The sequence below is a fragment of the Carcharodon carcharias genome, chromosome 13, assembly GCF_017639515.1.
Source record: "Carcharodon carcharias isolate sCarCar2 chromosome 13, sCarCar2.pri, whole genome shotgun sequence".
Lineage (NCBI taxonomy): Eukaryota > Metazoa > Chordata > Chondrichthyes > Lamniformes > Lamnidae > Carcharodon > Carcharodon carcharias.
The window spans coordinates 4,531,864-4,799,363 of record NC_054479.1 but is presented as its reverse complement, the minus strand read 5'-3'; the positions used below and the strand labels follow the sequence as shown (position 1 = coordinate 4,799,363).

General features: G+C 43.6%; 2 protein-coding genes across 4 annotated transcripts in view; both read right to left on the bottom strand.

The window, feature by feature from the left end:
• The window catches only part of mmp17a (matrix metallopeptidase 17a), a 102,738-nt gene extending 96,047 nt beyond the window's left edge, over window positions 1–6,691 (bottom strand). The window contains exon 1 of the mRNA XM_041202324.1: window positions 6,438–6,691. Coding sequence (XP_041058258.1) covers window positions 6,438–6,527 — 90 coding nt within the window. The 5' untranslated portion in view covers window positions 6,528–6,691. The remainder of the gene's footprint in view (window positions 1–6,437) is intronic.
• Window positions 6,692–96,598: 89,907 nt separating this feature from the next.
• Window positions 96,599–206,348, bottom strand: LOC121285580 (splicing factor SWAP). 3 transcript variants are annotated; one of them, XR_005944720.1, is made up of 20 exons: window positions 206,115–206,348; window positions 204,178–204,344; window positions 203,571–203,702; window positions 195,906–195,988; window positions 188,825–189,050; window positions 187,579–187,688; window positions 183,662–183,803; window positions 177,669–177,900; window positions 173,216–173,347; window positions 168,911–169,004; window positions 156,752–156,923; window positions 155,884–156,096; window positions 137,507–137,703; window positions 132,638–132,835; window positions 129,985–130,250; window positions 126,431–126,562; window positions 119,152–119,340; window positions 102,402–105,853; window positions 101,137–101,209; window positions 100,581–100,666 (listed from the first exon to the last, which is right to left on the bottom strand). XR_005944720.1 is itself a non-coding variant. In XM_041202150.1 (19 exons), the coding sequence occupies exons 1-19, from the start codon at window positions 206,312–206,314 to the stop codon at window positions 100,601–100,603; spliced, it is 3,024 nt and encodes a 1,007-aa protein (XP_041058084.1). In that variant the 5' UTR covers window positions 206,315–206,348; the 3' UTR covers window positions 96,599–100,600. The 3 variants fall into 3 exon arrangements, 2 of the variants coding, with proteins under 2 accessions (XP_041058084.1, XP_041058085.1); XM_041202150.1 differs by lacking the exon at window positions 102,402–105,853 and having other exon boundaries at window positions 96,599–100,666; XM_041202151.1 differs by lacking the exon at window positions 102,402–105,853 and having other exon boundaries at window positions 96,599–100,666; window positions 177,669–177,897.
• Window positions 206,349–267,500: the final 61,152 nt, after the last annotated feature.

The window sequence follows — 267,500 nt, the reverse complement described above, 5'->3', positions numbered from 1 at the left end:
CACACACACACAAACACACACACACACAGACACACACACAGACACACAGACACATACACACAGACACACACAGACACATGCACACACACACAAACACACACACACACAGACACACACACACACACACACACACATACACACAGACACACACACACACAGACACAGGCACACACAGACACAGACACACAGAGACACACACAGACACACACCCACACAGACACATACACACAGACACACAGACACACACACACAGGCACACACAGACACACACACACATACACACAGACACACAGACACACACACACACAGACACACACACACACACGTTAAATTGCACCACTCTCAGGGTCTGTTTGAAGTGAAAATACTGGCTCTAATCAGTTAGATGTGATTACAGATTAAAACTGACATTGGGAGATTATTAGATAATGTCCTTTAATCCCTTGCACTGAGAGATTATGGTCTTGTGATGAGTTAGAAACATATTAAAAAAAAGCAAGATTATCTGTTGCATTACCAACTATATTAAGCAGGAAATTCAGTGTAAATGAAGGGGGATCAGCAAATTAACAGATAAAGGAAATGTAACAATTTCAAAGAGGACAAAACAGATCAAATGAGAAATGATCAGAAGGCTTGCATTTATATAGCATCAGAGATATAAATTGTTTTTGTAATTGGTGTATTCAAGAGGTGCATTTATATAGCACCTTTCACAACCTCAGGATTTCACAAAGTGCATTACGGCCAATGGGCCACTTTTGAGGTGTAGATACTGTTGTAATGTAAGCCATGCGGCAGCCAAATTGTGCACAGCAAGATCCCACAAACAGCAATATGATAATGACAAGACAATCTTTCTTTTGATTGATGTTGATTCAGGGACAAATTCTGGCCAGGACTCCAGGGGAATTTGCGTGCTTTTCTTCAAATGGTGCTGTGTGGTTTTGCACCCACCTGACAGGGCCAACAGGGTCTCGGTTTAGCATCTCGTCCAAAAGTTGGCACCTCTGAGAGAGTGCAACACCACCTCGCTGGAAATGTCAGCCTGGATTATGTGTTGAGGTCTCTGAGTGGGACTTGAAGTCATGAACTTTTGACCCAGAGTTGAGCATGCTACCCACTGAGACACAGCTGAACCCTCAGACCCCTTCCCAACCTTAAACCTGACACACTGCCTTGAATCTCCCTGGGAAGAGAGTAACATTTATGACCAATCCAGGAATATTTATGGAAAATTCTTCTGGCACTCCCCTCACTTATTTTCAATAGATCAGCTGCATTAAAGCAATCTGTTCTCCTGAAGTGTGGCCAGGTATTCAAGGCTTAATCTTACTTTGTAATGGAGAAAGGTTGATCTTCCAATGGTCTAGGGCAGGGAGGGTGGGAGGTGAAAGGTGAAAGGTAATGGGACACCAATCTCTGTCTACCCCCTGGGGTCAACTGCGGACCTGGGTAGCTGGAGGTCCGCTAGCTGTAGCTCCCAGCTCTTCTGACTGAAGACAGTGACGGACAGAAGGACCAAGGAAAGGAAAGTGACAAAATGTTATTTAAAAGACACCAGTGTCAGGACCCTGGGACTCAGAACGTTGGATTCCAAATATTGAACGTTGTGGTGATCGTTGGCCATGTATTGTGCCCTGCTCCAAACTGATTGGTTTGATCAATTCAGGCCCCCTGAATATGTAAATATCAAATTAAGCTCAATACTGAAAACTGTGAGGTGGTAGAATGAATAAGGAGGTCACATGTTCCTGGAAAATAAGAGTTTCATTGAGGTAAGCAGATCAAAGGAATCTAGTGGAACTGATATACAAATTACTAAAAAATAGCAACACAGGTTAATAAGACCATAAAAAAGGAAACATTCTAGAGGGATAGAATTGAAAAGCTTTGTTGTAACTTTAGCTTGGAGTGCTGCACAGAGTTCTTGTCTCTTTCTTATAAAAAGGTTACAGGGGCATTGGAGAAGAAGCAAAAGAGATTTACAAAAATGATGCCAGAACTGAGGGGTTATCAGAAAAGACTGAACGGGCTGGCACTCATCTCTAGAAAAGAGAAGGCAGAGGGGTGACCTGATAGAGGTCTTTAAGATTAGGTAGGAGGTTTGATTGTGTAGACTTAGAGATGTTTCCACTTGTAGAAGATACCAGAACCAGGGGCCTAATAATAAGTCGACGCTAATAAATCCAATCGGGAATTCTGGGGAAACATCTTTACCCAGAGGGTCGTGAGAATGTGGAACTCGGTTGAAGTGAATAATAAGGGAAAACTGGAAAAAAACAAATGAGTGAGAAAGGAATAGAAGGATATGGTGATGGGGCTGAGACGAAGAGGGGATAGGAGGAGGGTCTTCTGGAGCAAGAACACCAGCACGGAGCAGATGGGCCAAACGGCCTGCTTCTGCACTGTAAAATTCATTGTCTCTCCATATCAAACAACGAACAACACTACCCAGGATTAGTAAGCGTCAATCTCATGAAACAATACTCCGATACAAGTCACAGGTGTCGCATTTTATTTAAAAGCTGCAACGAATCATAATTCCAGGGGGTTTTCATCTCAATCCCCTTCAAAGGGTTTGAGATCTGGCTGCGTGTAAGAGACTACAGAGTTTTGCATTGGTTTTGTATTTAGCAGTTCAGAGGATGCTCAAGATTTATAAGCATTGTAACCCACCATTGCAATAGAAAGCAGGATACAGATACAAAGGATCTAATCTGGGCTGAGGTTGAAGTTGGTCTTATGGTCTTAGGTTCAGCTTTCCCAATTAATTAGATTGACATCACATTTCTGATGTTTGCCAGTAGTATTTGATTTTCCAAATCTCCACGGGCCATCATTCAAAATCCATCCAATTACTGATCGAATGCAGCACAGGTAGAATAAAGAATACTTCAAAATGATGCATGGCAATATTACTTCAAAGCTCCTCACCAACTTCAGTCAGTTTTTTTAAAGGAACAGAGAGGTACCTCACAGTTAGCGGAATGGAATACCATGGTTTAGAGCCCTGTTGGATTGAGCAGATGTCTGTAGTGCTTACAGACTAAGTCTCTACATGGCATTAAGAGGTCACTCTTAAGATGAAAGTAACATCAAAAGCACTTGCTGGGGAGGATAGTCATTATCATCAGTGTTAGATAAAGCATCACCTTTGTTAGATTCCCAACTTTGGATCTCACATCAGGGATTACTTTACTCTGTCGATGGCAGGATTATGATTGGGTCTCTAAAACAGCATTCGTAATCCGGAGGCCGAGTTCATTGTATTCTTTACTGCATTGGACGTATTAGACTATTTCAAAAGAAAATTCATTAAATTTTCTTTGAGCCCAAATCAGGCATTTACTCAGTGACTCAGCTCTGGGTCAGAAGTTTGTGGGTTCATGATCCCAGCCAGAGAATTGAAGGCATAATCTAAGCTGACCCTCCTATTGCAGTACTGAGGCAGCCCTGCGCTGTCTGAGATGCTGCTTTCAGAGAGACATCAAACCAAGGTCCTACTTACCTCTTCAGGTGCATGCAAAAGGTCCTTTTAGACCAAAATTACCGCTCAACCACACACACAAAAAAAAACACGGTCTTAGAACAATGGCTTTAGAAATGTGCAGGAGGGTGCTGCCATTTCTTTCTTACCACTAGGAGGTGCACTTGAATCATCATTTTAGCTGTGGATAAACCTATTTTCTTCAAACGTGCAGGTTCGGAGCACGAGGGACAACTGCTTATTAGCCTTAGAGAGTTCATACTCATTCCATCAATTTAAATCATCAAATTTGTAAAAAGGGAAATCAGATATTGGGGAAACGATACTGGGCCCAACAGCTGAACTCTTTGAATTCCCCAAAATTAAAACTTAAAAATTAAAAGATTTTACAGAGTCCCCACAGGTAAAAATGGGAAATCAGAAGAAGAGTGTGGGTTAGGGTGTGAAATGCACAGCTTTACAAATTAAAATAGGTTTTGAATTCGCCTGTTTAAATCACTGAAACATATTTGCATTTCTCCATCGCCTCCCACGACTTCAGCATGTCCCAAACCACCTTGCAGCCAATGAAATACCTTCGTGGTGGTCAGTGTTGCAAGGCGGAGAACACGCCAGTCAAATAGGCGCAGCAAGATCCCACAAACAGCAATGAGATAAAGGTTCAGGTCGTTTGATTCATTTCTTCAGTGCTGCCGGTTGAGGGACAAGGATTGGCTTGGGCAGTGCGGGGGTCTGCCCCACTTGTCTTCAAGTTGTGGCCATGGGATCTTCTACATCCACCTGAAACGGGTCCTCAGTTTAACATATACCGCCTCCGACAGTGCAGCACTACCTCAGTACTGCACTGGGAGCGTCAGCCTGGATTACATGCTCAAGCATCTGGAGTGGGGATTTGGATTCATGACCCCCCCACCCCCCGACTCAAAAAAAAACCAAGAGTTAAAAGGTATTGAAACACAGCTGACATGATATGGTAATATGAACGCTATCTCAATTAGGAAATGGATCAAGCTAAATTAAAAATGAATGTAAGTCCTGCCATTCTCAGATTGATTATCCAATCAGTGGGGAAACTCGCAAAAAAGTATTAACACCGAATCTAATGCATTAAATATTCGGTCTATTTTCGTAGGTGATCAAGTTCTAAATAAAAACGAATGCATTATTTTTCGGAACTAAAGAAGCTGAACTCTAAGAGCAAGTTACTGGCAAAACTCAACGAACTTCCTCCATTCTGAAGGGTTTTTAAAAAAAAAAAAATTATAAACACAGCATCACATACGGACCATTCTCTATTAGGCTTTTTTGACCTTCCCTCTCTCCATCTCGAACTCACTGGGCTGGCTGCGGTTTCAGAGATACTGGGAGCACAAGCCTGTCTGTGGGAGCATCTTAAATAATGTCTGACTCACAACGGCCGGTGTGAGTGAGCAAGTTGTTTGATGAGGGATTTGATGAGGGACGGTCAGTTCTTCCCAAGTTGTGGAGACAACTATCGCAAATCTGCCATGGGGTTTCTTTCACACGGCCTGGGGATGTGCTGTTCAGATAAAGATCACCTTATCAGACAGTGATCCATCGGGGGGAAGCTCTACAACAATCTCAGTCTTGGACAGATATATTTTTTTTTAAAAAAAACGCTTCTGTGTAAGGAAAAAAAAATCGGATCTATTCATTTTAAATAAACATGATGTCAGACAGCAGTTCACTTGCGCCAGATACAGATGTTTCCTTATAGCTGCTGCTCTCTTTATGGGCCCTCCTCTTAAGTCAGTTTCCGTTAAAATTTTGGACCATGTTTCACAGGCTGGCTATCTTCAGCTTTGAAGAGTACATCTTTCCAAAAGGGTTGGCAAATGCACCGAGACCCGGTAATGGAAGAAGTTTGACTATGGGCCCAGACAGCAGACTAAAGGAGTGTTCTTTCACCCGGCTTGTCAGTGAGAAACGGTTCACATACTCCGCTTGGGGAGATTCCCCTTCCACTTGTGGTTCCAACACGTTTTTAAAAGGGTTCCTGTTTTATTCATTTATCCTTAATTTTTAAAAAAAAAATTCAGAGGTTACCTTTTCAAATTGATGGTTTGCCGAATAGCTACCGCAAATGTTCCAATTTACAACCGAGACTGGGGTTGGGGAGAATGAACTAACAACACCCTCCGAAGATGTCAGTTTGCTCAGATTTTGCAGATTCCCAATTCCCCCCCCCAACCCCATCCTTTTCAAAAAAAGCAGCGTGGGTTTGGTGGTGAGGTGCCCAGTTTATTGCTACCTGTGTGTGTGTGTGTGTGTGTGTGTGTGAGAGAGATCAATCTTTTCTGGATGGAATCACCTCAACCCCAGCAACAATCCGCAGATTCTCTGTTCAGACGCAGCAGAGGCGAATGGTTTTGAAGGTCTGGAGTGTCTGAAACACTCCTAGCAGAGAGAGAGAGAGAGAGAGCGAGAGAGAGAGAGAGAGAGAGAGAGAACAGACTTTGGCAGCAGCTGTTTGGCATTGATCCCCGCACAGGATCCACACCGAGTCAGTTTAATCCATCCAGGATTCTGCAACGGAGCCGCAATTGCAGGTTTACAGAATGTTAAAGTTGGCACGGAGCACCGGCAGGTTCCGTTTCCAGTCAAAGCTGCGAATCAGGTCGGCCTTGCTGTGACAGTTCTCAGCTGTGTCTGTGTATTTTTAAAACCCTCTTCGTTTCACCCACTCCTCAAACCATTCTCCAGAAGAACCCGTTAATTATTTCTTAGTTAGGAAACGGCGGATGGAATTAGACCCAATCGGTCTGATGTCGCGGTGCCATAATCCGACCTTAGTGCCCTAAAGACCGGATTCCCGTCCCTAGTCTGCATACCACCACCACCACCCCACCCACCCGCCCCCTCCACCACCACCACCACCCCACCACCCCACCACCCCACCGCCTCTAAACGGTAAACAGATACTCACAATTCCCGTGATCATGTCGCCGCTGGAAGCTGGTCCCGAGTCTGCCCCGGACAAGTGAAACATTAACACGGTCACCATCAGTAACAACATGTCCAAGCGCCTTAAAATCCAACAGGTCTCTCGCTTCCAAAGGCAATGAATGTCCTTCTCCTCCTGGATTTCTCAGCGTCTGCTCATTTCCCCAGATGTCGGGGCAGCTGCAAATCCCACTACTCAATCTCGGAGTTTCTCACCAACTCCACTAGAGCTCATTCCATCACCACCCTCCTCCCTCCAACTCACCACCGCCCCCCCCCACCCACCCACCACAAAAAAAATACATAAATAAACCCATTGCATCTGCAAAAACCACATACACACACACACACACACACACACAGGCAAAATAAACTTTTGTTTCTACTCTCCCTCCATCCGATCTGGACAGTATAAATCCTCTTCACACCCTGAACACACACACACACACACACAGCTGACAGACTCACTCACTCACTCACTCAGGGGGTAAAAGAAATCGAATTGACAGCACGACTGGGGCTGGTTTCCAGTGGAGGGTCGAATAAGCGGAGCCCAGCCGAAATCCGTCAACTCCACGAGCTCAGTCTCTCTCCTGTCATCTCCTCTAGGCGGTGGGAGTGTGGAGGAGAGTGGGGTGGGGGTGGGGTGAGATTGGGGACAGACCAGGTCCTCATTCCACTCTCCTCCCCCCCCACCCCCCCACCTCTAATGCAGTAAGATCAGGAATTGTGTCTCATTCATGCGGGTTATTAAACTCCCCCCCCCCCACCAAGCAATGGAAGAAAAGATTTGTGATTGCTTCGGATGTCCTTGTATATCAGAGACTCTGCACAGTTGGTCATCTTCAACAGCCCCGAGGAGCAGACAACATACGCTTCTGGTCTGAACACCAGAGGTTTCTTGCATTTCCGTAATGCCTTTGGCCACCTCAGGATGTTCCGAAGCGCTCGCCAGACAATGAAGTGCTTTTGAAGTGTAGTCACTGCTGTAAAATGTACAAAATGCAGCAGCCAATTTGTGCACAGCAAGCTCCCACAAACAGCAGTGCGATAATGGTCAGATAAACTCTTTTCCCCGAGATAAAAACAAAAAAACTGCGGATGCTGGAAATCCAAAACAAAAACAGAATTACCTGGAAAAACTCAGCAGGTCTGGCAGCATCGGCGGGGAAGAAAAGAGTTGACGTTTCGAGTCCTCATGACCCTTCGACCGAACTGAACATGAGGACTCGAAACGTCAACTCTTTTCTTCTCCGCAGATGCTGCCAGACCTGCTGAGTTTTTCCAGGTAATTCTGTTTTTGTTTTTTTTTCTTTTCCCTGAGGTTGTTTCGAGGGTTAAATATTGGCCCCAGGACACCGGAGAGAATTCCCCAGCTCTTCTTCAAAACAGTGGCCATGGAGACTTTTATGTCCACCTGAGAGAGCATTTGGGGCCTCAGTTTAATGTCGCATCCAAAAGACGGTACCTCTGACATAGCAGCACTCCATTAGCACTGCACGAGGAGCATCAGTCTGGATTTCTGTGCTCAAGTCTCTGATGTGGGACTTGAATCCACAACCTGCTGATTCAGAGGTGAGTGGTATTTTGGTTTTATTACCCAGGGAGAATTGGATAGCCAAATGCTGATGAAAAATTGCATTTATATAGCACTGTTTTTGTAATAAAACATCCTAAGACACATCTCAGGAATGTAACCAGACAAAAAAAATTGGCACTGAGCTACCTAAGGAGATATTAGAACAGGTGAATGAAATATTTTAGCACATTTTGAGGGAAATCTTAAAGGAGAAGAGAGAGACAGAGAAGGTTTAGGGTGGGAATTCAAAACATTAGGGCTCAGTCAACTGAAGGCATGGCCACTAATGATGAAGAGACTTGATTTTGTGAAGCACATAAAGCTCAGCGGGTTGTAGAACTGGAGATTAGAGATAGGGAGGATGGGAAAAGGATTGAACACAAGTCTGAGAATTTGAAATGTGTGGCACCGGTGGACCATGTAGGTCAGTGAACACAGCGGGCAGTGGGATTTGGTGTAAGTTAGGTTATGGAGTGTTTATAGATGAGCTCAAGTTTACACAGGGTTGGAACATGGGAACATGACCAAGAGGGCATTGGACTAGGGAAAGGTTCAATGGTCCCTCAGTGTAACAAGGTCAGGTATAACTGATTTGTTTTTTTCACTTAAGATTGATATGAATGAATTGATGGTTCCCCTATAAACTATATTTGTGTCAATACTAGGCCATGGGGATCCTTTCCTGACTCAATTCTTGATGGCATGTTGAAGTAAAAGGTAGGAGGGATCTCATGTGAAGCATAAACTCCAGCATAGACTGATTGAATTACATGAAATTTGCAGAACAATGACCCTCACTCAAAATGCTCCCAAATCTCGATGTCTCTGTGCTCTGCCATTTCAATAATGTGGACTGAATCAAATATTTTTGACCCACAGAAGGCAGCTTTCATATACATCACCAACAATGACTGAGCACACTACTTACTAAATTAATATCTATAGAATTAAAATGTATAAATGTTAGGAAACTTGCTTATCTCAATGAAACATATGCAAATCTGAGAGGGCTCAACAGGCTCAATGCTGAGAGGCTATTTTCCCTGACAATTCTCTACCGCTGAGAGCTGTGAATGCTGAGTGGTTTAGTCTATTCAAATCTGAGATTGATAGATTTACGGACACGCAGGAAGGCAAGGGAAATGGGGATAAGGCAGGAAAGTGGAGTTGAAGTTCAGCCATGGTCTTATTAAAAAGTGGAGCAGGCTCTGGGTGGGGTGGGGGGTGGGGGGGGGGTTGCAAATGGCTGACTCATCTGCCTATCTATTATGTTCTTCTGCTTACTCCAATAGGGCATTTCTTCCGATTTAGCATTAAAGAGTTTTAAGCAGCGCTGAAGTGGTTTGTAAAACTTCTGTCTCCAAGGGAAGATTTGATGTAAATGCACCTCCTCATCCCTGGCTACTTTTGAAGATTAGGCTTGCACCGAATAGCTGCTCAGAGAAGATCAATGTTCCAGCAACAAATGGCCATCAAAAGTACTGGATCTCAGAACAATGTTCCCATTTAATAACTGAAGGGCAGAGTTTTGGCTGGTACTGAGTCACAAATGTAATTATAGTGAAGTAAGCAGTCTGACAGATTCCATCTTTCTCTTGCACCATCTTCATATACTCTGCAAACTCAATTGCACACTGACAAATATTGATATAACACCCTGAATTCAGAAGTTACAAGGACTTAGAACACAACTGACTGGAGATTTAGAAAAGACTTTGGGCTAACTGCTTATATTTATTTGTAGAAATTACATGAAATCAGTAGACTAGAAACTGGTGGAAAACGACTGCATCACCCATTACTTAAAGTTATTTGGCAACAACAATAACAATTTGCATTCATATAGCATCTTTAAAGTAATAAAATATCCCAAGGTGCTTCACAGGAGCATTATGGAATAAAGTTTGACACCAAGTTACATAAAGGGACATTAGAACAGGTCAAAAGCTTGGTGAGAGAGGTAGATTTTAAAGAGCAAAGCGAGAAAAAGAGTTGGAGGTGTTTAGGGAGGGAATTCCAGAGCTTGGGACCCAGGCAACTTAAAGCAGGTCTGCAAATGGTGGAATGATTAAAATTGGGAATGGTCAGGAGACCAGAATTGGAGAAGCACAGATATCCTGGGGAGGGCTTGCACAGCTGGAAAAGGTTACAGAAATATGGAGGGGTAAGACAATGGAGGTTACAGAGATAGGGAGGGGTAAGATGATGGAGGAGGTTACAGAGATAGGGAGAGGTAAGACGATGGAGGAGGTTACAGAGATAGAGAGGGGTAAGACGATGGAGGTTACAGAGATAGGGAGGGGTAAGACAATGGAGGTTACAGAGATAGGGAGGGGATAAGACAATGGAGGTTACAGAGATAGGGAGGGGTAAGATGATGGAAGTTACAGAGATAGGGAGGGGTAAGACAATGGAGGTTAGAGATAGGGAGGGGTAAGATGATGGAGGAGGTTACAGAGATAAGGAGGGGATAAGATGATGGAGGAAGTTGCAGAGATGTGGAGGGGTAAGATGGTGGAGGAGGTGTCAGAGATAGGGAGGGGTAAGACAATGGAGGTTACAGAGATAGGGAGGGGATAAACTAATGGAGGTTACAGAGATATGGAGAGGTAAGATGATGGAGGAGGTTGCAGAGATAGGGAGGGGTAAGATGATTGAGGTTACAGAGATAGGGAGAGATAAGACGATGGAAGAAGTTAGAGATAGGGAGGGGTAAGATGATGGAGGAGGTTACAGAGACAGGGAGGGGATAAACTGATGGAGGTTACAGAGATATGGAGAGGTAAGATGATGGAGGAGGTTGCAGAGATAGGGAGGGGTAAGATGATGGAGGTTACAGAGACAGGGAGAGGTAAGACGGTGGAGGTGGTTAGAGATAGGGAGGGGTAAGATAATGGAGGTGGTTAGAGATAGGGAGGGGGTAAGATGATGGAGGTTACAGGGATAGGGAGAGATAAGACGATGGAAGAAGTTAGAGATAGGGAGGGGATAAACTGATGGAGGTTACAGAGATAAGGAGAGGTAAGACAATGGAGGTGGTTAGAGATAGGGAGGGGTAAGATGATGGAGGTCACAGAGATAGGGAGGGGTAAGATGATGGAGTGATTTGAAAACAGGATTGAGGATTTTAAGATTGAGTTATTACTTGATCAAGAGCCAATGTAGATCAGCAAGCAAAGGGGTGATAGGTGAATTGGACTTGGTGTGAACATGGGCAGCAGAGCTTTGAATTATCTCAATTTTGCGGGATAGAACGTGGGAGACCAGCCAGGGGAGCATTGGAACATTCAAGTCTAGAGGTAATAAAAGCATGAATGAGGGTTTGAGCAGCAGATGAGCTGAGGCAGGTGTGGAGTTGGGTGATGTTGCAGAGGTGGACGTAAGTGGTTTTAGTGATGTTGGTAAGAAGCTAATCTCAGGGTCAGATACAACATCAAGGTTGCAAACTGGCTGCTTTAGCCTAAGACAGCTGACAGGGACAGGGATGGAGCTGATGACTAGGGAACGGAGTTTGGAGTGGCACTGAAGACAGGCTTGCCGATATTTAGTTGGTGAAAGTTTCTGCTCATGAACAGCTTGCTAAAGAGAGCTAGTGAGGTTGGAGATGGTTTAATCATCCACCTTATAGCAAGTTTACTCCAAATACAGTCCACCTCTCCACAGGCAGGTCCCCCTGAGGTGGCTTTGGTTTTCCATCCTTCCATTTAGTTTAGGCTTCAGGTGTTGGCTGTGACTCGTTGCCCCTGAGTCAGAAGGTTCTGGATTTAAATTTTCATCCAGAAATTTGAACACAAAATTCAGAATGACACTTTGCTCAGTACTGAGGGAGTGCTGCACTGTCAGAGGTGCTGTTTTTCAGCTGAAACGTTAACCTGTTGGCCTGTCTGTTTACACAGGCTAGCTGGTCATTATCACATCACTGTCTGTGGGATCTTGCTGTATGCAAATTCACTGCTGCGTTTCCTACATTACAACACTGAGTTCACTTTGAAAAGTGCTTCATTGGCTGTGAAGCGCTTTGGAACATCCTGAGATGGTGAAAGGTATTACATTTTAATATTTTCAATTTTACAAAACATTCAAATAATATTAAAGGTGTAATTTTCTTCCCATTTGTTTAATTACTCTAATTGATCATGTCAGGATAATGGAAGCATTATCCCTGGTAAAATACAGAATTAGAATAGAATGGAAGGCGTATAGAAACATAGAAAATAGGAGGAGGAGTAGGTCATTTGGCCCTTCGAGCCTGCTGCATTACTCATATGATCATGGCTGATCCTCTATCTCAACGCCGTACTCCTATTCTCTCCCCATACCCCTTGATGCCTTTAGAGTCTAGAAATCTATTTCCTTCTTAAATATATTCAGGGACTTGGCCTCCACAGCCTCTGTGGTAGAGAATTCCACAGGTTCACCACCCTCTGAGTGAAGAAGTTTCTCCTCATCTCTGTCCTTAATGGTCTACCCCGCATCCTGAGACTGTGGCCCTTTGTTCTAGACGCCCCCAGCCAGAGGAAATATCATCCCTGCATCCAGTCTGTCCATCCCAGTCAGAATTTTATACATTTCAATGAGATCTCCTCTCATTCTTCTAAACTCCAATGAATGCAGGCCTCGTTGACAGCAAGTATTTAAGAAGGCTAATGGAATGCTATCCTTCACAACAAGAGGGATTGAACATAAAAGTAAGGATGTTACGCTTCAGTTACACAGCGCATTGGTGAATCCGCACCTCGAATACTGTGTACAGTTTTGGTCTCCTTATTTAAGGAAGGATGTCAATGCATTGGAGGCGGTTCAGAGGAGGTTTACTAGATTGATACCTGGAATGAGTGGGTTGTCTTATGAGGAAAGGTTGGACAGACTGGGCTTGTTTCCACTGGAGTTTAGAAGAGTGAGGGGTGATTTGATTGAAGTTTACAAGACCCTGAACGGCCTTGACCAGGTGGATGTGGAAAGGATGTTTCCTCCTGTGGGTGAGTCCAGAACTAGGGGACACTGTTTTAAAATTAGGGGTCGCCCTTTTAGGACAGAGATGAGGAGAATTTTTTTCTCTCAGAGAATTGTGTGACTTTGGAATTCTCTGCCTCAGAAGATGGTGGAGGCGGGGTCATTGAATATTTTTAAGGCAGAGCTGGATAGAGTCTTGTTAGGCAAGGGAATCAAAGGTTATCAGGGTTAGATGAGAATGTGGAAATTGAAACACAAGATCAGCCATGATCTTATTGAATGGTGGAGCAGTCTCAAGGGGCCAAATAGTCTACTCCTGTTCCTATTTCTTATGTTCTTATGACCAAATCTTTCCTCATAGGACAATCCTGCCATCCCAAGAATCAGTCTGGTGAACCTTTGCTGCACTCCCTCTATGGCAAGTATATCCTTTCTTAGCTAAGGAGACTAAACCTGTATACAATAATCCAGGTGTGGTCTCACCAAGGCCCTGTACAGGTGCAGAAAGGCATCCTTGCTCCTGTACTCAAGTCCTCCCACAATGAAGGCCAAAATACCATTTGCCTCCTTAACTGCTTGCTGTAACTGCATGCTTGCTTTCAGTGACTGGTGTACAAAGACACTCAGGTACCTTTGTACATCAACATTTCCAAATCTATCACCTTTTAAATAATACTCTGAAATCCTGTTTTTCTATCAAAGCGAAAACCTGTTATATTGCATCTGCCATGTATTTTCCCACTCACTCAACTTGTCGAAATCGCCTTGAAGCCTCTTAACAACCCCCTCACCACTCACAGTCCCACCTACTTTTGTGTCATCATCAAACTTGGAAATATTATATTTGGTTCCCTCATCTGAATCATTGATATATATCGTGAATAGCTGGGGCCCAAGCACTGACCCCTGTGGTACCCCACCAGTCACCACCTGCCACTCTGAAAAAGACCCATTTATTCACTGTTTGTTTAACTGCAGCATCCATCCCCCCATAACAGGATTCCATTTATTAGAATCTCATTGTAATTGTATTTGCTAAAAGAATTGTGCTGAATTATTACTCACAAACCAAAGGGACAAGTTTCTACCAGCAATTGGTCCAATTGATTGAAGGGATATTATCCGCCAATCAGCATCACTGGGCAGAATTGTCCTTGCCCAGTTGGCATCGGGCATGTTCGATGGCCTGAGTGACAATATGCTGAGAAGGCCAAAAATTGGTTTCCCAACATAATGAAACCGCTTTGCACTCCGTTTGCTCTGCCCACCAATGGTGGTCTGCGTCTCCCGCCATTGGACGTCAGGAACTTCATTGTAATACATCCGCACTGCTTTATAAGGCTGCACTGTTAGCTTGAACTATGGGGGAGACTGGTCCAAACCGGGATGATGACATTGCAAGGGGCTGCTCCGTGACCAGATTTAGCCAGCCCGCTGGAATCATTCCCCTCCCCCCAACGCTGGATCGTCCCCCCACATCAGCGTGATTGCACGCTTAAGCGTTTCACAACAGCGTATAAAAGGAGTGCACTTGGCGGGCTGCAATTTGAGAGGAACTCGGAGGTGAGTGCACAGTAATGTTGCGGAGCGCTCGCCCGGGTCCCCTGTTGAATTTCAAGGTTGAGGCACCTATTTTGGGGGCGGGGGGGGGGGGGGGGGGGGGGGGGGGTGGGTTGCAAGAGCTGCCCTATGGTTGAGGCGCATTGCAGGAGGGGGCAAGGATACCCCTGCAGTTGATGGTGGTGCACAAGCACATGCAGGGGGTAGTGGGGGGGGGGGGGGGGGGAAGTGGCCACACATTAGGGACACCCTGTATAAAGTGACTATTCCTCCGCAGCTGAGATAGTTCAGGCGCAGCCACATTGATATGATTGGAGTCGGGCTTCTAGCTTCCCTGCACACAACACAGAGGCATCAAAGAGCTACTGAGTGCTCCAGAGCTTTTCACCCCTCAGACTCAAGCTGCAAACTGATGAGTGTTTTAGTGGGCTGCAGAACAGTTGGACGACTGGGCAGATTGTACAGTCTCCTCGCTAAATCTGGCCATGGAGCAGACACTGGTGGAGGCACACACAGCCCCTTGAAATGTCATCATCCCGGTTTATTCCAGTTTCTCCCATGGTTCAAGCTAACAGCGCAGCCTTGCAGTGCGGGTTAGGAGAATGCCTGTGCCTGAGCTGAGAGCACAGCCTGCAGTCCAATGGGCAAAGCTGCTGCCAATCGGTCAGGTGGAGTGGGGCGGAGGTGGGTGGAGTTTCGGGCAGCCATGCAGTGCACTAAACTCTGGCCATCCCAGTGGTAGTCAGCACTCTCCAGGAAGCATTAAGGGGCCTTCACACTTAACCAGGACAAGTTCTTAGTAAAACAAAAACAGAATTACCTGGAAAAACTCAGCAGGTCTGTCAGCATCGGCGGAGAAGAAAAGAGTTGACGTTTCGAGTCCTCATGACCCTTCGACCCCTGCAGGTTAGCATGGGTTCTTAGTAAACCCATGCTAACTTGCACATCTCTCTTTCATCCTGGAGGAGGAGTACATTAGGAGCATGGAGCCTGGTGAAACAGCCGTATGCCTGTTGGCCTACAGAGAGGGAAGACGATGGAGAAGAGAGCGATGGAGGTGCCTGCCTTTGCAGAGGGAGGAACAGCACCCTCAGGAAGAAGGAGCAGCTGGGGTTCCTGCACACACCGCTGAAGAGCCACAGCAAGCTGTCACTGGTCAGCACCGTGCTAGACCCAGGGTCTTTGGACACCACCTTGCATTGCTGCAGGTGACCGAGAATGTGTGGCACCGAAGGCTGCACATATCTAGGAAACTAGTCGGTTACATCTGCCACCTGCTGCAGGATTTGGGGCCACAGGGACATGGAGGGCATCCACTGCCAGTGGCTGTGAAAGTGACCGTGGTGCTCAATTTCTACACCAATGGCTCCTTTCAGGGCTCCACAGGTGACCTCTGTGGGATCTCACAAGTCTCCGCTCACAAATGCACCCATGAGGTCAGGGATGCCGTCTTTGTGAAGACACACGGAACTGGGACAGCCAGGGTGCAAGAGCGATTGGAATCACCCAGATCTCAGGTTTCCCACAGGTGCAGGGTACCATCAACTGCACCCATGTGGCGCTCAGGTCTCCGTCGCTACACACGGTCAACTATGTCAACCCCAGGGGTTTCCACTCACTGAACCTGCAGCTGGTGTGTGACCACCATAAACACATCCTGCAGGTCTGCGCACGGTTCCTACTATATTCTTAGTCAGTCACTGATCCCTGGAGCCTTCCAGGGTCCACAGAAGCTGCAGGGTTGGCTTCTCGGGTACAAGGTCTTCCCGCAGAGGCCGTGGCTGATGACACCCGTGTGGGGTCCTCAGACTGCAGGTACAACGCGGCTCATGTTGCAGCTCTCAACTTGGTGGAGCAGACCATCGGGATGCTGAAGATGAGGTTCCGGTCCCTGGACCGGTCTGGTGGAGCCCTGCAATACAGTCCGCAGAGGGTGTCACACATCATCGTCATCTGCTGTGCCCTTTACAACCTGGCGCTGCAACGGGGAGAGGAGCTGGCTGAGGAGGAGATGGAGGAGCTGCACATCTCCTCCGATGAGGAGGATGTCAACGGGGATGAGGATGAGGAGGTCCTCGAAGGCAATGATGATGGGATGAGGCCCTCGCACTGCCCAGACGAGGCAGGGGCACTCGGGAGACCCTCAGAGCTGCCAGATTTGTGGAGGGTGATGATGACAGGCAGTGAGGTGACCCCATAGATCCTCACATTGCCTCTGTGAACGTTTGACTCCAGTCTGGCTGATGGCAGCGTGAATACCCTCTGTGAGAATGCTCCTGTCATGGGGACACAGCGGAGGCCCTAATAGTCACTCAATTCCAGGAGGATGATTACGACAGGCAGTGAGGACACTCCATAAATCTTCACGTGGCCTCTGTAAATATCTGACTCCTGTCTGGGTGAGGGCAGCTCACTTGCACTCTGTGATCAGTGTCATATCATAGAGACGCAGCCATGAAACATTAGAAGCATCTGATCCTTTGTCTGCCTTCACCACTTGAGCCCTTCAGGAGCACAGAGTCACTGGTCACAGATACTGAAGAGATGGGGGCCAGCCTCACCTTAAAGGTACTGAGCGCACACAGAGAGAATGAGGGAACTCTGTGACACCTGCCCACTACATTCTGGCAGCAATGACCAGCACCATCGAGGTGCAGGTATCAGTAACGTTTCCAGTGAGTGTGAGGCTGGACCATCACTTTGGTCTGAGGGTTACACACTGCACAGGGAAGAGGCCCTGGACTGAGACACCTGCCTTTATCTTGTGCAGGAAGGTTTCACACCTGAGTGACATGAACCCTGCTCATCAGAACAAGGAGCCACAGGCAGGGAGACATTCTTGGGAGTTTATTGACAATAGTGAACATTGTGTACAAGTGACTAACACCCATGTCCTGGCTGTGCAACTACATCTTCTTAACCTTCCTAACTCTGCCGCTACATCTTGGTGCTCCCTAGACATCCACAGTGGAGGTGGGGGCAGCCTGCTGACTGGGACGTCCTGTCTGTGATGACCTTGGCGGGTGTCCTCTGGAGGGGTGAGACTTGGAGGGGCCGGGCCTGCTTTCGGGGTCTCTGCTGTGTGGCAGTGGCACCCTCCTCGGCCTGTGGAGCTGGAGCTGCCGAGGTCACAGGAAAAGGGAATTTAGATGGGCCGGACACTTTTGGAGTCACCTGGACCGATGGCCCCGGGGGTACACCTGCTGATCCTCCTCCCTATGGGTGCCCGAGGGGCCCCAGGCTGACTCCGTGAATGGAAAGGGTATCTGGAGTGAGATCGAGCTGCCTGACACCCCTCTCGCGTTGGAGGCCAACTATGGCGTCAGCAATGGAGTTGAGCCCATGCAGCAGTGTAGGAGCGATATCCTAGACCAAGGTCTCCATGGCGGCCGCCAGCCTACCAGTGTTGACCTCGGTGTGTTGGCATTCCGGCCGCTGTCGCCTCAGGTGGACGGACTCCTCCATCATGCCTTGCAATCTGAGGAGTACAGCAGACATCCCTTCCTGATGTTCCTGAGCTTTCCATTGCAGCTCCAGCAACTGTGACATGACCGAGTCCAGAGGCTCCTCATCTGACTCGGACTCAGCAAAGTTCTGGCCTCCAGCAGCTCCTCTGAGTGCCGGACACCTGGGAAGTCCCTGCCCCCGCCTGCTGTGGATCAGACAGTGCGATGTGCTCACCAGATTGTGATCCCGAGGCTACTCTAAAGCTCGTACCCACCGAGGTGTGTGTCTCTGCGCTGGTGGAGGGTGTGGGTGAGCACTGTGACAGGACTTCAGAGAGGGTGCCTCCAGATTCCTCTTCAGAGGTTTCTTCAGGGCTAGATTGGAGGTCCTGCGTCATGGACTCCATTGGCTGTTTCCCAGATGTGCCTGTGAAACCAAGGGGAGATAATTAGTACATGGCAAGTGGCCTGTGAAAGAGGACACATCACCCACAGCATGGTTGTCTGATGGATGTTGCACTTGGTACAGCAGCACCGACCTCACTGTCAGCAGAGGAACAGTCCTGGTCAACGCCGGCCAGCTGGATGGCTCTGTTTTCAAAGTCCATGAGTACCTTGATTTCAGGCATTCCTCCACCAGTCTGCGACCTCTCCCTCTTGTTTTGTGTCAGCTTGTCCTGCACGAATACAGATGGTGAAAGCGTAAGCAGGATGCCTGCCAGGCCAGATGTTAAGTATGTCTGGCCTGTGTGGGTGGTGAGTGATCTCATGGATAGGATGAGGACAATGAAGGTGTGTGTGAGAGAGTGAATGGTGATGTCCCTCGAACTGAGTGTGATCCCTGTGGGTGTGTGATGGCTTTGTGAGTGTGTGAGCTGAGAGCGATGAGTGGAGTGACTTACCCTGGCGGAATGGAAGAGATCATTCATCCTCTTGTGGCACAGGTTGGCTATCCTCTTTGGCAGGGCGTTGTCACTGACCACAGCAACCACCGCCTCCCAACCCAGATTAGTGAGGTTTCTGCCCATCCTGCGGCCAAAGCGGGGGTAGAGGACATCACAGCGAGCCTCCACTGTGTCCAAAAGGCGCTCGGGGGATGTGTCATTGAACTGGGGGTGGGGGATTGGGGGGGGGTGGGGGGGCGTTGCTACAGTCTTTTTGCCTTTCGGGGCCACGTCTTCGTTGCAGCAGTCGTGGGCTGGAAGCGCTGAGAGGGTGTGCCTGTGCAGCTGGACTTTAGACATGGCACCCGGTGTGATGAAGCAGAGAGGTGACGGCGTGGCAGGTGAATGAGAGTCTGACCGCCGTGGAAACGGTGTGGGTTTCCCGGGAACGCGTAAGGAACGCGGTGGGCTTGGGGAGGATACGACGTGAGGAGCCGCCATTGCGGCTGGTGAGTTTTACTCACCTGCGAATGCATTTAGTGCAAATCTGGGACGACTCCGCCCACTGTTTCATAGCTGGCCTATCACAAAAAGAGTAAAAAGGGTTGAAAATAGCTGGAAAACCGAAGCAAAAGCAGAAAATTTAAGTGACGGTGTGAGTGACGTCACTGTGATTTTGACACGTTAATTCGGCTCCCGGCTGCCCTTTTGCCAGATTCTTGGTCATGATCTGATTTCTTAACTTGAAAACTTAAAGGAATGGAGTTGAATTACTCGTTGCTGATAACTTAACCATCCCTCATCCCACTCTCCCGCTCGTTGGAAAGCAGGCTGATGAGTCAGTTCAAACAGTAATTAGGCACGATGTAATGCTCAGCAGAATGCTGTTATTGATCTTATTTATTGAAATGTTTCGGGAGGTTTTTCTGCATTAAAGGCACCACATAAATATCGGGGGCCCGCGCCTGCCTGAGCCCACTCTGCCCCCCACACCCCACCCCGCCAACCAGAAAATTCAGCCCTAGGGGGAGAATTTCCTGCACATGTGCAGTGCCAGTTCTCAGTGTCAGAGTGTCAGCTGCTGTATTAAAACAAACAAGTAGGCTGGACATAGACTACTAATATTGTGTAGTCTTTAACCAATTGCAGGTTTTTGTATCCACTTTACCAATCATTTATCAACTGTTCCTTCTGTAATGCTTCTGATGATCAAGTGAATGATAAAGATATAGAATCAGGAAGTTTCAAGAAATGAGATTCCCACCTTCCAAAGTGGAGAACTGATTGTGATTTTCTTTTGGTAAAAATCAATTCAGTATTTTGAATAAAATACTTAAGAAATTTATTATCTCATGTAAGATTCAAACCAATGCCCCTGGGATTAAGAGTGTGATTAACATTCATCTGAGCTGTTTGAGATGTGAGGGATTGTCTGCACAAAGCCTTAACATGCTGCAGGGAAAAATAGTCTTCAAATAAACTCTTTTATTTTGTTTATTTTTATGGTCTGATTTATTATGAATTGTGCAAGCTATTTGGTATTCTGTGTGCGGGGTTTGATCCCTCTATAAATTCAGCCATTTCCCTACCATGTAGCGCTTTAATAATACATCCATTGTCAATCTCAGCACTAACACTCATTCAGTGATGATGTAAGTTGGCATCTTTACAAAACCTGATTTCATATAGTCACTCTGATTTAGAAAAATTATTTTCTGCCACTGGCATCAGGAATAGTTGCGCATGTGCTGATGGTCGCAGTATGGGCTGAGTGCACAGACTCAAATGTTCCTGCTGAACGTCTGGTCAGCGGCAGGATCGAGTTACAATGAAACAGAAAGTACTTCCTGTTAGCCAACCAATCCTTTGTCCATGCTAATCTGTTACCCCCATACCATGTTTTCTTATATTGTGTAGTAAACTTTGATGTGGCACCTCATCAAATGCCTTTTGGAAACCCAAGTACACCACATCTACAGGTTCCCCTTAATCTACGTAATAAATTAGTTAACCTAAAACCCTAATAAATTATTCCCTTTCACAAAATGTGGCGTCAAGGAATCCAAGCAAAAGTGGAGACAATGGGGAAACTTTCCACTAGTTGGAGTCATGCATTGCACAAAGGAAAATTTTTGTGGATGTTGGAGACTAATCGCCTAAGTCCCAGGACATCGATGCAGCAGTTCCTCAAGGTAGTGTCTTGGGCCCAACCATCTTCAGCTGCTTCATCAAACTTCCCTCTATTATAAGATTAGAAGTGGGGATCTTCGCTGATGATCCGCAAGTGTTCATTCCATCCACAACTCCTCAGATACTGAAGCAGTCCATGCTCACAAGCAGCAGGACCTGGACAACATTCAGGCTTGGGCTGGTAAGTAGCAAGTAATATTCACACTACACACATGTTAGGCAATGACCATTTCTAACACGAGAAAATCAAGCCATCTCCTTTGATATTCAATGTGATTACCATTGTCAAATCCATCACCATTAACATCCTGGGGTCATCATTGACCAGAAGCTTAATTGGACCAGACATAAATACTGTGGCTACCAGAGCAGGTCAGAGGCTAGGAATTCTGCAGAGAGTAACTAACCTCCTGACTCCCCAAAGCCTTTCCACCATCTACAAGGTACAATCAGGAGTGTGATGGAATAATCTTCACTTGTCTGGATGAGCCAGCTCCAATGGCACTCCAGAATCTCAACACAAGGTATTGCAGCAACTCACCAAGGCTCCTCTTGACAGCAGCTTCCAAGCCTACAACCTCTACCAATTAGAAGGACAAGAGCAGCAGATAGATGGGAACACCACCACCTGGAAGATCCCCTCTAAGCCACATCCTGACTTGGAAATATATCACCGTTCCTTCACTGTCGCTGGGTCAAAATCTTGGAACTCCCTTCCTAACAGCACTGTGTGTGCACCAATACCATATGGACTTCAGCAGTTCAAGAAGATGGCTCACCATCACCTTCTCAAGGACAGTTGGGGATGAGTAACAAATGCTGGCCTTGCCAGTGATGCCCACATCCCATGAATGTATAAGTGAAAAATATAAAGAACACAAGAACAAATTGGAAGGTCTGTGAAAAGATGGGGGATAGGTTAAATGAGAGAAGTGATGATGGTGCAAGACAAAAGGAGATGGTAGCAGAACAAATAAAAAAACAAAGGATGGGTCTAAAGGAGGTTCAAATGGCAACAGCAGAATGGTAGGGGTGGGGGGGAGGTGGGAGGAGAGGGAAGCTTAGAAAATTGGGAAAAAAGAAAAGGCTCCTGCGGCCTGGGAATGTGATAGAGAAATGCGGAGAGACCCCAGGGAGCATAGACCACCCCACTGACAGGGAATTCCCATCCCAAGCATCAGCCCACAGCCCCTTTACCCTGAACCATATACCGAGAGCAAATCCCCAACCCCAGGCACTGATTCCGATTCTCAATGGTTCTGCTGCAGCCTTCCTCTATCATCAACACCTGCTGTGCCAGACAGAGCAAAAGAATTAGGTGCAGGAGGAGACCACAGGGCCCCTCAAGCCTGATCCACTATTCACTACGATCATGGTTGATCATCGGCCTTAACTCTACTTTCCTGCCCGCTCCCCATATCTCCTGATTCTCTGAGAGACCAAACATCTGTCTATCTCAGCCTTAAATATATTCAATGACAGAGAATCCACAACCCTCTGGAGTACAAAATTCCAAAGATTTGCAACCCTTTGAGTGAAGAAATTTCTCCTCAGCTCAGTCCCAAATGAATGTCCGCTTATCCTGAGATTGTGCCCTCCCATATTCTAGATTCCCCGGTCGGGGGAAAAAACCTCTCTAGCCTGTCAAACAGGAGAGATAGTTAAGGTCTAAAGTTGTTAAACTCAATGTCAAGGCCTATCTCATTGTCTGCACAATGCAAGGGTTTTTAACAGTGCTTCAGTTCTGCTAAATACCAGCTAAAATCAGTTCATTCAGTCCATGCCTAAACGACAATGATTTATTTTACATAATTAAGTTTCACTTCATGAATATCAACTATCTGACTGTCTCACAACACTTGCTCATCTGTTATGGTGTAATGTAGTTGTTCCACACTCAGCTGCCTCCTGGCAGTGGAAGAGTTGTAAGAATGAGAAAATAATTGCATTTACATAATTTTTAGTGCTTATTACATTCCAAAATGCTGTAAAGCCAACAAATTATAGTCACCAAAATACACACAAATTACTGTGGATGCTGGAAATGTGAAATAAAAACAGATAATGCTGGAAGTGCTCCGCAGGTCAGGCAGTATCTGTGGAGGGAGAAACAGAGTTAATGTTTCAGGATGACAACTGAATATTTCCAGCGTTTTCTGTTTGCATGAGTGTAGTTATAAAGGCAAATATAGCAGTTAATCTACACACTGTAATGTCCCACAAACAGACCAGATAATCTCTTTTTACTGATGTGGCTTCAAGGATAAATTTTGGCCAGAACTCCCCTACAATTCTTTCGCAATAGTGCCTGGGATCTTCTACATCTACCTTCAGAGGGCAGACAGGGTCTTGGTTTAATATTTAATCTCAAAGACACCTCCAACAGTGCTGCACTCTCTCAGGGCTGTCTTCCCAACAGCACAGATCTTCCTCAGTACTGCCCCAGGAGTGTCAACCTAAATTTTGTACCTCAGTTTCTAGAGTGGGACTTGAACCCACAAGCGTCTGATTTGAGAGTGTGCCCCACCAAGCCACAGTTGACACTGTTAGTGATTAAAGGGTAAAAGCACAATGCAAAAGGTAAGAAACAGAAGAGTTGTGAAGGAAATGCCACTCTACAGAGCTTTTATGTTCTGTCAACCTTCTTTGCTGAATATTTTTTTCTCCATCTGTCTTGTTGAATCCCTTCATCGTTTTGATTTGATCAGCCCTCAATCTTCTCTACTCAAGGGAATACAAGCCTGGTCTATGTAACCTGTCCTCAAGTTTTAACCCTTTAAACCCCGGTAAATCTTTGTTGCAACCTCTTCAAGGTCTATACGTCACTTTTAACATGTGGTGCGCAGATCACTGTATTCAGGATGGGGTCTAACCAGAGCTCCGGAAAGTTGCAATACAACTACCACCCCTTCATATTCCAGACTCCTTGAGGTGAAGGCCAACACTCCCTTCATGTTTTTGAGTACCTTTTCAACCTATGTATTAGCTTTAGTGGCTTGTATACATCGATGAGGCATTTTAGTTTCCCACCATTTTGAAAATACTCTGATCTGTCTCTCTTAGGCCCAAAGTGGATGACCTCACCCCATTCCCAAACTGAGCTCCACCTGTCAGTTTTGCCCACTCACTTAATCTATCAACGTCCCTTTGTAACATTCTGCTTCCATCTACATAACTTGCTGTGCCTGTTAATATGACACTTACATTGGTATATTATGTATGGTGAAAAGCAGTGGACCCAGTACAGGTCCCTGGGAACATTCGTTGTCACATCTCACCAATCAGGGAACATTCCCTTTTTCCTGTCTCTGTCACCAACCACCCAGGACCAATGTTATGAAGTAAAGGAAGCAGATACATATTTACATTGCACCTTTGATGTCCTCACAGTGCCCAAAATATTTCACAGTCAATCAATTATGCTGGATCAGCAGATGTTTTGTAGGCAAATGGAGAAACCAGCTCATCAAAAGAAAGGTCCCACAAATGTCCCACTTGATTGACACCCCATCAACCATTTCAAACATTCACGCCTTCTGGCAGCAACTTATACCATATAATTTAATTTATTCTTTCATGGAATGTGGGCTTCACTAGGAAGGCCAGCATTTGTTTGCCCATCTCTAATTGCCCTAGAACTGAGTGGCTTGCTAGGCCATTTCAGAGGGCAGTGAAGAGCCAACTCCATTGCTGTGGGTCTGGAGTCACATGTAGGCCAGACAGGGTAAGGATGGCGGATTTCCTTCCCTAAAGGACATTAATGAATCAGATGGGTTTTTCCAACAATCAATGATAATTTCATGGTCATCATTACTGAGAATAACTTTCAATTCCAGATTTATCAATTGAATTTAAATTCCACCAGTTGAACCCATTTCCTTAGGACATTAACCTGGGCTTCTGGGTTACTAATCTAGTAACATTACCATTGCATCACCATTCCTCCCCATCTACAAGATGCACTGCAGCAGCTAACCAAAGCTCCTTCGATGGCACCTTCCAAACCTGTGACCTCTACCACCTAGAAGGTCAATGGGAACACCACCATCTGGAAGTTCCCCTCCAAGTCACTCACCACCCTGACTTGGAAATATATTGGCCATTCCTTCACTGTCGCTGGGTCAAAATCCTGGAAGTCCCTCCCTAACAGTACTGTGGGGTGTACCTACACCACATGGACTGCAACGGTTCAAGAAGGCAGCTCACCCACCACCTTCTCAAGGGGCAATTAGGGACGGGCAATGTATCCTGGCCCAGCCAGTGACTCCCACATCCCGTGAATGAATAAAAAAAGAGATTCCATTCTCGTGATGTGCTACTTTCCCACAATTAATGGGAAAATGAACAGATTCTTTGGATGATTCTTAAATTTCGGCCAAGTAGCCCCAGTTCCCCAAGTCAGATATCTTTCAAACTAGTAAACAAAAGTGGTCAAAGAAATTTTTTTTAAAATACAATTTTTTAAAGACTTAAGAGTTTTTCTCCTGGGGGTTTTGCTAACAACAGTGTCCTGGACACTAGCCTTTAATTCCTGGAAACGCCAGGAAAATCTTGGATGGCTCCCAGATGAAATGTGTTCTTAAAAAAAGGAATGCACTAAGTTTTAGACGATATTGCTAAAACCTTCAGTTTGTTGGGTTTATTAGTGTCTCTGTCGATGCATTCACCCTGATGTGAAAATCCAATTGTTAAAGATAAAAGTACCAAGGAAACCAATAAACTATTTATATTTTTTTACTGCTAGGTGACAGATTAATTCTAAAGATGGATATGCCCCCCAGACTATTCTATTTGCTCACCATCTTCGGTCTTTCTGGCCTGTTTCACTTTGGATCCTTCCTTGGTGAAATTTATTTAACCACAGTGGAAGTCAAGGAGAATAAATGAATCAGTGAAGTCAGAGATAAGGGAAAATGAAGAGTGTCAGTAACAGGAAATGACAAAAAGAAAGACTTGCATTTATATAGCACCTTTGGCAGCACAAGGTTACCAACTCAGAGAGATCCATCAGCATACACCCATTATTAAGATAATGACACCTACACTGGCTCAATCACATTCATTGGGTGGATGACAACTGTTACCCAAAGGCCTTCTCTGCAGTGAGCTAGCCACTGGGTCAGGACCTCCTGGGTGTCCATTTCTCTGCAACAAGGACACCTGCAAACTAGGTATGAAGATGGGCGGATACTGACACTGACAACTGGGAGACAATTGCTGATGGCCGCTGATGGTCTGGAAGCTGACTGTTTGGAAGGGCATCGGAGAGGCACAAGGGGCCAAATGGTCTACTCCTGTTCCTATTTCTTATGTTCTAAGAGGAGAGCAGAAATGGAAAGCTCAGCTGTCCAAGAAGAGGGCCCAGAGAAAACAGAGATCAGTGAATTGTGCACCTTCTTAACCCAGTGTCTTCCTCTGCAGCAAATCCGGCAGAGACCGCCATCCCAGAGTGGGGCTCTTGAGCCACACCAGGTGATGCTTAGTACAGAGTTGACCACTATGGCACAAACTATCAGCTTATAAGACAGAAGGCTGCCACAGTTTCATGACCTCAAGACGTCCCAAAGCAATTTATAGACAATGAAGTGCTTTTGAACTGTAAGCTACTGTTGTAATGTACGAAATGCAGCAGCCAATTTGTGCACAGCAGGATCCCATAAACAGTAATGAGATAACCTGTCTTAGGTGTTGGTAGAGGGATAAATGTTGGCCAGGAGACCTCCCCTGTTCTTCAATGGTGTTATCAGACCTTCTGCATCCATTTGAGAGGGCAGATGGGGCATTGGCTTAACATTTCATTTGAAAGACAGTGCAGCACTCCCTTGATACTGAAGGGTCAATCTAGATATTCTGCTCAAGTCTCTGGTGCAGGTCTCAAACCCCCAACCTTATAACTTAGGGACAAGGGTGCTAACCTCTGAACCGCAGCTGACACAGATAGCATTTTGCTTCTGTATGACCCCCCACTCTCTAAAAACAAAATCTCTCCCAAAACACTGTTACCTGCATCTACCCCCAACAACCCCCTCCTGCTGTCTATACCTACCCTTACTGAACTACAGTACTTCCCATTCCCCCAGATGTAAAATTCTCATCCTGTGATTAAACCTCTTAACGGTCTCACATCTCCCTAACTCGACTGATGCCTGGGAAGGGGGAGCAGTGTTATCCTATGAGGAAAGGTTGGACAGGTTAGGCCTGTATCTACTACAAGAACAGAATTACCTGGAAAAACTCAGCAGGTCTGGCAGCAACGGCGGAGAAGAAAAGAGTTGACGTTTCGCGTCCTCGTGACCCTTCGACAGAACTTGAGTGAATCTACTGGAGTTTAGAAGAATGAGAGGCGATCTTATTGAAACATGTAAGATCCTGAGGGTCTTGACAGATGTTTCTCCCTATGGGGGAGACTAGAACTAAGGGACACAGTTTAAAAATAAGGGGTCTCCCATTTAAGACAGAGATGAAGAAGAAATTTTTTCTCTCTCAGAGGGGTCATCAGTCTTTGGAACCCTCTTTCCCAGAGAGCGGTGGAGGCTGGGTCAATTAATATTTTTAATGCAGGAGTAGGTAGATTCTTGGCTAAAAAGATAACAAAGATTATCAGGGGTAGGTGGGAATGTGGAGTTGAGGCCACAACTAGATCAGCCATGATCTTATTGAATGGCGGAGCAGGCTTTAGGGGCCGAATGGCCTACTCCTGCTCCTAATTCGTATGTTCATATCTCTATCATCTTTAGCCGTATAACTGCATCCAGCTTATTCCCCATTCCTTTACCTCTGACCTCTTCTGAATCCCCGGCCCTCAACCCTTTGCCCTCAGCTCCCTGGGTCCCACACTCTGAACTCCCTTCTGAGTGCCCCACTTCACCTTCTTAAAGATGACACATCTCTGCCTCAGCTTTTTGTCACCCTTTTCCTTTGGCAGTGACTGTTTCCCGCACATCACCTTGAGATTCTCGCCTCTCTTAAACGTGCTTCATCAATGCACCTTGCAGTTTTCTCTTGGAGGTTATCTCATTTTTAAGTGAAAACAGGAAGTGATCATTCCAAAATGGTTAAATTAAGAGCCACGGAGCTGCTAGAGGTTTGAACCTCAAATCAGACTTAGGACCATGCCATACAACAATATCATATTAGTCATGACAGTAATTCGTTAGGTTAGGCAAAGTTTTTGTATTCATCAGTATGTTGGCATAGTGTGCTGATAGATAAATTATCTAACCTTGTGAAATACACTTACCTGGCTAATGGCTAAGGTAAGGCTAAGAGTATTTAGAATTGTAATGATAGTTTTACTGCATGTTTTCAGCTCATTTTCAGAAGACAGCATTACCGCAGAACCTTCAAACCCCCAATGTTTTTCTAGATATGTTGCACTTTGCAGGAGGGGATAACGAACTGTACACCTTCCATTGTTGTGTCATTTGTTTTCAGAAGATCCCACCTTCTACAAAACTAAAAGGACCGAGGAAACCTCGGGGCAGTTGCTACAGCCTTGAATTGACAGTATCATTTGGTGCATCAGAAGGTAAATTTGAATGAGAAAAGACTGGCATGTATTAATTCATTCAACCTCCCGCTGCAGCAACCAGAGATCCCGTAAGTCCATCTGGGATCTTCACCATTACTGGGAAGTCCATTCCAAGGACATGAAGAAGAACCTTCTGATACCAGTTCCAGAGTTAATTTAGGTGAAATCTTCTTTGGCATTTATTGTGAAAGGAATAGAGTATAAAAATAGGGAAGTGATGTTGCAACTGTACAAGGCATTGGTGAGACTGCACCCGGAGTACTGTGCACAGTTTTGGTCCCCTTACTTGAGGAAGGATATAGTTGCACCGGAGGCGGTTCAGAGGAGGTTCACTAGATTGATTCCAGAGATGCGGGGCTTGTCCTATGGGGAGAGATTGAGCAGTTTAGGCCTATACTCGCTAGAGTTTAGAAGGATGAGGGGAGATCTAATTGAGGTATATAAGATGCCAAGTGATGCTAAGGAGAGTGATTTCTGCTCATGGACAAGATAGCTGGCCACATGCGACGTGTGTGAAAATTTTTCATGCTGCTCAGCTCATCACATGTACATGTGTGAGGAGAAAGGCGAATCTGAGGGCGGGGACTGGCAGGAAGTCACCGTCGATGCCGTTACCTTGGGGCCGAAGGTGCTGGTGTCATATTAAAAGGGCACCCAGGCAGCCATTCACTCACTGCAGAGCAGGAGCATCAGTCTGGCTGTCGTATCAGAGAGAGAGAGAGACATTTGCAGATAACAGAATGTCCTAGACCAGTCTGAACATGGCAGCCTGGACCGAGGTCGTAGTGGAGGTAATAAGCATCCATGGAGTCCACAGGAGAACCGCCTGCAGTGTCGAACAAGGATGAACAATCTGCTGGTCTCCACCAGGATAAGTGGCACCATCTCCTTACTGCAAAGTGACACTCGTAAGGGCATCAGGCAATGTAAGGGTGGGAGTGCAGAGGGATGTCGGGCAGGAGTTTGGGTTGCAGGACTCAGCAGCAGATGGGACGTGTGCACTGAATGTTTGCCACTCACTTCATGCTCTCAATCCCAGTTGCAGGACACCCTGCTTGCTAATCGCTTACTTGAGAGGGCTCAGCAGCTGGCATAGGCATGCATGCTCCTAAACTGCTCATGCACCCATTGGGGTGACAATCAATCCTTGTGTCTGTCTGCAGGAGAAAAACGCCCATAATAGGAGGGAGCAGACAAAGACCAGAGGTAGACTGCCATATATTAGAATCCTAAGCACCTTTGAGGAGGAGGTTGCAGAAAAGGCTGGGGAGGAATGAGACCGTGCCTATACGACAGGCAAGATAAGACCCTCCGCACAAGCAGGTAAGGATGCCTCCAGTCTGCAGTTGTCAGATCCACCCACAAAGTTTAATTAAGGAGCCTACTTAGGCATCAACTAAGAGATAAAAACAAAAAAACTGCAGATGCTGGAAATCCAAAACAAAAACAGAATTACCTGGAAAAACTCAGCAGGTCTGGCAGCATCGGCGGAGAAGAAAAGATTTGACTTTTCAAGTCCTCATGACCCTTCAACAGAACTGGGTGAATCCAAGGAGAGGGGTGAAATTTAAGCTGGTTTAAGGTGGGGGTGGGGGTGCGGTGGGGGGGGGTGTTGGGGGAGAGAAGTGGATGGGGGTGGTGTGATTGTAGGGACAAGCAAGCAGTGATAGGAGCAGATAATCAAAAGATGTCACAGACAAAAGAACAAAAGAACACAGAGGTGTTGAAGTTGGTGATATTATCTAAACGAATGTGCTAATTAAGAATGGATGGTAGGGCACTCAAGGTATAGCTCTAGTGGGGGTGGGGGGAGCAGAAAAGATTTAAAAATAATGGAAATAGGTGGGAAAAGAAAAATCTATATAAATTATTGGAAAAAAACAAAAGGAAGGGGGAAGAAGCAGAAAGGGGGTGGGGATGGAGGAGGGAGTTCACGATTTAAAGTTGTTGAATTCAATATTCAGTCCGGAAGGCTGTAAAGTGCCTAGTCGGAAGATGAGGTGCTGTTCCTCCAGTTTGCGTTGGGCTTCACTGGAACAATGTAGCATGCCAAGGACGGACATGTGGGCAAGAGAGCAGGGTGGAGTGTTAAAATGGCGAGCGACAGGGAGGTTTGGGTCATTCTTGCGGACTAAAGCAGTACCTCTGACATGTCCTCCTTCTTCTTTAACCGAGGTTTTCCACCCACGGTCGTTGACAGGGCCCTCAACCGTGTCTGGCCCATCTCCCGCGCGTCCACCCTCACGCTTTCTCCTCCCTCCCAGAAACATGATAGGGTCCCCCTTGTCCTCACTTATCACCCCAGCAGCCTCCGCATTCAAAGGATCATCCTCCGCCATTTCCGCCAACTCCAGCATGATGCCACCACCAATCACATCTTCCCTTCACCCCCCGGCGGCATTCCGTAGGGATCGTTCCTTCCGGGACACCCTGGTCCACTCCTCCATCACCCCCTCCTCCTCAACCCCCTCCTATGGCACCACCCCATGCCCACGCAAAAGATGCAACACCTGCCCCTTCACTTCCTCTCTCCTCACCATCCAAGGGCCCAAACACTCCTTTCAAGTGAAGCAGCATTTCACTTGCATTTGCCCAACTTAGTCTACTGCATTTGTTGCTTCCAATGCAGTCTCCTCTACATTGGAGAGACCAAACGTAAACTGGGCGACCGCTTTGCAGAACACCTGCAGTCTGTCCACAAGAGTGACCCAAACCTCCTTGTCGCTTGCCATTTTAACACTCCACCCTGCTCTCTTGCCCACATGTCTGTCCTTGGCTTGCTGCATTGTTCCAGTGAAACCCAACGCAAACTGGAGGAACAGCACCTCATTTTCTGACTAGGCACTTTACAGCCTTCCAGACTGAATATTGAATTCAACAACTTTAGATCTTGAACTCCCTCCTCCATCCCCACCCCCTTTCTGCTTCTTCCCCCTTGCTTTTGTTTTTTCCAATAATTTATATAGATTTTTCTTTTCCCACCTATTTCCATTATTTTTAAATCTTTTATGCCCCCCCCCACCCCCACTAGAGCTGTACCTTGAGTGCCCTACCATCCATTCTTAATTAGCACATTCGTTTAGATAATATCACCAACTACAACACCTCTGTGTTCTTTTGTTCTTTTGTCTGTGACATCTTTTGATTATCTGCTCCTATCACTGCTTGCTTGTCCCTACAACCACACCACCCCCCTCCACTTCTCTTCTCCCCCCCCACCCCAACCTTAAACCAGCTTATATTTCACCCCTCTCCTTGGATTCACCCAGTTCTGCTGAAGGGTCATGAGGACTTGAAATGTCAAATCTTTTCTTCTCAGCCGATGCTGCCAGACCTGGAGTTTTTCCAGGTAATTCTGTTTTTGTTTAGGCATCAACTAAACCTTCTTTTCTCCATTCTAGGAAATCAAGGAATGAAACCAGACGGACCACCCGGCATCGACCGATGCACCTGAAACGACAACAGCCCTGTCGACCCTGCAAAGTCCTCCTTACTAACATCTGGGGGCTACTGCCAAAATTGGGAGAGCTGTCTCACAGACTAGTCAAACAACAGCCTGACATAGTCGTCCTCACGGAATCATACCTTACAGATCATGTCCCAGACACCACCGTCACCATCCCTGGGTATGTCCTGTCCCACCAGCGGGACAGGCCCAGCAGAAGTGACAGCACAGAGGTATACAGTCAGGAGGGAGCTGCCCTGAGAGTCCTCAACATCGACTTTGTACCCCATGAAGTCTCATGGCATCAGGTCAAACATGGGCAAGGAAACCTCCTGCTGATTAACACCTACCACCCTCCTTCAGCTGATGAATCAGTGCTCCTCCATGTTGAATATCACTGGAGGGAGCACTAAGGATGGCAAGGGTGCAGAATGTACACTGGATGGGGACTTCAATGTCCATCACAAAGTGTGGCTCGGTAGCACCACTACTGACCGAGCTGGCCGAGTTCTAAATGACATAGCTGCTAGACTGGGTATGTGGCAGGTGGTGAGGGAACCAACAAGAGGGAAAAATATACTTGATGCCATCCTCACCAACCTGCCTACCATAGATGCATTTGTCCATGACAGTATCGGTAGGAGTGACCACCATACAGTCGTTGTGGAGAATGAAGTCCCACCTTCACATTGAGGATAACCTCCATCGTGTTGTGTGGCACTACCACCGTACTAAATGGGATAGATTTTGAACAGGTCTAGCAACTCAATACTGGGCATCCATGAGGTGCTGTGGGCCATCAGCAGCAGCAGAATTGTACTCGAACACAATCTGTAACCTCATGGCTTGGCACATCCCCCACTCTAGCATTACCATCAAGCCAGGGGATCAACCCTGGTTCAATGAAGAGTGCAGGAGGACATGCCAGGAGCAGCACCAGGCATACCTAAGAATGAGGTGTTAGCCCAGTGAAGCTTTAACACAGGACTACTTATGTGCCAAACAGCATAAGCAGCAAGTGATAGACAGAGATAAACTCCACAAATATCCCCATCCTCAATGATGGGGGGAGCCCAGCACGTCAGTGTGAAAGATAAGGCTGAAGCATTTGCAACAATCTTCAGCCAGAAGTGCTGAGTGGATGATCCATCTCGGCCTCCTCCAGAGGTCCCCAGCATCACAGATGCCAGTTGTCAGCCAATTCAATTCACTCCACGTGTTATCAAGAAACAGCTGAAGGCACTGAGTACTGCAAAGGCAATGGGGCCTGACAATATCATGGCAATAGCACTGAAGCCTTATGCTCCAGAACTTGCCGCGCCCCTAGCCAAGCTGTTCCAGTACAGCTGCAACACTGGCATCTACCCAGCTATGTGGGAAACTGCCCAGGTATGTCCTGTGCACAAAATGCAGGACAAATCCAACATGGCCTGTTACTGCCCCATCAGTCTACTCTCGATCATCAGTAGAGTAATGGAAGGGGTCATCAACAGTGTTATCAAGCGGCACTTGCTTAGCAATAACCTATTCACTGACATCCAGTTTGGGTTCTGCCAGGGCCACTCAGCTCCTGACCTCATTATAGCCTTGGTTCAAACATGGACAACAGAGTTGAACTCCTGAGGTGAGGTAAGAGTCACTGCGCTTGACATCAAGGCTGTATTTGCCCAAGCGTGGCATCAAGGAGCCCTAGCAAAATTGGAGTCACTGCACTGCACTGGTTGAAGTCATACCAAGCACAAAGGAAGATGGTTGTGGTTGTTGTAGGTCGGTCATCTCAGTTCCAGGACTTTATTGCAGGAGTTCCTCAGGGTAGTGAGGAACCAACCGTGTTCAGCTGCTTCATCAATGATCTTCCTTCCATCATAAGGTCAGAAGTAGGGATGTTCACTGATGATTGCACAACGTTCAGCACCAATCGTGACTCGTCAGATACAAGACCTGGACAATATCCAGGCTTGGGCTGACAAGTAGCAAGTAACATTCGTGCCACACAAGTGTCAGGCAATGACCATCTCCAACAATAGAGAACCTAACCATCACTCCTTGACATTCAATGGGATTACTGAATCCTCCACTATCAACATCCTGGGGGTGACCATTGACCAGAAACTGAACTGGACTAGCCATGTAAATACTGTGGCTACAAGAGCAGGTCAGAGGCTTGGAATTCTGTGATATGTAACTCACTTCCTGACTCCCTATAGCCTGTCCACCATCAACAAGGCACAAATCAGGAGTGTGATGGAATACCCACCCATTGCCTGAATGAGTGCAACTCAAGAAGATTGACACCGTCCAGGACAAAGCAGCCCAATTGATTGGCACCACATCCACAAACATTCACTCCCTTCACCTCCGACGCACAGTGGCAGCAGTGTGGACCATCTACAAGATGCACTGCAGGAACACACCAAGGCTCCTTAGACAGCACCTTCAACAGTCATGATCACTATCATCTAGAAGGACAAGGGCAGCAGATAGATGGGAACACAACCAATGGAAGTTCCCCTCCAGGTCACTCACCATCCCGACTTGGAAATATATTGCCGTTCCTTCACTGTCACTGGGTCAAAATCCTGGAACTCCCTCCCTAACAGCACTGTGGGTGTACCCACACCACATGGACTGCAGTGGTTCAAGAAGGCAGCTCACCACCACCTTCTCAAGGACAGCTAGGGATGGGTAATAAGTGCTGGCCCAGCCAGTGAACCCACATCCCGTGAATGAATTTTTAAAAAGCAGCAAGAAAAGGCAGAGGCCAACAATGGAGACTAGCCACAGCTCCATTTCTAAACCCTCTGAGGAGGATGCCTCCGAAGCCTCAGAGGATGCATCATCACGAGATTCACCTGCACCCTCCACCAGAGCAGATACTGTCACCTCGGTGGGTCCATGTTCTAGAGTAGGCTCAGGGTCACAACCTAGTGAGCACATCACAGACACAGATCCACAGCTGGCGGAGGAAGTGACAGCCGAGGTCTCTGTCACTCAGAGGAGTGCTGGAGACAGGCAACCTAACCTCTCTTCTGCCAGTGGCCCCATCACCTCCAGCAGTTGAGGCTGAGGAGATGCACTTGCACTTGAACAGGAGACCCTTAGCAGGACCGGGTCCTCTAGGCCTCGGGCCACCACCAGATGACATCTGCCAAAGACATCACAGTCAACAGGCATAGCAGTCAGCAGGCTGCCTCCACCTCAGATGTGAATGTCGGGGCTGCACCTAGATATCAATATATGTTCACTTGCACAGTTTGGAAGCTTCCTGGATTCTATCTTGCTGCTCGTTGCTTCAATGGTCGCGGGCATTTAAGGATCTGGAATGTGGTCCCCTGTAAGATTCCGATAATGAATTCCTATAGATTCACTTCCCTCACATTATCAACATTGTGATTACTCAATAATCCCGCATGTGCATGTTTAAACACTGACCATCATTTGTGAGTGTGCGGCCTGGGCACACATTGTGCAATCCATTTCTTGCAGCTCACCAGGTTCTGAGAATGATGTTTGCGCAGAGTTTCCAGTGAGGTCATTGCATCTCCTGCTGCTGTTGTCCTAATGGGGGAGTTGGGTGGATGCCAGGAGTACTCGACGGGAGTTGAACAGGCCATGTGAGTGACAGGGAACACGGTAGATGCAGTTTGAGGGTTTAAAGAGCGAAGCTCTGCATTGTGGCCCAGGCAAAAAAAAATAGGGGCTTCCTTAGATGTTAGGAGAATGACCAGGTGTGCACGTTCAATCATTCCTGGCTGTCCTTGTTCAATCTTACATTGAGCCGGTGAGGCTGCAAGTAAGGAGGCATCAGGCAAATTAGCCTTGACTACAAGAGGGATTGAGTGTAGGATTAGAGAGGTGTGCGCAGTTGACTGAAGAACTTTGTCAGATCTCGCTTGGAGATTTGCTTGGCCTGCTCATCTCCTTATCAAGGGGAGGATCAGACCTCACATCAAGGGATTGCCACCAAAATTCACTGGATTTCATTAAAGGACCGGTTCTTAGTCCATGAGGTGAGACAGAGTAGAATGGGCCTGCATGCTGGACCATGGTGAGGACTATGAGACTATCCATGTGAAGCTTCAGCAACTCTAACAGGCCTCAGCAGAGTCCATGCAGAAAAGATGGAGTGGTCACAATGATGGATCACACTCTTGCTCTAATACGAAGGCAAACCAGGACTAAGGCTTGTAGGTGTCTCTTCAATTGAAGGGTCCAGACTGGTTACAACTCAACAACCCTTACAGCTGAGGCACTCTCAGTGAGTGGACTCCAAAGCAACCTCAAAACTTTTGTGTGATAAAGATGTTAAGGGATATGGGTTTACTGTGGGCAAGTGGCGATGGGGGGGATAGGAGCACCATCTTCCCTAATCAATCTGCATGGAGGAGCAATTTCGAGGGGCCAAATGGTGTTCTCATGTTGCTTCTCCCTGTGGACCCATCTATCTGGTTCTGCCTGAAAGAGCTCTCAGCAAGATCTGTCCTCCATCAGGAGCAGGTGTGAGTGAGACATGAGTGCGTACCTGCCGAGGTTAGATTTCATGGTGCTCCCATGTAGTCATGCACAGGAACTTTGTGAGGACATGGGAAAAATCTCAGTTCTACTCACAGGTGCCTGAGCTTGCAGGAGAACGGAGTGCTTTGCTGGTTCGAATGCGTGCATTTAGTGCCAGGGCTCTGTATATCAGCACAGTTTGACACAAGCAAAGGAGCAGCATTGCTGACGTTAAATAGTGAAATTCAATTCAGCTATCATAAATCATAGTTACAGGAGAGCAAAGTATAATGTGTGTTACAGAAAAAGGAGCTGGGGCCTGCCAGCTAGCAGAGGATAGAAAACCAAATAGTCAAGGACATATCTCAGCAGCTTACCCTGCCTTGAATCTGTCAGCTATTAGATTGTCACAGGCCTATCTGTCATGTCGTACTCTTGCAATGGCCTCTACTCTGTGACACCCTTGCCCTTGTAATCACCATCTTCTTCATCACCCTCATCATCAGAGGAGACATCCCGATCCTGCATGTCTCCCTCAGCCAAGACATCCCCACTTCGCTAAGCGAGGTTGTGCAGGGCGCAGCAGGCAGCGATGAGATGGGACACTCTCTGCAGTGAGTATTGGAGAGCTCTCTTGGGTGGTCCAGATATCTGGACCTCGTCATTAGGAGGCCTATCATCTGCTCAATGGTGGAGGAGTGTGCGGCATTGTACATCTCCTCAGCGGCATCCTGTGGATGATGAACTAATGTCATCAGCCAGGTCTCCTGGGAGTATCCTTTGTCCCCAAGGGCCCAAGCCCTGCAATCGCCGAGGTTGTTCAAACATGTGGAGCACCTGGGAGTGGTTCAGAATGTAGGTGCCATGAGAGTTCCCTGGGAACCGAGCAGAAACATGCAGGATTTGTCTTCTGTGATCAGATATCAGCCGTAGGTTCAAAAAGTGAAAACTTTCCTATTGATGAGCATGACTGGCTGATGCCAGGGAGAGCTCTCAAAGCCACATGAGTGCAGTCAATAATACCTTGCACTTGCCGAAATCCTGTGATTGCTGCAAAACCCAATGCTCTGGCTGTCCGGCTCTTGGGATCCAAGTAGAAATTGACAAATTGGTGTGTTCTCCTGAACAGGGCATTTATCACCTCCTGGATGCATTTGTGTATCACAGACTGGGAGGTGCCGCACCAGTTCCCAGTGGAGCCCTAGAAGGAGCCACTGGCAAAGAAGTTTAGAGTGCCGGTGACCTTTAATGCCACCAACATGGGATTGCCTCCAAGTCCTTGTAGACACAGGTCTTTGTGGGGAAGCTGACAGATGTGGTCAACCACATTCCGGGACATTCTAAGACACCTCCGGCATTGCTTTTTGCTCAATTGCAGGTAGTTGTACCGCTGGTGATATACCTGGGTTCAGGCCAATGCTTGCCATCGCACTGACCCCTGGTCACCGGCATTCTGACCTTCTTGCTCCTCAGACTGTTGCTGCTCCTGACCCTGTGCCAACTGCGCCAGTCCCCCTCCTCCTCATCTGGACAAGAGCCAGTAGAAAGGCAGGGTTGCCTAGAGCCTGTATCATCTAGGCCTCAGTGGATCTGTGAACGGATTGCAGTAATTCTAGTGAGCACATTCTTTTCAGGCTTGCCTCCATCTTGGAGCCAGCAAGCCAGTGCTAAGCCCTGTGCCTGGATCCATCTAGACATGGCGCCCCCAACTCAGCCCTCCCAGGTGAAGGATCTCCTGGAGGAATAGAGATGGGTGTTCCTCCCGTTCATACATGACTGTGCATGGAGGCATTGCTCTTTGACCAGAATGATGAGAGCCATATGTGAGAACCCTCCCGCTGACACTGTTCAGCTTGTCTCCACTACCCTAGAGATGCAATAGACCAGAAAGGTCCTGGTAAAATGATAATGCCCATTGTTGGCATCTGGTTACAAATATGGTCTGATATATATTCAGCATGGGTCATTAATGTTAAAATTGGCAATGATATAACGTCTTGTTAGTTTGTGTGCACTCTAAAGGTGACCCCACAGTGATTAAACAAACCAGGGAGTAAAATTTTACTTTACCAGCATCACGCAATATTGTTAACTTGACAGGAAAATATTCCATTAGTTATTTATAACACTGTGCAGACGATAACACTGATGTTGGTGACTGCTTCAGACCTCATTGACATGTGCTGCACATTGCACCATATGAACATGCTGACAGTAAATTCATATTTGGAGGAAAGATTCAATACTTGCAACCCAGAAAACCGTACAAGATTGTCCCCATTCTGTAGAAGAATTTGAAGACTTTCTTGTGTCTGGGTGCATGATATTATTCAATACAATTATTTCATACAAGAGTGTAATTGGATTCTATTTTATCAGTAATATCATAGGTAGAAAAATCAAATGACGCTTGGGCAACAAAGTGGAATGATTGAACAACATAGGTCTTCACTGTCAGTGAGAAGCATTGGAGTCTTCTGGTGCCTCTGTGTGACACAACTTTTAAGAGGCCAGAGGACAAAGACTGAATTCACAATTGTATCTGTGTTTTCTTGATCAGAAAGTCTGAAGACCCTGCTGATTGCTGCTTCTCACTACAATATATTTTCAATATCTACTACGCATCACAATTTTATCACGATATTTCAATACCTCAAAAAAACTCATAGAAAGCACCAAGATAGAGTGGGTAATGAGTAAGTAGACAAAAGGACAAAATTGAAGTCAATGGAAAAGACTCTTGAGAATCATGGCAATGTAAAACAGGTTATTGATTCACTATGGGCCCATTACACTCCCGACTTATCAATGTCACCCAACAAAGACTGCTCACAGTAAACTTCCATTGCAACAAAATAAACAGAATAGGGGGAGGTTGGGGGTGCTGGAGGGGTGGCATGGGGTTGGAGTGTCACTCTTTTTTGCAGTTGAAGTTTCTTATTTATCAATTACATTTTTCCACTTTAGGCTGTAAATTCACAGTGTACAGTACAATTTGTATGACAGCTTCTGGGGGAAGGGGAAACAATCCAATTCTTGATTTAAGGCCATACTGAGTTTATATAACTTGCATCATTCTTCGCTGAAAAATTCCGATCAGCAATTCAATCTACATTCTCCCTCAGCTGCTGATAGATGTCTGATCGGCAAATCCTGGGGGATGGTGTCTTTAACGTAAAAGGAGCAGATGCCACTTATGGTATATTTTGGGTTGGTGCCAGAGAAATCAGAATGGTAAGGTTGTATTAGCTACAGTGTTGAACTGTTTTGTAAATGTAGTGATATCCAGCCATGATTCCATCCTCTGTTTGCAAGATAATTATGAATGGTAAAGGCCATCTAACCCAGCTCATCTCATCCATCTAGAGTGACATACAAACATACATATTAGAAGCAGGAGTAAGTCATTCAGCCCTCATGCCTGCTCCAACATTTGATAACATTGCCTACATCATTACAGTGACTACAACTCAAAAGTATTTAATTGGCTGTAAAGTGATTTGAGACATTGTGAAAGGTGCTGTATAAATGTAGGTTTTGTCTTTTTTTTCATTATACCTGCATGCAGTAGGCAGAATGACAGTAGCAACAGTGAAATTGGAGGCCCAATGTTGGTTCTCCAAGGATAATTAATCACAGGGCAACTAATGTTAGGAAAGTGGCTACAAAGTAGTAGTGACATTTGCTGAACAATTCAACTCTATAGCTAATACAACCTTACCATTCTGACTTCTCTCACTTTAACCCACAATATACCATAAATGGCATCTGCTCCTTTTACATTGTAGACACCAGCCCCAGGATTTGCCAATCAGACGTCTATCAGTAGCTTAGGAAAAATGTAGATTGAATTGCTGATCTGAATTTTTCAATGAAGAATGATACAAGTTATATAAACTCAGTACGGTCTTAACTCAAGAACTGGATTGTTTCCCCTTCCCCCAGGAGCTGTCATAAAAATTGTATTGTACACCTTGAAATTACAGCCTAAAATGGAGAAATATAATTAATAAATAAGAGATTTCAATAGTGATACTCCCATCCCACCAGCACCACCAGCCTTGCCCTACCCCTCAAAACCTCCTCGATCTACCCCACCATTCCAACATCCCCAAACATCACTCTTCCAACAGCCCCCAACTTCCCTCACCTTTCAAACAGCCTGCCTCCAACAGCCCCCAACCTCACCCCACCCCTCCAACAGTCCCTAACATCCCTTCACCCCTCCAAGAGCACCCAACCTCCCCCACCCCTCCAACACACCCCCAATCTCCTCCCATCCCTCAAATACCCCTAACCTACCTCGATTCCTGCTACACTCCCAACCTACACCCCGACCCGCCCAACCTACCCCCAACTCCTCCAACACCAGCTGGCCTATTCCCACCCCTCCAACATCCTCTCAACCTCCCCAGGCTATCTTCCCCCCTTCCCCAGCATCCATTGGCTCTAAAGTAGAGATTTGACTTGCCTTTCTTTAAGCAAGGACTCTCTCAGTTGCTGCGCTGCTGTTTCCTGCCTTTGGGCAGCTTCATTCTTTTCTGCCAGGCTTTTCAAAAAAGAAGGATCCAGGAAATTGCGCTAAGAGTGGAAACAGTCGTGCAGCAAATAGTGAAACTGACCTGACAGACTAGCTTTCTAAAAATCAGAACCCAGCCTGAAGGTTCGGACGATTTTTGAAGTCGGTCTTTCAGACCTAAAGCTTTGCCTTTGGCTGCTTCGGCTGGGGAAGACCCTCAGCCCCGGTGTTTGTCATTGCCTGCACCCCTGTCTCTCGGGCCTTGCTTGGCATCATAGAAAGGCTTATCACATGAGCTCTTGTCAGCCACGAGCATTTACCTGGGAAGATGGGGGTTTGGAGTCAGGTATTTGCTGCCATCCATCAGCTATGCCCCTTGGAGTCACCAACTTCCCTCCATCTCTCCCTCCATCCCTCCCTCCCTGCCTCTGACAGCAGCAATTGCCAATCAGCACACAAGGAACGGCAGCTGCAGATCTTGATGAGTTTCTGCTGGAATGTGATCCATTAGTCATGGAGCAAAGCTAGTTTATTGGGCGTTGGAAACTCGAGAGCAGAACTCAGCTAAGCCTGGTTCTCCATGCAGGAAGCTAATAATTGGGTGCCCCTTTACTCAACCCAAAAAAAGCAAAGCATCAACTCCTCCCACCTGAAAGGAGACCCCTCCCATCTTGAATGTTTGAGAGGTTTAACGAACTGTGCAACAACCTCGAGAGCTTCAGCATCGTGCGTGTGAGGGTTGCCAGCATGTCAAGCACCTTCTATCCTTCCCCTGTTACCCGTCAAGTTCCCCCCCTTCCTCCTCCACAATTACTGCCTTGTCATTCCTCTCCCTCCTGTAATAGTTTAGCCTCCCCACATTATCCTGGACCCAATTATCATTTTTGTGGACATTCCTGCTCTCCCCACTGAGCCCATAATCATCAATGTGCCCATGCTCCTCCTGACCCCTCCTGTTCTCAAAGCCAGCTGTACCCTGACTTTCTGCAACCCCCCCACCAACATGAGACCATTCACTACCCTCCTGAGAGCCTAGCACTTTCACTCTACCTAATCCAACTCCCTCCTCTGACTGTGACTGTACCCTCTGCCTCACAGTACCCTCATACAAACCCCTAGGACCAGACTCTTGAACTCACTGACTCCACCCTTTAGATCCAGCTGTCTATGATTCTCACTGCCCACCACCCTAAAACAGGACCAAGACATACGTGACATGCTTACCCTCCTAATATGACTGGGATAGTCCGGCTTTCTTCCCTTGACACCCTTCTATCCTTAGCCTGCCTCCCTTATCCAGCCTCAACTCCCCCCTTCCCCTTTATCCAGCTTCCCCGCACCCCCCCCACCCCCACAGCTTCTCCGAGACATCCTTGACCTTGGCACTAGGGAGGCAATATACCATCCTGGAGTCTCTTTTGCAGCCACAGAAACGCCTGTTCCCCTTATTATTGAATCCCCTATCACTATAGCCCTGCTACTCTTCTTCCTCCCCTCTAGTGCAGCATGGACTTGCTCCTGCTGCTTTCCCCTGAAAAGCCATCTCCCCCAACAGTATCCAAAATGGTATATCTGGTAGAGAGGGGGATGGCCTCAGAGGACTCCTGTACGACCTGCCTTTCTCTACTCTGCCTGGTGGTCACCCATCCCCTTTCTGCCTGTTTAGTCTTTACCTGCGGTGTGACCACCTCACTGAACATGCTGTCCACAATAATAGCAGCAGCTCCAGTTCCAAAATGTGGTTAGCCAGTAGCTGCTGCTGGACAACTTGCTGCACACATGGTTGCCAGGGAAATATCCATGACTTCCCACTTAGCGCAAAAGGACAATAGCACGGGTGCGAGCTCTGCTGCCATGACTTCCCTTTAAATTAAGCTCGTTAGTTACTCCCTTTGAAGAATACTAATTACCCTAGGGGCCTTATTCCACTTCAAACACTCCCACTACAGTCCAAAGTGAACTTGGCCTAAATAGCCAAGTGGTAATGGTACTGGGTTTGTAACCCCAAGATCAAGAGTTCAAATCTCACAATGGCAAACTATGAAACAACGTAACTTCATCTGAAACAGATGGAAACGGGTTTGTACTTGAAAGAGTTACAGTCCAAAGTGGTCACCTTATTCTGTTTAAGCTAATGGACTGCTGCAGTTTAATTAGTAGAAAATTAGAAGTAGAAGTACTCACCTGACCCTACTTACCAATCAGCTGCCTTTCCTGCATCACTTCACTTTTTGAATCGTCACGTCACTTTGAGCTCCACCACCTGAATGTCCTGAGGGTATGCCTCTCCTCTGCTGTCTCGGCCTCTGTTTCTCGCGCCCTTTTATGCCACTCTCACTGGCTTCTCCTCTCCAGTCAGCCCCTAGTCTCCCTGGAACTCTTGCTCTGTCCTCTCACCGCTTTCAGCCCAGAGTCCAGCTCCTGCTCTTTTTGAATGAAAAGCTGCCAGCCTTGGATTAGTCAGTACCTCTTGGTGGGGAGGGAGTGGGGGAGCAGGATTTCCACCCCCGAAGCCATAATTTTTTTAAATATACTCACTCATGGGATGCGGGTGTCACTGGCTAGGCCAACATTTATTACCCATCCCTAAGGGCATTTAAGAGTCAACCACGTTGCTGTGGGTCTGGAGTCACATTTAGGCCACACCAGGTAAGGGCAGCAGATTTCCTTCCCTAAAGGACATTAGTGAACCAGATGGGTTTTTATGACAATTAGCAATGGTTTCATAAAACAAAAACAGAATTACCTGGAAAAACTCAGCAGGTCTGGCAGCATCGGCGGAGAAGAAAAGAGTTGACGTTTCGAGTCCTCATGATACTTCGACAGAACTAGGCGAACTTCGCCAAGTTCTGTCGAAGGGTCATGAGGACTCGAAACGTCAACTCTTTTCTTCTCCGCTGATGCTGCCAGACCTGCTGAGTTTTTCCAGGTAATTCTGTTTTTGTTTTAGATTTCCAGCATCCGCAGTTTTTTGTTTTTAGCAATGGTTTCATGGTCATTATTAGACTTTTAACTCCAGATTTTTATTGAATTCAAATTCCACCATCTGCCTTGGTAGATTTGAACCCAGGTTGCCAGAGCATTATTCTGGGTGTCTGGATTACCAGCCCAGTGAAAATACCACCACACCACTGCCTCTCCAAGGGCCTACCATTGCCCAGTTAAGTGGCAGATGGAAACTTAAATCCAGCAGGTCTTCCCCAATGGAAGTGACGCGGGGCTCCTGCTGGTTCTCCAGTTGGTGGGTGAGACCCTCATCATCCACACTATTTTCTACTCTTTGAGTGCCGAGTCGAAGACTCCTACTTTTCTCTTGGTCTGTAGCTTCATGAACAGCATACACTGAGTATGTGAGTTGCTTTTTCATCCATTCCGTGTCCACCGTATCCATGATTAAATTATTTCTACTGAAACATTTGTTCTTGTCAAGTCGTTTGTATCTTAATGCAATCTATTTATCACCAGGCATACTTTAAATTCAACTCAGTTGCACAGGAGCTCCTCAATAGACAGAGTGTAAAGTTAAAATCTTTAAGGGATGCTAAGAATGGGCAGTTCCAAACCAAAACTCTGCTGCTTGTATCCTAGTCACATTTGACAATCATCTCTACACATGAAGACATGCTTTGGCTCCCAGTCTGGCAACACCTTGATTTTAAAATTCTCATCCTTGTTTTTATATCTCTCCCTGGCCTCGCCCCCGCCCTATCTCAGTAATCTCCTCCAGGATGACAATGGGGAGGTGATAGCGTATTGGTGTTGTTACTGGACTAGTAATCCAGAGACCCAGGGTAATGCTTTGGGACCTGGGTTTGAATCTTGCCATGCCAGATGGTGAAATTTGCATTTGATAAAAATCTAGACTCAAAAGTCTAACGATAACCATGAAACCATTGCAATGGTTTACAAAAGGCCCTTAATGGGAAAGAAATCTGCCATCCTGACCTAGTTTGGCCTACATGTGACCCACAGCAATGTGGTTGACTCTGAAATGGCCTAGCAAGCCACTCAATTTTATCAAACCGCCAAAAAGTCTCAAAGGAATGAAACTGGACAAACCACCTGGCATCAACCTAGGCACTGGAAACGATAATGGCAAACTCAGCCCCTGTCACCCTTGGAAAGTCCTCCTTACTAATATCTGAGCCTGTGCTAAAATTACAGCTTAGTCAAGCAACAGCCTGACATAGTCATACTCACGGAATTGTACCTTACAGATAATGTCCCAGATGCCACCATCACCAACGGAGGTGGGGGCACAGTGGTATATTGTCGGGAGGGAGTTGCCCTGGGAGTCCTCAACATCGAATCCAGACCCCATGAAGTCTCATGGCATCAGGTCAAACATGGAAAAGGAAACCTCCTGCTGATTACCACGTACCGCTCTTTCTCAGCTGATGAATCAGTGCTTCCTCCATGTTGAGCATCACTTGGAGGAAGCACTGAGGATGGCAGAATGTATTCTGGTGGGGGTGGTCAATGTCCATCACCAAGAGTGGCTCAGTAGCACAACTACTGACCGAGCTGGTCAAGTCCCAAAAGACAAAGCTGCTAGACTAGGTTTGCGGCAGGGGGTGGGGGAACCAACAAGAGGGAGAAGTGCACTTGACCTTATCCTCACCAAGCTGCCTGCCACAGGTGCATCTGTCCATGACTGAGGTGGCACGAGTGACCACCGCACAGTCCTTGTGGAGATGAAGTCCCGTCTTCACATTGAGAATATCCTCCATCATGTTGAGTAGCACTGCCACCGTGCTAAATGGGATAGATTTCGAACAGATCTAGCAATTCAAGACTGGGCAACCATGAGGCGCCTTAGCCATCAGCAGCAGCAGAATTTTACTCGACCACAATCTGTAACCTCATGGCCTGGCACATCCCCCACTCTACCATTACCATCAAGCCAGGGCATCAACCCTGGTTCAATGAAGAGTGCAGGAGGGCATGTCATGAACAGTACCAGGCATACTTAAAAATGAGATGTCAACCTGGTGAAACTACAATGCAGGACTACCTGCGTGCCAAACGTCATAAGTAGCAAGCGATAGACAGGGCTAAGCAACTCCACAACCATCAGATCAAATCTAAGCTCTGCAGTCCTGCCACATCCAGCCGTGAATGGTGGTGGACAATTAAACAACTCACTGGAGGAGGAGGCTCCACAAATATCCCCATCCTCAATGATGGGGGAGCCCAGCACATCAATGCAAAAGATAAGACTGAAGCATATGTTACAATCTTCAGCCAGGAGTAACGAGTCGATGATACATCTCGGCATCCTCCGGAGGTCCCCAGCATCACAGTATCACACTCCATGTGATATCAAGAAACGGCTGAAGGCACTGGGATACTGCAAAGGCTATGGGCCCTGACAATATTCCGGCCATAGTACTGAAGACTTGAGCTCCAGAACTTGCTGCGCCCCCAGCTGTACTCTTCCAGTACAACTACAGCACTGGCATCTACCCAGCAATGTGGAAACTTGCCCAGGTAGTCCTGTACACAACCAGTGAGATAAATCCAACCTGGCCGATTACCGCCCCATCAATCTATTCTCGGTCATCGGTAAAGTGATGGAAAGGGTCATCAACAGTGCCAACAAGTGGCACTTGCTTAACAATAACCTGCTCACTGATACCCAGTTTGGGTTCCGCCAGGGCTACTCAGCTCCTGCCCTCATTACAGCCTTGGTTCAACCATGGACAAAAGAGCTGAACACCCAAGGTGAGGTGAGAGTGACTGCCCTTGTTGTCAAGGCAGCATTTGACCGAGTGTGGCATCAAGGAGCCCTAGCAAAACTGGAGCCAATAGGAATAAGGGGGAAATCTCTCTGCTGGTTGAAGTCATATCAAGCATACCTAGATGGTTGTGGTTGTTAGAGGTCAGTCATCTCTGCTCCAGGACATCATTGCAAGAGTTCCTCAGGGTAGTGTCCTAGGCCCAACCATCTTCAGGTCAGATGTGGGGATGTTCGCTGATGATTGCACAATATTCTGTACCATTTGCGACTCCTCAGATACTGAAACCGTCCATGTACAAATTCAGCAAGGCCTGGACAATATCCAGGCTTGGGCTGACAAGTGCAAGTAACATTCGTGCCACACAAGTGCCAGGCAATGACCATCTCCAACAAGAGATAATCTAACCATCGCCACTTGACATTCAATGGCATTATCATCACTGAATCCACCACTATCAACATCCATTGACCAGAAACTGAACTGGACTAGTCATATAAATACTGTGGCTACAAGAGCAGGTCAGAGGCTAGGAATTCTGTGATATGTAACTCACCTCCTGACTCACCATAGCCTGTCCACCATCGACAAGGCACAAGTCAGGAGTGTGATGGAATACTCCCCACTTGCCAGGATGAGTTCAGCTTCAACAACACTCAAGAAGCTTGATACCATCCAGTACAAAGCAGACCGCTAGATTGGCACCCCATCCACAAACATTCATTCCCTCCACCACCACACTGGCAGCAGTGTGTACCATCTACAAGATGCACTGCAGAAACTCACCAAGGCTCCTTAAACAGCACCTTCCAAACCCACCACCACGAGCATCTAGAAGGACAAGGACAGCAGATAGATGGGGACACCATCACCTGGAAGTTCCCCTCCAAGTCACGCACTATCCTGACTTGGAAATATATCACCGTTCCATCACTGTCGCTGGGTCATAATCCTGGAACTCCCTCCCTAACAGCACTGTGGGTGTACCTACGCCACATGGGACTGCAGCGGTTCAAGAAGGCAGCTCACCCACGCCTTCTCAAGGGCAACTAGGGATGGGCAATAAATGCTGGCCCAGCCAGCGGAGCCCACAACCCATGAATGAATCAGAAAAAAATATATAAGCTGGCCCATGGGGGGAAAAAAAAAATCACTGTGGCTGCGATGAAATGGGTCAGTATATGGCACACCCAGCACTAACTGTGATCAGGACAACCCAATTTTGCAAAAAGTTCCTCAACCAGGTGTTACTTTCATATGCATGAGGCCTCCTTTGGGCATTACTCATTACACCCTCAGGGGTGTATTGAGTACCCACACCCCACCTGCCTTGTTGGATGTTTACAGACCCAGTTTGCACCTGATGCCGTTGAATTTTTAGTAACTTAAACCAGAGTCACCATTGTTTCTCTCCGCAGCTTAAGTAGTGTCATCTCTGATAGCAGATTTTCTCTGTGGGAAATATCACAAAGAGGAGAAAACCACAGAGGATCTCAGTAGTTGCTTTGAGCTGTGAGTGACATCGGTTCCCACGATGCAAGGAATTTGATCCAATTAGTTAAAAGCGAACCCGATGGCAGCACAAGGCAAGGACAGGAGTGAAAGGAACAGGGTTGCCAAGGGAACAAGGACCCCTGAAGTGACAGTAAACCAGGTGAAGAGCAAATGGCACATAGTAAAACACAGCAAGGATGGGAACGATACGCTGAGAAGGAATAATTCGTTATCTCATTGAATGACAAAACAGGCTTGAAGAGCTGGATGGCCTCTTCCTGTTGCGTTGTTCATAAGAGAAGGAAACTGAAAAGCAAGAGGACCTGTTCTAATTTTTCTTTGTAAGTTCAGCATTTACATTCTGTACAGTGCATGTACCCGATGCTTTTCTATATTCTTCTCATGTCTGGCCTTTATTAATTTATTTATGACCTCAGGATGTCCCAAAGTGCTTTACAGCCAAGGAGATACTTTTGAAGTGTAGCCACTGTTGTGATGTAGGAAACACAGCAGCAAACTTGCATACAGCAAGAGTCCACAAACAGCCATGACTGGCTGGGTGGATGTGATGCGAATTGGGGAATAATTGGCCAGGCCAATTCCCCTGCTCTTCTTCGAATGGTACTAGGGGATCTTTTATGTCCACCAGGGAGAACAGATAGGAACAAAAACAGAAATACCTGGAAAAACTCAGCAGGTCTGACAGCATCTGCAGAGAGGAAGACAGTTAACGTTTCGAGTCCGAATGACTCTTCACCAGAACTGTGTTCCTCTCCGCAGATGCTGTCAGACCTGATGAGTTTTTCCAGGTATTTTTGTTTTTGTTTCGGATTTCCAGCATCCGCAGTTTTTTGCTTTTATCTTAGAGCAAATAGGATATCAGTTTAACACCTCAGCTAAAAGATGGCTCATCTGGCAGAGCAGCACTCCCTCAGTACCTCACTAGAGTGTCAGCACAGATCTTGTGCATGAATCACCGGAGTGGTGCTTCGAACCCACAACTTTCTGGTGTTGAAGAAAGTGTGTTACACAATGAGCCAAACCTGATACCTTTAGTCATGATATCAGACAAATAGCTAAGCTCTAACATCATGGTTCGTTAAAATAAGAACATAGATGGAAGGGAAGGAGAACAGGCTTGAGCTTCTTCTGGAACACAACAAGAATCAGTAAACTTTTCACTAAAACCACTGGCTCCACAACACCGAGTTGATATCTGTAAAACAGAACAAACACGCATAACACACGTGGAAAGAGCCAGATCTATCTAAAGTGTTATTGGCTCAATACAACTTTAACATAACAAGGAGAAACAAAACCAGTCTTTCTCACAACAATTAGCTACCAATGTACTATCAGTTTTAAAACTGATTCTCTGGTATGTCTTAGTAGTGTAGTGGCTGTGGTAGAGTAGTGGTTGTGGTAATTAGTGGTTATGTCACTGAACTAGTAATCCAGGGAAAGAGGACGGGATTCTTGAAGGCCAAGGGACTGGATTCCTTATTGCTGGCGAGCATGCTGATCGGCTGGCACATGCCACACTCAAGCTGTTTTTGAGAAAGCTGGCTCGGGGGCGAAATGGTTATCCCAATTGGTCCCGCTGCCGAGCAGACCGGGACTTTCAATTGGCTTGCGGGCCCCCTGCAGTGGCCAGAGAAAGGAGGCAGTCCCCGGTGGGAGACTGGGGTAGGGGTGGTGTGGGCGGGGGTGGGGGATGCTGGTGGAGGCAGCGTTCCAGACACCTTTAACCACACTCCCCCAGTGCCCAGGGTAAACTATCACCACAGCTGCAATAGTGGACATTATGGTGAGAGAGCATTTTCATCAACTGGCACCCTCTCTCATCCTTACCTGCAATGGCAGGCTGCTGTTCTCTCAGTGCTCCTAGGAGAGCATCCTTCCCATGCAATCACAGAAGGTGCAACACCTGCCCCTTTACTTCCCCTCTCCTCACCGTCCATGGGCCCAAACACTCCTTTCAAGTGAAGCAGCATTTCACTTGCACTTCCCTCAGTTTAGTCAACTGCATTCACTGCTCCCAATGCGGTTTCCTCTACATTGGAGAGACCAAACGCAGACTGGGTGACCGCTTTGCAGAACACCTTCGGTCTGTCCGCAAGAATGACCCAGACCTCCCTGTCGCTTGCCATTTCAACACTCCACCCTGCTCTCATGCCCATCTGTCTGTCCTTGGCCTGCTGCATTGTTCCAGTGAAGCTCAACGCAAACTGGAAGAACAGCACCTCACCTTCCGACTAGGCACTTTACAGCCTTCCGGACTAAATATTGAGTTCAACAATTTTAGATCATGAACTCTCTCCTCCATCCCCACCACCCCCACCCTTTTCCAATAATTTTTCTTTCCCCACCTACTTCCATTATTTTTAAATTTATTTCCATCCATTGTTTTATCTCTACCTTTTAGCCTATTTTGATCCCTTCCCCCCACCCCACCCCCACTAGGGCTATCTGTTCCTTGCTCATCCTGCTTTCTACCCTTAATGTCATCTTTTGGTTATCTCCACCTATCACTGGCCCTCTATCCAGCTCTACCTGTCCCCACCACCACCCCGCACCCCCCCCCCCACCCCCCCACCAGCTTATATTTCACCTCTTTCCTATTTTTCCTCAGTTCTGATGAAGAGTCATACGGACTCGAAACGTTAACTATGTTCCTCTCCGCAGATGCTGTCAGACCTGCTGAGTTTTTCCAGGTATTTTTATTGTTGTTTTGGATTTCCAGCATCCGCAGTTCTTTGCTTTTAACATGAATAAAGGTATCAGTCATGACATATTGGTGTGGAACTGAAGTCACATGGAGACCAAGCTGGGTAAAGACAGCAGATTTCTTTCCCCAAAGGGCATTAGTGAACCAGTTTGGTTTTAATGACAATCTGACAGCTTTACATTCACTTTTACTAATGCCAGCTTTTAATTTCCAGATTTCTTAAACTGAATTCCAATTCTCAGATTGCCTATGGTGGGATCTGAGCTCTCATTCTCTGGATTACTTGTCCAGTAGTGTAACCGTGACCACTACCAAGACATACCTGGGATAACCTCAGGATGTCTCTAATTGGCCGCTGAAATGCCAGAAAATGGCCCTTGAGGCTCCTCCTGTTGCGGATAATAAATAAATAGATGCAAAATCTACCAGCCCAACAGTTTTCTGGTAAGATCTTCTTGACTTGGCCACGGCCAGACTTAATTCCTTCCAAAGTGAGAAAACACACAACAAAGGAAAACTAGAAAAAAGTGGTGCAGTCAGTTCAAAGGCAACTAATGAATGGTGCAAGGGAATGAACAATCACTGGATGACAAATAATCAGTAAGTGTCAGCCACTGTTCTTTCAAATAAAGGTGTCCGATTGGGGTGGCTGTGTACACTTTTCCTTCAGGTGTGCAGTATGTCTAAAGAGCAGGGAGTAAAACAAGGAAGGTTTGCTTGCTCATTCACAGGATGTAGATGGGCATCGCTGGCAAGGTTAGCTTTTATTACCCATCCCTAATGGCCCTTGACAGAGTGGCTTGAAATAATCAACCCCATTGCTGTGGGTCTGAGTTACATGTAGACCAGACTGAGGAAGGACAGCAGATTTCCATCCCAAAAGAAAATTAGTGGCCCAGATGGATTTCTACCACAGTTCTGTGGTTACATGGTCACCATTAATGTGTGCCTTTTTATTCTAGCTTTATTTAGGCATATAAATAGTGAAAGGATGATAAAAGGAGGAGGAGGGTTGATGAGCGGTCAAAAAGTGGATTTTCATATGAAGGCAGGGGGCATGGTTGAGGTATTAAATGAATACTTTGCACCTGTCTTTACCAAGGAAGAAGATACTACCCAGGCCACATTGAAAGAGGAGGACATTCAGTGACCAGAAGGGTTTAAAATTGAAAAGGAGGAGTGATTGGGTAGGCTTAAAGTGGACAAGGCACCGGGACCGGATGAGATGCATCCAATGATATTGAAGGAAGTGAGAGTGGAAATTGCAGAGGCACTGGCCATGATTTTCAGTCTTCCTTAGACTCAGGACTGCTGCCAGAGGACTGGAGAATTGCAAATGTTGCGCCTTGTTCAAAATAAGGTGCAAGGATAAGCCCAGCAATTATAGACCAGCTAGTTTAACTTGGCAGTGGAGAAACCTCTAGAAATTATAATTTGGGACAGAATTAATAGTTACATGGACAAACGGGTTGATTAAAGAGAGCCAGCATGAATGTCTTAAGGGAAAAGCATGTTTAACCAACTTACTGGAGTTTTTTGAAGAGGTAATAGAGAGGGTTAATGAGGGCAATGCTGTTGATGTGGTGCACATAGACATCCAAAAGGCCACAGTGATACAGTGCCACACAACAGACTTATGAGAAAAGTTATAGCTCATGGAATAAAAGGGACAGTAGCAGCATGGATATGAAATTGGTTGAGCGACAGGAAACAAAGAGCAATGGTTAAGGTATGATTTTCCGGGCTGGAGGAAGTTTTGTAGTGGAATTCCTCAAGTGTTGGCATTGGGAACCTTGCTTTTCCTGATATATATTAATCATCTAGACCTTGGTGCACAGGGAACAATTTCAAAATTTGCAGACAATTCAAAACTTGGAATCACGGTAAACTGTGGAGGACAGTGTCAGACTTCAAAAGGACGTATGCAGGTTGGTGGGATGGGTGGATAGGTGGCAGATGAAGTTCAATGCAGAGAAGTGTGAAATGATACGTTTTGGTAAGAAGAACATGGAGAGACAATATAAAATAAAGGGTGCAACTCTAAAGGGATTGCAGGAGCAGAGGGACCTGGGTATATAGGTGTGTAAGTTATTAAAGGTGGCAGCGCAGGTTGAGAGAGCAGTTAATAAAGCATACAATATCATAGGCTTTATTAATAAAACAATGCGTGATGACGTCGGGTGAGTGTCCTGACATCGTCGCGTACTGGCGCGATATTTTGGTCGGCGGGAGTCAGCAGCGCGCTTGCCAACAATTAACAGGTCTATTAAGGCCATTAAAGTTCTAATTACATGAAATTTTTCACTGCCCGTCCAACCTTCTGGTTGGTGAACAGGTGAAAAGGCCAAAGCGGCCTTTGGATTTATTGCAAAACCTCATCCACGGGCGGGGTGAAGTTTCAATCAGTGATTTAAAAGTAAATAACACGTTTTCAAACTAATTTCTAACCTGTCCCTGCTCATGGGACAGACATGTTACTAACATTCTTAAATTCTTTATTTTTTTTATGGCGCACACCTGCGCGCGTGCACGCACTTCCACACTCACCCCCCACCTCCCCCCCCACCCCCCAACCTTGACAGCGCCGAGCGCCGCCGTGCGGGGATGACTCTGGCTGGCCGTCAATTGGCCAGCCAGTGTGAAATCGTGGTCAGGGCCCAATCGCAGACGGGGATCAGTTTTGCGGCCGCTCCTGCTTGCCCCTGCCGAGCCCACTCCACCACCAGAAAATCCTGGCCACAGCGAACGAGAGCAAGAAGATTATGTTGAACTTGTATAGGGCACTAGTTAAGATTTCAGCCGAAGTATCGTTTACAGTTCTGGGTGCCGCGTTTTAGGAAGGACATGAAGGCATTGGGGAAAGTGAAGAACAGGTTTATCAAAATGGTTCTGGGGATGGGGAATTTCAGTTATGAAGATAGATTGGAGTAGTTGGAACCCTTTTCCTCGGAGAAAAGCAGACTGAGAGGAGATTTGATAGAGGCATTCAAAATCATGAGGGGCCTGTACAGAGCAGGTAGGAAGAAACAGTTCCCACTCGTGAAAGGGTCAAGAACGAGAGGGCACAGATTTAAAGTAATTGGCAAGAAAAGCAAAAGCGATGTGAGAAAAAGCTTTTTCACACAGCAAGAGCTCAGGGTTTGGAATGCACTGCTTGAGAGTGTGGGGGAGGCCAGTTCAATTGAAGCATTCAAGAGGGAATTAGATGACCATTTGAAAAGAAACAATCTCAGGGTTACGGGAGAAGGTGGGGGAGTGGCACTAGGTGAATTGCTCATTCGGAGATCCAGTGCAGACACGATAGATTGATTGGCCTCCTTCTGCACTGTAACAATTATGTGATTCCATTATATTTAACTAACTGAATTTAGATTCCCCAGCTATTGTTGTGGGATTTGAACTCTTCTCTCTGGGTCATTTGTGCAGGCCTGTGGATCACTTGTCCAGTAACAAAATTACTATGCCGCTGTTTCCTTCAATATTGTTCAACAAAAAATCATTGACTAGTCACTATTTTAGCCACCTTCATCAATTTCAGTGGAAAACCCTCACACTCAATATAAGCGTACTCCAAACATTGCTGTCGTGTTGTGGGCTTGTTTGATCTCTCAATGATGAGACCTTGAAACTTGCATGTTTAAATATGAACCATTTGTTGTTAATCTTTAATTATGTCCAGATCCCAGTTATTGTCATGCATAATGCTGCTGCCATGCAGGTAGGCTGCTTCTAGAGTGTTCTCTCAGTCTATTACCATGTGACTCTATGCATCATACTGTGGGTGGTGCTATTCTCCAGTCCCATGTACCTCTTGCTCTGCCGAGTATTTTTACGTTACAGTGGCATGCAGGCACATATGTCACCTTTCAGTCGGTTTCTTGTACCTTGCGGCTTCCTCCTGGAATGTTGAACATTGCTGATTCTTCTCTGCTAATTGGTTCTTCAGTTTGCTCAGAGTGACATTCAATTAATTTTCCTTCTCTTTGTAATTTTCCAGAGGTACAAACTTAGTCTGAGGGATTCTTGTAGCAAGGGAAGATTCTCCAACAGCTTTTATATTTCTTTGCGAAGTTCACTTGCTTCATCTTGAGTTTTCCTGTAATTCAGCATAGTCTCCTTGAGTTTCTTCTGCTGTGCTTCCACTCCACTGTTCAAGACAATCTTCATTTCTTCATGTTGCTGAATGGTTATGTATTCCTTTCGTATTTGATCTTGAAGGGCAATCAACCGTTCATTTTCTTATTGGCCTCTTACCAATGCATTCTGGGCTTCAGTTCTTTGCTTTATTGCTACTGATAGTTCAGAAAAAGCTGTGTTGGAATTAATATTCAACATCCTCATGTTTTTCCATGGCTACATATTGATTCTTCAAGCAGTCTTTAAGGGTTACAGCTTCTTTGTGTGCCTTCTCTGCCCTGGCTGCACATCTGATTGCGTTTTCCCCACTAACTTTCATTTGCCAACTGCGGGACTAAGGATCGTTATTTCTTCCTGATACCCTTGTGTTGCCTCTGAGATTTGTTTGTTCAGATCTCAAAAAGCTTGGTTCATTGAAGACTTCAGTTTATCGTGCGTTTTCAGGGATATATCCACAGCTTGAATCTTGTGCTTCCAATCTTCCAGTTTAGCTCTGATGTGAACATTTTCCGATAGACCAACTTCATTTACTTTTTGCATGTTTGGCTTCTCAGCCATTACTTTCTTCTGCGCTAAACTCTTTGGCTCATGCATTTCATTGCACTGACATGGCTGGCAACCATCTTGTGGTTTACTTGAATATTGTCTCCCTCGCTCTGGGGTCTTCTGTTGTCTTCACTCTGGAGTTTTTTTTATAGCCCTCTCATTGGAGTCTCTTGTTGCCGTTGGCACTTTATTGGGAGTTTCCCTCTCTCTGGTGTATCTTGTTGCCCTCAGTGTTTTATTGGGAGTGTGCTAGACTTGCTTCTAATGTCTGCGCTCTCTACAACTAGGAGCTTAAAATATCTGTCAAAGCCTTTTAATATCTCGCCAAATGTTGTCCAGTATTGATCTACACGTTGGCTGTGGAGTACTTCACCAGCAAATGAACCAGAGACAAATAAAAACTTACCAACTTCTGATTCCTTGTTTAATCTTGTACTTCTCCGGTACATTAAAAATTGTCTTCTCCAAGACTCCCACTCTTGGGTCTGGCTTAGGCCTTTCCATAGCAAAAATGCACCAGGCTCTTCTAATTTGCTGTCCATGGCCGTTTTTTTCCCTTGTAGTTACAGCTTTAAATGTCATTGCCCCTTTAAGGCTACCTGTGCAGTAGCTTTTTTTTTTTCCTGCTAGGGCTGTTCCTGCAGCTGTCGGTTTCCTCTGTGTGATTTTCCAATTTTGGCTGGTACCCCGGTGATCAGCCACTAAACTATAAATCTTTGCTTTCTGCAAGCTTTTTTTTTTTATAAATAACTTCATTAAATTTTCAAACTGTTAACTCTGCAGAAGTGTTTTTCTTTAACAAGAAGCCTGCGGACCCAACTGGAAAAGGATTCCAAATTCTGCAGGTTTTTTTCCCCCCTTTTTTTTTTCTTTCAGAGCTGTTTTATTTTCTAAATCCTCAGGGCAACAGCAATTCTTTTTTTTTCTTAAACTCTGCAGATCGCTTTTTTTTAAACTTCAGCTCGGCCACCTCGTGTTATATGGTACTGACTTGCATTGCAGCTTTCCCCCAGCTCCCCATAGATATGCTGAGCTCCAGGGACTACCACCTATTTTACAATGTAAGTACAGCTTCTTTTCTGTATCTTTGCTCACCGTCTCATGAACTATCCAGGTCATTTGACTCTCTGTCACTCAGGGTCTTGCAATTTTCTGTAGTGTTGCTCACCCTACGTGTGGTTTGAGCAGATTTTTTTTTGTTTTGCTCTGCATCACTCAGGGGTCTTGCAACCTTTGTAGTTGTGCTCACCTATCTTTGTGATCCGAGCAGGTGTCTTCACCCTGCACCACTTGGGGGTCTCACAATGGATTTCCATTCACTCTGGTGGATTCCTCAACTTGTTTACAGCAAATCTTCTTCAACTGTTTCTTCTTAGGTGTTTGTCTCTCTGGTTAGGCTTCAGCTGCTTTTAGTTTCTCATACTTAGGGATCCTGTTCTGGGTTCATCATTTAAAATGCCACCTTTTATACCACTGCTGCCCCATTTTGTGTTATCAGTTCGTTTGATGAGATCTTGAGACTTCTATGTTTAAACATGAACCATTTATTGTTAATCTTTAACTATGTACAGATTCCAGTTATTTTCATACATGGTGCTGCTGCCAATCAGGTAGGCTGCTTCTAGAGTGTTTTCTTAATCTATTACCATGCCTCTGCATCATACTGTGGGTGGTGCTATTCTCCAGCCCCACGTTAACCCTTTCTCTGCTGAGCACCTTTACATTACAATGGCATGCAGGCACATACAGCATCATATAACAGTGGGTATTTACTGAACGAACAATGTCCACCATTCAGGAACTGAGAAAATAAAAAAACTCACAACAATGAAAAAACATTCACTCACTCTCCAGCTTTCCATTTTACCAACTAATGCACAAAAAGCTTATGAGTTCATGAATACGTGCTGTGGTGAGTGTGTGTATTGAGATCATGTGGCCCAATGATGGCGTTTATTACCCATTTTTGACTTCCTAATCAGAAATATAATTAGCCACACCTGGATCCCCAATTAGCCCCATACGGCTGGCGCCTAATGCATTGGAGAATATTAGTTTACATAACACAAGCTTCCCTTTTCACTCACCCACACTGATTAGTTAAAATGTCAAAGTGAAAAAAAAGCACTGTTTCTCCAGATCCACGATCTGCACATGTCTGAAAAAGCAGATGGTTACTCTTCCTTTGCCGATGATTAAGGCTGATGCGATTCCTGTGATGGAGGAGATGGTTAACCTCGCCCTACTTTGTAGTGACCTCACTCAGCACTGCAAGCTGTTAAGATGCAGCTCCATGGGAACACCAAGCTCTCTCCATGTATTCTCTCAAAATGTTAAAAAAAAGAACACTTTGTTCCTATAGCTAATAAAAATACAAACCAGAAAGCTAATAAAAAAAACTTCAGCACTATCTCCTGTGTATCATATGATGCATTCAACCAAACGTTCAGATCATTTCTCTATTGCGTAACATTCTGGACACACAACTGATACAGTTGCTTAGTAGTTTACCAACTACACGTTCATAAGCGTCATAAATAGATTAGTTGCCAGTGTAATTGGATTTATTTATTCCTGCTGTGAGGCAGACAGTGACTCACTAGTTGAAATTAAAAGTCTCACTGTGTTTAGGAGTGAATCAGTTTCTCACTGTAACACACAGCCATGCAAACAACAGAATTAACCACTCTATCTTTACAATGATATCCTTGTTTGAGCACATGAGACATAGAGGACCTTGAAAACAATTAAAGAGGAAACACATAGCAACAATCATTCTTAAATAAAGGAAACCAGCAAGATACAAATATATTGTGTGGTGCTGGACACACAATCCCAAAATAATTTGAAAGATAATTAAACCATTGTGTAAACAGCAGCAGTGATTTTTTTTTAAACAAAGGAATTCAGCAACAATAAATAAGACTCAAATATGTTGGTGGGGACATCTTAACAGAGGTGGGCAGATGAAATGCATTAAAGGCTACACTCTGGTCAGTTGAGGTGTTAAAACCTGTTACCTTAGATGGTGCTACCTGTGATTGGAGAATGTGACGGTTGTAACCTGGTCACCACAAGCTACAAACTGAGCCAGGTTCTCTGCAGAACAGTTCAATGAATGAGTGACCAGACCACATAATGGACTTTATTAGCAAAATCGAAGCCCTTGGGATGAAAGCGACAATGGCAGTTTGAATACCTGTACAAAACAGACTAAAGGGCAGAAAGCAGAGTAGTAGTGAACAATTGTTCCTCAAGCTGGATAAAGGTGTACAGTGGTGTTCCCTAGGGGTTGGGGTTGAAACCACTGCTCTTTTAGACATATATTAATGACTTAGATATACAAGGTATAATTTCTAAGTTTGCTGATGACTCAAAACTTAGAAATGCAGTAAACAATGAGGCGGAGAGTAACAGACTTCTGAAGGACACCAACAGATTGGTGCAACATGAAGACACATGGCAGATGAAATATAATGCGGAAAAGTATGAAGTGATTTATTTTGGTATGAAGAACAAGGAAAGACAATATAAACTAAATGGTACAATTTTAAAATGGATGCAGAAACACCAAACTGTATGCACACAAGCCTGTTAAAGTAGAAGACAAGTTGAGAAGTCTGCCAAAAAAAACAAAGGATCCTTGGGTTTATAAACAGAAATATCAAGTAAAAGAATCAAGGATGTTATGCAAAACCTTTGTAACATTGCTGATAAGGCCTCAATTGGAGAATTGTGCTTTACTCTGGATGGCACAATTTAGGAAGAATGTCAATGCCTTGGAGAAGGTGCAGAGGAGATTTACTAGAATGGTGCCAGGGGTGGGAGGGCTTCACTCAATGTGAAGAAGCTGAGATTGTTCTCCTTAGAGCAGAGGAAGTCAAGAGGGGATTTAATAGGAGTGTCCATAAACACGAGTGGTTTTGAATAAGTAAAGAGAAACTGTCTCCAGTGACAGGAGGGTCAGTAAGTAGTGATTGGCAACTAATCTATTTATAATAGTCGCAACAAAAGTGCAGTTGGAGTCTGTGAGGCTGCTGAGAAACAACTGAGTGACTGTATCAAATGTGCCTCCAGAATATAGTGTAGTAGATAGAGAAATAATCTGAGTATTTGTTTGAGTGACAAGAGTGCGGTAAGCTTTTTCAGGCAATTGACAAAAGAACCAGAAGCAAAAACATAAGAGCATAAGAAATAGGAGCAAGAGCAGGCTGTTCGGCCATGCAAGCCTGCTCCAATCGACAATAACATCATGGCTGGTCTGATGTGGCCTTAGCCCCACTTTCTTGCCTGTCTCCCATAACCCTTGACTCCGAGGTCAATCAAAAATCTGTCTAGAGTTAACGCTTCGAGTCCATATGACTCTTCTTCAGCTGAAGAAAAGTCATACGGACTCAAAACATTAACTCTGTTTTTCTCTCCACAGATGCTACCTGACCTGCTGAGTGTTTCCAGAATTTTCTGTTTTTGTTTCAGATTTACAGCGTCCGCAGTATTTTGCTTTTATCAAAAATCTGTTTAACTCAGTCTTGAAAATATTCAATGATCCAGCCTTCATTGCTCGCTGGGAGAGAGAATTCCAAACAATAATGACCCTCTGAGAGAAGAAATTCTTCCTCATCTCCATCTTAAATAGGAGACCCCTTATTTTGAGACTGTGCCAGCCCCTCCAGTTCTAGATTCCCCCATGTGGGAAAACATCCTCTCAGTGTCTATGCTTTCAAGCCCCCTCAGAATCTTATACGTTTCAATAAGATCACCTCTCATTCTTCTAAATTCTAATGGATATAGGCCCAACCTGCTCAACCTTTCCTCATAAGACAACCCCTTCATTCCAGGAATCAGCCTAGTGAGCCTTCTCTGAACTGCTTCCAATGCAAGTCTGTCTCTCCTTAAGTAAGGTGATCAAAATTGCATACAGTACTCTAGGTACGGCCTCACAAATGCCCTCTACAGCTGTAGCAAGACGTCCCTACTTTTATATTCCATTCCCCTTGAAATAGAGGTCAACATTTCATTTGGTCAACAACTCCAAGGAGGTGAACAACGCTCTCTTCCCCACCTCAGCCACCTCGAGGGCAAAGTGCAGAGGGGGTGAGACTCCTGGCATGTTGGAAGGATCTGATGGGGAGGGCCTTTCTCATCACCAGCCAAGCTACATCTTGGTGCTTGTTGGAAAGTTCTGGCGATGAGGCATTCTGCCAAATGACTTTGACAGTCTGCTCAGGAACCATCCCACAGGATCCACCCTCTCCTTTTCCCTCAGGGCCTCTAAGACGTTACATGCCAACCACTGCCTGATGGACTTGTGGTCAAAGGTGTTTCTCTGCATAAATTTTTCCACGAGGGACAGGTGGTACAGCACGGTCCAACTACTTGGAGCGTTCCGCGGCAGCGTGGCCAGACCCATCCTTCGTAACATCGGGGACAGGTAGAACCTCAGCATGTAGTGACATTTGGCGTTTGTGTACCGAGGGTCTACGCTCAGCTGGATGCAGCCACACACAAAGGTGGCCATCAGTATGAGGGCGATGTTGGGCACATTTTTTCCCCCTTTATCTAGAGGCTTGTACATCGCGTCCCTGTGAACACGATCTATTTTCGACCTCCAAATAAAGTGAAAGATGGCTCGGGGGATCGCCATCGCGGAGGAGTGTGGAATGGGCCAGACCTGCGCCACGTACAGCAACAGCGAGAGTGCCTCACACCTGAGGACCAGGTTCTTACCCGCAATGGAGAGGGAGCGTGGCTCCCACACGCCCAGTTTCCTTTTCACCATAGACACTCGCTCCTTCCAGTTTCTAACACATGCCCCGGTCCCTCCGAACCATATCCCCAGCACCTTCAGGCCATCAGCCCTGACAGAGAAGGGGACAAAGGATCGGTCAGCCCAGTTCCCAAAGAACATGGCCTCGCTCTTCCCACGATTTACCTTGGCTCCCAAGACCAGTTCGAACTGGTCGCAGATGTGGATCAGTCTGCGCACCGACAGCAGATCCGAGCAGAAGATGGCGACATCGTCCATGTACAGGGAGGCTTTGACCTAAGTGCCTCCACTGCCTGGGATCATCACTCCTCTTATGCCCGGATCCTTCCTGACGGACCCAGCAAAGGGTTCAATGCAACAAACAAACAGGACAGGGGAGAGAGGGCAGCCCTGCCTGACTCCAGATTTAATTGGAAAGCTTTCTGATTCCCGTCCACTGATTGAGACTGCGCTTCTGATGTTAGTGTAGAGCAGTTGGATCCAGTTGCAGTTCCCTCCCCAAACCCCATTTTGGAGAGCACATCCACCATGTAGGTGTGCGATATTCTGTCAAAGGCCTTCTCCTGATCCAGGCTGATGAGGCAGGTATCCACACCCCTGTCCTGTACATAGACCATCGTATCCCTGAGCAGCACGAGGCTGTCACAGATCTTCCTGCCCGGCACAGTGCAGGTCTGGTCAGGGTGGATCACCAATTCCAGAGCAGACTTGACCCGGTTGGCAATGACCTTGGACAGAATCTTATAGTCCACATTCAACAGTGAAATGGGTCGTCAGTTCCTAATTTCCTCCCTTTCCCCCTTGTGCTTGTAGATGAGGGTGTTGATGCCTTTCCTTATGGATTCTGACATACTGCCAGTCAGGAGCATACTCTCGTACAGTTCCACCAGGTCTGGGAGATCCAGTCCCACAGAGCCGAATAAATTCAGCTGGTGAGCTGTCGCTTCCAGGACTCTTCTTGAAGGACTCAAGGGCCTTAGTCAGTTCGTCAGGAGTTAGTGGTTTGTCCAGACTCTCCCGTGTACTGTTTAAGACCTCCGTGATAGAGGACAGGAAGGACTGGGAGGCCGTGCTGTCTGTGGGCTTCACGTCATACAATCCGGCATAAAAGGATTTGCTGATCCTCAAAATGTCGGACTGCGATGACTTTACTGAGCCATCTTCTTCCTTCAGGCTGCTGATCACAGAGCTCTCTCTGTGTACCTTTTGGAAGAAGAAACGTGAGCACATCTCATCCTGCTCCACGGAGCGGACTCTGGACTGGAAGATGATCTTGGAGGCCTCCAAGGCAAAGGGCGAGGCTTGCTGGCTCTTCACCTCTTGAAGTTCCTCCTCGACATCGACCCCCATTGACTACAGCCGGACCAGGTTCTGCATGATTTTCTGGAGTCAGGACATTTTCCTCTGTTCCTTTCTAGCTTTCTGGACACCTTTGAGGATGAACAACCTCTTGATGTTTCCCTTGATCACTTCCCACCAGTGACTCAGGGACTCAAAAGAGGGGTTTCACGGTTCTCCAACCTTTGTAATCCCTCTTGAGCTCCTCAGTGTGCTCTGGGGTCAGCAGTTGCAAGTTCAGCTTCTATATCCCCCTGCCCACCCTCTGGTCCTCCTGTAAGTGACAGTCAGTCATAGGAGGTAGTGGTCAGAGAAGACCACCGGCTTGACATCGGTGGATCTGACTGTGAATGCACGGGACACAAACAGGAAGTCTATCCTGGAACTGATAGACCCGTTTGGTCGTGACCAGGTGTATCTGCGCTGCGCTCCATCTGCAGGGTTGCTGAAGACATCGTGCAGCTTGGCATCCTTAACTGTTTCCATCAGTGATCTGGACATAGCATCCAATCTGCTGTCGGCCCTGCCAGATCGTCCAGCCGCATTGATGATACAGTTGAAGTAATCGCCCAGAATGACCGGCCTGAAGGTCGCCAGCAGCAGTGGGAGCTGCTGAAAGACCACCAGCCGCTCGGCCTTTTGAGCCGGGGTGTACATGTTAATTAACCGGAGTGGAGCATTCTTGTACATTTTGTCTGCTACGAGGAGGCGCCCGCCCACCACCTCCATAACCTCGGAGATGGTGAAGTTGCCTCACCGCAGCAGAATACCTAGGCCGGAGGAATATGAGTCGTTTCCTCCTGACCAGATCGATGGTCCATGGGTCCACCCTGGTGACCATTGCCTGTAGGAGCTGAGGTGCGGTATCGCACACTCCTGCAGAAACAGCAGGTCAGCTTTGACCTTGGCAAAGTAGTCCAAGGTCGCAACACATCGCATAGTAGATTTAATACTACGCACATTTAGGGATACAATCTTTTCCCCATTTTTAAAACATTTTGTCGCTTACCAAACCTGTTGTCTTTGAGAGTTCCAGACCTTTGGTCTGCTCCTGCATACCCATAGTGTGCACAAATTGTCTCACTTTGGATGGGCTGAGGAAACTGTCCTGAACCTCCCCATTGGAGATGTTCCGCTCAGGTGGCATCTGGGGGTTCGTGCAAGGAACGAACTTTGAATTGTTCTCTGTTGGAGAAGTGTCTCCGATCCACTCCCCCTCTGGGGTGTTGCTGCTCCCAGATTCCTGGAGCTGGGACGCGCTGGCCTCTTCAAATTGTTGGTGAAGTTAGGGTCCACTGGTCTTCTCATTGTCTCCAATGTTCTGGAGCTCGGGTGCCTCGTTTTCCAACTCCCTAGAGCTTTGCCGCCTCTTCTGTAGCATTCAGCAGTCTCTCTCCATTTAAATGATATTCTGCTTTTCTATTCTTTCTGCAAAGGTGGACAACCTCGCATTTTCTATTCTATTCTATTCTATTCGCATTTTCTATTAACCTCGCATTTTCTATTCTTCCTGCAAAGGTGGACAACCTCGCATTTTCCCACATTCAACTCCATCTGCCAATTTTTTGCCCACTCACTTGGCCTGTCTATATCCCTTTGCAGACTCTGTACCACAGTTTCATAGAATCACAGAGTTGTTACAATGCAGGAGGTGGCCATTCAGCCTGTCATGTCTGCACCAGCTCTCCAGATGAGCAATTCACATGTGCCATTCTCCCGCCTTTTCTCACTGTAACCCTGCATATTCTTCCTTTTCAGATAAATGTCTAATTCCCTTTTGAAAGCCTCAATTGATCTTGCCTCCAACAAAAATCTCAGGGAGAGTACATTGCCAGACCCTAACCACTTGCTGCATGATAAAGTTTTTTTCTCATATCACTTTTGCTTCTTTTGCCAATGACTTTAAATCTGTTGTTAGAAAATCCAAGAACACTGACCTAAATCTGGAGTTTGGCGCTCAGGAACTACAGTTCCTAATGGGCCTTGGGCTTCCTGAGCATGCGCCCTCCATGCACAGTTCACCCATTTTCACATCTTCAGGCTGAGATCGGGCCCTGTGCACACACAGCGAAGAAGAAAAAAAGCGAAACAGCGTGAAACTGGAGGCCAGGTGGACCTGAACAGGAGCGCCATTGCAGAGAAGGTGTCCCAAGGAGCAGGGCATTGGGGGGGGGGGAGGGGGACAGGGAGAAGGTCCCAAACAACCCAAACCAGGGACTGGGGCCAGAAACAGGTCCCTGAAGAAGGTTCCTGGTAAGGGACAAGCACAGAGATCAGAAACAGGTTCTGTTAAGTAAAGCTGAGAAGAGCAGAGCAAAAGGCTCCGAATTAAAGAAGGCAAGCTGCAAGGAGCATGACTTGGAGCAAAGTGGGCTCAAGAGAAGTCCAAAAATCCGAGAGGGCAGCCAAAGGTGGTGACTCTGTGCTGCAGGACATTAAGGACAAAGGGTGACCTTTGGAGCAGCGATTTTCTGCTCGACACGGCGGAAGATCCGAACGTGTGCTTGGAGGGCAAAGCTTGAGTGTATGCGGAGATCCAGGGGAAAGGAATCTCAGAGGGTGAGTCTGAAACCCCGGAGATGGATCCTGGTTGAAGCTGTCTGAGAGAGGCGAGAATTCCCAGGCAAGTTTCAAATGCAGATTGGAAACCCTTTGGGAGAAAAACAGTTTCAGTGAGGCCGGTTAGCTCATGGTATGACAAGCGTCTGGGTGGATTGCTGAGAAATCCATGGAATCTGCTTTGGTTGAATCTGTCATTTACATTTGGAATGTAGTGTTTCTGACCACAGTCGCCAATTGGTTCACATGTGCCACATACTTACCCTGAATATTAGAGTATAAGACAGATATGGTAAATTGTGTTATCCTTCCAAATTTGTATGTTTCTGTAAAGATGTAGCTGGAGTGAAGGAATAGTGGATATTTGAATCATTTTCTTGTGTTTGAATTGAGTTCTTTCAAACTTTTTTGTCTGTTGTAGTATAGTTCATTTTTCTTGTTTAATAAATGCTTTATTTTTTCTGTTAAAAGTTCATCAGCAAACTCCTGTGAATTTGTTCAGTAACTTACCATACAGTTTCTAAAAAAAAGTTAGGATCTCTCAAACCAAGCTTCACTACGGAATTTGACTTGTCCAGTGTTAATATCAGCTGAGATTGTAACACTGCGCCCTCTCATTTTCCACCCTTTCACAAGTGGGAACAGTTTTTCCCCATTTACTGTGTCCAGAACCCTCATGATTTTGAACACCTCTATCAAATCTCCTCTCAGCCTTCTTTTCTCCAAGGTAAACAGTCCTAACTTTTCAAATCTATCTACATAACTGAAGTTCCTCATCGCTGGAACCATTCACATCAATCTTTTCCACACTCCCTCCAATGTCTTCGCATCCTTCCTCAAGTGCGATGCCCAGAACAGGACACAATACTCTGCTGAGGCTGAATTAGTGACTTATACAAGTTCAACGCAATCTCCTTGCTCTTGCATTGTGCTTGTGATAAAGCAACAGCAATAATCATGGGTGATTTTAATCTACATATAAACTGGAAAAATCAGATTGGCAGTAGTAGTCTGGATGAGGAGTTCATAGAATGCTTTCGATTTAGTTTCTTAGAGCAGCATGTTCTGGGACCAACCAGAGAGCAGGTTATATTAGACCTGGTATTGTGTAATGTGACAGAATTAATGACCTCAGAGTAAAGGCAGCGACCACAATATGATTGAATTTTACGTCCAGTTTGAAAGGGAGAAGAGTGGGTCTGAGACTAGTATTTTAAACTTAAATAAGTGCAACTATGTGGGCACAAAAGCTAAGCTAGCTGAAGTGAACCGGGATACTAGGCTAGGGGATAGATCAATGGAGGAGCAGTGCCAGACATTTAAGGGGATGTCTCAGAATATTCAGAATAAGTATAGTCCTACTGTAAAGAAAAATTCTAAGGGCTGGACCCACCATCCATGGTTAACTAAATAAGTTAAGAAAAGCATCAAACTTAAGGAAAACACATATAACTGCGCAAAGATGAGTGGCAGGTCAGGTGATTGGTCAGAATATAAAGAATGGCAGAGAATGACTAAAAGATTAATCAGGAGAAAAACATTAGAGTATGAGAGGAAGCTAGCTAGAAATTTAAAAACGGATAGCAAGAGTTTCTAAAAGTTTTTAAAAAGGAAAAGAGTAAGTAAAGTCAGTGTTGGTCCTCTAGAGAGTGACAGTGGGGAGTTAATGGTAGATAATAAGGAAATGAAGGGTGAAATGAACAATTATTTTGCTTCTATCTTCATTATACAGGATACAAAAACATTTCAGTAATAGCTATGATTCAGGAGGTGGAAGGGAGAGAGGAACTTGGTGAAATTACAATCACTAGGGAAGCGGTACTGAGCAAACTGACGGAACTATGGGCTGACAAGTCTCCAGGTCCTGATGGACTTCATCCCCTAGGGTCTTAGAAGAGGTGGCTAATGAGGTAGGAGATGCGCTGGTGTTAATTTTCTAAAACTCCCTAGATTCTGGAAAGGTTCCATCAGATTGGAAAGTAGCAAATGTAACTCCTCTATTCAAGAAGGAAGGGAGGCAGAAAACAGGAAACTATAGGCCAGTTAGCTTGACGTCTGTCATGGAGAAAGTGTTAGAGTTGATCATGAAGGAGGTCATAACTGGGCACTTAAGAGAAACTCAAAGTAATTGTGAAGAATCAGCATGGTTTTGTGAAAGGGAAATCACGTTTAAACAATTTATTGGAGTTCCTTGAAGGAGTAACATGTGCAGTGGATAAAGGGGAGCCTGTAGATTCGCTGTACTTGGATTTCCAGAAGGCATTTGATAAGGTGCCACATCAAAGGTTATTACGGAAAATAAAAGCTCATGGTGTAGGGGGTAACATATTAGCATGGGTAGAAGGTTGGCTGGCTGGCAGAAAACAAAGTATGCATAAATGAGTCTTCTGAGTGGCAGGATGTGACAAGTGGAGTTCTGCAAGGGTCTGTGCTGGGGCCTCAACATTTTATAATTTATATCAATGAAGGCATGGTAGCTAAATTTGCAGATGACACAAAGGTAGGTAGGAAAGTAGAGGACAGAAGGAGGTTGCAGACGGATATTGTTAGGAACCAAGACAGGAAGAGTGTGCAGTTAATTCTAGCCCCATTTCTCCACAGGTCATAACAATAGTTTAAGTACTTAATCCACCCACAAAACTGGCCAATTGTTACTCTTTGATACTGTTATTTGCAGCATAAAACCGCTAACCAGACACAGACACACACACACACACACAGACACAGACACAGACACACACACACACACAAACCGGGGCAAAACAAACACCGTCCCCTGCAGAGGCTGCAGGACGGGAACATTTCTTTTAAAGGAATGAAATTCAAAGAAATCTCGACACAGTTGATCTAACAGAATTCTGGTCACAATAGGTCTGGAAGTTCCTTCAGACTCCTTGATGACTCTTATCACTATTTTGTGAGCTCTTCAAATAAAACAGATGATTTATCCTGATAAGACGTTTCGTCGGAAGGTTTAACACAAAGGTGAGGCAGAGAGAAGAAAAGAGAGAGGCTTTTCCTTGCAGCTTGCTTCTAAGCACACCCCCACCCCCACATACACTGACCAAAAGTCTTAAAAAGACGGAGATGTTGAAAGAATGCTTCTCTTAGGCCAGCTGTTTTTAACCAATCAGCAAGAGTCTTTAAAAATAAAAACAAAAAAACTGCGGATGCTGGAAATCCAAAACAAAAACAGAATTACCTGGAAAATCTCAGCAGGTCTGGCAGTACCTGTGGAGAGAGAGACAGAGTTAACATTTCGAGTCTGTATGAATCTTCTTTAGAATCTATCTACCTCTGCCTTAAAAATATTCAATGACCCAGCCTCCTCCACCTTCAGAGGCAGAGAGTTCCAAAGTCACAACTCTCCTCATCTCAGTCCTAAAAGGGCGACCCCTAATTTTGAAACAGTGACCCCTAGTTCTGGACTCACCCACAAGAGGAAACATCCTTTCCATGTCCACCTTGTCAAGGCCGTTCAGGGTCTTGTAAATTTCAATCAAGTCACCCCTCACTCTTCTAAACTCCAGTGGAAACAAGCCCAGTCTGTCCAACCTTTCCTCACAAGACAACCCACTCACTCCAGGTGTCAATCTAGTAAACCTCGTCTGGACCACCTCCAATCTGTTTTTGTGGTGAGGGTTGAGGGGTAAATCCAAAACAAAAACAGAATTACCTGGAAAAACTCAGCAGGTCCTTCAACTGAAGGGTCATGAGGACTCGAAACGTCAACTCTTTTCTTCTTCGTCGATGCTGCCAGACCTGCTGAGTTTTTCCAGGTAATTCTGTTTTTGTTGAGCAAGAGTCTTTAGCCTGGCAACAGCAGTTCTTTGTTAATTTAGATTTATAAAGTATCTCTTCCCTCATGAGGTGCTCCCTGTCAGAAATCTATCTTGAGTCATGGTTTCTGGAAGAATGGCATAGTCACAGCTCCAAATTAAAATTGCAAACTTGTAAAAAATAACTCAGGAGGAAGAATGTCCAAAATTTAATGTCCTTCAAATCTTCCAAAAGATTGGAATGAAACACCATTTTCAAATGCATTTCATTACAAAACATATAGAAAAACATACAACATATATATAAAACTTTCAAACATGCACTCACCCATTCCTCATACAGAGTCTCTACATAGGTTCTGATTCCTTTATTTCTATATTATACTAACAAATTACATTCAGGATAATGCATCAGTAATTATATTGTCCTTTCCAGCAATAGGGACAACCTTCAAGTTATCAGGCTGTAGCAGCAAACTCCATCGAAACAGTCTGACATTCTGGGTCTTAAACTTTTCTATAAAGGCCAGTAACAATCCCAGGGTTTCCTGTTCTATGGCAGAATGTCTTCTTGATGCCGATTGATCTTTTTAGAAAAGTATCCCACTGCTTTTCTATGCCAGATTCATCTTCTTGTAATAAGGCTGCACCTACCACTAAGTCACTGGCATCGATTGCCACCTTGAAGGGTTTAGTGAAGTTAGGGGCAGCCAACACCGGTTCATGGGTTAAAATTGTCTTTGTCCTCTCTCTGTCTCTTTCATCCTCCACTCTCCTTACCACCCGACATACCTGCTCATTCCTATCCTCCTTCCTACAATGGTATGGTTTCAACATGTTGATGCAAAGTAGCCAATTCTTTTTCCTGCAATCTGGGGTGTCTATCAAATAACTTACTTTACTAACCCTCTTAACTACTTTGTATGGACCACTGAACCGTTTTATCAGAGGATCTTCCTGTAAAGGCAATAACACCAATACTTCATTCTCTGATTGAAATGTTCAGGTCTCAGTTTTTTTTATCTGCCCGTTCCTTCATCTTTAGTTGAGAAACTTTAAGATGTTCTTGAGCCACTTTTCAGGCTCCCTGAGCCGTACCTGGAACATGGATACATAATCTACTATACAGGATTCATCCCTCTGTCCTAAAATCTTTTCTTTGATTAATTTCAGAGGACTTCTTATCTCATGTTCATAGATTAATTCAAAAGGACTAAAATCGGTAGATTCATTTGGTGAATCTCGGGTGGAAAATAATAGAAAGTCCAATCCTATGTCCCAATCATGGGGATATTCTTGACAATATGCTTTAATCATTGTTTTGAGAATTCTGAATCTCCCTGTGTCTGTGGATGGTATTCCGTGGACTTCAACTATTTTATAACCAAACTACTTATTATGTTTTAAAAAAGATTAGACATAAAATTGGAACCTTGATCTCCATCGGTAGTCCATATCTCGTAAAAAAACTGAGTTAGCTTCTCTACCACCGCTTTAACTGTAATTATTCTTAAAGGGATGGCTTCTGGAAATCGCGTTGTCATATTCATAATAGTAAGGATATACTGGTGTCCCGCTTTCATTTTTGGTAACAGTCCCACACAGTCTACTAGGTTCTCCTAAAACTGGTATGGGAATTAAAGGTGCAGGTTTGATTGCATGTTGTGGTTTTCCCACCATCTGGCCCATATGGTATGTTTTACAAAACTGCAACATGTCCTTGTAAAGACCTGGCCAGTAAAACTGTTGACTTATACGTGCTTGGGTCTTTTGGATCCTTAAGTATCCTGCCACAAGAATCTCATGAGCTATCCTTAATATTTCCTGACAATGTTTGGGTGGTACCGCTACCTGATGAACCACCATCCACTCTTTGTCTGCAGGTCTGTGAGGAGGTTTCCACTTCATCGTCAGAATCCCACTGTTAATATAGTAGCATTCTTGAACCACATCTGCTTCAGTTTCGGTTTGAGCTGATTGTGCCAATTTACCTAACTCTGGGTTGGCTTGCTGAGCCTCAATGCGAGACGACTTACTGAACATTTCCTTCAGATTGTCCAAATCTGCAAAGAAAGTTCAGATATTCAAATATCTGTTTGTGGTGTCAGTTTTACCTCTGATGGTGGAGCTTGTTTAGCCATTGCTTGGGTCACTACAGAAGAAGGAAAATTTCTGGAACACTTTCCTGCAACCGCTGTCTCCTTGACTTCACTTGATCTTTCCGTAACTACTGGAGGAGCTACTACTTTCACTCTGGCCAAATCATTTCCGAGGAGTAAGTCAATTCCGTCTACAGGCAAATTATGAACAACTCCTACTGTTACCATTCCACACATTAGGTCACACTCCAGGTGAACCCAATACAAAGGTATGGGGATATACTCCCCGCCAATACCATTCACTAAAACCTTGGCATTTAGTGAACTCTCTGGTGGAAAAGTCAGCTCTTTCCCCAGCAAAAGAGTTTGAGCCCTTGTGTCCCCAAGTATAACTATAGGTTTACCTGCTTCACTTGAGGAATAAGGAGTTACTTTTCCTTTTGACAAGAATTTCCCGTAGCTTTCAGGTATCTTGTTAACCTCACCCACGCTCACAGCAGTGATCACACTTGGGATCACAGCTGAAGTTAACATTACAACTCAGTTGTATTTTCAGTCAGGATTTTTTTTTCTGAATCACCTTTATGTACCTCAATAAGTCCCATGGATTTCCATGCAACTTCCAGCAATTATCCTGAATGTGTCCCACCTTGTTACAATGGAATCATTTAGGCCTTCAGGCATCACTCCCACCCTCAGAACTTTCCTTTCTGGTCTGGGGAGGGGATTTCAGCACATTCTCAGTTGTCCCTCTGAGGAGGAGATTTCAGCACATTCCCAGTTGTCCCTTCTCTTCCCTGGCCACTTGCCTTCCTTTCACCCTCCCACTCTCTAACCTTCTTGGGTTTGTGGGGTGATGGCGAAAGGGATTAGATTTACAGACAAGCTTGTAATCAGCAGCCATCTCCGCTGCCCGTCTAGCTGTTGAAACCTTCTAGTTCTCTACGTGTGTTTTTACTCCTGGAGGGGCTGAATTTTTAAATTCCTCCAGGAGAATTATTTCTCTTTATGGCCTCTATCTTTAGTGCCTGTATCCAACAATCAAAGCTAGTTTGCTTTACCCTTTCAAATTCAATGTGGGCCTGCCCAGACTGATTCGTTATGTTTCAAAATTTTGGCCCTCAGGGGCCAACTCATATGAGGTAGTTTTGAAGTATAGTCACTGTTGTAGATAAACACAAAAGCCAATTCTAGCACAGCAAGTTTCCAGAAAGAGCAACATGATACTGGCCAAATTATTTGGGTGTTTTTTTTTAGTGAAATTGGTTGAGGGATAAGTATTGGCCAGAACACTGGAAAGAACTCCGCTGGGCTCCTTCAGAACAAATCTTTTACATCACCTGAGAGGGCAGAGCCTCAGCTTAAAATCCCATCTGAAAAATGACACCTCTGACAGATCTGGGGCTGAGTGATCCTCGTAGAATCCAAATTGAGCATCGGCGAGCAGATTACTGGTGAATAAATGCTACTTATAGCACCATTTGAATTCTTCCACCACTTTACTAACGATTGGGGGTAGACCAATTTAGTGGTAATTGGCAATGTTTGATATGTCTGACATTCCTGGGCAATGCTCCATATTGTCATGTAGGTACATGAATCTGTACATGAACAGGTTAGCTAGAGCCAGAGTCTTTAGTACTACAGCCAGTATGTTGTTGAGATCCATAACCTTTGATGCATCAATTGCATTCAGATTTTGTTGATATCACTTGGATTGAATGATATTGCCTGAAGACTGGAACTTGTAATGGAGAATGATAGTCCGTCTTGACACCTTTGGCTTAAGATGATTGTGAATGCTTCAGCTTTGCCTTTGGCTTGATGGCTGTGGGATTGCATAGCTATGTATGTGAGGCATGAAATCAATCCTGTGTCGTTGCTTCACCAGATTGGCGCTTATTTTCAGGCATTCTTGGTATGCTCTTCTACACTCCTCATTGAACCAGCGTTGGTCCCTGGTGCAATGATAATGGGAGATATATGGGCATGACTGTGATGGAATACAATTCTGCTGAAGATGGGACCTGCGATCTTAGTTTTTGAAGAAGCAGTGATTGGATAGGTAAAGGGAATGCAATAAGATGCAGTGTAAATGGATTTTCAGAAAGAATTTGAAAAGGTGTCTCACAAATGTAATGTTAGAAAAATTCAGGCACAGACTCCAAGGGAAAGGGCAGTAAGCAGCATTTTTGATGGACAGAAATCAAAATTAGAATAAATGTGTTCTGCTTGGATTGGAGAACAATTGGATCTCGTATACAGAAGAGATCAGTTGTTCTCAGTGTATATGAATTGATTGGACTGAGTTATAGAAAAGAGGATGTTGAAGTCTGCCTACAACACCAATGTAAGCGATTTGGCAGGATTGTAAAAAATTCTGGAAGACATAGGTTAGCAGATTGGATAACATGTGAAATCAAATTTAAGGTGAAAAAGTGTGAATATTGGGAACAAGGAACGGGAGTATACAGTAAATGGAGAGATGCTGAAGGGTGTGAATACACACAGAAACCAAGGTGTTCAAATATATAATTGTCTGACTGTGAGTGCAGATAAGACAAAGCCATGAGAAAGACCAAAGAATTTGTGGATTTATAAATAGAGGCACAGAATAAAACTGTGATATAAATTAATAGAAAATGTTCAAGAGGTCACTTTTAGATTGCTGTCCAGAAAGGGCGCACATAGATAGCATCATCCAGATGAATCTATGTTGCAAAGGATGGGGAACTATACTTATGAAGAGAAACTTCAATACTGGGATTATTTCCATTGCAATGTTTATATTTAAAATTGTGATGCTGTTAGAATGAATGGGGGAAGACAATTTCCCCTGATAGGTGAAGTCAGCGACAAGTGGCATCAATTTAAAATTGACACCAAGAGAGTGCAGAGAAGGGTTAGGAGATAATTCTTTGATTTTTGGAGCAGAGGAAGCTTTGCTAAAGGGAATGGTTGAAGCAAATTGTAAGGAAACATTGGATGTTTGAAACAGAGGAAAGTACAGAGTTATAGGGAAACTACAGGTTATTGAGATTAATAGAATTTACAGTAGAGAAATTGGCCATGTGGTTCAACAGGTTCACACTGATGCTTATGCTCCACAGAAGCCACCTCCCACTCCTCGTCATGTCCCCATCAGTATATTTTTCTAGTCCTTTGTCCCTTATGTGCTTATTGTCTTTTAATGCATCTATTTTCCTCAACCACTCCAAGTAGTAGCAAGTTCTGAATTCTAACAGCAGCTCCCTGGATAACGAGCGCTCTCCTTAAATCCCTGCTGGAATTATTTATTTTTTATTCATTCACAGGGTGTGGGCTTCGCTGGCTGGGCCAGCATTTATTGCCCATCCAGAATTGCCCTTGAGGTGGTGGTGAGCTGCCTTCTTGAACCGCTGCAGTCCATGTGGTGTAGGTACACCCACAGAGCTGTTAGGGAGGAGGTCCCAGGACTTTGGCCCAGAGACAGTGAAGGAACGGCGATATGTTTCCAAGTCAGGATGGCGAGTGACTTGAGGAGGAACTTCTATGTTGTAGGCGGTACACACTGCTGCCACTGAGCATTGGTTGCAGAGGGAGTGGATGTGGTGCCAATCAAGCGGGCTGCTTTCTCCTGGATGGTGTCACGTTTCTTAAGTGTTGTGGGAGCTGCATTGACCCACGCAAGTGGGGAGTATTTCATCACACTCCTGGTTTGCGCCTTGTAGATGGTGGATAGGCTTTGGGGAGTCAGGAGGTGAGTCCCTCATCACACAATTCCTAGCCTCTGACCTGCTCTTGTAGCCTCAGTATTTATATGGCTAGTCCAGTTCAGTTTCTGGTCAATGGTAACCCGCAGGATGTTGATCGTGGGGGAATGAGTGATGGTGATGCCATTGAACATCAAGGGGCGATGGTTAGATTCTCTCTTGTTGGAGATGGTCATTGCCTGACACTTGTGTAGTGCGGATGTTACTTATCAGCCCAAGCCTGGATATTATCCAGGCCTTGCTGCATTTGGAAATGGACTGCTTCAGTATTTGAATTGTCGCGAAAGGTGAACACGCTGCAATCATCCTCACTCTGACCTTATAATGGAAAGAAGGTCATTGATGAAGCAGCTGAAGATGGTTGGGCCAAGGACACTACCCTGAGGAACTCCTGCAGTGATGTCCTGGAGCTGAGATGGCTCACTTCCAACAACCACAAACATCTTCCTTTGTGCTGGGTATGACTCCAACCAGTGGAGAGTTTTCCCCAACACCCATTGACTCCAGTTTTACTAGGGCTGCTTGATGCCACACTCGGTCAAATGCTGTCTTGATTGCAAGGCCAGTCACTCTTACCTCACCTTATTTGTTAATGCCAAACATTTCTGTTCAGTGGGAGGTGTACATCCCCCCGCCCCCCCCTCCTCCTACTGAGCAAGGCTTCAGTTGCTATATTAATACATCAGTGGACAACAAGTTGACTGATAATGCTGAAGTCAGTTTTGGATTGCACTGAGAAAGGTACGACACAGGCACAATGGGCTAAATGGCCATCTCTGGCACTGTAAACTTCTATAGATCTGTGTCACTATAGTAGATGTACTGCCCCAAGTTATTCAATCTTCATCGTTCCTGAACGAAATCCAGTTCTGAACCACCATCCACACATTTTCTGCCACTGAATTATAAATAATGACCAAAAACAGGAAAAAGAAACAGCTGAAACAAAAACAAAAATAACCGGAAAAACTCAGCAGGTCTGACAGCATCTGTGGAGAGGAACACAGTTAATGTTTCGAGTCCACATGACTCTTCAACAGGACTAAGGAAAAATAGAAAAGGGGTGAAATATAAGCTGGTTTAAGGGGGGGTGGGACAAGAGCTGGATAGAGGGCCAGTGATAGGTGGAGATAACCAAAAGATGTCACAGACAAAAGGACAAAGACATGTTGAAGGTGGAGACATTATCTAAAGGAATGTGCTAATTAAGGGTAGAAAGCAGGACGAGAAAGGTACAGATAGCCCTAGTGGGGGTGAGGGGAAGGAATTGAAAAAGGCTGAAAGGTAGATAAAACAATGGATGGAAATACATTTAAAAATAATGGAAATAGGTGGGAAAAGAAAAATCTATACAAATTATTGGAAATAACAAAAAGGAGGGGGAAAATTGGAAAGGAGGTGGGGATGGAGGAGAGTTCATGATCTAAAATTGTTGAACTCAATGTTCAGTCCGGAAGGCTGTAAAGTGCCTAGTCGGAAGATGAGGTGCTGTTCCTCCAGTTTGTGTTGAGCTTCACTGGAACAATGCAACAGGCCAAGGACGGACATGTGGACATGAGCGCAGGGTGGAGTGTTGAAATGGCAAGCAGCAGGGAGGTCTGGGTAATGCTTGTGGACAGACCGAAGTTGTTCTGCAAAGTGGTCACCCAGTCTGCGTTTGGTCTCTCCAATGTAGAGGAAACTGCATTGGGACAACGAATGCAGTAGACTAAATTGAGGAAAGTGCAAGCGAAATGCTGCTTCACTTGAAAGGAGTGTTTGGGCCCTTGGACGGTGAGGAGAGGGGAAGTAAAGGGGCAGGTGTTGCACCTTCTGCGGTTGCATGGGAAGGTGCCGTGGGAGGGGGTTGAGGTGTAGGGGGTGATGGAGGAGTGGACCAGGGTGTCACGGAGGGAACGATCCCTACGGAATACCGCGGGGGGGGGGGGGGGGGGGGGGGGGGGGTGAATGGAAGATGTGTTTGGTGGTTGCATCATGCTGGAGTTAGTGGAAATGGCGGAGGATGATCCTTTGAATGCGGAGGCTGGTGGGGTGATAAGTGAGGACTAGGGAGACTCTATCATGTTTCTGGGAGGGAGAAGGTGTGAGGGCAGCTGCACGGGAGATGGGCCAGACACAGTTGAGGGCCCTGTCAAACACCGTGGGTGGAAAACCGCGGTTAAGGAAGGAGGACATGTCAGAGGAGCTGTTTTTGAAAGTGGCATCATCACAACAGATGCGACGGAGGCGAAGGAACTGAGAGAATGGGATGGAGTCCTTACAGGAAGTGGGGTGTGAGGAGCTGTAGGAGTCAGTAAGCTTGTAATGGATATTGGTGGACAGTCTATCACCAGAAATTGAGACAGAGAGGTCAAGGAAGGGAAGGGAAGTGTCAGTGATGGACCATGTGAAAATGATGGTGGAAATTGGAAGCAAAATTAATAAATTTTTCCAGGTCCAGACGAGAGCATGAAACAGCACCGAAGTAATCATCGATGTACCGGAGAAAGAGTTGTGAGGGGGCCGGAGTAGGACTGGAACAAAGAATGTTCCACATACCCCATAAAAAGACAGGCATAGCTGGGGCCCATGCAGGTACCCATAGCCACACCTTTTATTTGGAGGAAGTGAGAGGAGTTTAAGGAGAAATTGTTCAGTGTGAGAACAAGTCCAGCCAGTCAGAGGAGAGTAGTGGTGGATGGGGATTGTTCGGGCCTCTGTTCGAGGAAGAAGTGGAGAGCCATCAGACCATTCCGGGGGAGGGGGGGGTTTGTTGGGTGGAGGTGTAGAGGGATTGGGCGTCCATGGTGAAGAGGAGGAGGTTAGGGCCAGGGAACTGGAAATTGTTGATATGATGTAGGGTGTCAGAGGAATCACGGATGTAGGTGGGAAGGGACTGGACAAGGGGAGAGAGAATGGAGTCAAGATAGCAAGAAATGAGTTCCGTGGGACAGGAACAAGCTGACACGATCGGTCTGCCAGGACAATCCTGTTTGTGGATTTTGGGTAGGAGGTAGAAGTGGGCCGTCCGAGGTTGGGAGACTCTCAGGTTGGAAGCTGTGGAAGGAAGATCGCCAGAGGAGATGAGGTCAGTAACAGTCCTGGAAACAATGGCTTGATGTTCAGTGGTGGGGTCATGGTACAGGGAGAAGTAGGAGGAAGTGTCTGCGAGCTGAAGCTCAGCCTCTGCGAGGTAGAGGTCAGTGTGCCAGACAACAGCACCACCACCCTTGTCAGCAGATTTGATGACAATGTCGGGGTGGACCTGAGAGAACGGAGTGCAGCAAGTTCAGAGAGAGACAGGTTAGAATGGGTGAGAGGTGCAGAGAAATTGAGACGACTAATGTCACGCCGACAGTTTTCAATGAAAAGATCAAGAGAAGGTAAGAATCCAGAGGGAAAGGTCCACGTGGAGGGAGAATATTGGAGGTGGGTAAAAGGATCCGTTGAATGGGGAGAGGTCTCCTGCCTAAAGAAGTGAGCACGGAGACGAAGGCGGCGGAAGAAGAGTTCAGCATCGTGCCGAGCCTGAAATTCATTGAGATAAGGGCGTAAGGATATGAAACTAAGTCCTTTGCTGAGCACTGAATGTTCAGCGTCGGAGAGGGGAGGGTCAGGGGATATGGTGAATACACGGCCGGGGCTGGGATTGGAAGATGGGATGGGGACAGAGGGACAGGTAGGGATGGAGGGTCCTGGATAAGTGCTGGTGTCGATGAGTTGTTGGAGCTTGCGTTCCTTTGCACCTGAAAGAAAGAGACAAAGTTTCTTGTTGAGGTGTCAGATGAGACGAAGAATAAAATGAAACTGGGGGCACGCGCAGCTTTGAAAAAGGGTGAGGCGGTGCTGCTGGAGGGAGAGGTCGAGTGTGTTCATATGGCGGCGCATGGCACTGAGTGTGGATCTCAGAATGCGACGAGAACAGCAGTCCAAGGAGCACTGTATGTCCTGGAGATACCTGTAATCCTGGGTGGGTTTGAAACATGAGAGATGGAACTTCAGTTGAAATCCACGTGGGGTAAGTCGGAGACGGAGACAGTCACTGAGGAAGGAGATATGGCTGTGAAAGCGGGTTTTAGTAAACACCTTATCAAACACCAGGAGAGAAATGGAAAGCAATGAAGGTGAACAAAGCAAAAGAGAGAGACGAAAATCCTGACAGAGAAAAGAGCAAAACTTCTTCAAGGTAGGCAAAGAAACAGCTGATTCCATTGTACAGGTAAAGGAAAGAATAGGTGTAGAACAGAAAGCAAACTTAGCATTCCTGTTAAGTTCAGGCACAAACTCCAAGAGGAAGGGCAGTAAGCAGCATGCATAGAACATTTTTGATGGACAGGAAACAAAATTAGAATAAATGTGTTCTGCTTGGATTGGAGAACAGTTGGATCTAGTATACACGAGAGATCAGTTGTTCTCAGTGTATATGAATAGATTGGACTGAATTATGGAAAAGAGAGTCTTGAAGAGTGCTCACAACACTAACATAAAGGATTCTGGCAGGACCGTAAAAAATTTTGGAAGGCACATAGGCTAGCAGATTGGATAATGTGTGAAATCAAATTTAGTGTGAAAAAGTGTGAATACTGGGAACAAGGAATCGGAGGAGACAGTAAATGGAGAGATGCTGAAGGAATACACACAAAAACCAAGGACGTTCAAATATATAATAATTTATATGTAATATATTATAAATATATAATTTATTATATATTACAGTGACACAGATCCAAAGTAGTTTACAGTGCCAAAGATGACCATTTAGCCCATTGTGTCTGTGTCGTACCTTTCTCAGTACAATCCAAAACTGACTTCAGCATTATCAGTCAACTTGTTGTCCACTGATGTATTAATATAGCAATTTATGCCTTGCTCAGTAAGAGGAGTGGGGAGGGGGGGGGATGTATACCTCCCACTGAACAGAAATGTATTTAGATAGGGGATGGAATTCTCGCTTGAAACCTGTATATTTGGGTAGTTCAGTACTACGCTTTGCATTGGATTTAGTGACTGGGTCACCAGGGAGCCCAGTTACTCCATTTGTTTTAGAAATTTCCACTCACTGCTCAGTGTAAAGTCCTTTAGTCATCCTTGCACATTTTGTAAGTTGTGAGTCAATATTCAGAAGTCATCACATTTGCTTAAGCGAAGTGGTTACAAAAATAAGGTCATTCCTTAGTTCAGCTCAGTTGGAAGCAAGTTAGAGTCATAAGTGAGCCATTTCAGTTACCGAGCACATGTACCTGTTGCACTGGCAGTTTGGAAGAATTATTTTAAGGATTGAAACATATATTTTAATTGTTAAATAAGCTGTTTAAAAAATCCTATTTGTGCGTCAGTTTTTCCTTCCCTTGGCATCTTTTTTGTCTATTGTATCTGTGCTCATTATATGTTTGAAGTTACTGCTGGAAAATAGTACTGTGTCAGGTAAACGACAGTCACACTTCCTCTATATTGTTCCACATACGTTACATTTGACTTTAACCCTTCCTTCTCAGACAGCAAAGTGACATTATCCATTTCTCACATCAGCTTCTTACGTAGTTTAGTAACACAAACTGAGAACATAGGTTGTTTGTTGGGTGGATGCTTACTAATAATGTTCAGTAATATCAGAGCAAAACCCTAAAGAGACTAATCAATCTTGGTTCTATTTTAACCCAGTACGAGGCAGTAACTCACTCTAACACCACAGTTGCCCATCCTGCTGAGGTGAATGAATTTAGTCCACAGCCCCCATTCATGGTATCACTGACAAGAGATTCTATAAAATATCGCCTCACAGGCTGCCTGTCATCAACTGTTTCAAGACATAAAGCATGACAAGGGAGGGAGGGGTGAGCACTTACTTTAATGACAAACTCGCTTTCCTTGCACCAAGCAGACAATGCAATGACTTATTAATGTTGGTACATAGAATACAAAATTCATGTAGAGAATTTGCTATAAGATCTGGAATATACTGCCAGAAAGGACGGTGGAAGCAGATTCAATAGTTATTTTCAAAAGGGAATTAGATAAATGCTTGAAGGATTATAGGGAATGAGCATGGGAGTGGGATTAATCAGATAGTTCTTTCAAAGAGCTAACAGAGGCATGATGGGCCAAGTGCCTCCTTCTGTGCAATAAGATTCTATTCTGTGACGGAGCACAACAGAACTGAAATCTGTTCTATTTGATATTAATAGGGATTCATGCTGCTATTTAGTATTCTGAACTATGCAAGCAATCACCTCAACTGTTTCAATTATTCATGCAATCACCCCTAATAGGATATTTTAGACATATATTGACAGTCCTAATGGTTGAGCTATCAAGACTAGTTTTATACTACAAGAAAGTCAGCCAGATGCTATTATATTTTATACTTGATGAGTGACAATCTCAAGCTGCTGTAAAACTTGAACTCAAGTAACCCAAGGCAAGGGACAGAGGCACAAACTTTGGAATCACCCAGGAGACAGTCAGGTGGCTGTGATGGGACGATTGCAGGATGTGATCTAATGAACTGAATGGCCTTTTCATCATATTGATCCTTTCTGATGTCCACAGTGCCAGGTTAACTGATGGCAACTTTTAACTGGGGTCTACAGATGTTCCTGTTCTATTATGGCCCACATTGATGTGAGCAAAAGGTAGTTTGATGCGAGGTTCATCCTCAAATATAAATTTTGCATTAGAAGCTGATCCAAGGTAATTTTTGAGAGTTAAGTTAAATGTTGTAAGCCTGTAAAATCTCCTGTATGGGTCTCTTTAGTACAAGATATTTTAAACTTTTAATATTGATTGATAATGAATAGCCTATGCCATGCAACCACAGTGTTTTTTTCCTTCTGTAAATACAAAGATTAGAACACGAATGATGAGAAATTGACAGGTTTTGTTAAATCTTGGGCAACAAATACTTAAACAGACATCTTGCCACTAGGGTTCATCTTTGGTCCTGGGCAGAGAGTACAAGTGAAATATTTAACAGGTTTTCACATATTGTAACCGGGCACTGGTAAATGGACAGGATGTAAAGATATTCTTTGTAATGCAAACATGATTGCTCTTTAAAGAATATTAAATAGATATTAGTAAGAACTTCACAGCAAAGGAAGACCAATCGGCATTTCTGTCGGTATTTATGCTCAACAAGAGCCTCCTCCCACCCCATTTCATCTTATCCTATAAACATATCCTTCTATTCCTTTCCCCCTCATATGTTTATTAGGCTTCCCCTTAAAAGCCACTGTTAGCCAAAACCGCTCCATGTCATAGTAAGATCCACATGCTAACCATTCTGTGTAAAGAAGTTTTTCTCCTGAATTCTCTATTTGCGTTGTTCGTGACTATATTATATTTATGGCCCCTAATTTTGGACTTCCCACAAATGAAAACATTTTCTCTACATCTATTCCCTTGAACCCCTACATAATGTTAAAGCCCTCTGCCAGGTCACCTCTCAGTCTTCTCATTTCTTGAGCGCAGAGCCTCAAACCAATGCAGCAATGACCAACCAGTGACCTTTTCGGTAATTAGGGGAATAAGGAGCCTCTCTGTGGTCAAATTGACATACCTAACACTAGGAGTTTCGACAACTGGAATTTGAATTCTTGCCTTCCTGTGTTTGAAGTCAGAATCCAGAATAAAAGTTTTAACACAAGTAGCAACAGTTACTGCCCAGAGCCACTACAGAGTTGGTGCCTTGAAAATCCAGCTTTTTGGTGCCTGATATTGCAGATGACTAAAATAATGTCTTGATGTCACCAGCTAGCAACTTTTCTGTGAGCGACTCCAAATCATCCCTGAGGTGTGCGAATTCTACCATTAGTGTAGAATATCAGTTCAGAGCAAACCACATTGCTGTGGATCTGAAGTCACATGTAGGCCAGACAGGGTAAAGACGGCAGATTTTGTTCCCTAAAAGACATTAGTGAACCAGATGGGTTTTTACAAGAATCAATGATAGTTCCATAGTCACCAATGCTGAGATTAGCTTTCACTTTCAGATTGCATGGTTTGATTTGGACCCATGTCTCCACCATCACCATCCCTGGGTATGTCCTGTCCCACCGGCAGAGGTGGGGGCACAGTGGTATACAATCGGGAGGGAGTTGAACTGGAAGTCCTCAACATCGACTCCAGACCCCATGAAATCTCATGGCATCAGGTCAAACATGGGTAAGGAAACTTCCTGCTGATTATCACATACCGCCTTCCCTCAGCTGATGAATCCGTGCTCCTCCATGTTGAACACCACTTGGAGGAAGCACTGAGGTTGGCAAGGGTGCAGAATGTACTCTGGATGGGGGACTTCAATGTCCATCACAAAGTGTGGCTTAATAGCAGCACTACTGACCGAGGTAGCCGAGTCCTAAATGACATAGCTGCTAGACTGGGTCTGTGGCAGATGGTGAGGGAACAAACAAGAGGGAACAACATATTTGACCTCATCCTCACTGCTGCAGGTGCATCTGTCCATGACAGCATTGGTAGGAGTGACCACCGCACAGTCATTGTGGAGACAAAGTCCCACCCTTCATATTGAGGATACCCTCCATCGTGTTGTGTGGCACGACCACTGTACTAAATGGGATAGAGTTCGAACAGATCTAGCAACTCAAAGCTGGGCATAGCAGCAGTAGAATTGTACTCGAACACAATCTGTAACCTCATGGCCTGGCATATCCCCCACTCTGCCATCAAGCCAGGGGACCAACCTTGGTTCAATGAAGATTGCACTGCAGCACCAGGCATACCTAAAAATAAGATGTCAACACAGTGAAGCTATTAAACAAGGCTACTTGCATGCCAAACAGCATAAGCAGCAAGTGATAGACAGAGCTATGCCATCCCACAACCAACGGATCAGATCTAAGCTCTGCAGTCCTGTCACATCCAGTCGTAAATGGTGATGGACAATTAAACAACTCACTGGAAGAGGAGGCTCCACAAATATTCCCATCTTCAATGATGGGGGAGCCCAGCATATCAGTGCAAAAGACAAGGCTGAAGCATTTGCAACAATCTTCAGCCAGAAGTGCCAAGTGGATGATCCATCTCGGCCTCCTCTGGAGGTCTCAACATCACAGATGCCAGTCTTCAGACAATTCGATTCAATCCACGTAAAATCAAGAAATGGCTGAAGGCACTGGATACTGCAAAGGCTATGGGCTCTGACAATGCTCCGGCAATAGTACTGAAGACTTGTGCTCCAGAACTTGATGTGCCCCTAGCCAAGTTGTTCCAGTACAGCTACAACACTGGCATCTACCCGGCTATGTGGAAAATTGCCCAGGATATCCTGTACACAAAAAACAAGACAAATCCAACCCAGCCAATTACTGCCCCATCAATCTACTATCGATCATCAGTAAAGAAATAGAAGGGGTCATCAACAGTGCTATCAAGCGACACTTGCTTAGCATTAAGCTGCTCACTGATGCCCAGTTTGGGTTCTGCCAATGCCACTGAGCTCCTGACCTCATTACAGCCTTGGTTCAAACATGGACAAAAGAGCTGAACTCCCCAGGTGAGGTGAGAATGGCTGTCACTGCCATTAAGGCCGCATTTGATTGAGTGTGACAGCAGCAAGCCTTAGCAAAACTGGAGTCAATGGAAACCAGGGGGAAATCTCTCCACTGGTTAGGGTCATACCTAGCACAAAGGAAGATGGTTGTGGTTGTTGGAGGTCAGTTATCTCAGCTCCAGGACATGACTTCAGGAGTTCCTCAAGGTAGTGTCCTAGGTCCAGCCATCTTCAGCTGCTTCATCAATGACCTCCCTCCCATCATAAGGTCAGAAGTGGGGATGTTCGCTGATGATTGCACAATGTACAGCACCATTTGCAACTTCTCAGATACTGCAGCAGTCTATGTCCAAATAAATGCAGCAAGGCCTGGACAATATCCAGGCTTGGGCTGACAAGTAGCAAGTAACATTCGCACCACACAGGCAATGACCATCTCCAACAAGAGAGAATCCAGCCATCACCCCTTGATGTTCAATGGCATTACCATCATTGAAATCTCCACTATCAACATCCAGGGGGGGGGGGGGGGGGAAGGTTACCATTGACCAGAAACTGAACTGGACTAGCCATATAAATACTGTGGCAAGCAACTCACCTCCTGACTCCCCAAATTCTGTCCATCTTCTACAAGGCACAAGTCAGGAATGTTTTGGAATGCTCCCCACCTGCCTGGATGAGTGCAGCTCCAACAACACTGAAGAAGCTGGACACCGTCCAGTCCACTTGATTGGCACCAAATCTATAAACATTCACTCCCTCCACCACTGACGCACAATAGCAGCAGTTTGTACCACCTACAAGATACACTGCAGGAATTCACCTAGGCCCCTTAGGCAGCACCTTCCAAACCCACGACCGCTACCACCTGTAAGGACAAAGGCAGCAGATAGATGAGAACACTACCACCTGGAAGTTCCCCTCCAAGTCACTCACCATCCTGGTTTGGAAATATAATGCCGTTCCTTCAATGTCGCTGGGTGTAAATCCTGGAACTCCCTTCCTAACACACTGTGGATGTACCTACACCACATGGACTACAGCAGTTCAAAAAGGTAGCTCACCACCACCTTCTTAAAGGCAACTGGGGCAATAAACTCTGGCCCAGCCAGGGAAGCTCACATCCCGTGAATGAATTTTTAAAAATTACCAGTTTCAGGTAGACTCCAAAGGTACATCTATGCACGAGTATAGGTACAAGTCTTCCGCCCCACACTACTTGGTGTCATCAGCTCAGTGATCTCATCAACCCCAACTGCGCAGACAGCTACTCATGGGTGACTGGAATCAAGACATGTTGGTGGAGACATACCAAGGGAGAGATAGATTGAACAGGGACTGGGCTGGAAGAGGGTGAATAGGGAGCAATGGGTAGGGGAAAGAGTCAGGGAGCAGGAACTATGTGGAAGTTTAGGTAATTGTGGCTTGGAGGAGCCACAGCAGACTATGGATTGACAGCTAATTTGCACACAGCAAGATCTCATAAATTGCAATGAGGATCTCTTTTAATGATGTTGGTTGACCATATTGTTAATGCACCTTCCTTGGCCATCAACTCCTGGGGTGGGATTCAAAGCTACAGCTTCTGTCTCAGGCGGACTCCATAGTACTCCTTAAGAGCTGCATTACTGAAAGCACCCTCTATAATCAGTACAGATTATGTGCTCAAGTCTCTGGAGTGGTGTTTGAGGTTATAGTGCTCTCACTAAGCCACAGCTGACGCCTACATACAGTTTACAACAATGAAATTAATTACCAAATACATAATAAAAGTTATTGAACCTATAACATTGACTTCAGTGGTAAGAGTGATTTCGCCAAACCATGACTGCTACAGTAATTTATGAATAAAAGCAGCAAATCCTTTTCAATATGTATTCTCAATTAGATTGCAACTGAACGATGCTGTGACTGGGAGGGAAGTAAATGGCATCTATTGATCCAGACTGGCATCTAGTCAGTGGCTCTGCTTCTAATGACTGTAATAAATATTCTGCAACAACTGAAGGTTTACAGTGAAGTAACAAGGAAAATGTCCATAAAGAGAGATTAGGATTCAGGGAAGCAATATGGGAGAGAATTACAGTAAAAGCTTTGCCAAAGGTAATTTATCAAAGCTTCTTTTCCCAGAACTTTAAAATCAAATGTTTTTGTTCGACCAGTTCCCCCAGGATTTGGTTCTGATTCAGTGAAAACAGGTCTACTTATGGACAGTCGTTTAGCACACCCAATTGTATGAACTAGACTTGTGTGCTCAGATCAACTGTCACTTTCACTGAAAGCTCTGAAACATGATTAACTTAAGTGATTTTCCACTGCAGGTTTCACTCACTGTTAGCAATATGTCAACGTGTCAGCGTCTTTCTTTTTTGCAATTTTAATGGACAGTAAAATTAGGGGGTGGTAAGGCACACAGCAGGAAACCCTGACCCATATATCAAAAACAAACACAGAACTCATCAATGTCAAAAGGCTACAATTCACTGACTTGAAAAGGAAAATTGAGGAGTATCACAGTTGCCTGCCTAAAGTGAAAAGATTCTGTTTCACCTTGTGCAATATATTCTGCTTTGGAGGCCCACATTATATATATTTTCATTGCTTCATCCACACCACTGCTTCAATTATGCCTTTTCACTCTGTAGCAGGAACACTCTAGTGCAATCTTGTGACGCTCTGATGAAGAGTCATACGCACTCAAAATGTTAACTGTCTTCCTCTCCACAGATGCTGTCAGGCCTGCTGAGTTTTTCCAGCTATTTTTGTTTTTACCCTAGTGCAAAGAACTTCAGTTGAGAGTTGGAAGATTCTTACGGCTTTACATTTTTACTTTTGAACCTGTTTGTAAGCAGTTGTGTTGCTGATTATTCTGATAGCTTCCTTTTGCTGTCAATACATTTATTCCTCGTTTTAATAGCTGCTATTGTTCCTTATGCTTGGGCATTGCTACTTTTGCTTGTTCAACTGATTCAACTTTGCCTTCCCGACAATTCAGACCCAGTGGTCACATTGGGACACAGCAATCATTGGACCTGTCAACATAGAAGTGACTGATTGGAGATGAAAGGAGGAAATAGGGAAATGGGCAAAAGCAGAAAGCAGCAGCACACGCATTTTTAAAAAATCATTTGTTTCTGTAATGGTCACAAGATTACAAAGCTAATTAAAGAATCTCCCCAAGTCACAATAAGTTGCACCTTTAAATTCCCAACTACTTAGAACTTTGGCCGTCCATTCGCCACCATACTCCTGTAGCTTTCCCCCCAGTCACTCTTTCACCTTTGCTTTTGGTACCTTAGTCATAGAATGATGCTGCATAAGAGGTGTTCTGCCAGTTATACTCATGGCTCAGTGGGTAGCACATTCACCTCCAAGTCAGAAGGTTGTAGGTTCAAGACTGAATCCAGACACATAGGCACAAAAATGTAGGTGGCCACTCCACTGCAGTACTGAGGGGCTGCTGCACAGTCAAAGGTGATATCTTCTGAATGAAACATTAAACCAAGGCCCTGACTGTTCTCTCGGATGGATGTAAAAGATCTCATGGCATTATTTCAAAAAAGCGTAAGGGAGTTTTCCCTGGTGTCCCAGCCAATATTTATCTCTCAATCAATATCACAAAATCAGATCATCTGGCCAACACATTGTGGGAGCTTGCTACCGCATTTTCTACATCACTTTCCTCAAAAGTATTTCATTGGCCCTGCAGCACATTTGGATGGCCTGAGGTTGTGAAAGGTACCATATAATACAAGCCTTTTTTCCCTTTCACAGAGCTACCCAATTATTTCCATTCCTATTTCCCCATAGTCCTTAAATTATCCTCCTTCAAAACATTTATCCAATTCCCTTTTGAAAGTTACTATTGAATCTGCTTTCACTACGCTGTTCAGGCAGCGATAGATTCTCCCATTGCTTCTACAGATGAGTGTTCAGCAAAAACCAATTATTCACCATCTAGGTTGGTGTCCTCTCATGTGTGGTATTAAACTAAATCTTGACTTGCGGATCTGTTTGCAAACATTACACATGAGGTCACGGTTGGAGGGATGGATAGAGGCATTGGTTTTGCGGCATGCTTGCTTGACCTGAAGGGACCTGACTCTGTTCTCAAATGTTGAGATTGCTTGATGACAGAGACTTCTCCATTTGGGTCTGTTCAGTGTTGTTTTTTTCTCATGTAAAGGGGTCCAACTTAGAGGCTGAGATTTGCTTTCAGAATGTCTTTGTATCGGAGTTTGGGATGTCTAACTGTGTGGTTTCCTATGCTCAGCTGGCTGTAGAATACCACCTTTGGCATGGGGGGGGGGGGGGGGCAACCACATGGCCAACCCAGCAAAGCTCTTGACATCAGCTAAGCGGCACTTTGTAAAAACTTTGGTGTTAAGGATTACGTCTTGCTACTTGATAATGTTGTAAGATAGATCTTAAGCAGCAACGTGAAATCCATCTAGTGTGTGTGTGTGTGTGTGTGCTTCATGTGACACCAGCAGGTTATCCACACCTCACTTCTTTATTGCTGTAATGTAGGAACCGCTACCTGGTAGACTTTGATCTTTGTTTTGAGGCAAACTCCATGGTCTCTCCAAAGCCTATGGGTGAGCCTGCCAAAGACCGAGTTTGCTTTTGCCAGATGAGAGCGATTTCATTATCCAATGTGGTGATGTTGCAGAGGATATTCCCAAGGTAGCAGTTGAAGGGTGTATCGCTGATCATGATTGCTATGGGGTCTTGGGAGTTTTTGGCAGAGGCAGGTTGGTACAAAATCTGTCTTTTCAAGCATTCTGAGGCTTGACAACGCTGTCAACAAGCAGTGCATATCCATGAATGTGTGCTGTGAGAGCAAATTCATCCGCAAACTTAGTAGCTGTTTCGTGATCTTTGTGTAAGTATTGAGCCTTTGTGGATTGAAGAGGTTGCTGTCTGTCCTCAACTGAATGTGTATTCCTATATTGAGATCTTTGGGTACATACAGAAAATGGCTAAAAAGTAGATGGCAAGTAGAACTAACGCCATTATGCAACCTTGCTTGGTGCCACTGCTGATAGGAAAGGCATCTTTTGAGGCATCATAATGGCCACCATGCCATCATGATATGAGAAACAGTACATTCCAGATTATTATAGCACGTTGTGTAAAACGTTCCTCAACTCCTTTATCTTTAGAACATTTTGCTGCATTAAAAGGTGCTATACAAATGTACACTGTTGCCCCCAGTAAAACCTACTTTTTCCCTCCTGGTCATTCTCCCTGGTATGAACCCATCTTTGACCCTTCAAGTTCAGAGCACAAGACTGTGCATGTATCTGATCTACAGTTGCTTGGGCCATCTATTACAAAATCTGATTGGTCACATCAAGCGCTATGGGGCATCACTTTCCCCCGCCCAAAATGACCATGACTCTAAGATCATCTATATGCTGTTTTTTTACCCTCCATCATCATCCATCTTCTTAATATCCTGTATCCTGTACCCTGTCTCCCCGTCCAAAAAAATTACAAGGAGTTCATGGACGACAAGTCACCAAGATGGAGACCATCTGTTCACCTGCCTGTACTGCACACCTGACTTCTTCCTTCTCACCAAGTAAAATTTCTGCTCAAGCTCCCTCTTTACCAGCCTGATTCTGCATTTTGGTCCAGTATTATCCTGTCACCTTGATGCCCTCTGAGACCATTTGCCCAAGAGACTCACCTCCTGTTCCATTTCCCACTCTGCTTCCCTTCCTGCCCAACATGCAGGAGAGTTCACTCTCCTCAGATACTGTCTCTACAGCCTCACCCACTCTGAAAACAGTCACCATCATTACCTCTTCATAAAAAACACATTTGGCGTTTTCAAACTCCTGCCCCATCTCCAATGTTCCTTTACTCTCCAAAGTCCTTGAATGCATTGTTTATGCATGTGCACCTCTCAAATTTATGCCAATCTGAACCCCAACTCCGTACTGGGATCTTTCCAATCAGGTTTCCGCCTCTGTCACAATGCCAAAAAAATGTCATAAATGATATCCCTTGCGACTGCGACCCTGCTACATTTTCTCCTCCACATACTTTTCAACCTCTTTGTAGCCTTTGACTCAGTCGACCACACTATCCTCCTTCAAATTCTCTCCTCTGTCATTCAGCTTTGTCGGACTGCTCTTACTCGGTTTCTTACCTAGCTGATTGTAGCCAGGCCACCTGCAGTAATGGCTTCCCTTTCTACCTCACAGTTATCACTGGAGACCCCATGGATTCATTCAACAGAGCATAAATTCACAAAAATGTACGAATGAATAGAAAAATGATCTAAGTCCCCATTTTATATCATTGTAAATCTTTAATACTCACAAATGTTGGTCCCTCCTGTGCAGAACTCCTCTGCAGTTTCCAGGAAGCAGCGAATTCATAATCTTCTTCCCATTTGTTATAAAATGAAGAGATGGATTGCAGGCAGGGGGATATTTTGTACAAAGGATATGGATTAAATATAACTAAATCTAATTGTGCACGAGACCAATTGCTGACGCACACAAAAAAAAGACCTGGCAACGAAGCCTGAAAACCATGCTCTTTCAATAACTGCAGCTCAGGCATTATAGAATTTTTTTTTTAATTTAATGTGGATATTTCCCTCTGGCTTCTGCTTCTAAACTTCAGTTGCTGGAACTTAATTATCCGTACGATAAGTGATTCTTTGAAGCAACTTGACTTCGAGGGACATGAAATTGATATTAGCTTTATCATTTAGCTCAACTCAATAGAATTAGGCCATACAAAGACAATTCTTTTCAATTTCATGGCACAATACAATTCATAACTCACCACCAGTTTCAGCATCCTTCCACTTTTAATGTTAAATGAATGGTAGCTTACATGTTAGCTAAAAACACAAATTTAACAGTGGCCAACAGGTCCTTCGCCGAAAAAGATAGTCAGCTTGCCAAATCGCAAGCTAGCTAAGGATCGGGACCACCGTTCCACCCATCTTAATTCACTCATCCATGATATTAGCCCCCCCACAAGCAACTGAATGCCGCAAATTCAAGGTTTTTGCTTCTATCCATAACTTCATTCCACACGTGAAGAATTTCCTGTTCATCAGTCCTAAATTTGCTTTTCCTTGGTTAGAATTCACATGTTCTTGTCACAACCTCACAACTGATAGTAATATCGCAATTTCTATCTTGCACACTTCTATAAAAATCCCACTGGAGACATTTTAACAAGGGTGGGGGGAGATTTGCCAAGCATCAGTCCGACCACCTGCAAGTTAGGGGGCCCCTCCAAGTCACACACCAAGCTGACTATCACCAGTCCTTCACTGTCACCGAATCAAAATCTTGGAACTCCCTTCCTAACACCACTATGGGTGCACCTACACCAGATGGACTGCAGCAGTTCAAGAAGGCAGCTCACCCCACCTTCTTAGGGGTAACTAAAGATAGGCAACAAATGCTGGCATAGAATTAGGCGCTTCCAATTGTAACCCCTAGAATTTCAAGAACATAATAAATGTGCGGTACACTGACAATACAACATTACTTGCAGAATCAGGAGAGGCCCTACAAAATATCATAGATCAAGTAAAATCCAGAAGCTTAGAATACGGATTGAGAATGAACACCAAAGACAAAAGCAATGATAGTTAGAAGGAATACATTCGAACAAACTAGAGCGAAGATTGAAATGGATAGTGTCACACTGGAACAAGTAGATAAGTTTGCATATTTAGGGCAAATGATAATAGAAGATTGCAGATGTGATAAAGTTGGAAGGCTAGAGATCGCCATAAGTAACTTTGTGATGTGTTATCAAACTCAAGTTTGTAACAAGGAAAAGACCATAAGATGCTACATTCTATCCAATTTCCTGTATGCCTCAGAAACCTGGACAATAAATAAAGACCAATGAAAGAAAATAGAGGCCTTTGAAATGTGGATGTTAAGCTGTATGCTTAAAATTCAACATACAGACCACAAGACAAATGAAGAGGTTTTGAAATTGCAAGGGCAAAAAGAACTCTAAAAAGTGAGATCCGAAAATGATGTCAATATTTCAGCCATTTCATCAGAGCTGAAAAGCTACGGTGATCTCTTCTACAGGGCAAAGTGGAGGGCAGCAGAAAGAGGGGTCGACCTAGGGGAAGTTGGATGACGGGTGCCACAGAGCGGTTCACCGATGAGCTACAGCGGATGTATGAGGATGGTGGCATATCACGGCAGCAGATCTCCTGGCAGGAGTGGCTTTTACAAGCAGCAGCAGCCAGCGACCCCTCCACCCTGTGGACGGGAAAAAGATGTCCAATTTCATCAATTTGAGGCACTTCATTTTAACTGCAGGGCCAGCATTTGCATCCTTACCAACTGGCTTCAGGTAGGGCAAAATCACGAGGTCCAGAGGCTACTTGCTGGCTCCTAGGTCTGGCAGGGCTAGGGGAACATGGTGATGATGATGGCAGGAAACACAAGGCAGCAGTGGTCCAGGGATTCATTCCAGGGTGCGGAGAAGCACTGCTGCAACTATAGGCTCTATTAAGAGAAGCTTCTGCATGAGTATAGTAGGTCTTCCCATCTTGCCCTCTCTCTAGGCTGCTTACCCATATTAAAAGGCATCCTTTAAAAAGTCCTAACAGCATAGGATAAAAGCAAAATGCTGCAGATGCTGGAAATCTGAAACAAAACAGAAAATGCTGGAAAAACTCAGCAGGTCTAACAGCATCTGTGGAGAGAAAGACAGAGATAATGCTTCAAGTCCGTATGACTCTTCTTCAGAGCTAAAGAGAAGTAAAAATGTGATTAAATTTATACTGTTTAAGGGGAGTGGAACAGGTGAAGCTGTATAGAAGGTCAGCGATAGGTGGAGGCAACGGAGAGGTTGGCAAAGGTGTCAAGAACAAAAGGACAAAGGGTCTTAATGGTAGTGGTAAGGGCTAAAGGAGGTGCTGATGTTGGCATTAAGGTCAGAACGCAGAATGTGGTAATAGGACAAGGTTAAGCACTCTGGAAAGAACAACATGAACAAGTGACTTCCCTTTGTCCTTTTGTTCATGACAACTTTGCCAATCTCTCCTTTGCCTCCACCTTCTATCCAGCTTCATCTGCTCCACCCACCCTTAAACAGTATAATCACATTTTTACTTCTCTTTAGCTGAGTCATAAGGACTCAAAACGTTAACTCTGTCTTTCTCTCCACAGATGTTGCTAGACCTGAGTTTTTCCAGCATTTTGTTTTTGTTTCTAATAACACAGGACCCTGATCTACATGCTTTGATGAGGCCCATGTCCAAGTCATACATACTCGGCTTCCTAAAGCCTAAAAGAAAGTGATGGCATTAGGGCATTGGTTATGTGACAGCGATCTCTAAGAACACATTTTAATAGGCTCTGGTGTCAGAGAGGAAACCCTAGATTTATTTTCACTGAATTGGCATACTTTTTTTTAGATATTCTTCCAGGGGCCTACGTAACTGTAAACTGGAGGTTGCACAATAAGTCAGAAGGTCAGGCCTGACGAATTAAGCTGGTCTTTGCCTATTCATTTTTTCCTATTGTCCCATGTATTCCAAATATTTTATGCCATTTAACACAAAGCAATCAGAGTTAATCATTGTAGATGTACCAACCAGTGCTATTGAGAAGCCCGAATGAGCACAGAGTAATAGCAGTCAATCTTCAGGGGATAAAAATGCTGTGTAAGACACATTGATCATTCTGTTCCCCAGCTCCGTGCTGAACTAAGCTCAGTTACTCACCATGAAGAAGGCAAGGAAATTTATCTCCATTTTGAAGCAAGAAAGCTACAAATAGTCAAAACTGCACAGGGAGTGCAGCCATTGGCACATTTTTGGATAATAAAAAACAATAAAAACATTTGGAAAAATGGGAGCAGGATCAGAATCAGATATTTTTAAAAGCTCTGGCAAAGACAGCAGGATTAAGCTCTGCTGAGCAAGTTAAATTGTGATGTGTATGCACCCATCAGTGCCTTGACATACGAACATAAATTAAGAGTAGGCTATTCGAGCTCTCAAGCTTGCTCTACCATTCAAGAAGATCATGGCTGATCTGATTGTGGCCTCAACACCACATTCCACCTACCCTCAAATAACCTTAGATTCTTGACTAACAAGGGAGCCAATCTATCTCTGCCTTAAAAATATTCAATGACCCTGCCTCCACCGCTCTCTGGGAAGAGAGTTCCAAAGATTCATCACCCATCAAGAAAAACATTTCTTCTCATCTACGTCTTAAGTGGGAGCATGGGAATGTCTCGCAGTTCTAGTCACTCCCACAAGAGGAACCATCTTGTCAGCAGCCACCCTGTCAAGTCCCCTCAGGATCTTATATGTTTCAATAAGGTCAGCTCTCAATCTCCTAAACTTCAATGGCTAGAGGCCCAACCTATCCAACCTTTCCTCCTAAGATAACCCCCACCCCCATCCCAGTTGTCAGTCAAGTGAACATTCTCTGAACTGCTTCTGATGCATTTATATGCTTTCTTAAATAAGGAGGCCAAAACGGTACATGGTATTCCAGAGGTGGTTTCACTAACGCCCCATACAACTGTAACAAAACATCCCTCCTTTTATATTCCATTCCCCTTACAATAAACAACATTCCATTTGCCTTCCTAATCACTTGCTGCATCTGCTTACTAACTTTTTGTGATTTATGCATCAGGACACCCAGATCCCTCTGTACCTCAAGAGTTCTGCAATCTCTCCCCATTTAAATAACATGCTGCTTTTCTATTCTTCCTGCTAAAGTGGACAAGTTCCTATTTTCCCATGTTATACCCCATCTTCAAAATTTTTGCCCAATCACTTAACCTTTCTATATTCCTTTGCAGGTTCTTTCCTACCCATCTTTGCATCATTAGCAAATTTAGCCACCATACATTTGGTTCCTTCATCCAAGCCAATGATATAAACTGTAAATAGTTGAGGCCCCATCACTGATCCCTGTGGCACTCATCACATCTTGCAAACCTGAAAATAACCCATTTATGCCTACTCTGTTTCCTGTTAGCAAACCAATCTCTTGATGTGACACCCTGTCAAGTGCCTTCTGGAAATCTAAGTACAGCACACCCACAGGTTCCTCTTTATCAACGCTGCTTGTTACTTCCTCAAAGAACTTCAATAAATTAATCAAATATGATTTGCCTTTCAAAAAAACCATGTTGGCTCTGCCTGATGCATTGAGATTTTCTAAGTTCCCTGCTATAACTTCCTTAATAAGCAATTCCTCCACAACACTTTACAAAAGCAAAATTCTGCAGATGCTGGAAATCTGAAAAGGGAAAATGCTGGAAATATTTAGCCGGTCTGGCGGTGTCTTTGGAGAGAGAAACAGAGGTAACACTTCAGATCAATGACTCTTGATCAGAACTGGAAAAAGTTAGACATTTGAAACCCTGTTACATCTCCATTTTTTCCAGTTCTGATGAAAGGTCGTCGACCTGAAACATCAATTCTACTTCTCACTCCAGAGATGTTGTCAGACTTGCTAAATATTTCCAGCATTTTCTGTTTTAATTAATGCCCTGACTTTATTAGGAAGAGATCCAGTTCACGATTACAAACAGCTATCTGCTCTGTTGTAAAGAGGGACATTGCTTACAAACATCAATAGGAGCAAAGGACTACAAAGTCATCAACAGTCCAGTTCTGCTGTACCAAGGATGGCTTCTCTATAGTCATCCTGAACAAGATGGAGGATGGAACTGGAAGGATTTGGCCCCACAGGGGCAGCTGATGAATTTTCAGATGTCACAGATACTGACCAGAATTTTGTGGTCACACTAAGTTTGAACATATAAATGTATCCTGAGTCATCACGAGGGGAAAAGGTCACAGTGTTTCTTCATGAAACTCTTAGGCACCAACTGACGGTCAATAACCACATAGCAGATTAAAGGGGGGGTGGCAGGGAAGGGAAGAGAAATCAGAAGTGCAAAAAAGTTTAATGCCGACATACCCATCCCAAAGGGTCAAATGTTTATTCATCCAGGCACATCAAGCCAAGGAAAAGAATCTAGATAAAATTCTGTTCATATTCATAAAAACATTGAAAATATACTTAAATACATTTTGTGTGGGTCTTAAAATTGAATTGACAGTAGCACTTCTGGAAAGTTAATAAAAGTCATTTATTTACAATTTTTTTTAAAGTACACCCATCTTTTATAGGGCTCCAAACCTCATATTGCATTATGCAACCACAAATGGGGGCTGGGGTGGGGAAGGTGAAAGGAAGAGGAGAAGCAGATCTATAGGAAACATAACTCAGTAACAGATAATTCAAGGGCAAGTACAGAACATTACATATGGAGTAAGGCTGTAACACATCTTTCAAGTTGCAAGCCGTTTAAACAGATTAACTGGGTATTCATCTTATTGCTGTGCGCAACTGGCTGCTACATTTGCATATAAAACTGACCCCATTTCATTACATGAAATGCTTCGGGCATTTGAGATGTGATAAGGTGCTATCAAATGCAAATTCTCTTCTCCCTTTCATACAGATATTTTTTACCGCCACGTGCACATGTGGTTCTGCTCACAATCTTTCACCTTCTCCTTGAAAAGGGTGGCGTTTGCTTTGGTGTTCATGGCTGCCACAATGCTCTGAGATACTGATGCCACAGGAATTTTTTAACTCATTCAAAGTGCTAGAAGTTATGTACATTATTGAATGATAAACTTGAAACAATACTTGTGTGAATCGCACAGGCATAGAACCCCTCACATTGAAGGACTCCATCTTCAATCAATGATACTTTAAATTGGGAGGTTGCTTCTGGACTGTTTATAACGAAAAAGTCAAATTATTTTGCAACTTCCCTGACGGACTCATCCAAAAGTTTGACAGCAAAAATCATAACAGAAATAGCTCAAGCTTGTTAATACATCGATAAATTTAACAATGAAATCATAAAGCACATGGTATTGGAATGAAACTGATCACTTTTAACGTGATCCTGGGTTCAGTTCTGTTGAAGTCAGAGATCAGAATATTTCACCCTAACAAGACTAACAGGTACAAAAGCACTCTGTCATGAATTTTACTCCTAGCAGAATAAACCTCGTTGCTAATGCGCATCAGCATCAACAGGAAACCCCATCGGAATTTTCTCCTTACAGTATATTAATGAAACACAAAAGAAACTTAAAAAGGCTGAGAGTATGATATTGAAGGAATGAGTGGGTATAAAGAGAGTGAATCTTTGATAAATACTTTACACGTCCCATGAGTCAATAACCAAATACAACTGTTTTGAGATCCCTAATACTTCTGAATAAGCAGAGATGATAATACTGTTGCAGCATGTACAGAGAAACAAATGAATAATTATTTATCCATAACCTTTGATCTTTAAATGAAAATCCTGTCAATAAATATACTAATCACAGTCTGCAGATTCAAAAATTGAATTCTTTACTTTTAAAAATATGCAATTCAATTTCAATCTTTTAATAAAACCAAGTCTTTCAGCGGTCTGAGTACAGAACATGACTAGGGCTATGGCAATGGATTAGGTACAAATTTTGAGATGACGACATATGCTGCACTGCCATCAACATACAATTTGAATGACTCTGTAGTTCCTCCCAAATTTTATGCAAAGACTGGTAACTCACCTCTGACACACTATTCTTCATCCTTTGAATAATCTTCATAAACTAGAAGACAAGGTATGCCATCCTATCTTGAACTCCCTTTCAAACTAGAGATCGGTACTACTTGCTTTCCATTCTCTCCCTTTCCATCAGAGCAATCATGCTGTGGAACGTTGTTCGGTGAGAAAATCTCTCTTCAGATAATTTGCAGGATCCTGTTTTCTCTCACCCTTGCCTCAGATAGCTAAAGAACTGTATCTTAAGAATTATAGGCATTCATAGATAGATCAATAAATCTTGACTGAAACTGTGCCATTAGGCTCTTCTTGGGCCCTAATGTTAACATTTGTTTCACTAACTCACTGATACATTCACCCTCTTTATTCAGTGAGCTGAAATATGGGAATTACAAAACTTCAGGAGCTAACTACGCTCATATCAATTCCACAAAGGTTTAAATATGTTATACTGTGTGTCCAACTTTAAAGCTGGCCCAGAAAATTTCTTGTATACAGTTTTGTATATGGTTTTAAATACCATGAGACTAGTATCAGGGCGATACAATTGTAGTTCAGTTATTAGGTTTGAATTGAGTTGAAGAAATTATACTAATGGATTGATTGTAAAAATCTACTATATTAGTACCCAGAGTACTGGAGCTGTGCCAACCCACTGCCCACTCCTACAGTACCACAAAGAACCATGCGCACGACTTTGGATACTTCCTCAGTGATGCACTGAATTTATTTTGCAGTGCAAGGAGGAATATAATTGGTCCTTTAGTTTTTCTACTTTCTTGCAAGCATAAAAATGTGATACAATCTTAGTTTCTCTTACCTGCAGGTCTCAACTTTCCCTGATTACCTCTTGTAACTGAAATGGGAGCTTGTTCTGTAACTTTCTTCAAAAGGGTTGTCAAAAACATCATACAATCAACAGTGTAATCACTTAGAAACCCAAACGTAGACATTAGTGATAGCAGAGGCACCTGGAAAGATTTTAACAAAAAGAATGGGTATGACAAGAAACAAATTAAAGGAAACTGAACCAGATCAGAAAATAGTCTTGAAAATTTATATGGATCTACTATATTAGTACCCAGAGCACTCCCAGGTTTTGATGGAACAAAGAAACTGATGCCTGAGGTGAAAGAAATCTTCAAATCGCTACAAAGGGGTGCAATATATATATTACTAGCTTAATATTCTCAGAGACAGGCATTGCTGTATCTTCCCAAATGATGTGGCAGACAATAAACCAAACCAAAAACAAATCAAGCACCCTTAAAAAATAAATACAATGTTGTGTTGCTGTCGTGGTTTATGCAGTTAACAGATTCACTGGATAGTAGACTGAGGCAAGTGGCATGGATGTAACACTGATTGTACAGATTTCCAGTCACTCAGATCCTGCCCTACTGAACACAGAGCATTGAGTTTCCATTAGCTGAAAATGTAGTCCAAATAAACAGAGGGTAACATCAAGGCTGTGCAAGAGTGAGTGAAACATTAACTGTTTTAGCTTGACCAAACATGAAATAATTTAAATCATGTTTATCCTGTCAGAAACCAATTTTTCCTCCAAACTTGTATCAGGTGGCATTGCTGCAACTGTGCATAGCGGAAGAGAACTGTAAAAGCATCAAAATGGCAGGACAGTGAATTAATAAGCTGTGACTATGCCAGAATAACCACTTTTTAAAACACAAAATACCAATTGAGCCCTAACTTGAAAATGACTTTTTCAAGTAGGTGAAACATTAGAGCGCATTTTACAAATAAATCTTTAACCATTATTCTAAACAAATAAATTACCTTTAATATTTCAACAGATTTGCATCACTGTGGTTGAAAACTTTACTGGAGCCCTCTCACACCATATTTAGGGTGTAAATTCAAAGTAAATTTATATGTAGCAGTTTAAATAAATGCAATGTTTTTCAAAAATGGCTGATACACATTGTATCATAAGTAATGTGGATAGTATGTTCTGCCGTGCTTCTACTGGTCTTCAAGACTAGTCTGTGCATCCTGTTCCAAGGCTGAAACCCCAAACAGTTGCTATCAAAGACTTACATCTAGAGAACTCCTCAAATTTACAAAATGAGATGTTACCTCATCTTTGTAGAAATCAAGTAGTAAAACTCCTTCACAGAAGGATAAGCTAAGCTCCTGTCTGGTAATCACAAATGATTGTAGGCAGCTAGTTTCTGGTGCTCAATACAAAGTGCACCATCAAATTTTCAGAGATGTTGTTGGAAATTCTGATGACCCAGAGCACATGGAGTTTGTTGTGTTCAAGAACAGGAGGGAGAAATTGCAAAACAGTAACAACGGAATAAGATCTCAGTTCAAACTGTACTTATCAAAATGAGCTATACAAAACAGTTTTTGCCAAATGGAATACTGCCCAAATCGTCCAAATAAATTCGTTCTTGCAACAAGGCAGTTCAAGCTTCTTGTGAAGCCACTTCGGATCCTCATGTTCCTGGAGGGCCTGTTTGTGTTTTTGTTCAGGACACATTGGTTTGTACATCTTTTGAAGAAGCCAGCATTTCTCTCACTTTGGCCATTAGATCCTGTACGAAAGGAAAAGGAGAATTAAATATCTGCTTCAAGACGTACATTTGTATAGCACTGCACCTCAATCCACCCCAATAGCCTTTATAGCCAATTAAGTCCTTTTGAAGTGTAGTTATTGTTGTAATGTAGGAAACATGATCCAGCCCTAGTGATTGCATCATCAGTATGGTCAGCAAATACAATGCTTGAAAGAATTTCAACCATCCACTTTACACATTTCCTTTAATCTTAGAGCAATCAAATACACCAGAGCAGGAAAGTTTGCTTAAAGAGAAACAACTCATTCACCTTCAACCTTTAAAGTTTTATTCTCATAAATAGAAGGACCCCATTACTGCAAAAAGGGGAAGACCCACTACACCTTCTCAAGAGCAATTAGTGATAGGCAATAATTGTCAGCCTTGCTAGCGACACCTATATTACAAGAATAAATAATAATGAGAAAACTAGTATTATGAATTCATACCTGAGTTATTTTACTCTGCATTGTGGATAGCAGTTCTGGAGATGCTGTTTCATCCTTTTCCTGAGAGCCGCCCCTAAATATGGAGGGAAAAGAATTGTATTTTGATATTTTTGCATTGAAAATGAGGTCATTTGTATGCAATGTGCATAATGCATTTTGCAACAGGAACCCAATTCTACGATATCAGAAAATATCTGCCACTCCTTCATCATTCACACAGCGCTTAGTATCTCTGGAGCCCACCTCATTATTTTCTTCTTGAAACCTTCTGCCTTTAATGTGTCATTTCTACCATGCTTGCCAAATAATGGTAAGGAAACCAAAAATGCAAGATTTACAACAAGCACTGTGCTGCATGGTGGAAAATGATCTGGTATTAAATTTAAAGGGCATAGTTCAATCTCAGTTCTATTGACAATTTGAGCTTTGTTCTCAGTTAATGACAAATGGGTCTTTGCTGGCCATCTGTTATTCACATTTACATAATACAAAGCTGGAATAATGTCAACAAAACACTTTTAGAACAGAAAAGCGAACTTTCGGTCAATTTTAACATGCCAGCCAAGTAGAGTTGTTTAGCCTGTTCATGTGACTATATCAGTTGAAACTCCATGGCTTGACACACAAACAAAAATTGCAAAGTAATAATTCGTTAGTTTGGGTACACTTATCAGCAAGTGAAAACATTTAACATTAAATGCAGAACTTATCAGCATCAATAAATATTAAAATGAACAGAAAATGCTTAAAATTAAATTACTAATTGAGTACAAACCTAAATTGAATTTCTGGTACATTACTGAAACATTGAATGAGAAAGAAAATACTGGGGGGGGTGGGTGCAGGGGAAGAGAACTTGGCAGGCCCTAAAAATGTTTGGTTAATGTGGAAAACAAAGAGAACTGTATTGTAACACAAAAATGGCAAAATCAGAATTGATAGCAAATGGGATTTGTGCTAATATTTGATCTGGCTAGTGAAAATATTTTAACATTGATTCGTCTTATTAAAAATAATGGGAGGCACAGTAATCGGATCCTTTTGTTGTAATTTGGGTATATTGCAAAATTGAACAGCTTACCCAGGTTATACCTGTCCAATTAAAAATATATATTTTATCCCATTTTAACTTGTTACATAATTTGCAAACAGGCTGCTAGAGGGTAAAATTTTGTTTCAAAGGACATTTTTGCTATCTCTCCACCTTTCACCATACCCCACTAATTAATAATCATATCTGTTATCAGCAAAGTTAGGTGACCTACCTCTAGTAGGGTCTTCTCCATTCTTCAAATGAAGTTATCTTTCACATACCAATGAACAAGCCCAGTTGAATGGAGGGGAAAATAAAGCAGAGGGGCAATGTCCCTTCACAATTTGATTTGATGGTCAAATGGCCTTCCCATTCTTTACAGTATATAAATTTCACCCTGGAACATTCCTTTAGTTGTTTTCAAACCAAGGAAGTGGTGCCAATACAGCTGAGACAGCTAGTTAATTATTTTTTATATTTATAAAAAGCACAACAAGCCCATACTCCCAGATCAGGGGACAAAGGAGGAAGAGGGCAAAACATTGGTATCTGGAGGATAAGTCAATCAAACAAAATAAAATAAGACCCAACCAGAGGTAGGTCAAATTATTTTCTTCTTCCATTCATTATCCTCCATAAACCAATTAATTCTAATCTAATGATACTGCTTTTCACTGCGATACTTACATCTGCATCCTGGACCAATTTCCCCAAGTTTGCATTCCCTTTGCTTAGTGAAACTATCAGCACTGACCACAGTAATAATAGTTTTGCAGATACTATATTAGAGCACTTGCTTTTAGCTCTAGTCAGGTCTTCTTTGATTCTCAAAAACTGGTTCCCCATCCACTGCAGAGGCAACAATGCTTAAACAAATTTCAGAAAACATTTAACCAGCCATTTTTTATTTAGCATATTCTGTCAATATTCAATGCCCATAACTTGGGGGTGCAAAGAATAAGATAAATCCTGAAGAAGAATAAATTTTGGAAAGTAATTATGGAATTATTTTGGGTCAGATCAGACGATGGAAATCTCTACCTCATCAGAGCTTTAAATAGCCATTCCACAAGCCTACAGAATTCCATGATTCATAAGGCGGGTTTCTGCAATCTTTGCAGCAAAGATCTGAACCACAAACACAGTTTGTGGGGTAGCCTAGTTTCTAATGTTTCTTTCATAAGAGGTAAATTCACTGAATAGTCTGTCAATGAATGGTCAAAAGATGAATAGAAACTTCCAAAGCAGCTGTATAAACTGGTATAGAACCAGCTTTGATTCAGCAAAGTTAACTATTCAATAATGAGGATTATTGTAAGTGGAATGAATCCTTTCAGCTGGCATCACATGCTTCTGGAGGCTGTTATAACTTCCACTACATAAAGCGATGTGCTTTGTGTCGGTCCTTTTTAATAAACAAGCTCTCATAAAGGATGGCTGAGAAGAGTTGCAAAATCCATCTCTCCACTTCCAATTCAGGAAACTGATCATTGCAACTGAAATGGAAAATGGAAAAGTTGCCCTTTGCTTGAAGTGATGTAAGAATCGCATCTTAAGTGACCAGTTGGAAATCTTCACATACTTTTATTCCTTGACTTTCTGAGATAACTTGGGGAAGGTGGGTTCAGGATGAACAAAAAAATAGCTGAAATGCTCTCTCCTCCTAAGAGAAGGGGAGGTTGTAGAAGAGTTGCTGCTTTTAAGCTGAACCCTTGCGGCGATCAGAGTTTATTACCAACAGATCCACTTTTGAATAATTCTAACTGTATATACTCTTGTGGATGCATCCTATTTTGGCTAATGAACTTTAATCTCTGAAGCAATATGGGGGGGTTGAGAAGGCTACACTGTGGTTATGACATCTGTGCCCAATCTGAAGCGTCTGGTAGAAAGGTCATAATTAAAGCACATCAAATTGCTCTTCCAGAGATGTAGTGAATGGTGCCCAATAGGAGGCTCTGAAACAACAAACACTAGTCATCCAGCTGGCGGTCCAGTATGTCTGTATGCCATCTGCACTGGGGAATGGTCCAAAGACAACGTTTGTCCAGCAAATGGCATTGGATCTTTCTAAAGAACAGTAAGGAGGTAAGGTTGAGGCTGCATCTGTATCCTGAGAAAATTTAACTTCAGAAATACACCTCAAAAACAGTGCTAACATAAAGTTCTGGTCAACACGACTGTACAATACCATCAAGTCTCTGAAAACTTAACTACAGTGGATCAATGTTATAAAAACAATTCACTGCAACCATCAAGCTGAGACCTGCACACCCTGGTTCAAATATCCCAGTGATGCCTGACTCTGCACAGTTATATAGGTCAAGTGCTTCGACAGTCTCTTTCTGATCAAGTATCAATGACACTTAATATTAGCAGATAATATATGGTATGTTACCATTCTCGTGTGAAGGGTCCCCTATTCTTTCATGCATCCAAAACTAAGGATCCTCCATCTGGGTTGTATGACTCTTACTATCTATAACTTCAGTGGTATCTGGAAATCTGTCAAGATTTCACTACAGGCATAGTTTGAAAGACAGTGTTGCCTGATGATCGCTATAATTCATCAGCTCAGATTTTCCAACCAAGACCAGGGGAGCTCTAACATGGCATTGCGGTTGGTGACTACCACAAAGCCCAAGAATATATGAGGTTTGAGCCTATGCTCCCATTAATTTACAAATATCTCAAGTTGCTGAAAGTAACAGAACTCATAGTACCAATGGGGCAACAGTGCTACAACTGACTCTTTTCAAACTCCAGACTTTCAAACATTAAAGAATTCAACAAACAGATTTAAGCAGTAACACAACTAACTTTCATGAGCTGGATTGTAGACAACCCTTCTAGAGCATCAAAAAGTGGAATTCCTTGAAAACCATCAAGACAGGTTTCATTAAGAAACTGCCCATATCTTGAGCTGGGTTCTTTAGCGGTAGGACCTTCAAGGCGTATGTAACTTCAGTATTTATCGGTTCCCAATCCCCGGTTGTTAAAGAATCTGAATTGTGTGGAAAATTGCTTTATTCATTCTACCACCCAATCTGACTCTACTTAGGCCCTGGCACTGTGAGGAGCATATGTCTTCAATCAACTTTATGCCTTTGGATCACAATTTCCCATATCAAGTCAAATGATACTGAAAGAAGTTTAGAAATTATGCATATCAGTTCTCCTAACAAAAATTATCCAAAGCCACAGGGGTTTTATCTTGACAACAACCAAAGGTCTAAGTTGAGGTTGCTTCACTTGCCCCCGAGTTACTTTACTTGACTCTCATCAAGAAATTGTTCTTAGCACAAATTAACAAAAGAAACAGATGCACAAGTTATGATGCAGCTAATGCAGGGAAGGCAAAACCTAATTGCTGAGGTTGGACCAGAGGGTTAGGAATCTCCTCAGGGTCCACTGTACCAGTGTTAGTTGACTGAAATGGCACAGAGGACTTCTCAGGTAAAGCCCTAGACCTGCTTTGTTCCCTAGACCTAACATGGTCAACCCTCTGGGAGTGCTTCTTGAGCTTTTATTTTTTTTTCCATAATGGACAGGACTCCCTGGGCTCACTCATGGCATGTCTGGTGCTGTATAGGCTGGCATTCCTGTATTGCTCTGCGTCGAGGCCTGCCATCCAATCTTCTAAAATTTGTTTCCAAGTTCTCAGTCTTTCTTTCTAGGTTCTGCCTGAAAAGTTGGTAGTGGGTACAGGATAATAAATTGAGTCCCATGAGAAGGCAGAGGAGGCAGCGGTCATAGTGGTCAGAAATCAGGAAGGTCCAGTGACACTTGCAGCAGATTTTAAACCTTAAAAGGCTCATTCAAATCTCTTGAAGTAGATCAAGGTGCGGAGAAAACACCCCGATACTGGTGGACTCCACTGATACAGCATTCATGGGGAATAAGAAACACAAGGTCAACTACTAGAACAATAGCACTCCAATGCAAAGAGAATAAAGGGTAGCTGTGTCACCGGAACATCACAGAAGTCTTCTGCCCTCTGCCGCATATAGCCCCCGCATATATATAATTGCCATCTTCAGATCATTACATTAGAAATAAAAATTCACAATAAAACCCATCCAGCCATCCTATAACCTGATTAACACATAATGGTACAATCAAATACAATATTTATCCAAAAACTGGATAGCATGACACAAGGTTAATGAGAGTTGGTTGTTGACTGGATAGAAATTATAATCAGTGTAATCTGAACATGCATCCCTGAGAGAAATTGGCAATGTTGGATTTGCACAGGCTTTTTAGATTACAGATGTTTTGTAATATGTTTCAATAGGGCCAAACGATATCGACCCTGTATTCTTATAACTTTATGACATATTCAAAATTTGTTTGCACTACTGAAGACCATTTTTAATAGCAGCAGTGTACAAATCCAATGGATGTCATAATGAAGTCCAAAATTTGAATTTATCATATATTTATCCTATTCTTAAAATATAGTTATCTAATGCTCCTGTTACACTCAGGAACGGAATATAATCAGTACTCGCAGAAAGCGCATTTCCAGACGGCAAAAGGGAAATAGCTGAGCCATTCACAATCCAAGTGTTATAAATGCTTTTACATACGGAATAGCCAGCCCCAAGCTGCCACATAGGAGCTAGTGGATGAGGTTGCATCAAGGGCTCAAGCACCTTGAAATGCATTGAGGCAATGACTTGCACCCCTCATTACCATGTTGGATATGTGTATGGTGTGCAAGTCCAGGGAAGGACTGCAAAAGATGCAATCATAGCAATGTAAGTTTATAAGGATGGACAATCGACTTCATGGCAAAATAGTTTTACAGAAGCAATAATGTACTTAAGTAGCAGATTTCCTAACCAAATGCATGCTTATTATTTTTCCTATTATTTTACTATAGGAACGTGATGTGCAAATATGATTATCAAAAAATGAACGTTTACCTATTGCCTGCATTACCAAGTAGCTTCATTCATTTTCCAGTCTTAAAAAAAGTGTGAATAAACATTAATAAGGAGTAATTGGAAATGTTCACATTTCTATTTGGCACAACTGTCTCGTTAACAATAAAACAATCATCATCCTCCAGCCACTTTGTAAAATCCACCTAAAAGGTGAAAAGCTGAGCTTCTGATGGAAAGTAATATTGGTTAAGGCCAAGATTTTGCGTTGTAAAATCCAATTACTGTTAATGTTCACAACTACCAGGGCAATTTAGACTATCTCCCATGGATTTGTGTTTTCCTCAACCAGTGAAGCAGTGCAACTTCAGTGAAACAAAGAACAGGCAGTTATCTAGAGCTTGTGGGCTGTAGTAAGGGAAGACACCGTTAAAGAACAGGCAGTTATCTAGAGCTTGTGGGTTGTAGTAAGGGAAGACACCGTTAAAGAACAGGCAGTTATCTAGAACTTGAGGCTGTAGTAAGGGAAGACACCGTTAAAGAACAGGCAGTTATCTAGAACTTGAGGGCTGTAGTAAGGGAAGACACCGTTAAAGAACAGGCAGTTATCTAGAACTTGTGGGCTGTAGTAAGGGAAGACACCGTTAAAGAACAGGCAGTTATCTAGAACTTGAGGGCTGTAGTAAGGGAAGACACTGTTAAAGAACAGGCAGTTATCTAGAACTTGTGGGCTGTAGTAAGGGAAGACACCGTTAAAGAACAGGCAGTTATCTAGAGCTTGAGGGCTGTAGTAAGGGAAGACACCGTTAAAGGTTAACCATACAGGAGCCATACTGGTCATATGATCATCTCACACTCTCAACAAATCGACATGAACCATGCCAAAGCGGTACAAAATAAAGAAAGGAACAATCAAATTTTGAGACCAGGCTGGAGTATATACATAGTAAGACCTGAGTATTCGCCGGTTTGAGGAGTCAGCTTTAAACTTTAATTAGCCACACAGAAGTAGCTTTGTCACAAAATGTAAAGCAATTACCTAGATTGGGAGGAATGTTCAGTTTATCACTGGTTAAAGCTTCACAATCCAACAAATTGATACTTCCATTCCAACAAGGAAATATGTGATTGGTGAAAATTCCATAATAATTTTCTGAGATAACCAGAACACATGGAGAAATTTCAGACATAAATTGGTGTGGCTTGAAAATTGGCCTGAATGCCAAGAGCAAGGTGCATCTGGGATCTCAATGAGGTAAAATAAGAATGAAAAATGTAGCAACATTGAAAGCAATGTAACCTTTACAGGATTACCATCAATAGGAAATTGCCCAGCCTTGGACTGGTTATTTTTTTAAATAATGGCTTCAGTTCACTATGTGGAGAAGTTGAAGAATCGCCGATTAACAACATTTTGGATGCTGCACACTATAGTTAAAATGAGAGGCAACACAATTGTTGACTTTTTTTTCCATTTGTTCATGGAATGTGCACTTCACTGGCAAAGCTAACATTTATTGCTCATCCCTAACTGCCCATCACCACCTGGAAGTTCCCCTCTATTTCACACACCATCCTGACTTGGAAATATATTGCTGTTCCTTCACTGTTGCTGGGTAAAAATCGTGGAATTCCTTTCCTTACAGCACTATGAGTGCACCTACACCACAGGGACTACAGCGGTTCAAGAAGGCAGGTCACCACTTCTCAAAGGCAATTAGGGATGGGCAATAAATGTTAGCTTAGCCAGCAACGCCCACATCCCATGAATGAATAAAAAAAAATTGACTGAGCAGTGAAGAAACAGCGACATATTTCCAAGTCAGGATGGTGTGTGACTTGGAGGGGAACTTGCAGATAGTGTTCCCATGCATCTGTTGCCCTTGTTCTTCTAGGCGACAGAAGTTGTATGTTTGGAAGGTGCTGTCGAAGGGGTCTTGGCGAATTGCTGCCGTGCATCTTGTAGATGGCACTGCTGCCACTGTGCATTGGTGATGGAGGGAGTGAATGTTGAAGGTGGTGAATGGAGTGCCAATCAAGCAGGCTGCTTTGTCCAGGATGGTGAGCTTCTTGAGTTTTGTTGGAACTGCACTCATCCAGTAAGGGAAGGATATTCTATCACACCACTGACCTGTGCCTTGCAGATGGTGGAAAGGCCTTGTGGAGTCAGGTGGTGACTTATTCATCTCAGAATACCCAGCCTTTGACCTGCTCTTGTAGCCACATTATTTATATGGCTGGTGCAGTTAAGTTTCTTGTCAATGGCTACCTCCCGGATGCTGTTGTTGGGCGGGGCGGGGGTGGGTGGGGCGTGTGTGTGTGTGTGTTCAGTAATAGCAATTCTATGAACGTCATGGGGAGGTAGTTAAGCTCTCTTGCTGAACATGGTCCTTATGATGCACGTATTGCCTTACACTTACCAGCCCAAGCCTGAATGTCGTCCAAGTCTTGCTGCATGCTGGCATGGACTACTTCATTATCTGAGGAGTTGAGAATGGTACTAAGCACTTTGAAATTATCAATGAACATCCCTTATGTTGGAGGGATGATCACTGATGAAGCAGCTGAAGATGGATGGACTAAGGACACTGCCCTGAGAATTCCTATAGCAGCGGCCTGGGGCTGAGATGATTTGTATCCAACAAACACAACCAACTTCCTTTATTCTAAGTGGGCAGTGGAGAACTTTCCCCAATTCATAGTGACTTCAATTTTACTGGATGCCTCGATGCGACACTTGGTCAAATGCTGCCTTGATGTCAAGAGCAGTCATGTTTACCTCTGGAAATCAGCTTTTGTCCATAATTGGGCTGAGGATGTAGAGCTGAATGGTCCTGATGGAAAACAAACTGAGATTCAGTGAGCAGATTATTCGTTAAGTGTTGCTTAATACCATTGTCAACAACACCGTCCATCACTTTGCCAATGATTCAGAATAAATCGATGGGGCAGTAATTGGCCAAATTGAGTTTGTCCTGCTTATTGTGGAGGGGACATACCTGGGCAATTTCCCACATTTTTGGGCAGATGCCATGTTGTAGCTCTACTGGAACAGTTTGGTTAAAAGCACAGCTAATTCTAGAGCACAAGTCTTCAGTATCTTTGCCAGGATGTTATCACGACCCGTAGCCTTTATTGCACTCAGTGTCTTATGCAGTTTCTTGATACCACCTGGAGTGAATTGAATTGGCTGGTATCTGTGATGCTGGAGACCTCAGGATGCCAAGATTGATCATCCACTAGTCACTTCTGGCTGAAGATGGGTGCAAATGCTTCAGCCTTGTATTCTGCAGCAAAGTTCTGGGCTCCACCATCACAGAGGATGGGGATATTCATACAGCTTCCTCCTATGAACTGTTTAATTGTTCACCACCATTCAAGACTGCATCATTCTTGCATGTGGCAAGATTTCAGAGCTTTGATCTGATCCACTGGTTGCAAGATCACTTAGTTGTATCTACAGCATGTTGTTTAGCATACATGCATTGCTTCACCAGGTTAGCACCTCATTTTCAGGCATGTCTGGTGCTGCTCATGGCATGCTCCCCAACATTCCTCACTGAGCCAGTGTTCATCCCCTATCTTGATGGTAATGGTAGATTGAGGGATATGCTGGGCCATGAGGTTACAGATTGTGGTTGAATACATTTCTGCTGCTGCCAATGGCCAATAGTGCCCCACGGATACCCAGTTCTGAATTGCTAGATCTGTTCTGAAAGAAGGTAGTGTCCCACAATGCTGGACCTTGTCCCGCATAAGGACTTACAGTGGTCAAGCTTATCTATACTAACATGGATAGCACATCTGACAGGTAGGTAAGCAAGGATGAAGTGAAGTAGATTTTCCCTTCACGTTGGTTCTCTTCCCACCTAACGTCCAGTCTAACAGATATACCCCACAGGACTTGGCCAGCTCGGTCAGTATTGCTGTTACTCAGTCACTCTTTGTGATGGGTATTGAAGTTCTCCAGCCAGAATACATTCTGTGCCCTTGCTGCCATCAGTGCATCCTCCAAGTGATGTTGAACATGGAGGAGTACTGATTTATCACCTGGGAAAGGGTCGTAGGTTTCGGCAGGATGTTTCCATGCCCATGTTTGACCAAATGCCATTAGGCTTCAAAGGGTCTGGAGATAATACTGATAACACCCAGGCTACTCCCTCCCTTTTGCATAACACTGTGCCACTACCACCTCTGATGGATCTATCCTACCAGTGCAACAAGACAAGACATGGAACGATAGGGGAGTTTGGAACATTGGCTTTAAGGCATGATTTGGTGAATATGACTATGTAAGGCTGTTGCCTGAATGGTCTGTAAAACAGCTCTCAGTTTTGGCACAAGTCCCCAGATGTTAGTGAGGAGAACTTTGCAATGTTGACTGGACAGGGTGTGCTTCTGTTGTTTCCAGCATCTTAACACTGAATAGTCTGCCCATTTTTCAAAATTTTTTTAGCCTTTTTCATAGTGGTTCAATACAACGGAATGGTTTGTGATAGGCCATTTCAGAGAGCCTTTAAGAGTTAACCTTGCTGGACGACAAGAATAGCAGATTTCCTTCCCTGAAGGACATTAGTGAACCAGATGGATTTCACGCAATCAGGTCACCATTACTAGTACTTCTGAGTCCAGATTTATTTAATTAACCAAATTTAAATCCCATGGTAGGAACTGAATGCATCTCCCCGTTGCATTATCTAGGCCTCTGGAATTTTAGCCTAGCAACATAACCATTATGCTATCATATCTGTGGTATTTGGGAATGGTTTATGGCCCAAATAACAGACGGGAATGGAACAGAGGCACACCTGGATAACAGAAACCATAACATTGTGAAATTTCAATTAACCTAGATTAAACTGTTATTATAAAATTAATACCCAGACTAAACAAGTGTGAGCTTAAATGGGTTTTTATAAAGTCTCTAGGGAGAGAATTGAAGCCAGCTATTGGAAAAAAAATGTAAAGAATAAAAGTATTCATATGGGCAAGGATGGAATTAAAAATGAACGCACTGTGAAAGCCAACTGTGACAGTAAGAATGTCTATATTAAAATATCAAGATGATTATCAAAAGAGAATTGAGAACCCTTAACGATATAAATAGAATTGAAATTGAAAATGAAGCAAAAATAAACTTAATAAATTATCCATTTCTGGAAGTATCTGTAAGAGACAACAAATGAGGTTCTACAATTAAACTCAATTGACTTTGACAAAGCTTGCATGGAAGGTAGACCCCAAGGGCACTGGGTAAGGCCAGTGATCAAACCTACTTATTGCTAGCTGTTATCATGAGGGAGTGAATAATTAAAGGTGAGGTCTCACTAGACTAGAAACAAGACAACACATCAGTGATTTTTAGAAAAAGGCAACAAAACAAACTTGGAGAACTACAGCTCAATTGGTTTCGCAACAATAACTGGAGAAATAATATAAGGGACAAACAAGGATCATCTATCTGAAAGTAATCTAGTACATGATAGCTAACATTTCCAGAAGAAGGAGATCCTGTTTAACTAATTTCATTGTTTTTTTTTGGGAGGAGATTACACTTCAGTTGATCATGAGATAACGTACAATTTTTTTTCAAGAAAGCATTTGCTAAAAGTTTTGAGTCAAATGCTCTTACAGAAGGTTATGACAGTTGACAATAAAGGTACATGTTGCTGGTGGATAAGAACTGAATGAGAAAGGAAGCAACAGGTAGTTGATACAGACTGCTCTTTAGAAGGAGATATCCACTGAACAGAAGAACCCAATGATCAGAATCTTACTGATTCTAATCTACATAAACAACTTGAATTCAGATATGAAATGCCAATTGGTCAAATTTGCAAATGGTACTACTAAACATTGCTTCAGAGCAGAGGAACTACAAGAGGGCTGAAACACTGTCAGTGAGCAGAATGATGACAGCTGAAACTCAATTATAGTTTGGAAGGAAAATGTGGAAGGCATTTAATGAAATAGTACTGAAGTAGTTTGGAAGAGAGAGAGACGGAGAGGGAGAGGGAGAGGGAGAGAGATCAGGAATTATTCACAATGCTTACCATGTTCATTGTGTAGCAGCAATGAAGTGGAATGCTGAGCTATACTGCCACATCAATAGATTATTACACAATCATACTGAAGCCATATAGTCAGGTCTCATCTGAAGTAGTGGGTTCAGTTCTGGTAACTGAGGCGCACAAGGGAAATGGCAAACACCCAAGTTCTGAAAGTAATTCAGAGGAGGGCCACGAGGCAGGCTCCTCCTGTTAAGAGTTAGAAGGAATGTTAGCAAAACTTGGCTTTCCCAAGCCTCGAGGAAGGCAAAATGAGAGGCATAGAGCGAATGAAGAGTGTAGGTGAAATAGAAGAGATTAATTCACAGCACCACTGCAGCTTCAATTACAGTCGAACAACAAGGCAGCACACTGGTAAAGTCAGTGCTGATATTAGGAAGTACATTTTAGCAATCCATATTTTCAAGAACTATATACATTTTTAAAAATTGGAAGGTCATTGGAATCAGGACACTTTCTTAGGAACTGACCTGGAGTTCCTTTTTTTTTTAAATAAGGCTATAAGTTCACCTTAGACTGTGAGCAGCCTGCCTTTTCCAAGAAATCACATGACTTCAGCTGAATGTCCAGCAAGACACTTAAGTAGATGAGAGCTATTTGCTTATTTGAACTTTAATTATTTTTTAAAAAGTAGTTTTTTTTCCAGCAATTCAAGGCTGAGGCCCTTGATTTTCTGGAAATTACCTGACTGAAATGAGTTTTTTGTTCTGAACTTTTTTTTTGGACTCAGTTTTGAGGAATAAGCAGAGAAGAAAGGCTGCCCGAACTCGCTCTCTCCCTGCCTTGTGTGAAATATAGTGTAGTTATTGGTATCCAGCCAGGAACCCTCATCTCAGTATAACTCGTCTCCATTTGGAAATCTGAAAAGCTGAGATGAGAAAGATTGATCTGGCTCTATTCTCTGAATTGGCTCTATTCTCCTTCATGCCGAAGCTCCTTTGGAAAAAACGTTCAGACAACGACTGACCAGACAGTCTCCGCAAGTAGGAACACAGCCAATTGACAGCATTAAAACCCTTTAGACTTTATCCCTTTCCATAAAGTTTTCCAATTGGCCAACCTCTGCAGAGACTCTATTAGTTTTGTCCTTTGTTCTGTGTGTCAAGAAGATACAATAATGTTATTGGAAACTACAGGAAGTTACAAAGTGAAGTGAAAAGGGGGCAATTTGCATTTTTAAAGAAACCATTCAAAAGAATGGGTGAAATATCACACCTAGCCAGAAGATGCTAAACAAACAATGAGTTTATTTTTTCCAAAGCTTACTAATAAAATTGGTGCTATGAAAGGGGTTTTATTGTTAGTATTGTTAGAAGAGGTGAAGTTCAAAAGACCCAGTGATACAATGAGAACTTGCATTCAAAGAGGAAAATATGTATAAAGGAAGAAAAGGCTGTTAGTAAAGGAGGAGGGATTTTAAGATCGAAGGCCTCCAGCCTGTAAGCTTCAAGTCATTGTCTGCAAGGGCCCAGAGCTGAAAGAAACTCATTTAGAATGCAACTGTCCAGAGTGTGCTTTGCCAGGGGTCTGTTTAAATCTGTGTGTTGTACTGTTGCCTTAACGGAGGTGTAACTAAGAGTCATGTTAATATGGGGATTTTTTTGTAATTATTATACTCGTAATTTTGTGGACATATTTATGTGCTTACAATCTTTCTTGTACTAACAAATGTTTAATTTAGTTTTATAAAACCCTCTTGAGACTCGGTGGTCTTATATTTAAAGCCTCCATCCTGAATCATACAAATTGCAAAATATGTTATGACAGTTGTTCCAAGTTTCCCTCTGGGATTGTAACAGCTCAGCATTTACCATCGGCTGTGTCATAATGTTTGTGTTGGGATTTAAAAGGGGTAGTTAGTTACACTTTTGGACTACAAACTTTATGTTAACCTGTTTTTTTTCAACCAAAAGTTTTGCTACATAATAAATCAATCATTGAGTTTATTGAAACAAGCTTGGTTAAAGTCTCTTTTATTCTGTTTCTGGCAATAGTGAAAGTAAAGATTTGACCCTTTTGGTGAGTGAATTAAACATTTACACTTATGTTGTGACCTGTGCAGTAGTGGGGCTAGAGAAACTGCAATCCTCCAATTCAGGTTGTTACAATAACTGGAAAAATCCTCCTGATAGGGTTTTCTAGGCAAAAACTCTTAGATCATTCAACTGGCAATGATGGCAGGACTGAGAGTTTTTATTGAGAGGATTTAAAAAGCAGGGTGTTCTCTTTCATCTGTACATATCTTTGTGAAGTGCTAAGATGACATGAGTAGTTTTATTATTGTATTAATATACTCAAGGTCTTGCACAAAAATAGCTAAAAAAAAAAGCATCACCTTCGGAGAGGGCCATTCAACCCCTTGAGTCTGCTCCATCACTCAATTAAATAATGGCTGCTCTGGGTTGGTTAGCTAACAGGAAACAGAGTAGGAATAAATGGATCATTTTCAGGTTTACAAGATGTAACAAGTGGAGTGCCACAGGGATCAGTGCTGGGGCCTCAACTATTTACAAACTATATCAATGATTTGAATGATGGGGTCGCATGTATGGTTGCTAAGTTTGCTGATGACAAAGATAGGTAGGAAAGTAAATTGTGAAAACGACATATGGAGTCTGCAAAGGAATATAAATAGATAAGTGAGCGGACAAATATTTGGCAGATGTAGTATATGTGGGAAAATGTGACCTTGTCCACTTTGGCAGGAAGAATAAAAAAAAGCAGCATTTAAATGGGGAGAAGTTGCAGAACTCTGAGGTACAGAGGGATCTGAGTATCCTGGTACATAATCACAAAAAGTTAATATGCAGGGACAGCAAGTGATTAGGAATGCAAATTGAATGTTGTCTATTATTGCAAGGGGAATGGAATATAAAAGGAGGCATGTTTTAGTACAATTGTATAGGGTATTGGTGAGGCCAAATCTAGAGTACTAGGTACAGTTTTGGTCTCCTTATTTAACAAAGGACATAATTGCATTAGAAGCAGTTCAGAGAAAGTTCACTTGATCATTTCCTGGTATGAAGGGGCTATCCTTTGAGGGAAGATTGGACAGGTTGGGCCTGTATCCATTGGAATTTAGAAGAATGAGAGGCGATCTCATTGACAGGTTCCTGGGATGGCAGGTTGTCGTATGAGGAAAGGTTGGGTCGACTAGGCCTTTATTCACTGGAGTTTAGAAGAATGAGAGGAGATCTCATTGAAATGTATAAAATTCTCACAGGGCTGGACAGACTGGATGCAGGGATGATGTTTCCACTGGCTTCGGGGCTAAAACAAAGGGTTGAGATCTCAGGATACAGGATGGGCCATTTAGGACTGAGATGAGGAGAAATTTCTTCACTCAGAGGGTGGTGAACCTTCTTTATCACAGAAGTCAGCGGACGCCAAGTCACTGAACATATTTAAGGAGGAAATGGATTGATTTCTAGACACAAAAGACATCAAGGGGTATGGGGAGAGAACAGGAGCATGGCATTGAGATAGAGGATCAGTCATGATCATACTGAATGGTGGAGAAGGCTCAAGGGGCCGAATGGCCTACTCCTGTTCCTATTTTCTATGATCTTATTGAAACAAATGGAATTCTGGGGGGACTTGGCAGGGTGAATGCTGAAAGAATATTTCTCCTTGTGGGAGAGACTAGAACTTGGGCACACTGTTTTACAATAAGGTGACTCCTATTTAAGACAGAGATGAGAAAAAGTTTCTCACCGAGGGTCGTGAGTCTGTGGAATTCCCTTCCCCAGAAAGTGGAGGAGGCTGGGTCATTGAATATTTTTAAAGCTGAATTAGATTTGTGATTGACAAGGGAGTCGAAGGGTATGGGGGTAGGAAGGAAAGTGGAGTTCAGGCCACAATCAGATCAGCCATGATTTTATTGAATGGTTGAGCAGGCTTGAGGGGCTGATTGGCCTACTCCTGCTCTTAATTCGTATGTTCCTATGTTCCATAATTCTTAGGCTCCATATCCACTGATATCCCTACCTAACAGAAATCCCTCAATCTCAGTTGTGAAAACTCAAACTATCCCAGCATCCATAGTCCCTTTTGGGGGAGGGTAGGGGCAAAACAGTGGCGCATTCCAGGTTTCTACCTTATGTGTGAAGAAGCATTTCCCGATTTCCCCAAGTGGTCTGGCTCTAAATTTTAAGATGATGTCCCATGGTTCTAGATTATCCCACCAGAGGAAAGAGTTTCTCTGTGTCTACCTTATTGAATCCTTTAAACAACTCAGTGAGATCACCCCTTAGTCTTCTATACTCAAACAATGCCATACTAACATTTGTTCCTATTCTAGTCTTCAATTATATATCTTGCATGTTTACTCATTATTATATTTTTTTTATCTGCTTTCTTGAATAGTAAATTTACCAGTTTTCTTGTGCCACCATCAGTCAAACTGTTGGAACTGGGATCTAGATCACTGAAGATTAAGCCAAAAGCCAGCTTTTCAGCCTAACTCAAGATCGATGTCAGCAAAAAAAGCTTGCATTTACAAACCTTTTACCAGTACAAAAATGGCACTTAAATATTGCAGAAAATGTGAGCAAGTATCTGTTATGCTTTTCAGTACGATGCTGGTCAATAAGACAGCAGCAATGCCACAAGTTTAATATGATTACAAACAAATTATGTCACTATTCCTTCACTGTCATTGGCTCAAAATTCTGGAACTCCCTCCCTAACAGCACTGTGGGTGTGCCTGTACCACATGGACAGCAGCGGTTCAAGAAGGCAACTCACCACCACCTTCTCAAGGGCAATTAAGGATGGGCAATAAATTCTGACCCAGCCAGCGACGCCCACATCGTGTGAATGAATAAAAAAAATTAAAAGGTGAGATTAAAAGAATTCCATAGGTGTAAGTTAGAATGTGGACTTCTCTTCCGTAAATGCTTGTTGAAGCAGGAATGCTTTCACAGGGAATAGAACAGTTTCCTGAAAGGGGGAATATTAAAGTGTACGGGGAATGAGCTCGAGCGTGGGATTAGACTTGGTGGGTCACGTGGAGAAAAACAGAAGCTTAAATGAGCTAAATGGCTAATTTCTTGTTGGAACATTCTATTAATTACATGATGATAACCCTTGTTGTTTAACCTGAAGTAGTTATGCATCTCTCAGAACATTGCGACATCAGAATACAATTTATCACCAATTTTTGGACATTAAACAGGACCCATTTACAAGACATACGGATTTCAAAACCAGTTCTTGACATTGCCAACCAAAGCCAAACAAACACAAAATGACACAGAGTTCAACCAAAGAATGTAAACACAAAAATAAGTAGATTTGGCCATCAGAAGCCAAAATCCTATAAACTTTATAATGACCTTATTACCAACACTAAAAAATATTGCGAAGATTTAGATCAATGAAGCTGACCCAAATGAACATGAAAGAATGACTAAGTGTTAGACCAACTTTTTTCCTGATCTACTAAGAGAAGTGATCTCTGGTCTGATAAAATTTCACAGTAAGGCTCCAAAGGCAATATGGATGAGCAAAGACCACATCACCAACAGGACTCCTGTATGGTACCAAATTCCTAAATGACTCATGTCCCGGTGATTTGCTCTCTTATTCCAGATGACAATCTACTTTATATAGAGAAATTAACTTGAAAGAATTTTAGCTTTGATCAAATATATAAATTGAATTTAAAAAAATAATTTCTCACAGCGGTGATAAAAAAATGTATTTAGCTAATTAGGGAATCAATCAGTTGGAAGAACAGTTAAGTGAGCCTACAGTGTAGCACACATAGCCTAGGATGAGCAGAGAGACAAGGCTGTACATATTTCATGTCACACAACTACAGCACGCTTGGCCAACTCATGTGGATGTTACTGGCTGCAATGCTGCTCCATTTCAGTGGTTTTAAAAAGATGTGAAAAAACTTGGGTAAGCTTATAGTGTATGTTGTTGGTGGTTCATACTGTACTTCCAAAGTCTAACCTAAATAACACAGCTCACATAAAATATAGCTTTATGTGTTATAAGGATGAGAAGAACACAATACCTTGAATGATCTTGACTGGAACCTCTGCTCTCTGCTGGAGACAAACTGGTCGAATGTGCTGAACTTCTTGCTGAAGACTTCATACTTGACTTTTTCGGTGATAAAGATCGCGAGCGTGAACGGAAAGTTTTTCCTTTTAACTTGGGATGAGATTTTGAACTCTTTTTCTTCTTCTTTTCATATGGAGACCTGAATGAGTCACATTTATACAAAGCAATATTGGAGTACAGCATCTGTGAACATGAACATATGAACTAGGAGCAGGAATAGGCCACTCAGCCCTACTTGCCTGCTCCACCAATTAAGAAGATAATTATTGATCCGACTCTAACTTCCACCTAATCCCAGTAACACTACACTCCCATACACATTAAGAATCCATCTTCCTCTGCCTTGAAAACATTCAAAGACTCTGCTTCCACTGCTTTTTGAAGAAGGGAGTTCCAAAGACACTCTACCCCTTAGAGAAAAAATTTCTGCTCATCTCTGTCTTAAATGGGCAACCCCATATTTTTAAATAGTGACCCCGAGTTCTTGATTCTCCCATGAAAGGAAACATCAATCTCCCACAATGATCATGTCCTCTGTATAAAGCATATAAAGAAAGTTATCTCAGGAGGTAATTTACCAAAACTTTTGCCCCACATATGCAATTTTCCTCACCATCAAGATTAGTGATTAATTAGTGATCACATGTATGTTTTAAGCTCTCTAATTTTCATCTCCCTTCTCCTGAAAAGATAAGTGCAACAGCCACACGTCCCTCCAGTATGTTCATGTCTACACTCACCATGAGACTATTGTTGGCAGACCAACAAAGACATCAAATCTGATGTCTAATATCACACTCGCTAAAATCCCATATGTGTATATGGGACCACCAGTTAGGTAAAGAAAGAGAGCCCAAGGCTATTCTCAATGCTTGCTAACCTGAGGAAAGAAACTATAATTTAGGTGTTTGTCATGGCTCGGTAGCAGCACTCACACCTCTTGAATTTAAAAGGCTGTGGGTTCAAGACCTGAGACTTACACACAATTTATCTCAGTGCATACTGATGGAGTGCTTCATTATGAGTTTAACATCTTATATGAAAGGCAGCACCTGAAGTCCCACCTTCTCTTTCAGGGGATCTAAAACATCCTATTTACAGAGAAAGAGAATTCAGGAACTTGTGACCTTGCGGAGCAATTAAAAATTAGAGATCAGCAAAGCATTCTCTCACTCCCTACCCTACCACGTAACTGTCTTGTGGAAAAAATAGAAGCATATTGAGTTAAAAGGATGGTAGTAACTTGGGTAATTGTGTAATGGTGAATGAATGGTTTCCTGACTGGAGGAAGTATGCAATAGGGTCCCTCAGGGACAGTAATAGGGTCATTGCTTTCTTATTTATAAAAGGGCTTAGGCATTATTATAATTTCAGTCTGTGGATGATGCAAAGCTTGGCAATATAGCACTCTCCATGTAGCCAATATTTATTCCTCAGCCAACGTCACTAAATCAGATTTACAAGTCACTTAACAAAATGTTGTTTGTGGAAGCTTGCTCTGCATAAACTGGATGCCACATTTGTCTACGTTACAACGGTGACTGCACTTCAAAGATAATACATTAGCTGTGAAGCACTTTAGGGTGCCCTGAGGTTGTGGAAAAGATGTTATGTATAAGCAAGTGCTTCTTTCTAATGCTCCCGTCAACTGAGTTAAAGTAATTCAGCAAACATCTAACTAGAAATTCCTGGTTGGTCTCATTCAGCAACATAACAAACTTATCCAATGAAGTGACAAACTGAAATGTGTACTGTAGGGTTTAATTCAGATTCTATTAGCTAGTGCAAAAGGAGATCAGTGAAGAACTCTAGAGAAGAATCCTCTAAAAGAAAAACTAGGTCCTTGCACCATCATCGTTCCTCTTCTAATATTACCACTCCTGCCTTCCACCCAAACACAGGCCTTTCCTGTTGTTCTTCCTTCCTCTGACTCTTTTTTCCCGGATTCTGTACTTGCTTATTAATGGTAAGAAGCATTATAAATGGTAACTCTTCAACAACTTCTAATTCTGAAGAAAGGGTGTCAATTACAAAATCTTAAATCTTGCTGCCTGAACATTTCCAGCATTTTCTGTTTTTATTTCAGATCCAAGATAATGTTTTTTTATTTAGGATGTGAGTGTCACTGGCATTTATTGCCCATCCCTAAATGAACCTATTTTCAATGAAAGAACTGTCCAGGACATTTAGATGCCGAAAGTTCAGACCAATATTTACAAAACAAACTGTGATGGCTTTCCTAGCAATGATCCTTGTGAGATAATCAAACATTCTCAGTGCATAAAGAACAAATTAGAAGATAAAATGATCATAACTGCTAAAGGCAAAAAGATCATAGCAGTCAATGATATGAAATGTTAAGTGTTAAATGCTTTTCAATGGGTAATTTAAAACTTAAATAGTGCTCATTGTGAGCAGTTATATTTTCCAAATAATTTTGCTTGAGTAACTTTTCATTTAATGCATTAGAACCATTTGTGTTCTGATTTTTTTTTGACTAAGCCAACTGCAAATGAGAATTCCATTATACGATATCTAAAATTTAAATCTTGAAGTGCCCATGGTAATTCTACTGTATGAGCAGGTCAAGTACTTTATATTTCCTCTATTGGGTACAAGGCAAAAACCTGAAGCAATTTACAGGCCTTTAAATTTAGCTTCTTTTCAAAATAAATCTGAGGCCAATTGGCAAGGCTGTGATGGAAACATAAATGTGAATTTAAATTGTTAATAGCATAAACAGCAGTAGAGGTATCTATCTGTAGTCTTGATTTTTCCTTATGATAAAAAGCTGATTAAATGGAACAGCAGAGTTAGTATTTACACCTATATTTTAACATTTTTGACGGCTTAATAACACAACAGGTGAAAATGTTATTCTTTCTTCTTTCACAAGTATGAATGAATGAAATTGCTTCTCATATATAAAACTGTTGTGTGAGGAATGGGAGAAGCATTAAATTCCAACAGATCTGGCATATCCAATAATACTTCTGAAACAACTATCAATTGTCTCTTATTCCCTCAGTTATAACCGTTTCCCATTCAATCTTGATCATATTGGAAAATAGACAGTTCAGACATTTGGGTTTGTAAAATATTGGTAAAGCTCATAAGGGGTAAAGTTCAGAAGGAAATGTCTTACATCACCATTTTGGGAACAAAGGAGATAAGCTTAACTTTATCAATGAATTTATGGTATTAATATACTTTGCTGAAATCAGAACTTAGTATACAATTGCATGGCCTTGAAGGAGCCAGGGACAAATGCTGTGCAGATTCTATTCATGTTACTACGATTATGTCAACCTTACTTAAAGCGAATCCCTCAGAGAAAAATGCAACACTTAAAGCATCTCCAGTATAATGTACAGGATAGAGGAGGAATACCAATGTAGCTCATCCATTGCAACCACTTCCTAAATGCTCCCAGGGTTTTTGTCACCGTGACCCTTCCAAGTCCCATTTCACTGACATACCAACAAGAAATGAAAGAAATCAAAATGTGTACTTCAAACTTTATTCTTTTTTGCTCATTTTAAAAAGGACTTTTGCTGAACCAAAAAGTTGGCTGCTACAGGTCATATAACTCAAGATTGGTCATCTGGTTCTGGAAATCTCTAACAGCAGTTACAAGACAAAAAGAATTCCCACTCTCATCCTTGTGAAATCTCACACCCCATTGTAGGAACACATTATAATCATGAAATCAGGACCTCGCAGGCACAGAAACTCATTGTTCCTGCAGGGTCTCTAACAGCCCCATCTCACACCTGGGACATTCAAGCTCCATTTCAAAAAGGAACCTCTGAAGGGAAGTGGACGTCATTTGCATCTTTATAAGCTTCCCCCGCTAGCAGAGTCACAGGGTCTATCAAGACAATGGCTACCCAAAACATGGTCATCAGTATGGATGGTGACTCTTTCAGAGGCTAAGGACTGGGACATTAGTAGCCATAAAACAAAAGCCAGATCCAGACACCAGATAAGCATCACTTTTGAAATCATTGTGGAGAAAGGGGGTCACATGACTCAAGTGACCATTTTGAAATCTCTAGATTCAGTTTAGAACTGAGAAACAGGCAGGCTGCTGATTTACCTCCAACCTGAAAACAACAACAACAGGGGCTCCCAGGTGACCAAGCAACCAGCAACAAATCTCAGCCCCTCGAAGCCTGTTCACCTGGAAGCCACTGGCCACTGCTTGCCAAACATAACAAGTCTCTGAATATCAATCTCATCTTGCTGTACCATCCTCCACTTTAAAGGAATTTTGTGCTGCTGTCCTCAACCAGGGAACCACAAATTGGAACCTCTCTCCAAAGAAATCCCCCTCTGGATTTCTGGACTCTGAAAAATCACGTGAACTAATATTTATTTCTGTGGCTCTTTCGTTATCCATAGTTGTAAAACTCCCTCTTTTTCTACCCCCGCCACCCCCGCCGGTACTGTATATACATGAGTGAGGCTGCGAACATCCCCCCTCCCCCCGGGTTCGAACACGTGAATAAACTAACCTTGAGTTAATCATAAAGATAGTTTGTTGCGAGTTACTTATAAAATTGGATCACACAAACTGAGGGTTTGGGGAAACACGCTATAGCCTAGTTTTAAAACAATTCAAAATACCTCTGCTTGCAGATGGTGAGAGGATAAAGCAGCTCAGTTTGTCTCTCTCTCTCCTGTCCGTAACACCATTAAGAACTTCCTGACATCAGTCCTAGAAATGTAGTTTATTTTCACGCAGTGTTCAGACTTATTTTTCCTGTCCAACATACATCTTTTACAGTTTATAAGCAACAAAGTTTTGCTGGTCTTTCCTCAAACCTTTGTCCTCCAATGCTAGAGATCAGTCTCAGGGCTTCTCTCAAATGCTTTTGGGGTCTAAAATTGTCTCTTCTGCCTAGGTGAACAGAAATGGGCATAGTACTCAAGGTGTCATTGGACCAGATCACTGTATAATTTGACCATGGTTACCCCTGTCTTTGATTACACAGTTCAATGATCTATTCACTGATTGCGGATTTACATGGTCGTTAGAGTCAGTCATTATGGCACTGAAGGAGGCCATTCACACTCTCGAATTCATACTAATTCAACTTAGATATTTAAATATCAATAATGGATGATAGATTCATGCAGCCCATTTCTGTGTTCGTGCAGAAACCCCATTACTATAATTGAGACATTAGGAACACTGTAAGGTATTTGCTACTCATCCCTAGTTGCCCCGAGGGCACCAGGAATCAATTGCAGAAATGGGGTCACATACAAGCCAAACCAGGGAGGGGTGTAGCTTCCCTTCCTTGAAGGGCATTAATGCACCAAAACCAGCAGATTTTGAGGTAACTTTATTCCTAGTGTCGGCACATGCAATACTCCATCTATTGAATTTAATTACACATGTTGCTATGGTGGGATTTGAACTGAATCTCAGGAGCTGCTAGCGCAGTACCATAACTGCTAGAGTACCATACCTATCAGACATGTTATCCAAAACGTATTATAGTTTACAAGCTGCCAGGTCAGATTTATCTTCGCTCTCTAGCTAGACATCATTTATTGATATGACAGGTGGCATTCAGTTTCTGAATCCAAATTGTTCATGTAAATGACAGTAATTTCAACAGCACCCACGCTAACATATCATGCACACACACCTGTCCTCTAATAGTTCCAATTGTTTTCGATCCTTTAGCCAATTTCCTACTAATTCCCAAGTTTTACCTTGAATTCCCCAAGCAAAGAGCAGCCTTTTATGCAAAACTTTACATACTGCAACCTAGATGTGAACATTTCAAATAGTTAAAAGGCAAGTTTAATCAAAACAGAACCAACTTGTCTTTATCTCATGACAAGCTAAACATAGCTTTGGAAAGGATCAGGGGAAGCTCTCCCTATCTGATAAGTAATGTAATTAAAAGTATTCACAAATACTGCTTTAATGAACTGCATTGCAACAACCAGCACGATAGAACTAGTGCCCGTAACAGCAAATGCTTCCATTAAATTATGAAACATAACTTAAATTTATTACACAAATTGAAAGCGTAAACTGTCATGAAGCTATTAATGTATATTATATTATTGGAAAATGGTTTTCTTTTAAAACAGAGGTTTATTCTGTGGGGGTGTCTTAATCGGATTAAAGCCAGCTAGCCTGGGTGCTTTGATGAGTACTAGCTTTGGGATATAAAGAGAGGTGGAGTGCGTTTGCATTTTTTGAATACAGCATTCAAGAAGTGGGGTGAAAACTACCACCTAGCTAGCAGATACCAGGCAGTATGTTTATGTTACTAATAAAATTGGTACTATGAAAGGGGTTTTATTGTTAAAAGATGGAATTCAAAGAGGCTGGTGATACATTGAGAATTTACATTCAATGAGTGGTGCTAGGTATAACTTCAGCAGTTTTGTGTTTGTAGACCAGAGGCAACGTAAGCAGCCTTAAGCCCCCAACTGTCTCCACAGGAACCAAAGTGAAAAGAACCTTATTTTGAATTTGTACGGTGAAAATGCTTTGCCTGGTGTCTGGTTAAGTCTGTGGGTTGCTGTTGCCTTAATGGCGATTATTTTGGGAATTTGTTAAAAGTTATGATCATACTAATTTGTAGCCACTTGTATATATTTAGCTTGTATAAATTAATAAAATGTTTCATTTAGCTTAATATAAGACCTTAAGAACTAGTGGTCTGATTCTTGAATTTAGAGTCGCATCGCAAATACTTAAAATTATACATCTTTCGTAATCTCTCCTTTGCCTCCACCTATCACTGGCATTCTATATCCAGCTTAACCTGTTCCCCCACCACCACCACACCCCCCACCCCCTAAACAGTATATATTCCACCAAATCTCTACTGCCTGTTAGCTCTGAAGAAGTCATACGGACTCGAAACGTTAACTCTGTCTTTCTCTCCACAGGTGCTGCCAGGCCAGCTGAGTTTTCCCAGCATTTTTTGCTTTTGTGTGTTACTTAAAATTATGGTTATGTCAGTTGTTTAAAGTTTACCTCTGGGACTTTTTTAATAACTCAGCTTTACCAACTGCTCAGTCATAACATAACCCAAGTAAACAATGGGATTATGGCTTTGCAAACAATAGTTTTAAATAGAAACGCATACAGGTTTCCAATGATCCCTGTCAACAATAAAGGTCTCAACACCACTGAATCCACACTAATTAAGAATTGAATATTCCCTAGAGGTTTTGTGATGTGGTAAACATACCGTGATCTCTTTCTGCTGCTTATGCCTGAACTGTTACCAACACGGTAGGCACTGGGAACATTTCTGTCTCTCTCTCTCTCATCCCGCCGTCTTTCTGAAGACGGAACTCTTCTTCCATGAGGCGATCTTGATCTACAGCAAAGAAAAAAAAGTGGTTTACTAAGACCAGAGGTGCTTGGTTAATTGTGCCCTTCGCTATCTCTTCTTTGACTTAGCATTTCCTTCTCCTTGTGCGCTGATATGTTGAAGGTGCTGTACAAATGCAAGTTGTTGTATTATAAATTTCTGAAAGTATATTAAATCAAACAAACCATATTACTGGAATGCAAAATAAGATCTCATTGTGATTCATATATTAATAATGAATTACCTGATCCAACAAACATCCTATTTAAGGAGAGCTCCATACTGTAGTGTAAATTGCTACTTGCTTAAGGTATCACAGGAATTGATAACACTTTATTATCTGTTTCAGGTCATGGCTTACAACAGCTTTGAAATATGCAAAGGGATAGCAGAAGTAAGTCAGCCAGTGAATTTGGTTAACAATTACAAATGTTGAATGAATACTTCACGTCCGTCTTCACCCAAGAGAATGAGAACGAAGGTATCGAACTCGGGGAGAGAGACTGCGAGGTTCTTAAGCAAATTGATATAGGGAGTGACAAGGTATTGGCGGTGTTGGCAAGTTTAAAAGTGGAAAAATCTCCAGGTTGGGATGATTTGTGTCCCAGACTGCTGAGCTGGGCAAGGGAGGAGATCGTAGGGGCTCTGACCTGAATTTTTAATTCCTCTTTGGCCACAGGGGAGGTGCCAGAGGACTGGAGAACAGCTAATGTGGTTCCGCTATTTAAGAAGGAAGCGTTGTAGAGATAAGCCAGGGAACTACAGGCCAGTGAGTCTCACGTCAGTGGTAGGGAAACTTGGAGAAAGTTCTGAAGGAGAGTATCTATCTCCACTTGGAGAGGCAAAGTTTGATCAGGGATAGTCAGCATGGCTTTGTCAGAGGGAGGTCATGCCTAACAAATTTGATTGAATTTTTTGAGGTGGTGACCAGGTGTGTAGATGAGGGTAGTCTAATTGATGTAGTTTATATGGATTTCAGCAAAGCCTTTGACAAGGTTCCACATGGGAGACTAATAGAGAAGGCAAATGCACATGGGATACAGGGTAATTTGATAAGGTGGATTCAAAATTGGCTTAGTTGTAGGAGGCAGAGGGTGATGACAGAAGGATGCTTTAGTGACTGGAAGCCAGTGTCCAGTGGCGTACCACAAGGATCTGTGCTGGATCCCCTATTATTTGTCATTTATATAAACGACACAGATAACTATGTGGGGGGGGTAGGATTAGTAAGTTTGCGGATGACACAAAGATTGGCCGGGTGGTTAACAGTGAGGTTGAGTGTCTTGGGCTACAGGAAGATATAGACGGGATGGTCAAATGGGCAGCTAAGTGGCAGATGGAATTTAACCCTGAACAGTATGAGGTGATACACCTTGGAAGGAGTAATTTGACAAGGAAGTAGTCAATGAACGGCACTGCACTAGGAAGTTCTGAGGAACAAAGGGACCTTGGCGTGTGCGTCCATAGATCTCTGAAGGCAGAGGGGCACATTAGTGGGGTGGTGAAAAAGGCATAAGGGAGACTTGCTTTTATCAAATCGAGGCATAGATTACAAAAGTAGGGAGGTCATGTTGGAGTTGTATAGAACCTCGGTGAGGGCACAGCTGGAGTACTGTGTGCAGTTCTGGTCGCCACATTATAGGAAGGATGTGATTGCGCTGGAGGGGCTGCAGGGGAGATTCACCAGGATGTTGCCTGGGATGAAACATTTTAAGTTATGAAGAGAGGTTGGATAGACTTGGGTTGTTTTCGTTGGAGCAGAGAAGACTGAGGGGTGACCTGATCGAGGTGTACCAGATTATGAGGGGCATGGACAGGGAGCAGCTGTTCCCCTTAGTTGAAGGGTCAGACACACGGGGGCATAAGTTCAAGGTGAGGGGCAGGAGGTTTAGGGGGGATGTGAGGAAAAACTTTTTTACCCAGAGGGTGGTGACGGTCTGGAATGCGCTGCCTGGGAGGGTGGTGGAGGTGGGTTGTCTCACATCCTTTAAAAAGTACCTGGATGAGCACTTGGCACGTCATAACATTCAAGGCTATGGGCCAAGTGCTGGTAAATGGGATTAGGTAGGTAGGTAGATCAGGTGTTTCTCATGTGTCGGTGCAGACTCGATGGGCCGAAGGGCCTCTTCTGCACTGTGATTCTGTGAAATATTTCATGCTTAATGTTACATGAAAATCTTATGCTGCCCAGTTAAAGTAGGAGAAACTGTCTGCAAGGTGCAAGAAACGAGAGTAGATAGCTCAGGGGTGATGTCAGAAAGTACTCTTTCACATGAAGAGTAGTTAGTGGAAATTTAGAGCTCTTCTCTCCCAAGAAACAACAAAGGTGAGTTTCATTTGAAAATTTCAAGATCGTTTTTGCTACGCAAGAGCACAAAGGCATATGGAACCAAGGCAGTTAAATGGAGTTAAGCTACAGATCACCCATGATATAACTGAATGCCACAAGACCCTCAGGGGGATGAATGGCCAAACGTTCCTTGGTTTCTAAATCATGGCTGATCTGCAAAACTTCCAACATATTATAGATGCAACACAAATAAAATATTTTTAAAATCTGCACAACTCATCCTTGTTTATTCTTATCTTTTTAGCAGCTGTGACTTTGTGGTAGTGTGATGCAATTTTCATTCTGCAGGCATCAAAAAAAAATTTTAATTGGTAGAGTAGCTGGAAAAGTAATTAACAAAAAGACAACAGAAGAAAATAATCGTAATGTTGACTGATATTAGTGCAACGCCCATGGGTGCTCCCCAGAGGAAGCCAGGAGAATGGAAATTTCTCTCAAGAGTGCATTAGTGATGCTGTAGGTATGGGGATCTGCAGCTTCTTAAATCTATGAAGCTCCATCTGGTGGTAGAAGAATGAAGCTGTCGGCATGGCTTTGTGACCTGTGCTTCCATACCTTTTGTACATAGATTTCAAGTGGTGGTACTTCCCCAGAGAACAGAGGACAGGCTCCCAGCTCTTGATGAACCCTGATTTGCTGGATTCCTTCAAGCATGAGCTGGACACGTTTCTGCCTGGGACAGACATCACCTTTCAGAAGAGGGTCGCTACTTTATAGAATTATCAAGGGCAGAGTGATCTCCTGGACTAGGTTCAATCATGCAGATGCGTCAGGGAGGAGTTTCACAAATCTTTCTGCCTAATTTGGTTTGAGTTTCACCTCTACCAGAAGATCAGGTGGATTTGGGTGGGGTGGGGTGGGGTGGAGTGTGTAGGTATTGTGAAGCACAAGGCTTTGCAATTGTGCACAACAGGCTGGATTGTAGCAGAGGATCTTTACCTGTCCATTGCTGTTCGTATAATGACAAAACAGAACGGCAATTCCCAAATAAGGACCGTTTCTGACATAGCAACTTTGCTGTACTACAGATGTAATCATTTGAGCTTCTAAGGTAGAAGATTCAATAACATTAACACACCTTGAATGTCTGACACTTCTATAGGCACTAGGCAGAGAGTGTTTCGCTTTTGACCGCGACCTTGACCGCGATCTCGATTTTGATTTTGATCTTGACCTCAATCGGTATCTGGGACGTGACCGAGATCTGGAACGAGACTTCTTCCTGTGCTTCTTCTCTTTCTTCTTTTCTTTATCTTTTGAAGATCTTGCACTTTTTGTCAAAATCTGTTGAGATGTATTGGCTTCTGTCGCGGAGGCAATTTTCTGAGAAATTTCACTGGCAACCTACAGACCAGAAAGAGCTGAATTTTAGAATGCCTTCCAAAACTTGGCTGTCCTGTTTTTGTTTCTCCTTTGTACCTAAGCAAACTGTAGCGATCCAATGCATGGCTTCCTATCGAAACTTTTACAGCTTCCCTATGAAATAATATATTTAATCAACCAACTTTTGTAATCAGATAAAGTCTCTATTTAAGAGACTTAGTTTGTATCATTAACTAGTTATTAACTAACACTCAATGTGTTATTCTTGTGTGCTGTCAAAAGCTAACTAGAAGCAGTCTTGAAACCTTTTCATTTTGCTGACATTTGCTTAAAAACGCTAAGTGAAGTGATCAATTATAAATATGTAAAACTGACTAACTAGATATTATAAAGTTGCCATTACATCCAGATGCCTGTTGCATAGACAGCTTTAATTAGTCAGATTATCAGTGCAACAGAACAACTTTTTAAGGTTATCTCCATAGGATAAGGTTGGAATACAAGGCAAAAGGTAATAGTCCTGCAAACCTGCTCTAAGCACTAAACCTTGCTAAATAGGAGCATGAGGGCTAATGTTTTAGGCTGAGTCCTGACCAGCATTTCTGCCCAGCAAGGCACGATGTTAAGAATGCAGCAAATGCTATTACAGGAATTACAACATGAATACAGGTCCTTCAGCCCTACCGGATCATGTTGCTGTTTATCCTTTAACAGGAGCAGCAGTACAAATCCTATGGGTGGGATTTTCCGTTTGGGGTCAGGGTCAAATGTGGGTCACAAAATTGCACTGTACTAGGAATAGACACCTGACAGGACTTTTGTAGAATTGGCCAATTAATGGTCAGAAGGTATGCCCACTGTCCAATAATGGATGACGGGCAGGCTCCCAATTAGAGGCCCTCCAGCAGTGCAAGAACTGCAGCCTGCCATTGCAGGTAAGGGAGAGGGAGGACATCTCAAGGAGACATCCTCATAAATTAAAGTAAAAATGGCCCCAATTGCCAAACCGTCTCTGAGGCAGGTTGTGGCCATTTTGCATCATTAGCAGTGTGGTGGGGGGGAGGTGGTTTTAAAAACAAATCGGAGCACTGGTCCTTCAGGCAACTGCAGGGAGGCCGCCACCTTTCTCTGACACATTTTGGCACTGCAGGGGGCCTGCCTTCCAGTCAGAATGGGAGGGGCCTTAATAGGCTCTCCTCCACTTGTGGGCCCAACCTGCTGAAAAATGGCTGGGCATCTGGACCATGCCAGAATATCAGCATGCCAGCCAGTGGTGCGAAATTCTGGATCCACCTGCCTCCATCACCCCCCCCATCTCACCATATGTCTGATCTGTCCTCTGATGTCCTTGCCAATATTTAGCCTTCAATCACTAAGTGAGATTATCCGATCACTGTCACAGTGTTGGTGTGATGCTGCTGTGCACAAATTGCTGCCATGTTACTTTACATTACACGGTAACTGCACTTCAAAAGTACTTCATTGTCTGTAAAGGCACTGTATAAACGCAAGTCTTTCTTTTTTTCTTCCACAAACTGGAGGTGAGGAGTTTCAGTAGTACTGTCTCCTAACAATTCCTTCCAGTGGCTATAATTTTTTAGTTTTGAACCTCATTAGTTAAAAAAATAAACACATTCACTTTCAGACTTGGTAGACTGCATCACACAGAGCATCTTGTGATGTGCCAGCTATTGCTTCCCTGCAGGTGATAACTACTAATGTAATAGTGGTGTTATTTCAAAGTCAAATACTTCTCAGTGCAGATTGAAAGTTAGTATTGCTATTCGAGAAAAGGAGAGACAAACAGGGAGCTATAGGCCAGGTCCCCTGACATCAGTCATTGGGAAAATGCTGGGATATAATATTAAGGAAGCCTAACAATACAAATAGAAAATCATAGCATCATCAGACAGTCAACATGGCTTTATGAAAAGGGAAATCATGTTTGAAAATTTAATTTAAGAGCTTTTTAAGGAAGTAACTAGTAGGTAAAAGGGAAGTCAGTAGATGTAGTATACTTGGATTGTCAAAAGACATTTGATCAGGTGCCACACAAAAGATTAATGTGCAAGATAAGGACTCATGGAGCTGGAGGATTGGCTACTGAACAGAAAAAGGTGGAGAGATAAACTGGTGTGCCCCGTGCCTCAAAAAGAAAACAGGCTAATCTTAGAGTAATTTACAGGTTACATGATTAAACACAACTCTTTGTGATGCCAAATACTGCACTCCAAATACGTGGATGTATTAAAGACTAAAATGCATCAAATTAGATTGCAAATGAATTCTTTTTCTTCAGGTAGTAGTACAAAATAAACAAGCTGAGCAGAAAAGGTTAAACCAGAACATTATTTTAATTTGAACCACAAGTTCCAGATTCAGCACCTTATGCAAAGAATGATTAATACCTGAATTGATCTTCTGGGCAGGGTAGTAGAGGCATAATCTCTGGAATCATTCAGGAGACAGTTAGATGTTGCATTAGAAGGACGGCAGGTTTCTACGGAAGGATGAACTAGATGGGCTGAACGGCATCCCACATCTGGATTTATCTTTTTGATGAGTCTTTGATGAAATTTAGCGGAAAACACTTCAGTGTTGTCAATCTGAACAATTATAGAGAGTTTTGGACTTTGGTGCAAAGCATTTGTTAAGTTTCTTGTGAATGAATAGGAATTCTATCACTAAAATAATGTTATGATGAAAATCAAAAATGAAAGCATTAACTAACTGAATACTTATCGATAAAACAGGATTACTGCATTCTTAAATACCATGTTACATATGAGGAGGGTAAGTTTCAAAGTACATTCAAGCAAAAACATAGATCATTCATTGCTTAAAACAGAAGAGCAACTTTTGGTATATGCCAGCTTTCTGGCAATGTCTCAAACTGACATTAACAAACTTTGTCGTTTCACACATATTTTTCTTTGTCAGTACATTTTTTAAGAGAGCCTACAATGAGATAGGTTGCAGAGTACATCATTTTCCCCTGTATCCCACCCAGTTCTTGACCCGTAAAGTGCAAGTATCTGATGGCGTTACTATGCAGTCAATTAAAAGCGCTGTGTTAAAATATTGAAACACATCCTGTTAATTCGATCACTTACTGTACAGAATGTAAGGATATAGCACTTGTGGGCTGAACACCATCTCACCATTAACTATTAGCAGGTACTGCATTTCTAAGATGATGATAGTCAGTCTACACTAAAAGAATCAGATGTTGAAAATCTGAAATATGATGATAAATACATAGCCAGTCCACCTAAATGGATAAAAAGCCAGCTTAATATTTTGGAATTGGAGGATAAGCAAGCCCGTTTAATTGGCAGAAAGCTAGTAAAAAAAAAAACAGCACAGGGAAAAGAGCAAGGTAGAAAATCTGAGAGATCAGAACACCGGCTGTCAGACAGCTGAGATGGTTTAATAACCACACAGATGATTTTTTGAAAAGCTCAAAGAGATAAAAACTGGTGAATGATGTGCTGTGATCTCTGAGGTGCACTCTCTGCTTTTTCTAAAATAATGAAGGCCTGTCTTTCAGAGTCTACACACTGAATTCATTATTAAAGTCTACAGAAAAATGCAATGTGTTAAATGCCAATGAAAGATCATATTGCACCATAAACAGGAGACAACAGAATCGCACCCCAGTCTGATCAACACTGAAAAGAGATGCAGTTAACATTAAGTGTAAACTTTCCTTCTCCAGCTAAAGGAGTCTCTTATAGAAGTGAGAATAAAAATCACATGCGGAGAGGAGAACTCAAATATATTACTCTTGTCAAAGAAGCAGCTGTCAGCTTTTGCAGATTATTAACACAATTTATATGGCATAAAAGTCTTGCTTAAGACCACGAGTTTTTGGTAATTTATCAATCTCACTCACTTTGGCTCGTCATCAGTATTCCTCCTGTCTCAAAAGCACCTTTGGATATTTTTCTACATTAAGGGAGTTATATAGATGCAAATTGATGCTGTATATCTGTAACAGTTCCACAGGTGTAAAGGACATTGAAAGATGGCAAAGCAGCAGCCAGGAAGCTCTTAAGACAAAGCTGGGTCAATTTCCATGTTTACTCAGTTTGTACGCTTGCTGTGCAAATTGTGTGCCTAACAGCTCAATAAACACAAGTCTTCAGTTGATTTGCAGCCACCCGCAAAGTCGAAAATCTGACGTTCAACTATGATTCTTATTCAATCCCCATCCATGCAGGCAATGTGCCAATCCCCATCATTTCTCAGGTTTAGTGCTAAATACTGTAGTGTGGTGGATTAGCAATGGAGACCAGAAATCTGGTTCACCCATAATGTGTTCTTAAGTGACCTAGCAAACTGTGTTAAAAAAAATATCTGAAGACTGGGCAACAAACACATTTATATTCTCCTGCAAAACTAAATGCTTATCCAATAGTTAACAAAACCAAATTTGATTCCTAAAATAAAATACCAGTCTCCTTATAGAAGCCTATTTCATTGTTGCATCAGGCAGAAGCACTCTGAACATGCTGATCCATGTATTGTAAACAGCCATCATGACAGGCAGCTACATTTAGCAACAATAGTCTTTCCTGCCTAGGCTTCAAATTACTTTCAACTCGATCATTAGTTAAATTAAATGTGCTAACCAGTGTGTTTAAGCTTACAGGAAAGTAGCCCAAACATTTGATAACTAGATACATAAAAATATTTATTTAAAAAAAATATTTATTTTTGCTAACGGTGAGTAAAGCAGAATATTTCTTGAATGGAGAGAGAGAGAAAGACTGGGAAACGTTGGTATTTAGAGGGATCTAGATGTCCTTGCACACAAGACACAAAGTTAACATGGAAATACAGCCAGCAATTAAGAAAGCAAATGGTACATTAGCCTTTAATTACAAAGGCATTGAAACTTAAGAATTACTACAATTATCAAGGGCTTTGATAGGATCACACCTAGGAGTACATAGGTTTTGGTCACCTTACCAAGCAGGGACACACTCAGCTTAGAGTGCAACAAAGGTTCACTAGGCAGATTCCAAGGATGAGGAAGTAGTCCTGTGAGGAAAGATTTTGCAGTCTAGGCATATATTCCATAGAGTTTAGAAGAATGGGAGGTGATCTCATTGAAACATACAAGATTTGTAAGGGGCTTAACAGGGTAGATGCTGGAAGGATGTGCCCTTTGGCATCTAGAATTTGGAATTTAGAACTAGGAGTCACGGTCTTAGAATAAGGGGATAGCTATTTTAGTACTGAGATGAGAAGAAATGTCTTCCCTCAAAGGATTCTGAACCTCTAACCCAGAGATGTGGATTTGCAGCAAGACAGACAAGGTCAAAAAATTTTTGAGCACTAAAGGGAGTCAATCAATTTAAAGTTAGCACGGGAAGGTTGAATTGAGGCAGATGATCAGTCATGATCATATTGAATAGCTGAATGGCCCACTCCTACTCCTATTTCTTATGTTCTTAGTACATGCTGGTTTTTCCTATTTGCTGCATCAAGTTTAGTTACAGATTAGATTAGTTTACATTACAGGACTGAACAAAGGTTGAAGGCTTTCAATTTGCCTACAGTTTTGAATAGCAAGCTGTGTTTGTATTGTATTTAGTGCCGTATGTGACTCACTAGCCTTGTAAAGTTATACAACACCAAAATAAAGTTTGCCAAATTTGTTAAGTAAAGCTCATGAGCTATTCTCGATGAGTATGAAACTCACCCTCACCATTTTCAGTTCTGCTACAGGGAGCAACAAGATTGGGACCAGTCACATGAAATCTTGTCCTCTCACTGAGGTTTGACCACCCAGCTCTGGTACTGAGTTCAGTAATTATGATGCAAGATCTCCAGCAGCCTTCATAATGGATTAACTGAGAGTACCATTTTGTCAACTAAATCTATAAACAAAGACTATATGGCTAGAGCTCTGATTCTCTGGCCACAGAAACAGCCCCAAGCTTGCTTCTACCTATATCTAACATTTTGTCACTATGCAGCCCAATTTCTAATGTCAAAAGGATGGTTAGAAGGATCTAGGTTTAATACAACCTTAAAAATAAATGCTGCCACAATATTTATATTATCTAACGTACACTGACTCAATCAAAAGGGGGCTAGGTAGCATCAAGTTGGGATTTTTTTTTAATTCATTCATGGGACATGGGTATCGCTGGCTAGGCCGGCATTTATTGCCCACCCCTCATTACCCTTGAGGTGGTGGTGGGGAGCTGCCTTCTTGAACTGCAGCAGTCTATGTGGCATAGGTACACCCGCAGTGCTGTTGGGGAGGGAGTTCCAGGATTTTGACCTAGCGACAGTGAAGAACGACAGTATATTTCTGAACAGGATGGTGAGTGGCTTGGAGGGGAACTTCCAGGTGGTGCTGTTCCCATGCATTTGCTGCTGCCCTTGTCCTTCTAGATGGTAGCAGCTGTGGGTTTGGAAGGTGCTGTCTAAGGAGCCTTGGTGAGTTCCTACAGTGCATCTTGTAGATGGTACACACTGCTGCTACTGTGCATTGGTGGTGGAGGGAGTGCCAATCAAGAGGGCTACTTTGTCCTGGATGGCGTCAAGCTTCTTGAGTGTTGTTGGAGCTGCACTCATCCAGGCAAGTGGAGAGTATTCCATCACACTCCTAACTTGTGCCTTGTAGATGGTGAACAGGTTTTGAGGGGTCAGGAGAATGAAATTGGAAGTTATTTAATAGGCATATAAAGAGATGATAGATATTCCATAGGGCACAATGGACACATATGGCCACTTCTAGGGAAGGCGGAAGAAGAAAAAGGGTACCAGGTCAGAGTTCAGGAGAGGCAACAGACGAATATTCTGGTGTTTTGTTTGCTTACTTTTTGGACAGCAGAATATTTCTGCAAGTGCTCCCTCAGGAAATTATAAAGAAATAAAGATCTTTGGAAAGGTAAGCTTGATGAGCTGAACAGCTTTTTTCTCATTGTATGCTTATGAACCTATATAAAATATCAAGGTTGATTTATTAATAATCTACTGATATAAGGTCAAATGCTAGAAGAGTTCAGCTTCCTATGTAGCTTTCTATAAAGAGTCATTAGCAAGATAACTCGGTTATAGTTTTATAAACAAGGCATCTAATAACAGAAAAAGCTGAAAGCAATTAGCCGGTCAGACAGCATCTGTGCAAAAACTGAAATCAGGTCAGATCGAAGGCCCTTCCTCAAGGCTCTTGGAATTAACTAGAAGACTTCAATTAGCGGGGAAATTTCTGCCACGGTTTTTTTTATATTTAAAAGCTGCTGAACTTAACTGACCTGTATGCTCTGGGAGCTTTCTTCCAAGGTTACAGTTTCCAAATCTCCAGAGGGCGTGGGAGTTTTCAGATTTTGAAGAAAAAGTGCTGCTCTCTTTTTGCGTTCCGCCTGCAGCTGCCTTTCCTTGCACTCTTTCGAAGCCTGTGCAAGCTTCTCCCTTGCTGCTGCTGCTAGTCTGTCCTCCAGCTTCTGCTTAGCTGCAACAAGTGACAGATAACACTAATTATGCATGCTAAATATGGTCTTACAGAAGGAAAGGCACAGGAACGAAAATTCAGAGGGGCAAGAGTTCATCATTAGTATAAATTTTTAAAATGTATATTACCAGTAAAAATGTGGGTTGTTTGCATACACAGCTGAATGGATGTTTCACCTTGTGGAAAAGACTAAAACTAAGGGACACAGTTTAAAAATAAGGAATGGCCCATTTAAGATGGAGACAAAGAGAAATGTTTTCTCTCAAATGTATGAGTCTGTGGAACTCTTCCCCAGAGAGTGGTGGACCGGGTCACTGAATATTTTTAAGGCTGAATTAGATAATGCATTGATAAGGTGGTCAAATGGTATAGGGGGTAGGAAGGAAAATGGAGTTGAGGTCACAATCAAATCAGCCATGATCTTATTGAATGGTGGAACAGGCTCAAGGGGACGAATGGCCTACTCCTGCTCCCAATTCATATGTTTGTACGGCTACACTATGGATGGAATGGCTAGGAGATTCTGGAATAAATCCAAGTTTAATAAAAACAAAATATTACATTAGTGCAGCTTCTGAGCCAAATATATGGACTCTAATTAAGTGTAAAAAGCATTTATACTTTCCATCAGCTCAATAATTATCAGAATCTCACAAGCCTAATTTACATATCTTGACTAAATTATTTATCAGCATTTCATAATGCTTAGCTAAAAGGTTAATAAGCATTTAGATATATGCTGAATTGATGCTGGAGAACAGATTTCCACATTAACACATTACCTCAATTATATATCAACATGCTTCTCACTTAATGGGTAAGCTTATGAACGAATGTAAACCTGAAACATCATCAGTACAGTCAGTGTTTTATATCTGGTACAGGCTAAACTTAACTTTTAAAGAGACTAGAAAGGTCCACTAGTGAACATGTGAATTAAGGTCTATTCCAAATTGCTTTAAAAATCTGTTCACATGCACTGCAACAATAACTATGTAACATTGCAATAGCAACATCTTATAGTAACACTGCTTGCACACTTTTTTATCTGAGTTTGGTTTAAATTTTGAGACGGAAGTTTCTTTTGTCAGTTTGAAGGTCTAAATTAAATGAATTGTGACTTTAGTGAGCATAAACTCATGCAACAAAAACATGTGGCTCTGGGTTGTTAGGTCAATTTTCTGCCTTCCTCTCTTGTAGATAGAGGATTATGCTGCTGTTCCCTTGCAAGTGTGCCTGCAGCTTTTAAACACGGCCATTTAGGTGCGAGCTTCAGAAGCAAGGCAGTTATCAAGAGGAGGTGAAAAATAACCAAGGGGTGCACAGCAGAATTTAGAAAACCACACAGTTTAGCAGGATAAAACCACCCGGACAAGTTATTTTTGACATGAGAGTCTGCAGGTGATTTTGTTCGTTGGTATGACTGAAATGTCTAAATTTTTTTTTATGAAGGTTGGGTTGTGAAACTGTGAATGGTAATCGGGGGAGAGGAGAGATCAAGAACATACCAAGAGTGCACCATACTGTACAATGTTTAGAATGCATCCCTTTTTAATAGCAACAGGTGTTATTTGTTTCAAGCTAAGGTAGAGCAAATTTTAAAAATGCTCAATGAATAGTTGCCATGCATCAGCACTTCCCTGGCTCATTAAAAATAGATGAGTGCACACAAATACAAAAATAATCTTCTGAGGTCAAAATTTAAAATTTGCTGCCTTCTCTCAGCAATGCAGTTTACTAGAAGAACCACCTTAATGAACGGGAGCAAGATTGGAGGCAATATATACAATTATGATGAGATCTGCAAAAGTAATAGAAGACTAAGGAGTATGTTAAATCAGATTGCAAAATTTCCATTGAACAGATTCTGGGAATGTTGCAAAATAAGTCACAATTACCATTATTGCTATTCAAATCTAGTTAGGCAGAGCAAGAGCTGAACTGACAATAAAAATAAGGTTCTGCTATGGCAATAATTGCAACTCAACAACTTAAGTCATTGCTGATGTTTTCAAACAACTAGTCCCGAAAACTTCATATTTCAATTTTCAAACTCTCAGATCAATTAGTATAATCATTTAAGTGTATAAAAATCTAATTTACGAAGACAACTTAAAGCAGCTCCACCATAAATTCTATTTATAAACGGTTATTGATCTGACTGCAAAATAACCCAGCGTAAACAGCAATTGATGCTTTGTTACTCTGAACACAAAAGTAAAAGAAAACAAAACTGGATTCCATAAACATTATGGGTACATTACAGAATGCAGTCCCGGTCTTCCAGATTGAGGTTTCAAAGCTGTCTAATGCCCTGGAGACACATTGTTAAATAAAACAAGAACATAAACTAAGATTCATCATTGCAGATGATTGTCATCAATTCAAAGTCTTTGCATCCTGCACTGAAAGTTTGAGCTCCAATAAACATGAAGTCTAAAGGCAACTAAAATTATAAGCTTTTAAGAAGTAGGAGGAGTAATACACCAGACAGCCCATTTAGCCTGCTCAACATTCAATTCACCCACGGCTGATCCTGGACTTCAACTCCCCTTTCCTACCCACTCCCCTGATTCCAAGAGATCAAACATCTGTCTGTCTCAGGCTTCATTATGGTCGACATTGAAACATCCACAATCCTCTGGGGTAGATAATTCCAAAGATGCACAACCCCTTGAATGAAGAAATTTCTCATCTCAGGCCTAAATGATTGGCCCTTTATACTGAGACTATGTCCTCATATTCTAGATTCCCCAGCCAGGGAAACAAACTCTGTGTCCATCCTAATGTTAAGCCCCTTCAGAATCATGTTTGTTTCAATGTGATCACTTATCATTCTTCTAAACCCTGAAGATAGATTAATTAAATTTACTCAGCTTCTCATCATAGGACAACACTCTCATCCCAGGGGCCAAATTAATGAACCTTTGCTGTAATGCCTTCAATACAACTACATCCTTCTCAAATATAGAGGACAAAACTGTGCACAGTATTTATTATCCATAGCAATGTAACAAAAAAGTCCTGTAACTGGCAGAAAACGTGTGTAGAATTTAGGTTGAGAAACTTCTTATGGAAGACAAATAAAGGAAGCACTGAATCCCCGAGCTTACTGGGCAAGTTGAGGAAATAGCTTAAATCTAATTATTGTGATCGGTAGGGATTTGTCAGCAAGCATCACGATTCTTTATGACTGATCCCAGATTGGCAAACCAGATTAAGATTTCTGATTTACCTTTTTTCCTTTATTCATTCTTGGGATATGGGCATCACTGGCACGTCCAGCATTTGTTGCCCATCCCTAATTGCCTTTGAATTGAATGGCTTGCTAGGCCTTTTGAGAGGGCAGTTAAGAGTCAACCACATTGCTGTGGATCTGGAGTCACGCTTAGGCCATTTCAGGTAAGGACGGCAGATTTTCTTCTATAAAAAGGACATTAGTGAACCAGATGGGTTTTTACAACAATCATTGTAAATCATGGCCACTATTACTGAGGCTAGCTTTCAATTCCAGATTTATTAATTATGCCACGGTGAGATTTGAATTCACGTCCCCAGAGCTTGGCTGGGCCTTGGATTACTAGACCAGTGATATTACCATTACCCCCACCATCTCCCCTCGTACCTTATTCACATTCCATGGGGACGGGGGATTTAAGAGAATTTGTATTAATACGGCGTTTCAAAATAGCAATATTCCTTTGGCCATGATTGGCTCGATGTCCTATCTTCAAAAGAATTAATGGTCTTTAAGAAAAAACTTCCTTCACTATTTACTTCAGTCTTTGGAGTTATGAAATACATTCAAACTAATTCTCAACTTATGTATTTCTGACGTGATGTCCAATCTTATGTAAATTCCAGGGCACAGTTTACATCAATCAAGGTTACTTCTGAGACCTGGGTTTCATTATCACCACCAGGGAGTGAAAGACAATTATTTCAGGTTGTAAGGGATGTGACTTGCTTATGTAAATTGCCGCAGGAGTAACAAGAAAGCAATGGGCTTTCTAGAAAAAAATTGGATTGTCCAATTTAATAACCCACACATCAAGTGTTTTCATCATGGACTATAACTACACGCATTGATTTGATTGGCAAAGATTGGCAGGTATATTTGTCCCTACTTCAGGCATGAAATGAGTTTATTTTAAGAGGCCAGTGGCTATTTTTGGAGAGAGGTAGTTAGAAATATAGAGTTGTTTCCCGTTTATCAATATACAATTTATGATCATTAAGAAGCACAGAGCAGTGCTTGGAAACTGAAGAGGGTTGCTATTAGCACCAAAGGAAACTAAAGCATTAAATTTTCAAATTTATGTTGGCATTTTGTAGTCTGCAAATCAGTTCTTGACATCATCCTGCAGCTTGTGGGGATGGGGGGAGGGAGGGGAAGTGGCGAAGGGGCAGAAGAGTCACTTGCATTCTTCACTGCATCTACATGGCCATGGTAAGATTAGCAGCTGGAGAAAATTTGCAAGCCACTTAAAACAAAAAAAAATCTACATCTATTTTGAAAGGATAATGTTCAGATAGGGTGCATGACTGCTGAATATAAATATTGTTCCTGATTTTTGCTGTTCAGAATTTGAAAGTTCTTACCAAAGAAAACAAAGTCTTAGAGGAAACTGATGGAATGACAATACACCAATGCTGCAGTCAATCACCACTCGTCCTCACTGCTAGGAATTATAAATTTCTTACTGTGGCATACAGTATAATTATAAATTGCAAGCATCAGAACTCCAGGCAATACTTCACTAATGTAGAAAGTCTACTGTCATTTTCAATTTCAAATTAGATTTTTTTAAAATTATTTTACCGGGTGTGGCATTGCTGGAAAGGCCAGCATCTGTTGCCCATCCCAATTGCCTCAAGATGCTGGGTGAACCAGTCAACCTGGTGCAGGTTCTCCCACAGTGCTTTCAGGATGGGGGTTCTAGGATTTTGATCCTGTGACAATGGAACAGCGATATAGTTCCAAGTCAGGATGGCCTGTGACTTGAAGAAGGAGTTAAAGGTGGTAAAAAAACAAAAAACTGCGGATGTTGGAAATCCAAAACGAAAAATAAAAAATACTGTTGAAGGGTCATGAGGACTCGAAACGTCAGCTGTACTCTTCTCCGCCGATGCTGCCAGACCTGCTGAGTTTTTCCAGATATTTTTTATTTTTTTGAGTTAAAGGTGGTGGTGTTTCCATGCAACTGCTGCCCTTATCCCACTAGGTGGTAGAGGTCACGAGTTTGGAAGGTGCTGTTGAAGGAGCCTTGGTGAGTTACTGCAGTGCATCTGTTATATAGGGCATACCTCTGCCACTGTGCATCGAAGGTGCAGGTGGAGGGGGTGAATGTTTGAGATGTTGGATAGTGTGCAATCCAAAGTGGACCACTTTGCCCTGGATGGTATTAAGATCCTTGAGGGTTGTTGGAGCTACACTCATCCATGCAAGTGGAGAATATTCCATCACACCCCTGACATGCCTTGTAGATAGTGAACAGCTTTTGGGAATCAGGATTCCCAGCCTCTGACCTGCTCTTATAGCCAGTATTTATAAGGCTGGTCCAGTATAGGCTCTGGTCAGTGCTAACCCCCATGATGATAAGAGATTCAGCAATAGTAATGCCACTGAATGTCATGGAGAGATATCTCTCTTGATGCAGATGGTCATTGCCTGGCACTTGTGTGACATGAATGTTACTTGCCACTTATTAGCCCAAGTCTTAATTTGTCTAGGTCTTGCTGCATGTGCACACGGACTACTTCACTATCTGAGGAGTCGCGAATGATGCTGAACATTGTGCAATCAATGACTATGCCCACTTCTGATCTTATGATCGGGGAAAAGGTCATTGATGAAGCAACTGAAGATGTTTGGGCCTAGGGTGCTAGCCTGTGGAACTCCTGCAGCGATGGGACTGAAATGATTGGCTTCCAACAATCACAACTAACTTCCTTTATGTTAGGTACGACTCCAATGAAATCAAATGTTGGCAGAAAAGACGGTGGCTGAACAATGGGCCACCTTCAAAGAAGTAGTATTGCAGGTAATGTCAGGGAATATTCCCTTGAAGGGGAAAGATAGGACAAATAAATCTAGAACGTCCTGATGACGAGAGAGATAGAGGAAAAGATGAAAAGGAAGGAGTGCTTGTATGACAGATGTCAGATAGAAAATACAATGGAGAATCAGGTTGAATATAGAAGGACCAGAGGGGAAGTGAAGAAACTAATAAAGAAAAGGAGAGAGCATGAAAAGATGCTGGCAGTGAACATAAAAGGGAATTCCACAAGCACATAAATAATAAAAGATTAGTTAAAGAAAGAGCAGGGATGATGAGGGACAAAAATGATTACTTCCGCATCCACATGCAAGTCGAGGTGTTGAACGAGTACTTTGCATCCATCCTTACAAAGGAAGAAGATGCTACCCAGGCCGAGGTGAGAGGGGAGATAACTGGTACATGAGAAGAATTTACAATTGAGGGGAAAGAGGTGTTGGAAAGGCTATCTTTACTTAAAATAGGTAAGGTACCAGAGCTGGATGAGATGCATCCAAGAGTACTGAGGGAAGTGAGAGTGGAAATTGCAGAGGCACTAATGATTATCTTCCAATCTTCCTTAGACACAGGGGAGGTGCCAGAGGACTGGAGAATTGCGAATGTTACACCCTTGTTCAAAAAGGGATGCAAGGATAAAGCTGGCAACTACAGCCCAGTCAGTTTGACCTCAGTGGTAGGGAAACTTCTAGGAACTATAGCATGGGATAAAATCAATAGTCGCTTAGACAAGTGCAGGATAATTAATGAAAGCCAACATGGATTCATTACAGGGAAATCATGTTTAACTAACTTGCAGTTTTTTGAGGAGGTAACAGAAAAGGTTGGTAAGGGAAAGACTGCTGATGTGATATATATGGATTTTCAAAAGGTATTTGATACAGTGCCACACAACAGGCTTGACAGTAAAACTCGAGGTCATGGAATAAAATGGTAAGTAGGCACTTGGATAAGAAATTGGCTGAGTGACAGGAAACAGAGTGTGGTTTGGTTGTTTTTCAGATTGGAGGAAAGTTTGTAGTGGAGTTCCTCAGGGGTCAGTATTGGGACCCTTGCTCTTCCTGATATATATTAATGACCTAGACTGTGGCATGCAGAGCATGATTTCAAAATTTGCAGATGATATGAAGATTGGAAATGTTGTCAACTGTAATGAGGATAGTTATGAACTTCAAAAGGACATAGACATGTTGGTGGATTAAGCAGACAAGTGGCAGATGAAGTTCAATGCAGAGGAGAATGAGGTGATTCATTTTTGCAGAAAATTTGGAGAGACATTATAAAATAAAGGGAGAGCCTCTAAAGGGGGTGCAGAAACAGAGGGACCTCAGTGTGTACGTACATAAGTCACCGAAGATGGCAGGGAATGTTGAGGAAGCAGTTAATAAAGCATATAGTATCCTAGGCTTTATTAATAGGAGCAATGAGTAAGAAGGTCATGTTGAACTTGTATAAGACACTAGTTAGGCCTCATCTGGAGTACTGCATTCAGTTCAGAGCGCCATACTTGAGAAAGGATGTGAAGGCTTTGGAGGTAATACAGAGGAGATTCACAGCAATATAGAACTGTAGTTATGAGGATAGATTGAAGAGGTTGGAATTCTTGCTTGGAGGAAAGGCAGCTGAGAAGACTCGATAGAGGTATTCAAAAATAGGGGAAATAGTGAGAAACTGTTCCCACTCAAGAGAACATCAAGAACTAGAGGTCACAGATTCAAAATAATTGGCAAAAGGGGTAAATGTGATGTGAGGAAAAATGTTTTCACTCAGAGCGTGGTTGGAGTCTGGGACTACTTGAAAGGGTGGTGGAGGCATTTATTCAAAAGGAAATTGGATGAGTACCTTAAGAGAGAAAATGTGCAAGGTTATGGGGATAAGGCAGAGGAGTGGGACTAGGTGGAATGCTCTTTCAGCGAGTCAGTGCAGACTCAATGGGCCGAATGGCCTCCTTCTACCATGTAAAGGTACTGTGATATTGGACAGTTTTTCCCGACTCCCATTGGCTTCAATTTTGCTGGGGCTCATTGATGTCACACTTGGTCAAATGCTGCCTTGTTGTCAAGGGCAGTCACTCTACCTTTGGCCATGTTTGGACAAAGGCCTAAATGATGTCAGGACCAGAGTGGCCCTGGTAGAACCCAAAGCAAGCAGTGTGCTTGTTATTGCAAGTTATTGCTGAGTAAGCGCAGCTTGAAAGCACCATGAATGAAACCTTCTTTCACTTTGCTAATGATCGAGAGGAGATTAATGGGGCAGTAATTGGCTGGATTGGATTTGTCTTGCTTTTTGAATACAGTAATTACCTGGGGGGGGCCCAGAAAATGCAGCGTGCCATTCAAAAGCCCACTGATTTCAGGGGGACCAGAAGATCCCACTGGCAAGAAGGACCATAAAATTCCACCCATGTTGACTAGACAAAGCATTTATGCTCACCCCCATCCCAGTAATCCAGTGGTTCTACCTGCATGTCATTATCGCTTCTGTTCCATCTCTATAAAACGTCTGAGGCATAAAATGGCCTTAGCATGCATAGCAGTCTTCACAGAAAGAATTTCTGCAAAAACAGTTATTTACAACAACCCCCAGGACATTTTAATGGAGAATCAACAGTAGTAGTGGGAGTAAATCCACAGCACAAATTGTATAGAGAGGAGGGCTTGAGTCAATCAGGTCTCCCACACAAGGAACAATCCAAATTCAGCTTTCAGAAGTTCAAATCATTTCTTATAATGTCTTGAAAGTGATATTAATTTAACCCTTGTTTTCTGTTATAAATAAGCGATTCAACCACGTAGAGTTGTAAGGCTCCGTGGGTCATATTCCTGCCTCTGAGTCACAAGGTTGTGGGTTCAATTATCACTCCAGAGACTTAAGCACAATATCAAGGCCTAAATTCACAGTGCAGTGCTGAGTGAGTGCTGCAATGTCAGAAGTGCCATCTTTCAGACAAGTCATTAAACCAAGACTCTGAATAGTTTTCCAAGTTGTATGTAAGAGATTCCATGGCACTATTTCAAAGTACAGCAGGGGAGATCTTCCTGGTAACCTGGAGAATATTTATTCTCCAAACCAACACTGCCAAAACAGATTATCTGGTCATCATCACTCTGTTGTTTGTGGGAGCTTGCTGTGTACAAATTGACTGCCACGCTTCCGCCATTACAACAGTGACTACGTTTCAAGAAATATTTCAGTGGCTGTAAGGCAATTTAGGACTTCCTGAGGTGGTGAAAGACACTATATAAATACAAATCTTTTTTCTGTAATTTAGGGACAATATTATACTAGACAAAAAAACTACATGCAAATTTTGTTTCTTGCTCCCTCCCCGTGAAGCCATTAACCTCATTGGGGTTTGAGTATTGATTCAGTGCCCCCTCCAATGGTCATTAATCAGTAGTGAACTTTAATAGTGTCAGGGAGCATCAAAGTTGAGTCCAACCCTGTCTTTATGCAATGTTCACACGTGCATCCAACAGAATTCACTGATGACCATCACAAGTGTGAAACCCTAAGCATTTCCTCCACTTCCTTACCACTCCAGATAACATCATTCGGCACACCACCGGATCAACACAGCATTATACACTTCTTTGCATTTACTGCTTATACAATCCCTAAATAATTTTTTGGTTTATAACAACTTGCATTTATATACCTTTAACATAAGAAAACATCCCAAAGCACTTTACAGGAACATTATCAAGAAAAAATTGACAGCAGTCACATAAACAGATATTAAGATAAGTGACCAAAAGCTTGGTTGAAGTGGTAGGATTAAAAGAGCATCTTAAAGGGAGAGGCAAAGAAGTTCAGGAAGGGAATTGCAGAGCTTAGGGGGCAGGCAGCTGAAACCATGGTTGCCAATGATGCAGTGATTAAAATTGGGGATGTTCAAGAGGCCAGAATTGGAGGAGCACAGAGATTTTAGGGTTAGTTGTAGGGCTGCAGGAGGTTACAGAGGTTTGGAGTAGCGAGACCTTGGAGGGATTTGAAAACAAGGATAAATATTATGCTATGTATTATCTCTGCTAGGTATCTTTTTTATCTTCTGAATGAATCCAGCTTCCGCAACATTATAGAGTCAGAGTTATTAGGGCATAGAAAGGTACCATTCAGCTCATCAAGTCCACTCCGACTCTTCGTCATGCTAACCACTCAGTAGGCCATTAAGTAGTTCTTCACAGCTTCCAAGAGTAAACAGTTTCTGGCCAAATATATGTTGGACTTGCAACAAGAAAATGCCATTATCTATTGCAACAAAAATAAGGTTACTCTTTAAAACCCTATGGGTAAAACATTATGAGACCACAAAAATATTTAAATTCCACATTCTGTAGATTAAGATAGCACATGCCTGAACTTTATCATTACTTAATTTCAGGAGATATTAGTTTTAGGGTGTTACATAAAATGCCAGTCACCCTCTGCATGAACGACTGCATGTGAAGTGTGATTGCATTAGGTAAGCTTAATAAATAACCAGATGATATGTTACAAACCATGCCAATGCTTCCATCACATGAGAGCCCTTAAAATTTTTAATGAGCATTTCTGGGATTGTATTCTTCAATTCCTTTGGTGTAGAATTAGGCACTCTGGTTTATAATAAATGAAGGAGTCAAATTTAACAGCCTGAATCTTATGATCAGGGTTGGAACCCCTATTTCCTACCCTGATCAGACAAAGAAATACACACTTAACTTCCTGCAATTTTTCAGGGCTATCTTCTGATGGAGGATCCTGCAGAACTCAGCGCAGGAAACCTCAGAGGGAGAAGCGGAAAAAATCCACGCAAAACCACACCCCTTTTAACAATTCTTTCATGGAGTGCGGGCACTGCAGGCAGGGCCAGCATTTGTTGCCTGTCCCCAGTTGCCCTTGAGATGGCAGTGGTAAGCCACTATCTTGAACTGCTGAGGTCCACGTGGCTCAGGTACATCGATAGTGCTCCTACGAAGGTAGTTCCAGGATTTTGACCCAGAACAGCACTAGCTGCTGGATTCTGGTAAGTAATGAGTTTAAATGTCCCCTTGAAAAGCTAAGGCTGGTGCGGGGTTGGGGAGAATGGGGAATAAACAGATAAGAGGAGTGGATAAGGGGGTAGGGTGTTAGGTGTGCCAGGTGGTGAGGTCAGGTCAGGTCGGCAGTGAGTCAAGGTGTCAGGAGAGGGAGTTGGGAGGCAATCAATTGGTGGGGGCTAGTCAAGTCGGTGGGGGGGGGGGGGGGCTGGTTGAGTGATGGGGGCTGGTTGGGTTGGGAGGAGTCAGGGTGGTCAAGCAGTGGGGGCTAGTCAGTGGGGTAGTTAGAGGATCGGGGGTGAGAATCAGAGTCAGGGATGTCAGTGAGAGAGATTTGTGGGGGTGGGCAGCAGTGGGGCTCAGTTCTGTAGTTACCCAGCTGATAGACTAGGTTTTAATGTGTCTAACATTTCCTGGGTAATTATTCAGATCAGTATATTGGAACCGTCCGGAGTCCGTGACTCTAACTCAGAGTTGGAGACTTTTTTGGGGGAGCAAGGGAATTATTCTCTGGAAGTTCAAATTTCCCAGGCGATTCCCACAAAGTCACTGAATTGGGACTTCCAAGGGATCCTGTAGCATATCTCAGGCGGTACGTCTGGTCTCTTACTATCGGGAGACCAGAAGGCCTGGACTAATTTTTACTGCAGGGGACTGCAGTGCTTTGGGGATCATATTTCATGATTTTATTTTGCAAAAGTCATAAATCAATGACCTTAGTTAAGAGATATCCTTACTATTCAATTAAAGTCAGTTCATGATGTATAGTGCAACTGGGAAATAAATTTAGCTTTTTGAAATGGAACCGCATTTAAGATTAGGGCAGACAGTATAACAGAGATGAGCATTGCCAAATCTCAGTATATGATATAATTGTACTACATGCTCTCAATTTGCTCTTTATTGGTGTGTGGATAAATGTACTGGGGATGGTCTTGTAAGCATACATACAGAGATATGGGTGCACCTGTTTAAATTCTTGAAACATTTATAATTAAAAATTGCATGCTTGCACATAATCATATCAACTTTCCATTATAAATTTCAATTCCCATGTTTCTGAAAGAAATTGCTTATGTAAGCTTGTCACACTGTAAACATACCCTCCTGCCAGTGGAGGTGCTGCAGTATGCTTACCGTACAATAGCATGCAATTACAGCGGGGCAGGGTTACTAAGGTAGTCCCCATCATAATTATGGACATAAGAACTTTTAATGGGAATGTAAAAATAAGGGTCGAACATTGGACCTTAAAATGGGGATTAAATTAAAGTAAAAAAACTATGGAATATGTCAAATGAGGCATATTCACCTCTGAGGAGTTACTGCCATTTTCATGTGGTTTTAGAAATCTTATTTTGTCCATAACTTTGTCTACCAAGAAAAATATAAACCAGGCACATAATACATCAAGACAGTCAGAAAATACTGCTCCACTCTTTCCAACTTTCATATGGTTCATCCATTTCAAATGAAAAACGCAGAGAAAGTTAGGCTTCCTGAAAGCACTCACAACAATTTATTCATAACAAAACTTACATAAATTTTAGCCTGGTCGTCATCATGTGCTGGGACTCACCAGCTCTAAAATGGGTATCCATGAGGTTGTGGGCCATTAGCTGCAGAAAATTCCATCATAATCTAAAACTCATTCATGGCCTAGCATATCCCTCATTCAACCATTATCATCAAGCCACGGGACCAACCCTGGTTAAATGAGCAGTTAAAAGAAACCATGCCAGGAGCAGCACCAGGCATACCTAAAAATAAGGTACCAATCTGATGGAGCTACAACACAGCACTACACTCATGCTAATTAGCAGAAGCTGCATACTACAGGCAGAGCTAAGCGATCCCACAGCCAACAGTTCAGATCAAAGCTCTGCAATCCCCTTGATCAACATCCTGTGCATCACCTTAAACATTCACTTCTTGCATCATCAGCACACAGTGGCAACAGTATGCACCATATACATTGCATTGCAGCAAATTGCCAAGGCTAGAACAAGGGCAGCAGACGCAAAACTCTAAGTTCCCCTCCAAGTCACACATCCTAACTTGGAACTATATCACCATTCTTTCACTGTCGCTGAGGCAAAATCCTCACGAACATCACAGTGAATATAACTAACACCCCACGGACTGCAGCAGCTCAAGGCCATAGATCACCATCTTCAAGGGCAAATAGGGATGGACAGTAAATGCTGGTCTTGCCAGTGATGCTTACATGCCTTGAGCAATTTAAAAAAAAATTAGAAGTGGCACAATGTTCTAGGTTGTTGATACCTTAAGCAGAAAGTCAAAGCAACAATCTTAGAACTATGTAGGTGACAACCTGAGTAGACGAGAGGCAGCATGCAGACTGTTATATAAATTATACTATTAATTTATTTTTGGTACAGCAAGGGACATGATAGTACAGTCTAGGGGCACCTATGCCCAGCCTAATCATAACTATTGAAGTAAAATGCTAAGCAAAGGGCAATGGCAACCTGAAATTCCCTCAAAAGGCTGTAGATGCTAGGTCAATGGAAATTTTCAACACTAAACATGACAGATTTTTATTGGGTAGGGGTATCAAGGGGATATGGAAGAACAGCAGGTGAACAGATTGCAGTACAGATCAGCTACGATCGAACTGAATGGCAGTGTCCTCTTCCTGTTCCTATATACATATTTCATTTAGGCCCATCCCAAAGTCTGAATTCAGATATTTGAAAACAAATACAAAAGTAAAATACTGCAGATGCTGGAATCTGAAATAAAAACAAAGAACATTGGCAATTCTCAGCTGGTCAGACAGCACCTGTGGAGGGAAACAGTTAACGTTTCAAGTCGAGATGACCTTTGAAATGCTAACTCTGCTTCTTTCCACAGATGCTGCGTGACCTGAGTGCTTCCAGTATTTTTTGTTTTTATATCAGATATTTGAATAGTATAATTGGGATTCACACTGTAGTAAGCATTATGAATCTTTAAAGAGGAGGAGCTAGGAAGCTGCCTGATGTGAATCAGGAAATATAAATATAAAACGTGAGCTGAAAAATTCTCTCTTCTATCAGTAGAACAATGCAGATTATGGAGCAATATGGTAGCAGTGTTTAAAATTATGAAAATATGACACAGCAAGTTAATGCAGACTGATTTCAGGAGCTGCGGAGTCAAGCGCAAGGAGCCTCGGATATAAGGTCAAATGCAAGGAACTGAGAACAGAGGGCAGGAGAAATGTTTTCAATACAGAGAGGGCTTTTAGGATTAATGATTGAGGAGCAAACTGGATACGTGGATAAAAGGAAAGGGGCAAGCGATAAGGGAGCGGGGCAAGTAAATGCGATCAGGATTGTTTGCTCTCACGGAAGGCAAATACTGACACTTGGTGATGGGCCGAATGGCCTCTTTCCATGTTGTAACTATGTATTTTCACAACCATTCAATCTTCATCCAGTGGTCAAGATACCAGACCTCAAAATTCAGTGTCATTTTGAATTTTCACTGATGAAATCAAATAGAAATCCAAACCATATTTAAAATTATTACATGTTGCAATTTGATGATAATTCATAACACAAGCCACAGTGACAAGTTCAGATACAATTGCAGTAGTATACCTATAAAAAGATGGAAATTTATAATTTTAAATTATAATTTGAAGCATTGAAAAAAAAAGTATGATTCACAACAGTACTTACTGCTAATGCAATTCGAAGGGGCATCTGAATTCAAGGGAGTGGTGACTCAGTTTAAAAAAAAACAATCAATTTTATTTGTACAAACCAGTACTCAACCTAGATTTCTCCCTAATGTCTAAGACACAAGATACCATTTTCAGCTGCTTCATCAATGACCTTGCTTCCATCACAAGGTCAGAAGTGGAGATGTGAGCTGATGATTGCACAACATTCAGCACCATTTGCAGCTCATCAGATACTGAGTGTCCATATGCAGCAAGACCTAGATAACATTCAGGCTTGATAAGTAGCAAGTAACACTCGCCACACAAATAGCAGGCAACGACTTAGAAAATCTAAGCATCTCTTCTTGACATTCAATGGCATTACCATTGCTAAATCCCCCACTATCAACAGCCTGGGTTCTACCACTGACCAGAAACTGAATTGGACCAGCCATATAAATACTATGGCTACAAGAGCAAGAGAGAGACTAGGAATCCTGCAGCAAGGAACTCACCGCCCGACTCCCCAGATTCCACTCACCACCCACAAGGCACAAGCCAGGGGTGTGATAGGGTATTCTACACTTGTCTGGATGAGTGCAGCTCCAACAACACTCAAGAAGCTCAACAGCATTCAGGTCAATGCAATCACTTCATCAGCACCCCATCCACCAACATAAACAGTCGCACCCTCCATCACCAACACAGTGGCAACAATGTGTAGCATGTACAGGATTCATTGCAGCATCTCGCCAAGCCTCCTTCAACTGCACATTCTAGACCCATGGTCTTTACACCCAGCACATGAGTGCAAAAGATAAGGCTGAAGCAACTGCAATAAACTTCAGTCAGAAATTTCAAGTAGGTGATCCACCTCGTCCTCCTCCGGAGGTCCCCAGCATCACAGATGCCAGTCTTCAGCCAATCTGATCCACTCCACGTAATATCAGGAAACGGCTGAAGGAACTGGATACCGCAAAGACTGTGGGCCCTGAATTTTCCAGAAGTACTGAAGACTTATGCTCCAGAACTTGCCGCACCCCTAGCCAAGCTGTTCCAGTACAGCTACAACACTAGCACCTAACAAGCAATATGAAAAATTGCCCAGCCATGCCGTGAAGACACAAAGCAGGACACATCCAACTCAGCCAATTACCACCCCATCAATCCACTCTCGATCATCAGTAAAGTGATGGAAGAGGTCATCAACAGTGCTATCAAGTGGCAGTTGCTTAACAATAATCTGCCCACTAACACTCAGTTTGGGTTCCACCAGGGCCACTTGGCTCCTGACCTCATGACAGCCTTGGTTCAAACATGGACAAGAGCTGTACTCAAGAGGTGAGTGAGAGTGACTGCCCTTGACATCAAGGCCACATTTGACCGAATGTGGCATTAACGAGACCTAGCAAAACTGGAGGCAATGGGAAAACTCTCCAATGGTCGGAATCATACCTAGCACAAAGGGAGATGGTTGTGGATGTCAGAGGTCAATTATCTCAGTTCCAGGACATCAACAAAGGAGCTCCTTAGGCAAGTGTCTTAGGCCCAACCATCGTCAGTTGCTTCACCAATGACCTTCCTTCCATCATAAGGTCAGTACTGGGGATGTCCGTTGACGATTTCACAATGTTCAGCACCATTCGTGATTCCTCAGATGCTGCATTTGGACGTGGACTGCTTCAGCAAGACCTGGACAACATCCAGGCTTGGGCTGACGAGTGGCAAGTAACATTTGCACCATACAAGAGCCAGGTAATGACCATCTCCCAACAATAGAGAATCTAACCATCAGTCTTTGACATTCAATGGGCATTACCATCACTGAGACCCCCACTAGCAACATCCTGGGAGTTGCCAATGACCAGAAACTAAATTGGACTAGCCATATAAATACTTTGACTACAAGAGTAGGCCAGAGGCTAGGAATTCTGTGCTGAGTAACTCGCCTCGTGACTCCCCACATCCTGTCCACCATCTACAAGGCACAAGTCAGGAGTGTGATGGAACACTTTCCACATGCCTGGATGAGTGCAGCTCCAACAACACTTAAGAGGCTTGACACCATCCAGGAAAAAGCAGCCCGCTTGATTGGCACCCCTTCCACAAACAGTCACTTGCCCCACCACCGACGAACAGTAGCAGCAGTGTGTACCATCTATAAGATGCACTGCAGGAATTCACCAAGGCTCCTTAAGCAGCACCTTCCAAACCCATGACCACTGCCATCTAGAAGAACAAAAGCAGCAGATACATGGGAACACCACCACCAGGAATTTCCTTTCCAAGCCACTCAAGCATCCTGCCTTGTAAATATATCGCTGTTCCCTCACAGTCACTGGGTCAAAATCCCAGAACTCCCTCCCTAACAGCACTGTGGGTGTACCTACACCACGTGGACTGCAGTGGCTCAAGAAGGCAGCTCACCACCATCTTCTCAAAGGCAATTAGGGATGGGCAGCCACATCCTGTAAATGAATAAAAAATACACCAAGGAGAAGGGCAGCAGATGCATGGGAACACCATCCACTTTCAAGTTCCCCTCCAAGCCACACACCATCCTGACTTAGAACAATAAGCGCTGCACCTTCAATGTCATTAGGTCAATATCTTGGAAACCCCTTCTGATAGCACTGAGAGTATACCTGCACCAGATGGGTTGCAGCATTTCAAGAAGGTGACTCTCCAGCGCTTCAAAGACAACTAGGTTCAGGCAACAAATGCTGGCCAAGCCAGCCTTGCCCACATCCCAATAAAAATAATAGAACATTTCTATATGTTAAGTTTGTAGTGAAAATAGTTACTCAAGGAAGCGATAGCTACTTGTTTCCAAGTTCTCCTTCGGAACCATGCAATAACTGTGCTTTGTATTCCTATTCCTAATTCAACTCCAATGATAAGACAGGTTCTTACATGTAAAAAGTGAAACGTTTTAAAATTACCATTAAGAATGTTCGCATTTACAAATCAGAGGTCTCCAAACAACAGGCAAAGACTGTATGTGCAGCCCCTGAGCCCTGGAAATCCAACCCAAAATAAAAGCCCAGGCAAGTCAGTCTCATTTTCACTTGCTCGTTACCCACTGGTTAGGAAAGATATGTTCTTAGCTCTACTGTCTCATTTATGATGCCAAGATATGTTGCAATACGTGCAAACTAATGAAATGTGGAAAGTGTGTGTGTGCTTCACTGTATGCAACTAGTAGCCCACAAAGATAAGTGCGCACACCGAAGTACAATTAAAATAGGGAAACTGAAACCTGGAAGGCAGTTATAGCTCTTTGCTATGACTCTAAACATCCTACTTGAATCAAAAGAACAAATTCCCAATTAAATAAATCCTATATCTAATTTTAATCGCTAATTGCGAGCACAAAGAGCATATCATTCTTAAAACATGCATTCTACAAACATCACATTTGTTAGCATACCATGCTTTGCCTCAATTTCTTCTGCAGTAAGCTGCGGTTTCTTCTCCTCTGGAGGGAGGGTGGAAGCCATTTCTTTGGTTGAATCAATGTTGGAAGTTTCCTGTGCATCACGATCCTCATCACTATCATCGTCAAGTTTTACTCGCTTTTTCTCAAGAGGGAGCATGTCATTTTCTTTTGCTTTAATTGCAAAACTTATCGGGGCAAAAGATGCTGTGAAGAAAATATTCAGAATATAATAAAAATTTTCCATGGCCACATCTTTAAAACCTATGAAAGTATTTAATTGGACAATGGTGAAAATTTATGTCTGTTTCAGAATGTAATACATATCTTTAATGACCTAATGCATTCAGCTTCCTTTGCAAATATAGGTAACAGTTTCCCTTTGGTATCCAGAATATGTAGTACAACAAACCCTACTAGGTCTTTAAGTAAATAACTTTCAAAGTCAAATATACTCAGTACCATTTTACTAAGGAATAATGAAGATAAAGTACGCAGCAAACGACAAATCTTAAACCCATTTGACTTGTCTCAATTCCGGTTTCCTTACTCTGCATAAAACGTACTCAACAGTCATTAGCAATCAATATTTTTCAAGTGCAATAAGTTAAAACTGAACTCGAGTAGAGTAATGCAGAAAATGCCTATTTAAATGCAACACATCCATCAGCATTTGAATAAAGGGACAGGATAAAGTTTTGGATAGAAACACTTCAGCACTTGACATATCTTCTTTTCACATGCTGACAGATCTGTTTATATGCATCTTCATGGTTAGACTTAAAACTTTCACCTTTTGCATTTTCTTAAAATCTCAAAGAAAAACTTTCTACAAGATATGTTGGCATCATCCTATACTTACCTTTTACTAGCTTCCCATCATTAACAGGCTTATCAGTAGAACTGGTGCAGTCTGTTTGGGATATCATTGCATTTGATACACTTGTACTGGTCACTTCCTGCTGTACTTCAAACTGTAAGACATCTGTAGTGTTGCTTTCAGAACATATGAGAGTACTTGATGCCACAGACTCCTAGAAGAGGATAAATTAGCATTAAAGGGCATTCCAGACTAATTTTAAAATACAAAAAATCGGATTAATACAATACATGTTGCAGCAGGCTATGACTGAAAGGCAGCAGCCAATGAAGGTGCCCTTCAACTCCATTGTACGTTAATTAAAAACTTTTAACTGCAATGGTCTTCCCCATCTCTGAACCCTTCACAGCACAAGATGCACATTCAGACATTACAGTTGAGTTCTTTGCCAAAAAACAATAGATAAAACAGAACTGAATAACACACTGGTGTTCAAACTGTAGCTAGTGGACCACACACAACCGACAAGCTATGGCAATATGGCACTCCAAACACAGGAAACTCAGTTCTATTAGTACTTGTATTTCTATTAATACCTGTGTAAAATCTTTGAAAAGGCTGTTAGTGTCTGTGATTAGGTTATAAGTTAGAAGACAAAGATCTGTTTTTTTTCTTTCATTGGATGTGGGTGTCATTGGCAAGGCAAGCATTTGTTGCCCATCCCTAACTGTCCTTGAATGGAGTGGCTTGCTAGGCATTTCTAGGCCATCTCAGAGGGCAGTTAACTTGTTGTGAATCTGGATTCACAGATCTAGTAAGGATGGCAGATTTCCCAAAGGGCATTAGTGAACAACAATCGATGATTGTTTCATTGTCACCATTATTGAGACCAGTCATTTTATTAATTGAGGTTAAATTCCAACAGCTGCCATGGTGAGATGTGAACCCATATTCCTAGCATTTGTCTCGGTTTCTGGATTACTAGTCCAATGACATGTCCACTATACCAATGTCTCCCCTGTTAATATCATAAATTTATATATGCACATGAACTTAAACCCTATATTGTGGCCCTCATCAAGTTTCTATGATATTCATTATTTTCCCACAGAACATTAATAGCACAGGAACCACTGATATAAAGAACTAAGGAACAGAATGAAACAAGCTAGTTAGGCTCCAACCCCAGGCGATGGCGTAGTGGTACTGCCGCTCGACTGGCAATCCAGAGACCCAGGGTAATACTCTGGGGACCTGAGTTCAAATCCTGCCACGAATTTGAATTCAATAAAACTCTGGAATTAAAAGTCTAATGATGACCACAAAACCATGGTCGATCGTTGTAAAAACTGATCTGGTTCAATAATGTCCCTTAGGGAAAGAAATCTACCGTCCTGGCCTACATGTGACTACTCCAGGTCCCCAACCTTTGAACTAGGGCAACCAAGGATGGGTAATAAATGCTGACTTGGCCATGAACGAATTAAAAAAAAACTATTAATTTCTGGGCGTATTAGAGGAAGTGAATCAAGACATCAAAAAGAATGCAGAGGAGGTGTACTAGATTGGTATGAGGAATGTAGAGATCGGGGAAACTTAAGAACAGAGAAGGTTTAAGAGGCTGTATAATACAAGTGTTTGAAATCATTAAGGGTTTTGAGACAGAAATCGCTTCCACTGGAAGAAGAGTTGGTATTAGAAGAAACAAATATAAACTAAATGCCCAAGAACCAGAGGCAAAGCAGTAATTATTATTATTTTTTAAACAAGCAACTTTTGGTTACGATCTGCAATATACTGCCTGATGGAAGTAGATTTGGTAATAACTTTCAAAAGGGAATTAGATGTGTACTTGGGAAAAAAATACTGGACCAAAGGGAAAAAAAAGAGACTAATTTTGTTCAAAGAGCCAGCACAGGTTAAATGCACCAAATGTCCTCCTTCTATGCTTTATTTGAAAAATAAGGAAGCCCAATATCAGAAGTGTTAACATTCCATTCTTTCTTAGGATCAGACAAATTACCACTCAGTACTATGATACTTAGCATGAAAAACCAACAATTTTAAAGTCAGCTTGGAACAAAGAAGCACTACAGCAGTCACATCACCACAATGCTTTGTGAAAGTATGCAAATAACTTAATGGCTTGCAGAAATGAATAAAATCTGTGAACATTGTCCCACAAGAGATACATAGAAAAAGAGAATTAATCTGTAAAATACATGATAGTTCTTAACCATTAAAAGCAGAATTCTTTTTACAAAGCCTTGAAATTTTAATTGTGATGTTCAGAGAGGTTTGGGAGTACTCAAGCAAGCAAAACAAAGTTAGCGTGCAGGTAGGACAAGCAAGACCTCCTCCGGAGGTCCCCAGCATCACAGATGCCAGTCTTCAGCCAATTCGATTCACTCCATGTGATATCAAGAAATGGCTGAAGGCACTGGATCCTGCAAAGGCTATGGGCCTTGACAATATACCGGCAATAGTACTGAAAACTTGTGCTCCAGAACTTGCCACGCCCCTAGCCAAGCTGTTCCAGTACAGCTACAACACTGGCATCTACCGGCTAGGTGGAAAATTGCCCAGGTGTGTCCTGTACACAAAAAGCAGGACAAATCCAAACCAGTCAATAACTATTCCATCAGTCTACGCTCAATAATCAGTAAAGCGATGGAAGGGATAATCAACAGTGTTATCAAGACGCACTTGCTTAGCAATAACCTATTCACTGATGCCCAGTCTGGGTTCCGTCAGGGCCACTCAGCTCCTGACCTCATTAGAACCTTGGTTCAAACATGGACAAAAGAGCTGCACTCCAGAGGTGAGGTGAGAGTGACCGCCCTTGACATCAAGGCGGCATTTGACCGAGTGTGGCATCAAGGAGCCCTAGCAAAACTGGAGTCAATGGGAACCGGGGGGGAAAACGCTCTGCTAGTTGGAGTCATACCAAGCACAAAGATGGTTGTGGTCATTGGAGGCCAATCACCTCAGTCTAGGACATCACAGCAGGAGTTCCTCAGGGAAGTGTCTTAGGCCCAACCATCTTCAGCTGCATCATAAATGACCTTCCTTCTGCCATAAGGTCAGAGTGGGGACGTTCGCTGATGACTGCACAATACTCAGCACCATTCACAGCTCCTCAGATATTGAAGCAGTCTGTGTCCATATACAGCAAGACCTGGACAATATCCAGGCTTGGGCTGACAAGTGGCAAGTAACATACATGCCACACAAGTATCGGACAATGATCATAGCCAAGAAGAGAGAAACAAACCATCACCCCCTTGACATTCAATGGCATTACCATTGCTGAATCCCCTACTATCAACATCCTGGGGATTACCATTGACCAGAAACTGAACTGGACTAGCCATATAAATACCATGGCAACAAGGGCAGATGAGAGGCTAGGAATCCTGCAGTGAGTAACTCATTCCTGACTCCCCAAAGCCACAAGTCAGTAGGGCGATGGAATATTCTCCCCTTGCCTGGATGAATGCAGCTCCAACAACACTCAAGGAGCTGGACACCATTGAGGACAAAGCAGCCCGCTTGATTGCACTGGCATAGTGGTATCATCGCTGGGTTAGTAATCCAGAGACCCAAGGTAATGCTCTGAGGACCCAGGTTCGATTCCCGCCATGGCAATTAGTGGAATTTAAATTTAATAAAAAAATCTGGAATTAAAAATCTAATGATGACCATGAAACCATTGTCGATTGTTGTAAAAAAACATCTGGCTCACTTCCTTCCTTTAGGAAAGGAAATCTGCCAACCTTACCTGGTCTGGCTGAGTGACTCCAGACCCACAGCAATGTGGTTGGCTCTTAAATGCCCTCTGAACCAGGGTAATTGGGGATGGGCAATAAATGCTGGCCTAACCAGTGATCCCTACATCCCACGAATGAATTTCTTTTTTTTTAAATTCACACCACTGGCGCACAGTAGCAGCAGTGTGTACCATCTACGGGATGTACTGCAGGAACTTGCCAAGGCTCCTTAGACAGCACCTTCCAAACCCAAGACCACTATCATCTAGAAGGACAAGGGCAGCAGATACATGAGAACACCACCACCTGTAAGTTCCCCTCCAAGTCACTCATTATCCTGAATTGGAAATATATCACTGTTCCTTCACTGTCGCCGAGTCAAAATCCTGGAACTCCCTTCCTAACAGCACTGTAGGTGTACCTAGACTACATGGGCTGGCTGCAGCATTTCAAGAAGGCAGCTCACCACCAACTTCTCAAGGGCAATTAGGGATAGCCTAGCCAGTGATGCCCACATCCTGTAAACGAATTTAAAAGGGCAAACAGCTATTGCCCTCTATTACAAGGGGGAGAACAGGAATAAAGGAGTCTTGTGTACAGCTGTAAAGGGTTTTGGTGAGACCACTGTGCACAAGTTTGGTCTCCATTTCTAAAGAAGGATATACTTGCCTTGGAGGTGGTACAAAGAAGGTTCACTAGATTGGCTGATTGGTTCCTGGGGTGAGAGATTTGTCCTTAGGTGAAAGGCTGAGTAAATGGGGCCTATATTCTGTGGAGTTTAAAGAATGAGAGGTGATCTCACTGAAACATAGAAGGTCCTGAAGGGGGTTGGCAGGGTGGGCTCTAAGAGGTTGCTTCCCTGGCTGGGGAAGTTGAAACACAGTTAGCACAGCCTCAGGATAAGGGGTTAATCATTTGGTACTAAGATAAGGAGACATCCCTTCACTCAAAACCTCGAGAATCTTCAGAATTCTCTGTCTCAGAGGATCGCAGATGCTCCAATGTTGAGTATGCTTAAGGCTGAGACAGACAGATTTTTGATGCCTCAGGGAACCAAGGGATACAGGAACTGGGCGGGAAAGTGGAACTGAGGCACAAGACAAGCCACGATCATCTGAATGGCGTAGCTGGCTCAAACGGCATGCAGTTCACTCCTGCTCATATTTCTAATCTAAAGATAGAGATACAACGAAATACATCCTATTATGTAATTTAACTCAGTACTAAATAATATGCCTTTGGGAAACTTGAGGCAAATGAAAAAAAAAATTTGCCTAGACTTTCAAATGCCCTTTATTCTCTCTATATAGAGAGCAAAACCTCTTCTAGTTAGAGCCATCATATAGTCTAGGTTATTCAAAAATTTAGGAGACAAATCTAGGGCTGCTTTATCCAGTTGCACTAGAGTTAAGAGCAAGCAACACAGCAATACTCATTGGGCATCATAAAAGAAGAAAGTTAATGAGAGGAATTCAGAGGCAAAACAGAAACATTCCATTCCTGACAAACTAGCATGGATCATATCCTTGTCTCCTGTTGATCAGCAACACAAACATGAAAAAGGAGTGGATAGAACAACAATATCATTAAATCTTGGACGACAAGTGGTGCCTTACGCAGACAAGCATTGTGCCAAAATTTCCTTCAAGTTAATGATTTAACCACCTGCTTCTAATTTACCCCAGCTCTGAGGGCTTCAGTACAACACCAGTAATTGGCCAACAAGGGTTTCCTATTAAAACTGAATGTTACTTGGGCCTGATGGGACACTGACCTTTTCAGGGAGATTAAGCACATTGGTCAACTGGTGCTCACCCAAAAATAACCCGACTTCAAAGCCTTACTCGTAAGACTCCAGGAATCACATTACACAAATCAACAGGGTGAAGTTTCCCACGTCTGCATCATTGCCAATAAGCCCTTCAGGAAACTGGAATAACCCAAGCACTGCAGCAATTACATGATGTAGAGCAATATGAGGTATGGAACAGGCTTACTGTTAGTATTTAGAACTTTAAATCAGGGTGCTGGCAACAATGGAAAAAGCCTGAAAGGGAAACAAAAACACTCTTAACCAATGACAAGGTTCATAATGGCAAAAACTAGAGCAGGGAAAACAAGAACTTGACTAAGTTTTCCTCAGTGTAAAGCAGCAATAGAATTAATTGCTGGAGAAAATCTCATGATGAGAGCTAGGAGCAAATAATATCCTGCGATTGTGATCCACTTGCATCATTTGTACCTGGAGGGTGAATGAGTAAGGAAGGATGTTTAAATTGGACAGTTATGGTGCAGGGAACAGTGAATTCTCACTGCTGTCAGATGCAAAGGTATCAATAATACTGTTAATTTCTTGCAACAGGTTCAGAAAGTCTGTTTTATTTAAGCAATACTTACTTTTTTTTTGGAATGTCGAAGCCCAGTCTCAATATCTGCAATGTTGGCAAAGCATTCTAATGATGTAATCCACCCATGAGTGGCACAGATAGTGATGGGAACCAATTCCACTTCTCAACATTAAGAATTAAGAGCTCTGAAGAAGGGTCTTACGGACTCGAAACGTCAACTGTTTCTCTGTCCACAGATTTACAAGTGTGAGGTGATGCACTTGGGCAGGACAAACAAGGCACAGGAATATATGATGAATGGTAGGACCCTGGGAAGTACCGAGGATTAGAGGGACCTTGGTGTGCATGACAACCGCTCTCTTAAGGTAGCGGAACAGGTAGATAAGGTGGTTAAAAAGGCATATGGGATACTTGCCTTCATTAGCTGAGGCATAGAATATGCTGGAACTGTATAAAATGCTAGTTAGGCCACAGTTACAGTATTGCGTGCAGTTCTGGAATCCACATTATATGAAGGATGTAATTGCACTAAAGAGTGTGCAGAGGTGATTAACCAGGATGTTGCCTGTGCTGGAGAGTTTTAGTTATGAGTAGAGATTGGATAGACTGGGATTATTTTCCTTGGAGCAGAGGAGATTGAGGGGAGACTTGATTGAGGTGCATAAAATTATGAGGGGCATAGATAGGGTAGATAGGAAGGAACTTTCCTCCTTGGTGGAGGAATCAATAACCAGGGAGCATAGATTTAAGGTAAGGGGCAGGAGGTTTAGAGGGGATGTGAGGAGGAATTTTTTCACCCAGAGGGTGGTGGGAATCTGGAATTCTCTGCCTAAAGGGTGGTTGAGGCAGAAACCCTCATAACATTTAAGTATTTGGATGTGCACTTGCGATGCCATGGCACACAAGCCTGGTGCTGGTAAATGGGATTAGAATAGTTAGGTACTTGTTTGGCTGGCGCAGACTGGATGGGCCGAAGGGCCCTTTTCCTGTGCTGCAGACATCTGACTCCATGCTGCTAGGCCTGCTGAGTTTTTCCAGCATCTTCTGATTTTGTTTCAGATTTCCAACATCTGCAGTATTTTGTTTTTACTTAATTTTCTAGGTAAAAGTGGTTCCTAAAAAGAGGCAGATATTATCAGCACTTCAGAGTGTTATAGCTCAGTTTCGAGCAGCGTATAGTGCACAAGGCATACTTTGCCTAGCAAACCATAAACATCTCAAAGTGTAATTTTTTTGAAGCTAAAATTTGCAATTACTTTCTAATTCATGCTCAGTTGCTTGCTGTAGAAGAAAACAAAAAAGGGTAAGTGTCCTGACAAACTTATGTATGCGACATTCAAGCAGTATGTCCAGATGAAATACCTACTAATTTTTCCATGCCTTTCCAAAGTCTTTTCTCCAATTAATGATAGTGAGAAAAGCACCTTTTCCCAGGTAAAGCCTCAAGCACACATAAAGCAGCACTCAGCCAAATGAACTAGTAATTTAATTGATGGAAACTCATGTTTCTTGGTTGAAATAAAGCTGACTAGATAATGAAATCTTTACGTTTTAAACAGTGAAGCCTCATCATGTGCTGTTTTATTACCAGTTTTTCCATTGTTGATCATTCTAAATGATCATTAGTGAAACACTGGAGCATTTTCCGACAGGAATTCAGTTAGGAAGTTCTCCTATCAATTGAATTCTTCTTGCCGGGAACGTATAAGAATAACTACACAAGGGATAAAGTAATTGTCTGACTAGAAACATATATCGGCAGTTCAAGAGCTGGTTGTATACATTTTCACAAAATGGTCAATTAGCTACCTTCAAATAAATGGATTTACTTTTTCCTTTAAAAGCACTTAATTGCAGAAAGGCATGTTCCTCAGTACCAAAACAGCTTACTACTTTGCCCTCACACAGGATTTGAAAAAGGGAACCAAGGTTAAAGTGGACAATGTTAAAGACTTGACAAAATATTCTTTAGGGAAGGTTTTCAGATAGATTTCAAAACTGCTTTAATCTGACTGGGATAACAAGGACAAAATTATTTGACAAAACTATTGAAAGAGGTTCCTAAAAATTATAATTTAAAACAGGAATGTAATGTACAAATTGGAAATGGGTATAGCTGCTATACATGTTTAGAGCTCCTTTTATTTAATTATATAATCCTAATCGTGCCCAATCAAGTGAAGCCACAATAGAGCTCTTCACTAACATATACATTAACACAAAGCTCTGTTGTGAAATCCTTGCCCATGTTTTTGGCACTCCCTCACCCCACTCAACTATCCCAAAACTCTTTTGACCAGAATCCCACTGTTCACCTTCTGCAAACTCCAACTCATCCAAACTCTGCTGTCATATCCAATCCCACACTAAGTCCCACTTACGTATCAAAACCCTGCCTTTGATGGCCTATACCTCCCATTGCCTCAATTTTGAATTCTGATCTGCAATGAAATCCCTTCAAGGCTTTGCCCCATACCACCTCAGTAACTTCTACCAGCCCTACAAACCTCCCTGAAGGCACTCAGCTCCTCTAATTTTGGCCTTCTGGGCATCCCTCTTTTCCTTTATCACATCATTGGTGGGCCTCAGTCAAGCAATGCCTCAATTTTAAAATTTCCATCCTGGTATTCAAATCCTCCATGACCTTGCCCCCTCCCTAACTTTAATATCCTCCACCCCTACAACCCTCCAAGATCTCCGCACTCCATTAACTTTGGCCTCTTGAGCATTCTCGATTTTAATCACTCTACCTTTGGTGGCCATGCCTTCAGTTGCCTCGGCGTTAAGCTTACGAATTCTCTCCCTAAACCTGTTTATTTCTTCTTTGTTCCTTTAAAACACTCCTTAAAACCTACCTATTTTTGACCAAGTTCTCGGTCATCCGCCCTAATTTGTATCTAAGTGGTTCGGTGTTAAATTATGTTTGATAATGCTATTGCAAAGCGCGTTGGGATGCTTTAATAACTAAAGTTGCTTCGGAAACATAAGTTGCTGTATTACTGATCCCTCCCGTGCCAAAACTGCCAATTGTGAAGAAAATATTATTGAATGCAATTCCCTCAATCCTGGTTAAATTCTACAATTTAGTGTTTTTAACAGCACTATAACTCCAGATGTAACTGATACATTTCCCATCCAAAATTCATGCAACGGATGCCTTTGCCTCACATTTACCATCAAGTTTAACAGTGTGCACAATGGGCTATTTCATATTCTGCAGGCCTGGGTGAGGTGGGCAGACTGGACCAAAGCTTTGCAATTAAAATTTAAGTTTTATGAAACAGACTTACATTACTCATTTATAATTCTTGCTGACGAGTTCACGTGGTCTCTTGTACTCAAGGTCTCCACATATTGCAGTCAATTTCTTGTGCAACATATTGCAGACACATGATTTACGTACACCTAATAATACGTATTTTTTTATCACCGCCCGCAAATAGATTTCAAAAATTTAGATTTTATTGAATATATTCAACGCCAAATTAGTCAGATTTTTGATCTACAATGGAGTCAAAGGTTATCGGGGACAGGCAGGAAAGTGGAGTTAAGGCCACAATCAGATCAGCTATGATCTTATTGAATGGTGGAGTAGGCTTGATGGGCTGAATGGCCAACGCCAGCTGCTTCATGTGATTTTAGATCTGAAGCTCACTGCAATCTGATCATCTATAGAAGCATAACAAACTTATTGCAGACGTCGACATTTTCAATCCAAAAGGATTTATATCCATCCGATAATGGATTTACAAAATAATTACGGTTGTCACAAATATGGAATCATTCCATGGTTGTAAATACCAGTATCACTGTAATTTATAACCTGAGAAAACATACAGATCTATGAAGTACAAAACCACCTATGGTGAACATGATTCATTTTACTATTCTGACAATTAGGTTTCATGGCCATGAACCTGAAAATAAGGGCAGAGTTTTAAAAGCAATTACTTTTTCTACTGTTCTTACACCCTGTCAAACAAAATAATCTTAGTAATCCATTTGTAATGACAATTTGTGTTCCTATACTATTGCTTGCATCCATAGCTTAAAACGAACAAACCAGTCTCAAACCTTTGGAATGGATATCTTCCTCCATACAATTATTTAATTTCTTTATGCATAACTGGTTTGGAAGCTATTTTTTATTACAGAAATAAAAAACTTATGTGAAAATGAAAACAAATTAAAGACAGCACGTTTAACCACCTACTCTGCTAAGCCTAATTAACAGTCTAACACAAACTCATTTCTATCTTCAGACATATTCCCATTCTTATTCATACTGAAACATGAATGGATAGCCATTTCTTCTACTGCACCTGACTTCCACCAACTACATAAGGGTTCTCAATTAGTTTTTTTTAATGGTCTTACTACTGAAACAGAGCAAAGATTGGAGGAATCTTTAATTCATACAGAATGTAGCACAACAGAAAATCCTATCCCCCCTTCTTGCCCTCAAAAAGAATTCAGGAAAAGCACAATATTGCCATTAAAAACAAGAAACAGAACCCATGTAGTTTCTACAAGGAGCAGCCTATCCATAACATATTACACTCAGATAGCATATTAAAAATCTGCCTCCTCAATGTACACTTTCGAAGCTGTTTTGGAGTAGCTTCTCACCCAAGCAGCCGATCTGTATCCTTTATTTAAAATAGTAAATACTGCTGCTTCTTTGAGGGTGGTTTTACATTTCTCACAAAAGCAAAATACTACAGATGCTGGAGATTTGGATTAAAAACAAAAAGTGCTTGAAAAATGCAACAGGTCTGGCAGCATCTGTGGTGAGAGAGAAACAGAGTTAGCATTTTGAGTTCATTATGACTCAGTTCCAAAGAAGAGTCATACTGGACTCGAAATGGTAACTCTGGTTCTCTTTCTCCACAGATGCTGCTAGAGCTGCTGAGCTTTTCCAGTATTTTTTGTTTTTATTTTCATGTCTGAAAGTCTTCCATATTGCTTATCATGCCAATGATCAATGCTAAATACCATTTGGTGATGCCAAATTTGCTTAATCCAGTACTTCATGTGAATTGACACTGCCTGCAACTAGTCATCTATAGCAAGTATGAACTATGAGAAAGAATTGTGTTAAACTTCAAAAGGACACAGATAGCTTGGTGGAATGGCAGGCAAGTGATAGATGAAATTTAACGCAAAGAAGTGTGAAGTGATTCATATCGGTAGGAAGAACGGGAAAAGACAATACAAAATAAAGAGTACATGAACAGAGGCACCAGCAGGAGTATGTCCACAAATCATTGAAGGCAACAGGACAAGTTCACAGCATAGTTAATAAAGCATAAAAAATAGGGATAGAGTACAAAATCAAGGAAGTTATGATAAACTTATATAAAACACTGGTTTGGCCTCAATTGGAGTACTGCGTCCAGTTCTGGACACCACACTTTAGGAAGCATGCGAAGGCTTTGGAGAATGCAGAAAAGATTCACGGGAATAGTTCCAAGATAAGGAACTTCAGTATCTTAGATAAGACTGGAGAAGCTGGGAGTGTTCTCTTTGGAGATGATTGAGAGGAGATTTGATTGATGCATTCAAAATCGTGAGAGGTCTGGATAGAGTTGATAGGGAGATGCTGTTCCTATTGGTGGAAGAATTGAGAACTAGAGGATACTGATTCAGGGTGATTGGCAAAAGAAACAATGGCAACATGAGGAAAAATCTTTTTACACTGCGAATGGTTAGGATCTGGAATGCACTGCCTTGGAGTTACGGAGGCAGATTCAATTGGTACTTTCATAAGAGAATTACGTTGTGGAAAATTTAAAGGGCTATGGGGTAAAGTCAGGGGAGTGGCACTAGGCCAATTGATCTTGCAGAGATTTGGCACAGTTATGATGGGCTGAATGGCCTTCTTCTGTGCTGTAACCAATGTATGATTCTATAATGTATTTTTCCAACTTTCAAAGGCAGAGAAACACCAAAACAGAAATAGATCAGTGACTGCATTCCTAGTTCCCCTTCTGTTAAACTTCACTTGAACCCCAACACAAAGCTTGTCTGAAAGACATCGAGCATATAAATGTGCATCCCTCGCCCCACCACAACCCTTTTACCTGTGGAATACTGCACCCTTCCTTTTGAGAGAAGTACTGCTTCTTGAACTCATAATACGCATTGTACTGATGCCAGGGCTGGAGAAACTCAAACCTGGAAGATACAACAGTCTTAAACTCAAAATGCTTTTTTTTTAAAAAACAAATCACTATATAAAAATAGATTTCAAGCCACATTTAAACAAAAATTGAACACATCATCAACTTGAAAAAAAACTATATCAAATCAGATTGCAGGAAGTTGTGTTTCTATCATTTGCTATTATTATATATAATTTATTCAACTGCTCTTGAAACTATTACCAGATGAATAAGACAAAAGATGCCTTATCCTCATCCATAAGGTGCGGGCTGTGGCTCAGTCATAGCACTTTGCCCGAGTCCCAAGATTTCAGGTTTAAGTCCCACTTCAAGGCTTGAGCACAAAAATCAACACTGACATTCCAGTGCAGTACTGAGGGACAGCCACACTGTAAGAGGTGCCACCTTCAAACTGAGGCCCCCATCTGCCTGCTTGGGTGAACGTAAAAGATCCTATTGCACTATTTCGAAGAAGAGCAAGAGAATTATCCTCAGTGCCCTGGCCTGTATTTCTCCCCCAATCAACATCACAAACATTCAGAAATGTTACACATTAATAATGAATGGAATTGTCCAAATACTCATGACAAAAAGCAAACAAACTTTAAATTCAAGCAATTAAAAAAAAATCAAACCCAAAGAAATGAGAATGGTTTTGATTGCGAGACAAACCTGACAAATCAAACATACGCAACTGGAAAACACACTCCATTCAATCTGCACTTACACATTTGGCTATAGGTACTAAGTTTATTTATAAAGGTGGCTTAAGTTTTTTTAAAATTATTTTTTGGGAGGCAATTGTCACTGCCAAAGCTGGTATTTATTACCCATCCCTAATTAAATAAGGCAATTAAGTATCACTATGTTGTAGACTTGAGTACTATATAGCCCAGACTGGGTAAAGGTGACAGGTTTCCTTCCCTAAAGAGCACTAGCGAACCAGCCAACTGGGTTTTTAAATGATAACCCAAGAGCTTCGTTATCACTCCTAATAGTAACGCTTTATTATAATTGTTTTTTTAAACTGAAATTAAATTCTCAAAGAATCATTGTGGGATTTGAACCTATGTTCTCTGGATCATTAATCAAGGTATAAATACTAGTCGAGTAGTGTAACCACTACATCTTATATACCTTACAACATTCCTGTAATAGATTAATATTTTAACATAAAATTTATATTTTTCTCATAAACCATTACACCAAGAAGTCTTTTACACAAGGAAATGTTAAATGAGAACCATAGAATTAGCATAATGTTATCCTCAAATGCCAAACTTGACAGCTAAATCACATCTGGAAAAATACAATTCCATTGGGATGTGGTGATGGGTTGGGAAAGAGAAAGAAAATTCTAGTCAATTCCATTGTTCTCCTTGCTAAATATAGTCTGTTGTGAACTTTAGATGCTTTATATTAACCAGAAGATGATATACTGCCCACATAAGTGATTCAAACAACTAGTCAAGTCATATTTCAGAAATGTCACCCAATGAAAGCATGGAATGTTATTTTACGCTTTCCTAACTGCATAGTACAATAAACAGCAGTACATGTCACATACCCTTCTTTGTAAACATATGTGGGTGACAATTTCAATTAATTTCAGTTGCAACTGATGCAAAGATTTAAGGATGGCGCAGTCAAATCAAATTGATTTAAATAAAAATTCAAATGAACTAAAAAATGAAATATGATACTGTGTACTACAAGAGTTAGTTAACTGTTCAACTCAATCTTTAAAAAAATACAACTCTAAATATGGTCCATTGTTTTAACAATAGAAATAATTCAAATTTGAATTATCTCAAATCTTAGTTTCACTATCACTTTAGCTAACAGTAGAAATACCCTATTTTAGTTTAACTGAAGAAAATACAAAAGTCAATAATATTTTCCTGCTTTCAGTCAAAGAAAATGACATTACCTGGAGGGTGTTTGACAAAAGGAAGCAACTACATCAAAATTTTTCAGTAAGGTAATTAACGCAGGATATCATTCAAAGAATACTGGGACAAGACAACTAAAATACCATGTCTTCAAAATTTAATGTGTTGAAAATGCAGATTTAAGCAGGATATCAGACTTCAAATTCCAAGCAGAGAAATAGGGCACATGGGTTCAAAATCAACTAGCCTCAAACAAAACTAAAGGTAAGAAGCTTTTTTTCCCCTCCCCCAAAACAAAGAATATGTTGAACAGACTCTAATTTCTTCAACAGGAAGAAATTGAGGAATATTTGGTTAGAAATGGAACTGGGGGTTATAGGGATACACTCCACAGGACTACTATCTGCTGCAGCTAGGGTGGGTGTTTCAAATTTCTGTGGTGCAAGAGGGTTGAACACTAGAGATGTGAAGATGGCTGAACATACCATTTTTGCACTATTATCTCTGGATGCCAAGGAAATTCTGCACCTAACAATGCCACGAAATTAAACAAGTAGGGAAAATTCAATTCGAGGTTGGACAAGGCAGAGTTGCCCTTTCTTATACCATGCTTCTTATTTTGTCACGTCTTCGTATCAAGTGTCAGCTCAGGGATCAAGATGGGGGATTTATTCTGCAATAAATCTAGGAATATATTATAGTTCTGATTATTAATATAACTGCAGCATGTTTATGGCACATAGTTTTAAAGTAGTCCCAGAAAATTACAACAACCTTCAAACTAACAGGGGACTGTAATTCTGAGGAATGCAGTGAGTCTAAAGCACACCACATCCAGCTGAAAATAGTAAAGACTTGAATGGAAGCCGCCATGTATGCATGAAGTGAACACTTTTTTTCATTTCAGATAACCTAAATTTAGAACACAAATATTTAAAGCAGTCATAGAAATCCATTTTTCTTCTACGTTTTGCAAAACATTAATAAGCATCCAATACATTGCAAATGTACAGCCAGCCAGCTTTGCACATTGCCACTATCGAGTGTTATGAATTTACAGGGGCCCTGCAATCACAACCATATTGTTATCATGTTGTCAAGCTTCCCACTGTTCTTCTCCTGAGGCTACTGACTCTTGCAGGCACATGATGCCATGGGTGTCTGGAGCCCTTCAGTATCTTGCCCAAGTGAGTATTTGTTATGTGTGATCTTGACAAGAAAGCCTAATTCAATCCTAAACAGATAACCACAACAGACACCTGGGGGAATATTGGGTGGGACAAGACAATCACAAGGGGTAAAACCAAGCTCATTTTCCCTCTTCCTATCTCAAGGGCACCAAGCCCAATTATAATGTCTCAGCTACTGCTGGTGTTGGGACCTTGTGTTGACCTTCTAAATTGAAACTAGATTAAGAACATAAGCTATGACAAAGAAATAGACATTAAGGCCTATGCCTTCCAATATATTGGAAGGCATAGGCCTTAATGTCTATTTCTTTGCATGATGATACTATCGTGTTCTCTATCAAGTCCAATCAAAAACATGCTTGAGCAATCAAGATCGGGTAAAACAATCAAAATTAGAAAATAAAAAAACCTCCTACAGATAATCTGGCCCTAAACTGAATTTGTCATAACATTTTCCATAAAATATTTAATGACCCATGTCCAAATTTATCCATCTTGCGTTCAAATTTAATTTCCTACCATATAATCTTTCTTAAAGCATTGATTCTGATGAAAATCCAATGCATGTTAAACACTGAGATGGAAAATTTCAATGAATCTCTAGTCTTGCATACCTTCCTTTATTTGAATCTTTGGTAATTAATTTCACAATTACAAACAAGTTTGGAAACCTATCTATAGAATAGCACGTCCCTTTCATCATTTAAACAACCCGATCAATTGCCTCAATCTTCTTTCTTCAAATGAAACGTTCCAGCAGACTATCCTTAAAATTCAGAACTGTAAGTCACAGAATCATCTTAACCATTTTTCACTGCATCCTCTCCATTAAATCCACGTCGTTCTGAAGAAGCCGACACAAACAGAGCCTCGACAATGAGCTAAAAAGTAATTTATTTTGATTTGTGATCAAATGTCCAGCATTGTATCCTGAGATTTGATTTAAGTCACAGAGTAAATATTTACAGGAAACGTTCAACCAATACACAAGTTTTTCTCCTTTTCTAATGAAAATCTATCCATTGCATATAAAAGGGCAATTCTGGAGTCATCATTTATTGAATTATTATAAAAGAATGACAAATGGAGTGTAAGTCATAATTAATGCAACAAATTTCAATTATTGCAAAATGATTTCTTACCGTGTATCATTCTTGTCTCTTACACTTGTTTCAAATTTGGTTCCATTCCTGGCTACATACTCGGCTAGCTTGTCAATGACTGGTTGGATATCAGGTGGAGGGGGAATAATAACAGGAACGACAGTCGGGGCACTGAAAGGTACAACATAGGCAAGTTACACAAACAAAGCAGTACATGGTGACACAATGATAGCACGTTGCAATCTTTCTTTCAATCTACAATAAATAAAAATGTGAATGGCAGCCTCCAATCCCAAAGATACCAAACAAATTCTCTCCCTCCAATCAAAAAGGACAGCTTTTTACGGACAATGCCCAATGGTGACACATTACAAATACTGGTTACTACAGCATAGAAACACAGAATCCTGGAAAATAGGAGAAGGAGTAGGTCATTCGGCCCTTCGAGCCTGGCTCCACCATTCAATATGATCATGGCTGATCTGATAATGCTCAACTCTACTTTCCTGCTTTTCCCCCCATAACCCCCAATTCCATTACTGATTAAAAATCTGTCTATCCCAGCCTTGAATATACTTAATGACCCAGCCTCTACAGTCCTCTGCGGTAAATAATTCCATAGATTCACTACCCTCTTGGGAGAAAAAAAATTCTCATCTGTCTTAAATGGGTGACCCCTTACTCTGAGATTATGCCCTCTGGTCCTAGACTCTCCCACGAGGAGAAACAACCTCTCAGGGTCCACCCTGTCAAGCCCTCTAAAAAACCTATGTTTCAATGAGGTTGTCTCTCATTCTTCTAAACTCCAACGAGTACAGGCCCAACCTACTCAACCTCTCCTCAAAAAAATCCCTCCATACCCAGGATCAACCTAGTGAACCTTCTCTGGACTGCCTTCAATGCCGGTATATCTTTCCTTAGATAAGGGGACCAAAACTGTTCAAAGTATTCTGGGTGTGGTCTAACTAGTTCCTTACATAGTTTTAGCAAGACTTCTCTATTTTTATACTCCATTCCCTTAGAAATAAAGGCCAACATTCCATTTGCCTTCTCTATTACCTGCTGAACTTGAATGCTAGCTTTTTGTGATTCATGCATGAGGACACCTAAATCTCTGTGCTGCAGCTTTCTGCAATCGTTCTCCATTTACATAATATTCAGCTCCTCTATTCTTCCTGCCAAAATGCATAATGTCACATTTTCCCATATTATATTCCATTTGCCAAGTTTTCACCCACTCACTTAACCTTGTCTATATCCCTCTGTAGAATCCTTGTCATCCTCACCACTTGCCTTCCCACCTATTTTTGTGTAACCCACAAACTTGGCGATTGTACATTCACTCCCTTCATCCAAGTCATTAATATATATTATAAATAATTGTGGCCCCAGCACTAATCCCTGTGGCACTCCATTAGTTACAAGTTGCCATCCTGAAAATGCCCCCTTTATCCCAACTCTCTGTCTTCTATTAGTTAGCCAATCCTCTATCCACGCTAAAATACCACCCCCAACACCATGGGTTCTTATCTTATTAAGTAGCCTTATGTGCAGTACCTCATAAAATGCCTTGTGGAAATCCAAAATATATTACATCCGCTGGTTCCCCTTTATCTATCCTGCTTGTTACCTACTCAAAAGGATTGTAATAAATTTGTCAGACATGATTTCCCCTTCATGAAGCCATGCTGACTCTGCTTGATTATATTATGTATTTCTAAATGCTCTGCTATTACATCCTTTATAACAGATCCAACATTTTCTCAATGACAAGTGTTAAGCTAACTGGCCTGTTTTTTGTCTCCCTCCCTTTTTGAATAAGGGTGTTACGTTGGCAGTTTTCCAATCCTCTGGGGCTTTTCCAGAATCTAAAGATTCTTGGAAGATTACTACCAGTACATCCACTATCTCTAGCTACTTCCTTTAATATCCTAGGATGCAACACATCAGGTCAAGAGGACTTATCAGCCTTTAGCCCCATTAGTTTCCATGGTACTTTTTCTCTAGTGATTATTATTATATTTATTTCCTTCCTCCACCCCAACCCAACTTCTTGCTGTTTCCTCATTATTATTTCCCCAGCCTCATTCTCTAAGGGGCCTATGTTCATTTTGGCTTCTCTCTTCCTTTTTATATATTTAAAGCTCCTACTGTCCATTTTTATATTGCTTGCTAGTTTACCCTCAAAGTTTATTTTCTCCCTCTTTATTATTCTTTTGGTCTTTTGTTGGTTTTTAAAACTTTCCCAATCCTTTGGCTTACCACATTGTATGTTTTTTCTTTCAATTTGACACTATCTCTAACTTCCTTGGTTAACCATGGTTGGTTTATGCCCTTCCTGGAACCTTCTTTCTCACTGGGATATATCTTTGCTGTGAGTCACGAACTCTTTTCTTAAACATTTGTCATTGTTCAACCACTGTCTTTTCTGCTAAACTCCTTTCCCAGTCCACTCCAGCCAACTGTGCCCTCATTCCATTGTAATTACCCATATTTAAAGGTTAGCACAACTGTTTCCGACCCAGGTTTCTCACTCTCAAACTGAATGCCAAATTCTACCATGTTATGGTCGTTGCTTCCTACAGGATCATTTACTCTGAGATCATTTATTAAACCTGCCTCATTACACATCACCAGATCCAAAATAGCTTAATCTCTGGTTGGATCCACAACATACTGTTCTTTCTACATATTTATAGAAGCTTTTACAGTCTGCTTTTATGTTCCTTGCAAGATTACTTTCAAACTCTATTTTTCCCTTCTTAACAATCAACTTTTATAACTGCTAGCTGATACCCTTTGACATTGTTCAAAGTGAGTAAAAGGGCACATTGTTTTATAACTGGGATGTTATCAGACAATAGCTAATCTCTTGTGCAGCCTCCTAGACAAAAATCAGTAAGTGTCTTCCCTTCCAACCATCTTCCCTCCTTATTTGCTACTTGATTGTGCTGCTCTGGGGTAATGTTTAATTCCTCCTCTGGCAGAACAAGAGTTAAAATTGAGTGGTTCTGTATTTGCGCTCCATTCCCACCCCTTGCTGCTTTTGCCAGCAGAGGAGCTACCTGCCTGACTTAGGCACCCTCATTGATATGACTTAAGTGAAAATGTTAACGATACAATGAATGGGGAGGTCAACTACAAGCAAAATCCGTTGAGGGCAGGAGAAGACCTAAAAGATATGTTTTAAATTTCATTTTGTGGAGTCACGAGGAGCAAGAGTATGTGTTTCTGCTGTCTTCGGCTCTTTCCCCACTCACATCCATGAGAATTTGCCGAAACACTCACCGCACATCTTGCCCAAGTGGCTGCTAAGCCACTCGAGCTTTATCTGCCAGTAGTCAGACTTTGCAGATTTGGTTCGGTGGACAACTGATCGCCGAGTCAAGTAGGAGGCCAAGCAGTTACTTCTCAATTCTCCCATGGAAACTTAAACTTGAGGGTCTTGCTGACTTTCCACCCAGAAGTTAAAATTCTCCCTTCTGTCTTTGTCTTTTAGTCTTTTTTCTACTTAAATCTTTTGCATTGTGGTTTCCATTTTGTTAACTTCTTTGCCACTGTTTTGTATTCATCTTTCTTTTTCCTGGCACCGCACCTATCCCCCCATCCCCCTTTATGTTTTGCTCCCAATTCATCTGTACAGATCCCACAAACTCTTTTTTCTATTATCATTTCTGGAGCTCTAAATCTGCACTAAGATTACAGCCAACCTGTACTAGGCTGGAGCTGGCAGTAGGTTTAGGTAGTGACACGGTATCCTGGATGTAGTGGAACATCGAGTGACAGAAGTCTAAAAGCTGGGAAGGGAGCAACTGGAGGTTGGGCATGGGGCCAGAATCTGAGAGTACGCTTTGGGAATAAGATCTGGGGAAGAGAAAGGATTTGGGACCAGTTGACAGGGAAGGGTGTAGCTTAGAATTTGTTAGTACTATTTTTTGGGAATGGCAAAGGGAGGGATAGAGGAGAAAATGAACTAGTGTTGAAGGAAAGATAGTTCAATCACCATAAAATAGTTTTTGACTATTACCATGATTCATATGAATTCACACTTTCAAAAAGGCTTGTTTTTTTCCCCCCAAATATTGCAGTGCTGACCAAAATGTTCCTATCTGATTCCCACTCTAGTATTCTTCTCTCCAATAAAAACTCCTTTTTATGCTTTATATAAGTTTTTCCTGATATATTGTACTGCATATCTTGCTTTTGCATCAAGAAGTAACTTTGACTAACTGTATATCAGAGAGGCCTAACGGAGAGGAAAGTCAGCATTTCATGGCTTCTAACTGAAGGGAAGAGATCCACTGTAGTTAAAGCAGCAATCCAGTTTGATAGTACACATGCAGGGAAACTAGATTAAGATGGAGTTCATATGGTCGATTAGAATGCTCAATTCCTGCCAAATCGGCAGAGGTGGCCCTAAGTAAGTTACCACAGCTCATTTATACAAGTTAAAACTAGAGAAGGCTATTATGTTGAACTTAAAATGTCCCACCTGACTGTGGTTGTAGAAGGGACCTGGATATTACTGTTGTCACCCTCTGAGTGTGGTGGAGGTGTAGTTCCAGAAGATGGAGTTACAGATGTCCCAGTTGTAGTTGGCACAGCCATCTCTGAAGGCAAGGCGCTATAATAACCAGAAACTTCCATTCCTGGAGGTGGTGGCGTTAAGCAGTATGTACCGTCAGGCATCATGTAATATCCATAATACATGGCTGTCACTGCTGCTGAAACACAAGAGACATTTAATTAAAATTATATCCAGTTACTTTTCCCATGCTCACTGAACGTTCCAAAAGTTAACGAAACTGTCATTTTTCAGTGCTTTTACTTAACAGTATACCTCCAGAAGCTTAAACACAATTGGACAAAATTGTTTCAATATTTATTGGATTGCAATGCCAAAATCACCAATATACTCTATTAGACCAGTTACATCTAAAAAAGTTAGCAAACTGAATTCTAACTGGACGTAGTTTTTAAAAAACCTTACCATAATTCTAATTTAAGAAATCAATTCTTGACAAATTAGTTTTGCATTTGTCAGGATTCAACCATAGCGCTGAAACAATTCACTTGATGCAAATTACCTCATTAAATCAATGTTGATTATCCATCCAAGTACCACAAGATTGATTGCATCTTCACTCAACTAGTCTTTTTAGCTTTACTAACTGAATTGCACTGACTGCGGGGTCAAAAGATGACTAAGGATCAAACCTCATTAGACCTAAAGTAGAATCTATTTGTTCATGGAGTTGCTGTCAATTTTGCTTTGAAGCATCAATCAATTCTACTAGAAAGCATAAATTTGTTAATCAGGTGGGGGGTGCAGAGGACATTCTGATCCCAAATAACTTACAGGACAAAATTACAAGTATATAAGCTTTACCCTGCATGCCCTTGCCTCGGCCCCCAAAGCTTCACAAGAACCAGAGAAGTATTCCCCTGCCAATACTTTCTTTATGTTACAACACAGCCATCTTAAACGACCGAAAGACATAAAAACAATCATGATAATAGGATCAATACCTACATTCTGGGAAAATATAATCTAGACAGAGTATTGCATTACTGTGTACTAATATATGTCTACAGCCTTAGAGATTCAAAGCTGAGACACAGAACATTTATATTGGGCCAATAATTGAAGCTGAGTACTAAGTAAAAGCCCTGTAATCCTATTTAAAGCATCACTAATTGGAAGGGGTCAAAAGCAGATCAGTGCTGAGGGAGGAAAACCTACTAGCCTTGCTGAGGTAGAAAGATCACATTCCATCTTGCATACCAAAAGAACAAACTAAACAAACACCTGCAACAGAGTATGCATTTAAAATTTCCCCACGCCAAATGACCAATGAACAAAAACAATTTCTTAAACAACACCTTCCAACTTCTAAACTTACAAGGAATGTTTACCAGAGTAAATATTTTAATTTTGGTAGCACGAACACTTTCTTGGATGATTTCCTTTGCTTTTACATCATCGAGAATTAGTTATTGACCTAAATAACTGAGCTGATTTACCTAGGATCTTCCATATTCAATCTTCTTTAGAACCTAAGGTTATTACAAATAAAAAGCTTAAAAAATAAACATGGATAGGTTTAAAAAGATACACATTGAAACAATTCACCATTTCTGCCAGTAAAAATCTATCCACTACAGCTCACAATAATGAATATCTCTATTTCAAACATTTTTCGCTCACCATTAATATTTGAAGCAGATGAAGATACAATACTATGAGGTGAGAGAGAAGTAGCACCAGCAGTGGTTTCCAATTGCTCCAGTAAATACCTAACAGACACAATGTGCTGCTAGGGGAGGCAGTGGCATTGTCACTGACTAGTAATCCAGAGAAAGAGGGTAATGCTCTGGCAACCTGTGTTCGAATCCCACCACGGCAGATGGTGAAACTTGAAAAGTCTGATGACTATGCTGATTGTTGTAAAAACCCATCTGGTTCACCAATGCCCTGAAGGGAAGGAAATCTGCCATCCTTACCTGGACATGTGACCCCACTTACTCTAGTACTCTTAAATGCCCTCTGAACAAGGGGCAATGACTGCTGGCCTAGGATCACTGGAAATTGGTCTTGGGATTCAATACTATTCAGTCTGCAGCTTGCTAGTCAGGCCAAGTGAGTAGTGGCACTCGGGACGAGGGCGGCTCAACGCTCCTGGTTCTACGTTAATTAAAGCAGGGAAAAAGACAGTTTACTCATCTTCTGTTTGACAGCCTCTATTTTGTACCCATTCATACATTTGTAAAATGTACGAAACAGGGTCCAATTTCATCAGTAAGGTCTGCAGTGCCATGTTTCCTCCTTAATAAATCTGTGATTTTATCCAATCTAATTGGCTATTTTTCACTTTAGTTAATTGGCAACTAATGCAAAGTCTTTCTACTTCATTTCGAATACATCTTCAACCACTATCAAAAAAATAATTCTGCAATATAAACTCATGACAATAATGTCAGCCCGTTCCCTTAAATTTTATTCATTCATGGGATGTTGTTGTCGCTAGCTGGGCCAGAATTTACTGCCCATCCCTAATTGTCCTTGAGAACCGAGTAGCTTGGTAGGCCATTTCAGAGGGCATTTAAGAGTCAACCACACTGCTGTGGGTCTGGAGTCAGATGTAGGCCAGACCAGGTAAGGACAGCAGATTTCCTTCCCTAAAGGACATTAGTGAACCAGATGGGTTTTTACAACAATCGACAATGGTTTCATGGTCATTATTAGACTTTTAATTCCAGATTTTGTATTGAATTCAAAATTTCACCATCTGCTGCGGTGGGATTCAAACCCAGGTCCCCAGAGCAATACTAGTCCAGTGACAATACCACTACACTGCTGCCTCCCCTTAAATGACAAGTATAAACTAACTTAGCCATTCAATTTCCTTCTTATCTCAATAATTTACCTCTGGGCATATCTTGCCATGCCCAACTGATACTTCAAGAATCCACCCTGATCCCTCAGTTCATGCATTAAAGAAAGCACATACAGAATACCCTCAGTAGTCCTTCTCTCATCCAGCTACCTGTCTCCCCACATTCTTGTTAGTTTTTACCTAATCCTGGTCATGCCTTAACATTTCCCACTTCTTTGGATTCAATATTTATCCATCACTGACCAAGAAATGGCTCAAGCTCTGCTTCACTGTATTATCTATGAAAATCTCCACTCTGCTGTCGATCATGCTCGCTTCACATGGTTTAGTTTGTAGGTCAGTTGAAGAATTGTGTTTATATATTGATGTAAGGGTTCCTCAAACAATTTTTACAAAAACCTTAGATCACATACTTGAATTTTGATGAGGCATATTTTAACCTGTCTATTCAATCAGTCAGATTCCCAAGCCATCTCTGTGTTGAGAAGTCTGATCTGTCCAGTAACAGAATTGATCAATTACCTCTTCCACAAGAAACTACACACAACCAAATGCAGAGGCACACATCCATAATGACATTCCGTCACCCATTCCACTCCAGACCCCTCAAAATAATTTTAATACAAAAAAATATAAATAATTCATTATAAAACACAGGCATAACCTATAAACTTCCTGATGTTACCTTCCAACTTCCTGACGTTACCTTCCAACAGCTCTGGTCTTCCCCACCTCTCCCATTTAGAACAACCTTGAACCTAGGTACACCCTCCAAGCTTTCAGAAAATACCACACCTGCCCATACCACATCACTTCAAGGCCCAGTCTAATTCAAGACCAACATGAGGAATCAGTGTGCAACAGAGCAAAGACATGTGCATAATTTAAAATGTGGCTCCCTCTATTCCATCCTTGGCCTCCACCTTGTACCTATTTGCTTTCTCTTGAAGAAGTTATGTAGAGGAATAGGACTAGTTTCCATTAGTGTGCTAAAGACACCAAGCTCTATCTGTCCACCGCTATTCCCAAACACAAACTTACTGCTGCATTGTCAATTGCCTGTCTGACTTTTTTTCACATTTATTCATTCATGGGATGGGCATGTCACTGGCTAGGCCAGCATTTGCTGCCCGTCCTTAATTGTCCTTGAGAAGGTGGCAGTAAGACTGTTCTTGTACCTACACCAGACGCAGCAGTACCCTCACAGTGCTGTTAGAAAGGAGTTCCAGGATTTTGATCCAGTGACAGTGAAGAAACAGCGATATAGTTCCAAGTCAGGATGGTGCCTGACTTGGTGAGGTGAGTCACTTGTCACAGAGTTCCCAGCCTCTGACCTCCTCTTGTAGTCACAGTATTTATATGCTTACATTGAGGCTTCAGTTGAATAGCAAGACCAAAACTATAATTTTCACTACCAGCCATAAACTCACTTCAATGTTACTGATGCCATTCCTAATACTGGCCATTTGCTCAAGCTGAACAAAACTATGCACACCTCAGCTGTGTTCAACCCAGGTAAGCTAACACACACTCTCCATCACCAGATCCACTGAAACTTTCAGTCACACATTGATAATTGAATACTCCAACATTTTTCCTCATTGGCATCCCCAACAAATCTCCTCCCCAATCTTCTGTTCACTCTTCATAAATTCCAGAACAATGACCTGTCCTAAACTCAGTTTGTCCATAACGTCAATCCTCATGAATTTACAGTGGCTCCCACTGCGCGATACATTTAATCCTTGTACTTCTTTTCAAATTCCTCCACCTCCGCAGCCTCCCAAGCCATATATCTGTTCCTGCAATATGTGGCCCTCCAGGTAAAGTCCATCCCCCTGCCTTCACACAATGATTGGCAGCAGAGTTTTTAGTCATCTCACCTTTACTGAACTCATTTTCAACATGGAATAATCACTAACCCCAGCCTTCGGTCTGACTTATTATTCCATCCTAATGTGTATTAGGATGTTTGTACGTTATACAAGATTGTGTTGCAGCCAAATTTGCAATTATATCAAACCAGAAGAGGCAGTGGATTCAGAAGAGATAGCTCAGAAATCAGAAAATGAGTGAACAAAGTACTCGTTATCTATCGCCTGGGTCCAACTATTTCATCAATGACCTTTCCTCCATCATATCAGAAGTGGGACTATTCACCGATTGCAGTGTTCGTTCCATTCCTAATTCCTTACATAATGAAGCAATCCATGTCCATGTAGATGCTGGTAGATGGCAAGTAACATTCATTCCACACAAATGTCAGGCAATGACCATCTCCAAGGGTGTCTAACCTCCTCTCCTTGATACTCAATGCCATTACCATGTGCCAAATCCCCCATCAACAACATCCTGGGGGTGTCCACTGACTAGAAACACAGGTGGGCCAGCCACATAAATGTCATGTCTATAACAGGTCGGAGATTGGACATTCTGTAACAAGTAGTTCATCTATTGGTCTCCCAAAACCTTTCCACCATCTACAAAGCAGAAGTCAAGGATATGATGGAATGCTCCCCACTTGCCTAGATAAATGCAACTGTGAAAGCACAGACTCAGCGCCATCCAATCCATGCATTTAAACATCCACTCCCTCCACCACCAGCATATCATAGCTGCAGTGGGGACCAGGTACAGAATGCAGCAACTCACCAAGGCTTCTTATGCATCATCTGAAGCCTCAATCACCTAGAAAGACAAGTGTATCAGATGCAGGGGAACATAGCCTCAAATGCCCTTCCAAGTCACAAACCATCCTGACTTGAACAGATATAATTTCTTCATTGTGGCTGGGTAAAAGTCCTGGGACTCCTTATGCAAGAACCTTCACAACACAGAACCCATCACCAACTTTGCAAGAGTTGCTAGGGTCGGTGTTAAATGCTGAACTTCTCAGTGATATTCACATCTCTGAGAATGAACACAATAAAAAAGAATCACCTGCCAACACAAATGCACAAATGAACAAATGCCTTCAAGATATGATGGCAGAAAATTGGAAGAGGGAAAAAAAATCTATTAAATTAGCATTGAGTCTAATTTCAGATATTGAATTGAACAGTCAGTCAATGTTTTTCTGCATACTTACAATCTGCAGCAGTGTATTCTACTGCTGCTGCTACTGCTTCTGAGCTGTCAGATTCTTGCTGTTTTTGCACATTTTTGGCATCTGCTTGTACTCTGCGCACTAAAGCTGCAAGAGGATGGTCTGGATCCATTACTTTCAGAGGCTAAAATAAAATATTAAAATAAAACGTTAATTTCAATACTCCAGTTAACTAACATTTTGGGCTACAAGTATACCAATTTGTTTCGCAAACTAGTTTCGACGTTTTGTGCAGAAGTATCTAAGTCAAACAATGGACAATGCTGCACTTGGTGTAGAAGGCATTTGCTTAGTGTTATACTTCAGTTCACTTCTTAAAGATTTTTGAGATCAGTATACTTCTGACCCAAGGAAAGAAGCATTGCTGAATCTGGATCTGGGGAATGAACTTGGTCAAGTGTCAATTGGGGACAGCAATCACAGGATTGTAAGGTTTAGATTAGTTATGAAAAAGGACAAGGAGCAATCCAGAGCAAAAATGATCAATTGCAGGAGGGCCAACTTCAGCAAAGTGAGAAGAGAAATAGCCCAGGTAAATTGGAATCAAGGATTGGCTGGCAAAACTGCAATTGAACAATGGGCTGCCTTTAATGAGGAAATAGTTCAGGTACAGTTGAGGTACATTCCCAGGAAGAAGAAAAGGTGGAACAAAAAGCTAGAGTTCCCTGGATGACAAAAGAGGCTGAGTAAGATGAAACAGAAAAAGACTGCATCTGTCAGATGTTATGTGATAATACAAGAACCAGGCTGAATAAAGAAAACTTAAAAGGGGAAATGAAAAGAAAAAAGAGAAGCAAAGAAGAGACAGGCAGGAAGCAAACAGAAAAGGGAACCCAAAGGTCTCCTTTGGCATAAAAATAGCAAAATGATAGGAAAAGAACAGGTGGAGTCGTTTAGGGGCCAAAAAGGGGATTTACGCATGGAGGCAGAGGACATGGAAACTATTGGAAGCAATTCTGAGGGACAGAATTAATCTCCACTTGGAGAGGCAAGGATTAATCAAGGACAGTCAGCATGGTTTTGTTAAGGGGAGGTCATGTCTGACCAATTTGATTGAATTTTTCAAAGAGGTGACCAGGTGTGTAGATGAGGGCAATGCATTTGACATAGCTTACTTGGACTTCAAAAAGGCTTTTGATAAAGTCCCGCATGGGAGACTGGTAACGAAGGTTAAGAGCCCATGGGACCCATGGCAATTTGGATCCAGAATTGGTTGAGTGGCAGGAAGCAGAGGGTGATGGTCGATGGGTGTTTCTGTGACTGGATGCCTGTGTCCAGCAGGGTTCCACAGGGATCCCTGCTGTTGGGTCCCTTGCTGTTTGCGATGTAGACTTGAATGTAAGAGGGTTGATCAGTAAGTTCGTGGATGACACAAAAATTGTTGGGGTGGTAAATGGTGAGGAGGATAGCCTTAGATTACAGGAGGATATAGACGGGCTGGTCAGATGGGCTGATCAGTGGCAAATAGAATTCAATCTGGATAAGTGTGAGGTGATACACGATGAATGGTAGGACCCTGGGAAGTACCGAGGATCAGAAGGACCTTGGTGTGCATGTCCACCGGTCCCTTAAGGTAGCAGGACAGGTAGATAAAGTGGTTAAGAAAGCATATAGGATACTTGCCTTTATTAGCCGAGGCATGGAATATAAGAGCAGGGAGGTTATGCTGGAACTGTATAAAATGCTGGTTAGGCCACAGCTAGAGTATTGCATGTAGTTCTGGAATCCGCATTATAGGGAGGATGTGATTGCACTGGAGAATGCAGAGGAGGTTTCTAGACTGTTGTCTGTGCTGGAGAGTTTTAGTTATGAGGAGAGATCGGATAGACTGGGGTTATTTTCCCTGGAGCAAAGGAGATTGAAGGGGGGACATGATTGAGGTGTATAAAATTATGAGGGGATCAGATAAGGGTAGACAGGAAGGAACTTTTTCCCTTGATGGAAGGATCAATAACCAGAGGGCATAGGTTTAAGGTAAGGGGCAGGAGGTTTAGAGGAGGCATGAGGAGGAATTTTTTCACCCAGAGGGTGGTGGGAATCTGGAACTCACTGCCTGAAAGGGTGGTAAAGGCAGAAACCCTCATAACATTAGGAATATTTGGATGTGCACTTGCGATGTCATGGCATACAAGGCTGTGGGCCTAGTGCTGGAAAATGGGATTAGAATAGTTAGGTATTTGAGCGGCGCAGACTCGATGGGTCGGAGGCCAATTTCTGTGCTGTAGACCTCTATGACTCTATGGTCGAGATACTACATGAATACTTAGCATCTTGTGTCCAACAGGTCAATGTGATGCATACAATGTGCGCGTGAAGAAAGTTAGCATACTTTCCACTTTCGCATGTTAGTTCACATCTAATTTTCAGCCAGCACCACTTCCTCCCCTACAGCACCTTTCCATGCAAGTGCAGGAGATACAACAGCTGTCCTTTCACCTCCCTTCTCAACGGCTAAAGCCCCAAATAGTCCTTCCAAATGAAACAGCAATTTGCTTGCACGTCCTTCAATTTAATATATTATTATATTCACTGTTCATGATGTGGTCTCCTCTACAGTGGGGAGGCCAAACATCAACTGGGAACTGCTTTGTAGAACATCTCCCCAAGCATGGCCTTAAGCTTCCGGTTACTTTTCATTTTAATTCTCCACCTGGCTCCCATGGTGATCTTGCTGTTTATGGCCTGCTACATTGTTCCAATGAAGCTGAATGCAAGCTCAAGGGCCAGTACCTTATCTTTTGACTTGGCACTCTACAGCCTTCTGGACTCAACATCAAGTCCAACAACTTTAGACCGTAACCTGAAATAAAGACAGGAAACGCTGAAAAAACTCAGCAGGTCTAGCAGCATCTGTGGAAAGAGAAACAGAGTTAATGTTTTGAGTCCGTACAACTCTTCAAGTTATATGGACTCAAAACGTTAACTGTTCCTCTCTCCACAGGTGCTGCTAGACCTGTTGAGGTTTTCCAGCATTTTCTGTTTTTATTTCAGATTTCCAGAATACGCAGTATTTTGCTTTAATTTTAGATCATAACCTCTGCCTTCATCTCGTTCTATGCAATTTTTGTCTTTTTTTTTTGTTTAGCTGGGTTGATCTTGTCTTGTTTCTTTCTTCATGCCCCTTCATGTTGCATTCATTTGGACACAACCTTTGTTTCATTACTATAGCTGTTACCACTCTTTGGCTGTTGTACATTGAAATCTTTTGTTATTTAATCTCTCCTGCCCTCCATCCTATCACAGGGCTTCCCTTTCATTATTCTGGCTCCCTCCCTCCTTCCACTGGCTTAAAACTCTTAAATTTCTTTCTTCAGTTCTGATGAAAGGTCATCCCAACCTGAAACGTTTCTCTCCACAGATGCTGCCTGACCTGAATATTTCCAGCATTTTTGTTTTTAGTTAAGGCTGGGAGGATGTATGACAGAGGTGTTGAAATCAGAGCAATCTGAACAAAATAGGTAGACAGAAACTGTTCACATGGATGGAGTACACTGATTTAAGATGATTGGCAGAAGAACCAAAAGTGAGTTGAGGAATAACTTTATGCAGCATGCGGTTAGGATTTGGAATGCATTGCATGAGAGTGTGGTGAAAGCTGATTTAATTGTGGCTTTTGAAAAGCAACGGGATAATTACCTGAAGAGAAAAAATTCACAGGGTTACAAAGAAAAGAGAGTGGAGTGGGACTGGCTCTTGGAGAGCCGCCACACTTACAACAGGCCAGTTGGCCTCCTTCTGGGCTGCAATCATTCTACGATTCTATGAAATTCAAAATAAACCATGGGAGGAGTACAGTAAATGTTAAAAACTGAGTTTTAACCATTTTAAGTTGTTGAAAGTCGAACTATACATTGAATTGAAATAAATCCACTGTAACATCAGGTCTAGTGGACACTCACCCTAGTCAGTTCTTCCAATCTGGAGTTACTTTTAGAAGCAAAAAGACTGGGATGGAGGTAACAGCCATCATTGTCATCATCATCATCTTCACCCGATTCTGTTACAGATTCTGTTAACAAAATTAAAATGTGCTTCAATGGTGATATCCAAAGTCAAAAGTTTTTCCTCCTTATATAAATGTTAATGGCAAAACAGCAGTTATATAATATTCTGGCGTTACACAATCTTAAAGATCCAACATTGGCAAGGAAATTGCAGTATTTCACAAATAATTTAAATTATATCATACAGGGGGCCCATCTATCAACATGCAACACTTATCAAACACTTCTATAAAATCCAAATATAACAGGTCCATTACATTTCCTTGTTCGTGTTTTATAATTTTCTCAAAAGAATTTGATTAGACCAGCACAATCTGCCCTTTCAAAATCCTTGTCCATCTCGAGTTAGCCCATACCTTACTAAATATACACTAATGCTGTCCTGTGTTTATGGTCGCTAGTAGTTTTCCCAGTAACATGAGGATAACTCAACTGTAACCACCTGGTTTATTCACTTCACTTTTTTAAAAGAAAAAATAGGATATAACAGTCAGCACCTGCACCTCTTGATATAATCTCCATTTGGAAAAAATTATGGAACATTATGGTCAGTGGCTCTATCACTAAGTTATCAATCCTCAGTATCTTTTTAATTCATTCATGGGATGTGGACGTCACTAGCGAGGCTAATTTATTGCCAATCCCTATATGCCCTTAAAAAAGGTGCTGCTGAACCACATTCTTGAACTGTTGCAGTCCATGTGGTGAAGTGCTGTTTAGAGGGCGAGTTCCAGCGATTATGCAGGAACAGCCAATATATTCCCAAGTCAGGATTGGTGCGTTACTTTGAGGGAAAGTTGGAGATGTGGTGTTCCCATTAACCCACTATCCTTGTCTTTCTAAATGACAGAGGTCGCAGATTTGGAAGGTATTGTCGAGGAAGCCTTGGCGAATTGCTGCGGTTCTTCAGGCAGGTGATGCACAGTCCCAACTTGGTGACTTAGCAATTTCAAGTCTAAACGGACTCTTAATTCACATACATAAATGCCATATTAATCCCCTCTCCTTCTTCACTCACACTGAAAACTGTACTTATTTCCCAAGCAATATCTTATAACTTCACAGAACAGAAACTTTATCAAATTGCAGAATTCCATATGGAATCAGTAAAAGAATAGTGATCAGAAATAATTTAACTTACTCCTTTTCTCTTCAAATCTTTTTTCTGTCTGAACAACATATTTCCCATCTTTCATGGTTTTGAGAATGTGCTTATAGTATGGATTCAGGTAGTGATCAAAACGCAGAAAATCAAATTGTGAATTCTGGGCTTGTTTAGCTTTAAGCATGATTTCAAACTGTGTGCCCTGCTTGCAGACAAATTTTGCCGTGCGCTCAATGATGGCATGCATTTTGGATGTTGCAGGCTGGAGAAAGAAATGTCAACATGTCATAACTTATATTCGTAAGACAATGGTTTTAAAAACTAGAAGATCTGAATAAAATACTCTGCCTACACCAATGGTAGAATATCAAATTTAATCCTGTAAGCATTTAACTTTACTTGCTAATCTTTTTTCATGCCGTCTCTTTGATTTCCTTGAGATTCAAATTGTGATATTACAATCAGTGCGCTGGAATCTAAAAAACTGACAGGTTAATTCTTGAACATGAACTTCTGATGATTTCATAACCACAAATAGGCAAAATGAATCTGAAGAATGTGTTTTTAAGCACAAAACATTTTCTAGTACGTGTGCAAGTCAGTTTTTTCTACATTTGCATTCAAATGCACAGATTAGGGGGTTGTGCTCATTATTTCTCCTTTTTATAACGATTGAAAACAAAACTGAAGGTTGGTGATATCCCACTATGATCAAACCTGAATAGTTTGCCCAAATGCACGACTGATGCACCACCTTTATGTAAATTACATTCACACACACACACACCCCCAATGTTTTTCTGTTGTGAATCTCTCAGGATGCTCTGGCTTTATTGAAACATTAAAGCTTTCTGTCATAATGATGGTTGGTCATACAAGGGAAGATGCTTGAGATTGTTAAAGACTAGACAACTCAGGCCAAAGACATCATTGCCAGATGTCTCCCCAGCCCAAGCATCTTCAGCTGCCTCTTCACTGACCAGTCAGTCAGTCACAAGGTTAGGGATGAAGCTGTTAGTTAACAACAGCTACTTCAATAAAGAAGCTGCCAGTGCCAGTCTACAGCTGGACAAAGGTAAAATCAAGGATTAGACTGAAAAGTGGCAGACAGCATCTGTGCCCCATGAGATGCCAGGTTACAACCAACTCAACAAGAGAACATCCAGTCACCTTCCTTTGCTCTTCAGCAGCACCAAACAACCCTGGAGACCACCAGCAACCAGCAGCTTAACTGGGCTAGCCACATCTGTATGGTTATATAAACATGCACCATCACTACAAGTTAATCTCCACATCACATCATCCCATTGTAAGCTTACACCACTGTTCTTTCAGCATCCATAGAACCATAGAAAAGTTACAGTACAGAAGGAGGCCATTCGGCCCATCTTGTCCATGCCAGCCCGAGGGCACCCAGGTGTCCTTTCTAATCCCACCTTCCTGCACTCGGCCCAAAGCCCTGCAGCTTACAGCACTTAGTGCAGATCCAGGTACTTTTTAAAAGAGTTCAGAGTTTCTGCCTCTACCACCAACTTGGGCAGCGAATTCTGCGTAAAAAAGTTCTTCCTCATGTACCCCCTACACCTTCTGCCACTTATCTTGAATCTATGTCCTCTGGTTCTAGAATTCTCCACCAAGGGAAACAATTTTATCCTGCCCACTATCTATTCCCCTCATAATTTTGTACAGCTCAATCAAGTCACCTCTCATCCTTCTTTGTTCGAAGGAAAATAACCCCAACCTATCCAATCTCTCCTCGTAGCTACACTTTTCTAACCCCGGCAACATTCTTGTAAACCTCCTCTGCACTCTCTCCAGAGCTATCACGTCCTTCCTGTAATGTGATGACTAGAACTGCACATAATACTCCAGTTGTGGCCTCACCAGTGTTTCATACAAGTGCAACATTATATCCTTATTTTTATATTCTATACCTCTGCCAATGAAGGAGAGCATTCCACATGCCTTCTTCACAACCTTGTCTACTTGAACTGCTGCCTTCAGGGACCTGTGTACTTGCACGCCAAGATCTCTCACTTCATCTACACCTCTTAGTATATTCCCATGTATTGTGTCATCTCTGTAACTGTTTGACCTCCCTAAATGTATGACCTCACACTTCTCTATGTTAAAATCCATCTGCCACTTTAACGCCCACTCCACCAACCGATCGATATCATTTTGGAGATTATGGCTATCCTCTACACTATCCACTACTCGGCCAATCTTTGTGTCATCTGCAAATTTCCCAATCGTGCCCCTCACGTTCACGTCCAAATCATTAATATATAACACAAACAGCAAGGGTCCCAACACTGAGCCCTGTGGAACACCACTTGAGACAACTTTCCATTCGCAAGGGCATCCATCGACCCTTTGTTTCCTGTTACAAAGCCAAACTTTTATCCAGTTTACCCTGAATCCCAAGGGCTTTTACTTTCTCGACCAATCTACCATGTGGGACCTTGTCAAATGCCTTGCTCAAATCCATGTACACAACATCCACTGCACTATCTTCATCAACCCTTTTTGTCACTTCCTTAAAGAATCCATTCAAATTTGTGAGGCAAGGCCTTCCTTTAACAAATCCATGCTGACCATCCTTACTAATCCATGCCTTTCCACATGACAGTTAATCCTATCTCTCAGGACTGATTCTACTAATTTGCTCATCACCGATGTAAGACTAACTGGCCTATAATTGTTTGGCATTTCCTTTGATCCCTTTTTAAACAATGGAACTACGTTTGCATTTCTCCAGCCCTCTGGTACCTCCCCTGTATCTAGTGAAGTTTGGAAAATCATCCTCAGAGCATCTGCTATCTCCTCCCTGACTTCCTTCAGCAGCCTCGGAAACAATCCATCTGGCCCTGGTGACTTATCAACTTTCAAGGATTTCAACCCTTCGAGTACTTCCTCTCTCTTTATGACTACCCTGTCCAATATCTCGCAGTGTTCCTCCTGGACTACTATATCTACATGCTCCCTTTCCTCTGTAAACACAGAGACAAAATATAATTCAAAACCCTTCCCACAGCCTCTGCATCTCCACACAAGTTTCCATCTTCATCTCTGATAGGTCCCACTTTTTCCTTAACTAACCTTTTAGCATTAATGTATTGATAAAACATCTTTGGGTTATCTTTAACTTTACTTGCTAATCTTTTTTCATGCCCTCTCTCTGATTTCCTTATTTCCTTTATTACTTTGTCCCTGCACTTCCTATATTCATCTAGGCTATCTGCAGTGCTTAGTTCTTAGTGCCTACTGTACGCTTTCTTTTTTTGTTTGATCTTCCCCTGTATTCTTCTAGACAACTGGGGGGCGGGGGGGGGGGGGGGGGGGGGGAAAGAGGTGTCTAGATTTGGCAGTACCACTCTTTTATTTTTGATGGGGACATGTCTACTTTGTACAATTAGGATCTCAATTTTTAGTGCTTCCTACTGGTTTTCCACTGTTTCATCCTCCAGCAGTGCTGTCCAGTCCACCTCAGCCAAGTCCCTTCACATTTCTGCAAAATTTGCCTTCCGTCAGTTCAAGACTTTAACTCCTGCCTTATCTCTGTCTTTTTCCATGGTAATGCTAAATTTAACTGAATTGCGATCACTGTCCCCGATATGGTCACCAACTGTCACTTCACCCACTTGCCCTTCTTCATTCCCCAAGACTAGGTCTAGAATTGCATCTCCTCTCGTTGGGTTTGCCACTAATTGGTTGAAAACATTTTCCTGGATACACTGCATGAATTTTTCTCCCTCAGTGTCCCTTATAGTTTGAGTCCCAGATGATGTTAGGATAGTTGAAGTCTCCTACTATTATTGCCCTCTTGTTCTTACAAGCAGAAATTTGCCTACATATTTGTTCTTCTATCTCCCTTTCACTATTTGGGGTCTGTTGTATACTCCCAGTATTGTGACTGCCTCTTTTTTATTTCTAAGCTCAATCCATAAAGCCTCATTTGTTGACCCATTTAGTATATCACCCCTTCTCACAACTGGAATTGATCCTTTAACCATTAGTGCTACCCCCCCTTCTTTTTTATCTCCTACTCTATCGTGTGTGAAGACTCTATAACCAGGGATATTAAGGTGCCAGTTTTGTCCCTCCTTTAGCCAGGTCTCCGTTATAGCAATGACATCCTGCTGCCATGTGTTTACCTGTGCCCTTAACTCATCTACCTTGTTTTTAATATTCCTTGCATTGAAGTATAAACAGTTTAACCCCGTCAACTTCCCTTGCTGGACACTTTATAAACTTTGCCTCTGCTGTAACTCCATGTCTATCACAACGTCCCTAATGTTCTACCCCCATTTTCCTGATCTGAATCTGACCCTACTCCTGGGATCCCACCCCCCTGCCACACTAGTTTAAATACTCCCCAACAGAACTAGCAAAAGCCCCCCGCAAGGTCGCTGGTCCCAGCTCTGCATGGTTCAGCCCGTCCGGTTTGTACAGTTCCCACCTTCCCCAGAACCGGTCCCAGTGCCTCAAGAATCTGAATCCCTCTCGGCTACGCCATCTCTCCAGCCACGTGTTCATTTGGTCCATCCTCTTACTCCTGCTCTCGCTAGCACATGGAACTGGGAGTAATCCTGAGAGTGCTACATTTGAGGTCCTGCATTTTAATTTATCTCCTAACTTCCTGTACTGAGCTTGCAGGTCCTCATCCCTTAGTTTTCCTATGTCATTGGTACCAATGTGTACCACAGCCACTGGCTGTTTACCTTCCCTCCCCAGAATGTCCTGCAGCCGCTCCGTTACATCCTGGACCCTGGCACCAGGGAGGCAGCATACCATTCTTGATTCACGTTTGCTGCCACAGAAGCATCTGTCTGTGCCCCTAACTATTGAATCCCCTATCGCTATAGCCCTGCCACTTGTTTTCCTCCCATTCCTCTGAGCAGCAGAGGCACCCACGGTGCCATGAACTTGGCAGTTGCTGCTTTCCCCTGAGAGGCCATCCTCCCAACAGTATCGAAAGCGGTATATCTGTTAGAGAGGGGAGATGACCACAGGGGACTCCTGCACTACCTTCCTAAGTCTGTTACTGTTCCTGATGGTCACCCATTCCCTTTCTGCCTCTGTAATCTTCACCTGCAGTGCGACCACCTCGCCAAACGTGCTTTCCACGACTTGCTCAGCATCGCGGATGCTCCACAATGAGTCCACCCACAACTCCAGCTCCGAAATCCGGTTAGCTAGAAGCTGCATTTGGACACATCTTCCGCACACATGGTCACCAGGGACGCTTGAAGCGTCCCTCATTTCCTTAGGCATTTTCCACCTATCACCATTGCTAAGGATTGTAGCAGTTCAAGGAGATCTATCACTACAATAGCAATAAATGTAGATTTTCCATAATTGCGCACATTCGAATTAAAAAAATAGTGCCTCAGCCACTTCCTGTAGCAAAGTACTGCATGCTCCAACAACCTGCTGCATAAAGAAATTGGTAACTCAGGGTACTGTGAAGAAAACAAAAATTTCAGATAGCCCACACTATGTTCATTGCAAAGACCAGCATTGACCTGTTGGACCGACTGATTTGTTCCTGTGCTGTAAATTCTGAACAAAAAAACACTTTCCAGGATCTCTTTCCCTACAGCAATTCAATTTATTTACTGAAATGTGAGATAGCTCTTGAACATGGTGCCCAGCAAGTAACTACTGAACTTCTCATTAATTTTAAATTTAGAAACCACCTTCTTTGTTAAACTTGACTAAAAAGTAATATGTTTAGTATTGTTTGAGTTGACTTTTTAATTCTCATTGGTGAGGAATCACTTCAACCGTAACTGTTGTACAAAATGTAATATTTTCTGTTAATCACTTATGGAAAATTAGGCATGAAAAACTAGTCATGCCATCGATATTTATCCTCACCATGAAGAATTAACTACTAGTAATACTGACTCTTAGAACAGGAAATAAAATCTTAACTAATTTCAAGAGGAAATTAATAGGGCTGAGGTTTACTGGTCCTGAATTTAAGATTTTTTTTTAAGGAAAGATTCAACGTTGGTTTTTGAATTAAAAGTGCTGCTAATATTACACATTTAGGTAAAATCAGATTTTGCCTTCTTAGTCAAAACCAATTTCCATCAAGTGTATCATGCCCAAACAGCAGAAACCTCAACATCAGTGACATTCCACATTTTCAATTGCCCTGATAGTTCAGTGGATAATGGACCATTTAGCGTGATCATGAGCAGCAGGACAATAAAAATGACTGTCTAACTCACCATATATTAGCAATCACATGATTTTGGTTGGGGGCGGTGGTGGGCAGCAGGGAAGGAAGAATGATCATATGGACAAGCTATTAGGAGCAGCCCAGCAGCCCTCAGATGGAGAGAGTAGGAAATTTCTACCTCCGGTGAGCAAACAAACATGCAAAACATATCAAACAACCTAAGGCAGTTTAATAGCATAATATTTCTGTGAGAATAGAATCTATGTGAAGACCCTCCTCATCAACTTTCAAGACTAAATGACAAGCTGTGAACTAGTCATATGAAATATCTAGCTATACAATGCAGGTGACAGACATAAAAATTCTAGAATTGCTCTCACATTTATGAACTTACCATGAACCGACAACGAACAAGGTGTGACCACGAAGGACTTTATCTAGATGATCTGACACACTGGAATAGTACAGAAATCTACACTGTAGTCCCTGCTTTCCCATCATTAGTCCTAAGCTGCAGGCCACTAAACAATAAATCAGAACATACTGTCCCACCGGGAACCTTTTTTGCTGGGAAACCCCAATATTATTGAATCTATTTCTCTGCAGACACTGTGTCAGCTGTCAAATAAACAATAGTGCTACAAGTCAGATTTTTCCACAAAACTCAAAAATACAGTTCAGAAGAAAAGTAAAATTATTTTTTCCAATCAAGCGCAGTTTCCCTTAAGTTATACAAGAACTTAAAATAAGGTACATGAGTAAATATAAGAGTCTCAAAATCCAATTCACGGTCCATGAAAATGCCGCTTCTTTGACTCATAATTGGTAGATATAATATTTCTTCTTGCGAAAATGGACTTCATTTTCTCACTACAACCAAAAACACTTGACGTGAAACAATTGCAAGAAACACAAGATACTCACAACTTCTACGTCAGAGGGGACAAGTAGCCCAGAAGGAGCAGTGTATGGCTCCTCATTCTCTTCTGCGTTATCATCACTCTCAACTGCAATTCAAAAGATAAAGAGAGAACATTATCAATGCAATACAATGTACTACAGGGATGTAGTGTTCCAAATAAAAAATGCCCCTCACCAAATACTTGAGCTTAATTCGGTTATGTTTGAAAATATCTCTCTACTTGACCATTCTATCAGGCACAAGCGTACAATTAATACACCAGATTAATCCATAGTGAGGCAGTAAATGAAAACGTCCATTTGTTCATCTGCAATGATTAAATAGCCTTCAGAAGGGAGCTTTTGACTTGAAGTACTTTTAGATATCATAAGGAGATGATAGGTGCCAGCATACATATAGCTTCCTTCTTTCTTTCTTTACTCATTGGAATATTGGTGAAGGAATCACAAGTTAAACTTGATACAATAGGTTGGATGTATCGATTACAAATTAAGTCCATTGCAACTTGAACCTCCTATCTAATGATAAACTGATAAAATGAGCAATTTTAGAAGCTGTTACGTTGATCCATTCACACTAATTGTATCTATACTAAGGTTATTATATACATTTCACTACTTCTACAGGAAATTACATTATGAGTTGAAGCAATTTTCTAATAAACATGGAATCATGGAACCTTACAGTACAGGAGGCCATTCAGGCCATTGTGCCAGTGCTAGCTCTTAGAACAAATATTTGTCTTCATCTTCCCCCAGATCTTTTGCCAATGATTTTAAATCTATGACCTCAGATTATTGACTCACTCATCAAAGGAAACAATTTTTCCCTCATTTCCTCCACCAAAACCTCTCATCACCTTCAATACTCTATTTAGCCACCTCTTCCATCACTGTTCTAAGGCAAATAGTTTTAATTTTCCCAACCGCTCCTCATGACTGAAGTCCCTCATTCCCAGTAACATCCTGGCAAATCTCCCCTGTACATCTTTCCTGAAGTGTGATGCCCAGCATTGTCCACAAAGCTCCAGCTGAGACTGAACCAGTGATTCTTAAAGTTCTAGGATGATCTCTTTGCTTTTATATTCTGTTCCTCTATTTATTAATCCGAGTAACCCATAGCTTTTAAATCCACCTCAACTTGTCCTGCCACCTGAGGATTTGTGCATATGAACATTAATTTCCCTCTGCTCATATACCTTTCAAAATCATTCCACTTATAATAATATACTGTCTTTCCAAGTTAGCCCTCCCAAAGTGCCTCACTTCACATTTCTCCACATTGAACTCCAACTGCTGCGCACCATCCTGTTTATGTCATCCTGGAGCTGATAACCATCATCACTATCTACCACTTTGCCAAGTTTCATTTCACCTGCAAACTTTATAAGCTGCTCCCCACACCGGAGGCTAGGTGAAAATGCACAAAGTATTGTACCCCAAAATTGATCCTTGAGGAACGTCACAGCAAAGCACCTCACAGCCTGAAAAACATTCACCGCCACCCTCCGCTTCCTTAACCATACCACCACTTTCCCCTTAATTTCATGTGGTTCCCATCTTAATAAGCCTTTGTGGCACTGTCGAATGTCTTCCAAATGTCTATATATACACACATCTACTGCACAACCTTGATCAACCTTCTGTTTCCTCACAGAATTTAATCAAGTTAATCAGAAAATTTTTCAAATAAATCCATCCTTCGTATCCTTGATTAACAAAGGCCTTTCTAAATGAAAGCTTATTTTTGGCAGATTGCTGGTAGTTTGGGTGAGGGAGCGTTAATCTCTTAGTAAAAATCTTATATTGTTTATATTTAACACTTATCAGAAATTTACTATCTAAATTTCCCATCTAAATTCTAAATTTCCCAGTCTTAAGCAGGGTTTCAGGACTCTATTAGAAGAGCAGCTGAAGATAGCTAACTAAGGAAAGCAGCTTCAGAACAGTTTTTCTGTAACTGGGGTCAGCAAATTCCTTAGTTTGAGAAGGGTACAAACTGGTGGTAAGGTTAAAATATATGGAAAAAAAGGGAAAATAAGAAAACAAATAAAATAATTTAAGTAGTTAATAAGGACGCATTAAGGATGGCAGGACAGGCATTGTTTCACAGCTGCAGCATTCTGGAGCTTCTGGATGCCAGTGAGATCCAGAGCAAACATACCTGCAGCAAGCTTTTGTGGCTCGAAGAGCTTCAGCTCAGAGGCAATGAACTGGAAGCTGAGCTGCAGACACTGCAACACAGCAGGGAAGGGGGAAAGCTACCTGGATACTTTGTACCAGGAGGCAGTCACAGCTCTTAGGACGGGGTCTTCTGATTTGGTCAGTGGTCAGGGACAGAAGGGTGTGACTGGGGGTGAGGCAGGCATGGGGACCCAGAGGGCAGGAGACTCAGCCTTTGCTTTTGTCCAGCAGGTGCGAGGTTCCTTCAGCTTGATGAGAGTGGTGGTGGTGGTGTGGGGGGGGGGGGGGGGGGGGGAAATGGCTGCAGAACAGATGAGCTGACCAACCATGGCACCGTGGTACAGCCTAAACTTTAGATTCAGTCTGAAAACATCAAGTATATCCTTTCTGCATAGAACTATAATATCATCCTTAGTCAATACTGCCACGCATCTTATTTCTTTTCTCTTCTCTATCATTTCTCATTACTTTGTAGCTAGGAATATTAAGCGCCCATTCCACGCCTTGTTATTGCAATCATGTCATAATCCCAAATGGCAATTTGGGCCTGCGGCTCACTAAACTTAAATAGACTACATACCGATGTACGTGGAATTTATTAACTCTTTTCTCTTTTAGCTATTTTCCATGATCCGGACTTCACAATTTTTGGGATATTTTTAAACTTTACTGCTTTTTTTTTTGCTCCTTTCTACCATTTTCTAGTTTTCCAAAGCTGTTTCCATTATTGTGATGGGGCACCAATTCAACAACTCATTTCCTCCATTTTCACTAGACAAGCTTCAACTCATAAGATAAAAGCAAAATACTGCAGATGCTGGAAATCTGAAACAAAACTGGAAATGCTGGAAAAACTCAGCAGGTCTAGCAGCATCTGTGGAGAAAAAAATTAGAATTAACGTTTCGAGTCCGTATGACCCTTCTTCAGAGCTAAGGGGAAATAAAATTTATACTGTTTGGGGGGGGGGGGGGGGGGGGGGGCGGCGTGGAGCAGGTGAAGCTGGATAGAAGGCCAGTGATAGGTGGGGGACAAAGGAGAGAATGACAAAGATGTCATAAACAAAAGGATAAAGGGGGTGTTAATGGTGGAGGTACTGGCTAAAAAAGGTGCTGATAATGGCATTAAGGTAAGGAAGCAGAATGTGATAATAGCAGAACAAGGGGAAGCATTGTGTAGACGAGCAACATGGAACAAGTAATAGATAGCCCTTTTGGGGGGGTGGGGGGGGGGAAGGATAGAAAACAGGATAAAAGGGGGATAAAAAGGATAAAACAATGAATAAATGAATAATAAATAAAAACAAGTGGATAAAAAATAAAAATGTAGGAAAAAAGGGATTAAAAAAGGGTTGAGGGTAGGAGAGTTCATGGTCTGAAGTTGTTGAACTCAGTGTTAATTCAGGAAAGATATAAAGTGCCTAATCGGAAGATGAGGTGCTGTCCCTCCAGTTTGTGTTGAGCTTCACTGGAACAATGCAGCAGGCCAAGGACAGACATGTGGGCATGAGAACAGGGTGGTGCATTGAAATGGCAAGCGACAGGGAGGTCTGAGTCATGTTTGCGGACAGACCGAAGGTGTTCTGCGAAGCGGTCACCCAGTCTGCCTTTGGTCTCTCCAATGTAGAGGAAACCACATTGGGAACAGCGAATGCAATAGACTAAATTGAAAGAGGTACAAGTGAAGCGCTGCTTCACCAAAGAGAGTGTCTGGCCCCTGGACAGAAAGGAGGGAGGTGGTAAAGGGGCAGGTGTTGCACCTTCTGTGATTGCATGGGAAGGTATCGTGGGAAGGGAATGAGGCATTGGGGGTGATGGAGGAGTGGGCCAGGGTGTCCCGGAGGGAACGGTCCCTAAGGAACACTGAGGGGGTGAAGGGAAGATGTGTTTGGTGGTGGCATTATGCTGGAGTTGGGAGAAATGGCAGAAGACGATTCTTTGAATGCGGAGGCTGGTGGGTGAAAAGTGGGTACAAGGGGGACCCTATCATGGTTCTGAGAGGAAGGGGAAGGTGTGAGGGCAGAGGCGGGGGAGATGGGTCAGACACAGTGGAGGACCTTGTCAGCTACAATGGGAAGGAAACCTTAGTTAAAGGAAGGAAGAAAGAAAGAAAGAAAGACATGTCAGAAGCACCATTTTGGAAACAGGCATCATTGGAACAGATGCGGCAGAGGCGAAGGAACCGAGAATGAGATGGAGTCTTTATTGGAAGCAGGCTGTGAGGAGCTGTAGTCGAGTTAGCTGTGGGAGTCCGTGGGCTTGTAATGAATATTGGCGGACAGTCTATCACCAGAAATGGAGACAGGGAGCTCAAGAAAGGGAAGTGTCGGAGATGGACCATGTGAAGATGATAGGGGGGTGGAAATTGGAAGCAAAATTGATCAATTTTTCCAGGTCCATACGAGAGCATGAAACGGCACCGAAACAGTTATCGATGTACCAAAATAAATTGTTTTGCGAGGGGGCCTGAGGAGGACTGGAACAAGGAATGTTCCACATAACCCATAAAGAGACAGGCATAACTAGGGCCCATGCAGGTACCCATAGCCACACCTGTTATTTGGAAGAAGCAAGACAAGTTTAAGGAGAACTTGTCCAGTGAGAGAACAAGTTCAGCCAGATGGAGGACAGTGGTGATGGATGGTGATTGTTTGGGCCTCTGCTCAAGGAAGAAGCGGAGAGCCCTCAGACCACCCTAGTGGGGGATGCAAGTGTAGAGGTATTGGATGTTCATGGTGAAGAGGTGGCGTAAGGGCCAGGGAACTGGAAGTTGTTGATATGATGTAGGGCATCAGATCGCGGATGCAGGTGGGAAGAGAATGGACAAGGGGAGAGAGAACGGAGTCAAGATAGCAAGAAATGAGTTCTGTGGGAGAGAACAGGCTGACACGATCGGTCTACCGGGACAGTCCTGCTTGAGGATTTTGGGAAGGAAATAGAAGCGGGCTATCCGGGGTTAGGAGACTGAGGTTGGAAGTTATGGAACGAAGATCTCTAGAGATCAGGTCAGTGATAATCCTGGAAACAATGGCTTGATGTTTGGTGATGGAGTCATGGTCCAGGGGAGGTAGGAAGAAGTGTTTGAGAGTTGACACTCAGACTCTGCGAGGTAGAGGTCAGTATGCCAGACAACAATAGCACCACCCTTGTCAGCAGGTTTGATAACAAAGTCAGGGTTGGATCTAAGAGAACGGAGTGTATCAAGTTGAAGAGGAAAGAGGTTAGAGTGGGGGAGTAGAAATTGAGATAAAAACAAAAAAACTGCGGATGCTGGAAATCCAAAACAAAAACAAAAACAGAATTACCTGGAAAAACTCAGCAGGTCTGGCAGCATCGGCGGAGAAGAAAACCCCATCCCCACCCCCTTTCTGTTTCCCCCTTCCTTTTCTTTTTTTCCCAATAAATTATATAGATTTTCCTTTTCCCACCTATTTCCATTATAAAAAGAGAAAAAAAAAAATTATTTATTTTATTTTTTTTTACATCTTTTCTGCTCTCCCCACCCCCCCTAGAGCTATACCTTGAGTGCCCTACCATCCATTCTTAATTAGCACATTCATTTAGATAATATCACCAACTTTAACTTTAACACCTGTGTTCTTTTGTATTATTGTTGTTGACATCTTTTGATGATCTGCTTCTATCACTGCTTGTTTGTCCCTACAACTACACCGCCCCCCCCCCACCTCTCTCTCTCTCTCTCTCCGCCCCCCACACACACACCTTAAACCAACTTATATTTCAACTCTTTCTTGGACTCGAACTCAAGTTCTGTCGAAGGGTCATGAGGACTCGAAACGTCAACTCTTTTCCTCACCGCCGATGCTGCCAGACCTGCTGAGTTTTTCCAGGTAATTTTGTTTTTGTTTGAGTAGAAATTGAGACGGCCAATGTCACGCCGACAATTCTCAATGAAAAGATCAAGAGCAGGTAAGAGGCCAGAGGGGTCCAGGAGGAGGGAGAATACTGGAGGCGGGAGAAAGGATCCATTAAATGGAGGGAGGACTCCTGCCCAAAGTGAGCACGGAGATGAAGGCAGTGGGAGAGCTCAGCATTGTGCCAAGCCCGAAATTCATTGAGGTGAGGATGTAAGGGTATGAAACCGAGTCCTTTGCTGAGTACTGAACATTCAGCAGAGAAGGAAAAGTCAGAGCGTATGGTGAACACACGCCAAGGGCTGGGATTAGAAGACGAGGTGCGGTCAAAGGGACGGGAAGGGGTGGAGGGTTCTTGGAGCTTGTGTTCCTTAGCACCTGAAAGGAAGAGAAAAAGCTTCTTGTTAAGGCGTCGGATGAGACAAAGGAGAAAATGAAACTGGGGACAAGGGCAGCTTTGAGGTAGGGTGGAAGGAGAGGTCGAGTGTGTTCATATGGCGGTGCATGGCACGGAGTGTGGATCTCAGAATGCAGTGAGAACAGCAGTCCTTGGAACGTTATGTCCTAGAGATACCTGTAATCCTGGGTGGATTTGAAACATGAGGGATGGAACTTCAGTTGGAATCCACATGGGGTAAGTCGGAGACAATCGCTGAGGAAGGAAATATGGCTGTGAAAGCGAGTTTTGGTAAACAACTTGTCAAACACCAGGAGGTAAATGGAAAGCAATGAAGGTGACAGGGAAAAAGAGACAAATCTTGTCGGATTGAAGAGCAGTACTTCCTCAAAATAGGCGTTCCTGGAAGAGAAGTGGCAGCGAGCTAAACACTAAGATAATAGCAAAATACTGTGTTACTAGTTACGTGTTCCATGTTGATCTTTCAGTGTTTACCCTTGTTCTGCTATTATCGCATTCTGCTTTCTTACCTTAATGCCATTATCGGCACCATTTTTAGCCCTTACCACTATCATTAACACTCCCTATGTCCATGACATCTTTGTCAATCTCTCCTTTGTCCCCACCTATCACTGGCCTTCTATCCAGCGTCACCTGCTCCACCCCTTTAAATAGTATAAATTTCATCACATTTCTACTTCTCCTTAGCTCTAAAGAAGGGTCATACAGTCTGGAAACATTAACTCTGACTCTTTCTCCACAGATGCTGCTGGACCTGCTGAGTTTTTCCAACATTTTGTGTTTTTGTTCAAGCTTCAACTCATTTAGTAAACTAGCAATGAATCATTCTGGTTACCAGAAATGTGGATATACAATTATTTTGGTAGGAATTCTCAGGAAACAATCCATTGACAAAAACCACAAAGCTTAGGTGCAGTATAGAAAGAGCCAATACTCAAAAGACTCATAATTACGCTCGTATTCATTTGCAGTTATTGATAAACAAAGTTACATAGGTTTATCAAGTTTATTAATCGTTTTATATATTTTAAAAAATGTCAAAGGCCAAACTTCAAATCTATATTTATAATTAAATAAAGAGCGAAAAGCTTTTTGAAACCAATTGGAGATTAGAAATGTTTTAGGGCCAATTGCTATATAGTGTCTAGAAAAGATTTATTATCCTGACAAAACAAACAAAAATCCCATATTTACCATCCGTTTTGGTGAGTTCTTCCTCTTCTGTTGGTTGTGATGGATCATAATAATCACTGTTATAAGCAAATCCAACTGCACTATAGATGCCATCCTCTGCTAAAGCCTCATTCAGACGTCTATATTCTTCCTCTTAAAAGGCAGAGGTTTGTGGAGGAAAAATATGTTAGACTTAAGAAGCAAACTACTTTAAAATCCAACATGTATAAAAAGCTAAAGAGTTAAAATTTGACATTCAACAGCAGCAGTACAGAGTAAATCATTGATAAGATTTAAAATACAATTGTCATCAATTTTAACGAGAACTTTGAAAAAGCCTCATAACACAGTCAGCAGAGAAATCAGCTTTCCCATTGAAGAGAAAGACAAAACAGAATTCTTAGTTTCCATTCTGCCCTAAGTTGCGAACAATTCTCTTTTGCAGGCTAATTTAACTACTCGTGAGATCCTTTTTGACAAGGAAGGATTCCTTTTCCAATCCCCAGGATACTGTCAAATAAGGAATATCAAAAAAAATGAGTGCATGGTCAAATTACAGGAGGTTGTAAATATTTGCAGAAATTCACATGAATTTGGTTGAAAGGTAAAGTTGTTTTGCAAAAAGTACCTTGCCTTGCCTCCTCCTCAAGCAAGTCCGTATGCAAGGCTAAATACCTCTCTTCATCGCAAAGAGCATCAATCCTCGCTTCTTCTTCCGATAACTGATAATCTCTGTTCCAAGTGTACTCAGCATCGCATTCTGAGAGGTCATGTAAGTGACCCCGACAATCATACCTGCAAGGTGAAGACATTGGTCAATATAATAAAAAAAATACACGACTGGCCAGATCACATACTTACCACACTAGGTAACCTGAAAGTGATATTTAAAGAAACAAGCAACAATAACATTACAAACAATACAAAGTATGAAAATGAAATAGCTTAGTATATCATATGTTTAAATTTAAACATTTAACTGTCTCTATAAGATGGTAGAAAGTACACTGAGAAAAGTTAACCCTGTTCCTCACCACAATATTGAACAGTTAACAAAACGGAAAACGAACACCCGGTTTGCCAAGTACTGACACTGTTTTAAAAAAGAATCTTACCGTGCATGTTTCAGTCAATCACTCGCACTGCTATCTGTCAAAGACACTCCTGCTTGACAACATTTCATCTGCAAAAAGCAGTTTTAAACAGGCGCACAAACCCCGAGGACATAAATACCTATCAGCAAGAACCAAAAGGGCCGTAAATGTCCTCGCTTCACCATGCTCTGCGTTTTCCTGGAGGAGGAGGTGGAGGAGAGTGAGAGCTCTTCGTCAACCGGAGGCCCGTCGCTTGGAGGCAAAATCATGACTAGGACTGATTTTTTTTCCTAGCCATTTTACTACCTGGCAAATTCACTGGGGAGAGAAGCTCTGGATTACGTGATAGAGAGAGACATTTATATATGTATATAGATATAAAATTATATAAACATACATAGAGATTGCATAGGATGTACAGCACAGTAACCAGCCATTCAGCCCAGCTAGTCCGTTTATATAAACATATGCACACAGAGAGAGCAGGGAAAAATTAGGGAGAATAAACAAGAGACTGCATGCAACTTACTCTATCAGCTAATGGTCCCTAAATGCCAGTGATATATATTTTAAAAAGTAAAGACTTGCGTATATATAGCGCCTTTCACTACTACAGGACGTCCAAAAGCACTCTACTCCCAATCAAGTACTTTGAAATGTAGTCACTGTTGTAATTTAATAAATGCAGCAGCCAATTTGCACGCAGCAAAATTCCACAAACGTGAAAACAACCAAATAATCTGCTTTTTAGTGATGATCATTGAAGGATAAATATTGGCCGGGACACCTGGCAGAACTGTCCTCCGAAATAGTGGCCACGGGATCCTTTGCATCCACCCGGCCGAGGAGACAGGGCCTCCGTCTTAACATCTCAGCCAAGAGGCAGCGCCTCCGACAGTGCAGCACACCCTTGGTACCACACCAGGAGCGCCAGCCCGGTATTTTCGTCTTCGAAGCACTCGGAGCGGGCCGTGAACCCGAGCCCCCAACCTTCCAACTCAGAGGCAAGGGTGACCCACTCAGCCACGAGGCAAACCTGATCTGAAGACTAAGTTTAAGGATAAGGATAAGGATAAGGATAAGGATAAGGACCCCCCTCCCACCCTTGCCCCCTACCCCAACCCCTGCCCCCCCACTCCTGCCTCCCCTCCCCTTCCCTACCTCCCCCGCCCCCCCTCCCCCACCCTCCTCCCCCCACCACCCCCCCAATCCCACCCCCACTCCTATCCCAACCCCTCCCCCCCCCCCCCCCCACCCCCTCCCCACCACCCCTCAGGGGCCCAGAAATTCAATGTTTGTGTTGCTCACATTGACATGCCTTACATGATTAAAGCTTATACTGCTAAAGGAAGAGAAACAGAGTGTATTTCTTTGAGGAGAGGGGGTGGGGTTAGAGAGAGAGAGAAGGGGTGGGGTGGGGTGGGGGGGGGGGGGGGGGGGAGATAGAGAGTGTGTGAGTGGGTAAACCGACCTATCGATGAGGAGGGCCGGGTCTCCCATCCAGGGGATGAGGTGCTTGCCTTGCTCGTGGAACTGGGCCTTGTCATCCTCCCGGAACAGTTTGCAGGCGTAGCCAAAAACCAGCAGCTCCACCACCTTCTTCTTCTCCTCCTCCTTCTGCTGCTTCTTCTTCCTGTGGTTGGGGAAGGTGTAGGCCCGAGCCTGGGCCATGGTTTCGCTGATGTGAACCCCCTCCCCCTCCCCCTCCTCCTCCTCCTCCTCCTGGCGGAGCCGCTGCTCCTCCCGCCTCGGCACAAAATGGCGGCCGCTCCGCTCGCCAACCCTCAGCCCCGCGCCGCACATTCGCCGGCTTCGCCCGGCCTCCCGTTTTACCGCCCGCGGCAAGCAAGCAAGCAAGCAAACAAACAAACAAACAAACAAACAAAAAAAAAAAACCGGCAACCCGCCGATAATTCCCTTTATTTAAACCGCCCCGTCGCTTTCCCCGCTGAGCGCGGGCTGTGTCGAATCTGCGAGTTGCGTGTCATCCTCCCGCTCTTCTCCTCCCCCCTCCCCCCTCCCCCCCCCCCCCCCAAACCATCCACAAATCCTGCAGGTGCTGCAAAGCTGAAATAAAATCAGGGCATGTTGGAAATGATCAGGAGCCTCTCCAGAGAGAGGGAGAGAGAGAGACAAACAAAGGAATTAGGGGTAAAAACAAAAAAACTGCGGATGCTGGAAATCCAAAACAAAAAAAAACAGAATTACCTGGAAAAACTCAGCAGGTCTGGCAGCGTCGGCGGAGAAGAAAAGAGTTGACGTTTCGAGTCCTCTTGACCCTTCCACAGAACTGGCTGTCGAAGGGTCACGAGGACTCGAAACGTCAACTCTTTTCTTCTCCGCCGACGCTGCCAGACCTGCTGAGTTTTTCCAGGTAATTCTGTTTTTGAAAGGAATTGGGGGGGGGGTGGGGGGTGGGGGGGGGCAGGAGTAGGCCATTCAGCCCCTCCAGCCTGCTCCACCATTCAATAAGATCAAGGTTGACCTGATTATGGCCTCCACGCCGCTTTCCTTCCCAGCCCAATAACCTTTGACTCCCTTGTTCATCACGAGTCTACCTATGGCGCTGCCTCCAGCACCTACCTTCTCTGCGGGGAAGAGAGAAGAGAAGAATCCTCACCATTTCCTTCCTAAATGGAAGACCCCTTTTTTTTTTAAACTGCGTCCCCTAGCTCTAGGCTCCAGAGTGCGTAACACACATGACAGCTTTTCAGAAGAGCTCCTCCGCGTGAATCGGAGTTCACTTTCACGTTAGCCTCTCTTAGCAGCCACCGCTGCTGCTGCTACAGCAAAAAAAAAATGCATTTACATGGCACCTCTCACAACTGCAAGAGCTTTACAGCCACTGAAGCACTTTTTGAAGTGGTAGTCACTGCTCCAGAGTCATAGGGCAGGATTTTTCCGGCGGCGAGCTGGAGGCAAGGCCTGCTCACCGACGCGGGATGACATCAGGGGTCACCCCCACCCCATTTGGATATTCAGGAAGGCGGGGGCTCAGCGAAATCAGCTGTCTGCCCGCCGACCTGTCAATGGCCAATTGAGGCCATTGACAGGGTAATTAAGCTAATTAAAGGCCCTGCCCGTCCAACCTTAAGGCTGGCGGGCAGGCCAGGAGCCCCAGCGGGCTTCTGAAAAAAACATGAAACCTTATCCACCGGCGGGATGAGGTTTCATATCGGTTTTAAAAAACTTTAATAAATTTTCTGTGATATTTATTAACAGGTCCCATCTCATGTGACATTGTTAATAAATTTTTTATTTTTCTATTTTTAATGTTTCAAACACTGTCAGTGATCTCCCTGAGGCTTCCCATCGGACGGCCTGTTAGGTGGGCCTTAATTGGCTCGCCCACTTAAAATGGCAGCGGGGACCGTTTCGGCGGCAGCGATTGGCTGCCCGCCCACCACCAAGCCGGTGGGGCCCGCCCGCCCGTCAAGGGCAAAATTCTGCCCATAGAGTTATAGCATAGAATGAAGCAATTTGGCCCACTGAGTCTTTGACAATCCTCTGTTGTGGGAAAGAGGGGGTTTCTTTTCACGGGACGCTGGCACCGGTTCCGGGCAGGGAGGAGCTGTCCCTATGGGGTGTGCTCCACCTGACCCAGCATGGGACCCGTATCCTGTTGGAAAGGGTAAATAGGGAAGTGGCAAGAAACTTCAGAATGCTTCAGTGCAGAGGGATCTGGGTGTCCTCGCACATCAATCGCTGAGAGTTAGTATGCACGTACAGCAGGTAATAAGGAAGGCAAATGGAATTTTGGCATTTATTGCTAAAGGAGTAGAGTATAAAAGTAGGGAAATGTTGTTGCAACTGTACAAGGCATTGGTGAGACCCCACCTGGAGTACTGTGCACAGTTTTGGTTCCCTTACTTGAGGAAGGATGTAGTTGCATTGGAGGCGGTTCAGAGGAGGTTCACTAGATTGATTCCAGAGATGTGGGGCTTGTCTTATGAGGAAAGATTGAGCAGTTTAGGCCTATACTCGCTAGAGTTAGAAGGATGAGGGGTGATCTAATTGAGGTCTAAGATGTTAAAGGGGATAGACAAAGCAGACATGGAGCGGATGTTTCCCCTTGTGGGGCATTCCAGAACGAGAGGCCTATTTTTAGGCTAAGGGGTGGTAGATTTAAATCAGAGGTGAGGAGGAATTACTTTACTCAAAGGGTCGTGAATCTGTGGAATTCACTACCTCAGAATGCAGTGGATGCCGGGACGCTGAATAAATTTAAGAAAGAGATAGACAGATTTTTAATTAGTAACGGGTTGAAAGGTTATGGGAAGAGGGCAGAAAATTGGAGTTGAGGCCAAAATGAGATCAGCCATGGTCGTATTGACTGGTGGGGCAGGCTCGAGGGGCTGAATTGCCTACTCCTGCTCCTAGCTCTTATGGTCTTATGTTCTTGTGTTCCCTTGTCTAAGGCCACTTCTCCCCTTTCCCCAAGCAAGCCCCAGCCCTTCAGCCTTTGGAAAGCCACCCCCGCCTTATGTCTGGTCAGGTAAGTAGACACCTGCCCATCAGCCACCCCACCTAAAAGTGATGTGGTGATGCCTGTGAAGCCTGGTGTTGATGGCTGCGAGTTCTGCCCATAGCAAGGTGGGCAAACAGACCTCGAAGTCCCGAGTGGAGTGCAGCTCGCCAGGTGCACGTTGCGTATGTACATTTGTGAAACTGGTCAGCGTGTCCAGATGATCCAGCGTGGGGTGGGGCGAGTGATTCTGGCGAGCAGGGCTGATAACGAGATGCTAAAGTGTTGAAATTAAGTTTCTGACATACAGCAGCGGGAAACACGGCCTGCTGTTGATGGGTGGAGGGGACAGACGCAAACTGGTTTTGCCACGGCGTAAAACTGATTTTTGGCCATCTCACACATAGTCCACTCACGCCACCAAACACGCCCGATGCCAACGGGAGTGGAAAACTCCATCCTTTGTCCAAATATATTTTACATTTATATTTACATACTACCTCTTCTCCCCCCCAAGACTCTGACTTCATATGTTCAATCGGTCTGGAGGTTTCACGTGTCTGACTGTGTTCTTGTGAGGCTTGGAAGATCAGAAGTCTCCCCTTGGATTTCTTTGCTTTGACTTGGTTGGCCTTCAGTATGCATTGCAGAACTTGGTGCATTGTCAGTTTGACTCAACCTCTGGTTCTCCCAAGTATATAATGGAAGGTTCTCTTATCTGGATGTAGACTTGATTCTCTTTTTCCTTTCCTTGCTGCTGTATCTCTCTCGGTCCATTGTTTCTTTGTTGTGGGTGGATTTCATGGGTTTATCCCTTTCTTTACATGTGGTACGTCCCCTATCCTTGCCTGGTTCTTGACCCTGGTTCCTTTTGATGGTGTGTCCGCCTTCCTGTACTTCTGGAACAATGAGTCCTTGTATCCTCTCGTTTTTGAAGTCTTGGGAGATCCTGGACTGCTGTCTCTGGAACTAATTATTTAGGTAGGACAGGAAACTGTGAGGAAGGCACTTGATCAACCTCTTGTATTCCCTCAACTTCCAATAACTCTGGTGTAGCAGTAAGGTCAATGTCCTCCAACGTGGAAGAGGTGGACATTGCCTAGTTCAGTACTATCTCTGGTTCTGGACCTTTTTGGAGTGCTTGCATCCTGCACTACGAAGTTTGGTGGATGGGTAGGTGTGGATGCACTTACAGAGGGGGTCACCATTGTTGGATGAACGCGAAATTGTACTGGCGCATTCTATTGCTTGAATTTCATCTTCCCCCTGCTCCATAGACTCACAGAGTGATGGGGGATCATGGTTGCACTCTGGCACTCGTTGGTCCAACCAGTTCATTGCCTCTACAGTGAAAAGGAGTTTACTCTCTGTCCCCTGGATATCTTCTTGGAAAAGAGCTGGATTATCAGCCTCAGTGAAGAGTGTGAAAAAATCAGCCTCAATCGAGGCTATCAGGGCCTCTGGACAGCTTGAGGGGCTCAGGTTTGGTATCAGCACTGACTGTCTGTTCATTGGTCCATGTGCTCTTGATGGGACTGAGGTAGACACAGAGCAAAAAACTCCTGATTGTGAATATCGTACCATTCCGGGCCCAAGTCCTGTGTCGGGGTGGAAAGAGAGAGTGTTGTCTGCCCAATGGGAAATCGCGTGATGCTGGGCTCATTAATTAAGCAGCCAGGGGTTTTCCGATGTTATTCACAGCAGAGCAGACAGGAAGTCACGCACCCCACCATCATGTCTCTGGATGCCTGATTTGAAATACAGACACAGCTTTATCGTGCTCTTAACTATGGACCAGGACATGGAACGCAGGACCCAGGGAGCACCAGCACCCAGATTCAGCTCTGGAAGTCATGCAGAATGTAGTGGAGGAGAGGAGGGATGTCCTCTACCCAAGGCATGGAAGGAGGATGCCCACCTGACTCACCAGCCCCGCATGGGAGGCAGTCGGCAGAGCGATGAGTGCCAACTGCATTCACCCAGAGGACAGCCCTGCATTGCAGGATAAGGATGAATGACCTCATACCCGCCGCCAGGGTAAGCGAACCCTCTACTCCCCATACTCACCTCACTGAACGGGAACTGAGACACGGCCCTCAGTGGCAAAGCCATCATCTGTGCTGTCCGTGTATATAAGTGCATGTCAATGTGATGTGGTGATGCCTCATAGCCCCACACTGCAGTTCATTAGTCTGCAGGTAGAGAGGCGCCTGCAGATATTTGACTGTGCCACACAGAAAGCTCATATTGTTTTGGGGGGGTTGGCGTAGAAGGCAACGGCATTTGCTACTGATGCTATACCTCGGTCAGTTTTATCCTTCTATCTACATGAGCTCACCACTCTGGACGGTGCTGTTAAGAACCCTTGTGGACTAGCTGCAGTGCATCTTTCACATGGCACACCGTAGCCAATGGGTCATTGGTGAAGACTGGCATCATGCAAACACCACCTCCATCCCAATTGCTTTCAAACCATCTTCTCTTCTTGCACAGGACAAGTTAAGGCACAAGAAGTGCGAGAGAAGAGGACAGAAGGGGGCATGGCTGCTCTTCAGCAACACAGACCATTTGAAGAGTGGGCTGCCGAGCTGGCATGGGAGGCTCAGCACTGTTCGTGTGCAGACGCCATGGTCGGCATCCGGCCTCCTTCCAGTAAGGAACCTTACTGTCTAGACATAGAAACCTAAGGGTCATGCTTGGTGCCATGTTGGAGGCAGCCCATGCAGTCGCTCACTCTCTCCTCTCTCAGTTACAGCAAGAAGAGGTCTGGGCCTGACCCCGAATCCGGGTCCAACACCAGCTCCAGCCCCCAGAGGAGTGAGGAGGATGAGAACAATGAAGACATTGCACCTATAGAGCCATCACTGCTGTCACCTACAGCTTCCACCAGCCCAGATGCACACACCTCCGTGGGTACTAGATCTAGTTCAGGTGGGGTCTCACACTCTGGTGGTCACTTCACTGACTCGTGTCCACAGCAGGAGGAGGCAGGGACAGCTAAGGTCACCGGCACTCAGAGGACAGCTGGGGAAGAGGCTCCAGCTAAGTCTGAGTCGGATGACAAACCACCAGGAGCGGTCCTAGGCAAGATGTTGGAGATGCAGCAAGAGGCGGGGGATAAACAGTCAGAGGCGTCAGAGGCTCTCAACAGAGTGACATGCGAGGCAGGGGAAGCGTCGCCTGCTGGCTGATGAAGCGGTGCCAACGTGTGCACGCATTGAGATCTCCATCAGCACGCTGGCAGACGCCATGGAGAACCTGGTGCAGCAGTTCACCCAGTTTCTGCTGGAGATGTGCGCAGATCTGTACTCCATCACCATAGCCATGAGCGAGCTATTGCAGTGGCTACGCAAGAGGGGGATGGGGCACCTCGACCTCCCTCCAGGTGCCCCTTTCCCTCAGGGAGTCAGGGTGGGACCCTTGGGCACCCAAATGGAGGAGGAGCATCAGGAAGACACCCCTGGGGCCTCCACCCAGGACTCTTTGAGGGTGCCTGGCCATTCCAATTGCCCTTTGTCTAACACCCCACCAGCTTTGGACCCTGGGACCACAGAGGATGCATCTGCCCCGGAGCAGGAAACCCAGACTAAGCCGGGATCCTCCAGTTGAGCTGACCTGCGGCTCTGCCCACCCGATGACCCTCCTCCCACCCAGCATTTCTATATCTAGACTTCAAGGCATTGGGTAGGTCTAGAGCAACCATGGTGCACGTGCCCTTTGAGGCTTGTTCAAATATCTTTTACCCTCTGCCCATTAACCACACCCTCCTCCACATCACAACTGATTTCCCCCTCGGTGTCACTGTCAACCTCCCCCATGACCACTCTTGAACCCCTCCTCCATCTTCTTCAGCTTGTTACGTTGAACGCCCAAGACCCCTTCATCTCCAAAAAACCCACCCCAGTCACTGTTCCAATGCCCCCTCTTGTCTTTCCCATCCCAAGGATCCACGTTTCATTTTGTCTTCCCGCCAACAAGCCCAACTGTCCTTTCACCCATCATCACAAGATCCTCACCCTCTCATCCTACCGAATACCATTACCCCCTTTAACTGTGACTATTTCATCATGCCACCAATTGTCTCACTTCACCCCCACCAGGGTTCATCAATGGATACCACGGACCCCTCCCTTTGAACCCTACTCTCCACCACTCACAGTCCCAATCTTCCCCCGCTGCCCTTCCTTCGTTCCCACTCCATTTCCCCACGCAGCCATCGAGAATCCCTGCAAGACTTCCGTCTGCCCTCACCACACCTGTTTTGGCATCCAAACCTGTCCCACCTCTTTGTGCCTCTCCTCCCATCTTGTCTCCCCCCCCCCACCACCACCCCCCCCACCCCACCCACCCCCCACAAAGGCTCTCGTCGTGCACCATTATGTGTTGCGGCCATACACCTGCTGCTGGTGCTCCACTTAGTCAAGGCTCCACTGACTGCGTGGGGCTCCACCTGCAGTCCCTGGCTCCAGCATTGACTCCAAGCCCCACCTGCAGCTCCAGGTCTCGATCCAGGTAAGTCCTGAGTTGTGCATTACACGGTGGCCCGGATGTGTTCTGGATCAGCGTGAAATGCCACTGAACATGATCAGTTGGACGAGGGGAGGGTGGGTGTTGGGGTAGAGTTCCGGTCGGGTGTTCATTTGAATCCTGACAATGAGATGCAAAACAGCTTCCTGATGGCCTCTGGCAGGATTGGAGATCCACCATTATCCCGATGGACAGTCGGGTCCATCAGTTCCTGTCATCATTTCATGCTGTCGGGAAACTAATTTTTCAGCTCCCGAATTATTGTTTGAACCCTGCAGCTGGAAAATCCCAGCCGTATGAAATTTCCAGTATCCGTTTGTTCCTGTAGTGGAACATGACTTGTAACATGCCTGTGGTTTGTAGCTTGATCCCTCCTGGACCATATAACTGGTTTCAGTAGTCCTCAACCATTGTTTTTCAGCCATGGTTCTCTGTCAGACGAGGACTGTGTCATTGTGCCCATTGACACAAATATCCGCATTCCGGAAAGTGTATCTTGGATCTTTGATGTCACTTCGGAAATATATCCTCCTCTTGTGAGTTCCCTCTGTTTCATTAATGGTCTTGTGCACAAAGACTCTCTGGTCATCTTCTGTGTATCTAGAGGTTTTAGTTCTGCACATCTTTCCAAAGTTTCAAAGCTTTTACAATGAAAGCATTCTGCAGTGCTCGCAGGACACTGTTTGTGCCTGTGGGGTTTTTTTGGCACAGCACTGACGTGGTTTAATGGTGTTTTGAGCTTTTGTTCAATAAGGTGTCTTTTTCCCTGGAGTGTCTTTGACATTCTTTTGTTTAATAAGCTGCACTGCCAATTGGGGGCTTTCCGAACCACGGTTTGCCTTCCTTTCTGAGCATGGCTCTGTTTTGTTAATGGACCTCTGATCGTCTGACTAACTGTATCGCCTTCTCCAAAGCTACTTCTTCGTTGGATTGCAGTGGGTCAGACAGGGTGTCGTCAGTAACCCCGACCACAATGCAGTGGGTCAGACAGGGTGTCATCAGAAACCCCGACCACAATGCAGTGGGTCATACAGGGTGTCATCAGTAACCCCAACCAAATGCAGTCTTGTGTCAGCTCAGATTTAAGATCACCATATTTGCAACCTTCAGCCAGTCGATACAGGTCATTGATAAAGGTATCTACTTATTCACCTGGTTTATGGACCCTTTGGTTAAACTTGGCACTTTCTAATATCTTGTTACTCTGTAAATTAAAATAATTATCAAAGTCTTAACGACTTCTTCAAATTTGTCTGAAGACTCCCATTGTTGGCATCTGGTTACAAATATTGTCCGATATATATGCAGCATGCGTCATTAATAGCAGAGCAGCAACGATATAATGCAGTGTTAGTTTGTGTGTGCCATATAAGTGATCCCACTGCGACTATTAAACAAACCAGAAAGTACAAATTTTACTTTATCAGCATCACGCAATATTGTTAATTTGACAGGAAAATATCCCAATAGTTATTTATAACACTGTGCAGACGATAACACTGGGTTTAGTGCCTGCCTCAGCTCTCATTGACATGTGCTGCACATTGCACCGTATGAACATGGTGACAAATAAACTGCACAAGATCTTTTCTATTCTGTAGAAGAATTAGAAGACTTTCTCCTGCTTGTCTACGTGGTATTATTCAATTTAATTATTTCATAGAAGGGGTGAAATTAGATTCCATTTTACCAGTAATCTCACAGGGTAGAAAGATCAAATGAAGCTTGAGCAACAAAGTGGAATGACTGAACAACATAGGTCTTCACAGTCAGTGAGAAGCATTGGAGTCCTCTGGTGCCTCTGTGTGACACAACTTTTAAGAGGTCAGAGGGCAAAGACTGAATTGTTGACAATTATATTTGTGTTTTCTTCATCAGCGATCTGAAGATTCTGCTGATTGCTGCTTCTCACTACCATATATTTTCATTATCTAATAAGCAACACAACTTAATTGCGATATTTCGATGTGTCAAAAATCTCATAAAAACACCAAAATAGAGTAGGATATTAGGTAAGTAGGCAAAAGGACAAGATTGAAATCAATGGAAAAGACTCTTGAGAATCATGTGCAGAGTAAAATCAGGTTACTGATTCACTATGAGCCCATTATGCACTCCTGTCCCTGCAATTTTACTCCACAAATCCTGCTTATAATAAAATTCCATTAGCAACAAAATAAACTGAAATCCAATCATGATTACACCCCCTGTCCGCAAAACAATTATGAATGATAAAGACCATCTAATCCAGCTAATCTCATTCATCCAGAATGACATACAAATGTAAGTATTAGAAGCAGGAGTAGGCCATTCAGCCCCTCAAGCCTGCTCTACCATTTGATGACATTGCCTACATTATACCAGTGACCACAACTCAAAAGCATTTAATTGGCTGTAAAGTGATTTGAGACATTGTGAAAGATGATATATAAATGCAGGCTTTGTCTTTCTTTCATTACATCTGCATGCAGTAGGCAGAGTGAATGTAGCAATGGTGAAATTGGAGGCCCAATGCTGATTATCCAAGGATAATTAATCACAGAGTAAATTAATCACTGGTGTTAGGAAAGTAGCTACAAAGAAATCACTACATTTACAAAACAGTTCAACTCTGTAGCTAATACAACCTTACCATTCTGACTTCTCTATTGCCAACTCATAATATACCATAAATGGCATCTGCTCTTTTTACACTAATGACACTAACCCCTGATTTGCCAATCAGACATCTACCAGTAATTAGGAAAAAATGTACACTGGATTGAATTGCTGATCTGAATTTTTCACGGAAGAATGATAAATGGTACATGAATTCAGTACGGTGTTAACTCAGGAACTGGGTTGTTTCCCCTTCCCCCAGAAGTTGTCATACAAATTGTGTTGTACACTGTGAATTTACATCCTAAAATGGAAAAATGTAATTAATAAATAAGATACCCCAACAGCAAAAAAAGAGTGACACTCCCACCCCACGCCACCCCTGCCACTCACACCCCAACTTCCCCCCACACTAATCCTGCCACCCCACCCATCAAACAAACCCCAACCTCCCCCACACCCCTCCAACACCTCCCAACCTCCACCATACCCCTCCAACACGCCTCATCCTCACCCCCACCAATAGTCAGACCCAACTTCCCCCCAATCCTTCCAACAGCCCCAACCTCCCTCACACTCCTCCAATGCCCCTACCATCTCCCCCCCCACCCCACCCTTCCCAGCATCCAATTGGCTCTAAAATATAGATTTTACTTACTATTTTTCAAATAAGAACTCTCAGTTGCTGAGCTGCTGTTTCCAACCTTTGGGCAACTTTGTGGTTTTCTGGCGGGCTTTAAACAAAAAAATCAGAACCACGAAGCTGCCCGAAGTTCAGAAACAGCAACGCAGCAACTAGTGAAACTGACCTGACAGACCTGCTTTATAAAAAAATCAGAACTCAACCTGAAGGTCCCGAAGATTTTTAAAGTTGGTCTTTGAGATCTGAAGCTCTGCCTCTGGTTGCTCAGCACGCCCCTCCTAGCCTCGGACCCCAGTATTTGGCATTGTCTGCACCCCCCCCTCTCCTGGACCCTGACAATAACGCACTGATCGTTCAGCCTCTGGCTCATTGTTCAATCCGGGTGCAGTTCTGAATCGTTAAAAATCTCTTCCTCCATAGTGTCCAAATCTGTGTCTGATCTGGCCCATCCATGCGCCCGAATTGGTCTGGCAAGGCGAACCTGAAATCATAGCTGTTTTTGTCTCTTAGAATGTTTGCCTTGATTTTGGAAACTCCTGTTGCAGTAAAGGAGTTTTCCCATGCTGATCAGCCATTCACCGATACACACTGCTGTCGCTGATCCCTTCTGGCAATCATTCCTAAACATCACAGACTTTTCAAAATAATCACTGGAAATGACTATTCAGTATTGTTCACAGCTTCCTCCTGTTGGCGAATCGTGATTAAGCAGCCAAATTCTTCTTTTTCAACGTCTGCCATGTGTAATGGCATCGACATCAGACCCAGGCTGCAGGGTGTATCGAAACCCGCGTTCGCTAAAAATGGAACTTGCCCAGTGCTGCCTGCTTACTGCGCCATTAATCTGAAGATTTTGAGCCTCTTTCAGGATTCGCTCACTCTTCCTCAATCTTAGCCAGCTTCTTTGACTTTGCTGCTGAATTGGGATTTTTCCTGGACCACCACGTGCGATGGTGCAGCCCTTAGGAAACTGGACAGTTGATTTTCTCTCTCTGCCTTTCAGCCTCCACACCTTCTACCAGCTCTTTTGGCGATTTTCAACTGTCTTATCGAAGTCTTCAGTTTTGGCGCCATTTCTTTCAGGTCAGACTTGCAAACTTTTTTAAAGAATCCTAGTCCAGTAACATAACCACCATACTACCACAACCCCTGTAAGGGTCAATCAATATTGCCTGGCACTTGTAATACTTGGAAGGTGAATTGTCGATCTGCTTGAGGCCAGGAGCATTGGGGCCCATTAGATTCCTTCTCTAATTTAAGCATCGATGAGGTGTTCCCAGTGAATTCCAGGCTGTGTAATGAGGGTTGGAAGGGCCATTAGCAGTTGGATTGTGCCTGTGAATAGACACTGCAGTACGGCTTGGCCAACATAGTGAAACAACAACCCCAGGAAAATAACAAGTTTAATGACACTTGGCATTAGTATTTTGTTAATTTTCCAGCAATTCATCGTGAGAAAGGGATAGCTCGTGAGTTAGGAATTGGCACAAGGCACTGGACAATTTGCACCACTCTGCCCGGTAACCTCATGAAAACTGGATCACAGCCTCAACCTCCTCATAACTTTAATGAAATTGCTGCATTTCCCCTTTAATTACCCATTAAACTTAATGTAGAAAGTTAGGGCTGGTACTGAAAAGCGTAAGAACTATTTCAATTATATGATTTCTGTTCCTGCAATGTCGCTCTATCTCTCCATCCCAGAAAAGGAACAATTGAAACTATGGAGCTTCTTTCTTGCAGGTAGAATATTTTTCATATATGATTTTAAAACTTAATTTTTTTTCTTATTTTTCCTTTCTGTCTGTTTTTTTCTTACTGTCTTAATCCAATCTTTCTTTCCCTCTCTTTATTTCTCTTTCCGGACCTGATTTGACTCAAATTTACCCAATTTCCTTTTTCACCATTCTTCAGTTTCTTTCCAAATCCTTAAATCTCATTCATTGAGGAGATAGACTGTTGGTCCTATTGTTGACTGAGGTCCTATGTTCCCCATTGTCCTCATCACAGTGTTATCAGCTCCCACTTCCAGGGTGAGGGAAAATATCTAACTAATTGGACGTGGGATGACCCACTTCAGTAAATTCTGGGCCATAGACTTTTGTAAAAAAAAAAAGAAGTGATTAATTTAACAGGTGGGGGTGATTGAATCAAATTATCGATTTCCACCCAGCAGTTCAGTGGGGATCTACCTCTGAAATGTGGCACTTACAAGCAGACACAAGTTGCGACACTTTACAACAACAACAGCTTGTATTTATATAGCGTGTTTAATATGTAAAACGTGCCAAGGCACTTCACAGGAACGTTGCCAATCAGAATTTGACACCATGCCACGTAAGGAGATATTAGGCAGGTGATGAGAAACTTGGGCCTGAGTTATACCTTTGGTGGGGTGGGGGCGGAGTGGGGGCGGAGAGACGGCGGGCGATGACGTTTCTGTGGGTGCGAGAAAGCTCCCTGAAGGCAGACGGCTGCCTCAGGGAGATGCAGACCTGGAAATGCTAAAATAAAGGTTTTAAAAAGCCGGGAAAAAAAAAAGCATCCAGGCAGCATAATCAATCACCTGAAAACATAGCTGATAAAAATGTTGTCCACGGAAATTTGTTTGTATTTTATTTCAACACTGAGATTTCATCCCGTGCCAGGGTGAGGATTGTCGAAGAATGCAAAGGCCGCCTGGCCAATTCGCTGTTCTGCCAACCTGCAAGGTAGGAGGGGGCAATGATATATCGGAGTCAATTGCTCCGTGAATGGGCTTAATTGCACCCCCCCCTCAATTGTCGGCGGGCTTCTGCGTGTGCCCCCCCACCCCCAAAACCTGGGCGAAATATCGTGCAACTGTGCCATGACGTCGGGAAGCTCACCTGACATCTTCTTGTGCGTTCTTATGCCCAATGGGGGTCAGGCCCACACCCACCCCGCGGGATGTAAGATTCTGCCCTTGGTCAAAGAGGTAGGCTTTTAAGGAAGAACTTAAAAGGAGGAAAGTGAGGTAGAGGCAGTGGGATTTAAGGAGGGAATTGCAGCCTAGGCACCTGAAATTATTTAGGCAGATTTCCAGCATTTGTGATTTTTCCTTTCATCTCAGTAAATGATGCCTTCAGTAATATGAGTTTAATTCTAACAATATTTGATGATGCATCATCTTAGATTTATTTTTAACGACCTGTATTAAATTTGTCTTAATATTTGTCTTCGAAGGTAGTGAAGAGGCAAAATAATAACATTTACCAAATGGTCTGACTCTAAACTAATTGTAGTAATTATATTTCTGTGCCTGATCTCATTTTTTTTTGCACAATCCATTATAAAACCACTCTCAGTTTCAGGGCTGTGATTCTGTCATCTCAGATTTACATGAAACGTTGGGCGGAATTGTCACAAAATGCGGTAGTGGGCGGGAGTAAAGTTGTTTTATCCACTGGCCACAATGGGGGGGTGGGGGGGGGGGTTTCACAGCCTTTCGTCCCATTCCCGCCTCGATAATGATGCAGGAAACACGCTGTCTCGGTGGTGGACAGCCTCTGGTTTGCCCGCCATGCTGTTACCTCACTGCTTCCTCGCACAGTGCACCATATTTAAACTGCAGCCGCTCGCACTCTTCTCCATTTTGCAGCCCAAGGCTGCTCCAGTGAAGACATGGTCCCAAAAGCCAAGAAGAGTACAGCCCACCTCCCCCCTCTCCCTCCCACCCCGATTCAGATGCTTTCTGGATGCTGTGGAGGCCATGGTGGTGTCCTCAACCCCCACTCTGGCTGCAGGAGGCCCATCAGTCCCACCTGGGAGGCGGTGGTAGAGGTGGTCAGTGCCAATGTTGCACACAAGAGGTTGGCCATCCAGTGCAGAAAGAGGATGAATGATCTCATCCATGCTCCCAGGGTAAGGCAACCATCTCATCGCTCTAAACCCACACACTCACAAGCCCATCACACATTCACTAGCATCTCACTCACTGCCAGCTCAAGGGACATCACCACTCACTCTCTCACACACACCCTCACACCTCCATCTGGCCTCATCTCCTCTGGAGGCTGCCTCCTCAGCCCTCACCATCTTGAGGCCACTTGCACAGATCAACATGTGCCCCCCACACACAGCCTGGGATACCCCTCCTTCCCCAGTACAGCCCTCGCCCTGCAGCCTCTTCCCTGGCCTGAGGCCACTTCTCCCCCTTCCCCAAGCAATCCCGAGTCCTGCAGCCATTGAAAAGCCCCTCCTCCGCCTTCCGGCTGGTCTGGTGGGTAGAGACCTGCCCGTGAGCCCCCCTAACAGTGATGTGGTGCTGCCTGTGAAGCCTGGAGCTGATGACAGTGAGGGCTGCCCGAAGCGAGGTAGGTAAACACACCTCGGAGTCCCGAGTGAAGCGCAGCTCGCCAGGTACATGTCGGTTATGTACAGTTGTGAAACACATTGACATGATACCCGGATGATCCAATGTGGGCAGGGGTGATTCCAGCGAGCAGGGTTTATAATGAGATGCTGAAGTATTGAAATTAGGTTCCCGATGAGGGGCGGTGGTGGGAAACATGGCCTGCCTTTGATGGGTGGAGCGGACGATTGCAAACTGGTTTCCCGATGGTGTAAACCCAATTTCTGGCCACCTCGCCGTATTGTCCTCCATGAGTTGCCCGTCATGATGCCTGACGCCATTGGAATCGGAAGATTCCAGCCACTGTGTAAACAAATGGTAAAGTTAAAAATTCTTATCCTTGTTCTCAAACCTCTACTCGGCCACATCCCTCTTTAATTTAGTAATCCAGCCCTATAGCTCTCTCAGGTCTCTATTCTCCTCCCACTTTGGCCTCTTGCATCCCTGATTTTAATCACTTCACCACTGGAGGCTGTGCGTTCAGCTGCCAAGGCCCACAAACTCTGGAATTCCCTCCCTAAACCTCTCCATCTCTCCACCTCTCTTTGTTTAACTCTGTCCTTAGATCCTACCTTTTTGACCAAGCCTTTTTGTGGTTTGGTGCGTAATAACTTACCGTGAAGTATCTTGGGGTGTTTATATTATGCTAAAGATGCTACATAAATGCATCTTATTGTTGTAACTCAACATCCCACACTGTGTGCTTCACAGGAGGCTTCACGTGGAGAGTTCACATGGGCAAAGGGCATTCACCGCATGGTGTTTGGGGGTTTGGGGTGCCATTCCTTCCGGCATAGTGTCCGATTGTGCTCGTTCTGACTGTCAACAAAATTATTGTCAGGAGGGATTTTGTAATCTGGTGCCCGAACTCTTCCACCCTGACTGATTCGAGACGGTCTTTCTTTGGTTGTCAGGAAAGAAGAAGAAAGAATAAAACCTGCATTTTTATCAAGCAATCTCTATCCAGGAACAGGATTTTCTTCTCCACCGATGCTGCCAGACCTGCTGAGTTTTTCCAGGTAATTCTGTTTTTGTTTTTGTTTTGGATTTCCAGCATCCGCAGTTTTTTTGTTTTTAATACAGGATCTTCCCTCCCAATCAGCGCACAGATAAAGAAAATAAAATAATGAGAATGAAAATGTGAATTTATGTAGCACATTTTGTGACTCCAGAATGTCCCAATATGATTTACAGTAAATGAAGTACTTTTTAAGTGTAGGAAATGCAACAGCAAATTTTCACTGACCAATCTCCCACAAGCAGCACTGTGAGATCATCTGTTTTTCTGTTGGCTGAGAGATAAATATTGCCCAGGACACCAGGGAGAACTCCTCTTCTCTTCTTCCAAATCATGCCATGAGTTTTATACAGCCTGAGATGGCAGACAGGGCCTCGGTTTAACATCTTACCTGAAAGGCGGCACCTCTGACAGTGCAGCACTCCCCCAGTACTGCACTGGGGGGATGTCACCAGGATTATGTGCTCATGTTTCGGGAGTTGGGTTTGAACTACAATCACTTGACCCAGGGTGAGCGTGGTATGGCTGACATTTAAGATGTAAAGATTTGTAAATGATTCTACACGTGAAACTTTGATGGGATGTCAGCTCTGAGACAGGCCACAATCTTTCCAAAGTGCCTCTCACCTGAGATTTGTTTGCTTGTTGTGAGTTTGTAATGGTTTCTACTCTTATTACTGGTAGGTGAAAGCAGGATGTGTATTTCCTGAGTGAGAAAGAATCCTGTGATCAGGTAACAATCTGCAAATGCCAATTCAGTTCTGTTTACCACAATGATTAGATAGTTAAAGCTGAGGACATAGTTAGACCATAAGACCAAAAGACATAGGAGCAGAAATTAGGCCATTCAGCCCATCAAGTCAGCTCTGCCATTCAATCATGGCTGATAAGTTTCTCAACCCCATTCTCCCACCTTCTCCCCATAACCTTTGATCCCCTTACCAATCAAGAACCTATCTATCTTGGTCTTAAATACACTCAATGACCTGGTCTCCACAGCCTTCTGTGGCAATGAATTCCATAGATTCACCACTTTCTGGCTAAAGAAGTTTCTCCTCATCTCTGTTCTAAAAGGTCGTCCCTTTACTCTGAGGCTGTGCCCTCGGGTCCTAGTCTCTCCTACTAATGGAAACATCTTCCCCATGACCACTCTATCCAGGCCTTTCAGTATTCTGTAAGTTTTATTCAGATCATCCTTCTAAACTCCATTGAGTATAGACCCAGAGTCTTCAAACGTTCCTCATATGTTAAGCCTGTCATTCCTGGGATCGTTCTCGTGAACCTCCTCTGGACCCTCTCCAGGGCCAGCACATCCTTCCTGAGATATGGGGCCCAAAATTGCTCACAATATTCTAAATGTGGTCTGACCAGAGCCTTCTGTGTAATTACAATATCTTAGGTACAGGTATCAACCTGAAGTGAATATAAGAATCTTGAGATGAAAAAAGACCAAAGGTCCAACTAGTTTACCTTTGACCATCCTGGTAGTTAGATGGCTGGGATTTTCCGGTCCTGTACATGGCAGGACCCGTCACAGGTGGGACACAAAATTAGGCAACCTAGGAAAACGCCCATTGACTTTTGGCAGGAATTTTCTGGCCAACGAGTCTACAACAGACCCAGACACGAGGTGAGGAAAACCCCCAGTGGTGGAAAGCTTTGGGAACCAAATGTCTAATTGACCTGTTCCTCCCAGCCGCTCACTGCACACACACCAGGGCTGGCATTGAACTCAGGCAATGGGGTCTCACCCTCCAGCTGGAGAACGGGCAGGAGCCCCACATCACCTCCTTTTGAGAAGGCACACCTCAGCGGGGAGCAATGGGCCTTCCCCCGGCTCAAGCACCCCAGGGGAGGAAATCCCACCACCAGGGAGTTGTGGCCAATCAGAGGCCGGCAGCTGTGCACCACAGCCAACCCTACCAGGATTGGTGGCTGTCGCCTGCAATGCACCCGCCAGAGGCCCAGGATCGCTGAGGGATGCAGGCCGCAGGCGAGCGAGGGTTGGGCAGAAGCTGCTGGGTGGGGGTCAGCAGCAAGGACAGGGGGCTGGTTCCCAATGGGCACTCCCAAATTCCCAATGATGGGTCCCTCGATCAGGAACTGGGTGCCTTTGAATAAACCCTCCCCCCAACAGGAGCCCACCAGCAAACACGCCAAGGTTTGCTTGACATGTTCCTGACCTGAAAAGTCCTCACCTGCCATAGGGTAAATACCAGCAGAGGTGGGTTGGGGCCCTTAAGTGGGTATCAATTGCCCACCTAAGGGCCTAAATTAGCAATGGGGCAAGAAGATGTCCATGAGCCTTTCCACCCCGGGCTTAATCAGTGTAGAGGCAGGAAGACCTCCACCAACCACCACCCTCATGCATGATTAATTGCCCCCTCCTCACCAACCCCAGCCACCAAACTTGCCTTGGGAGTGGGCATTAAATTCTGCCCCGCATGTCGGGTCTCAGATTGCTCACATACTGTACCCCTGAAAGCTATTTCCGATAGAAATCTCTCCATTTTATATTTAAAAGAATCTATACTTTCTGCTTCCACCATCTCCCCAACGGCAGCCTGTTCCACAGACTGGTCACTCGCTCAGTGAGATATTGGGCTTGATATTTACAGGAGGCACCGAGGGACTGAGGGGGTGGACTGGGGTGGAGGGGTTGTGTGGTGGGGGGGGGTGGGGTGGGGGGGGGGTGTAGGTTTCACAGGTGTCATGCGCATATTATCTGCAAGATCTCTTTCAGAATGCAGGCTGAATAATAGAATTAAAAACAAAAAAACTGCGGATGCTGGAAATCCAAAACAAAAACAGAATTACCTGGAAAAACTCAGCAGGTCTGGCAGCATCGGCGGAGAAGAAAAGAGTTGACGTTTCGAGTCCTCATGACCCTTCTGTCGAAGGGTCATGAGGACTCGAAATGTCAACTCTTTTCTTCTCCGCCGAGAAGGGTCACGAGGACTCGAAACGTCAACTCTTTTCTTCTCCGCCGAGAAGGGTCACGAGGACTCGAAACGTCAACTCTTATATTCTCCGCCGATGCTGCCAGACCTGCTGAGTTTTTCCAGGTAATTCTGAATAATAGAATGATTGACAGGCACAAGGCCACAAGCGGAACAGAGCGTTGGTACAGAGGGAGGGAAGGTTTGTGGCCTGGGGGAGGGGAGATTGCAGGGCTAAAGATAGCAGGCTGTGAGGCAGAGGATCGTGGGGAAGGGCGGTGAGGGGGGTTGCGGGGGGCGGGGGGGTGGGGGGGCGTTGGCAAACACGGAGCCGGAAACAGGTAAGTTTGTTTCTCCTGGTCCACGCGCACTGCTGGAATGACAGTGCCTTTTAACCTTCAGCAATCCCAAGCCCTGGCAAACGTGGCCGACACAAGGGTACAAACTAAAAAAAAGTGTAAAAATGGAGTCACCATCTGGCAGCAGATTGGTCATCCCCCCACCCGCCCCCCCACCCTCCCCGCTCAGTTCCAGCTCCGTTAAGATCGGAAGAGGTTGGGTTCGAGATGGGTTCTGATCAGGTTGGAAATTTTTTTGGATTTCACCTACCGCAAACGGTTAAAAATCACCCCGCCCCCCCCCCCCCACCCCGCCCAATGTTGCATCACCATTACTGCTCCGCTCAGGTCCTTGGAGAGTTCAGCAGGGGCTGGAAGAACAAAACAATGAGGATTAATAACTTGGAGATAATACCAAACAACCATTGCTTGATAATCAAACATGACTCTGGGAATGAATAGTGAACACAATGACAGAATGATTAAAAAAAAGTCAATGATTAGTTGGATCCCAGAGGGTGCTGTCAATGCTTTTGTGCGGAGGTGGGTATGTGTAGAGTTGAACGCTAATATTCCAGCGATTTGACTGAGTGAACAATTATGGAAACAAGCAGGCAGCAGAGCTCACGTATAAATAATAAATATTTCTTTAATGTTTGAGAAATGTTTGTGAGGTGCTGAGGGTTTACTTATATGAGAGTATTCCATGATCTGGATCCTCCGACAGTGCAGCACTCTCTCAGTACTGACCCTCTGACAGTGCAGCACTCCCTCAGTACTGACCCTCTGACAGTGCAGCACTCCCTCATTACTGACCCTCCGATGGTGCAGTGCTCTCTCAGTACTGACCCTCTGACAGTGCAGCACTCCCTCAGTACTGACCCTCTGACAGTGCAGCACTCCCTCATTACTGACCCTCCGATGGTGCAGTGCTCTCTCAGTACTGACCCTTTGACAGTGCGGCACTCCCTCGGTACTGACCCTCCGACAGTGCGGCATTCCCTCAGTACTGACCCTCTGACAGTGCGGCATTCCCTCAGTACTGACCCTTTGACAGTGCAGCACTTCCTCAGTACTGACCCTCTGACAGTGCAGCACTCACTCAGTACTGACCCTCTGACAGTGTGGCACTCCCTCAGTACTGACCCTCCGACAGTGCAGCACTCCCTCAGTACTGACCCTCCAACAGTGCAGCACTCCCTCAGTACTGACCCTCCGACAGTGCAGCACTCCCTTAGTACAGACCCTCCGACAGTGTGGCACTCCCTCAGTACTGAGCCTTCAACAGTGCAGCACTCTCTCAAAACTGACCCTCTGACAATGCGACACTCCCTCAGAATTGACCCTCCGACATTGCAGCACTCCCTCAGTACTGACCCTCCAACAGTGCAGTGCCCTCTCAGTACTGACCCTCTGACAGTGCAGCACTCCCTCAGTACTGACCCTCTGACAGTGCAGCGCTCCCTCAGTCCTGACCCTTCAACAGTGCAGCACTCCCTCAATACTGACCCTCTGACAGTGCAACACTCCCTCAGAATTGACCTTCCGACATTGCAGCACTCCCTCAGTACTGACCCTCCGACAGTGCGGTGCTCCGTCAGTATTGACCCTCTGACAGTGCAGCACTCCCTCAGTACTGACCCTCTGACAGTGCAGCACTCCCTCAGTACTGACCCTCCGACAGTGCGGCACCCCCTCAGTACTGACCCTCTGACAGTGCGGCACTCCCTCAGCACTGACCCTCCGACAGAGTGGTGCTCCCTCAGTACTGACCCTCCAACAGTGCAGTGCTCCCTCAGTACTGATCCTCCGACAGTGCGGCGCTCCCTCAGCACTGACCCTCCGACAGAGTGGTGCTCCCTCAGTACTGACCCTCCGACAGTGCAGTGCTCCCTCAGCACTGATCCTCTGACAGTGCGGCACTCCCTCAGCACTGACCCTCCGACAGAGTGGTGCTCCCTCAGTACTGACCCGCCGACAGTGCAGTGCTCCCTCAGCACTGACCCTCCGACAGTGCAGTGCTCCCTCAGTACTGACCCTCCGACAGTGCAGTGCTCCCTCAGTGTTGCCACCCCAGTGGAGCAACATTCCCTCAAACAGCTGCTTCAGTATTGCCTCTCAGAAAATGCATCACTCGCTCTGTACTACCTCCCTGATAATGCAGCACTCCTTCACTGCTGCCCCTCAGACAGTGCACCCCTCAACCAACATCAATAGAACAGATTGTTTGGTCAGCGTCACATTGCTGTTTGTGGGAGTTTGCTGTGGGCAAATTGGCTGTCATCTTACTTACATTACAACAGTTAAGAAAGTACTTAATTGGCCCGGAAGTGCTTTGGGATGTCCTGAGGTTGTGAAAGGTGCTATAAAAATGTTTTGTTCTTTCTTTCAGCTTATGGTGAATTGCCACTGGAAATCCAAATATCACAATAGGAGCCACAAACGAACAAGGCTGGTGACTACTTTAAGTTTGCTCTCAAAACAATTAATTGCTCCAAGATTATGGACACATTTTACTCTATAAAGTGAATCTATTCGATTTCTATGTGTCACTCAGTCAATATTCCATATCTCTTTCCCAGGGGTGGGGATTCGTTTGACTTCTGAATTCCTAATATTGTTCTGTTTGTGCAAATAATATATACATATATATATAAAAACAAAAAAACTGCGGATGCTGGAAATCCAAAACAAAAACAGAATTATCTGGAAAAACTCAGCAGGTCTGGCAGCATCGGCGGAGAAGAAAAGAGTTGACGTTTCGAGTCCTGATAACCCTTCAACAGAACTTGAGTTCGAGTCCAAGAAAGAGTTGAAATATAAGCTGGTTTAAGGTGTGTGTGTGGGGGGCGGAGAGATAGAGAGACAGGAGGGGGGGGTGTGGTTGTAGGGACAAACAAGCAGTGATAGAAGCAGATCATCAAAAGATGTCAACGACAATAGTACAATAGAACACATAGGTGTTAAAGTTAAAGTTGGTGATATTATCTAAACGAATGTGCTAGTTAAGAATGGATGGTAGGGCACTCAAGGTATAGCTCTAGTGGGGTTTTTTTTTATATAATGGAAATAGGTGGGAAAAGGAAAATCTTTATAATTTATTGGAAAAAAAAGGAAGGGGGAAACAGAAAGGGGGTGGGGATGGGGGAGGGAGCTCACGACCTAAAGTTGTTGAATTCAATATTCAGTCCAGAAGGCTGTAAAGTCCCTAGTCGGAAGATGTTGTTCCTCCAGTTTGCGTTGGGCTTCACTGGAACAATGCAGCAAGCCAAGGACAGACATGTGGGCAAGAGAGCAAGGTGGAGTGTTAAAATGGCAAGCGACAGGGAGGTTTGGGTCATTCTTGCGGACAGACCGCAGGTGTTCTGCAAAGCGGTCGCCCAGTTTACGTTTGGTCTCTCCAATGTAGAGGAGACCACATTGGGAGCAACGAATGCAGTAGACTAAGTTGGGGGAAATGCAAGTGAAATGCTGCTTCACTTGAAAGGAGTGTTTGGATCCTTGGACGGTGAGGAGAGAGGAAGTGAAGGGGCAGGTGTTGCATCTTTTGCGTGGGCATGGGGTGGTGCCATAGGAGGGGGTTGAGGAGTAGGGGGTGATGGAGGAGTGGACCAGGGTGTCCCGGAGGGAGCGATCCCTACGGAATGCCGATAAGGGGGGTGAAGGGAAGATGTGTTTGGTGGTGGCATCATGCTGGAGTTAGTGGAAATGGCGGAGGATGATCCTTTGAATGCGGAGGCTGGTGGGGTGATAAGTGAGGACAAGGGGGACACTATCATGTTTCTGGGAGGGAGGAGAAGGCGTGAGGGCGGATGTGCGGGAGATGGGCCGGACACGGTTGAGGGCCCTGTCAACGACCGTGGGTGGAAATAGCCGACATACAAATGTATATAGGATACAGTCCTCAGATTGCCAGCTCTGACTGGATGTATTCCTGAAGGTTTACATCAATTTACTGGTTGGCAAGATGTAGCGAGTGGAGTGTCACAGGGATCAGTGCTGGGACCTCACCTTTTCACAAATGACCTGGATGATGGGACTGAAGGTCTGGTTGCTAAATTTGCACATGACACAAAGATAGTTAGGAAAGTAAGTTTGGAGGAGGGCATAAGGAGATTGCAAAGTGATATAGATGGGTTACGTGAGTGGGCAAAGATCTGGCAAATGGAGTATAATGTGGGCAAATGTGAAATTGTCCATTTTGGCAGGAAGAATAAAAGAGAAGCTTATTATCTAAATGGTGAGAGATTGCAGAGCTCTGAGATTCAGAGGGATCTGGGTGTCCCAGTGCATGAATCACAAGAGGTTAGTATGCAGGTACAGCAGGTAATTTAGGAAAGCTAATAGAATGTTATCATTTATTGCGCGAGGAATTGAATATAAAAGTAGGGAGGTTATGCTTCAATTGCACAAGGTACAGGTGAGACCGCATCTGGAGTACTGTGTACAGTATTGGTCTCCTTATCTAAGGAAGGATGTAAATGCATTGGAAGCCGTTCAGAGAAGGTTTACTAGACAATACCTGGAATGGGCGAGTTGTCTTATGAGGAAAGGTTGGACAGGCGAGGCTTGGATCTGCTGGAGATCAGAAGAGTAAGAGGCGACTTGATTGAAACGTATAAGATCCTGAGGGGTTTTGACAGGGTGGATGTGGAGAGGATGTTTCCTCCTGTGGGAGCATCTCAAACTAGGGGGTCATGGTTTAAAAGTAAGGGGTCACTCATTTAAGACAGAGATGTGGAGAAATGTTTTCTTTCAGCGGAACTCTCTTCCTCAAAAGGCAGTTAAAGAAAAGTTTTTGAATATCTTTTAGGCAGAGATGGATAAGCAAGGGGGTTAGGCGGGAATGTGGAGTTGTGCTAACAAGTAGATCAGCCATGATCTCATTGAGTGATCTCGAGGGGCTGACTGCTGCATCTAACTTGTATGTTCATATGTTTGTTCGTAAATGATCTCCCAGGTCCCCCAGTCGAATACCTCCCCCATTACATCTACAATATTCTTAATATTAATAAATGATCAAATAAATTAAACAAAACTCAAAGGGCATTGAATCTGGGCTCTGTTATGACTATCCTTGGGCGCTATGAGCCACTCAAACTATGAAAATGGTACTCATGACCCATGTGCATTCTTCCAGTGGGATGTGTATCGGGCACCCCCTTTCTGAAGGGGTGAATGCATATTCCAAACAGCCACCAGCAGCATACAGAGCAGGCACATCATGCAGGGTTGATGGCATTGTTGCTATTTTGGAACTCCATGCTCCAGTCCACACTCTCTGAGCTCCACTACATCAAATGGCACAACTAAGCACCCCTCCCCCATCAGCACTATTTAACGGGGTATGTATTTATAGTGTATATAAGACCGAGATAGATGGGGGTTACGGGGAGAAGGTGGGAGAATGGGGTTGAGAAACTTATCAGCCGTGATTGAATGGCGGAGCAGACTCAATGGGCTGATCGACCTAATTTCTGCTCCTATGTCTTATGGTCTTATGGTCTAAAGGGGTCATGACTACTTCTAGTTTTACTGCTACGTGATCTCTTTTAGCTTTAGCTGCAATTCTATGCCTATAGCTGCTTTTCCATACTTGTTAACAGTTTCAATAATTTACAGGGAGCTGCCTTGCTGGTGCTGTAGCACTTTCTGTGTGGTTTAAAGGCTTGTACACAAACCAGTCATTTCCAGACAGGACTAACCTAGTTGTGTTTTCTCCTGACATTGAACATGCCTGGGGGCCTGAGTAGAGGTCACACAGAGTAGGACAGACTACTAGAAGAGTGAACAGGGGAAGAAGGGCGTTCAGCAATGCCTCTTTCCATATTAATTAGCAATTTCTCCTCCACAGAGAGTTAAACATGCAGTGGTGGCAGTGGCATAGTGGAAATGTCACTGGGCTAGTAACCCAGTAGTCCAAGCTAATGCTCTGGGGACATGTGTTTAAATCCCAGCATGGCACCTGGTGAAACTTACATTCAATTAATTAATAAGTTTGGAATGGAAAACTCGTCTCAGTAATGGTGAACATGAAACAATCATTGATCATCATAAAAACCCACTTAGTTCACGAATATCCTTTAGAGAAGAAATCTACCACCCTCACCTGGTCATGTGACTGCAGACCCACAGCAATGTGGTTGACTCTCAACTACCCACAAGGTCATTTAGGGATGGGCACAAATGCTGGTTCACATCTTATGAAAGAATTTAAAAAAAAAAAACGCCCTGCTAATTGTTGCTGCGTCTTATTGTGCAGGACCTTCTCCTGCAAGGTAGAGGGAAGTGTATCAGTGAATGTGGTTTATTTTGTTTGGTGAATGTGGCTGCCGGTGGATGCAAGCTGCAAGTTTTGGGAGCATGAATTGTGGAGAGTTCTAAATATTTGAGTGTGAAATACAGCTATGTACGGTAAGAGTCCTGATAAGGATTGCTGGTAGGTGAGTGATGGGGACGCGGCGAATTGTACAGTAACCGAGGCTAGTGATGTAGCTCCTTCACTGCCGCTGGGTCAAAATCCCTCCCTGACAGCACTGTGGATGTACCTAACTACAGGAACTGCAGCGTTTCAAGAAGGCAGCTCACCACCACCTTCTCAAGGGCAACTAGGGATGGGCAGTAAGTGCTGGCCCAGCCAGCGAAGCCCACGTCCTATGAATGAATAAAAAAAAGTTGGCAGGATATGACATTTGATGATGCATTTACTAACCTTGACCGCTCTTGTGAGATCATTAAACTTTTTCCTGCACTACATCCAGGTCCTTGGGGGTATGTTCCTGGCATTGACCATGGTGCCTGCCTCAGGCCATTGCTTTCTGAACATGTATCCAGAGGGCCTCTGGTCCTTTTGAGCGTACAAAAAAAATCTCTCCTCCTTTCCACTTCTTCATACTTAGTGCAGCTTCTGAAAATCTTGGAGCCTGCTCTCTCCCATGGTCAGCCATTGTTGATTCTTCCAAGTTTATTCAGAATGATCTCAGCACCCCCACTAGCCATAATACACATCCCCTTTAAGTGATGCAGGCTGTCATTAAGTAGGGCTAAGCACTCATGATATTGGGCCTCTTACTGATATGTGCAGCCGATTAGCAGATTGGGGAAGCACCAGAAATGGACATGAGCCGCATTTCAATATTAATACAAGGTGTTCTCCGCTCGTCTGAGACCCAATTCCTGACAATATTTTCAACGTGATGCACAGGCTCTGGCTGGTGTTTCTGGGTCTTCAGCTCATTTTAAATTCTGTTCGAAGCCGAACAAGCAAACTCAAAGTTTTGCGGAGTCAGAAGGAGCAGGACCGGCCAGAGCTCTCATGAGTGCACTTTCCCAGCATCAGTGTAATTAGATCACATTGCTGTGCCCTTGATGTAACAGAGACTGGGCTTTAACAGGGGTGGGTTACCTAGGAGGTCTGGGGGTGGTTCTGAGTTTCAGATGGGAAACCAGAAGTCTGGTCTCCCTGCATGCCGCAGGGTTTTAATTAACTCTGAAATGTGTGTGTGTTTTTTTTTTGGCTCTGGCTTCTTTTCCTCACAAGAGGTCCATCTGTCTGAAAAGCCTGCCTCTCACACAAGTGAGGAACATTCTGGAGCATGCAGCAGGACCAGTTAAGTCCTTGGGGGAGTAAGGATCTAATCCAGGACCCTGGATGGAGGTCAGATCCCTGGGTGGGAGTGGGGTGGGGTTTCCAATATCCACAGTGGCCAATCTTTTGTCTGGGGTGGCGTTGATTGGGAGAGTGAGGCAAGTCGGGCAGTGGATGCACTTGTGTTGTTCCTGCCCCACAAGCTGTGCTATAAAGACAATTACCTTCTCCCTAAAGCCACCCTTGGCTCACTTTCCACACTGATAGAAACTCAGCCACCCACTGTAGAAGCTGCAATGGATGTTAAATCAGGAGGCATACTTAAATTGCCAACCTGCTTCCTTGGAGCAAGTTGGCTGTCTGCCTTTTATCCTGCCTCTGTAGAAATATGAAATTTTCATTTTCCCATCGCCCACTCCCAAACCATTCATTTTGATGTTAAAAGTCCTCCTTCCCCTCCAATAGGAAGCACATAAACTAGGGACAAAACAAGAAATAATGGGAGCAATGCACAAATTGCGTTCTACTAATGTCTTACCTATTATGCTTCTAGTCTGGAACAACAGTCTGTCTTGTAAAGCTTATAATGAGCAAGTTTTCCATTTATCTACTTAAGTCGTAGTGGGTGACTCACTGATCCTGGCCCAACAAGGCAGCGCCATTGAGCAGTGCCTTGTTCAAGGGGTAATATTTAATATGTTTCCTTGAATTTACTGGCATGCAAACAATGCTTTATGGTTTTGAGTTAAGATATGTAGATGGGCTTTTAGTCTAAAGCTTTCTCTTGTCAGATACTTTTCTCCATTAATTGCACTTTTGTTACAGTCTCCTGCAAACCCCCAACTGTCAGTGCTTTAATAGATTGTAATAGCACAGTGGTATTAATGGTGACATTAGTCATTTCTCAAAAGCATTGTTCCAGAATTAACATCATCCAGTCCTTGTTTGAAACTGGTGACTTAAAGCGCCTGAGACTCTTCACATCAAAACACTTAACTAATTCAGGCAGAAGTAGCATGGTGCAAGCTGTTATTAGGTAGAACTTGTATTTCTATAGTGCCTTTCACAAACACAGCATGTCCCAAAGCGCTTTACAGCTTTACTTTACAGCCAACGTAGTACATTTGAAATGTACTCACTGTTGTATTGTAGGAAATATACCAGCCAGTTTATGCACAGCAATCTCCCACACACAGCATTGTGATTAGTGTGTTTTAAACCTTTAAACAGGACAATATATCTTGTTGGCCCTAATATTACTTTATCACTGCTGTCCAGGTACAGAATTTATGAAAAGGCTAATGGGATGTTGGCCTTTATCTCAAAGGGACTGAAATACAAAGAGATGGAAGTTTGGCTGCAGCTGTACAGAGCTCTGGATAGAGGTCCATCTGGGGTAACTGTGTTCCGCTCTGTGTCCTGCACCTCGGGAAAGATATATTGGCCTTGGTTGCAGATTAGGTGCACCAGAATGATACTGGGACTAAAAGGGTTAAATTCTGAGGACAGGTTTAATCCCTTGAGTATCGAAGAGTAAGGGATGGTCTAACTGAGGTGTTTAAGATGATTAAAGGTTTAGATAGAGAGAAACTATTTCTTCTGGTTGGGGGAGTCCAGGGCAAAGGGGAAAAACCTTAAAATTCGAGCCGGGCCATTCAGAGGCGATGTCAGGAAGTGCTCCTTCTCACAAAGGGGTGCAGAAATCTGGAACTCTTGCCTCCCAAAATGTTGCTGAGGCTGGTGGGGAAGTGATGGGAGGAATCAATTGGAAATTTCAAAATTAAGACTGATAGATTCTTGTTGCTCAAGGGTATCAGGAGTTACGGAACCAAGAACGATGGAGTTAAGATACAGATCAGCCATGTCGTAATTGAATGGTGGAACGAGCTCGAGGGGCTGAGTGGCCTTCTTCTGTTCCTATTACCATATACAAAGTGCGAGGGAACATGACAACTGTAAGGAAACGGGTTTTGTTATTTCATTTCTCAGGTGACAGAGGTTTACACTTTTATATTGTCTTTTAATATATCAAAGGTTAACAGAGAATCTTCTAAAATCATAGAATCTTACAACACAGAAGTAGGCCAATCAGCCCATCATACCTGTACTGTAAAGGGTTAACATCAGGAGCACCAGATATTGATGTGACTATGATGCAACGTCACATGACTAAGAGACTGCGATCTGATATGAAGCAGAAGTATAACCTGATGTAGAGTATTGAGATGTGTATAGATCTGTAAGTAAACAAGAATGCTTTTCATGAATAACGGTCTAAAACATTCTTAGGGTAACAGGCAAACCTCATCTAGACCCCCGAGCCCAAGATAAAATATGTACCGGCTTATTGAAAAAGCTATTCAGTTAGTCTCACTCTCCTCTGCTCTTTCCCCGTAGCCTTAAAATATTTTCCTTTTTCAAGTATTTATCCAATTCCCTTTTGAAAGTTAGAATTGAATTTGCTTCCACTGCTCTTTCAGGCAGCGCGTTCCAGGTCACAACAACTCACTGCAGAAAAAGAAATCTAATCTTTCCTCTGGTTCTTTTGCTAATTATTTAAATCTATGTACAGTCATATTATCTTGACCACTTATTAAAAATGCTAATACAATCCCCATTTCAGTCTGATGTCTGTACCATGGTTACAGTTGCAAATCTGTCCTGTTCCTTCAAGGTTAATGTTCACTATCGATGGGAGGCACCAGGAGGCAGATTTTTTTTGTATAATTGCTTCCACTGCAACAGGAAAGACAAAAGATGTGAAATGGGTGCCTGAGCCCTTGTAACAAGGGTGTGCTATACCGTTGGAAGTGCCATTTTCGGATGAAACAGGATCTTCTGGTCTGGCTTGCTGGTGGGAGTTACTGGTGCCGCCAAAGTCAGCGGACATTTGGCTGGCTCGCCACATCCACCATGGAGAAGCAGGAAATTCCCAGAACCAAGACCCGGTCTGCCCTATGGGGTGGTCAGGAAAGATCCCATGACACTATTTGAGATACAGCATGGCAGTTCTCCGCAATGTCTAGGAGTCAATATTTATTGCTCATTCAACATTACTAAAACCAGATGATCTTGTCATTATCAGGTTGCTGTTTGTGGGAGATTGCTGTGCACAAATTGGCTGCCATGTTTTATACATTGCAACAGCGACCACACACTTCAAAAGTACTTCATTGGCTGTCAAAGGCTTTGGGACATCCTGAGGGATGGGCACCATGTGACCTACTTTCAAGGCCATTAAGTCTCCCATTGAGAAAAATCAGAAGAGAAAAGAGGAGATTTTTTTTTCCAACTGCCAAAGCACATCAGCCCCACAAACTCACTTGAACTTCATTCCCAGTGAAATTAGTGTGCAATGAAAATCGGCAGCACCAGTTTTACACACAGGCAGGAAGGTGAAAATCTAATCCACACATTCCTGGCAAGAATTGTAAGTTACAAAGGTCAGAAGAAAACACTCAAAGCACCAGCAACTCCTGCATTACAACAGTAATAACACTTCAGAAATATACCGTTGGCTGCAAAGCACTCTGAGGTTGTGAAGGGCACTATATAAATGTAAGGGCAGAGTCGTCTGAGATTTGCCCTAAGTGTGGTGCCGGGTGGGAAAGAGACCGTTTGACCCGCTGGCCGCAATGGTGGGATTTCGTGTCCTGTTGTCCCAATCCTGCCACATTCCTGGAAAACATGCCGTTTGGCTGGCGGGCGGCCTCCGATTTGCCTGCCCCCTTGCCTCTCCCTCATGCCGGGCGCCATATTTAAAGTGCAGCCGCGTGCACATCTTTCAGCGCTTTGAGCTCAGGACTCTGCGCAGAAGATGTGGCCCTGAAAGGCAAGGGGACTGCAGCCCCCCCCCCCCCCCCCACCAGTTCAGTGGCACACCATCGGAGCCCGCCACAATGTCCTCCACCCTCCCCCACCCCCAACAGCACCACCGCTCTGGCCGCAGGCAGCCCATCGCTGTCACCGCTCCGGCTCGAGGGGCAGTGGTAGAGGTGGCAGAAGTTCTGAGTGAAGTGCAGCCCGCCAAGTGCATGTCACTCATGCACAGTTGTGTAACATGTCTGCGTGAGTAACGATCCGGCGTGAGGGGGGGGCGGAGAATGATCCCAGTGAGCTGGGCTTACAAAGAGATGCAGGTGTGTTAAAATGAAGTTCCTGACATCTGGCGGTGGGAAAAGCAGCCACTGACCAGGCGGGGGGTGGGGGGAGGGGGGGGGTGGGGGTTGCGGGGGACCAGATGATTGCAATCTGGTTCCACGACAGCGTGAAACCGATTTTTGACCTTCTGGCCATATCGTCTGCAGACGCCCACCATGATGCATATATGCCAAATGGGCATGGAAAATTCCACCCCAAGTCTTTTTTTTTCTTCTTCTGCTAACTGTGGGTGGGAGAATGGGCTGTACTTTGGCCATTATTTCTGTTTCACACATCGGCAAAAGAAAACACAGGAGAGCGAAGGTTCAGGTATGGAGATGGTCTGAGAAAATTCAAAATATGTTGCTTCATGCAGGAAGGAATTGTAAAGTCCCAAACATGGCAACCAACTATAGGGAAACGTCAAAAACGGAGAGGTGACATTCAACAAAAGAAGCATTTACTAGCTGGGTGATAGGGAAATGGGCAAAATGTTGAAGAACTGGGGCACTCAAAGTAACAGCAGTTGCCCTAGCTGAGCTGAGAAATCAATGTTATTCAAAAGAAAACATGTTTGCAAATGTGTTGCAGATTGAGGCTGAGTGACAGGTAGATGTTGCAAAGTTCAAACCGTTAAGTGTAAAACCTGTTGGTTTGTGGTAGGTTTGAAAGCACACATCTCTCTGCAGGCTTCTTAGACTCTTGGTTCAGATCATGTCTCTTGAAAACGTTCTCTCAGTTAGACGCACAAGCTCCCTCGCTGTACTGACTGTCAAGTAGCTAGTGTCTGTGCATGGGTGACGGTTTATATCTTTGTCAAGATGGAACCTGCCAGCTGGGGCCTGAGCTGAAGGTGATCAGTTCTGACACTAGAAATACTTTCTTGACAAAGCTGCAAGGCTTGCAAAATGGAAATACCAACCAATAGCTTATAGGTTTTCCGATCCAAAATGAGAGAGAGACAAAGAGGGAGAGGATAGAGGGTAGGTTAGATGATAGAGTGATCGATTGATTAATAGTTTGGTCAGTAGATTGATAAATCAGTAGATAAAATCCCCACCAAGTATGAAACCAAGATACTCGTTGGACGGTAAAAGTCATTGGCGAATTCATGGAAGGACACATAAAAAGTTAATATCTGTCCATGGGAAGAACAGCACATCTTATCGACAGGTCAGTCTACATCACCTTGTGACAGCCCCTCTGTGAAGCATTGTGACAACAGATCATGGTCAGGAAAGCCTGTCCTCCATCAGTGAATCACTGGTTCTTTCCTATTTGTCCAAGAGGTGTGGGCATCGTTGGCTAGGCCAACATTTATTGCCCATCCCTAATTGCCCTTGAGAAGGTGGTGGGTGAGCTGTCTTCATTAACCGCTGCAGTCTCTGTGGTGTAGGTACACCCACAGTGCTGTTAGGGAGGGTGTTCCAGGATTTTGACCCAGCGACAATGAAGGAACAGTGATATATTTCCAAGTCAGGATGGTGAGTGGCTTGGAGGGGATCTTACAGGTGGTGGTGTTCCCATCTGTCTGCTGCCCTTGTCCTTCTAGATGGTAGAGGTCGTGGGTTTGGAAGGTGCTGCCTAAGGGGCCTTGGTGAATTCCTGCAGTGCTTTTTGTAGATGGTACACACTGCTGCTACTGTGTGTAGGTGATGGAGGGAGCGAATGATTGTCCTAACATAAGGGCAGATGTGTGAATATAGTCTGCTCTATATTGTCTACAGACACACCTACATCCTGTACCCTTTGGAACTCTACTCTCTTTTCCAAATGATGTAGCAAAAATGGAGACCAGAACTAGGGCCATGAGTATAAGATGGTCACCAACAAATCCACTATGGGAGATGTCCCTTTACCCAGTGAGTGGTGAGAATGTGGAATTCGCTACCACTGGGAGGAGTTGGGGTTAATAGTATAGATATATTTAAGGGCAAGTTGGGTTAACACATGAGGGAAGAAGGAATAGAAGGATATGTTGTTAGGACGAGATGAAGAAATGTAGCAGGATGCTCATGTGGAAGATAAATACTGACACAGACTGGAGGAGCCAAATGGCCTCTTTCTGCATGTAGATCCCATCTAACACCTTGTTAATCTTGGAGCAACATCCGAAATTCAGCAAAGAATCCTTATCCAAGCAATTTTGGTTTACTGCAGTGAAACTGTAGCTGGGATCTAGATAGGTGTAAGAGAGAGAAAATGAATGTCTTACAGAGCAACTAAATCAGATAATCCAACAGCTTCAGGAAGCTTTGAATTTCCAGCCTTAAAAAAAAAACAAATTCAAGCTCTCAAACTGTCCTGGTGGGATTCGCATTTATATATTTTTTTATTTACTCATGGGATGTAGGCATCATTGGCTAGGCCAGCATTTATTATCCATCCTTAAATCAGAGGGCATTTAAGGGTCGACCACGTTGCTGTGGGTCTGGAGTCAAGTGTAGGCCAGACCAGGTAAGGATGGCAGATTTCCTTCCCTAAAGGACATCAGTGAACCAGATGGTTCTTTTACAACATCATCATCAGGCTTTTATTGAATTCAAATTTCACCAGCTGCTATGGCAGGATTTGCTGCCCTGGTCCCCAGAGCGTTACCCTGGGTCTCTGGGATACTGGTCCAGCAATAATACCAATACACCATCACCTCCCATTCAAGATGATATTGCAGATGGATTATTAATTCAGGTCTCTTAGTAGTTCAGTAACATGACCATTGCACCACCATTCCCCAAAATGTTACCCCCAAAATAATAGCAACTATATATCAATGCAAGGAGGGTTTGTTGATAACCTGATTTCCTGACAGGCAGGAACTGGGGGACCTCCCAACGTAGGGAGTTACTTGGCTCTGCCCCCCCGCCTTACTGCATAAATGGCTTTGTTTAGAGCAGAGAAATGTTTCACCCCCACAAGGGTTTTATATATTTCTTTTGGTTCATGGGATGTGGGCTTCGCTGGCTGGGCCAGCATTTATTGCTCATCCCTAATTACCCTTGAGAAGGTGGTGGTGAGCTGCCTTCTTGAACCGCTGCAGTCCATGTGGTGTAGGTACACCCACCGTGCTGTTAGAAAGGGAGTTCCAAGATTTTGACCCAGCGACAGTGAAGGAACGGCCGATATATTTCCAAGTCAGGATGGTGAGTGACTTGGAGGGAACCTTTCAGGTGGTGGTGTTCCCATCTATCTGCTGCCCTTGTCCTTCTAGTTGGTAGATGTCATGGGTTTGGAAAGTGTTGTCAAAGGAGCCTTGGTGAGTTACTGCAGTGCATCTTGTGGATGGTACACACTGCAGCTACTGTGCGTCGGTGGTGGAGGGAGTGAATGTTTGTGGATGTGGTGCCAATCAAGCGGGCTGCTTTGCCCTGGATGGTGTCGAGCTTCTTCAGTGTTGTGGGAGCTGCACTCATCCAGGCAAGTGCAGAGTATTCCATCACACTCCTGACTTGTGCCTTGTAGATGGTGGACAGGCTTTGGGGAGTCAGGAGGTGGGTTACTCTCGACAAAATTCCCAGCCTCTGACCTGCTCTTGTGGCCACAGTATTTATATGGCTAGTCCAGTTCAATTTCCGGTCAATGGTAACCCCCAGGATGTTGATAGTGGGGGATTTCGTGATGGTAATGCCATTGAATGTCAAGGGGAGATGTTTGGATTCTCTCTTGTTTGAGATGGTCATTCCCTGGCACTTATGTCATTGGAATGTTACTTGTCACTTATCAGCCCAAGCCTGGATATTGTCCAGGTCTTGCTGCATTTGGACACGGACTGCTTCAGTATCTGAGGAGATGCAAATGATGCTGAACATTGCGCAATCATCAGCGAAGATCCCCACTTCTGACCTTGTGATGGAAGGAAGTTCATTGATGAAGCAGCTGAAGATGGTTGGGCCGAGGACACTACCCTGAGGAACTCCTGCAGTGATGTAGCAGGATATCAATGTGACCTCAAGGAGGGGTGGTTGAAATCTGGAACACTTGCCTCCCAAGATAATTGGGGGACAATTGGAGCTGCTTCCAACAGCAACAACTTGCATTTACATAGCACCTTTAATGTATTGAAACATACCCAGTTGTTTCTCAGGAATGCTTATCAAACAAAATATTTCCCTGTCCGCATGAGGAGATATTAGATCAGATGACCAAAAGTTGGCCAAAAAGGTTTTAAGGAGCATCTTAAGGGAGGAAAACAAGGTAGATAGTTGGAGGGGTTTAGGAACAGAATTCCAGAGCTAATGGCCCAGGTAACTGAAGGCACAACTGCCAATGGCATAGCGGTTTAAATCGGGATGGGCAGGAGGCCAGAACTGGAGGCACACAGAGATAGGAGGGTTTCAGGGCTAGAGGAGATTACAAAGATTGGGAGGGGTGAAGCCAAAGTGGGACTTGAAAACAAGGATGAGAATTTTAAAATTGAGGTGTTGCTTGGTCAGGAGCCGATGTCGGTCAGTGAGCACAGGGGTGAGGAGACAAAGGGATTTGGTGTGAATTAGGATGGAGGGAGCGGAGTTTTGGGCCAGGATCTTGAAGGTCAGCGAGCAGGGGGGTGGTGGAGGGGGGGCCAACTCGCTGACACGTAAAATAACGCGGGATGACGTTGGGTGGAACTCCTGATGTCACCCCGCCTCATTTCAATTTTCAGGTCGGCAGGGGCGCAGCCGAATCACTGCGTACCCGCCGACCTGTCAATGTCCATGCTTAGGGCAAGGCGGGAGCCCTGGCGGGCTTCAGAAAAAGCGCAAAACCTCAACCGGGGGCGGGATGAGGTTTCATGAGGGTTTTAAAAAAATTAATAAAGGTTAGAATTAAAGGGATGGACACGTCCCAACTCATGTGACAGTGTCCCACGAGGGGACGTGTCAGGGAAATTTTGTCTTTGCTCCTTGACCATTTTTAAGTTTGGCGCCGATCTCCCTGAGGCAGCACTTAGGGTCAGGCTGAGGGATTCCACCCCTCCCCACCCCCACAGGGAGCGCACAGCACTTCCTGGCAGAACCATAATTGGCCTGCCCACGTAAAATGTCGGTGCGCCCCCTCCCCCCCATTGGGGGTGCCGCTCGGAGGTGAGCCCACATGCTCCTGCTCCTGCACTTCCCCCCCAATGGGTGGGCGGGGGGGGGAGAAAATTCTTCTCTTGGATGCACTCATGTTCAAGACTGAGATCGATAGAGTTCTGCTTGTAGGGATATCAAGGGATATGAAGCTAAGGTGGGTAAATGGAGTCAAGGTACAGATCAACTCAGATTGATTGAATGGTGAAGGAAGTCTGAGGGGCTGAATGGCTTCCTCCTGTTCCTGATGTTACTAAAAATACATCAACACTTTTATAAACAGCCAGTTGGGCACTACGCCCTATGTTCTGGATTTCATATGACTGGGTTAGTATTGTCTTATGAAGGTTTACTCTTGATTAATGAGTTTCAGCTATATTCTCAGTAATAATAGAAATAACAGTGATTGTTGCACGCACATTATTTGTTGAGTTCTTCAAGGGCTTTGAGCTAATTTATTGGACCTGACTGTTTTGATACGAAAATGATGCATTTGGAGGGTATTTCAGAACATGTTCGTGCTTTACAAGATAATTATCTTATTATAGTTTTGCCGTTAAAACCATCTGCACTGGTTCAAATTTGCAGGGCCGGATTTTACAGTCCCGCTGAAATTAATGAACTTTTGAATAGCTCGGCGCATTTTACAGCCCTGCCCCCACTGTGACAGGACCGTGAAATTTCACCCACAATGTGCTCTGAATCAACCAATCGGTCAGTCGGTTGCACCTGAAAGCTGTATCCAGAGGCCTAACATAAAAACAAAGGCAGCTACAAGAGCAGATTGCATGGAAATACAAACGGATGTGTGAATGCTGTCTAGAACAGCAGCAATGAATATGTGACAACTGTGATAATATCAATGCTGTGGGCTGTTTGGACTAAGAATAATTGGCTAGATCCAGTTAGGGGAGCAGAATCTATAAACATTTTGAAAAGCAAAGTGGATAATAACTTGAAGAAGAAAAAGTTTAAATGGTGCAGGGGGAAAGGGCAAGACTGTGTGGCGAAGATTCAGAGAACTGGTAAACAAAAGCTTTCCTACAACACTGTTTACAACCTCAGGACTTCCCCAATGCTTCACAGCCAACGAAATACCTCTGAAGTGTGGTCACTTGTAATGTAGGAAATGCAGCAGCCAATTTGCACACAGCAAACTCCCTCAAGCAGCAAACTGATATTGACTGGATAATCTGTTTTTGGTGATGTTGGGTAGCAGGTAACTATTGGTCAAGACACTGGAGAGAACCCCCCTGTTCTTCTTCAAAGTAATGTCATGGGTTATATACATCAATCTAAAAGGGCAGGGGCCTCTATTTAATGTCTCCGGTGAAAGACACTGCCTCCAACAGTGCAGCACTGCGATTGTCAGCTTGGATTATGGAACAGGACTTGAACCCATAGTATTATAATGGGCTAATAGTTATGGTAATAAGTCAGTGATGTATATCATTATGTAACAGTCACATCAGCAGTCATGTGCTAGAGATTCTGCAGAACAGATAGAAAAGTTTGTGCTCAAGAGAGATGTACCTACCTTGTGGTCTAACTTGTACATGGTATCAATAAAGTAGTTTGAAGCAACCTACCTGAGTCAGACCAGTTACTCAAGATAGGATAGGCCACACAGCCAACATATGAAACACCCATGATCTTCTAACTCAGGTGAGAATTCCACCCACTAAATCTATCCACTGAGCCATGGTTACACCTGGTGCAGACTTGGTGGCTGAATGGTTTTTGCATATGGTGTACAATTCAGATTGTCCAGAATAGAACGTTCAACAAACTCTGTCTCTTAATCATAATGATAGAGGGACTTAAAAGGATTTTAGGACATCAGTAGTAATTAAGAAGTAGTACTGGAAAAATTAAATGGTCTAAAAGCTGACAAATTTGCTGAACCTGGGGGCGTACATCCAAGGGTTTTAAAAGCGATGACTAAAGAAATAGCAGATGCATTGATTTTGATCTTCCAGAATTCCCTAGATTCTAGAATGGTCTCAATGGATTGGAAGACAGCAAATGTAACACTGCTAATCAAGAAAAGAGGGAGAGAGAAAACAGGGAATTATCGGCCAATGAAACTAACATCAATGGTTGGCAAAATTCTAGTATCTATTATTAACGATGTGTAAAGGGCGCTTATAAAATCATAATATGATTAACATCTACATTAATTGATGAAAGGGAAACCATGTTTGACAAATCTGATTGAGTCTCTTGAGGTAACTAATAACATGGATGAAGAGGAGCCAGTGGATGCCATGTATTTGAATTTTCTAAACTGTCACACAGAAGTTATTGTATAAAATTAGGACTCATGGAACTGGGGAATAAAACATGAGCTTGGATTGAGGATTGGTGAATGTTTCATTGTGTGGTCGGGGAGCAGACGGGGCCTTTGGGGATTGTCTATTCTCCAAAAGTGTGCTGCTTTTAAAATCAGGACTCTTTATTTACAGCAAGCATTTACACATTTGGATCTCTACACAAGGTTGGAGCTTCTCCTCCTTCCAGATCTCTCTTACATCTCAGTCGTGTGATCTGACATCATTATTACATCAGCCTCATGTATGCTTCTGATGTTAACCCTTTACAGTTAGTGGTCAGAAGGCAGAGAGTAGGAAATAAACCAGACATTTTTGGGTTGTTAGGCTGTAACTAGCAGGATACTGCAAGGATCTGTACTTGGGCCTCTGCTATTTACAATCTGTATTAATTACTTAAAGGAAAAGGCTGAATGTAATGTATCCAAACATTTGCTAGCAATACAAAGTTAGTTGGGAAAGTAAGCGGTGAGGAAGAGACTGCAGAGAGATTTACACAGATTAAATGAATGGGCAAAAATGTGGCAGACAGAATAAAGAGAAATGTGAAGTTATCCTCTTTGGTTGGAAAAACAGAAAAGCATATTTTTTTCAAATGGAGAGAGAGGCATCGAGATATGTTAGTTTTCTGAGGGATCAGGGTGTCCATGTACACAAAACACAGAAAGTTAGCATTCAGATAGAGCTAATATTTAGGAAAATAAATTGTACTTTAGCCTTCATCACAAGGGGAGTATAAGAAAGAAATCTCAGGAGAATGGTATAGGGCCATGATGAGACTACATGTGGAAAATTGCCCAGGTATGTCCTGTACACAAAAAGCAGGACAAATCCAACCCGGCCAATTACCGCTCCATCAGTCTACACTCGATCACCAGTAAAGTAATGGAAGGGGTCATCGGCAGTGCTATCAAGCAGCACTTGCTTAGCAATAACCTGCTCACTGATGCCCAGTTTGGGTTCTGCCAGGGCCACTCAAATCCTGACCTTGTTACAGCCTTGGTTCAAACATGGACAAAAGAGCTGAACTCCTGAGGTGAGGTGAGAGTGACTGCCCTTGACATCAAGGCTACATTTGACCGAGTGTGGCATCAAGGAGCCCTAGTAAAACTGGAGTCAATGGGAATCAGGGGGAAACTCTCCACTGGTTGGAGTTAAATGTAGCAGAAAGGAAGATGGTTGTGGTTGTTGGAGGTCAGTCATCTCAGCTCCAGGACATCACTGCAGGAGTTCCTCAGGGTAGTGTCCTCGGCCCAACCATCTTCAGCTGCTTCATCAATGACCTTCCTTCCATCATAAGGTCAGAAGTGGGGATGTTCACTGATGATTGCACAATGTTCAGCACCATTCGTGACTCCTCAGATACTGAAGCAGTCCATGTCCAAATGCAGCAAGACCTGGACAATATCCAGGCTTGGGCTGACCAGTGACAAGTAACATTCACACCACACAAGTGTCAGGCAATGACCATCTCCAACAAGAGAGAATCCAACCATCGCCCCTTGATGTTCAATGGCATTACCATCACTCAATCCCCCATGATCAACATCTTGCGGGTTACCATTGACCAGAAACTGAATTGGACAGCCATATAAATACTGTGGCTACAAGAGCAGGTCAGAGGCTAGGAATCATGTGACACCACCAGACTCCCCAAAGGCTGTTCACCATCTACAAGGCACAAATCAGGAGTGTGATGGAATACTCCCCACTTGCCTGGATGAGTGCAGATCCTACAAAACTGAATAAGCTTGACACCATCCAGCACAAAACAGCCCACTTGATTGGCACCACATCGACAAACATTCACTCCCTCCACCACCTGATGCACAGTAGCAGCAGTGTGTACCATCTACAAGATGCACTGCAGGAATTCACCAAGGCTCCTTAGACAGCACCTTCCAAACTCACAACCACTACTATCTAGAAGGACAAGGGCAGCAGATAGATGGGAACACCACCAACTTGAAGTCCAAGTCACTCACCATTCTGACTTGGAAATATATCACTGTACCTTCACTGTTGCTGGGTCAAAATCCTGGAACTCCCTCCCTAACAGCACTGTGGGTGTACCTACACCACGTGGACTGCAGCAGTTCAAGAAGGCAGCTCACCACCACCTTCTCAAGGGCAGCTAGGGATGGGCAATAAATGCTGGCCCAGCCAGTGAAGCCCACATCCCATGATTGAATAAAAAAACCTGGAAAACTGTGTGTAGTTTGGTCTCCTTATCTAAGGAAGGATATACTTACCTTGGACGTTATAGCAGGGCACTTAGAAAAGTTTAAGGCAATCAGGCAGAGTCAACATGGTTTTGTGAAAGGGAAATCATGTTTAACCAATTTGTCAGAATTCTTGGAAGGAGTCACATGTGCTGTGGATAAAGGGGAACCGGTGGATGTACTGCGCTAGAGATTTCCAGAAGGCATTTGGGAAGGTTATGGAAATAACCTAAATAAAATCTCATGATGTGGAGGTAACATATTGGTATGGATAGAAGATTTGCTGGGCTAACAGGAAGCAAACAGTAGGCATAAATGGGTCTTTTTCTGGTTGGTGGGATAAAATGAGTGATGTGCCACAGGGATCCATCCTGGGGCCTTAACTTCTTACAATTTACATAAATGACTTGGATGGAGGGATGGATGGGATGGTTGCCAAACATTCTGACCACAGAAAGATGGGTAGGAAAGTAAGTTGTGAAGAGGACATCAGGCAACAAAGACATGGATAGCTTAAGTGAGTGGGCAAAGATCTGGGAAAAGGAGCATAACGTGGACAAATGTGAAATTGTCCATTTTGGCAGGAAGAGTTAAAAAAAGAAGCTTATTATCTAAATGGTGAGAGATTGCAGAACTCTGAGATGCAAAGAGATCTGAGTGTTCTAGGTCATGAATCACAAAAGGCTAGTTTGCAGGTACAGCAGGTGATGGGGAAAGCTAATAGAATGTTATCATTTATTGTGAGGGGAATTGATTACAAAAGTAGGGAGGTTATGTTCTTAAGAAGAGTCATACAGACTCAAAACATTAACTCTGTCTCACTCTCTGCAGATTCTGCCAGACCTGCTGAGTTTTTCTGTTTTTATTTCAGTTGTACAGGGCACTGGTGAGGCCACATCTGGAGTACTGTGTACAGAACTGGTCTCCTAACTTGTAAATGTGTTAGAAGCAGTTCGGAGAAGGTTTACTGGGTTAATACCAGGAATGGGTAGGTTGTCTTATGAAGAAATGCAGCACAGGTTAGGCTTGCATCCACTGGAATTTGGAAGAATAAGAGGCGACTTAACTAAAACCTTTAAGATCCTGAGGGGTCTTGACAGGGTGGTTGTGGAGAAGATGTTTCCTCTTGTGGAAGAATCTAGAACTAGCGGTCACTGTTTAAAAATAAGGGGTCGCTCATTTAGGACAGAGATAAGGAGAAATTTTTTTTCTCAGAGGCTTGTGACTCTTTGGAACTCTCTTCCTGAAAAGGTGGTGGAAGCAGAGTCTCTGAATATTTTTAAGGCAGAGCTGGATAGGTTCTTGATTAACACGGTGGGGTGAAAGGTTATTAGGGGTAGACAGGAGGTTACAATCACATCAGTCATGATCTTAATGAATGGCGGGACCAGGCTTGAAGGGCCGAGTGGCCTAGCCCTGCTCCTAGCTCATATCTCCACATGAAAGTTCAGCAGGTTGGTTCCTGAGATAAGGGGTTTGTACTATACGGAGAGATTGGGTAGACCAGGCCGCTATTCCAGAGAGTTTAGGGGAATGAGAGGTGATCGAAATTAAACATATGGGGCAGAATTGTACCCTTGGCAGGTAGGCTCGGACAGGGCGGGGGTTGGTGGGGTGGGGGGGGGGGTGGTGGCGCGGTGGGGAGGCAGTGCGCAGTCGGGGCAGTTGGGGTGGGGGGGCAGTCAGGGCGGGGGGGGCAGTCGGGGTGGGGGGGGGGCATTCGGGGCAGGGGGGGGCAGTCGGGAAGCTGACCATCAAACGCTCGGTGATTTTACATGGGTGGGGCAATAAGGCCCACCCAGCATGATACGCGGCCTTTGAATGAGCGAGAAGGGGTGGGTGGGGGTGGGGGTTTAATGTCCACCTTGCGGCTCCAGGGTCATGAATTGCCTGAGACCTGTGAAGTCTTCCTCAGGTGGGCTTGGCCAGGCTGCAATGGTGCTGGAGGTAGTGAGTGGACTAATCAATGCTCCTGTGTCCTTTCAGGAGAAAACATCCCATAACAATGCCGAGGTGTCGTGGACTGGCGGGGACTCCCCACACCTCCTCATCCTCAGTAGATACGAGCAGGAGACCCTGGAGCTGGAGAGGCGCCGTGCACCTTGGTCAAGCGGCTGCGGTGGGGTTGGGGTGCCAGAGGGAGGTAAGAGGGCCGTGCACTGTGGTGAGAATGTGGCTTTTTGCAACCATTGCATTGTAGTCTGTGTATTGATGGGAGCCTCGAACCCGGAATTCCCATTGATAATGGGAAGGCGAGGGCACCACGATGCAGATCTCTGTCTCATCCGGGTGCCAGGCATGCACACTGACGGTCTAATGAGTTAAACTAACAACATGTCCTTCTTCTCCCTTTTAGGCTCACCAGCAGCAATGAGGAGCCTGAAGGCCCATCCCTGACTCCTGAGGACCAGCATGCTGGGCATGCACCACTTCACATCCTCTCTGTCCAGCAGGCACCAGCACAGATACCAGCACCTCGCTGGGCATAAGATCGCCGACGAGTATCTCGGTGCACATGGATGAGGGCACCACACTGGCTTGAGGTGCAGGCAGAACCAGAGAGTGCCCAGGGCACCAGCAGTTGGAGGACAGCGGGGGACCAGGAACATGCTCAGTCGGTGGCTGATGATGGGCCTCTGGAGTCGTCCCTGAGACATCAGATGCTGGATGTCCAGCAGGGTGTGCGGGAGGATCTGGCAGAGACACAAGAGGGTCTCCGTGCCATGGTGTCTGTTGTGGAGGAGTCCATGCGGAGCATAAGCACTGTGTTGACCCTCATGGCCGAACGCAATGTCTCCTCCATGGAGAGAGTGGTGACTCTCATGGAGAGGCTCCTCCAGGGTCTCAATCCTGGGGTCTCTGGGGTTGCACTCGGACCTGCAAGTCCTCACACAGGCAATGACCTCAGCTGGTCAGTGCCAGTGCGTGAGGTGGATTGGGCACCCAGTATCCCAGCTCGGTGCCCGTCCATCACTGGTGAGCAGGGAGGTCCAGAGCGACCTGATGTTGGCGCACGAACTGCTTGTCATCTCTGCGGGTTCCTCTCAGGGCGCTCTGGATGATGGCAGCAGCTCCTCCCCCCCCACCACCCCTCCCCCCCCCCCCACCGGCTGCCAGTGGCTGTGGCATTCCATGAGGCTACGGCAACTGGGGAGGTGCCAGCTGTGGAACTGGCAGCTCCCTCCCAGGCGGGGCCAGCACAGGCTCCACGGGCCAGAGGACACCCGCCAAGACAGCAGAGTGAGCAGGCTGTCTCCAATGCTGGTGCCAAGGAAAGAGGAGCACCTAGACATAGCACCCACAGCTGAAAACTGAAAACACTTTAAACACTACATGGCCTGATCACGAGTGATATCTGTTTCCCCCATTTTAGTGTTTTTTTTTAACGATGTGATGTAAAACACCGGTGAATGTTGTAAAACACCGGTGAATGTTAATTTCTGATATGTTTGTCACTCAGAAGTAAGTGAAATCTTTTTTGCAACTGGCCTCTGGATGCTTCATTTGTTTTGTAGGTGTGGGGTAAGCCATGATGTTCTGATGGACGTGTGACTCTTTAAACTTTATTGCACCGGCACAGAGTGTATGTCGTTGACCAAGGAACTGGTCCTGTCAGGGATCGAATAAGGAGCCTTCAGCCCTGGTTGCTCTTATTTGGTGGGCTAGCTGAAGGAGCGTTGGATCAAAGCTTCCCGGTGTCCCTGCCTCACTGGAGGTTATCCAGGTCAGTGTCTATCCCCTCAGCATTCTCCTCACTGTGCTCGCCCTCAGACTCACTACTGGACTCATCGTCTGTTGCCTGTGCAGCTAAACAAGATCTTCTTCCTCCACTGTGTCACCCCTTTCCAGTGCCAGATTGTGGAGAGCGCAGCATGAGACCACTGTGAGTGACATACGATCTGGGGGGTATTGCAGTGCACCCCCTGAATGGTCCAGGCATCGGAAGAGCATCTTGAGAAGATCGATGGCTCTCTCTACCACAGCCCTTGTGGAGCTGTGGCTCCTATTGTACCGCTGCTCAGCTTCTGTTCTTGGATGGTGGAGAGGCGTCATGAGCCACCTTCTGAGGGGATAGCCCTTGTCACCCAGCAGCCAACCATCCAGCCGGGCTGGAGCACTGAAGAGCCTCGGCACCTGGGAGTGTCTGAGGATGTAGGTGTTGTGGGAGCTGCCTGGGTACCTTGCACAGACTTGTAGAATCTGTATCCTGTGGTCACACACTATCTGCACGTTCATGGAGTGGAAGCCCTTCCTGTTGACGAAGGCACCGGGCTCACCTGCTGGTGCCTCGATGGCCACATGTGTACAGTCTATAGCACCCTGGACGCGGGGGAAGACAGCAATGGCCGTGAAGCCTCTGGCTTGCTCTGTCTGGCTGGCATCGTCCATACGGTAACGAATGAAAGTCTACCCACCTGAACTGAGCTTCTGTCACCAGCTTGACATAACTGTGGACAGCTGATTGGGAGACTCCACACAGATCCCCCACTGATCCTTGGAAAGAGCCAGATAAATAGAAGTTTAGGGCCACTGTGACCTTCAGAGCCACTGGCATGGGATGCCCACCCACACAGTCAGAGCTGATCTCAGGGCCGATCCTCTGACAGACGGCAGTCACTGTCTCCCTTGAGAGGCGGAGCCTCCTTCGGCACTGCACCTCAGACATATTGAGGTAGCTGCTTCACCGCCTGTAAACCCTGGCAGCAGGATAGTGGCGTCTTCTGTGGCCCCTTCCTCCTTGGACTACCTCCTGGACCTGCGCCCCTTGTGTCTGCGCTTCCCCTCCCACAGGTCGCTCCCCTGGAAGCTGTACTGGGACACCCGACCTCCTCTCCCTTCTGCCCCTCTCTTCCTCCTCAGAGGAGGTGCCTCCAGGGGAGACCCCAATTCCCATTCCCAGGGTGGGGGAAGGCTGTCTGATACCTGGAAGGCCCCACGCGGTGTGAATCCTCCAGGGGCCTGGAAGACAACACTGAGTCCTTAAGCCTCCAAATGCTCTGAATGCAGCGCTGAAGCGAAATGAAGCTGTCCTGTTCACAGAAGCAAGCAGCAGCAAGTGATATCCAAAACTACTCACTGTTCACTTTGTGAAGTCCACTGAACCCTCTTATCCTGCCCATGGACGGGCTTATACATATTGTGGCCTGACCACCTTGCCCGCGCGGAGGTGAAAACCTGACCTCACGGTTCTACCTGTCGTGCACGCCGCATAGCGATCAGCCTGCCTGCAGCTGGGTTAATCCCAGTGGTGGCAGGGTGAGGCCTTGAAGTGGTCATTAATCGGCCACTTAAGGGTCTCATTTGGCAGCAGGGAGGGAAGGTCAACCAGGGGCCTTCTCACCCAGAACTTGGCAGAGGGTGTAAGGTGGTAGGGTTCTGGTGTGCCATCATCTCACCTAATTACATGCCCTTCCTGCCTCAAAGCTCAGCAGAGAGAGAGAGAGAGCAGGATATTGTGTCCACTAACTGAGAAATGGAGAGGAATATGCCACAGTGAATTAGGAAACTTGTTTGGAAAATTTGACAGCTGTGTATTCATCTGCTGGAATCGTCACAGTGGTTTTGAACTTTGCCCTTTAAGCTTTGTGCAAAACACATTTGATGAGAGGCAATTGCATCATTAATTTTCAACTTTTCACCCTTGAGATGTTGATGATAACAATGTGACTCAGAGCTGAGCTGTCATATAACGCATGGAGTTGCACTGGGTTAAAAGCTTAATGAAACAAGACAGGCTTACACTCTTTATCAAATATTTTATGGTTCATCTTAATCTGAAGACTAATGGAAGTTTAAATCGGGAGACATTAGCATTGCTATCATCCCTAAATTGGCGGAAGTTTCTTGGAATTGATAATCAGTTCCAAGCACTCCTACAAACATCTCCGGGACAAAGATTAGTCTGACCTTCATTGCTGCTGTATCTGGAACCTTCTTTCCTGGCTCCTTGAGGACTGCTTGCTGTTCCCACAGCCAGCCCAGAGAGCTAATGAGCACGCTCAGTTCAAATGATAGGATGCTTTCAGAACCATGGGGCACTGTGGGTATCTGGCCTATTACTGAGGCCTTGTTTATCTTTTAGTTTGAGAAAGTGCATCAGTAAAAGGGGAGCAAGTTCAGATGGATTTGGGAAGTGACACTCCCCCACATTTAAAACACAGTTAAAACTTCTGTATGACTGGAAGCCAGGGAGTGAGACTATGTTAAACATCCTCTTTGCCCAATGACGTTTCTTGCTTGGAGCCAAAAGATTTTGGGTTCAAGCCTCACTCCAGAGACTTGAGCACATAAACTAGGCTGACAATTTAGTGCAGTATTGAGGTAAGAACTGTTTAGTCATGGTGGTGTGTTGCAGGCTTGACATTCCAGTCCTTTCCTGTTCTTCAATGTCATTTCTTCAGTTTCTCTAATTCTAGCCTCTTCCATACTCAATACCTCTGGCACCTTAACTACAAGTTGTTCTGGGACCTTTTCCTTTGCTATATAGATACAGGATTTTGTTAACTACTCCTTTATCAAGCTTCACTTACATTGGACATGGCAGTTATCCTTAACATATTTCCTAAAACTCATTCAGCAGTGTTACTTATTAAGTAGAGGTTTTGAAAGTGTACAACACTGGGAATGTCAACCATTAGCCTGAAGGTTTTAACTTGATAGCATTGTCACATCACAGCCTTCACAATTGCATCATTTCTCTCTGCACTGATACTGTTGTTCAGATGTTGAATGCCATCTTTTTCATCTGCTTTGTGCCAAGGAGGTGTTGCATCAATGCAACTTGAGTGGGAAGAAGTTCCGGCATTTTTCATGATTAGATACCTGAAGACATCTATTAAGATCACAGCCAAATTAATCAGGGTAGAGTCACTGTACAGAACCCTCATTGACTCAGCATCGGAACTGCAATTGAACATTAAATTGACAGTGCCTTACAGTCACTCCACCACCTAAGTTTCCTCTTTCCCAGCTTTATGAATTTAATTTAAGTGCCTTGACTGATACAATCCTGTGCAAGCATTCAGACTTTTGTAGAAATAGCAGGGACAATATGATGGAGGAGGTCCTATTATCTAATGCATTAGAAGCGCTGTAACTCTGAAGCTATTGTCCAAAGCCAGCACACTTTGTGAATGCATTGCAGGGTTCCACTTTGTGCTTCATATCACACGTAAGCAGATAACAATCTTGTTTCTATTAGTTGATTTCTGGTGACATTATTTATGACAAGTCTGATAATGTACTGTTTTCTAAAGGCAGGCAATACATTTATAATACAGACTGTATTCCTAGGTCGAAGCCACAAAATGTAATTGGAGTTAAGTAAACCCCGGATGAGGTCACTCAGAGTTAAATTGCTCTTCAGGCTGCCGGTCAGATGAAATGGCTGGTTTTCTCTTGGAAGTGTGTTTGCTATAATCAGTGAACATCTTAGTTCTTGTACTTTTCATTGCAGTCTTCTACACAGTCCACATAACAGCAATAGTGTGACACAGAAGCTTGAAGGTGTAACATCTGAGATGTGACAGGCACAGATGTGTTACTTTTGTTCCATCACTAGTCGATTTCCCACAGAAGCACTCATAAGAAGTTGAAGGATAAGATGTTTTACAGGAGTTGGTGGTAGGATTGCGAAAGGGCTTCAGAGAAATGGTTGCCTACATTGGCTCTCCAAGGTAGATACCCAACTTCCGGTGAAGTTACAATGAGAGATTAGGGGAACCCACTGCTACATGGCAGTCCTACCCCAGGCCAACTGTATAGTTATAGTTATTCTAATGTTGGGTCTTAGGTAAATTTGAAGTTAGAAAGTAAGTTATTAAATTGTATATAGAAAGAAAAATTAAATTATGTCATGAAAACTTTGACGTATTAGTGACAACGTTTTTATATTATTTTGAACATTTAGTTCATAAAAGCAGTTTTGGTCATGCAAAATTGTATAGGAATTGAATATAATTTATAATGTAATTTTCAGGTAAAGTGGGGTCAGAGGCTGGGGGATAATTCAAACACAATTCAAACGTCATTTTAATATCATACATTCTGCCCTTATTTTTATATTTCTGTGCACAATTCCAATGTCCACATTTATAATGTAAACATGTCACACTATATTTATATCCTCCCAGAATGCATCCACTGGGCAAAGGATGTAACTATAGTGTGATAAGTTTACATGGACATTTCCCATTAAATTGTTTCCTTATAATTTTCTTTAAAGCGTGATGCAGTTAACTATGAAATCTGAAGAATGACAGTCAGAAAATTTATTCTAGCCAGTCTGTTTCTAAACAATTAATTGGGATGTCCTTGTGAGGTAGCTGACAGGTAGATGTGAAGTTTACTGAACCAGTTAGGCTTTCACAATCGTCTGACAGCTTCAAGGTCATTTTTATAGATAACAGCTTTTCTCCCCCAATCTGCCATCTGACTCTCAAACCTTCTTGGTAGCTTTAAGCTCAGGATCTCTCCGTTATTAGTTCAGATTTCTGGATTACTCGATTGATAATATAATAACTACAGTACTGCGCCGTACCTGAAATCCAGGTAGGAAGACCAGAGCTGGAATTCTGTCATATGGGAAGGAGGGGCCTATCAGAGATAATTAAAATAACCTTGCCTTGATTTGAGTAAGTTTGAGACTAATTACATTAAATATGACTATGATTAAGAGCGGCTTTGAACAGTGACTAAAAATATGACAGAAAAATTGCCGTGTGTTACATTTAGAAACAGCGTAAAGCTTAGAAATATACACAAAAAGACATTTTGAGGTAGATAACAGGAGAAGATGTGTAGATGGGGATTAATCCGGTATTTAATTAGACAAGGAAGTTCACCACCAGTAATTCCATTTTGTAAAGCAGATATGACAAGTGTTTTGTCATCCATGTATGGTTCTCCTTATATCAATGGGGTGTCAGCCATGGCTCGGGGTGTAACGTTCTTACTCCTGAGACAGGCAGTTGTTGGTTCAAGCCTCAGACCAGAGACTTGAGGACATAGTCTAGGCTGGCCCTCCAGGTGCAGTACTGAGGGAGTGTTGCACTGTCAGAGGTGCCACTTTTTCAATGAGACGTTAGACTGAGGCCCTGTCTGCCCTCTTAGGAGACCTCAAACGATCCCACGGCACTATTTTGAAGAAAAGCGGGAGCAACCTCCCTGGTGTCTTGGTCAAGATTTATCCTTCAGCCAACATCACTAAAAACAGAAGCAGAAAAGGCTGGAAAAACTCAGCAGGTCTGGCAGCATCTGTGGAGAGAGAAACAGAGTTAATGTTTCGAGTCCATATGACTGTTCTTCAGAGAAGAGGAGTCTGATGAAGGGTCATACGGACTTGAAACGTTAACTCTGTTTCTCTCTCCACAGATGCTGCCAGACCTGCTGAGTTTTTCCAGCAATTTCTGTTTTGGCTCCAGGTTACCAGCATCTGCAGTGTTTTGCTTTTATCACCAAAAACAAATGATTTGGTCATTATCAAATGGCTGTTTGCCACCCGACATCCTGCGTTCGTTGTATCAATGTAAAGTTTTGCTTTCTTCAATATAAACTAGTGGAATGTCAAAAGAACGAGTGAAAATACTTTGCCAAACTGCATAGAACATTGACATAGACAGTGAACTGTTGAATTACACTGAAGCACAATGTATAAATCACTCTGTTCGTTGTTATTAATTTAGCTTCCTAACAGAGTGCTTCAAACTATCCATGTCGTTATTAGTTTACAAATGTTTAATGTATTCACTTGAATATTCTCTCTCTTTCTGCCTCTGCTAGCTTTGAAGCACCATTAACCTATTTATTTTAAGCTACAATTCTTCAAAACAAAGGACAAGGCTGTCCACACAAATGTACTCAGCGAGCATTAATAATCGTACAGCTTTTATCAGGTGTCATAAACACTTTAATCACGGAAAGTGGTTCATCTTCGAGGACTGAGAACATTCTGGAAGAATTTGTGCTTTATAACACACTGGGTGGGATTTTCCGGTCCTGGGGCAATTCCTGCCCCGAAGTCAACTGACCTTTTGCTGGTCTGTCAAATTTTTCATCCCACCCACCCGTCCATAATGATTCCTGCAGTGGGTGGGACCGGAAAATCCCGCCCACTGTCCCTTAAAGGGTTAACGCAAGGACTCTGGTGGCTGCTGTTCCTGGAAAAGACAGCATTTTACGGGAAGAGGTAATTAAGCAGTCTTAAAGAGGCTGGAAAGCTCTTGACCCCAGTGGACTGTTTACAGAAGGGTCACACGGTGGTTTATGGCTTTGAAAAGAAACCATGTCTGAGAAACGGTGTTTAAAAGCTGTTCGGCTGGTTTTACTTAGGGGAGAAAATAAAAAGGATCAACTGCTTGTGTAAAGAGGACAACAATTCCTGAAGCTTCAGACCCAGTTGGAAACAAAAAGTGAACGGCAGTTGCTCCGAAGCTGCTCTACGTTGTAAAATTGACTGACTGACTGCAAGTTTTTCATGAAGTCTGTCTGAAAACAAGTGCAAGAGTCATCGATTGTTTCACAGACCAGTGCTGAGAAACCAAACATATAACCCAGAAACCACTCGCTCATCAATCCTTTTCCCTTGAACCATTGACTTTTAACCTTTTGGTAGAATTCCTCTATTTTATTTTAATTATTTTCTGTGTGTGTGTGTGTGTGTGTGTGTGTGTGTGTGTTTGGAAACAGTGATTATTATACTTTCATATTTCATACTGGATATTAAAAGCTTTGCCTTCTACTTGACAAGTTGGATATTATAATGAATTATTAATTTTGTTGTTTATTGAGGAAACCTGGGCATCGAGTGGTCATTCTGAGATTCGTAGGTAAAGCACATATTTGGCCGTATAGCTAGCTGGAGAAATCATTTAATTATATGTTGCAACCTGTGGAATGGTGCACTCCTCCCACAACACACGATAGTTAACCCTTACAAACCAGTTCTTTGACTATATGATGCACTCAGTGGCCGGAAGTAAAGAAAGAACTTGCATTTATATAGTACTTTTCACAAATGCAGGATGTTCCAAGGTTCTTCACAGCCAATGAAATTAGAGAAAATATTAACCAGAATAATCAACAGGAAGGGGAAAGAAATTGTTTTCCAAAGAAATTAAAATAATTTTTCATTGATATTTAGAGGGGGGGGGGAGAGGTCCTCAAACGTCTACAAGACACTTTAATTGTTCATGCAAAGGGTCTAATGCCTGTTTCAAGCACCGACACCAGCCATTGATAGAGGGGTTGATACAGGAGCGAGAATGGACATGGGTGGGTGGGTAATTTCATGCCACAGGCTTCCACCAGATTGCTGACACCCTTCCCTGGGTCTTTTTGCTGGTGGCCTGTTTGGGGGCAGGCGAGGGGGGGGTTGCGGAGCAGCTACCCATCCACAGGTAGTTTGTTAAAATACGTTAAAGGCAAATTAAGACCAATTATTAGACAATTTTCCAGTGCACCTGTGGGCATTGGGCGCACAGAAGCTGCCTAGAGGCAGCGTTCCAATGGCATACCGCAGGCTGGGTTGGTAGTGCTCTAGGATGTCTTTGAGGCCCTCCCCGCCTACCTGACCACAGGTGTGGTTGCCTGCTTTCCTGTGGAGACCTTACTCCTCCCCAATGCTGGCCTGCAAGCTGTGACCATTTTTTAAAACTTTTAAAGTTTTTGAGAAGGTACCTCTAGAAATGGAGACACCCCACCCCCCCCCTTCTCTCTCTCTCTCTCTTACTCGAATTGGCAGGCTGCAGCCCCTCCCACCATACCTAATTGGAAGTCGAGCCTGTCTCCAGCTAATTGACTTGCCAATTCAGGCAAAATCACTGCCGGGTGACTTCTCCTGACACAGTGTGGGGCTGAGACCCCCATTTGACCCCAACATCAGGGTCTCAACCCAAATGCAAAATCTTGCTCCAAGATTAGCATGAAAGAGAATTTGCCACAACCTTGGGTTCAATGCACACTTGGAGAAATTCAATAGACAGCTTACCGTTCTTAACTTACCTGTAAGTCGAACTATGTTGTTGATATCCCGGATTTGGACTTTGTTGTACCCCTGTCTTAGGTATACAAATGTAGGCTGCCTGTCTCAAAGACTGTCGGATTGTATCAAACAGTATGCCCTAGCCAATGGTCACAATCGGCAAGGTTAAGGCCACACCAACCAGCCCATGCTTGTAAAGCTCAAAGCACAGTGTCCAACTCTAGATGTGATTCCGTGATTGGACAACATTTGCTAAATAATCCTCAATGCGCTAAGATTTACGCTGACAGCCAATTTAAGATTGTCAGTTGGGCTTGCAATGTGGCAAGCTTGCAATTTGTGTTTCCTGGAAGCTACATATATTAATACACAGGGGCTCTGACCTCTGCGGGCAGAAAGAACGTGTACACACATCGCACCTGTTTCAGCTAAACAAAATAAGTGTCAGCCACTTGCTGACTCATTCCTCAGGGCAATGCCTTGACCAATCAGGGTCATGCTGCCTGGTTTAAATTTCAACAATGCTTGGCAGTTAACTGTCAGTCACCAGCAGTGGTGCATTCTCTGTGGCAATGCCACTTGCCAACCAATCAGCATTCTCTTCACATTCAGTGTAAATTGTTGTTTTCCCCCCTATATTATCACTCTTGCAAGTGTCCTGATGAAAAGCTTAGACATGTATCTTTTCTTCAGCAATACAGAACTTTTTCAATTGGTACAAATTACTTCTTCTGTCCATATTCATGATGACAGGAAGCTCGTCTGCAGAATAGGCACAATTCTGATAGAGGCCTTCAAATGATCTATATTAAAAATGACAGCATCTGCAGTCCTTCAGGCAAAAAAATGTGACTAATTGAGGCTTGGGGTCAATTTGAAATGTTAAGACTGAGATTGATAGATGTTTTGTGACTATTAACACTTATAGGGCCAAATTGGGTGAATGGAGTTGGGACACAGATCAGAAATGATCTAATTGAATAGAGGAATGGGTTTGAAGGGCTGAATGTTCCTATGTTTCTTGAAGCAAAAAGGAAGTTTCTTTGTTCTAATCATTATCATTTATCCCTCTACAAAACACGGGTTAGTTATCAGGAGAACACTCTTTGGTTGCTGAAAAAGGATGTGGAGGCAAAGGAGAAAGTGCATAATGGAATCACGAGGATGATCCCAGAACTTGGAGGTTGTAATTATCAGGAAAGAATGAACTGGCTGGGGCTTTTTTCCCTAGAAAAAGGGAAGGCTGCAGGATGGTCTAATAGGTTCTTTAATATAATGAAAAAGATTCAATAGGATAGGTAGAGAGGTGGTTCTACTTGTGGGGAGATCAAAATCAGGGGCCATAAATATAAGATAGTCACTGATAAGTCTAATAAAATCTGGTAAAACGTCTTTACTCAGAGAGTGGTCAGAATGTGGAACTTTCTACCATGTGGAGTGGCTGATGCAAATAGCACAGGCACTTAAGGGGGAGCCAGACAAATACATGAGGGAGAAAGGAAAGAAGGATATGCTGATAGGGTGAGATGAAGAGGGGTGGAAGGGAGCTCAAGAGGAGCATAAACATTAGTCTGGTTCCGACAGCTCAAATTGCATGTTCCTGTGCCATAGACTCGATTCAACTCAATGGGAGCCCCTTAGGTCTCCCTCTAGTGTCTGGATATGAATACAATTTGGTGAGTGTGAACTACAGGTTGGAGTTGCCATTAATTACTGAGGATGAGCAACTGAGGCACTGGCACAGAGGTCAGAGAAGTTACTGACTGACTGTCAACACAGACAGATGGAGCAGGTCCTGCCATCATCTCTAAAGGCTGCAGAATAACTGTTACAAAATCAGAGAGCTCTCTCTCTGTGTCACTGTTCAGCATAATGCAGATACTCAATCATGGGCTGGTTCATCTTTATCCTTCTGCACACTGTTTATTTAATCTGTTCAGCACATTCATTGCACATATTGATGTGGTAATGTTATTCACTGGTGTCAACTTTTATAGTCCACCCAATTTTTTATTTTGGAAGCATTAGGTGGACTGTCTTAGACTAAGCACACTGCAGATCTAAGTTACTGATCATAAACCCAGTCACAGGTGATTAATACCAGAGTAGAGTGTCGCTGAGTTGTGTAATACAAGCTTCTGTTTTACTGAGTTCTCACAAATCTAAATTACTTAAACACAGCCTTGTCTCAGAACCTTGTTCATTGGAAATGGGTGTTGTATTATGGCTTCTGTGCACAGCAGACAGCTACTGTATCTTTAGGAATGCATGGTGCTTACCTCATCATGACATCGGAGCGTGTAATGTAACAGCCTAATAACCTCAGGCATCATTGTGTACATTCGATTGTCAATGTCAGCCAGTCAGTGTCAGTGGGTAAGCCAGCTAAGACACAGCCACCGATGGTGGAACAAAGAAAACAGGGGATGCTCAAGAGATGAGGGGGGATGTACAAGGCCATTTAAGAGTAGGTTCTATTGGTGATTAGATGAGGATCTCTTTTCTCTAGAAAAGACTGAGAGGTGAATTGATGGACATCTTAAAAATTATGAAAGAGTTTAATGTGTGTTATGACCACAGCCAGCGTTAACTGCTGCAGAAACCAAATCCCAGGGTCAATTATTTTTTGTTCTAATAACGAGAAGATGATGTACCAATCTCAGCAGTAAGAGTTCCACTAACGCTTTTGTGTTTTTAAAAATTAAAAATAAAAGTTTTATTGACAAAAAAAAGAAAACACACAGGATTACAGTTACACAATTAAGGTTAACCCTACAAAACATTCCCCCAAAGCTCTCGACTTAGTCAGACCCACAAGTAAACACTTTCCAGGCAGCACTCCCTGATAGATATTGAAATATGGAATCCAGTCATATCACACAAGGCAGATTGCTGTAGCTTCAATAAAGGTGAACCACATGACCTGTACCTCTTCCACTTTGCTATGGAATTCACTTTGGAATCAAACTGCTTGCTGCAGCCCCAAAGTTCTCAACAACTCAAACAGCTCCAGCTATCTCCAGCTTAATGGCTGGACAGCTATCCAGCTCAAAAGCTATCTCAACCTCTCTCTGCCTGTAATATACCCTTTCCCCCTTTCATCTCAATCCCATTATTCTCACACCCCTTTGAAACTCAAACCCTTCCACATACAAGGTATTTCATGTTTCCATCTTATCTTTGCTTTTGGGTCAAGACAATTATAATACCCTGCTACTATTTACCTCTGGACTCCTGCAAGTTGCAGATTTCCCTCTTTATCTCTGAAATTCAAACTATCTAAAAGTGCAAATGTTAGATCTAACCTATTTACTTGTTACTTAACACCTTTAACCTTTTCATGTTTCCAAACTCCCAGGCAACCTGACTCCTATCAAACTCTTGCCCATCTAAATTAGATCACACACACACACACACACACCCAGCCTTCTTTACAGAATAACACAATATTCCCCCAAAATATTTTTTAAAAAAATCCATTCTCACGTAAAGTAGAGATAGAGAAGATGTTCATGTGTTACTGAATATAGCAGCATCAATGACGAAAGCAAAATACTACGGATGTTGGAAATCTGAAATTAAAAAACAGAAAGTGCTGGAAAAACTCAGCAGGTCCGGCAGCTTCTGTGGAGAGAGAAACAGAGTTAATGGTTTGAGACCGTATGAAGAAAGTTTCTCTCTCAACAGATGCTGCCAGACCTGCTGAGTTTTTCCAGCATTTTCTGTTTTTATTATAGGGGCATCACTATTAGACAGTCACCGGGAATTCTAACTGTGACTTTAGGAGAAACCTCTTTACCCAGAGAGGGGGGAGAATGTAGAACTCACTGTCACAGGGAGTAGTTGAGTTGAATAGACTAGATGCTTTGAAGGAGAGGCTGGATAAACATATGAGGGGGAAAGGAATAGAAGGATATGCTAAAATGGTGAGATGACAAGGATAAGAGGAGGTTCATAAAAGTGTGGAACATAAACATAGGCATGGGAGTATTAGGCCAAATGGCCTGTCAGTGCTGTAAATTATGCCCTTATTTTTATTTTTAAAAACCTAAGAACATGCGAAATAGAAGCAGTGTAGGCCATTCAGTCAATCAAACCTGTTCCACCATTCAGTAAGATCTTCACCATCGGCCCCTTTTCCCTACCCTATCCCTGTATCCCTCCATTCCCTTAAACCTGAATGCTTTGCTCCTGGGTGGGGAGCGCAGATTTGGGACAATTCCTGGCTCTACAAACCTGACCCGGAAGAAAATGCCCCAGAAATTCGGGCAGGCGAGAGGCAGGTTGGAGGGGTGGGGGGGGTGGGGTGGAGGGGCAGGAGGGGGGAAGGGGTAGTATGGCGTGGTGAAAATGAGAGGCATGGCTGCCTGCCCTGGAAAGAGTTCGAAGGCTGCTGGGTGCGGAGTTAGGCGGGGCAAAGGGCTGGTCTCCATGCTCCGACACTTTGTTGAAACTATGGTAAAAAGGAATAATACAAAAAACAGCCTTCGCCCTCACCCCCACCGCACACACTCCCCATGCCCCATCCATGCCAACCCATGCCTCCCACCCATTCCTCATTGGTCTCTCATATCCTCCATGCCAACCCATGCCCTTCTACCCACACCCATAGCACTTCATACTCTCCATGCCAACGTATGCCTCTCTACCCAGCTCCCATGGCCCCTCATAACCTCCATGCCAACCCATGGCTCCCCACTCATCCCCATAGATCTTTATAGTGCCTAGTGCCTGCTTAGTGCCTGTTCATGCAAACCCATGCTCCCCCACCTAGTACCCTTTACCCTCCACCCTCCATGCCAACTTACCCAATATTCAATATGGGCAGACCTCAGGACCCATGCTGGGATTAAATAAAGTTCTTAAGTGTCTATTTATGAATTTACTGTTTAAAAAAAATACACTTTTGCTGGTAAAAACACATTCACTACATTTAACTTCCTTTAATCCTTTATAAAAACAAACATATGTATTCATATTCCCATTTCAAAGAATTTATAAGCACTTGGAGCTGGCAATCATACTGTGAACTGACAGGCACCTTACTGTGATAATGATAGGTTGTGAAATCAGTCATGCAGCTCTAATATTATAATGGTAGCCCAGCAGGCAGAGTGAAATAGTGGTACTGATTATATTTAATACTGCAGACAGGTTTTTTTTCCCCAAATATTTAAAGGGCTGGAGATTTAAATGCCTGTGACAGCTTCCTTGACAGTTACAATGAATTTATGCACTTTTTAAATGCAGATTCATGTCTAATTTTAATAATCCCAAAGTGCACTTGACCTCTCCCAAAGGTGTCCAGGGACCATATTCAAAAGGTGCCTTAACTCTCCAAGAGTGTACTCTACCTCTCCAAAGAACACTGGTAAAATTAGACCTTCTGTTACCAGGGCCTAAAGAAAACAAATTGTGTTTGGATATCTCACTAGCAAAAATCAGATCTGACTGAGACAGCTGCACTTTAACATGTGTGGTTGAGCCTCTGAACCACAGATGTGCTATTTATATGAGCGATTATAGCTTCAGGTTCCAGGCTGGACATCTGGATTTGTGCACTTGACCTCTTTGGACATCTTTTGATTATCTGCTCCTATCACTGCTTGCTTGTCCCTACAACCAAACCACTCCCTCCACTTCTCTCTCCCCCCACCCCCCCCACCTGAAAGCAGCTTATATTTCACCCCTCTCCTTGTAAAGAAAAATCAGTTCTGTTGAAGAGTCATGAGGACTCGAAACGTCAACTCTTTTCTTCGCCGATGCTGCCAGACCTGCTGAGTTTTTCCAGGTAATTCTGCTTTTGTTTTGGATTTCCAGCATCCGCCGATTTTTTGTTTTTATCTCTGTGTTTAATTGACTGCCACTGCTATTCAAGAAATGCCTACCTTGAAGAAGTTTTGTTCGTGTCTGCGGCAAGATTTCTGTATCTCCATTTTGCCTTGTTCACCTTCATTGCTTTCCATTTCTCTCCTGGTGTTTGACAAGGTGTTTACTAAAACCCGCTTTCACAGCCATATCTCCTTTCTCAGTGACTGTCTCCGTCTCCGAATTACCCCACGTGGATTTCAACTGAAAATCCATCCCTCATGTTTTGAACCCACACAGGATTACAGGTATCTCCGGGACATAAAACGTTTCTCGGACTGCTGTTCCCGTCACATTCTGAGATCCACACTCAGTGCCATGTGCCGCCATATGAACACACTCGACCTCTCCCTCCAGCAGCACCGCCTCACCCTTTTTCAAAGCTGCGTGTGCCCCCAGTTTCATTTTATTCTTCGTCTCATCCGACGCCTCAACAAGAAACTTTTTCTCTTTCTCTCAAGTGCTAAGGAGCACAAGCTCCAGCAACTCATCGACACCAACACCCATCTAGGACCCTCCACCCCTGCCCGTCCCTCCGTCCCCACCCCATCTTCCAATCCCAGCCCCAGCCGTGTATTCACTATACCCCCTGACCTTCCCCTCTCCGATGCTGAACGTTCAGTGCTTAGCAAAGGACTTAGTTTCATACCCTTATGCCCTCACCTCAATGAATTTCGGGCTCGGCACGATGCTGAACTCTTCTTCCGCCGTCTTCGTCTCCGGGCTCACTTCTTTAGGCAGGAGACCTCTCCCCATTCAATGGATCCTTTTACCCACCTCCAATATTCTCCCTCCACCTGGACCCCTCCCCCTGGATTCTTACCTTCTCTTGATCTTTTCATTGAGAACTGTTGGCGTGACATTAGTCGTCTCAATTTCTCTGCACCTCTCACCCATTCCAATCTCTCTCTCTCTGAACTTACTGCACTCCGTTCTCTCAGGTCCAACCCTGACATTGTCATCAAACCCGCTGACAAGGGTGGTGCTGTTGTTGTCTGGCACACTGACCTCTACCTCGCGGAGGCTGAGCGTCAACTCGCAGACACTTCCTCCTACCTCTCCCTGGACCATGACCCCACCACTGAACATCAAGCCATTGTTTCCAGGACTGTCACTGACCTCATCTCCTCTGGGGATCTTCCTCCCACAGCTTCCAACCTGATAGTCGTCCAACCTCGGACGGCCCGCTTCTACCTCCTACCCAAAATCCACAAACAGAACTGTCCCGGTAGACCGATCGTGTCAGCTTGCTCCTGCCCCACGCAACTCATTTCTCATTATCTTGACTCCCTTCTCTCTCCCTTTGTCCAGTCCCTTCCCAACTATATCCGTGATTCCTCTGACACCTTACGTCACATCAACAATTTCCAGTTCCCTGGCCCCAACCGCTTCCTCTTCACCATGGACGTCCAATCCCTCTACACCTCCATCCCCCACCAGGATGGTCTGAGGGCCCTTAGCTTCTTCCTCAAACAGAGGCCCGAACAATCCCCATCCACCACTACTCTCCTCCGTCTGGCTGAACTTGTTCTCACACTGAACAATTTCTCCTTCAACTCCCCTCACTTCCTCCAAATAAAAGGTGTGGCTATGGGTACTCACATGGGCCCCAGCTATGCCTGTCTCTTTATGGGGTATGTGGAACATTCCTTGTTCCAGTCCTACTCCGGCCCCCTTCCACAACTCTTTCTCCGGTACATCGATGATTACTTCGGTGCTGCTTCAAGCTCTCGTCGGGACTTGGAAAAATGTATTAATTTTGCTTCCAATCTCCACCCCTCCATCATTTTCACGTGGTCCATCTCTGACACTTCCCTTCCCTTCTTTGACCTCTCTGTCTCAATCTCTGGTGATAGACTGTCCACCAATATCCATTACAAACCTACCGACTTCCACAGCTACCTCGACTACAGCTCCTCACACCCCGCTTCCTGTAAGGACTCCATTCTCTCAGTTCCTTCGCCTCCGTCGCATCTGTTCTGATGATGCTACCTTCAAAAACAGTTCCTCTGACATGTCCTCTTTCTTCCTTAACCGAGATTTTCCACCCACGGTTGTTGACAGGGCCCTCAACCGTTTCCGGCCCATCTCCCACGCATCCGCCCTCACGCCTTCTCCTCCCTTCCAGAAACATGATAGGGTCCCCCTTGTCCTCACTTATCACCCCACCAGCCTCCGCATTCAAAGAATCATCCTCCGCCATTTCCACTAACTCCAGCATGATGCCACCACCAAACACATCTTCCCTTCACCCCCCCCGTCAGCATTCCATAGGGCTTGTTCCCTCTGGGACACCCTGGTCCATTCCTCCATCAACCCCTACTCCTCAACCCCCATCTACGGCACCTCCCCATGCCCAAGCAAAAGATGTAACACCTGCCCCTTCACTTCCTCTCTCCTCACCATCCAAGGGCCCAAACACTCCTTTCAAGTGAAGCAGCATTTCACTTGCATTTCCCCCAACTTAGTCTACTGCATTCGTTGCTCCCAATGTGGTCTCCTCTACATTGGAGAGACCAAACGTAAACTGGGCGACCGCTTTGCAGAACACCTTCGGTCTGTCCGCAAGAATGACCCAGACCTCCCTGTCACTTGCCACTTTAACACTCCACCCTGCTCTCTTGCCCACATGTCTGTCCTTGGCTTGCTGCATTATTCCAGTGAAGCCCAACGCAAACTGGAGGAACAACACCTCATCTTCCGACTAGGCACTTTACAGCCTTCCAGACTGAATATTGAATTCAACAACTTTAGGTCTTGAACTCCCTCCTCCATCCCCAC

What these genes read in the sequence shown, in the direction of transcription:
- LOC121285580 (XM_041202150.1), bottom strand. Translation starts at nt 206,314, where the DNA reads ATGGCCCAGGCTCGGGCCTACACCTTCCCCAACCACAGGAAGAAGAAG. An exon ending in CCGGCCCTCCTCATCGATAG is followed by an intron (nt 204,345 to 206,114) that starts GTCGGTTTACCC and finishes TTCACCTTGCAG; the next exon opens with GTATGATTGTCGGGGTCACT. An exon ending in TGCAGAGTAAAATAACTCAG is followed by an intron (nt 100,667 to 101,136) that starts GTATGAATTCAT and finishes CCTTTCGTACAG; the next exon opens with GATCTAATGGCCAAAGTGAG.